The sequence below is a fragment of the Mesoplodon densirostris genome, chromosome 16 (assembly GCF_025265405.1).
Source record: "Mesoplodon densirostris isolate mMesDen1 chromosome 16, mMesDen1 primary haplotype, whole genome shotgun sequence".
In the NCBI taxonomy this organism is placed as follows: Eukaryota; Metazoa; Chordata; class Mammalia; order Artiodactyla; family Ziphiidae; genus Mesoplodon; species Mesoplodon densirostris.
Window position 1 is genome coordinate 55101928 of NC_082676.1, and position 288358 is coordinate 55390285.

Genomic DNA, 288358 nt, shown 5'->3' on the forward strand with positions numbered 1-288358 from the left:
GACTGAATGCAGGGAGCATGATTCCTCCAGCTCTGTTCTTCTTTCTCAAGATTGTTTTGGCTATTTGGGGACTTCTGTTTCCATAAAAATGCCCTTGGTATTTTGATAGGGAATCTGTCAATTGCCTTGGGTAGTATGGTCATTTTAACAATACTGATTCTTCCAATCCATGAACATAGTATGTCTTTTTTTAAAAATTACTTTTATTTTATTTTATTTTATTTTACTTATTTATTTGGTTGTGTTGGGTCTTAATTGCAGCTCACGGGCTCCTTAGTTGTGGCTCGTGGGCTCCTTAGTTGTGGCATGGGAACTCTTAGTTGTGACATGCATGTGGGATCTAGTTCCCAGACCAGGGATTAAACTCGGGCCCCCTGCATTGGGAGCACAGAGTCTTAACCACTGCACCACCGTGGACGTCCCCATGACATATCTTTTGGTCTGTTTGTCATCTTCAGTTTCTTTCATCAGTGTCTTATAATTCTCTGAGTTCAGGTCTTTTACCTCCTTAGGTAGGTTTATTCCTAGGTATTTTATTCTTTTTGATGCAATGGTAAGTGGGATTGTTTTTCTTAATTTCTCTTTCTGATAGCTCATCGTTAGTGTATAGAAATGCAACAGATTTCTGTATATTAATTTTGTATTCTGTAACTTCATCAAATTCATTGATGAGTTCTAGTAGTTTTCTGATGGTGTCTTTAGGATTTTCTATGTATAGTATCATGTCATCTACAAACTTTGATAGTTTTACTTCTTTCCAATTTGGATTCATTTTATTTCTTTTTCATCTGTGATTGCTGTGGCTAGGACTTCCAATACTATGTTGAATAAAAGTAGTGAGAGTGGGCATCCTTGTATTGTTCCTGATCTTAGAGGAAATGCTTTCAGCTTTTCATCACTGAGTATGATGTTAGCTGTGGGCTTGTCATATATCACCTCTATTATGTTGAGGTATGCTTTCTCTATGCCCACTTTCTGGAGAGATTTTATCATAAATGGATCTTGAATTTTGTCAGAAGCTTTTACTGCATCTATTGAGATGATCATATAATTTTTATTCTTCAATTTGTTATTGCGGTGTATCATATTGATTGATTTGTGGATATTGAAAAATCCTTGCACCCCTGGGGTAAATCCCACTTGATCGTAGTATTTGATCCTTTTAATGTATTGCTGGATTTGGTTTGCTAACATTTTGTTGAGGATTTTGCATGTATGTTCATCAGTGATATTGGCCTCTAATTTTCTTTCTTTCTTTTTTTTTATATCTTTGTCTGGTTTGGGTGTCAGGTTGATGCTGGCCTCATAGAATGAGTTTGGAAGTGTTCCTTCCTCTGCAGTATTTGGAGTAGTTTGAAAAGGATAGGTGTTAACTCTTCTTTAAATGTTTGGTAGCATTCACCTGTGAAGCCATTTGGTCCTGGAGTTTTATTTATTGGGAGTTTTAAAATTACTGATTCAATTTCATTACTGGTAATTGGTTTGTTCATATTTTCTATTTCCTCCTTGTTCAGTGTTGAGAGATTATACATTTCCAGGTATTTGTCCATTTCTTCTAGGCTGTCCATTTTATTGGCATATAGTTGTTCATAGTAGTCTCTTATAATCTTTTGTATTTCTATGATGTTGGTTGTAACTTCTCATTTTTCATTTCTGATTTTATTGATTTGGGCCCTCCCTTTTTCTTGATGAGTCTGGCTAAAGGTTTATCAATTTTGTTTATCTTTTTAAAGAATCAATTCTTAGTTTCATTGATCTTTTCTATTGTTTCTTTAGTCTCTATGTATTTCTGCTCTGATCTTTATGATTTCTTTCCTTCTACTAAGTTTGGGTTTTGTTCCTCTTTTTCTAGTTCCTTTAGGTGTAAGGTTAGGATGTGTATTTGATAGTTTTCTTGTTTCCTGAGGTAAGCTTGTATCCCTTTGAACTTCCCTCTTAGAACTGCTTTTGCTGCATACCATAGATTTCGGATTGTTATGTTTTCACTTTCATTTGTTTCCAGGTATTTTTAAATTTCCTCTTCGATTTCTTCAGTGATCCATTGGTTGTTTAGTAGCATATTGTTTAGCCTCCACGTGTTAGGGTTCTTTGCAGTCTTTTCTTTAGTTGATTTCTAGTCTCATAGCATTGTGGTCGGAAAAGATGCTTAATATGATTTAAATTTTCTTAAATTTACCAAGGCTTGTTTTGTGTCCTAGCGTGATCTATCCTGGAGAATGTTCCAAGTGCACTTGAAAAGAATGTGTTGGAATTATACAGTATGTATATTTTTGTGACTGACTTATTTCACTTAGCATAAGGTCCTCAATGTTCATCCATGTACAATGTGCTGGAATTTCCTTTTTAGTAGGGGCGAATAATATTCCATTGTATGTATATACCACGTTTTGTTTATCCATTCATCAGTGCACACTTGGGTTGCTGCCACCTTTTGGCTATTGTGAATAATTCTGCTATGCACAGGAGTATATAAATATCTCTTCAAGACACTGCCTTCAATCCTTTTGGGTATATACCTAGAGTGGAATTGATGGATCACATGGTAATTCTATGTTTAATATTTTTTGAGGAACTGCCATATTGTTTTCCATAGCAGCTGCACCATTTTACACTCCCACCAATGATTGCACAAGGATCCCAGTTTCTCCAAATCTTCACCAATACCTGTTATTTTGTTTTTTTGAAAGAGTATCCATCCTAATGGGTGTAAGATGATATCACATTTGATTTTGATTTGCATTTCCCTAATGATTAATGATGTTGAGTATCTTTTCATGTGCTTACTGACCATTAGTATACCTTCTTTGGAGAAATGTCTGTTTAAGTTGTTTGTCCATCTTTAAATTGGGTTGTTTTTGTCTTTTGTTGTTGTTGAGTTGCAGGAATTCTTGACATATTCTGTCAAAGTTTGCTTTATATATTTAGGGTCTGATGTTTGCATATGTTTGTAATTATATTCTTGGTGAATTGACCCTTTCATCATTATATAATGTCCTTCTTTATTTCTTGTAATAGTTTTTTAAATTTAAAGTCTATTTTGTCTGATATTAGCATAGCTACTCCTGTTCTCCTGTGGTTACTATTTGCACAGACTAACTTTTTCCATCCTTTTGCTTTAAATCTGTGCAGGTTCTTAGCTCTAAAGTGAGTCTCTCATAGACAGCATCTAGTTGGATTCTCTTTTTTAAATTCGTTCTGCCAATCTGTGTCTTTTAATTGGGGGAACTTAATCCTTTTACATTTAGTTACTGATAGGGAATTGCCATTTTACTTGCTTTCTGTATGTCTTATACCCTTTTTGTCCCTTCCTTCCATACTGCCTTCGTGTTTAGATGAATTTTTTTGGTAGTGACATGTTTCGATTCCCTTCTCATTTCCTTTTTCTTTTTTTAAAATAAATAACTAAATTAATTTTTTTAAAAAAGAAGTTTGGGACAAGAAGGAAAGTAGATTACCAACTTAATCTAATCTTTCAGATTGCTTCTATTTTTCTTTTTTTTTGAATTTTATTTTTTTTATACAGCAGGTTCTTATTAGTTATTTATTTTATACATATTAGTGTATATATGTCAATCCCAATCTCCCAGTTCATCACACCACCACCACCGCCCCCGCCACTTTCCCCCCTTGGTGTCCATATGTTTGTTCTCTGCATCTGTATCTCAATTTCTGCCCTGCAAACCGGTTCATCTGTACCATTTTTCTAGGTTCCACATATATGCGTTAATATATGATATTTGTTTTTCTCTTTCTGACTTACTTCACTCTGTATGACAGCCTCTAGATCCATCCACGTCTCTACAAATGACCCAATTTCATTCCTTTTTATGGGTGAGTAATATTCCATTGTATATATGTACCACATCTTCTTCATCCATTTATCTGTTGATGGGCATTTAGGTCCTGGCTATTGTAAATAGCACTGTATGAACATTGGGGTGCGTGTGTCTTTTTGAATTATGGCTTTCTCTGGGTATATGCCCAGTAGTGGGATTGCTGGGTCATATGGTAATTCTATTTTTAGTTTTTTAAGGAACCTCCATACTGTTCTCCATAGTGGCTCTATCAATTTACATCACCATCAACAGTGCAAGAGGGTTACCTTTTCTCCACACCCTCTCCAGCATTTGTTTGTAGATTTTCTGATGATGCCCCTTCTAACTGGTGTGAGGTGATACCTCATTGTAGTTTTGATTTGCATTTCTCTAATAATTAGTGATGTTGAGCAGCTTTTCATGTGCTTCTTGGCCATCTGTATGTCTTCTTTGGAGAAATGTCTATTTAGGTCTTCTGCCCATTTTCGGATTGGGTTCTTTGTTTTTTAATATTGAGCTGCATGAGCTGTTTATATATTTTGGAGATTAATCCTTTGTCCGTTGATTCGTTTGCAAATATTTTCTCCCATTCTGAGGGTTGTCTTTTCATTTTGTTTGTAGTTTCCTTTTCTGTACAAAAACTTTTAAGTTTCATTAGGTCCCATTTGTTTAATTTTGTTTTTATTTCCATTACTCTAGGAGGTGGATTAAAAAAGATTTTGCTGTGATTTATGTCAAAGAATGTTCTCCCTATGTTTTCCTCTAAGAGGTTTATAGTATCCGGTCTTACATTTAGGTTTCTAATCCATTTTGAGTTTATTTTTGTATATGGTGTCAGGGAGTGTTCTAATTTCATTCTTTTACATGTAGCTGTCCAGTTTGCCCAGCATCACTTATTGAAGAGCCTGTCTTTTCTCCATTGTATATCCTTGCCTCCTTTGTCATAGATTAGTTGACCATAGGTACGTGGGTTTATATCTGGGCTTTCTGTCCTGTTCCATTGATCTATATTTCTGTTTTTGTGCCAGTACCATATTGTCTTGATTACTGTAGCTTTGTAGTATAGTCTGAAGTCCGGGAGCCTGATTCCTTGAGCTCCATTTTTTTCCCTCAAGATTGCTTTGGCTATTCGTGGTCTTTTGTGTCTCCATACAAATTTTAAGATTTTTTTTGTTCTAGTTCTGTAAAAAATGCCATTGGTAATTTGATAGGAATTGCACTGAATCTGTAGATTGCTTTGGGTAGTATATTTATTTTCACAGTATTGGTTCTTCCAATTCAAGAACATGGTATATCTCTCCATCTGTTTGTATCATTTTAAAAAAAATTTTATTTTATTTTTTATTTTTGGCTGCATTGGGTCTTTGTTGCTGCACGCAGGCTTTCTCTAGTTGTGGCGAGCGGGGGCTGCTCTTCGTTGCGGTGCACGGGCTTCTCACTGTGGTGGCTTCTCGTTGCAGAGCATGGGCTCTAGGCATGCGGGCTTCAGTAGTTGTGGCACATGGGCTCAGTAGTTGTGGCTCGCAGGCTTTAAAGCACAGGCTCAGTAGTTGTGGCACACGGGCTTAGTTGCTCCGTGGCATGTGGGATCTTCCTGGACCAGGGCTCAAACCCGTGTCCCTTGCACTGCCAGGCAGATTCTTAACCACTGTGCTACCAGGGAAGCCCCTTGTATCATCTTTAATTTCTTTCATCAGTGTCTTATAGTTTTCTGCATACAGGTCTTTTTTCTCTCCAGATAGGTTTATTCCTAGGTATTTTATTCTTTTTGTTGCAATGGTAAATGGGAGTGTTTCCTTAATTTCTCTTTCAGATTTTTCATCATTAGTGTATAGGAATGCAAGAGATTTCTGTGCATTAATTTTGTATTCTGCAGCTTTACCAAATTCATTGATAAGCTCTAGTAGTTTTCTGGTGGCATCTTTAGGATTCTCTACGTATAGTATCATGTCATCTGCAAACAGTGTCAGCTTTACTTCTTCTTTTCTGATTTGTATTCCTTTTATTTCTTTTTCTTCTCTGGTTGCTGTGGCTAGGACTTCCAAAACTATGTTGAATAATAGTGTTGAGAGTGGACATCCTTGTCTTGTTCCTGATCTTAGAGGAAATGTTTTTAATTTTTCATTATTGAGAATGATGTTTGCTGTGGGTTTGTCATATATGGTCTCTATTATGTTGAGGTAGGTTCCCTCTATGTCCACTTTCTGGAGAGTTTTTTTTATTATAAATGGGTGTTGAATTTTGTCAAAAGCTTTTCCTGCCTCTATTGAGATAATCATATGGTTTTATTCTTCAATTTGTTAATATGGTGTATCACATTGATTGATTTGTGTATATTGAAGAATCCTTGCATCCCTGGGATAAATCCCACTTGATCATGGTGTATGATCCTTTTAATGTGCTGTTGGATTCTGTTTGCTAGTATTTTGTTGAAGACTTTTGCGTCTATATTCATGAGTGATATTGGTCTGTAATTTTCTTTTTTTGTAGTATCTTTGTCTGGTTTTGGTATCAGGATGATGGTGGCCTCATAGAATGAGTTTGGGAGTGTTCCTTCCTCTGAAATTCTTTGGAAGAGTTTGAGAAAGATGGGTGTTAGCTCTCCTCTAAATGTTTGATAGAATTCACCTGTGGAGCCATCTTGTCCTGGACTTTTGTTTGTTGGAATATTTAAAATCACAGTTTCAATTTCATTACTTGTGATTGGTCTGTTCATATTTTCTATTTCTTCCTGGTGCAGTCTTGGAAGGTTACACCTTTCTAAGATTTTGTCCATTTCTTCCAGGTTGTCCATTTTATTGCCATAGAGTTGCTTCTAGTAGTCTCTTATAGGATGCTTTGTATTTCTGTGGTGTCTGTTTTAGCTTCTCCTTTTTCATTTCATATTTGAGTCCTCTCCCTCTTTTTCTTGATGAGTCTGGCTAATGGTTTATCAATTTTGTTTATCTTCTCAAAGAATCAGCTTTTAGTTTTATTGATCTTTGCTATTGTTTTCTTTGTTTCTATTTCATTTATTTCTGCTCTGATCTTTAGGATTTCTTTCCTTCTACTAACTTCGGGTTTTGTTTGTTCTTCTGTCTCTAGTTCTTTTAGGTGTAAGGTTAGATTGTTTATTTGAGATGTTTGTTTCTTGAGGTAGGATTGTATTGCTATAAAGTTCCCTCTTAGAACTGCTTTTGCTGTATCCCATAGGTTTTGGATCGTCATGTTTTCATTGTCATTTGTTTCTAGGTATTTTTTGATTTCCTCTTTGATTTCTTCAGTGACCTCTTGGTTATTTAGTAACGTATTGTTTAGCCTCCATGTGTTTGTGCTTTTTATGTTTTTTTCCCTGTGATTTATTTCTAATCTCATAGTGTTGTGGTCAGAAACGATGCTTGATATGATTTCAATTTTCTTAAATTTACTGAGGCTTGATTTGTGACCCAAGCCATGATCTATCCTGGAGAATGTTCTGTGCACACTTGAGAAGAAAGTGTAATCTGCTGTTTTTGGATGGAATGTCCTATAAATATCAATTAAATCTATCTGGTCTTTTGTGTCATTTAAAGCTTGTGTTTCCTTATTAACTTTCTGTTTGGATGATCTGTCCATTCGTGTAAGTGAGGTGTTAAAGTCCCCCACTATTATTGTGTTACTGTCAATTTCCTCTTTTATAGCTGTTAGCAGTTGCCTTACGTATTGAGGTGCTCCTATGTTGGGTGCATATATATTTATAATTGTTATATCTTCTTCTTGGATTGATCCCTTGATCATTATGTAGTGTCCTTCCTTGTCTCTTGTAACATTCTTTTTTTTTGGGGGGGGTGGGGGTAGGAGTTTATTTATTTATTTATTTTGGCTGTGTTGGGTCTTCATTTCTGTGCGAAGGCTTTCTCTAGTTGTGGCAAGTGGGGGCCACTCTTCATCGCGGTGCACGGGCCTCTCACTATCGCAGCCTCTCTTGTTGCGGAGCACAGGCTCCAGACGCGCAGGCTCAGTAGTTGTGGCTCACGGGCCTCGTTGCTCCGTGGCATGTGGGACCTTCCCAGACCAGGGCTCGAACCCGTGTCCCCTGCATTAGCAGGCAGATTCTCAACCACTGTGCCACCAGGGAAGCCCAACATTCTTTTTTTTTTAAGTCTATTTTATCTGATATGAGATTACTACTCCAGCTTTCTTTTGATTTCCATTTGCATGGAATTCTTTTTCCATCCCCTCACTTTCAGTCTGTATGTGTCCCTAGGTCTGAAGTGGGTCTCTTGTAGGCAGTATGTATATGGATTTTGTTTTTGTATCCATTCAGCGAGACTGTGTCTTTTGGTTGGAGCATTTAATCCATTCACATTTAAGGTAATTATTGATATGTATTTTCCTATTACCAGTTTGTTAAGTGTTTTGGGTTTGTTTTTGTAGGTCCTTTTCTTCTCTTGTGTTTCTCACTTAGAGAAGTTCCTTTAGCATTTGTTGTAGAGCTGGTTTGGTGGTGCTGAATTCTCTTAGCTTTTGCTTGTCTGTAAAGCTTTTGATTTCGCCATTGAATCTGAATGAGATCCTTGTCAGGTAGAGTAATCTTGGTTGTAGGTTGTTCCCTTTCATCACTTTAAAATGTCATGCCACTCCCTTCTGGCTTGTAGAGTTTCTGCTGAGAAATCAGCTGTTAACCTTATGGGAGTTCCCTTGTATGTTATTTGTCATTTTTTCCTTGCTGCTTTCAATAATTTTTCTTCATCTTTATTTTTTGCCAATTTGATTGCTGTGTGTCTCGGTGTGTTTCTCCTTGGGTTTATCCTGTATGGGACTCGCTGTGCTTCCTGGACTTGGGTGGCTATTTCCTTTCCCATGTTAGGGAAGTTTTCGACTCTAATCTCTTCATATATTTTCTCAGGTCCTTTCTCCCTCTCTTCTCCTTCTGGGACCCCTATAATGCGAATGTTGTTGTGTTTAATGTTGTCCCAGAGGTCTCTTAGGCTGTCGTCTTTTCTCTTCATTCTTTTTTCTTTATTCTGTTCCACAGCAGTGAATTCCACCATTCTGTCTTCCAGGTCACTCATCCGTTCTTCTGCCTCAGTTATTCTGCTATTGATTCCTTCTAGTGTATTTTTCATTTCACTTATTGTATTGTTCATCTCTGTTTGTTTGTTCTTTAATTCTTCTAGGTCTTTGTTAAACATTTCTTGCATCTTCTCCATCTTTGCCTCCATTCTTTTTCCGAGGCCCTGGATCATCTTCACTATCATTATTCTGAATTCTTTTTCTGGAAGGTTGCCTATCTCCACTTCATTTAGTTGTTTTTCTGGGGTTTTATCTTGTTCCTTCATCTGGTACATAGCCCTCTGCCTTTTCATCTTGTCTGTCTTTCTGTGAATATGGTTTTTGTTCCACAGGCTGCAGGATTGTAGTTCTTCTTGTCTTGTAGTTCTTCTGCTTTCTGCCCTCTGGTGGATGAGGCTATCTAAGAGGTTTGTACAAGTTTCCTGGTGGGAGGGGCTGGTGGTGGGTAGAGCTGGCTGTTGCTCTGGTGGGCAGAGCTCAGTAAAACTTTAATCCTCTTGTCTGCTGATGGGTGGGGCTGGGTTCCCTCCCTGTTGGTTGTTTGGCCTGAGGTGACCCAACACTGGAACCTACCTGGGCTCTTTGGTGGGGCTAATGGCGGACTCTGGGAGGGCTGACGCCAAGGAGTGCTTCCTAGAACTTCTGCTGCCAGTGTCCTTGTCCTCACAGTGAGACACAGCCTCCCCCCGCCTCTGCAGGAGACCCTCCAACACTAGCTGGTAGGTCTGGTTCAGTCTCCTATGGGGTCACCGCTCCTTCCCCTGGGTCCCGATGCGCACACTACTTCGTGTGTGCCTTCCAAGAGTGGAGTCTCTGTTTCCCCCAGTCCTGTCGAAGTCCTGTAATCAAATCCCACTAGCCTTCAAAGTCTGATTGTCTAGGAGTTCCTCCTTCTGTTGCCGGACCCCCAGGTTGGGAAGCCTGACATGGGGCTCAGAACCTTCACTCCAGTGGGTGGACTTCTGTGGTATAATTGTTCTCCAATTTGTGAGTCATCCACCCAGCATTTATGGGATTTGATTTTATTGTGATTGCACCCCTCCTACCATCTCACTGTGGCTTCTCCTTTGTCTTTGGATGTGGGGTATCTTTTTTGGTGAGTTCCAGTGTCTTTGTGTCGATGATTGTTCAGCAGTTAGTTGTGATTCCGGTGCTCTCACAAGAGGGAGTGAGAGCATGTCCGTGTACTCCTCCATCTTGAACCAATCTCCTCCCTTCTCATTTTCCTTTGTGTATCTTCTCCATGTATTTTGTTTGCAGTGGTTACATTTAACATCCTAAAGTTATAACAGTCTATTTACACTGGTAACTATGTAACTTTGCTCACATACAAAACTGCTACTTCTGTACAGCTCCTCTACACCCACCTTCGTTATTGACATCACAAATTACATCATTACATGTTATGTACCCACTAATATAGATTTAGAAGTATTTTTATGCTTTTCTCTTTTAAATCCTATGAAAGAATAAAAAGTGGAGTTAAGATCCAAAGTGACAATAATACAGGTTTTTACTTGTCCATATATTTACCTTTACCAGAGAACCTTATTTTTCATAGGACTTTGAGTTACTCTCTAGCATCCTTTCATTTCAACTTGAAGGAGTCCCTTTAGCATTTCTTGCAGGGCAGGTCTAATGGTGATAACTCCTTTAGCTTTTGTCTTGGAATGTATTAATTTCTTCCTCACTTTTGAAGGACACTTTGTTGTATATAGAATTTTTGGTTGACAGTTTTTTTCATTCAGCACTTTTTCCTTTTTTCCCCCAGCTTTATTGAGGTATAATCAACTGTATATATGTAAGGTATATTTTGATATACCTACACACTGTGAAAGGATAACCATAGACAAGCTAATTATCACATCTATTACCCACATACTTACCAATTTTTTTTTTGGTGTGTGATGAAAATACTTAAGATCTACTATCTTAGCAAATTTCAGTACAATACAATACAGTATTGTTAGCTGTTTTCACCATACTGTACGTTAGGTCCCCGGAGGTTATTCATGTTATAACTGGAAGTTTGTTCCCTTTGACCAATAGCGTGCCATTCCTTACCCTGCCCCTGATAGGCACCACTCTACTCTCTGTTTCTGTGAGTTTGGCCTTTTTAGAGTCCACATATAAGTGAGATCATGTACAGTATTTGTCTTTTTCTGTTTGACTTATTTCACTTAGTATAATGCTCTTGGGTTTTATCCATGTTGTCACAGATGGCAGGATTTCCTTCTTTTATAAGAGTGAATAATATTCTTGCATGTGTGTGTATCATATTTTCTTTATCCATTCATCTGTAGATGGACATTTAGGTTGTTTCTGTATCTTGGCTATTGTAAATAATGCTGCAATGAACATGGAAGTGAAGATATCTCTTTGAGATACTGATTTCATTTCCTCTGGATATATACCCAGAAGTGGGATGGCCAGACCATATGGTAGTCCTATTTTTAATTTTTTGAGGAACCTCCATACTATTTTCCATAAAGGCTGTACTAATTTACATTTCCACCAACAGTACACAGTGTTTCCCTTTTCTCCACATCCTCATCAACACTTGTTATCTCTTTTTGATAAGAGCTATCCTAACAGGTATGAGTTAATATCCCATTGTTGTTTTCATTTGCATTTCCCTGATGATTAGTGATGTTGAGCAGCTTTTCATATACCCATAGGCCATTTGTACAGGTATACCTTAAAAGTATTGCAGGTTCAGTCGCAGACCACTGCAAAGTAAGTAAAGTGAGTCATGTGAGTGTTTTGGTTTCCCAGTGCATATAAAAGTTATGTTTACACTATACTGTAGTCTATTAAGTGTACAATAGCATTATGTACACTTAAAAACAATGTACATTCCTTAAAAATACTTATTGCTAAAAATGCTAACCATCATCTCAACCTTCAGTGAGTTGTAGTAGTAAAGTCAAAGATTGCTGATCACAGATCACTGTAACAACAATAATAATGAAAAAGTTTGAAATATTTTGAGAATTACCAAAATGTGACATACAGACATGAAATGAGCAAATGCTGTTGGAAAAATGGTACCCATAGATTTGCTTGACATAGGGTTGCCACAGATATTCAATTTGTAAAAAAATGCAGTATCTGTGAAGTGCAACAAAGCAAAGCACAGTAAAACAAAGTATGCCTGTATGTCTTCTTTGGAAAAAATGTCTATTCATATCCTTTGCCCATTTTTTTTTTTTTTTTTTTTTTTGCGGTACGCAGGCCTCTCACCATTGTGGCCTCTCCCGCTGCGGAGCACAGGCTCTGGACGCGCAGGCTCAGTGGCCATGGCTCACGGGCCCAGCTGCTCCGCAGCATGTGGGATCCTCCCAGACCGGGTCATGAACCCGTGTCCCCTGCATCGGCAGGCAGACTCTCAAACACTGCACCACCAGGGAAGCCCTGCCCATATTTGTTTTTGGTTTTGCTATTGAGTTGTATGATTTGCATATTAACCCCTTATCAGATATATGGTTTGTAAATATTTTCTATTCTGTAGGTTGCCTTTTCATTTTTTTGATTGTTTCCTTTGCTGTGCAGAAGGTTTTTAGTTTGATGGAGTTCCACTTGTTTATTTTTGCTTTTGTTTCCTGTGCTTTTGGTATATCTAAAAAATCATTGCCAAGGCCCATGTCAAGGAGCTTTTCCTCTGTTTTCTTCTTGGAGTTTTATGGTTTCAGGACTGACATTTAAGACTTTAATCATTTTGAGTTAATTTTTGTGTGTGGTGCCAGATGAGGTGAGGGTCCAGTTTCATTCTTGTGCATGTGGATATTGAGTTTTTCCAGTAACATTTATTGAAGACTGTCTTTCCCTCCACTGTATATTCTTGGCTCTTTTGTCATAGATTAGTTGACCATATATGTGTGGGTTTATTTCTGGGCTTTCTATTCTGTTCCATTGATCTGTGTCTGTGTTTTGTTGTTGTTGTTTTTTGGCTGTGTTGCACAGCTTGTGGGATCTCAGTTCCCTGACCAGGGATTGAACCAGGGCTGTGGCAGTGAAAGCCCATAATTCTAACCACTAGGCCACCAGAAACTCCCCTATGTATCTGTTTCTATGCCAATACCATACTGTTTGGATTACTATAGCTTTGGAGTATAGTTTGAAAACAGGAAATGTGATGTGCTTCCAGATTTGTTCTTTTCTCTCAAAATTGCTTTGGCTATTTGGAGATCTTTTGTGGTTCCATACAAATTTGAGGATTGTTTGTTCTATTTCCATGAAAGATGCCATTGGAATTTTGATCAGAATTGTACCTGTAGATTGCTTTGGGTAGTATGGACATTTTAACAATATTAATTCTTCAAGTCCATGAGCACGGAATATCTTTCCATTTATTTGTGTCTTCAGTTTCTTTCATCAGTGTCTTATAGTTTTCAGTATACAGGTCTCTCACCCCCTCGGTTAAATTTGTTTATTTTTAAAATTTTATTTTTGGCTGCGTTGGGTCTTTGTTGCTGCTCATGGGCTTTCTCTAGTTGTGGCGAGTGGGGGCTACTCTTTGTTGCCGTGCACAGGCTTCTCATTGTGGTGGCTTCTCTTGTTGCGGAGCATGGGCTTTAGGCACACGGGCTTCAGTAGTTGCAACACGCAGGCTCAGTAGTTGTGGCGCATGGACTTAGTTAAATTTATTAAATTTATTCCGAAGTATTAGGCTGGCCAAAAAGTTCGTTCGGGTTTTTCAGTAACACCTTACAGAACGAACTTTTTGGCCAACCCATTATTTTATTCTTTTTTATGAAATTCTAAACAGGATTATTTTCTTAATTTTCTTTCTCATAGTTCATTATTGGTGTAGAGAAATGCAACATATTTTTGTATATTACTTTTATATCCTGCAACTTTACTGAATTTATTAGTTCTAATACTTTTTGGTGGACTCTTTAGGGTATTCTCTATATAATAACATGTCATCTGCAAATAGTGACAGTTGTACTTCTTCCTTCCCAATATAGATGACTTTTATTTCTTTTTCTTACCTAATTTCTCTGCCTAGGACTTCCAATGCTATGTTGAATAAGTGGTAAGAGTGGGCATCCTTGTCTTGTTCCTCATCTTAAAGGAAAAGCTTTCAGCTTTTCCTTCTTCTTGAGTCAATTTTTGGTAGTTTGTGTAGGCATTTGTGTATTTTATCTAAGTTAACTAATTTATTGGCATGCAGTTGTTCAATGTATTCCTGTGTAATTCTTTTTCTTTTTAAGGTTTTTTTTTTTTTTTTTTTTTTTTTTTGCCGTGCCGTATGGCATGCAGGATCCTTGTTCCCTGACCAGGGTTTGAACCTGCACCCGCTAGAGTGGAAGGTCAGAGTCTTAACCACTGGACTGCCAGGGAAGCCCTTTTTTTTTTTTTTTTTTTTTTTTAAATAGGAACTATTTCCAACTCACAGAAAAGAATAGGTAGAATAAAGAAATCAACTGCCAGTAAACAAGTGTTAATATTTTGCTAGATGGCTATAGAATTACTAAAGAAATAAATAGAAAAAATAAATAAAACCTTCAATATTAATTGAAGCCTACTTTAATTCCTGCAATCTAATTCCTTTTCTTTCCACAAGTATCTTGAATCTTGGTATTGACATGAGTCCTTACCACCCATATTTTCATATTTTATATAAAAAAGTGAACAGCATTGTTGATTTAAAATGTTACTTGAATTATGTAGGCTTCATTCTGCACTTTTCTTTCCCTCAGCATTTTGAGATTGATTTACATTGGCACATTAGATTTAGTTCATTTGTGTAAATTGCTATGTTTAAATGTTCGCAAAATGAAAGGCATACAGGTCGTTTTCAGTGTTTGCTTTGTAAACTATGCTTTCGTGTTAATTCTTGCACGTGATTGCCTGTGGGCATGTGTTTCTCAAGGATGAGTATCAAAAAAGTTGAGTTGCAGAGTTTGTATCTTCAACTTTACTAGATATTGTAAAATTGCTCTATGAATGCTGGGTTTTTGGGTGTGCTCAAGTGGCTCCAGGTACCCAGCCCAGGTAGGTAGTTTTGTGAGTCGTTGTGTGTGGCCCCACCTGTGGGCTTGGGCTTCACTTAAGATGCCCTAGTCTTGTAACCCAGGTTCTGGTTGGAGTTAACCTAGTACAAGCTGTACTGTGGATGCTATTAACCATCCGTGTGAGTAGCTACTTTGTAAAATGTGTGAGATTGAGGAGACTTGAGAGACGCCCAGTTGGGGTGAACCTCATGATTGACATGAACTAAGTCTGCTATAATCAATTGGTTTTGTCACGTATCTGAACAAAGACGTTGGAGTGAATGTACCGAGTCTACAGAAATGATCCGGGCTCTGGGATGTCAGAAGCTTGGTCTCACATCCACACTCTGCTTTCTTTGTAATTTCGGGCAAGACATTTCCCTTCTCTGTCCTTAGTTGCCACATCTATTAAATGGGGATAGGAAGAGTTCCTTGCTCGTAGACTTATTAAACGAGGGTTTTATACATAAAGTGTTTGGCACAGGGCCTGGCATTTAGCAGCATCTATTACATTTGCTGCTGTTTCTATTAACCTGTCTCCACTTGCATTCCTGGGCCTTGGCGCTGTGTACCAGGGACGTGGGGAGAAGGGTGAGTACGCACTGTGGTTACCGCCCACAGGGCCATGTCAGCAGCTTCCTCCTGGAATGATCTGTCACACGGTCATTTCCATGAGGGGCAGTCAGACAGTTGATTAGTGGCCTCATGTTTTGTCTAAGTATACACTGTGGGTTTAGTTTTAATAACTGGTCATAAAAATTAGCAGAAGAGATAGCCAGGATGTCCAAATGGGGTTTCTTTCTGAAAGTTAATATCCATCAGAAAGGGAAGCTATTTGTGGAAGGAGGGGCAAAGGAATGGTCGTTAGGTGACTTGGGAAATCTTCAAGACGGTTATGTGGCACATAAAATTGTTGGTGACATGTAGTTTACATCTGTCCTGAAGCTGGTCTTTCCTAGGTGTCATTCATTTCCAGCCATCACCAAGTGTGTGGGTGTGTCTGTGCTTACAAGTGCTTTTGTAGTCCTGTCGACTCTAGAGCAAGTGTGCTGCAGAGGATTACAAAGGTGCTAAATGGTGACTGTGTCCACTATCTAAAAGGCTTTCGAAGGCCTGTATTACCCAAAGGAAACAGAATTATCTCCAGAAGAGTCTTAAGCCCCTTGAGGTCTGGGATTCTTAAATGCTCTGCTGTCGACGCTTCCAGACTTTGTTTCCCAGCACTTCTTGGCCAGATTCTGTCCTTCAGCCCAACTCCGGCACCTAGCCCTCGGCCTGGCACAGAGCAGGGCCTCAGCCAAAATCTCTCGCTTTACTCTGACCTCCCCCAAGTAGTTTTCTGTTTGGAATGTCCTTTGCACATCCTAACGCATCTCTTCCAGCACCTTCCCTAAAGCTCCCAGCTCTGTCCCTTGCTCATTCCTGGGACTGCCTGGGGCACTTTCTCTTTCTCTCCCCAAGGGAAGGATCTTGGCTGGTAACATGTGATGTTACAAATGTCTTAGTTCGTTGGAAGCATCATCTACTTACCGGTCTGTTGAGGCTGCTCCCTTGGTCCCTAAAGGTAGCGGATGATGAACATTTTGTTGTAGTTAAGTAACCAGTGATCTTTCTTTTCTCCCTCTCTGAGGGTGATACGACACCCACTTTCATAGTCAGATATTGATATGAAAGTTTTGGCTGTTAGTCAGGTTTACCCATTACTGTTTTATGTCATCAAAACTCTATTTTAACCATGGGCTTCTGGGTTGAAAATCAAATGCCATCTTACTAAAATAAACTGAATTCTAAAGACCATTTCTTTTGGTCTATAAAAGCACCTCATATAAATAGTTGCTTCTGAAATGTGGCTGAACTGAGGGATTACCTGGGTCTTTTGGGAATCTTGTTGGTGGCTCATTTATTACTGTCAAAGCGAGAGCCAGTTTTCCCCAGGCATGTGTGTACACACCCACCCCCGGGGGACCACAGCCTTCACCACATCTCTCATTCGGGGTTTCCTTATGATTGTGGGAGAATGCACATGGTTTTGGTGTCAAATCTTGTCATGGTCAAGTTCAGTTAGGTACCTGTTTCTATTTTGTATCCCACGATCCTGGACCTGGGGGAGGGGAGGTGTGCACCGGATGTGTGATTCACAAAACCTGCCTCAGCACACCCGCTTGTTGTGTCTGGTGACTGCTGTAAGGCTTGCTCTGAAGGCAGTGTCTCCTCCCCGCCCGCCCCCCTCAGCTCTCCTGACCCCATAGCATGTGGTCTTTCCTCTGCATAGCAAGAATCATAGTACATCAAAATGTTTTTATTTGAGACACAAAAATGCAAAATTGCTGATATCAAACATTTCCCGATCAGCTACAATACGGCCACTATGTACAAAAAGATCTGATGATAAATGTGCACACATATAAAAATACAGTATGCATTACCTATGTACAGTACATGTGCAAAATGTATGGCATTCAAACATGATATGGAATTGATTTCAGGGGTGCAAACAGCAAATACAAAGGCATCATGGTTTTTCTTTTAAAAAACAACATAAAGGCAATACATGAATGGACCCCCGATTGCCATAGTTTTTTGTTTATTAAACTAGTGCTTTGATAAGCAGGGCTCTGCAGATTGGTATCTTTCTCCTTTTTTTCATAGAGTGAGATGCTAAGACATAATGTGACAATGAAAATAAGAAGAGAAACACCTATCACATCTCATTTCTATTGCAAGCAAGAGAAGAAAACTAATTTGTACGTAGAAAGGAAAAAACTCTGTATTACTGCTAAATACGTATTATTCTTAACCCAACAAAACAAATCTATACTATTTTACATGAAAACAATAGAGAAATATCTACATCTTTGTGAAAATTATAACCTTAAATGGATAATACCTTTTTGGGACTGATTTTTGAGATCTCATTAGTCTCAAATTTTAAATAAAAAGTGCCTCCTTTTGGCAAATACTTGGCAATGCCTTTGGTTCCACTGAAGCAAGTTTGCATTACTATTAGTTATTCAAGGTTAAGTGCTTTTGGTAGCAACTAAACCCTTTCCTAAATGCTTCCTCCTCCTCCTAAATCAGCAAGTTTCCTTACAGCATAATGTGGAGAGGTAATCGTTATGAGTCTCGGTGATTCTATGAACTTGGTTAAAGCTTTGTCTTAGTAGTTGGCACAAAGCTCTGTTGAACACGACAGCCAGGTTGAGATCGCCAATGACATGTTTTATTTGATTCCAGACAGCACCTTGCAGGTCCGAGATTGCCATCCTCTTGTCACAGAATCGTGACATTTTCCAATGATTCACAGAGCAACGTGTTTGTGTGGAGGGGAAGAGCTCTTTTGTAAACATGTGCAGCTTTTTGAATTACAGGCCTCAAATCAGAGATTTCAGGTAGAAACCCTTTGCAATGATGCATTTCCTCAAATACTGCAAGAAAGGGTGAATGGGGACAAACATAGACCTGCTTATTGCCATGCAGTCACTTCACAAGTAAAAACGTAGCTCAGAAACATCGCTGAATAAGCAAGTTATCAAAGGTTTGAACCAGGAACAAGAATGACTACGTATTAATTGTTATTTTCCAGTTTTGACTGAAACCACTTAAAAGATGCGCTGAAATGCAGTTAGGATGCTCTCCAAATACACATTTCTGCACTTGTGAGCTGTGTTCCTTGATAATAACTCCGACCTTCCAGTTAGTGTTCTTTGAGAGTGTGGGCTAATTTTGTGGCCTCCAGGCAGGGGACACTTTGCCTGGTGTCTTGCTCCGGTGCCAGTGGTCGGGACTGATGTGGTGGTGACGGATGGCGACACGCAGAGGGCTATTTGCGAACCTGCTGTGGAGCCCCGGGTGGCTCTGCTGGTGGACACTGACAGCTAGTCTCTTGGAAGTTTTTGAAACAGCCCCTGGCTGCCACCCTCCACCTGGCTCATGGCAGGAGCCACCAGATGGGCCCCAGAAACAGCGTGAGGGTGTGGCGGAAACCCGGGCAAAGGCTGTTTGTGGACAGTAAAGGGACGGACCCGGCACTGTTGTGGCTGGTTTCAGCTTGGGAATTGCGAAAGGACTCTGGAGAAAGCTGTGTGGCCTGGAATGATCTGGGTTGATCTGGGGTAGAGGAAGCCTGAGTCAGCTTTGGTGACAAAATGGGTAACACTCCTGATCCATCATCACTCGGGGTCCACGGACTGCACAGTTTGTGACGGTGCCCTCTACAGGTGGCAGCCTGGGGGGGCGACACCACACTGCCTTTGCCACGATTCTGAAATGGCACTTCCAGGGATCACACAACCGTGCAGTTTGTAAAAAGATTTTAAGTAAGATCTCTTTTGTGCCATAAAAATATTCATATAAAACAAACACAAATAGTATCTGAGCAAGAAGTTCCATGAATTCAGACTACATCTATGTACAAATATGTGGCAGGTGCTATACAGTAGATTGCACATTTCAGGAAAAACACTAGAACGTGAACCACTCACACTGTCCTAAGAGGTTTCCTAGTACATGCTTTGCTGAAATGTACAAGATGACCACATATGCCTGAAGCTTCGGTGTACCTTCTATTCCTCCCATCCTTAATGACGAGATGTGATACCTATATACACTAGCAGGGGAAGCTTGATACTCCTGTGTTTCAGGAATATTTAGGAAATAAGACTGGATATGAGATAATGTTTCTAGGAGTTGGTTTCCTGCTTGGCAGTATACTGTTCTGCAGGATGGTGCACAACAGCACCACTTCTAAACCCCACACACATGAACACCTGAAAATCCAACCAGCGCTTCTGCCCTCTGTTTAAAGGGCTGTGAAGCTCACCTCAAACCCCAAATCACCCTCTTTGGTAAACACACGCCTTTCCCATTGCGCTTACCATCACGTTCACTGAGTTAGGGCAGAGGGGCTGTGATCACAGAATGTCACCTTTGGTCATGTCACACGCTGCGCACGGTCTGTGTCCTCACTCTCACCTGGAACATTAGCTGAGACCCTGGTGAGCAGCACTGGTGTCACAGAGGCCCAGCTGGCTACTCAAGCCAGGACGGAGGGCCGGGTGGAATGCTGCGAGTAGGTGGCTGGCAGAGTCAATACTAGACGCCCCTTGCCTGCCTTTAAAGGAAATGCTGGTACGTGAAGGTCTGAACACACATGTGAAGTGGGCACTTCAGCAATGTGTAGTCGAGAGACCAGGCTCATGAGATGGCGTTCTTTGCAATGCAGTGTGTATTTTTGGAGAGCAACCTTCCTGTGGCATGTTTCAAATCTATTTTAAAAAAGCACTAAGGGGAGCTGAGGGCTAGAGAACAATCTATGTACACAACTCGGGATGATGGAAACAGAGTCACTCAACAGGAACCAGCACCACTAGCTGTTCAGTTGCCTCCTGCTGACTCACTGGTATTTGGTGCTAATTTAATAAAAGCCATTTAAATCTGAATGAAGATGATGCTCAGAGTCTAAGTGTGGACCACAGAAGCCCCAGACAAAAACCCAGGGCCCAGACTTCCCCGAAGAAAAGTACCTTCCCGGGTCAATAGCCCTGCCCCTGGCCACAGGCCCTCTGAAAGGAACTGACTCGAGATGCACGTCATGCCCAGGACGTTAACTGTCCCACTGGGCTTGGTCAGATGGCGGCGCTGTGGTTAACGGTTACTGGTTCCCACATGTTGGATTACCAATTGCTAAACACTCGAAGTACCTACTGCAGACCACACTGTGCCTCTGCTTGAATCATCCAGAAGCACTTTCCAGTTGGGAGGGCTTTCAACTGAGGGCTCGAGGGTTGTGGGCAACTGAATACTGGGAAAATGGACTTTTCTTACATGTAGTAAAATTTACAAACTGAAATAAAAATATACAGTAAGACCAGTTCTTAGGCAAAACACAAACCCAGAAATGATTCACAGACTCTTTCCAAGTAGTGGGTCAGGTTCCCACAGTGACTTGCAAGAGGCAACTTTCACCATTTAACAACCGAGAGAACACCTGACCATACGTAGGGTTTATACAAGGTGAGGTGGAGAGCACAATGATGTTATATAATAAAAACCTCCACACTTTGGGGTAGATTTCAGGTGGGTTTTTTTCAGTTATTTATATTTTATCATATACTTACTTAAACGACTAGCTTGATTGAAATAATCTTGGAAATCCTGTGATAGTTGGCATTTTAGAAAATTATGAAACTACTCAACAAATCTTTTTTCTATATAAAAAACTACTAATAAAACCTCCAGTTTTTCCATCTTCAGCTTGATGATATAGTGAGAGCTCAGGTATGACATCCAGTTACAAGCCTGTAAAACAGTAACCAGGGATAAGCGACAGAGAAGAGGACGGCCAGGGCTGGGTCCACTGGCCAACCTGGCGCCTCTGTCTCACCTGTAACCGTTGTAGGAATGTCCTAGGTTGATGACAGACTTCTCCCTTGCCTTCTCTTTGCAACTCACCAGCTCAGAAATATATTTTATGCTAAAGCCTTTTCTTGGTTCTTTGAGATGGGTCTGGTTACCTGAAAGTTAGTCAGCAATTCTTTAAATACGGAAATACATGTGGCTCAAGTACTCCAGAAATATTTGAGTTATTACAAGAAGTAGGACCACTGGGTACCTAATGCCTTACTCCAGTGTAGGCTGTACACATCACAATGTCAGAGCACACATACAGATATCTAAGATACACATTAAAATCAACCTAATCAACCCAGAGGGCTGCAAATAGAATTTTCAGTGTTATCAATACACCTGACTTCTTACAGTGGATTGTTTATGACAGTCTTTTGTAGACACTGTCTGGTTATGGTGGAAGATCTTCCATTTCAATTTAAATTTGGAGATCTAAAGATTCCCAAAAATCACAAAATAAACTATAACACACAAAAAAATTACATTGGTTTCTGAATGGAACCAAAAAGTCTTCAGTGGGAAGCTGTCACTGAACTGGCTGGTGCTGACCACTGCCCTTGACCCCTGCTGCATCTTGGGCTGGGCTCAGGCTATTTCTAGGAAATACCCTGTGCAGTGGTCTCTCACCTCCCTTCTTTTTGAGCGGAGCCGTTTGCCTTTTATTGAGGGTCTCAAAGTGACCACAGAGGTTTAAATGTAGCTGATGACCAGAGGCCCTGGTATCACCGCCCTGCACACATCACTCTGCTTCATGTTTTTATCTAAAGGTACCTTTCATTCTTTAATGAAGTCTGGAGAAATACATAAGTCTTCTTGGAGTAGTGTTTTTTTCAGAAGGCTCTGTGCTATATTAAATCGTAGACATTCACTGCTGGATGCAATGAAATGTTTTCAAACTTGGTTTCCAGCCTCTGACCATCCCTCCATTCTTTCTGTGACAACATATTATAATTGCAATGATGCAACTATGGATCTGTCTCTAAAAACTGACCTTCTCCAATCATCTTCATCTTCTTGACCCTCATGGAATCTGGGATGAGAAATCTGTGCCGTTAGTCCCATGGCAGTGGTAGGTCCTGTGGGTCTAGGAAGTCGGCAGAGAACATGCTCGGAGCAGTGGCGCTGAGGGGAGTGAGTCCCGATGACGTGCCGGGCATGGTAATGTCTAACCACTCCATGTTGTCCAGGTTCGAGTCAGAAAGGTCAAGGGACAGGCAGGGAGTACTTGCAGCAAACTGGGCCTCGGAAGTTTCCATGGGTGAGTGTGAGTGGTCCAGCACGCCTGAGTGACTCAGCAGGTCGTTCTGGAGATCCTCTATCAGGGAGAAGGGCTCCCTGTCCTCGCTGCTGCTTTGCAGTGGAGCAATTTCACTGGCTGAAGGCAAAGTTCCATCCAAGAATGCTTCTAGTTGGTTCTCTAAGCTGGCAGATAAACTGCTCATAGGTTCTAAGGATATGGGTGGTGCCATTTGGACTTGGGGTGGTGGCCGGGACACCACTGTGCTGACTGGCATTGTGGTGATGCTGGCTGTCACTGGTCTCATTTTGGAAATAGGAGAAGGTTCTTCTTTTACAGGGAGGGAAATCTCTGCAAAATAATTGAAGTAATTAACAATGATTTGGTACTATTTAAACGTTTTTTATTCATTACCAGGGCAATTATTTTGTATTTTTGTGATGACTTATACACAGTCCATCTTAGAGTTAGGAAGAGGATGCTGTTGGTTGGGTACGGTCCTGGATAACCTTTAGGAGGACGGATATTTTAGTTAAATAGATAAACATTTAAGCTGATAACGTTCTGATATGCTTTCAATTCTTTTTAGTAAGAGTAAGCATTAAAAGCAGTCTCTACCACCAGGTGGGAATCAATGATTTTAGATTATTTGATCCTTTTCTTATTCTAAGTCATTCCAGGCTGAAGACAGGCTCCTGTCTTACCCTCTACCTTGAATCTGCTATTACAGCGGCACACCACCCTTACAGTGAATGTCAAAGTGGATACCCTGAGTTTGTACAGGCTTCATGAAGTACATCCTTAATATTATGAAAGCTCTAATTATATTCTTTTTTTATCATTATAGTTGAACTGTGTGCTGAATTTAGCCATTTACATTCTATATAAAGTCCTTAAAAGAGACAATGTTCTCTTATGTCATTTCTGAGTTAAAGCTAACACATCTTTTCCAAGATGAGGTGGATTACCTTATTTTTCTTTTCTTTGTCTCATTTTCTGAGTTCATATAAAATCTTGAGGATTTGGTAAATGTCTTAATAAGCATTAATTACATGTTATTCCTTGCCAGATCAAGTAGCAAATTAACGGACCATCTGCTATAGATGTGTTCACTTAGCTACATACATTTGAATAAAGTATCCTTTTTACTTTCTTATGAGTATTTGACTGGTTTCATTTATATGCAGATACACTAGGAAACATGTATTTAATAATCACTCTTACAATTCAGTGATTGGGATGCATGAATAAGTGAGAGAAAGAACTTACAATCTGACTGCTATATGTGAACTGCAGACTGTGCACTGCCTGTGTTTTTAGGACAGTTATGCTGCTCTTCATTATCTGTTGTCATCTCTAGAATTGTTCTGAAAGCTGAAAGTGCAATCTAAATAATTAGTTTACAATCAACTATTTAAATTTCTATTCTCATTATTACTGGTATTAGTATACAATAAGATAAAATAATATACTTATTGGATACTTTGCCATAAAAAATCATCCCTTTTAGAAAATAACTCAATTGTTATTTTGTTACTGTGACTTTGTCATATTTTAATTTCCAAGTTTAGGCTGTAAACATTATTCTTTTTAATCATTTCAAAAAGTATTTTCACCAGATTTGGCAAAAAGCATTTTATTATTTTTTTAACCTTGAATTCAGGCCATGGTATATCTATTTCTTTAATTTCCATAGTTTAGATATACATCATGAGTTTAAAAAGAAAATGCTATTTGCACATGTAGATCTATAGTCAAATATGAAGAATTTTCTATGTTTGTCAAACATTACAAAATCATTAACTTCAAAATCAAATAGAACCTGCTATGAATGGAGGAATTTTGATCACTTTAAAAACCTGAATAAAACTCTTTCACCAACGTAATTTGAGAATACTTTAAAAATATTCCAAAATAGCATCTGAAGTTTTGAAATACTGATTTTATACTTATTTTTAAAGATATGTAAGCTGAGGCAGAGAGATCCTTGATTTTTTTTTCTTGTGGTTAATGTCCCTTATCCCTTTTTAAGATGACAAATTGTAAAAATCTAAGATTTTCAATCATATGTAGAAAGTGCTTGCCTTTGAATTTTAATAAAGTTACTAGAGCCCAAGCTAGGTAACTAGGTTTTATGAAACTAATGCACAATGAATTTTTATCCCATCACAACATTTACGTGGAGCAAGTTTTGAAGTTTTTCAGTGTGGTCTTTAAGTCTGGTTCTTCTGTGTTATTTTGAGGTAGTCTATCTTTTTCAGCAGGCATACATCTATTGCTAAGTCTATTAAATTATTGTGTTATAGTGAAACAATGGCTTTTCCTTCATTTTAATCACCTAAATTTAACAGATTTAAAAGAGTAAACTGAAGTAGAATTAGAAGAATATGTTTCTCACTACTCAGATACGCTGTGAGCTCTAGAGGAAAACTTTCATGAACTTGTGATAAGACCCCTGTGGGGTCTGATGTGACTTTGACCCACCTCCGCTTTTAATGAGGATGTCAAAGAGGTCGTCCATCTGCTGACTGTGTGCATTGGAAATCTACAACAAAGGAGAATATACGTTAGCTTTCTTTCGTACAAACCTGGAAGCATTAGACAACTGGGAGCGCTACAAACCTTACAGAACATCTAGCCTAATCTATCATTTGATAATTTTGAAAATGCTGAGGTCACCTGAGACATTATGCCATTTTCCCAATGTGTCACAGCTGGTTAAGTTGACAGAGCGAGAATGGGGTGAAAAAATTGTAAAAATCTAAGATTTTTTTTTACCCAGCTCAGCTGACTTATTTTCTATCACTGGTTGCATTTTGAGAGGCCTCTGACACTTTCTTTTAAAAATGTCTTTATTCATTTGCATTTATGTAAAAATATAAGGTATGTATAAAGGTGCTCATACTATATTTTTTCAGCTTTATTGAGAGTTACCTGACATACAAAAAACTACACGTACATAAAGTATACAATTTGATAAGTTTTGACATATGTATACATCAACAAAACTATCAACACAATCAAGATAATGAACACATCCGTTTCCCCTAAAGTTTCCTCATGCTCTTTTGCAATGTTCCTTTCATCCCCAGGCAACCCAGTGATCTGCTTTCCTTGATTACAGATGAATTTATGTTTTCTAGAGTTTTATATAAATGGAGTCATACAGTATGTACTTTCTTTAGCAAGGGGAGGGTAGAGGAAGCTTCTTGCATTCAACATAATAAATTTGAGGTTTAACCATGTTGTAGAGTACAGCTGAGGAACAATTCATTCCTTTTTATTGCTGAGAAGTATTCCATTGTATGGAAATATCACAGTTTGTTTGGATTGTTGGCATTTTTTGGCTATTACAAATAAAGTTGCTGTGAACATTTGTGTACAAGTCTTTGTATAGACACATGCTTTCTTTTCTCTTGGGTAAATATTCAGGAGTGGGATGCCAGAATCATAGGGCAGGTGTATGTTCAACTTTCTAAGAGATGGCTGTTTTCCAAAGTGATCATATTGTTTTATATTTCCACAGCAATGGATATTTCCAGTTGTTCTCCATTCTCATCAACACTTGGTATGGTCAGTCATTTTAATTTTAGACATCTAACAGGTGAGTAGTGGTATTGCATTGTGGTTTTAATGTGCATTTCCCTAATGACTAATGATGTTGAGCATCTTTTCATGTGCTTGTCATCTGTGTATCTTTGACGAAATGTCTGTTCCAATCTTCTGCTTACTCCAGAAATTCTCATGCATACTGTTTGCATGGTATATCTTTTTCCAATCACTTACTTTCAACCTGTGTCTTTGTATTTAAAGTATGCCTCTTGTAGATGCATATTAGTTATCTATTGCTGTATTACAAATTAGTCCAAAAAAACTTAGTGGCTTAAAACACTAAACAGTGATTTTCTCTCACAGTTTCTGAGGGTCAGGAAGTTAGGAATGGTTTAGATGGATAGTTCTGGCGTGGGGTCTTATAGGATGTGGTAGTCAAGATGCTGGCTGGGCTACAGCCATCTCAAGGCTGGAGAATGTCCTTGTAAAGGTGACTCACTTCATGACTGACAAGGTGGTGGTGGTTGATGGGAGGCCTCAGTTCCTCTTCACATGGGCCTCTGCAGAGCGCTGCTGGACGGTCCACACGGCATGCTCCCCACAGCCAGCAGTCCAAAAGAGCGCAAGCGGGGTGGCTTTTATGACCTAGTTTCAGAAGCCACACACCATCTCTTCTGCCAATTCTATATGTTAGAAGCAAGTCACTAAGTTCAGCCCAGGGAGGGATGTCAAAGAATTTGCAGATGTATCTTTTTTTTGTTTTTGTGGTACGCGGGCCTCTCACTGTTGTGGCCTCTCCCGCTGTGGAGCACAGGCTCCAGATGCGCAGGGTCAGCGGCCATGGTTCACGGGCCCAGCCACTCCACGGCATTTGGGATCTTCCCGGACCGGGGCACGAACCCGTGTCCCCTGTGTCGGCAGGTGGACTCTCAACCACTGCGCCACCAGGGAAGCCCACTGCAGGTGTATCTTAAAACCACTAAAACCACCTCACAGCATACAGTTGGGTCTATTTTTTTATCCATTCTGAAAATTTCTGCTTTTTTTTTTTTTTTTTGCGTTACGTGGGCCTCTCACTGCTGTGGCCTCTCCCATTGCAGAGCACAGGCTCTGGATGCGCAGGCCCAGCAGCCATGGCTCACGGGCCCAGCCGCTCCGCGGCATGTGGGATCCTCCCGGACCGGGGCACGAACCCGTGTTCCCTGCATCGGCAGGCGGACTCTCAACCACTGCGCCACCAGGGAAGCCCACTGCAGGTGTATCTTAAAACCACTAAAACCACCTCACAGCATACAGTTGGTTCTATTTTTTTATGCATTCTGAAAATTTCTGCTTTTTTTTTTTTTTTTTTTGCGTTACGTGGGCCTCTCACTGCTGTGGCCTCACCCATTGCAGAGCACAGGCTCTGGATGCGCAGGCCCAGCGGCCATGGCTCACGGGCCCAGCCGCTCCGTGGCATGTGGGATCCTCCCGGACCGGGGCACGAACCCGTGTTCCCTGCATCGGCAGGTGGACTCTCAACCACTGCGCCACCAGGGAAGCCCAATTTCTGCATTTTAATTGTATTGTTTACTTCACTAGTATGTCTTGTATAATCACTGATATGGTTAAGTTTGGATTTACCATTTTATTATTTGTTTCTATTTGTCCTGTGTTTTGTTCATCCTTTCTTGGCCTTCAAAAAGATTGATTTTTTTTGAATTCTAACTTAATTTTTCTATTTTTAAAAAGTGATACTTCTTTAGTTATTACTGTAGGTATACAATATACACCCTAAATTTTTCATAGGCTACTTAATGTACCATTCCATATAAAATATAAAACCCTGGTAAACATAAAGATCCATTTATTTCCTCCATCCTTATTAGTTTTTTTTTTTTTGGGGGGGGGTGGTTACGCAGGCCTCTCACTGTTGTGGCCTCCCCCACTGCGGAGCACAGGGTCCAGATGCGCAGGCCCAGTGGCCATGGCTCACGGGCCCAGCTGCTCCGCAGCATGTGGGATCCTCCCGGACCGGGGCATGAACCCATGTCCCCTGCATCGGCAGGTGGACTCTGAACCACTGCGCCACCAGGGAAGCCCCTTTATTAGTTATTTTAAGTATTATAGCTATATATTTTATAAGCCCCTCAAGACAGTGTCATTTCTTATAATGCAGGTTTTCTAGTAATGAATTCTTAATTTTTCCTTATCTGAAATTCTCTCTACTTCACTTTCATTCTTAAAGGATATTTTTAATTGATATAGAATTGTGGGTTGACAGTGGCACCACCCCCCCACAAGAACTTTAAAGATGTTCCATTCTTTTCATGCTTCCATAGTTTCTGATGGAAAGTCAGCCATAAATCAAATACAGTTGACCCTTGAACAACATGAGGGTTAGGGGCACTGCCCACCACCCTCAAGAGTTGAAAATCCATGTATAACTTAATTTTTTAAAATATATTTTTGGTTGTGTTGGGTCTTCGTTGCTGCACGTGGGCTTTCTCTAGTTGCGGCAAGTAGGGGCTACGCTTCGTTGTGGTGCATGGGCTTCTCACTGTGGTGGCTTCTCTTGTTGCAGAGTATGGGTTCTAGGTGCGCAGGCTTCAGTAGTTGCAGCATGTGGGCTCTAGAGCACAGGCTCAGTAGTTGTAGTGCACAGGCTTAGTTGCTCCGTGGCATATGGGATCTTCCCGGCCCAGGGCTCGAACCCATGTCCCCTGCATTGGCAGGAGGATTCTTAACCACTGTGCCACCAGGGAAGCCCCATGTGTAACTTTATAGTTGGCCCTCCATATCCATGGTTCTAGCCAACCACGGATTGTATAGTACTGTACTGTGTATTTATTGAAACAAATCTGTGTATAATGGACCCGTGCAGTTTAAACCTGTGTTGTTCAAGGGTCAAAGGTGGTTGTTAAAGGGTCAACGGCAGTTGTTACCCTGTGTGTATTGTACTGCTTTGCTCTTGATGCTTTCAAGATTTGGTCTTTAAATTTGGCTTCCAGCAATTTGACTGGGATATGATGAGGCCTTCTGTTTATCCCATTTGGTGTTCATTGAGCATCTCAAAGCTGTAAACTTGTCTTTCATCATATCTGTAAAAAAACTGACCAGTATTTCTTAAAATATTTTACCTGCCTCATTCCTTTCTCTCCTCTCCTGGGACTCCTATCATACCCATGTTAGACTGTTTGATGTTAAATAACAGGTCTCTGAGGCTCTGTTCACCTTTTTTAACACATTATTGACCGGAGATGTATTAACACATCTTTTGTTAACCGAACATTATTGACTGGAGACGTATTAATACATTTTTAGAGAGTGATACAATTAATATCACTGTGCGAAGTTGTTAGAGCTTAAAATTGACCAAGGGTTCATTATACAACTTATGATTGTCCTTATCATTCACATTTCTTCCTCTGTTAGGTTTTTGTTCCAACCTTGTGTCTATCATAAACGTAAAATTTTCAAAAATGACGCATCGCGAACTTTTGAGTGAAGAGTTTTTCAGTGAATTTTACGCAGATACTTTCTCTGATTGTCTGAGCAACATATATACTAGCGTCTCAGAAGTTCTGATAGTTCTTCAGAATACAGTTCTGATTCAGATGATGTGACTATAAGACCAACAAAAAGACAAAAAACCGTAGTGATTGATACTGATACGGAAAGTGAAAATGAAACTCATGGTGCTAGAGAATGCTCCTTTGCTTCTACAGAAGAGCAGATTGAAGACAACATTTCATGAAAATTAGAAGACTTTACAGGTGTGTCAGGTGTAAATGCTGAATGTAATAACCCACAAAGTGTTTGTTAGTGAAATAACAGAATTAATTTTTGGCTGGCCAAAATAAAAATTGCCAGCCACAGACATTAATTTCTGCAAAAATCCCATGGTCAATAATGAGTTAAAATCTTTTTTTTCCTCTGTTATTCAGATTGGATAAATTCTATTGATCTTTCTTCAAGTTCACTTTTTTACCTCTGCCATCTCCATTCTGCTAAGATCATCTATAATTTTTTTCATTTCAGATACTGTAATTTTCAGTCTTAGAATTTCCATTCATTAAAAAAAAAGCATTTCTATATCTGCTTACATTCTTTATCTTTTCCTTCATTACAGGTATATTTTCTTTTACATTATTGAGGATAGTTATAATAGTTGTTTTAAAATCTTTGTGTGCAAATTCTAACATTCAAATCAGCTGGGGGTTGGTCTTAGCTGATTGCCTTTTTCCCTTGAGAAAGGGTCACATTTTCCTGATTCTTTGTACATTGCCGAGTTATGAACGGCTGTCATGGATATCAAATCGTGGAGACTGTATTCTGTCATTTTTCTCAGATGAATGGTTTCTTTTGTTTTAGGAGGCGGTTACCTTGGGTTGGACTTGAACCTCAGAATGTTTCTTGGGCAGAAGTTCCAACCTCAGGTCAGATCTTTTGTCTTTAGCTGATCTGCTATGACTCTACTCTCTACCTATGTGGCTTAGGGGTCAGCCAGAGATGTGGGCAGACAGAATCTGGGCATCTCCTCTCTCAGTTGAGAGCAACCCAGAAGGCAAAGAACCAGTCCTCTGGTTTCCCACGGCATAAAGGCTGTGGTTTTTCTACCAGTAACCTCACCACTTAGCTTGACCCCAGAGTAAAAGCAGCAGAAAGAGGGAACTCATGCCATCTGACTCCCTTCCTCTCAGTGCAGACTCCTCATCAGAATATGACTCTTTCTAGTCACTCTTCAATGACTTCATAGAATTGCTTTTTGTGTTATGACCAGGCTTTGTAACTGTTATCTGTGGGAAGACTGAACTGGTAGGGCCTTACTTATTAGCCAGTAGTGGAATTGGAAGTCCGAGTAAATGTATGTTAAAAACCTCAGCATCCCTGGACTTTGATGCTCAGTGGTATATAAAGGGGAACCACAGCTAGCTCCTCATCCAAACAGAACTTGACTCCCTCAGTCTGTATGCATGAACCAGAGACAGACAAAGGGCAGGGATTCCAATCAGCTCTCTTAGGTTAAGGTGAGAGGAGGATTCTTTGTTGTCATCACACTGGTGAAGGAAATGGTACAGAGTAACCTACACATGAGAGCCAGATTTGGAAGGATCTTCTTGAAGATATGTTCCTTCTGGATGGACCAAGGGGAGCACAGCCTAGGCCAGCACCATTTGTTTCAATTCTTTTTGCAAATATCTAAACCTAGTTCTGAAATGTGGCTTTTCCTCACATATAGGGGCCCTGGCTGAGTCTGGAACTAAAGGAACATCTTACAATTAGTCACCTTCCTTCGGCAGTAAGTGGATGTGAAGAAGCACGTGGAAACGGTCTGCTTCCTCGAGGAGGCCGTCTGCCCGGGCATCCTGCATGCCCAGTGTGAGTGTGCCACACCAGGCACCCTGGCCGCCATGGAGCAGTGTCTGCAGCTGCTTGCTGGGGTGACCACATAGGTCAAGGTGGCCACGGCATGGCTGCCACTTGCGCAGGAAGTGCCGAGTCCTTGGCTCCGCACACCCCCCTGCACGAGGCGGCCCCAGGGAGTGGCATGGGGACCGTGGGAGCGAGGGAAGCAGCACGACTCTGCCGGGGCACCTGCTGTGGCTGTGAGAGCAGAAGGTCTACCTCTGATCAGCACACCTCTCCCTCCACTGTCAGCACCCACGCAGTGGCGTCAGGTTCACTCCCTGCATCCTCTTGTGAGGCCGGGGTTTTTTTCTTGAAAGTGAGTTGAGTTTTAAGCTTTAAATAGGCAGCGAGCCCAGGAGGAGCGTTCAGGGTAAGGTCTGATGAGGCTGTCGTTTCTCGGCGCCCACCGGAGGCCAGGTGCTTTTACAAGCAGGAGCTCTACCTTTTTCCATCCCTGGAATAGATGCGGCTCCTCCTATCTTATCAAAGCAACAAGGCAGGCTCAGAGGAGAGGGACGCACGGTTATGAGGCGGGAATCAGTACATGGTGGGGCCGGGAGGGCCTCAGTCTATCCCTTCCGAAGTGCATCTGCTCAAAATATGAGCAGAGTTGCTTGCGTGAGCCTGCCTGCTGGAGCAGAGGGTGATGGGCAGTCTGGAAGGCCATCCGGGCAGGAGAGGGTCAGTTTGATGCTGGCCTGACAAATGGTGGCTTTAGAAAAGGGTCCTGTATAAAATACGTGCCCTGGTCACATATACACACATCTATCCCTAACACAACCTGCCTCTGGCCCCCAGGAGAAGTTAAAGACAAACACTGAAATTCTGAGTAAATAGGAACTACAGGTTATATGGCTGCTGAAAACCGCTGGGAGTCTCCAAAGTGAATGATATTTTGATTTTAAATAGCATTTAAAAGGCAAGCAAGGCTACTAGTCATGAAACTTGTGTCTCTCTTGAGGCCAGTCCATCTTAGACCGGGGCTTCAAGCTGAAGAGGACCCACCACATCAGAGCTGCGGCCTCCTTACCTCTGGAAGGGAAGACTGGGCACTGCGCGTCTGCTTGATGGCTTCCTCGTAGCGGGGAGGGTCTTTCGTCTTGGGGACCGGGCTCCCAAACAGAGAGTGCTGGACCGCAAACTGCTGGGGCGGAGGGGGCGAGCCGGGCTGCGGCAGACAGAGGAGGAGAGTCAGCCCGGCGGCAGGCTGGCCTCCCGGGGATCCTGGGTGGTGAGGCTGAGGCGCCAGCGGGCCGGGCCACCCCCATTGTGCTGACGGCTAAGCTGCCCCGGAACAAGTACTATCCCGGGACTTTGGGCTGTTTCCCCCCGTTAATGCCGACACTCGGCCGTCCAGGCCCGAAGCCCGGGGCTCTGGGATGAACCTGCGCCCTGTATGTGCCGGCACAGCTGCCCCGTGGGCTGGGTTACCTTGTTGGGAGGGTTGGGGCCATTCTGCAGGGACGGAAGTGGCGTGCTTCTGGGTTGAAGGATGCTGCTGTTTGTCTTGTTGATAAAGGGCTGCTGCACCGCTGGAGCGGGTGGTCTCTGATACGGAAGAACTGTATTGGATGCTGAGTTTGTGAAAACCTGTAATGAATAAATATTTGCCCATCAATTTGTTCTTCTGCTCTTCCTAATAAAGAAAACCACATTTTAGAACAGGGGTTCGGAACTTCCCCGGCGGTGCAGTGGTTAAGAATCCACCTGCCAATACAGGGGCCATGGGTTGGAGCCCTGGTCCGGGAAGATCCCACATGCCGCGGAGCCACTAAGCCCGTGCGCCACAACTACTGAAGCCTGTGCTCTAGCGCCCAACTACTGAGCTGAAGTGCAGCCAAATAAATAAATAAATAAATAGAACAGGGGTTGGCAAATGTTTTCTATGAAAGCCACAGAGCATATAGTTTAGGGCCGGGCGCTGTGCAGCACCTGCTGTAACTGCTTGCCCTGCCCTGCGGCCCGGAGGAGAGTGAGTGTGCGTGGCTCAGGACAGCTCCACCTACAGACACGGGCGGGGCTGGGTGTGGCCCACAGGCTGCGATTCCCCAGCGTCAGTGGTCTCTGTTGTGGACAGCAGCAGGGACAGTGCGCTGTGGGAAAGCTCAGTATGATTCTCCTCATCTGCTCTCAGGGCTCTTTAGCTCATAGCTGCCAAGCCCACCTCTCTCTTCCAGCCTTGCTCCCAGGTGCCAAAGCCACACTTGTAACGTTTACACACACCTGGGACATCTCAAAGTTAATATGTTCCAAATTAAACTTTCCCCTTTCTTCCCACTGCCCCCAGCCTCTGCACAAAAATAATGCTTGGTTTTGCCTTCATTTATTTTTGAAACTTAGGTAAAGGGAGCCCTCAGCGCTCACACGTCTCAGACACACCTCCTGGGTCGGGACCTGTGGTCTGCCGTTCTGATCTGGCTCCTCACTACCCATCACTGGAAAATTGCCACTGCGGTCTACCTGCGCCTACCTGCCTGTCGACACAGACACACACACACAGACGCACACACACCCCCCGCAATCGAGTCCCTCCTACACTCACTGGCTCTTCTTTTGGGGGTAAAATCCTCATCTTTGGCTGGCATGTCAACCTTCTTACTACCTGGCCCCTTTTCCATCCTAACTGAAGGGCTGTGCACGTGCTGTGGCCACACTCAATTTTCCACTTTTCTGAAAATTTCTCCAAATCCTTGCAAGGCCTCATTTAAAATCTGCCCCCTTCTGAGAAGCTGTTTTCTGCTTTGTCAGGCAGAGGTGAGAACTTCTTCCTGTGGAATTACAAAGTGTGTTGTTTAGCTCCCATCAAGAGCCAAAGGTTTTAGGGCCTGTGGCAAATGTATGGCCATAATGTTGGTTTTGTAACTGTATTTCACAGAACTGGTTTGCTCATAAAAATTTTAATATACTTTATACTACTAGTATTCTGAAAGAGAAAAACTTAACCTATATATTTTTATTATAAATGTGTATAAGTATTCCTTAAGCATGAAAATATATGTGTGTGTGTGTATCCCTCCCAACAGTACAACTTCTCTGGGTGATAAGTTCTATAACTATATTCTTATTTATCCATCTGTATATTGTTTTTCTCTCTCCTCCCTCAAAGAAAACTGTCTTACCATTTCAATATTCACTAAGTTTCTTTCTAAACTGTTATTTTTGGGCCCACCTCTAACTCCTTGCTCACGGCACTCCTCAGAGGAGATTCCAGAAAGCATGTGTGTTAACACGGCTGTCTCTGTCCCAAGAGGTCATTCCTGTCTGTTCCTCAAGTTGTCTTAGCCCAGAGAGTTCACACCAGCCTGGGGCATATCTACAGGTACACCTAATTATTGAGGTTCTTTTACACTGAAGATTAAGACTCTGGGATTAATTATTCTCAAGGTTTAAAATAGTAAGATCTACTTTTGAGGCCTTAAGATTTTTCTGGCAAGGAGATGGGCACATAGCTCCACCTACTGGATAACAGGGAGTCTGGGTGACTTTTGGGGCTCTTCAGCAGAACTCTTAGTAGAAGTCCTGTAGAGGACACTGAGCCCTAGATCAGCACCATCATTTTAAAGATGGGGAAAATGACACTCAGACGGTACATGAATCCTGCATAAGGCACAACACAGAGGAAGTGGTGAGCCAGAATGACAGCCAGACCTAGGCCGCTGGGCTCTTAATCCCTGAGAAGGCAAACTCTTAAAAATATGTAAAGATCTCACTCAAGATAAACATTTCAACAAGTGTCTTTTTCACCTTCAAATACCTTTTCCCAGGGCACTTTTCTTCCCCCCACAAAATTACTTTGAAAAGAAATTTTAAAACCCAGAAAATACTATATATGAGGATTGAAAAAATAGTTTTGAAACTTTTCTTGGAAAAGGGGCTTAACTGTTAAGATGAGCTATCTTTTAGTAATAAAGAACTCTTTCTGCAGCCAAATGGCATCTGACCCAAAGCTCACCCGGTGGGAGATGGATCACAGAAAAGAACAAACAGGAGCTTCCCACGGAGAAGGCTCCTATAAGATGCTTGTTGAGGGCCTCCCTGGTGGCGCAGTGGTTGGGAGTCCGCCTGCCGATGCAGGGGACACGGGTTCGTGCCCCGATCCCGGAGGATCCCACATGCCGCGGAGCGGCTGGGCCCGCGAGCCATGGCCGCGGAGCCTGTGTGTCCGGAGCCTGTGCTCCGCAGCGGGAGAGGCCACAGCAGTGAGAGGCCCGCGTACAGCAAAAAAAAAAAAAAAAAAAAAAAAAAAAAAAAAAAAAAAAGATGCTTGTTGAATGTTCAGCGGATGACAGTACAAAAATCAGCAACAGTCTGTCACTTATTAGCATTCACCAACCTTTCTGACTTGCTGAGGTTGACTGAGCACATGTGGCGTGAAAGTGTCTTGTTTCTGAGGTGCAGTCTGGGCCAGGCCTGAGGACAAGGTGGCAGTTGCTATCTGAGGCTGAGTCTGGATGCCTGTTTGTGGTGGAGTCTAGGAGGAAAAAAAAAAAAAAATCAAATGAATTGTCAAAATCAAGGTTAGAATGAAGAGTTTAGATGTGGAATAACTGGTCACTTGGGGATCACATCTAAAAAGAAAAATAAGATAAAATGTTTATAGATACACACTTCAATTCATTGGCACATAAATTTGAACCTTCGTTTGAAACCAGACAGTTAAGCACCAGACCAGTTATTTCCATGCTCTTACTGTTTCGTAAGTGGCTAAGATTTTCATTTGAAAATTTGGGGAAAATAGAAGACTGAAGTCAAAATAACCTACAGCAGCTCTACACATAATAAATAGGTCAGGTGTTATAATAATAATTTTAATAGCAGCAAGGAAATTTGTGAGGCCTGACTGTGCAAATTCCTGCTTTTAAGCTGCAATATGTGCTTCCTATGGGAGAGCCAGCCACGGGCTGGGCGCTCACAGGCCCAGAATAAAACTAATTCCTATTCCTCGAACATCAACTGTAATGGAAGAGCTGGACAGGAAAACAAATGTTTAGGAAAGCTGTATCACAGAGCAGACTTTCAGTTTCAGACACTCTAAAGATGAAATAGGGGAGTTAGGACTTCAGAACATGCCGAGGGCCCTTGGGTCAGGCCTCCTGACCCCGGGGGTACAAGACTGCTCCTCTCTGGGTGGTCGAGGTAGAGAAGCAGGACTCCAAATGGTTTCTGTGTACTGTGGCCCATGTTTTGTTTAAAAAAACCTTCCATAATCGAGTTGCACAGAAACGGCTGCAGACAATGTGGGCATAAAAGTAAACTTCATGCTCACCAGTGTTTCATCGTTTCTCAATACCAGCCTCACTCCTGAATCTGTGGTCGCATTCTCCTTAGTTTAGGCATCTTCACCTCAGCGGTGACTTTTAAGAACTACAATTAGGAGCCAGAGCACAGGAGTGGGTGTGAGAGCAAGAGCTCTGCAGTCTGAGGCCTCGGCTTGAGTGCCAGCTCTGACCTTGGACAACTTACTAAACCTCTGAAGGCCTCGGTTTCCTTTCTAGAAGGGGGCTTTCTCACTGGGGTCTTCTGGGAGAAGGGAGGATTAAATGAAGCATGCCATCTAAAGTATCTGATGCTGTGCCTAGAACACAAAAAGCACTCAGGACAGTAGCTGTCATCATTATGAGAATGCCATTGGTATTTTAAAATGTCTACACATAATAATACCATGCTAGGGGTGAAAGGCAGCAGAAAGGGAAAAGCACCCCTTGTTTGTTTTTACTATATAAAAACAGTGCTAGCTGTTCGCGTTTGTGAATAACCCCCCAACACGTGCACATGTTTCCTGCAACCGTGAAGCCTGACTCGGCTGCACTTATGAAGCAGCTCGGCTCTGAAATCTCCACAAGCAATTTCTGGTCCATGCAAACTGTAAGGCAAAGGAGTTAGAAGACACACTTCACACCTGGAGTTTGAGGCTGCCTACTGGGAGCTGCACTGAGGTGACACCGGAGCCCTGGATGGACACGGGGAGCAGCAGCTGCGTGGTGTGCGTGGTCAGTAAAGCCTGTGGCTGAGCCACCCCGGCGGGCGGCTGGCCCTGGGAACTCACGTAAAACTGCGGGACGAGGCTTGGCGGCTCGGCCGGGGCCACGGGGACCTCTTGCTTGATCACTATGGCCTTTTTGGCAACGAGGGTCTGGCCGGCCACTAGGCTGGGGCCGTCTGGGACCAGGGCCTCATCCTTGGCGGCGGGAGCGGTGCCGCCCCGAGCCTGGTCTGACTTGGGGACTGGAGGGGCCGGGGCGCTGGGCGGGGGCTCCAGTGGCCGCTGCTGCTGCCCTCGTTTCTCCACCTCCAGCTGCATCTTCAGAACTTCCACGAGCTTCTGCTCTTGTTCCAGTTTCCGCTTCAGCTCTTCGATCTGCTTCTCTTTCTCCTGGAGCTTGCGGTCCTTCTCGGCCGCGTCGAGCTCCAGGGTGGACAGCGTGCTGCTGGTGGGGCTGAGGCTGTCCTCGGTACTCGTGGCTCGCAGAGGCGACGAGCACAGGAACTGCGATGGGGACATCATGGTCATGATCTCGGTGAACGTGTCTGCCACACTCGCGTCCTCGGCGCTGAGACTGGACTGTTCAGAGGGTGCGGGTGAGATGGGCAGCGGGGAGTTAACACCGTCCGCGTGGGCTGTGCTGCTGGATCCAGCGGGTGGCAGCTCCCCCTTGAAAGTGGAGCCTGAGCTGGTCACAGAGCTCTGCAGTGTTGTCACTGGCAGGGCCACGGTAACTTCTGGGTTACTGGGGACGACAGCAGGTGTCGACAGGGCCACGATGCCACCGGTAGCAGCACCACTGCTGTTCATTTCCTGGTAGGGTTTCAGGCGTTCAATGAGGTCCAGTTTGGTGCCTGACACCGGAAGACCCCTTAACTTCAGTTCTGTCTTCAGCTCCGACACCTGAAGTACAAACAAATAAGATCTCTTTTTTCGTATTATGACCTTCTCACAAACCTTCAGTGCACTTTTGAGATGGAAAAGGTGCCTACACCTGTCAGACATCTCCGTATTACTACATATATGAAAGTGGGACAGTTCCTTTTTCTTTTTTTTAACACACAAAAACACACAGAGCTGTAGACCTAAAGGACTTGAAAGGCCAGTGATAAAGCAAGGGTTATTAGAGGGTAATTCCTTTACTAGATCAAAAGATTTATTACCAGAAATGATGATGCTAACAGTTACATTTATTGAGTAATTACCATGTGCCAGACGCTGCCAGAAGTGCTTTATTCTTTCAGTTAATCTTCACATGAGGTCCAGGTAGTATTATTCCCGTTTTACAGATGGGGACAGGGTACGTCACTAGTGCAAGCTACTGCAGATAACAGAAGGCTGAGTGGGGGTAGAACCCAGGAAGGATGGCCCTGGAGATCACGTTCTTAACTGCTACATTTTCCTGCTTCTCCCAAACTTGGCAACGAATAGGGAAGAAAAAAATCCGCTTCTGGAGTCAGGAGTGGTGTGGTGCTTGCACATGGCATTTGCTCAATAAATGGAGATTTATTCCTGGTCATTTTAAAGGAAACTTAATGGACGCAGAAAGAAAGTACCTCTATAAAGGTTATCCTATTGGTGGTAAAGGTGAATATCTATTAGGAACTACCTACACCTGCTAGGCAAATCTGGCAAATCATTTACATTTTTGTGGTACTTATGGGTGAAGAAACCCCACTTGCAATGATCACCTTTAAGTCATCCAAGCTAGAAGGCAGAGGCCCTGGCTTTCTCATAGGAGCAGATGTATTCTGTCTTGGCGTGTTAGACGTGGTGTTGTTCAAAGCTGGATTCCCACTGTTGTTATTCTTGTCATTGAGTGGCCTTCAAAAGAAAAAGAAAGTTAGAGCTTCTAATAACATAATTTCTGGGACTGACATTGCTCCTGCTAACAATCTGTTAACTTACGAAGAGAAAAATACCCGGTCATGGATTGGCAGACTCAATATGGTAAAGACGTCAGTCAAATTAGACCCCAGTCAGAATCCCTGCAGGTTTTGTGTGTTGTTTGCTTGCTTGGTAGAAATTTAGAAGGTTATTCAAAGCTTTATATGGAAATGCAAAGAACCAAGAACGGCCATGACATCTTTGAAGTAAAAAAGCAAAGCTGGAAGCATCATACCACCAGATATCAAAACTTATGGTGATGCTGATGCAAGGTCAGAACAACAGACAAATGGGAGAGATGAGAGAATCCAGAAACAGACCCCCACGTACAAGGACCCTCAAGTCATCACAAAGGCGGCACTGCAGTGTGGTGGAGAAAGGGTGGTTCTTCTCGTAAGTGCTAACAGCCTAAACTGTTCTCACAGAGCAGAACAGGGCTTCTGATCAACCCCTACCCTCACACCATCCCAAAACCTAAATGTGAATTGGAAAACAAACTTTGAGAAGAAAACTTAGGATAATATCTTCATAGCCTTTGATAAGCAAAGATTTCTTAGACAGGACACAAAAAGTACTCATTAAATAGGATATCTTTCAGAGGGTGAAAAGTCAAGCCCCAGGAGAAGATTTTGTAATACGTTCTTTCTGACAAAAGCCTCATCTAGAATACACACAGAAGTCTTGCAAATTAGTAAGAAAAAGAAAAGCCCAATGGGAAATTGGGAAAATCGTGAACAAGCATATCACAAGAAAGTATATCCAAATGGTCGATAAATATGTGAACAAGTGCTTAACCTCATTAGGTATGAATTACAGAATAGACAATAATAAAAATTAACTGCGGCTGTCTGCATCAGGAAAGACGCATCTCACAAACATAATGTTGAGCAGAACTGATCTATGGGACAGAAGTCAGGATAGTCACTGAGGGGGATGCAAGGTAGTGGTAATGGAACTGACAGTGCTCCATTTCTTGATTTAGGTGGTTACAGGAGTGTGCTTACTTTGGCATCAATTTTCACTTATGATTTATGGACTTCTCTACCATATACTACATTTTTAAAAGCTTATTTTAAAAATATTGGTGAGGGCTTTCCTGGTGGTGGAGTGGTTGAGAGTCCGCCTGCCGATGCAGGGTACACGGGTTCGTGCTCCGGTCTGGGAAGATCCCACATGCCACGGAGCAGATAGGCCTGTAAGCCATGGCCTCTGAGCCTGCGCGTCCAGAGCCTGTGCTCCGCAACGCGAGAGACCACGACGGTGAGAGGCCCGCGTACCGCAAAAAAACAAAAACAAAAACAAAAACAAAACCAAAAAATATTGGTGAATCTGTTGCACTAATTTCCCTAAACTCCTTTCCACGTCGAAGCCAGGTCCTCCCAACCCCTTCCGACTGTAATACTCCTGGCAACAATGGCATTTCCTTTTCTGGCTGGTTGATGTTCATTAAAGAAAGTGCACATGGTGGTGGATACTGTACAGCCGATTCCAGTGCAGCCTCAGGCTTTACTGTCAATGTAAGCTTTGGTACTGAAGCCAAAGAGACCTTGAATTCCACGTTCTGAAATAGGGATCTAGGTCATGGTGCCTATGGGGCGAGGTCCATGGCTGGATGAGCTTTCTCAAATGGGTTTTAGGAAGCCTGTGTTTGAAGCCAGTTCTGGCCTTGTCAACAGCTAATTCTTGACATACATTTGAGTCTTTTTAAACCTGCCTGCATTTTGCTGAAATTAAATACTTGAAGTATTCGAAATGAAGTTTCTTGAAGTTGGAGGAAATGACAAATATTTGAAAAGGTATCACTATTCTTTCTAAAAATTCAACTTTTAAATCTTATTTTAGAATTACGAAAACATTTTATTTTAATCATTGTTTCTCAGCCTTATATTCATTATTGCCCCCCCGAGAAGCCTTTTTAGACATTTTTTCCCTAATCACTCTCCCTATGAAATTTTAATACCGTAGATGTACTGCATTTTTGTCCACATACTATGTATGTAGGTCTATGCTTTATTAAATAAAAAGTGTAAAATTCCCTCCAAGGAACTTTTGCTCCTTTGCGAATGACAGGCTCTCCTTGAGAATGCACGATTTAAATTAATTATTCTATTCACGCTGTCTTTTTGGTTGAGATTCTACAATACTCTACTTGTTACTATGATTAACAGTACAGTGTTGAATTCAACTTTTAAAATAACTGAAATAAGTTGGTCTATTTTTTTTCCCAAATCAACCAGAGGGAGAAAAGGGGGATGGATGCCTGATGAATGTGATCACTGTGTAGCTGAGGATGCTGAGGTCCAGAGACCCTCCAGGACCCTTCCTTTCCGTCAGCGTGTGGCCACTCTGGGACTAAAGCCCCATGTCTTCAGGCTCTTGCTTCTTCCAAGATACCAAAGGGCTGTGTTATCAGTAAAATTCCACCACTGCGGGCACTAGAGAACTGCCACATTCAGTTTCTTGTATGGAATTTTGGTAAAAAGAAACAATGTGTTAGAAAATAACATCTCCATTTTTAGGACCTGGAAATTAAATAAAACTGGCTTTCCCTCTTTGGCTGGTGCAATAAGACACAAAAATGGGGGCTCCTTCTTCCTCCTAGTTCTTGGATCTTTTTGGATGATGCCTTCCTGGGGCAGGAGGCTTGGTTACTTCAGTGGCAGGAATGTCTGAGGAGGAGAGGGGGACTGAAGCCTTCACGGAAAGACAAAGAACTTCAGAGTTCAGGTACCTCACACCTCAGATGTTTTCTTCCCATCTACAAAGTTGGCCCCATACAGACAATTTCTTGCATTACAGAAAAGACTATTTCATGGACAGACACCACCTTTTATGTGATTTTCAGTTAAGTTTCCTCATCTGGGAATGGGGTCAGGAATAACATCAACTCCTCTGAGAGTCACTGTGAGGAGGAGGATGCTGAGCACACGGTCAGGCACCGAGAGTGGCACCTACATGTAAGCCACCGTTGCCGTTATCCTCACTGGTGCCCAGTGGTGGTGACGGTGGGGGCCGCCTCCCTGGGTTCTGGACGAAGCTGTAAAGCAGCGGTGGTTTGTCTTTGATACTCGTCCAGTTCTCTGGCCTTCCCTGGGTCCCTTCCAATGTCAACAGCTCTCTCAGGCCTGCTTGCTCTTAAAATAATAACATGCTACAAAAATTCTTTCTTCCTTCATCTCTGTGCCCTGATGTTTTCGATTTAAGTACTTCACAGGAAGGTCTGAATGACTAATAGGTCTAATCTTCCTCAAGATATTTGTATCTTACAAGAAAAAAGTGAATTGATAATTATTAGCATATGAGGAGATATTTCTTAAAGAGAAGCTTTTTAGTAAGTCTTAATCCTTTTCTACTCCGAGAAAATAGGGGCTCTCCATGGAGGAGTGCTCAGCCTACGTGTAGCAAACAGAAGTAAAGCTTCTATAGATCATATAATCATAAACTGAGTGCATGGATCACAGAGTATCATTTTTCCCTGTCATGAGATTCTGGATCTTTTTCTAGAGTTCCTTTTGTCGAGATGACTGTAAATATTCCTTTTTCCTGAAAAGTGAATGAAATGAAGGACAGAGTCCTTGCATTTTTATCTGTTTCCCAGAAAAGTGTACTGTGGATTTGTTATCTAGAGATTTCCTCTAGTACATAATTAAAATTAGCTGTGCACGTCCTGCTATGAATTCAGTCTCAGAAATCGTCAGAACTTACTCCCTTCTGTCCCTCCTGATTGGGCTCAAACTTTGGAAATATGTTCCTTCTTCACAGTTATCGCTCACCAAGACCTTTCACTGTCTTTTGAAACATCTGTCACCTGTTCCTGCCTTCCCATTATCAGCGCCCTTTCAACTTCTTGCATCTACTTTATCGCAGAGTTTCTAACTGGTTTTCCAATGGCCAGACTCCCCTCCAATACTGGTGTCAAACTGTTCTTTCATGCATTTTGATTTTACCATGTCACTGTGGCCCTCTGAAACATCCACTGTATCAAGATTAAAGTCGTCCCAACTTCATGTTCCTCTAGACATTGGCTCTACTCAAATCTGTCTTCCACTTTTCTTAAAAACTAACCACATTCTTTATTCAGGCTCTTTTTCCTCACCATGTAATAAATAGGCATTGTTTGCTCTATACTTGCACTCAGATCATTCCTCTTTGCTTGGAAGGCTCCTTCCCAAGTTTCAGGCCCTTTCCCATGTAAATATCCTGCCTTTTTCATAAAGCTTTCCCTGACCACTGCAGCCTCCAGCTTTTATGCTCCTCCGTCCTTTTTTTTTAACTGTTTATACCAGGTTTACACTTTTTTTTTTTTTTTTTTTGTGGTATGCAGGCCTCTCACTGTTGTGGCTTCTCCCGTTGGGAAGCACAGGCTCTGGACGCGCAGGCTCAGTGGTCATGGCTCACGAGCCCAGCCACTCCGCGGCATGTGGGATCTTCCCGGACTGGGGCACGAACCCGTGTCCCCTGCATCATCAGGCGGACTCTCAACCACCGTGCCACCAGGGAAGCCCACCAGGTTTACACTTTCTATGCTTTTCTCATAGCATCTAATACTATTCAGGTAAAGAACAGGCAGATCTTTCCTGGATGAATAATTGTGAAAAGTCATTTTTAACTTGAAAAGTTCAGAACCTGTTCTGGAGGACAAAAAATGGACTGGAAGGGAGGCTATTCTCACTGTGCTGACTTCAGACACTGTGTGAGCTTTGATGGTAATAAAATGAAAAGAATCACTGAGCACAAGTAAATCACAACATCCAACCTCTAGCAACTAATGGCCCCTCATAAACAACCACAGTCCACCCCGCTTTACGGAGCCAGCCTCGACCCCAGCCCGTACTTGAGTGGCGCAGGCAGGATGGTCTGGTAGTTGTAGTGCTGCTGCTGCTGCTGGCTGAGGATCTGCAGCTGCAGGAAGAGCTGCTGCTGCTGGAGCAGCCGGGCGTAGTTGGAGTCCATGGGCGGCTCGCTCTTCTCCCCCTTCTGATCTGGCGGGATGTACTGGTGGTACTTCAGCTTCTTCACCCGGGGCTTCGGGTCCTTGCACTTTTTGCTACGGTGCTTGTCATTTGGATTCTTGGGATGGCTTTGCTATTTTCGAGAAAAAGACAGTAAGAAAATTCTAAGAGAATGCAATCCATTGTACTGTGTGCCTAACTGATTTGAAAAGAAAACTCAACGCACCTTGGAAATCAGTGTCGCTGCTCTGGAGAGCAATATACTAAATACATTTCAAGAGCTGTGAGAACATCTGAGTACTCCCTGTGACCAAAAATTTTGCTCCTAAGGACTTACTTCTGATGCATTGGTCCCTTAGACTAAGGGCAAGATGCTCAGCTCAGCATTATCTATTCAAGTTCAACAAACATTTACTTTGGGTCTCCTGTGTAGATATTGCCTAGTACTTACATATACTATCTCCTAGTGAAAAGCAGGTCTCACACTAAATATACAATAGGGAAAAGATTAAGTATACTTCACCATAACTATGTCATATTTTATGGTCATTAAAAAAAAATCTATGGTGAATATGTAAAAGCAGAAAAATGCTTCTAATGAGAATAAAGCAGAATATAAAGCCATGAATTTCTATGGCAAATACGCAGAAAAAATACAGAGTAATGTGAATATGAATTTTTAAAAAATTTTCAAAAATATTACATTTTTATTTTGAAAATGGGGTGTGAGACCCTGTCTTATGATTAAGAATCAGATGACTTTTCTGATTCTTTTCACCTCCTCCATTCATAAGTTATCGGATCACTTTCTACTTTTTAGTATTCAAATTGTAAGATAACTCCATCTGGAAAAAAAAGTCCACCAACAAAACAAAACAGCACAAAACAACAAGGTATAGAAAATTATTTCTAAGATGCTTTAGGTAAAATACTCAACTTAGTAAGAAGACTTTGAGAAGTACTAAATTAAATATAGCCATCAGTGTGATCATGTTATATAAGTTCACATTCAAAGAATTAGGACATTGCAAAACCCCCCAGAAAACAGAAATAAAGAAGAAAAGAAAAATCACCATATTCTGTATATCAGAAATCCTCACTATTAATATTTACTTTTTACTGCTTGGCCATCTCTCTTCAGTTGAACTGGCTTCCTTGTTCAGTGACATTCAATTTTCTGCCCACAGATGTCCTCACAGCTACTCCCTCACCCCCTTTAGATCTCTGCCCAAATGTCATCTGCTTATTTCACCAGAGCACTCTATTTAAAACAGAAACGTCTCCCCTTGCCTCCATCCCCGATCTTGGCTTTATTCTTCACCACCCGGCACACTCTGTGTTTTATGTCTGTTCACCTCCAGCTCCTATCCAAGGCGGAGGTACTGTGATGTTTTCTTCATTGCTTTATCTACTCCTCGTACCCAGAAGAGCACCTGGCTGGCACCTTCTGGTGCACACAGAAGGTGCTCTATAAATATCTGCTGAATTAATGAATGATAAATGTGTATGCTAATTAGAAATCACTTGAATTATCAGGCACTTAAAATACATCACAATGTTAGAAAGTATTCCTGTCGCTAAAACAGCCTCCTCCTGCAATCTCACAATATTAATCAATTCACTGTCATCTGCTTATTTTATCAATAATAAATTTTATTTCTAATCTTTTCAGACTGATCATAAAATGAATGGGGTCTGGGTTAAGAATGGTTGACTATAATTGTTATGTAATAAAACAACGGACCCAGACACAGTCAGGAAGGGGACAGAAATATAATAACCAGCATTCCTCAGACTAAATTGGCTGTTACCTGTTAGCCTGCACATGTCTATTCTCTTAGGACTGAGAATGGGAAATAGCTTTCCTCATAGAAAAACCCCAAAGAATTGTGGTCTGTTTCCTAATGTGTACCTATCCTTTCCTCTACTGGCGGAGTTCCCATGATAGTCTACTCAACCCCTCAGTCTCACATTCTTAAACAATGCCTTTTGCTCTAGAACTAATGCCCTCCTTAAAGACAGACACTAGTGAGGAGCAGAAATTCAGAGACCAGGAGAGGCAGTGAACAAATTCTCAGTATCTGCAGGGAAAGACGGGCTGGCATTCGAACCCCCTTTGTGCTATTGGTGGGACACGCTGGGGGTTGTGGGAAGAGGAGGTAAGAGCTGATTTTATTGGCACAATTACACTTGCCACGCTTTGGGATTTCTGGTGAAATACACTGGTATGTGCCCTGAAGGCATGGACACCTGGGCACACGGATGAACGAAAGTGCCTTCTCTCCAGGGAGGTCAGGACAAGCACAGGTCCTGGGGACGAGGGGAGTGAGGAACACGCCCCAGGCTAGCTGCCTTCCAGGAGTGCTGCAATGGCTAACTGGGAAGGAAGGATGAAGGCCAGACTGAGATTTGGAGACGGGATCCTTCTGGCCTTGTCACTTCCTCACTTCTTTGGGCCTCAGTCTCCTCATCTGAAAGGTGCTGAGAGGCTTAGCTAGCCCTCTGAGGTTCTTTTTTAGTTCTAAAAGTTTGAGATCTGTGTTCTGCTAATTTTGGCAAAAGTCACATCTGAAATGATTAAACTATTCCTCAGTTTATAACACCCCCCCTTTATTTACCAGTTCTAAATACACGTTAAAAAACTTAAAAAATATATTATATATTGAAATTTTTAATCTTCCTTGGAACTTCTGACTGAATTATTTTGACCAAGTAAAATGCACGGAACAGTGCCACAAATCTGCAGCTTATCTGAAGAACAAATCAAGCTGTATCAGGCCAAATCTGCTAAATCAAAAAAATGTATTTGCTTCTCAAAAACCTTTAACCTGTCACATATCTGCATTACCACTGAGTCTGACCTTGTGTATAAAGCCCAAAATCACGTTACCATTACAGGCATCTGCTTGTGAGATTCATGAATCCCAAGTGCTACAGACTCTCCCTCTCTTTCCCTTGTTTGTTTCATCTTAGTGGCCTGGGTGGAAGCAGAATTGGGAACTGCTGATAAAATGATTCCTAAAGTCTTTCTGCACTGCTGCAGTCATTTATACAGACTGAATTTTGTGCTGTTCTTCTGTGACCATCGAACGAGAGGTCATTTGTTGAAGGTGGTGGTGGTTTCAGTTATGAAGGCCTGGGTGAGCAAGTCCTTCAGTGGTTTTGTTTTCAAGGCTTCAGGCTAAAAGGCAGCCCAGGCAACATGGACACAGCCTTTGTCCTCTGTGCTCAGGGCTACACACCACAGTTGAAGGTAAAGACGCTCAAAGCGGCATGCATGCAGGGTACCCACCTTCACCAGTGCTGGCCCAGGCTTTGCTGAGGACACGGTGGTGGTGGGGAGGACAGGCGCTGTGGACCGTGTGGGGGGCTGGTCTGCAGTAGGCGTTTTCAAGAATTCAGGAACTGCTGGGGACACTGAAGTAAACTGGTGGAAAAGGCAGAAAGGGACAAGTCTGTGAAATCAATGACAGTGAAAAGAGAAAAACCAAAATTATAAGGGAATGACCTCACTTTTTAAAAAGTCCACTAGAAAAGAAACAAAAGAAAAATATAGTATTATGTCTGAGACCCAGATGGTGGAATAACATGCTTTACATCCGTCGAGCCAATGATTTAGTCTTTGCCCTGATAGCAATGAAAAGCTAAAGCTAAATAAGGATAGATTGACAAAACTCTAGTGTTTTCTCAGAAATATGGCCAGAACTGTCCTTTTTTGGCAGAAAAAAAGTCCAAGACTCCTGTAAAAATGATCAAAACAGCACATGGTACTTGAAAGGTTTTCTTGCCCTATAGGTCACACTAATCTGGGCTAATTCAGATATGATATTTAGTCTATGAATCCGCTCGACCACACCCCAGATCCACTGTCAGGAAGCCTCTGGTAAGAAAGCTTCCACTTCCTGGAGGCCCACTCCATGCATGTGTCCTTCAATGTGCTTTACAGCTTCTGTTCCCATCTCCAAACCTGACCAGCACTCTTGTCAACCATCCCATCGCCCTCCGCCCCTCCCATTTCTTGCAGCAGGAGAAAACCTGAAGAATATATTGATAGGATTGACCTGTGCATTGACAGTCCCCTCACACTTAAAGCAAGAAGTGAATTCATTGCCTAGGCCAAAATAAGCAATTACTGAATCTCAATGTGGGGTCGTATATTAATGAAGGAAGCATCAACAACCCAACAGACTATTCCCACTAGCAATCTTCTTTAAGTAGATTTTAAGTATTCACTTACTGGAAAGAGATAGTACTATTGTAATAAATCAGTTAAACGTTGCACTGATTGCTACTTGGACCCAACAGCCTTATCTTAAAGGAAAATGGCTTTATCATTTCCACTTCCCAGAACAACTGTCCAATTCATTATAATAATCAAAATCTGTTCTCTTGTTGAAGCACTTGGGTTTAAAAAATAGCAAACTGTATTTTCCCTCCTTAAAATAAATGACCTGAAAACTCAGAGGGCTATTAGCAGCAAGAAATATGATGCTTGGCACATACTAGTTACTCAATAAATATTTGTTTAATGGGTGAATGGAAATTCCTGGTGGCGTTACTCATGCTGGGTCACGCCCTCCGGCCCCGCTGAGCCTGGGAGATGTGTGTGGGTGCAGTTGACTGTCCATGCCCATGTCGCCTCTCTCCCTGAGCTTTGTTTTCATTTTGCCACTGATTTCGATTTTTAAGTAACTGTTAGTAAGTGTTGATGGTATAGAAGACTTGACTTTTTAAAGATGGCCACACTCAATTTCATTTTCAAACAGAAATGAAGGAACTCCTCCAGGAGTCTTGACACCTATGTTCCAAGGTGACGTCTGTCCCCAAACAGCCCCGAGACAGCCAGTTCCTCAGTGAACCTCTGAGACGTGCAGTGAACGATGACGGCCAGCTGATCCCTGCTTTAAGGGATATGGTTTTATGTTATTTGTTTTCCTTTCACTTTGTACTTTTTTTGGACACGAGGATACTTATCTCTGGGTCAGTTTTTTTTTTTTTTGCGATACGCGGGCCTCTCACTGTTGTGGCCTCTCCTGTTGCGGAGCACAGGCTCCGGACGCACAGGCTCAGCAGCCATGGCTCACGGGCCCAGCCGCTCCGCGGCATGTGGGATCTTCCCGGACCGGGGCACGAACTCATGTCCCCTGCATCGGCAGGCGGACTCTCAACCACTGCGCCACCAGGGAAGCCCCTCTGGGTCAGTTTTCACACAGGGGAAGAACATTCTTTGGCTATTAAATAGTTGGCATGTAAAGGAGAAACAGATATTTGAATTCTGAAATATAGATATGTATATATTTCCTTGCAAATAAATTCTACTAACCTGGCAAGCTATTTTTACCAGCCCAGACCCTGCTGACTGATAATGATAGTAATGATTTATTGGAGAGCAGTCTTAATAATCTGAAAAATAACCCAGGTACGTGAATGTGGTATCAGCTGTAATATTTATGAAAACGTTTGGCCTGTATTTCTAGACTTTGCCTAACTGACTTCATCCTTGATTACTAATACTCCCACCTTATTAGCTTCTTTGGTATTTTAGTGTGACTCTGCTACCCAGAAAACCACAGACTTCAGCATAATACAAGAATAGCTCAACTGAGATACACCGATTGTTAACTTTACCTAATCTGAAGATAAATTCTGGTTAAAAAGGGAGAAATATCTAAACACTTCTTTACATTTTGCTGATCTTTTTTATGTGCCTTAGAAAGGACCGCCCCCTGCCCCCACTCCAATCTTAGATCATATCTAAATGTTAGAATTCTAGTGGCGAGAATTACCCCCAAAGTCTAAATATTAATATTTTTGAAATGATAGTATTCCAAAAAGGACCACAAGAATATCCAAGGCATAGAGGATACTACACTTATTTTGTTCCTCAGTAAGTTGAGCAATATGTTAAAATCTTAAAAGAGTCCTTTATATATGTTTAAATTGACACCAAGATCTAAATTCACCTTATGGACTATCAAAATTTAATCTCAAAATGATCTTTTCTCCAAAGAAACAAAAAAGCTTCAAACTGTGCTTTGTTTTACTGGATCTGATACACTGTTCTCACCATAACTTCGTCTCATGACAACGGTTCTTTGTCATCATAACACCATGAAAGGAAATGTCAGGAAAACGTTGTTTACCAGTGGATATTTATGCTTTAAGTAAAACTCAAAAGAAAGCACTTCAAATTCTAAAGACTGATCTTTCTCTTATTAGAAATTACTATGGAAAAGTTCTGCTACAAAAGAAAAAAGAGCAAATGTTTAAGCTGATTAGAGTTTTATAATATTTTAGGTATCTGCACTGGCTCCTTCTGAAAAGATGATACATTTGCCAAAGACCAATCATTCTTCACTGGTAAGTTCCTTTTTTATTAGAATTTCTTTATGCAGTCTAGAGGGATAGAAACTAGCTATTTAAAAACAAAACTTTTTTGTACTGTAGATTTCAAATCTACAATAAATGTGTTTTTAATTTAGGATGTAGCAGAGATCTTAATTAAGATGGCAGTATGCAAATTAGAAATTCAAGATGGAGTTATTCTTTAAATATTTCCATATTCCAATCCTCAAATAAAATGAATGAGTTGAATACAAATCAAAAACATATGCTTTGTATATTTAGTGGATGGCTATTTTATGTAAAATTCTAGCTTTATTAAAACATATCACCTAGCATTACCCCTTGTTTCTGTAATATACAGTTATAAGTTTAAGTGTTTCATTTATAGAACAAGTAGCTGAACATTAAAATCTACTGGCACGCACTTCCCTGTGGTCCAGTGGTTAAGACTCTGTGCTTCCCATCAACAGAGGAATGGATAAAAAAGATGTAGTATACATATACAATGGAATATTACTCAGCCATAAAAAAGGAATGAAATAATGCCATTTGCAGCAACATGGATGGACCTAGAGATTGTCATACTGGGTGAAGTAAGTCAGACAGAGAAAGACAAATACCATATGATATCACTTATATGGGGAATCTAAAAAGAAATGATACAAATGAGCATATTTACAAAAGAGAAGTGGACTCACAAACTTAGAGAATGAACTTAAGGTTACTGGCAGGGAAGGGTGAAGGGAAGGGATGGTTAGGGAGTTTGGGATTGACATGTACACACTGCTGTATTTAAAAAGGATAACCAACAAGGACCTACTGTAGAGCACAGGGAACTCTGCTCCATGTTATGTGGCAGCTGGGATGGGAAAGAAGTCTGGGGGAGAATGTATTCATGTATACGTATGGCTGAGTCACTTTGCTATGCACCTGAAACTATCACAACATTGTTTATCAGCTATACTCCAATATAAATTAAAAAGTTAAAAAAAAAAAAAAAGACTGCGCTTCCAATGCAGGGGGTACAGGTTCAATCCCTGGTCGGGGAAGTTCCACATGCTGTGCAGCACCACTGGCACAATAGCTAGTAGGCTTTTAGTTGGTACTTGAATACCTGATTAGTACTGAGCCTTCACGTATCCCTCATTTTAAAAAATCGATTATTTTTTAAAAATTGTGGTAAAATGTACATAGCATAAAATTTACCAATCAAACCATTTTAAAGTGTATAACTGTATGTCATTACGTACATCCACGTTGTTCTGCAACCATTACCACTATCCATTTCCAGAACTTCATCACCCCAAACTGAAACTCTGCTCACTAAACAACAATATTCCATTCTCCCCTCCCCGCAGCCCCGACAACCACCATCTACTTCCTGTATCTATTAATTTAACCACTCTAGGTATCTAATATAAGTGAAATCATACATTTTTCTTTCTGTGACTGGCTTATTTCACTTAGCATAATGTCCTTAAGGTTCATCCATGTTGTAGCTTGTGTCAGAATTCCCTTCTTTTTAAGGCTGAATAATACTCTGCTGAATGTGAACCACATTTTGTTTATCCATTCATTTGTCAATGGACACATGGGTTACTTCTCCCTTTTGGCTATTAAATAATAGCCAAATAGTAAATAATGCTGCTATGAGCATGGGTGTACAAATTGCTGTTCAAGTCCCTGCTTTCAGTTCTTCTGGCCATAAACCCAGAAGTGGAATTGTTGGATCATATGGTAACTCTATTTTTAACTTTTTGAGGAACTGCCATACCATTTTCTATAGCCGTTTGCATCATTTATTTCACAATTCCACCAACAGTGCACAGGGGTTCCAATTTTTCCAGATCCTTGCTGAGAACTTAATTTCTGTTCTTTTTGATATTCTAACGGTATGAGGTGATATCTCATTGTGGTTTTGATTTTCATTTCTCTAGTGATTAGTGATGATGAGCATCATTTCATATGCTTGTTGGTCATTATATATCCTCTTTGAAGAAATGTCTGTTAAAGTCCTTAGCCCATTTTAAAATCAGGTTATTTATAGTTTTTGTTGTTGATTTGTGGGAGTTCTTTATATATTCTGGATATTAGCCCCTTATCAGATACATGATTTGCCAATATTTTCTCCCATTCTGTGGGTTGCTTTTCACTCAGTTGATAGTGTGCTTTGATGCACAGTTTTTAATTAATTAATTATTTATTTATTTATGGCTGCGTTGGGTCTTCATTGCTGGGCGCAGGCTTTCTCTAGCTGCGGCAAGTGGGGGCTGCTCTTTGTTGTGGTGCACAGGCTTCTTATTGCAGTGGCTTCTCTTGTTGTGGAGCACAGGCTCTAGAGCACAGGCTCAATAGTTACGGCACACGGGCTTAGATGCTCCACAGCATGTGGGATCTTCCCAGACCAGGGCTTGAACCCGTGTCCCCTGCATTGCGAGAAGGATTCTTAACCACTGTGCCACCAGGGAAGTCCTGCACAGTTTTTAATTTTGATGAAGCCTGATTATCTATTTTTCTTTTGTTTCCTGGTGTCATATCTAAGAGAGCATTGCCAAATCCAATGTCATGAGGATTTCCCCTATGTTTTTTCCCTAAGAGTTTTATAGTTCTAACTCTTATGTTTAGGTCTTTGTCCATTTTGAGTTAATCTTCATATATGGTGTTAGGTAAGGATCCAACTTCATTCTTTTGCCTGTGGACATCCAATTTTCTTAACACCATTTGTTGAAAAGACTGTCCTGTTTCTATTGAGTAACCCTGACACTGTGTCTAAAATCATTTGACCATATATGTGAAGATTTATTTCTGGGTTCTTTATTCTATTCCATTGGTCTGTATGTCTGTCTTCATGCCAGAACCACACTGTTTTGATTGCTGTAGCTTTGTAGTAAGTTTGAAATAAGGAAGTACGAGACCTCCAACTTTATTCTTTTTCAAGACTGTTTGACTTATTTGGGGTCTCCTGAGATTCCATATGAATTTTAGAATAAATTTTTCCACTTCTGCAAAAAATTGTCCTTGGGATTTTGATAGGAATTTGTACTGAATCTGTATATTGCTTTTGGGTAGTACTGACATCACCACAATATTAAGTCTTCTAATCCGTGAGTGTGAGATGTCTTTCCATTTATGTATTTGGTTGATTTTTTGTAGTGATTCCTTTCTCATTTCCTTTGTGTACATTCTATAGATATTTTCTTTGTTGTTACCATAGGGATTACACATAACATCCTAAAGCTATGACATTTAACTTATATTGACACCAGCTTCAGTTATTTACAAGAACTACTTTACAGCCATGTCTCCCCACTTTATATTATGTCACTAATTACATCATTATATATTACGTAGCCGTTAACATAGATTTATAATTTTTGTGCATTTGTTACTTAAATCCTGTAGAAAATAAAAAGTGGAGTTATACATCAAAATTACAATAATACCATTCCTTATATTTGTCCATGTATTTACCTTTACCAGAGGACTTTATATTTCTGAATGGCTTTGAGTTATTGTCTAGCATCCTTTCATTTCAACTTAAGGGCTCTCTAGCATTTCTTACAGGGCAGGTCTAATGATAATGAACTCCTTTGATTTTTGTTTGTCTGGCTTTGTTGTTTTAATTTCCCCCTCATTTTTGAAGCACAGTTCTGCTGGATATAGAATTCTTGGTTGACAGTTTTTTCTTTCAGCACTTAGATATATCATCACAATATGTCTTCTGGCCTGCAGTGTTTCTGCTGAGAAATCCACTGATATTCTTACTGGGAGATTTCCTCTTATATGTGATAAGTGACTTTCCTTGCTGCTTTCAAGATTCTCTGTCTGACTTTTGACAATTTGATTTTTATGTGTCTCAGTGTGGATCTCTTTGAGTTTATTCTCTTTGGCATTCATTGAGCTTCTTGGATTTGTATATCCTTGTCTTGCCCCAAATTTGCAAAACTTTGGGTCATTATTTCTTCAATTAATTTCTCTGCCCCTCTCTCTCTCTTCTCCTCTCGGACTCCCATAATGCCCATATTGATCTGCTTGATGGCATCCCATAAGTCTCTTAGGCTCTGTTCACTTTTCTTCATTCTTTTTGTCCTCAGACTCAATAATGTCAAATGACCTGTCTTCAAGTTTGCTGATATTTTTTGCTGTCTGAGTCTGCTGTTGAAGCCCTCTAATGGATTTTTCAATTCAGTTAGTGTATTTTTCAGCTCCATAATAAAAAAATAATAATTTCTGTTGATATTCTCGTTTTGTTTATATATTGTTTCACTGATTTCCTTTAGTTCATTGCTTGTGTTTTCCTTTAGCTTTTTGAGCATATTTAAGACAGTTAAAGTCTTTGTTTAGGAAGTCTGATGTGTGTGTTTCTTCAGGGATAGTTTCTGGAGATTATTTTCTTGCTTCGAATGGGCCGTATTTCCCTGTTTTTTGTATGCCTTTTTGTTTTTTGGTGGTGGTGGGGCATTGTATCTTTGGTTTAAAATTGGGCATGTGAAGAAACATCCACCTCTCACAATCTTTGCAGACTGTTGTTGAAGACCTTCACTAATTTTATGGGCCTCTGGGTCTTGGGATTAACTCTGGGTGGAGGCTTAAGGTTTTGTCAAGTCTTTTCTGAGCATGTGTCCTGTCTGGGCCTAAGTGCATGTTTTTTTTGCTTGGTTCTGTTTATTAAATTTAAAAATTTCCCCTCATGCATGGCTGCTTTTAAATGTCTTAATTTCCCAGAGTCTCACCCTAGCTTCTTCTCAGGGCCTTAAAGAGTTCTGCTGCATTCTTTTGCCTGCAATCTACTGCCCTCAGGTGTCTGGGTCTGCAGTTTTTCACATGATGTGGCTCCGGCCACTACCTTCTACAGCTTCTGCTAGCCTGAGATCCAAACTATGCACTTTCCCTCGTCTGAGTTCTGAGTCAAACAAGTCAGAAACTAGTCCCTTGGCCAGCCCCCAACAGGCCAGAATATTGCAGACAAACTCTGCGCTACTCCTTCCATCCGGAGGGAGGGAACTGGGTGTCGGGCCACTTCCTCTGACTATGCCATGCTGGGAAGGGTGTGGGCAAGGGTGAGTGAAAACACCATGACATTTTCTACATTTTTGAATGCGGCTTTTTCTTGATTGGGTGTTTGGTTGGTGTAGATATCTGACTGGTTTTCAGAGCTCTTATAAAGTTATTTTAGTTAGTCTGTCGTTTATTTAATGCTTCTGTGAGAGAATGAGGGCCTGGACCTTCCTATTCTGCTGTATTGTTGATGTGCAGTATCTTTTATAGTGACACAGTGTTAAGTATGCAAATACATGCACAAAGATCTCAATGTGAGCCTATTTATTTAGTACTTCTAATTTTTAATAGTTCAATTATAACCAATACTACAACTATTAAAATAATTCCACACAGCAGAAGGGTGATTAGTCAGAGTATCACCAACTACTCTAATCATTAATGAATTTGTTACTTTTGGTGGTAACTTCATAACATACAAATTTCATTAATACTTTAGGATCAACTTCGGAAAACCTAGAGCCAATGTCCACCTTATTTAAATATACTCCTCTTTATAAAGTTGTCACATATTATTTATTATATTCTCCAGAATCATGTAGAATGTCTATTACAACCTTTGTGTGACCATGTTGGTGATTCACAAGTTAGTTAAAGTGACCATTAGGGGCCAGAATGTGGAAGCATAATAAATATTAAAATTACTGTTATTCATTTTTGGTAAGTGAATGATGTTATTGAGTAGACTATATAGTAGAGGAAAAAATGTTATGTATGTTATTTCTTGGGTAATACAAATACCAGTTGTCACTATGAGTCATAACAGGATGAAACAGGATGATGTTCTGGAAAATAGTCTTAAGAACAATCTCACACTGTTGGCCTAATAAGAACAAAGTCATTAGTTCAAATCCCCTGCAGGCCAGATAGATGCTTTTTCATGATATCTGCCCCCAGATAATATATATAAAGTAAGTCGTTCAGTGCCTGAACAACACTGAAGTAAGTGTAATGGCCAGCAGATGTTGGCCATTATTTATCATCATCTCAGTTATATTCAATAAAGATTTATTTATTAATAAATAAATAGGAAAGGCCTATTCTGCATAATGCACCATTTTAGGCACTTTTCTGTTGGTCACAGGAGAACTGAGTTAAGAATTGGGATGGAACATAGCTTCACAGTTAATGTTGAAAACCAGCTCAAAAATCTATTAATAGTGGCAGACTCCTCTTGATATATAAGTTATAAAAAGCATAACTGAAGGGGTAATCATAGGAATTACAGTCAATATCTTTGATGTCCTATTCAGGCCTTTAATGATAAGTGTTTGTAATAAAAGTCTAATTTTGATTATTTAGTATGTATGTACGCGGCTTACATATCAGACCTTTCTCATTCTCTTTGTTAGCTTAAACCTAAAATTTCTCTATTATTTGGCAAAAGGTCACCTACCTGAAAGTTACTTGAAACAATGGTAAAAAATAGTTTGCCAAATTCTCCTAAGCTTGTCTTCCTGAAAATACACAGAGTAAGTGTCCAAGAAGGTTCCTTTCAGTACTACTTTGAATTTGAACACAGATCCTGTCAGATCATACTTACAGTTAAACATTTGGGTGTTTATAATAAATGATTAATTAAATGACTTGAGAGAAAAAAAGTCCTCAGATTAAAAGGACCAGTGTCACAGCTTGTGGTACCCATGTGTGGCTTGCTGGTCTTAATTTTCTACGGCTTTCCATTGTTCCAAGAGTTGCTTCAGCATAAAAATAAATTGAGCTCCAATATGTGATGTGTGTTTCATTAATATTTTGGCAAATTCCTTTCCAGCTGTACTTTGATCAGAATTGAAAAGACAAGAGGAAAGTCCAAGGAAAAGCAGTTTTAGTCTCTTACAAATGACAAAGAAACAATAGATATATCAAAGAATTTACATTTTGAAGGAAGGTCATGGTTGTGTATTACACTGTTCACACTGTGAGGTCATTAGCTTTCTAGCACTGGGATTGTAAAACAAGTGCCTGAAAAATCTGTTTCTTGCCTAGATATTATGTGTTAAAATTTTTTTTTTGGTAGGGAATGTTTCTTTTATTTGAACACTTTCCTGTAGGACTTAAACTTCTGGTATCTATCCGTGTGTTCTGAAAAAGAATTAAGGAGACTATATGTCATAAGACATTTTGGAATACAGCAAGGCATATGGAAATCTTGAGCCTACTTTTCTCCCAACTAATTATCTGTAAGTATAACTTTTAAAGAACCTAGAAGAAATTCCCTGAATTGGTCTTGAACATTACAGTAGGCCAAGTATGAAAATAATAGAACAGGAAAATTAGAAAAATGTGTTTAAGCCATAGGATTAAATGCGCAGCATAAAATGATGATTAATCACCATATGAAAAAACTTGGTTCAGGTAAATAAGAAGCAAAGTGAAATATATGTCAGAGCCACTCAGAAGTGTGGTCTGTGGACCTTTGTTACCTGCCAGTGACAAGGACAGGAAGTCTTAGGAAATTTGATGTCATCCCACTACTTTTATTTTATTTTACAAGAGGATTAGTCCACAATGCATTGGAAATTAAACTATATAAAAAAACAAACATATTGGGACTTCCCTGGTGGCACAGTGGTTATGAATCCGTCTGCCAATGCAGGGGACATGAGTTCGATCCCTGGTCCAGGAAGATCCCACAGGCCGCAGAGCAACTCAGCCCATGCGCCACAACTACTGAGCCTGTGCTCTAGAGCCCGTGCCCCACAACTACTGAAGCCCTTGCGCCTAGAGCCCGTGCTCCGCAACAAGAGAAGCCACCGCAATGAGAACCCCGTGCACCGCAATGAAGAGTAGACGCCACTCGCCACAACTAGAGAAAGCCTGCATGCAGCAACAAAGACCCAACGCAGCCAAATATAAATAAATTTAAAAAAAAAGAAAATGATTTAAGAACATGATTAACATACAGGCAAGTTCACGATATGTTGAGAATACAGTTTAGTAGTGTTTACAGCAGAATTTCAAATTGTAAAAATAAAAAATAAAAGGAATATACGTATACTTAGGAAAGTTTGTAAGAGGAATTATGGGTGATTTAAACAAAACAAACAAAACAAAACAAAACAAACATATTATTCCTTCACTACAGGCAGTTTGAAGACCCCTGGTCTACAGTAACTAAATTCACCATCAAACTCGTATACTGAGTTTCCATTTTAAAGATTAAAAACTAAGAATATCAAAGAACACCCAAAACACAAGATGTTTATGTTGCTCTTTTAAAATGAGGGGCTGTCCCTTCCCTCTGTAAACTTGATGTCCAATGAAAAGGAATCTTTTCAGGTACTTTCCCTTAAACTAGAAAATGTGAAAGTAATTATATTTAGGGAGATAAATATATTTTACATATATATCAAATGAGGTGCCTGGACAAACACTAGATAACAGTGAATATAATTAAAGTATAAAATTTGCCAAAACAGGGCTTCCCTGGTGGTGCAGTGGTTGAGAGTCCGCCTGCCGATGCAGGGGACACAGCTTCAATGCCCCGGTCCAGGAAGATCCCACATGCTGCAGAGCGGCTGGGCCCGTGAGCCATGGCCGCTGAGCCTGCACATCTGGAGCCTGTGCTCCGCAACAGGAGAGGCCAGAACAGTGAGAGGCCCACGTACCACACACACAAAAAAAATTTGCCAAAACAAAACCTAATTATCACTTCTAGACACAAAAATCCCAAAGACTTTACAGGCATCATAAAGTTGGCCTCTGCAGTTGATTAAGAAAACAGAAACAAAACAAATACCTGCAACATACTTGCGATCTGACGTCAATATTGCACAGTTAACATGGAGATGCTTTTTTAATTGCACAAATAAAAGTATAATATTAAGAATCTTTGTCAGAGTCCTTACTTATAAATACTAAAACACAATCAAAAGGAATTTTATAAAGGACACAATTTAAGAAGGTTTCAAGATATACGGTGCAGGAAATGTGCAATGGGTAAAGGTGCAGTAAGCCAGCCCTGATTCTAGGTTCTTTTACTTGAACGTGTAAGTAGGGAGCGCACCGTTCTCTAAAGTGGGTCTTTTCCCAAAGGCACTACTGACAGATAAAAAGCAGACTATTAATGGTCTGTGTGTAACAGGCAGAACTGGCATTGCAGCAACACTAAAGAGTGTTATAAAAACTAATGTTTAAGTTCATGAATGACCTGAGGCTTAGTGTGTGCTGCACTGGCAATAAATAGGCTGTATTTATTCTTCAAGAAACACTGCTATTCCTTTTTTCCTTCAAGGAATTCTGGAATGTCAGCCCACTGGGTGGGACAGCCTCCAGTTAAAGTTTCTCACTTATAAACTTAGCTGGAGACCAAGTTTCAAGACCAAAGCTAAGAATGTAAAAGTACAAGCAATGCAGGGAAAAGGAGAATGATAGTCTCTTACATAGGTGGAACTGTCATGAAGCCATTACCAGGTAGATGGCTGAGGTGACAAAAATTCTCTATTACTAAAAAGCGAAGGCCATGCTAATAGCTGTCTGATGTCCTGACCTACTCAGACAGAAACAGAACAAACAACCCAAATGGATAAGTAGAACTGCTTTCTAATGGTATGTACTTACATATTTGACATTCTTTTTAGCCTTTTTTTTTTTTTTTTTTGGTGGTACGCAGGCCTCTCACTGTTGTGGCCTCTCCCGTTGTGGAGCACAGGCTCCGGACATGCAGGCTCAGCGGCCATGGCTCAAGGGCCTAGCTGCTCCGCAGCATGTGGGATCTTCCCGGACCGGGGCACGAACCCGTGTCCCCTGCATTGGCAGGCGGACTCTCAACCACTGCGCCACCAGGGAAGCCCTAGCCCTATTCTTAAAGCTCAAAACCAGGGTGCAGCAAATACGGTGAGAACAGTAGGGGCTGGTCTCCCTTCTCTCCATTCCTGCCTGCTTAGACCTCAGACCGTGGGCTGGTCGCTGACCCTCATCCTTCCTCCAGGCTAGGTTCCAGCGAAGCTGAGAGGCCAGTCACACTTGCCCTGTAAACTCTGACAGGAGAATATGAAGTGTAGCTACCCACACTACCTCTTGTGACTCCAAGAGGGAGAGGCTCTACTCGCAAATGAGAGAACACAAACACTGCTTCTGCAAGCCAGCATCAGAGCTCATGGTGCTGAATGCAATTCAACATTTATTGAGCACTCTTTCTGTACCAGGCCCTGTGCTAGGTGTTAAAAGATAACCCCCCTCCCCCGCCCCCCTATTTCAGATCATGGTGATAAGTGCAATGAAGAAGATAATGCTGAAAGACACAGTCCCCAACAAATAGATATTCATGAATGAGAAGAAATGCCATAAGAAAATGTGCAAACATTTTTAATCCCCAAACTTCCATATTTCTCTGAATCCAGGCCTCCCCCCATGAAAGGGTTAAGGCAGATAATTGCTAAATTCCTTTCCAATTCAAAAATTCTATGATGCTGGGCTTTAACAAGAACATTTTCTACTGAACTTGACCAATCCCGTTAAGTAGTTCAATAGTTTTGACTTTAATGTAACTAAATACTATTAAAATTTCAGTAAGGTAAAAACACCATAAAGAGAGAGAAAAAACAACAGATTACGTGCAGCACAGAGTTCTTATAAAACCAAAAGAAACACTAACACTCACTGAAAAATAAGAAATGTAAATTTCCAATGCAATTATCAAAAAATATTAGATCTTTTGCATGCACTAGATGCATTAGATTCTGACACATAATGGGTGCTTGATAAATATTTGTTGAACAAATGAATTCAATCTAACCAAAATCAAGGGGCCAATTAAAACATTCAAATCTCCAGTGTGCAAGGTTTAAAGTAATGATATTACCTACTTGTGATAAAGACATAGTGATGGTGGAATAAAGACTGTATTCCTTTCCTGGAAGGCAGTTGAGTGCCTACCTTTTGCTTAACAAAAGATTGAAATCCATTTCATTATCTAGTAATTATTCAAAGAAATATTAGACAAATGCCCAACAATGTATGTATTAAAAAACCAGCATGTAGCAAGAATGTGAGAATACAACAGGGGCACTTGTGTGTTTAGGAATGAATAACAGGAAACAACCCTAGGTAACAAATACCAGGTAACTGGTTAAAAGAGATACAGTGTATTGGTTCAATTAAATACTGAGGTATAAAAGCAAGGAACACATACAGTTACCATATGACACAGCAATTCCACTCCAAGGTATATACCCAAGAGAAGTGAAAACATATGTCCACATAAAAACTTGTCCACAAGTGTTCATAGCACCATTATTCATAATAGCAAATGTTCACTAGCTGATGAATAAACAAAATGTGGTATATCAACACAATGGAATATTACTCAGCCATAACAAGGGATGATGTACTGGTACATGCTACAACATGGATGAACCTTAAAAGCATTACACTAAGTGAAAGAAGCCAGTCACAAAAGGCCAGATATTGTATGATTCCATTTATATAAAATATCCAGAATAGGTAAATCCAGAGACAGAAAGTGGACTCCTGGTTGCTTAGGGCTGAGTGGAGGAGCTAACAGGGAGTGACTGCTGAGGGGTATGGGCTTCTTTTGGGAAAGATGAAAGTGTTCTGGAATCAGATAATGGTGAGAGTTGCACAAGTCTGTGAATATACTAGTAAGCAATGAATTATACACTTTAAAAGGGTGAATTTTCCCAGTGCCTTTTTGTTTTTTTACAGAAATAGAAAAATCCATCTTAACATTAATACAGAATCTCAAGGGACCCCAAGTAGTCAAAACAGTCTTGAAAAAGAAGAACAAAAGTTGGAGATCTCACACTTCCTGATTCCAAAATTTACTATGAAGCTACAGTAGTCAAAACAGTGTGGTACTGACATAAAAACAGAGATATAGGCCAATGCAATAGAAGAGAAAGCCCATAAATAAATTCCTTTGTACATGACCAGATGATCTTTGACAAGAGTGTCAAGACCATTCAGTGGGGGAAAGGACAGTCTTTTCAACAAATGGTGTTGGGAAAACTGGATATACACATGCAAAAGAATGAAGTTGGATCTTTAGCTTATACCATATTACAAAAATTAAAACCAATTAAAGACCTAAATATAAAACCCCAATCCATGAAAATCCTAGAAGAAAACAGGATCCAATCAATCCAAAACAATACAATTCATAACATTGGATTTGGCAATGATTTCTTAGTATGACACCAAAAGCACAGGCAACAATACCAAAAATACACAAGTGGGAGTAGATCAAACTTAAAAACTTCTGTTCATTAATGGTTACTATCAACAGAGTGAAAAGGTGACACATGGAATGGGAGAAAGTATTTGCAAATTATATATCTGATAAGGGGTTAGTTAATATCTAGAACATATAAAGAACTCCTACAACTCAACAGAAAAACAAATGACCTGATTTTAAAGAGGTCAAAAGATCTGAATAGACATTTCTCCAAAGATGATATACAAATGGCCAACAAGCATATGAGAAGATGCTCAGCATCACTAATGATTACAGAAATGCAAATCAAAACCACAGGTGAACATACTCAATATCTTGTAATACTACAATGGAAAAGAATCTGAAAAAAATATTTAAGTATATACACACACATATATATTTATATGTATAACTGAATCATTTTGCTGTGCACTTGAAACTAACACAACATTGTAAATTAACTATACTTCAATTAAAAAAAAACACAGTGAGATCACTTCGCACCACTAGAATAGCTACTATCAAAAGAATAGAAATTAACAAGTGTTGGTGAAGATGTGGAGAAATAGGAACACTTGTGCGCTGTTGGTGGGAGTGTGAAATGTTGCAGTCAGTATGGAGGTTCCTTAAAAATTAAAAATAGAACTACCATATGATCCAACAATCCCATTTCTGGATATATGCCCAAAAGCACTAAAAGCAGGGTCTCGAAGAGATATTTCCACATTCATGTACTCATCATTATTCACAATAGCCAAGAGATGGAAGCAACCCAATGTCCACTGATGAATGGATAAATAAAATGTGGAATATCCATAAAATGGAATATTATTCAGTTTTAAAACTGAAAGAAACCCTGTCACATGCTACAACGTGAATGAACCTTGAGGACATTGTTAAATGATATAAGCCAGTCACAAAGACAAATACTGTATGATTCCATTTATATGAGATATTCAAAGTAGTCAAATTCATCGAGACAGAAATAGAATGGTGGTTAGCAGGCCTGGGGGAATGGGGAGTTGTTGTCTAATGGGTTTAAGTTTCAGTTTTGTAAGACGAAAAAGTTCTGGAGATCTGTTGCACAACAATGTGAATATATGTACCACTACAGAACTGTACACTTAAAGTGGTTAAGATGGTTAGAAAAAGGGTGGATTTTATGATACGTGGGTTACATCTCAAAAAAAAGTTACATGAAAAAATTTTAAAGTGAGTTATAAAACTATAAAATAGAAATATGTATATAGAACAGAAATAATTTAAGAATCTATTGAAAATGTTAGTAGTTGGATTACATGTGACAAAGCTATATTTTTCTTCACTTTCAGACTTCTCCTCTGGTGAAAACGTATTATGTTGATATGTAAAAAACAAGGCACTTTCTCTGTTGAGGGGTAAAAACAAGAAAGGTGATACCTGGGCTGGAGTGTTTGTAGTCACAGGAGATGGCGATTCACTAACTTTTGGCTCACTTGGGGACGCGGCTGACCCCTGCGACTCCTGGCTGGCTGGCTGGTCTGGAGACAAAGCATCACTGCTGTCTTCGTCAAATGAGAAATCGCCCTGAGTTTGGGGATAGTCCTCCTTCCCAACACCTAAAGAAAGAAATGATTCTTAATTTATCTTCGCCTTGGAATACCAAGGTTAAAATGAAAAAGGAGAAATATTATTCATTATAAGGACTTAAGAAGCTGGTTAAAAACAAAATTGAACATAATGTACTTCCCCATGGAAGAACACACCACTATCTAAGATGAATACTTGGGGGAAAAAACCCAACCTGAATCAGATCAAGTCTTTGGATCCAAATACTAGTTATAGGAAGTACAGGAGACAAGAAAGCTTTTAATGACACCTAGGGATGCAAATGCATTCAGAAAAATCTAGTAATGTGGAAATGCTAGAGGATAAAAGCCTGTTCATCAACAAATAAAAAGTAAGGAAAGAAAGGAGGAGGAAGACCCACCCAGGAGATTGACTTAAGAGATACATCAGCTAAAGGCAATGTGTGGACCTTCTTTGGATCCAACTTGGATCCAACATTTGGAATCCAACTGTTAAAAAACATTATAAGGCAAAATGGGGCTCTGACTGGGTATCTGTTGATAAGTCCCACTTCACAGAGCAGCCCTGCTGTACTGACATCTTACCTTTTGGGACCCATTTCTTCGGAACTGAATGGAATCATAGTGAATTGTACTACTTAGAATTACTGACTACAGACTACCTAAGATTTAAATTCATACTAATGCAAAATATGAAGTCCCCATGAGTAATGGAAACTATAATAGTTTTTAAAGTAGGATATTAACTTTTCAAAATTGCTTGCTGAAAAAGTGGCATTATTCTGGAAAAAAAATTTTTTCTGCTGAAGTTTATGCCAGAAAAAAATGGTAAATATTAGTAACTAAGTATGATAAGACTGGGATAAAATGGGCAGACTCTAACATTCTTAATGAATACATCTATATGCATCTGCTATTCACCTTGCTGAACTAAGACTGAACAAACTATTTTTATCTTTCCTAGAAGTAAACTGAACTAAAATAATGAAAAAATCTGTAAAAATCTTAAAACAACAGAAACTAAACATAATACAATAAGTTTAACTTAGAAAACATGGTAACAAAATCAGAACTTAAAGGCTTAAACATTGTAAAGCAACTATACCCTAATTAAAAAAAAAAAAGAAAGACAGACTTAAACCTCAGATGTAACAAGAGGAATCTCTGTGTTAACTGGTAAGAGATGCTTGTCTTGTAATACATAATATAATAACACTAACAGTAATAATGGGAATCAGTGCAAATGTTAATCAATTTCTAATTTACCCAGAAAACGATAGTCATGATAGTGCTGGCTTTTTAAATTAAATTTTTCTTATTTAAAACTTCCAAGTTTCTTTTTCTCCCAGAAAACAGTAAAATTTTAGAATCTTGCCTATAATTGCTTCCTTAACACTGGAGTCTACAGGAAGGATGTTTTTCTCTACCAGCTCCATAGGACCAGGTCTTTGAGCAATCTTTTCATTCAGATCATCAGCTAGTCGAGCTCTTTTCAACTTCATCTGAGTAGCCTGCAGGGATGGCTCTGCAAATGTTTCTAAAACAGGAAACACAGTTTTAACCATTACTTGAATTACTATTTCTATTCCATAATGTTATTTCAGGCCAACTAGTTTAAACTGGTATAAACAGACTTATGTGTTCCTAACATATTTATGGAGAGACAATGACTGTTTAAGAACGTTCCTGTATACAATTTACATTTTTAGTCCTAGATAGCTTTATACCGTCTATACAATATGGATGTCCTCAGACTCAAATTAATATGAACTCAAGCCAAAAATGGGGTCCTGCTATTGCTCATTTATGGTAGGAGAGTCAAATTCATATTTATTAGGCATTGGGGATACAGAGGATGAACAAGAGAGATGTGGTTCATGGCTCAAGAAGTTTGCAGTTTTAGATTTGGCTTCATTGGAAAGTTAATTCGTAGAAGGGGAGAAACTGTTATCTCAGGATATAAGCTTCTCTGCAGGAGTCAGTGGGAAGAGCTACAAATCATATCCTTAGATCGATCCATGTGCATCTCACAGTCCTTCGTCATAATTAAGAATTTGGGTTTATTCTGAATACATAACCTTGGGACATTCAATTACATAGTAATTAATAGTCATACAGAAGCATCAACTCATCTACCCACATATGCATAAAGTTGTATAACAGGTGTGAAACTACTATAAATATCATAACTCATTCATTTGCATAATTCTGTCAATTACTTGTGTTTCTGGTAACTCATTATTTTATTACACTGTTCTAAATAATGTTTATGATTGATTAAAGATAATGATGAGGGGTTAACCCAATACTGAGTTGAAAGTCGCTTGCCCCTTAAATTATTCAGTATAAGGTCTTTTAATGAAATTCCCTGTAAGTAACCTCAGGATTATCTGATGTTCTTCATTCTGTAGGTTAGATGGCCTGGCTGAGGCCCAAAGAGCAGAGACCCCAAGGGCCAATAAACTACCCTCCAGCACAGCTGATCACTTGTCTTTCTACTGGTTAAGTTATGTGCTTACTAAGTATCAATCTTGATTGTCTACAAAACAGCTCATCACTATTGTGACTGCTATTGTCAATACATAATTTAACCAGATGTTATGGGGAAATCATAAACTTCAAAAATAAAATGATTATTTCTTGGAAACCTGAGTTAAATGCTTTGGAATGACTTGATAAAGGTAAGCCATTAAAAAAAAAATCACTGTCACCATTACTTAGGGCAACTAACAACAGTAAAAGATCTGGGGAAAAAAATGATAAAATCTAGGATTTTTAAACTCAGATTGCTTTTCAAGCGTCTTTGAGTATTGTTCCACCATGAATGGAAATTGTAGATGATGTACAATGGCTATGCTTTATACAAGAAAGATGTGAGCTCCATTCGTTAAAGCCTTCCCCGCACGTGAAGGTCCTACCCCTAAGTTGGAATACTGGCAAATAAATTCATGTTTCTATAAGTTAAAATAACATGTATGCCCATCTCATTTTTATAATTTTCCTGTATAAACAACTCTGGCCCCAATCTTATTAGACAGAACCCTTCTAGCCACACAGGAAGACGACAGGTGGGGGGGAAGCAGATCGTGCAAACCACTTTTAGGTTGATGTTTAAAAGCTTTTGTTAAGATCTAGGCAGGAGAGTCTTCTGCCTTTTCCTCTCTTCCACTGACATTATCCAAGTGATATCAGGAATGTTTGGGAAGAAAATATTCCAAAAGTAAATAATTAGAAGCTGGCATTTTGGTATGCTTCTGTTCCTGGTCTGAGTGCTTCATCATCTCCATGAGGCCGAGGCTGGGTTTCGGCTGCTGAACTTCAGGAAATAATTTAGACTTTTGCCTGCCAAACATCCAATTCAATCAAAATTGGGATAATGTTATAATAAGTTGGGGAACGTGGTTTTAAGGTATTTTTGAAATTATAGATGAGACATTCTTTCTTACTTCCAAAGTCTCTACTTTAGAAGAGATGTCCTAAAAACATCACTTATGGTTCATTCATATACATAGTTAGGTTTTTAAATGCTGAGTAGTCTCTTTTTGGAAAAAGCAGATATGATTCCTTTTGATAGTTAAATGTATTTGCCTTAGTTTTAATTATATTAATAAAACCCGTTACAGTTAGAAGGCAAGTTGAAACAGACAGCATCATTCCTACAAAAATGTTCCTTATAGGTCAAGATATTTTGAGGCACAGAAGGAGCCATTTACCAAGTTACTTACCAGCAAATTTGCTTCTCTGAAGATTCACTTATCCCTGACAGCTGGTAGCTGCTGCTACCCTACCACTGGAGTTCTGGAAAAGCTTTTTTAGTCCAGGAGACTTCTGAGATGTTCACAACCCAAAGTAGAGACAGGAACAGACCTCTCACCTCCCATCCCAGACATGAAGATAGTTACATAATCATAGATTATTTGGATTAGAAGAGACGCTACTTGGGGTTACAGAGGCCAACTTGATAGTTGGAACTTCTTTACAACATCCTTAATGTGGTTTCAGCCTGTGTTTATTCCCTATCACAGCAGCCTGTTTATTCCCTATACAGCACTTTTCACAATCTGTAATTTACTTGCTTTGCCTGTGTATTATCTGTCTCTGCCACTAGAATGTAAGCTCCATGAAGGTGGGCATCCATCTGGCTCACTTGGGTCTCTGGTGTCTAGCTTGCGGGCCAGTGAACTAACAGCTCTAATAATGGCAGCCGTATCACTTCTTGAAGATTTTATTTTGGACATATCTGACTGACCTTTATGCTGAGCTATAATCTAATACTCTGTCATATCAACCTAATTCTAATACTAACTCTATCATTGGGCCAGAGAACACAAATCTAATCTTCCTCCTACCTAATAACGGTCTCTAAATGTTTGAGAAGTCTCTGTTTCTGCTCCGGGTTTAACACTCTCAAGACTATCACAGGGTCAAGCTCCTAGTCTTGCTCCACAAATTAGTCAGTAAAGCAAAACAATGAAAGAAAATGTAACTCAGGAATTTATGGTGGAGATACCAGATTTCGAGAATGCTCTGTTTTTAGAAAAACATCACGGCCTGAGCCACATGTCTCACCAAAGATGGAGTGGAACTGTCCTTACTAGCTTCGTAAGAGATGAGGCTCAGTCATCGAGAAAATCTGGTGGGTCAGGTGGAGCTAGTTTGTGATAATGGTCAGATCAAGCTGGATTGTTGTGGGTTAAGTAGCAACAAAGAGAAAATGTCAGGTATGGGCCTTGCCCCAGGTAGACCTAACAGGGTCCAAGTCGTTGAAAATCTAGGGTTAGACTTGTGGCTATCATACCCCTTACGACCGAATGAGCAGGCGCACATGCCTCACTGATGAAGAAATCCTCTGGACCGAAAATGTTTTTCCAGAACTGTATGGTAGAGATACCTATAGCACCCCCAGCTGGCGGGGAAGAGTCAGTCCATCAATTGGCTATTTGGAGAATCAAACCTTCCCCATGTATCTAACATAACATTTTTAGCTTTGGGTCTTCATGTTGCTATCCAGTTTGGAGGATGTCAGCCTGTGGGGTAAAAAGTTATTAAAATGGGAATAAACAGAAATGGTGGAATTCTCACTTCTTTTCTTGAGAAAATGTAGCAAAAGAAGCAGAAATAGAATTTTTACCTTCTAAAATGTGCATCCTGACAAGTTCAGAACGATCTGGTCGGCTCCGAATCTTGTGCTTCAAAAAGTTTTCGGTCTTTAAAAAAGAGAGAGAGAGAAAAATTCTTATCAAAAATTGTTTATGATTTATTGTAGTTTTACATTTTTTTCTCAAGGTACTCTATTTTAATAAACTGTATACTCTTTTGATCATGATTTTGAGAGGAAGAGTAGAAATTAGTACTTTGAAAAACTATTATCCAATGCATGATTTAAATTGCAGCCTTCAAAGTGGTACAGAGATTTGAAGTGTATGCTGTTATAAAGTAAGCACTTTTATTTTAAAACCTGGAAAAGGCAAAGGCTCATAATTTTGAAGATGACTTTTGAACAGAGGATTTGAACATTTAAATATCTAAAATCAATAAAATCTACACTTCAGGTCAAGTAAAAATACATCTAAGATAACACATTTCCTAAAAATCCTAATGTATTTTCTGTGATGAATTCCTATCTTTAATCATACTTTCTTATTCAGAACTGTACTCAGTTCTAAACAATAAGGCTTTAAAATGGGTTTTTGTATTTTATAAGACTCTGAGAGATCATTATTGCATCCTGGGAAAAGTCTTAAGGAATTTTTGGAACATGCTTATTTTCATATTGCATGATAGAAGTTTCCTCTGAAACAAAAAGAATAATGGCACTTTTAAAGAAAAATGATAAACACCGATTTAGTGTGCAACTGTGATGGAGTCATTTCAAAGAATAAAACAGGGCTGAATATGGCAATATTCCTCACTCAGCCAAATTCTCCCACCCTTGGTCAAATGTACTGCGAACACAGACCCAGGAGGGAAACGAAGGAAGGATCCGGTGTCAGTACATCACTTGGGCTGTCTGTCTGCAGAGGTAACAAATGGCAGAATGACTCCATCATTATTCTAAAAACTGTTGTTATGCTCCAAAAGTAAGAAAAAAGTGTGACTTGTCCTTATGTACAACACTAGTTTACTAGTTTTAAAAGAACAAAATTTGAATGTCCTGTATTTTCTATAAACCTCCAAGATAAAACTACCCCAGGATATATTACTCTGTATGCCATGTATCCTGAAAATACACTATATTTTCTCTATTGATATACGTAGGAGTAAGACGTTACTTGTCCACAGGTACTTTAATACAAAAGAGAGAAGCAGAATATTTTAAACTGAAATTTCTTACTCTGGCTCGTTCCAAGCTTTTTATCTGCTCGTGGAATGCCGCTGGGCTCTTCAGGGCTGTGAGAGGAAAAGAAATCATTTCCGTGGTATAAATAGAGGAGTTAATACTTCAGTCAAATGTTACAGCGTATCATGGTGATGTTTCCTCTTAATCTGATTAGTGTGCCTCTACAGTTCCATTTATTTCCTAATTCCTTTAGGAGATCTGTAAAATTGAAACCTTAAATGTTTCAGAATTAAAATTATCTGTTTCACAAATAAAACAAGTGAACATTCACAACAGAGTTGTAAACATAATGACAATGCATATATCAGGTCAGACTAGTTCCAGCCCATAATTTGGGGCAAATTACCATTACCAAGGGAACTGTTTGATGGTTCCTTAATAGGTCTTTGCTCTTATGGCCCTACAAATTACTGGGAAAAGCCCACATGTCCTCAGGGCATTTAATGTTGGAGTGATCTAGCCTTGAATTTGAGGACACTCTGCAGTTCATGTCTAAGAGATCAGAGTTACCACCTACTGAGAACCCACAACACACTGAGCCCCGTGCTCTGTGGCCCATCACAGTTATATTGTTGCTCATCATCACAAGAGCCTTGTGACATAGGTATTAGCCCCAGTACAGATGAAAGGCTCAAAGAGGTTAAATGAATTCTTGAAGTTATACAGCTAGATGGTGGTCAAAGCGGGATTTACATCTAGAATTCTGAATTTGGCAGGTTCATGCTCTTTCTACCATACCACAATGCAACTCACTCTAAAGACACAGTGATTCCTTAATATGTTAACTGCTAGTACATTATTCCAAAGTCCCAGAGAGAGAGAGGCAGTGTTTATTAAAACATCACATACTACAGTATTTCTATCAATTATCTTTGCAAAATCTTCTGTGTGTATGTCCACTGCTGTCTGATTACACCCTGCACTTATCACTATGGGCAGTCAGAGAATGTGGATGGAATGCAGAACTAGGCTTAACCTGGGCTATCACCTCCCAATATTGGCCAATCAGCTCTTGGTAACATTCTTTTCAATTCTGGTACTTAAAGCATTGCAAAGACTCACAGAAGCCCAGCCCAAACAGGTTTGGCCAGGGACCAGCTCCTAAAAGCAGACTACAGCTGGCTTCACAGTGGTATTTAAAGCACCACACTTTGATCCTGTTTGATTGGTTCATATCAGGAATGTAGTGGTGGAGAAATCTGGCAGATTATCAAACCAGCTTCTGATAACTGGTTTTATCACAATGCTAGATTTAAAATATGTAGATACTCAACTAATAGTAGTTCAGAAAAAAAAGTTTTCACAGGGAAAAACATTTTTCACAGAGAAAAATCGTTCCTTATCACAAACCAAAAAAAGGCAATAGCAGTGACTGTGAAGACTGGGAAGCATAAGTGCATTTTGTAATTTCTTTCTAGTTTTTTAAGCCAAATAAGTTACTTCTTAGAGAAATCAATTTTTAGACAAAAATCCCAAAATAATGCTAACAGCCTATACAAAACCACCACTCTTCTCCTCTAAAATATAAAATCACCTCCAAATTTGGTGATTAAAGGTAAAGAAGACAACTTGGACAAATATTCTAAAATTAACAGACTCTCAAAAATGAAGGAATGAAGCCTAGAGCTACTTGGGAAAATACCTGTACTTGGGCAAGAAAGATTTTATTAATTATAAATAGAATGTTTATTAGTCCTGTAATTGAGATACATAATTATACATACTATACTGTAGCATCAAAGATAATTAATTTGAATTAAATTAAAGTAGAACCAGGTTTTGAATTAACTTATCATGTTACTTTTGCCAGTATCATTGGATTCATTATCTAGAGTGATTATTTCAGTTATTTTAAAACTAAAACTAATGCTAAAGTTTTAAGTAAGAACTGATGTTAGCCTAATTACAGAGCTTTAAAGGTATTCTTTGATAATATAAAATTCGTGTCTATCTTTTAAGTTGCATCTGGTTTCCAAAATGTATTTTAAATGATTCTGTTAGGTTAGCAATGCTGATGCCTGGTTTTTCCTTATAAATTGTATATGGATTAAATGGATACCACTGAAAGTACAGTGTGAAACAGCTTCTTCGTAGACATGCACAGTTTGTTACATCACATTAGAAATGACAGTGACACTTCAATCTTACGTGGCATGATGCCCTGGTCCACTAGTTGTTCTCTTGTCCTCCTTTGTTGCAGCCTCAGCTGGAGCACTGTGAAAAGGAAATAATCACCATTGGAGTTTACAGGCAAACTGTTGGGTCCAACTTACAAAGTTCCAGAGGAGATACAATTAAGCTTACTTAAAAAGCTTATACTTCATAATTGAATAAGGATACTACCTGGCACCATTCAACCTGTCCCCCGCCCAAAAAAAAATCAGTTTGTGATTTCTGCCTTTTGGGTGAACTCTGAAGTTCTCTCAGCTTATCTTTTGTTTAGTCAGTTAATAATCTTAAGTTGATGATTAAAGCTAAGTATTTGTTGTTTAAATACAATCACATCATACTCAGCAAATAAACAAAAATGGTTGGCTTATATATTCTTTTTTTTTTTTTTTTTTTTTTTTTTTTTGCGGTATGCGGGCCTCTCACTGTTGTGGCCTCTCCCGTTGCGGAGCACAGGCTTCGGAAGCGCAAGCTCAGCGGCCATGGCTCACACGCCCAGCCGCTCCGCAGCATGTGGGATCTTCCCGGACCGGGGCACGAACCCGTGTCCCCTGCATCGGCAGGCGGACTCTCAACCACTGCGCCACGAGGGAAGCCCTTATATATTCTTATTAATAAAAATAGAAATGTGAGATACCTTGACATTCCTTAGTTTTTTAAAAAACAAGTTAATAGCAAAAATGTATTTTAAGGAAAGATGAATGTATTTGGAGGAACTCACTCCATCTGGAACAAATTTTAAATCGCTTTAATGAAGGCCAACGTCATAATACAAATTAGACCTATGAGATATTACTAATGACCCAAAGGAAAATTTCTGAATTAAGACTTTGAAGTTTAACAATCTTTGCAAAACATAATACTGCATCTCACTCCAGAAGTTCTAAGAAAGCCACAAATCAATTGGTACCTAATTATTTTAATTAAAAGAGTAAATAAATCATTAAACTTGTAGAAAACAAGGTATACATCACAAAACGTGGAAATCCCGCTTGCCAAATTTAATAAAATATATTTTTTCCCCTAGATTTCTCAAGCAGATTCCTTTCATAGCATCTCTATGTTTTTGTCTGGAAAGTGAGCTGATTTCAAAAAAGAGTAATATATGAAGTAACTTTGAAAAATATTTTCCTTGGTTTGCCTTACGTTCAATTTTAAGTTTCCATTTTTAATTTTTCTTTCAAACCATGGATGAAAACCAAGGTTAGGATTATTAAGGGTCCGCCTAAGGGTTGTCAATATGAAAAAAAAAATTAACTGTGTATTTCTTAAATGGTAGGGAAGGAAGACAATTTTTTAGCAAGGGCGTGATGAGGCTGGCTTGGACCAGGCTCAAATGCCAAGGCACATACGGCTTCTACTTGCAATTAACCCCAAGACCTGAAGATGCAGGGCCTGTGGCCCTCATATCCTTTGCTTTTTGCTTGCCCTTGTGCTGACTGCAGAGCAGAGCCCAATCTTAGATATATTTTAAATATATTTTCATATTCACTGCTAGATATGAATGTTGTCCTTTACTTAATACTGAAAAAAAATTTTATATGCTTCTTTTGGGGGCCACAAAGCTTCACTGACATCCCATTTAGAACTGAAGCAACTGACATAAGATTCTATTACACACAGCAAAAGAAAAACTTAAGAGTCAAAAAATATATGCACATTTCTCACATTAAAATGTTTTGCGGTTCTCTGAATCAATTATGCTCTAACACAAAGATCTCTTCCCTGATAACTTACAGTTTATTGAGAATAGTATGTTCCCACTGTACTTTACTAGGAACAAAAATAACCAAGGAGATGACCTGTGGATCTGATAGCACCCAAACGCCTGCATACTCCGACATTCTTCTATGAATGCCGAAGTTAATTCTTGTCTGAAATCAAGGTGGTCATATTCGAGAGGCAGAATACCAAGAAAGGGAATACTGAGAGGAGAAAAGGGTCAGAACAATCTCTAGTTCAAAGGCTGACACTTCTGGAACACGGTGGTCCATGTCTGTTGCAGACTCTCTAGCAGTAATATTTTTCCTTTCTCCCACGGGAGTCTTCAAAGAAAGAAGTAAAATAAAAAGGGTAGCACCGCGATGAAGAGTGGCCCCCGCTTGCCACAACTAGAGAAAGCCCTTGCACAGAAACGAAGACCCAACACAGCCAAAAATAAATAAATAAATAAATTAAAAAAAAAAAAAGGGTAATGAAAATATCAACAGCCCTTTTTTTGGTTTAAGACAAACAAAGCACCATACTAGTGAGACAAATGTGTCAAACACAATACATATTTCTAGGCGAATGGCATCTTGGAATGAGAGATACATTCGCAACAGCATGGTGACAACAGCTTGTTAGTCTTGAAGCATCTCCTGACTGTACGCTGGCCAGCTGCCCTCATGCGCCTTCATGGCAGTCCTGTCAGCTGTATTATCTTTCACCAGAGATTGCATTTTCATGCTGTTGTGCGAAGGTATCTGTTGCCATGAGGGTGATACGCAAAATGAATGCATGTCACCAACCACCAATTGTTAAAATAAAACAAAACCATTGTGTTTTCCATCCATTTTTCTTCACGACAAAACAATCAATCCTATTTATTTCATACTGCTCGAAGGTGGGAGAATAATCTTCCCAATCAATGCTCTCACTGCCTATTAATTTTCCCAAGTAGCAATATCCTCACACTACAAATATTACTCAAAGCAGGTGTGGCAGGCAGCCTTCCCCAGGCATGTTCATTAAGAGCCTATGTATTAGGTGTCTGTTAGTGACTGCAGGGTGCATGCATGGGAAAGAACAGCAGCAGCTGTGAACAGAGGGTCTGTTTTTTTTTTTTTTTTTTTTTTTTTTTTTTGCGGTATGCGGGCCTCTCACTGCTGTGGCCCCTCCCGTTGCGGAGCGCAGGCTCCGGATGCGCAGGCCCAGCGGCCATGGCTCACGGGCCCAGCCGCTCCGCGGCATATGGGATCCTCCCAGACCGGGGCACAAACCCGTATCCCCTGCATCGGCAGGCGGACTCTCAACCACTGCGCCACCAGGGAGGCCCAGAGGGTCTGTTTTTAGGCAGACATTAGGAAGAACATGAATGGAAGAGGAGGCAAATAACTAGCCATGTTGTTAAGACTGCAGATTACCGAGCTTGATTTAGTCTTCATTTATACCAAAAGGTGGGCAGCACGGGACACAATATGTTGAATATAAGGCACTATGCCCTATCAAGAGACTTGGGTACATTGCTACTTTTGGTCAATGTTAAAACACAATTATAGTATTCGTTCATATCAAATACAACCAATCACTTGCAACCTGATGGAGGCTCTTCTGAGAACTAATGGTTATAAAAAGTACCTATCAAGATAGGTACAGGCTCATAATTTTGGACAATAGCAAACTTCCTTTTACTCTTTTCCACTCATCAAATGAGTGGAAAAAAAAAAGTTAACACAATAAATGACAAGCAATACCTGTCCCTTAAAGGCAGACCACCCAGGCCGGGAAGAACAAGGCTTGAACGATGCAGGCAGCTTAACTGTCCTACAACACTAGAAAGCTAGAGCTGCCCAGAGCTGGGCAGAGCTTATCCAGACCGTGAAGGGGGAAGAGACCCTGAATAGAGACTGCCTGACTCTTAACGATCATAGAGGCGTTCACCGTTGTGGGCATGTGAGCATCTCAAGATGCTTTATCAAGTTAACCTTGGAGACCCTCTTCCTCCCTTTGCAGCCTCCAAACTCACGTCTGTGTGGAGGGCAGGACGGCCCAGATCACTGAATGCTACTGGGCCTGTTGCACAGTTGCAGTTCTTAAGACCAATGGATAACCCGGTAGGCTGGCTGATCCCTGGAAACCTGACATACTCTGCACACGTTCACGAGACTGCACTCCTGTAGCCACAAACAGAAGACCAGACGCTGGTCCAGCACTGCTTTCCTGTGGCAGCAGTGGGTGGTGGTGGTGTATGGCTGCCTAAGAAGCCAACCTCGGGGCAATGGCCTTGTGTCTGAAAACAGACCTGAGAGCATTCGCCCCCGGTGCCTTGCTGGATTGATAAATTGTGCTACTGGGCTGACATCATAGCTTCCAACACATTAGGAAACTGACTAAAATACAGCAACTCCATGGCCATCTTAACAAATAATTACATGCCAGAAAAGAAAACATGTAAATCTACAGAATTCTGGAAGGAAAAAAAAAAAAAAGAGTTCAAAACACTCAGTGAGTGAGCAGCTACCTCCTTTCAGAAAACAAAGGACACAGTAATAATGGTGTTGAAATAGAATTCATGTTACGACTGCTCACATTTGAACATTTTCAAAGAATGTCTTTATCTTTGAAACATGTAGAAATGAAAATAATCCGATACAGGGACCTAAGAAGTTCTTACGTTTAAAATGGGTGGGGTTAAACCTGTTTCATTTTCTCAAAAAGGTGGGAGGGGTGGCACACAGGTGTTAACAGCGTATCTCATTATACAGCTAGCACTGTATTCTCTGTGCAAAAACCGTTACCACAGGCTGAGAAGTCTGTAACAGCTCTGTGTTTCCCGATGACAAAACTCACAAGAGGTACACAAAGGACCCCCACTGACAGAAGGAGATGAGGTTACAGAGCCATTTGCTTACCCTTTGTGCCACATCTTTTTTAACTAGCCTGAGTCCAAGGTTTTTATTTTTTATTAAAAAGAAAATAAATCTCTTTACCTATTAAAAGAGTGATATATGTTCATTACAGAAAATAAGGAAATTTTAAAAAGGAGGAGGAAGAAACCAAAAAAGAAAATCACCAATAATATCATCAACCAGAGAGACATACAACTACTGTTATCATACTGGTGTATTCCTCTGTCTCTTAGCTAAGCATAATTTTTTTTTTTTTAAAGAAGATGTTGGGGGTAGGAGTTTATTAATTAATTTATTTATTTTTGCTGTGTTGGGTCTTCGTTTCTGTGCGAGGGCTTTCTCTAGTTGTGGCAAGCGGGGGCCACTCTTCATCGTGGTGCGCGGGCCTCTCACTATCGCGGCCTCTCTTGTTGCGGAGCACAGGCTCCAGGCGCGCAGGCTCAGTAGTTGTGGCTCACGGGCCTAGTTGCTCCGTGGCATGTGGGCTCCTCCCAGACCAGGGCTCGAACCCGTGTCCCCTGCATTAGCAGGCAGGTTCTCAACCACTGCGCCACCAGGCAGGCCCAGCTAAGCTAATTTTTGATTCTCTGCTTCTACATACTATGATCGCACTGTACAATGATAAACATTCTTGTTATTTCAATGGCTACATAAAATACTCTATTGGGTGGACATGCATAGTTTACTAAATATACCCCTATTATTTATCACTTAGGTTGTTTCCAACTTTTACAACTACTATAACTAATGCTATGGTGGGTTTTTTGTGTATGAAGTTTATTCCTTATTTTTAGTTATTTCCTTAACTCCTAAAAGGAGGAATATCCCTATGTGGTCCATATAAGGCATGGCCATAAAGTAAGGAGACTAATTCGTATGCAAACCATCATCTTTGAAATTATAGTAGACGTGTGAAAACATGGATACAGACTACTTTATATCTGTTGCATTTAGAGAAAAAATTTTAATTAATTTTTGAATTTTTCCAAGATGATGTGTGTTATTATTTCTTAGGGCTAACGTTCATGGTTTCCGATTACATTTCAACAAAAAGAAAAATGCATATAATTTTGAAAATTCTACTTAAGTGTTATGCCTTGTTACAATAGACAAAAACAATATTCTGTCAACATAAATGTTTTCAACTTGCTCTTTTTTTTAATACAAGAAAAGTACAAACTTAATTTTAACCACCATTCTGAAAAATGAAAGGTAGCTCATCTAATGGCAAAGAGGAAATGTCATTCTTATTCATCATCAGAAATAGTTTAGAATTAAAAAGTATCAACTCTGGGCTTCCCTGGTGGTGCAGTGGTTGAGAGTCCACCTGCTGATGTAGGGGACACGGATTCGTGCCCCGGTCCGGGAAGACCCCGCGTGCTACGGAGCGGCTGGGCCCACGAGCCATGGCCACTGAGCCTGCGCGTCTGGAGGCTGTGCTCCGCAACGGGAGAGGCCACAACAGTGAGAGGCCCGCATACCACACACACACACACACAAAAAGTATCTCTTAGTTCCTTCCCCCTGAATCTTAAATGGATTAAAGTGCTTTTAGAGCAAAATTTTAGGATTAGTTTCCAATATTAAAAAAAAAAACAACCTCAAAATAGAATAATGTCTTTCATATAATATTTACACCCCCTTCAAAATTTTTAGCTGATTTTGAACCAAGTTATGTCTTTTCTCTTTTGTTTCTGTAAGTAGAATGTTTGAAATGTTTCCATAATATGACATAAAGTGCCTTTTTACTCTAAAGAAAAAAACCCACATTATGCAGCATTTTAATAACATATAGCAATTTGGTATGAGTTGAACAAGCCAAAACAAAGCACAGTTTTGGGCCAGGGGATTTGCAAGGGGACATCTGAGGAACATATATAACAAAAACAAGGCAGAAATGACACTTTCTGGGAAGCAGTATGGCAGGCAGCCATGGTCTTAAGAAATTCTTTATAAATAGCTAGTTTCAGTTATGGGGTATGAAGGAGGGTGGGATGAGTGGGGACGGGACTTGGGGGTGGGGATGAGCAGCTGCCTGCAAGTCAAAGAGAAGATCCAATGTATATTATTTAATTACAGGACACTGGATAGAATAAACTGCAGAATCATGAGGGGAGGAAAACACACCCCAAAACCCTGAGCCAGTCAAGTAAAGGCTAGGTAAACCAGTGGCAAAAGCAAAGATGGGAAACTGAAAAATACTCTAGAATTGACTATGTATTGACTCTGAAGATAATATTAGGCAAAAAACAGACCCTGGTTTCAGTTTTTAAAAATTTGTTTAAAGATGTTTGAGTAGTTAAGAGAATGAAGCAGTTGTACTTTGGCAAAAATTTATTATGTATTGTTTAAAGAGTGCTAATTTAGGGGCCTGGTCCTATAAAAACAAGACAATTTAGAAAAGCCAACCTCTTCATATTATCTTTTGAACTTAGATACAGGAGGGATTAACTGGCCCCTAAGTAATACCTTAGAACAGTTACATTTGGGGGCCCCATTCAACCCTGATTTCAGTGTTCTATCAAGCAGCAGTTCAGCAGTAAAGTTTACAACTGCATTTGTTCAATCAGGTAGGGGCAAATGACATCTTGAAAAAATCTGTATCAAAAGACTGATGGAGGGCTTCCCTGGTGGCGCAGTGGTTGAGAGTCCGCCTGCCGATGCAGGGGACACGGGTTCGTGCCCCGATCCCGGAAGATCCCACATGCCGCGGAGCGGCTGGGCCCGCGAGCCATGGCCGCGGAGCCTGTGTGTCCGGAGCCTGTGCTCCGCAACGGGAGAGGCCGCAGCAGTGAGAGGCCCGCGTACAGCAAAAAAAAAAAAAAAAAAAAGACTGATGGACTACTTTTCCTGTTCCTCAGAAGTAAATGTTTAAAAAGCTGGTGGTGGTTATTATTATTGTTACTACTACTACTTTAGATAATCCGTGAAGATAACCACGTTTTTCTCCAAACATAATACCATAAGGATTAAAAAAAAAAACTTTTTTAGAGCAGTTTTAGGTTTACAACCAAATCAAGAGGGAGGTACAGAAATTTCCCATACACCCCCTACCATCAAACATACTGAGCTTCCCCATCATCAACAAGATTAAACAAATTTAACTCCATAAAGATTCCCATATTTTTAGTTCTTTGCTGTGAATGGGTATTTTGTAGTCACAGGGTAAGCAGTCACATCCTGAAGGCTTTCCTTCTAAGCCTGGGATTCAGAAATATACAATATATGTACCACTAACACCTATATTTAAAAATCCATGTTTTGGGCTTCCTTGGTGGCATAGCAGTTAAGAGTCTGCCTGCCAAGGCAGGGGACACGGGTTCGAGCCCTGGTGCGGGAAGATCCCACATGCCATGGAGCAACTAAGCCCGTGGGCCACAACTACTGATCCCACGTGCCACAACTACTGAAGCCCGCACGTCTAGAGCCCGTGCTCCATAACAAGAGAAGCCACCACAGTGAGAAGCCCGCACACCGCAACGAAGAGTAGCCCCACCTGGTGCAACTAAAGAAAGCCCGCGCGCAGCAACAAAGACCCAACACAGACAAAAAAACCCGAAAAAGTTTAAAAGATATTTTCTTAGATCAGTCTCCCTAGGCAAAAGAAACAAAAGCAAAAATAAACACATGGTACCTAATCAAACTTAAAAGCTTTTGCACAGCAAAGGAAACGATCAACACAATGAAAACACAACCTACAGACTGGGAGAAAATATTTGCAAATGATGTGACCAACAATATCCATAATATACAAACAGCTCATAAAACTCAATACCAAAAAAAATCAAACAACCCAATCAGAAGATGGGCAGAAGACCTAAATAGACATTTCTCCAAAGAAGACATACAGATAGACAACAGGCACATGAAAAGATGTTCAACATCGCTTATTATTAGAGAAATGCAAATTAAAACCACAACGACCTCACACTGGTCAGAATGGCTATCATCAAAAAGTCTACAGGGAATTCCCTGGTGGTCCAGTAGTTGAGACTCTGTGCTTTCACTGCTGAGGGTTCAATCCCTGGTCAGGGAACTAAGATCCCACAAGCTGCACGTCGTGGCCAGTTACAACAATAACAAGTCTACAAATAATAAATGTTGGAGAGGGTATGGAGAGAAGAGAACCCTTGTATGATGTTGGTAGGAATGTAAATTGGTACAGTTGCTATGGAAAACATTATGGAGGTTCCTTAAAAAAACTAAAAACAGAGTTACCATGTGATTCAGCAATTCCACTCCTGCATATGTATCCGGAAAAAATGAAAACACTATTCCAAAAAGATACATGCACCCCAAAGCCAAGATATGGAAACAACCCAAGTGACAATCAAGACGACTGATTTAAGAAGATGTGGTATATACAGGATTAACAGATACACAGATACAAACTGCTATAATAAATAGATAAGCAACAGGATTTACTGTATAGCATAGGGAACTATATTCAGTAGCTTATAATAACCTATAATGGAAAATAATCTGAAAAAATATATGACTGAATCACTTTGCTATATATCTGAAACTAACACAATATTGCAAATCAACTATACTTCAATTAAAAAAAAAAATGAAAGTCAGTCCATCCCACCAGAGACCTCCAGTCCTCACCCATAAAGGTAACCACTATTAAATTTCTATGGCTCTAGAGAATGTTTCGTGAATATTCTGGCAATGTTAAGTATAAAATGTGCAAAGGAAATACATGCGGAGGGATCATACCATTCACATAGTTCGATAATTTGCTTAAAAAAAAACCACCCATGAAATCCAGCTCATTCTTCTTTCTGGCTATCTTAGTGGCTGTATCTAACATATGGATGTATCAATCATATACATTTAAGTTTCTAGATTTCCTGCTATTATTGTTATTATTAACAATGCTGCAGTGATTATCTTCATTTTGTGTCATCGTGTGTGTGTATGTGTATGTATAAACACTTAAAGATATATATACACACACACACACACACACACACACAAAATACACACACACACACACTGAAAATTTTGATAGGGACCCTTTGCAATCCAAATGGTTGTACCAATCTATATCCTCACTTACAAGGCAAGAGAGAGGACCTTTCTGTTCATCCCTTCCCCATAATATACATCATCATGCTTTAAGGTAATTTTAAATTCAGAAACAAAGATCACTTACTCTTACCTAAGGCTATCAGCAATATTATGCCAAAATAATAGTAAAATTTGAAATAACTATTAAGCAGTAAGGGACCAATAGATATCAAAAGAATTAGTGAAAGTGATGGGGCTGGGTTTTTGACTGAATGCAGAGATATTTACAGTGGTTGTCAGAAGCTCAGGTTAAGCTTTCTCTTGTAAACCACATATTTATTTATAAATTTGGTAGAATTTTTCTCATGTTCCAGGACAGAAACCTAATAAACTTAAGACTTCTCATTCTTTTTTCTTCAATTCCAACACAGCTGAGAGATGTAATAGACAGATCTGAGAAATACTTAGAACAAAATCAACACTGTGTGCTGAGGGACTGGATGTTGTGTTTGAAGGAGAAAAGATAAAGACGATGCCTGGGTTTCTGGCTTAAGCACGTGGGTGGACCACTGACTCAATAAACAATACATCATGGCCATTTAGGGAGTTCAGTCTTGGACATGTCTGAATTAGAAGCTGAGATGTCAAAGCGACAACTGGCTCTATGGGTCCAGATTTCAGAAGGTAGCTCTTGGCAGGAGGCTAAAATTTGGAAGTTGTCACTTATGTAGTATCTGAAGCTATGGGAGTTTGCCAAGGTAGAGAATATAGAAAGAGGAGGCAAGAAGAAGCACAGGACCAAGTTCCTAGGAAATCCAACAATTAAAAGCCCATTTTTATAGGTCAGATAGGGGATGAAGGTCCAAAAAAGGAAGTGAGAGGAAGCTGCCAAAGGAGGAGGAGGAGCCTGGAGAGTGTGTATAAAAGTGTTTCTAGAAAGGGGTCACGACCAACTGGGTCCAATGCTGCTGTTGTAATACATGAAGGAGCTGCTTTTTGGAGTGATGGATGGAAATCAGGCTGGAAGAGGTTAGGGAGGGGTAAGAGTAAGAATGACAGTAATGGAAACAATGCTTTCAAGATGTTGCCCAGGGGGCTTCCCTGGTGGCGCAGTGGTTCAGAGTCCGCCTGCCGATGCAGGGGACACGAGTTCGTGCCCCAGTCCGGGAAGATCCCACATGCCGTGGAGCGGCTGGGCCCGTGAGCCATGGCCGCTGAGCCTGTGCGTCCGGAGCCTGTGCTCCGCAACAGAAGAGACCACAACAGTGAAAGGCCCGCGTACCGCAAAAAAAAAAAAAAAAAAAAAAAAAAGATGTTGCCCAGGAAGGTAGGAGAGAGGTGAAAGCTTGAGGGGTGTGGAACTTCAGGTTGGAAATTACCTGAACAGGTTTACAAGCGATGAAGAGCGAGAGAGAAAAGGGGAGGGGAGAGAAGGGAGAGAATGGGAATGAATGAATATGAATGAGAATAAGGGAGAGAATAAGAGGTAGCAGATCCCTTGAAGGGGAGGGGATTCAGAGCAAACAAGAACAACCTTGTTAAGAGACACTTCCTCTATCATGACAGGAAGGCAATGAGGATTGGATACAGCTGCAGATAGGTTTATAGATGTGGTCTGGGACGTCCAGAGAGTTCCCAGATGATGGCTTTTATTTTCTCAGAGAAGGAGGAAGAAAGGTCATCTTTTCAAAGTGAGATGAATGAAGGAAACGTCAGTTTTGAGGCTAGTGAGGGAGTTTGAAATAATCATTGCAGACTGTGAAGAACAAGTTGAAAAGAGAAACATGGTTATTTTGTCTTGACATGCTCCAACTAATAATGGCAACAGCTTGGGGGAGAGAAGTCAGTTAGGAAACGGCGAGTCACTCACTGGCTGTGAACGATATCATTTCATCAGAGAAAAAGACCAGAAGATACAAAATTAGAACATTTGGCAGTTCTTTCTCAAGCTCATTATATAAAATTTTAGTTAGGAACAGTTGCAGCCCAGCAATTCCACTTCTAGGTGAACTGAAAAGAAGTTAAAACAGGTACTCAAACACACACATGTACACCCATGTTCACAGCAGCACTATTCACAACAGCCAAAAGGTGGAACAGTCCAAATGTCATCAACAGATGAATAAACAAATCCTGGTCCATCCATACAGTGGAATATTATTCAGCCATAAAAAGAAATCAAGTACTATATAAGCCACAACACGGACGAACTTGAAAAACATTACGCTAAGTGAAAGAAGCCAGATGGCAAAACGTCATATATATGATTCCATAGATGTGAAACATCCAGAATTGGTAAATACACAGAGACAGAGCTCAGATTGGTGGCTACCTGGAACTGGGGGGAAGTCACTGCTTAATGGCTACAGGGTTTTTTCTTGGGCTGATGAAAATGTCTTGGAACTAGGTACAGGTGTACTTGCACAACACTGTGAATACATTAAATGCCCCTGAATCGTTCACTTAAAATGGTTAATTTTATGTTGTGTGAATTTTACCTCAATAGAAAAAATGGAACAGTTGGCAGAGCAACTGACTTTAAGAAACTAATTACTCAATAATCAAATTTCTTATTTCCCACCCATCGCTAGCTAGCCCCCCTCACCATCATAATTCCATTAACCACCAACGGTGACTTCATCTTTTAAGGATTTGATAACTACAATAACAGCTATATATTATATCATATTCCTTGTCACACCAAATTCTAGGTTTTGTTGGTTTCTTGGGGGCCTCTAATTCCCCTTCTAGATCTCATCCTTATATTCTAGCACCTTCTACAATGCTCACCATATAGAAGTTTTAATAAACATGTTTTACTTAATTTTGCACGGTATACTTACAAGTACATAACTGAGTTACTATTTTCTAAGGAAAAAGAATTCTAGCCAAATTTAAGAATAAATCACCAAGAGGATTTTGTACGGGCAAGTGATTATCATGGGACAGAACCAACACTTGTCTTGCTTAGTTGTATGAATTGGAGGCTTCAGGTATTTCTGAATTGATGTTGGTGGTAGAACAGAAGACAAAATCTAATTATATTGTTTTGAAGGATAAAAGAAGACTGAAAAAGGGAACACTAAGGGCAGCGGAGTAAAGAAGAGCATGAAAAACTGGTAGACAGTAATTTCTTTTCATCTCCATTTACAGTTAATGTGAAATTTAGGTTGCATTAGAGAAGTGTATAAGCACTTAAGCACTCTCATAGATGATAAAAAGTAGCAACCGAAGATTACAGACTTTTGGTTGTATTTTCAGGGGTCTAATTTGCCAATTATAAAATAAGGTTCTTCTTCAAGTAGTTTAAAATAATGAAATGCAAAGAGGCCAAAGATAAAATGGCGGTTTGTCCTATAAGAGCCATGCTATCTGCACTGATTAAGCAAACTCCCGTCAACACTCCTGTCTGAAGCAAAAGCAGAGTTAACACAGTATGCACATAAATCTAAACCTCTGATACTACCGAGCGCAAAGAGCATTCTGATCAGGAATTTTTATATTATGATTATTTTCCACTTAGGAAAAGGAGAGACAACATTAAGTTAATTTAAAAAAAAACTATGCAAATCAGTGTTTGAAAGTTAGGCCTTAGACTACCTAGGAAATACTGCCTTTCATCCAATATCAGAAAGTCTACAGCATCCTTTGAAGTCCACTGGGGTGAGGGGTGTGGAGGAAGACGCAGGTGATAACCAACTGGAATTCTAAACCACTGTCCCTTGCTGGTAGGGAGGTCACCGTCAAGAATGCAGCATTTACCCTCTATTACGAATTAAAGAGCAAAAATGAAGTAAAAACTAAAAATGCTAGCAGTTCAGGCTAATGCACTGCAGGTTTCCTGCATTAATCTGCACCATGAGGTCAGGAAGACAATGTTTTCAACACTCAGCCCTTGGAAATTTACAGGTACTTTGATAACTCTGTGGTTGGCTGCTGCTTGTTTCCATGGAAACAGGCTGCTAAAAATGGGGCATGTTTCTTTAAACTGATCATACCTTCACACAAATTCCCCTCTCCTTTTTGTCAAAAGTTGGAATGAATTAAGTATGCTTCTCATGGTATGACAACGTGATGTCAAGCCAGGGGACCTGGTACAGAATGGCAGGGACAACGTTAGCCTGTGGCAGACATACAGAAAGATATTATACATACCTATGTGCATCTAAAAAAATCTCACTTGGTTAAAAAGCAGTGGAAATAAATTACACAGTGGAATAAATGGAAGTATAACACAAATAATAGGCACTGCAAAAGTAAAATCATCCACTTAATGCCTGATCACCAGCAATGTAAAGAGATTTAAAAAAAACTTGATTTCTTTTTTCAGACAATTAATTTTTAATCTGTAGGACCATGCTGGTTCTATACCTGAATGTCTAGATTTCTTAACCTTCCATGTTTCCAAAAGAAGATAATGTTTATTTTTCTTATTTGGGGGGTAATCAAAAAGTCTACGTTTCACTGCTGCATTAGAATTTCAGTGTGCAGCCATAGGCAGAGGTGCTGACAGCTTTTTTTTTTTAAATCTTTATTGGAGTATAATTGCTTTACAGTGTTGTGTTAGTTTCTGTTGTACAACAAAGTGAATCAGCTATATGCATACGTATATCCCCATATCCCCTCCCTCTTGTGTCTCCCTCCCACCCTCCCTATCCCACCCCTCTAGGTGGTCACAAAGCACCAAGCTGATCTCCCTGTGCTATGCAGCTGCTTCCCACTAGCTATCAGTTTTACATTTGGTAGTGTATATATGTCCATGCCACTCTTTCACTTCATCCCAGCTTACCCTTCCCCACTGTGTCCTCAAGTCTGTTCTCTTCATCTGTGTCTTTATTCCTGCCCTGCCACTAGGTTCATCAGTACCATTTTTTTTAGATTCCATATATATGCGTTGTGCTGACAGCTTAAAGCTCTTTCCTAATCCCTCTAAATTGGGAAAATGTACGTTGTTTAAAAGATTCTGAAATGCCTTAGTGTAAATTCCTAAGGCAGCTTCTCTGAATAAAAAGACAATTAACAATGAAACAGGAAAATAGTGGAATATTATTTACCTCCAGTTTTTCCCAGAATAGTAAGCACATGCTACTCTCTTGAGGTCATTTGATCCTGGCTCAATATCTTGGTTTTTCTTCCCATTTTGTGGATTCAGGAATGGGACACACACACACACACACACACACACACACACACACACACACACACACTTGACTCTTGAACAACGCGGCTTTGAAATGCACAGGTCCACTTACATGTGGACTTTTTTTCAATAAGTACAGTACCTGTATTTTCATTTTACACATTTTTAACTAAGCGGGGGAAAAGTTTGTGTTTGATTAGAGATCACGATATGTGGAGTCAAAAGAATTAGGGTCTGAGTCCTGATTCTACCCAAACTGTTTTGGTTTCCTGCCCTTGGTTGAGTCATTTGTCAATTCCTTTGTTTCTGAGGCAGGGAGAGCAGTACTCAGATTTCTGACTGCGCATGGCAGCGGGGTGGGAGGCCGGCGCCCTTAACTCCCACGTTGTTCAATGTTATATATGTATACCTACACACACATGTGCCAATTTGCCCACAAAAACATAAGGAGAACAGAGAACTTGTGACACAACTTGTGTGCAATCCTAATGTCAGAGCAACTGTGCATGATGATGCAGATCAAAGGATGAGCTGCAGTTGTTCGGGCCAATGGGGTGGGGATGGGTGGGCAGGGAGAGGCGTTCTGGGAGAGAACAGCTGCGGAGGGAGAGAGGAGTAGCACAGAGGCAGGGCCTCACTTGCTGAAGGCGGCCAGAGTGTAGGCGGAGATCAGCTGGGCAGCTCTATCTCTGCTTGAGTAGATTCCTGTTGAGATTCTATTTGAGGAAGGGGACCTGGATAAGGGTGGGGCTGTGGTGAAACAGTGCTGTTGAGAAATGAAATATTTCTGAGGTAGAATTGACAGATTCGATAACCAGATTTGGTGACAGGCTATGAGGAGAAGGTCAAGGAAGGTGTCAGGGATCACTCCCATTTTGGGTTCCTGCCGTGAGCTAATGGGGGGACAGAGGTGCCACTGACCGAGAGACAGGAAACCCTGGAGGAATGTGTTTCATGGGAAGAAGTAAGGGGCCTACTGGAGCCGTCAGGGATGTAGATGACCGTGCAGGTCTGAAGCACAAGAGAGACACCTGGAGCTCAGTCTGTGATCCTCAGTCATTTGGACCAAAGCACATAGAGGTTTCTTCTGCTATCTCTTTTGTGTGTGTGTGTATTTTAACTTCTATATTATCATTCAGTTTCCCACTTTGCAGGCTGTGAGCTCCTTGAATGCCATTGCTTATAGAGGTTTACAACCTCTAGAATGATGCTGTGGAGAAGCACTCAGATTTCTGCCAAATAAAATTATTTCCAATAAAAAGTTAAATTATACAATTTCATCTCAAAGGCAGCATATACCCATTTTTAAAAGACACTGAATTACATCTGGGAAAAAGAATCTTCTACTTTTTCCTTCATACCTGTATGTTATTTGAATTTATTTTAAGGACCGTATCTTACACTTCAAATTTATCTTTAAAAAAACCATTAATTTAGCAATACCTCACTTGTACAACACTTTTAATTATGTAGAACACTGGCAGAAAACAAAGAAAGAAGAAATTCCCAAAGAAATAAAAATAGATGCTGCAAAGTTCACGTGCTTTACTTATAGAAGAAGGCTCGGTAGCATTCTCTATTTTAACTGCTTATTTGTCTGCTTCTCCCAGTATGACTCAATAAATTTTAGTTGAATCAACAACAGAATCAGGATTCCACTATTACATTTTGTTTATTTGTTGCTTACTTGGAAGATTAGAAGCAGCAGGTCAGAAAAGGGAAAAGCAGCCGAACGTGGCAGATGACAAAAATCAAATAATAAACAATGATTCTAGAAATCTAGTAATGATCTAGGGATCATTCTGTGCATGGGCAAATGGTTTTATACACCTCAACAATGACTTAAGGCACCAATGCATTACGTTTTGGGTTAGCCATTAATTTATAATTGAATTTTAAATAATATCTGAAGGTAACAGTTCAAACTATATTGTTTAAGAAGGCAGAGAGGGGTATAATATTCTTCAAATACTTATTGCATAATAGTAATGTGTCTTTGAGATGCAGGACACTGGGAGTGAGGTATAAAAATCATCCAAACAATGACAGTATCTCCAAGAAATATTATGATCTAATAGTGAAGACAGTACAGACACATACCACAGTAGCAAAAGGTGACATGCCATAAAAAGATGCAGAGCAAGTTACTGGGAGTATATGATAGAGAAGAAATTATTTTTGGCTGATAGGATCAGGTGACTTTCTTTAGGAAATGGCACAGGGATTGGGTTTTAAGAGACTCTGGACCTGCAAAGCTGGGGTGAGCAGCTTTCCAAGAGAATGTCCAGCAGTGATGGAAATGTTTTATAATCTGCATGGTTCTATACAGAAGCCACTAACCAGGTGTGGCGTCTGAGTAACTGAAATGTGGAGAATGTGGCTGAGGAGGTAAATTTTTAAAAATTTTACTTCATTTTTAATGATTTTAAATGTAAATCTGAACAGCCATATGAGGCTAATGGACAGTGCAGGTAGAGTATGTATGAGATAATTTGTCACTTAGAAAAGTTTTGGTGCTTTAATAAAGGTATTTATTTAGTCTATTTTCCCTAGGTTGAACTGCTCAGAACGTCTCAGACAAATGTGCATTTTTCCCACACACACATCTCCTATAGCCATGTCCCAGCGCACCCCATTAATCCACGCCGCTGTCTGTGATGCAGTCTGCCACAAACTTCCACATGCTTTGTCGCAACTGTTACTAGCCAGTCTATGACAGAATTGGGAATGTGGTTCCCCAAAGCAGTAGCTCTTTTCCCCACCAGCCACAGCTGAGCCACACAATAAAAGGAGCCCAGATCCCTGAGTCATTTCTTAGAGGACAGCTGACTAGGATAGCTGCCCAACCCACCTGGGACTATGTTTTGAGCAAGAAATGCGCTTTGATCGGTTAAAACACTGAGTTTGGGGGCTGTCTGTCAGAGCAGGTAATTTAGTCAAAGTAATTAATACACAAGCCAGTTTTCTTTCTCTGGTGTTTCATTTTTACCATTAGAGAGCTCTGTATATTGAACATCAATTTTTCCTCTTTACATTGATTTGCTACCATTTTGTCTTTGATAAATATGGGCTATAACTAGCTGGTAGCACTGGCATTATGATTCATTGTCTCAATAACGCTTCATATTAAACCACTTATCTGAAGTAAACATCTCAATTTATTTGATTTTTCCCTCAAGTTTCATGATTATTAATTTGTTAAGTTGTCAAGTCAGTGATGTGTAATATCCTTTAGTTGTTAGAACCAGAAATTAAATTTAAATCTCATCTGTGATGAGCGCTATTAAAAAATGTTCTAAACCTTTTGTGCATAAGTCAAAAGGTGAGATTCCCTACTGCTGCTTTGACAAAAGAAACTAGTCTAAGGAAAATGTCCTATTTTGAAGTTGATCAGAATTCATGACATTTATTATTTCTCACCTGAAGCAGAAAATAATTAAATTCTCCAATTATATATGTGGGTTGGTATTTATCAAAAAGTTTATATAAGCATTAACAAAACTGTGAGGAGATACGCTTTATTATCCAAAGAATTCTCTGGTATGTGGTGACAACTATTCACAGGTGGTTGACACTTGGAACATTTTTCCCTTAAATTTTCAACAGGTATTACTAAATTTTCTTGTTAAGGTGTCACATAAATTTTGAAACCTATGATTATCTGCTTACAAAATCTGTTTTTCCCCCTAATAATAATTTCAGCTAATTAGCACTGTCAACAATAACAGGCATTCTAAAATGTCCCCAAATAAGCAAGAACTACAGCAACTACTTGAGAAGCAGAGACCTCCCACCCCTCGCAGCAGACACCATCACAAACGCCAGAGACCCGGCTGTGTCACTACGGTTAGAATGGAATGGACCAAAATCTATCCTTCCTTCATGACCTGAAAACTTTTGATTCAGACACTGCCACAAATGAGTGGAACACCAAATATTCTTCATGTGAAAGATAGTATTTTAAATTAGTATCCCTTCACATGAGGCATAAACCATAGACATGACTAAATAGTCAGAAATTTGTCTTTTGACAATAGGATCTAATTAGACTCTGGGGCATTTTAGTGTTTGAACATTGCTGCCGTATCAATAAGCTTTCACAGATTAATAAAACTGACATATGACCCAGGACCTAGCAGCAGCAGAAGCTCAGCAGTGGCCTGTCCCGAGTCTGATAAGGTCACTGCTGGTGCTCATCTGCAGGCAGTGCCTGTGACACACTGAATTCCAGGAGTTCAACCCTGCAAAGGAACGTAGTCATTTTCAGAGGACACCAAGGAAAAAAAGTAGCTTTCTGCAAAATTTCTATTTTTTTCTGTTCTAATTAAACTCAGATCTAATCCTCTTTCGGTGTCACTACCTTTGAGGTAACAGATCACCTTTGAAATCTTCCCCCCACCCAGCCCTATCGCTAGCAAAAAATAAGTAGAAATACAGTCTGTTGAGATAGAAAGCGAAGCCTAGTTCAGTGCAACTGTGGTGAGGTAGATGAATTTTATCATCCAGTCATTTCTGTGGAGTGTTTAAAAATATCAAAGTTCTCTCCCTGTACACCTCTTTATACTGATGAATTTACATGACAGTAAGATATATAAATACTTCTCTACTTTGTCAATATACACAAGATTTTAAAAATTAAATTTTAAATGGAAAAAGTAACAAAGGGTTAAAAAAATAAGAAGAGGGATGGCAAACTGGCATGAAACTTGGTATCTCATAAAGACACTATGAAGTAGGTATTGTTTATCTTCATTGTACAAAGGAGGAAATTAAGGCTCAGAGCAGTGAACTTGTCTAGGGTCACAGAGCTAGAAAATGGGATTTGATCCCAAGTATATCTCACTTCAGAGTCCATGCTCTTGCTCTGTGACATTATACTACAGCACATGTATAAATTCAAAGCATGGTCACAACTGTTAGGGAAAGAATCGATACATTATGTAATCATCTCAAGGCAGTTTCGCTGTTCCTGTTGATAATTCTCCTACCCTGTTTTTATATTTTTAATTCTTGCTCTCTACACGCCTTATCATACTGTTGTTGTAACATCTTTTTATTTCTCCAATTGCATTTTCCTCCACTTTTCCCAGTTTTTCAAGTAGCGTAAAAATTGTTAAAAATTTATGATGTTAATAGGAGCTTAACACTAGAACTTGACTTCAATGATACATAGATAATCCCCTTTTTAAGTTAATGATTAAAAAAAATTAAGTTCTCCTCAGTGAGTCTCTAGAACGTGCCCTAGAAGCTCTACCGGTGTTGATTTTACTGGAGTCTACAAGAAGATCTGCAGTGCACGAGCGGGGGCAACCCCGCCGTCTGGTTCCTGGCAGCAGCTATTGATACTTCATTGTGTGTCCTTTGTTTCCATCTACATGTTTTTTTCAACCAGTACCCAAAAGAAGTTCATCTCCAATAAGAAAACAACTATCGTTCCTTCTTATTGTTCAAATATGCAACAATCCGTCACCACATTCTCCTTTTCTAAATGTATGAAAAAGAAAAGAAGGAATATCATTTTGGAAGAAGCTCAAACTGCTGCTTGGGCAGATAACTATATTTACTGTCTGGGTCTCCAGAAGATGAGGAAGAGCCAGTGGAGAGGTGAGGGGGCAGCTGATGGTTATTGTGGGGGTGTTTTCCCCCAAAAGAACACTAGAAAATCAAATTTCAAATTAAACAAGCATCGAGAGGGGTGACTTTCATATCTCAAATTCAGAAAAAACTTATTCTCTGAAGATTCTGAATTTCTTACTCCGTGGTCCCTGGTCTCCAGCTGCTGTAGTAAAGCACACTGGGCACTGGTCTTGCCACACTTCAGTGTACCAGGACACAGGACAGCAGTGCCCAGAACTTTGGACATTTTCTTAAATCAGTCAGGGAGGTACCTGCATGGTGGCCACTAACAATCACTGACAGCATTCTTAAGCTTACTCTTTGCTTTGTTAAAAAAACCACAAACCTACGCAATGTGCCTAAAAAACAAAACAAAGTGATGGTGCAATGTGCATTATAACCAATTGAACCAATCATTTAAAGATACAATTAAGAAAGAGCTAGCTACCTTCCTGCTTTTAAACAATAAAAAGCATAAACATGTTAATTGGAAAAAGAAATCATTTCCCTGGAACTACGTGTTCGTCAATGTACAAGAAGCAGGGTTCTGCATAACACTGAAAAGGAAATGGCCTCTCCTAAAGTGAGGTGGGGGGAAGCAAAAAAAATTAGAGGACATGAGAAAATCGACAAAACGAACCTGGCAGGATTTCACCGAAATGAGGACTGGCCTCGTAAGTCCCCTTACTCTATCAATTACTGCTACCCCCCTGGAGTCCTGTCAGTTAATGAATCTTCAGAAAGAGCTACCAAGAACAGCATTAAGCTTTCATTTCAAAGAACTTAGAGCGCGTAAGGTACGGGAGTGGACGGAGAGCAGATACACGGCATGGGAAGCAGACACACGCTCAGCCTGGCTGACGAGAGTATGAATTTGGCAGCTCTGCCCCTGTCCACAGACAGACTGACCTTCCTTGAGACTTTTCTGGTTGCTCCCTTCAAGGCATTCCTTTTCTTTTAGTGGCTCGAAATCGCCAGCAGCTAAAATCTCCGGGAAGCCCTGTTGCTGCTTCTTGGAGCTATCGATCATGGTGAGAGGCTTCTGGAGACAGACAGCATCAAGCAAGAGAAAAAGCTCAATCTGCCAAACAGCAGAGGCCAGCGCTCGGAATCCTCTGGTCCCTGGGTCCTGGGTGGCTCCTCACAATACCCCGATCACTGGGCAATTATGCCTTTAAGCAGCTGAGGGAGCCGTTACCCTTTAGTTGCCAGCTGGACCTGCAAATCGACTCCTGCTGCTGGAAGCCCGAAACTCTCTCCCACGTTGGGAGGCAGAGGCACGGAAGCACGATGATGCTGAAATCCCACCCCTTTTCCCAGCCAGCCCAGCTTCCCCCGCACTGGGGACTTCAATCTGCAGTTTGATGGTCCGCGTCATCTGACAAACACTGACTCAAGCAGTTAAAAATAAATCCTCTAGTTGTTAAAAGACAAGACTTTGCTGATACCTAAGAAGACAAATTGCTGCCTGTGGTCTCTCTCCGGCTTTCTATAAACACAGCCACAGGCTGTGGAAATACTTTCTATCAGCCAGCCAAGCACATCCATTACTCATTAAGTTCTCCAGCTAAACAAACGGCGGTCTAAAGCACCCGAAGGAAGAGGGTCTTATCTCAGCAGAGGCACCACACTGAATAAACATGTTACTAGCATATCTGGATAAAAACAGAAGCATGTCACCACCACACTGCTTTCGTGGTGTGCTTTTTGCCGTTCCCGGCTCTCCCAGGCACAGCCGGTTCTCTCTGTCACAGGGAATGCCCGTAACTGCAGCTTTCAGCCTTCGCCAATGCAGACCCGGGCGGCAGTTTTCTTTTGTGCCACTAGTCGGCTGAGAGAGTTAACATCGCCATGATTGTGCTAAGGAAGAAAATCTCCTCCCCTGTATTAAAGGCAGATACTGAGAGCTTCTAGTTCATAACAGGTTCCACCAGCAAGCAGCCAAGTTTAATTTCACGTGAGCTATCAACGGGCACTGCTTCCCCAGGTCACTGGCTGCCCACTAGGCACAGGGACGCTGCCTGAAGGAAATCTGCAGGTAAGGCAACTCCAGGCAAAGTGGAAATGCCTGCTTTCATACACACCAAACATCTATCTATAGCTGTAGCCAAAAGAATCTGATTTTCATGGTTTGAAGTATGCTCCTTTGCAAAGAGGTCCCATAAAACCCATCAGAGGTTGTAAGAGCAGGAGACTGAATCCTCCCTCCATGAGAGATCTGCTTTTGCTTTGTTCACTTTTTAAATAATCAACATCTAACAGAGTGCCTGGAATATTAGGGAGTTCTCAACAAATACCTGTTGCATGACTAAGTGAATGAATGAAAGCAGAAGATAATACTCAGAGCTCTTCTGATAATACCCAGAGTTCTAAAGAAGTCCTAGGTCAGTGACCAAGAGTCACTAATTTTTAGATGAACAGCTACGTGTTCTTTAAAGGAAGCACATTTTCTCTTCAAAAGAAAATACACACATACACTTTGAATGTGCATGTGACATGATCCTTTTGCGGGATAAAGAAAGGTTTATATTTTTCCAGCCAGAAAAATCAATATTCTCTTCAACATATAACAGAGATGGGGACTGGATGAAGATTCTTTCCTTTGTCCCTGGTTCCAAGGCTGGTGTGCACTAAATCTGTGCCGTTCTAGAAAGATAGTTATCTATCCTCCTCCTCCAGCGTCTCTCAAGAATGGGATTACACAACACATGACATGCTTCTTGTCAACTGAAATTCCTTCTGAGGCAATTTAAGTCCATCGTTGGTAGTCTAAACCCCTGCAGGAACACACTGCGACGACCTTAACACACTTCTCAAAAAATGCCCTCAAATGCTCTGCTACTATTTCTGATCCTAAGGCCTCCATTCTTCTAAATTAACTGTTCCTACACCTTTAAAGGAGTAAGAAAAAACCCCATCATTTTCTGCGGACATTCTTTGGGTCGGTCTGCAGAAAGTTTTGCGAAGTTTATCTCATTTAACCCCTAATAGCCCTTTGTGATCACTATGATTATTTGTACATTCTAGACATTTTACAGACCAAGACCAAAGTCACAGAGCTTGTAAGCAGCAGATCTGGAATTCAACCAACATCTTAGTTCTCCAAAGCCCACGTCTTTTTTCTATGGCATTGCAATGCCTGCTGTCTTCTAAAACACGCTCCATTTCCACGCTTTAGTTTGATCTTGGGACAGGTTTAAGAGCAGAGACCATTACTTTCATTGCCTTCAGGTAATTCTACTCCTGGTGAGGGAGAAAGAAGGCAACATAATCATACTAGAGTGCTTTTATGAAAGCAGTTTAACTTTTCCTGAAATAATAACAGCAGCAGCCAACTTTGTTCAGTGCTCTAAACAAAGTTGTAGTGCACAACACCATCTAAGTGCTCTTCATATATTATCTCATTTATTCTGTTGACAGACCTGTGAGTTCAGTGTTGTTATCCTAATTTACAGATGAGAAAACTGAGGCACAGGAAAATCAAATATTTTGTCAGAGATCAAATATCTCATAAGTGGTGGCCAGGATTCCAAACAGGCAGCTTGTTTCCAGAGCCTACATTTTTAATTGCTTTGCAAAAAGAACAACAAAAACAATAAACCCCAACATTCTCCTTTCCAGGATGTTGTTTATAAAATTGTACCCAATTTTTTGGCCACAAGTTTAGAAACCTAAGTAGATACAGAGCTACACCACCCATTTAAAAATTCTTTATTGGGGCTTCCCTGGTGGCGCAGTGGCTGAGAGTCCGCCTGCCGATGCAGGGGATATGGGCTCGTGCCCTGGTCTGGGAGGGTCCCACATGCCGCGGAGCGGCTGGGCCCGTGAGCCATGGCCGCTGAGCCTGCGCGTCCGGAGCCTGTGCTCCGCAACGGGAGAGGCCACAACAGTGAGAGGCCCGCGTACCGCAAAAAAAAAAAAAAAAAAAAAAAAAAAAAAAAAAAAAAAAATCTTTATTGGTCATGTGTATGTGTGTGTGTGTTTACTATGTTAAAAAGTAATACAATTCTCTTTTAAGGATCCTCTGTAGTCTTATTATTTTTGTTTCTGATAAATATAAAAGATCTCAATAGGAAATATTTTCTGGCTGTAGATTTATGTTAAAAGTGTTGCCTTTGTAGTTTTGAAAGGGAATAATAATTTCTCTAGTGGTGAATATGCCTAAAAGAACATTTATTTTGCTATTTTAAAAATTCTGAAATAATTTCAAATTCAAAAAGCCTTTTTCCCCTGAACCATCTGCGAGAAGGCTCTGACACGATACCTCTTTACCCTAAGTGCTCTGGTTTATAGTTCCTACAAACAAGGCTATTCTCCCACATAACCACAATATGACCATCAATACCATGAAATTAACACTGATATATCACTGCCACCTAATCCACAGACTCCATTCAAGTTCTACCAGTTGTCCCGACAACATCCTTTATAGCAGAAGGACCCAAACCAGAATCACATATGGCACTGAGTTTTCAAGTCTCTTTAGTTTTCTTCCATCTTGAACAGTTAGTTCCTCAGTCTTTCTTGATATTTCTTTCCTTGACTTTTGAAGATTAGAGGCTGGTTACTCGGTAGAATTATTCTCAGTTTGAGTTTGTTTGATGTGTCTTCATGATTACATACCAGTCGTGGCAGGAATATTTTTGGCAGGAATACCACAGAAGCAATGTAATGTGTTCTTTGCATCCCATCAGGTGGTGCACAAATTCAATTTGTCTCATAGCTGATGATGTTTATTTTAATTTATTAAAATGGTATTGACCAGGTTTCTTCACTGCAAAGTTAATTTTTCTCCTTGTAATTAATTATTTCATGGGGCTGAGTTATTTATTACTAGAATGACTCCAAATGATGATTTTGAAAATTCTATCATTCCTTCTACATTTATTAGTGGCACATCCTACTGTAAGAAAAAATTCTCTTTATTCAGTTTATGTTATCTATTTATATCAGCATGGACTCAGCGACTCCTACTTCTTTCAATGGGTTATAACATGTTCCTATCATTATTTATTTTGATGCTCAAAAATAATTCAAATAATTCCAGATTTGGCCAGTGGGAATGCCTTTGAGCTGGCTTCAGCGTCTTATTGTTCTGAGCACTTTGAGCACTTTCTTACTTTTTGGCATAAGATGTTCCAGGCTCACCTTTTACTTTTCCTGTTCTGTTGAGAAACCAAGCTAGGTGTGCTCAATGCTATTTGGGTGTCACTGTTCCCAGGCCCTTTCTGTAGTCAGAGGTAGGAAATATGTGTGAGTTTATGTCTCTGTGTGTGTAAACACAAACATATTTACATCTCTCACTATTAACAGATGTAAATACAGACCTATATTTAAGTACGTACATCTGTATTTATGTATATTGAAAACCATGCATTCACCCCAATGCCTCCAATTCCAGTCCAACCCCACAGAGTCATTCTCAGTTTCTTTCTTTTCTATATTTGTAAACTCCTCCTCCTATAGTGAGAATCTTATCCCATGGTCTCTGCCACCCCACTCATGGATACCCCGTTCACCCCATTACTGTCACTGCTGTGGCCAAACCCAAGGCAGATGTCTGCTCACCCACTGGCTCTGAAGCGTGGTATTGGACTGCTGCCCCCACTCCCACGGGGCAGCTGCCTTGCTCAGCCCCACATAATGTCTCTTGGATTGAAGTAGGGCTGGAGGAAGGAAGGAGACCTGCCTTCTCTCCTGGTAGGAGAAGCCCACAGTTATCATGTGAACTGCTTTCCAGTAGGTCTGCCCTTGTTCCTTATGTGCTACATCATCTTCAGGGGCACTTGGCTCTATTGTCACGAGTGGCATTTAACTTCAAATGATAGGTGATTAAATTCACTTTGGCTATGATAAATATGCTTCCACAGTGTTTGTGTCTACACTCAAAAGAGCTGTTTTGGTATGAAAGAGAGTACCATAAATCAAGTCAATTTTCCCACTACCCCAAGCATAGATATTTAATAAGCGTGAGAAAAACTGTATGGCTTGGAGACGAGGAACAATCCAAGAAAGGCCTCAGGGAATCAGAACAGAAACAAACATGGCTCAAGGGACCTACACAAAAACCTGGCAGAGTCAATATACGTTTACAAAACTGCTGACAAGAAAGACTATCATTGTGATGATGCTGTCCTTCAACAAGGAAAAACCTGAGGATGTTACCAGCTGGGCGATGTTCCGCCGACGTAAAAATATTCAAAAGTAATGAATAAAATAAAAGTAATGAATAAAATAATTAGCAACAGAATGCAAAGAGACTGCTAAATACTAAGTACTGGTTGTACTTCTCCTGCAGCATTCTGGACCTCGGGATTGAGGAAGGTGCCCTTTTCTTTTTGCCTTCCACCTCTGGGTGCTTTGGAACAGGTCCTCAGGTACCATTCACTGAAGAAAATGCCAGCACTTTGGGGCTTCCTTCACACAGTCTGAGCACGGTATTACAACATTTATGGAGTCATAGTCAGTCAGATTGGATGCATTTAGGGAGAAAAATTTCAGTCCAGGTTACACCTGAATTTTTTTCCTAAGGGTGTCATATTTTCAGTAAAATACATATTTGATCTTTAATTTTCTCCTTTTTAACATTACAAATGCCACTATAAAATATATCTTTAGACAATTACTAAATGGTATGGTAAATTCCATTAATTTCATAATTATTAAGTCCAATTTGATAATACTGATAATTTAAAAACTTTTTGTAAACAAGGACAAGTACAGAGTGCTATCTGTGAAATCAGACAGCGTATCTTAAAAGTCCTTCATTTTTACCACTGTTTAAATACATGGATATTGAATAATACTGCAGATATAAAGAGATTATGGAAACAACTGTTTCATGAAGAGGGATACATTTTTCTAACACTTCTAAGATAAGATTTTGAAAGAATATCAATGATTTGAGCAACTAAGTATTGTAGCATAACTGAACACTACAACAGGGCCAAACAGCCTGATAGTTTCGTTTGTAATCTGTGCTTATCATAATCTTTCATCCTAGAATGCAGCCATGACCGGCACGGAGGCACTTCCCTCCTGTGTTTGCCTTATCCTCTCTGAAGATGTGAACGGCAACCCTGGCAAGGTTTTTCAGGACTGAATTTGGACCATTAACACTTTGCTGATTAACCTCTGCTTACACTGAGGGGAGAGAACTTCCTTTGGGGCGGGGCAACCAGTGGGGGAGGCAGAGGACATGTTTCCTAGCTCCTCCTCAGGCGGGTCCTCACGTGACAGTGGCACCACTCAATCGCAGCATTCTGACAGCATCTCAGTTACTGGTGCCCTTTGTCTTCGCCCACCACCCCAGATCTTTAGTACGGATAATCAAGAGACGAGAGGATATACTTTATCAGCTTTGAGAAAGTCATCCAAATCCTTTCTCTACTTCTAAGCCTGAGAGTTACTTATAAATGTATAAATACAGACAACTGGCTGGAAGATTTACAACCAAGAGCTTTCCTTAGATTATATTTCTTCAAAGCAGACTTCCTTGAATTCTGAGTTATGGACTATAAGGGAGAATGAAATGACTACAGCTTTGAGGGTTTAGCACAGATGGGAGGAGTGACAAGTTAAGAGGATCGAGTCCTAGCGAAGACTGGAAGGCACATCATCCAGTTATGACCAGTTTGATGCTGAGGTCAGTGCCTGTAACAAGGAAACTGACTACCATGGTGTTTCTCGACCTTTTTTACATCATAGCTCCTGACCCTTTTTAATATAATTTTTTAAGTCACTTTCCGTGAAATTTTAGTATCACAGATGTACTGTATGTATTTATGTACTCTATGTATATCTGTACATTATACATTAAAAAGATTTCTTTGCCTATACCCCAAGAGCCAATTTTCATTCCTGTTGAGAATGCTTAATTTACAAGAGGGAAAGCCAGTATTTCCTATTTTATTGAGGAAAAAAATAATAAGATAATAAGAATGAACTGTACGTAGGAAACCCTCAATGAGAATATAACAAATGTTCACCATCTGTGATAATGGTTTTTAGATCACAAGTAAATTTAGCAGGATCTTGAGGATCTTTCTGACCCTCAGCAGCTCTGAGGGAAACACGTATCGATATTTGTTTTGTTAAAAAAGAAAGTGCAGCTCAGCTACGAAATGATGTGTTTTCAAGTCGCTCTGCTGGTGAACACATATCCTTAATCCTGGTTTTCTCACTCCAACATTCTTTTCACCAAAAGCAAAAGCCTGCGGGTTTTTTTTTTTTTTTTTTCCTGTTTACTAAATTGACATGGGATTTTCAGAGGCATGCATTTAAGAAAAATTGGTAATTTAATTTCAGGGGGACACAAAATCACAGATGGATTTTATGAAGGTTAGAGCCAGGATGGCTTTGTGGAAGGAACACAACTTCAGGGTTAAACATAATTCGGTTGTGAGATCTATGAGGTCTCGGAAAAGTGGCAACGCCTTTGTGCTATGGCTGCCCCGTCTACAGCAGGGCATTAACGATAACAACAGCAGTAGCTGTTTTCTGTGATTATAAAAATCAGGGGAAAATGCCTAGGAAATTCCTAGGACAGGCACAACTGGCACTCCCCAACGGTGGAGTCTGTCGGGGCTCATTTCTGGAATGATCTCCTTTGTCTGTCTCCCCCATGGCTGCCTGTCTGCTAGGCTTGCGGTTTCTCCGGCAAGACATACACACACAGACCTAAGTGCAGACCACCACACTAACCACCACACCACACGCATTCTGTTTTCCAACCCCGCCCTCTGAGGCCGCAGCGGGGTGCAGATGAAGTTCATCATTTTTTGGTTTGGCACTTAACACCTTCTGGTGTCTTTCTACTACTTGAGATTTCATGTATGAGATTAAATTTGAAATTTGTATACTCGCAGAGAACCCTGCTGATACTTTTTCACTTAACTGGAATAATGAAATAGAAAAACTGCCCCAGGGGACTAATCACAGCCAAGTAGTCAGCCATGGGATCTGAGAACTGGGTAGAACAAACCCGAGGACATACTTTCAGGAATCCAAGGATGTCTTCTTGGATGAGTTCTTTGTGGAAAATTTTAAAATTTCGTGTTTTCATTTTGTTAACCTTGAAGAAAGAATCAAGTGTTGCCATATAAGAATGCAAAGTAAAGAGAGCTGGACCTTGTGGTGATGACATATTCAGGCCTAGAGAAGGCAAAGTGATAGCAGCCTGAAGCGGTCTTAACAGAGAAGCGGGTGGGAGAAGCAAGGCACCGTGGCAGGGGGCAGCACAGGCTTGAGCCTGAGCGAGAGCAGTGAGCACCACGGTCAGGTGTCCACAGTCACATTTATGCAGAAATGCAGGTGTCACAGGAAATTAACACCGATCTGAATTTCACTAGCTTTGTAGATTTCTGTAAATAACATACAAAAGTGTTCTTATTTTGTAGCTGTGTAAGTGCTAGGAGTTTATACTTCTTTTACAGTTGTACCCAATTCCACAACATTACACTAATAAACATTAAGTCATCTCCTAACTGTTCTTAAAGGGTCAGTATGTTCTTAAGTTTGTGAACCACTGCTTTACCGTATAACTCAAATGGGGAGAGGGGACCCATTTACTCTGCTGCTCACCTTCCACAACATTTTCCTGAGGTGAGAATTAAGCATTTGCCTTTGTTTACCTAATCCGACTGGGGATCCTATTTTGCCATCTTGGGAGTCATGACAAAAGGTGGAGATAACACCGAGCATGGCTTGAGAAATTAAGGAGGCAAGAGGACTATGCAATTTCAATATAAAATCATGTCATGCCCTCACCCCTGTTCCAAAATGTTTCCTTTATCTCTTATTGACTCTACTTTGAATTACCTGAGCCACTGTTCCAAAGCATCTCCATTTTCCTCAAGGCCACGCTACATAACCACCCTTATACCTTTCTCAGCAAGTAACTTGGGATCCTAAGATTTATGAATATTGAGGTCTTCAGACATAAACTCCACTCCACCTTCCAACTCCCATCCCACCTCCTGTCTTTGAGGAAAAAGCAATCTTTTTTCTTGCAGAGGGGAATCCAGACAGGACTGTCGTTCCCTCCCACCTACTTACAAAATTGTGATCAATGAATGAACCTTCTCCGCGAGGATCCTTTGTGCCCACTGAGATTGCACTGGCATCAACTGTCAACCCTAAACACCCATCACTGCACACAGAAACACACGTGCCCTACTTTGGATTCAGGAGCTTCTTGCTTTCTAAACAGCAATTCCTAAATGAGTTTTCCTTCTGCAGTTAAAATACCCTTGATGTTAAGATGATATGCTCTACTCAGGACGCAATCATCTCTAATTTTGTAAGTTAGGCTTTGCTGGAAAAACAAAGATGTTTGTTTGTTTGTTTTAAAGGGAAGCAATGGGCTTAGCCTAGACCTCAGGTAGGTCCAGCTCCAGACAATGCACTTAAAACCAAAGCTGTCTCACTCATCCTCACAGTCTCAGTGCCTGGGACACCGCCTGCGCAAGTAATGGTGCCTGGGTAAATAAAAGAATGTCACTCAACCGACCCACATTCATCCAGGCCTCTCCTTACCAATGTAATTCCACCCACACTTCTTATCTTGGCATTCAAAGCCACTGATGCTTTGTCTCCCACTTTCCTGAGGAGCGTTATTAACCCCCAACATGTTCCCTATGCTTCAGCTAAATCAAGCTTCTTTTACCTCCTGATACACTGAGTTTTCCTTACCTTTGCTCAAGTTTTTTCTTCTGTCTGAAATTCTCTATTTCTGCCCATGGAAACCATACCTAAGCAAGAACTAGCTCCAGTATCAATCTCTTTCAGAAGCTTTTCAGGGTGTCTCTCAACACCCCCAAAGAGTCAGATCTGAACACTCATGATACCTGTCATGGGAGGACTCAGCCTTCTGTGAATAATAATGAAGATGACGACGACGCTGGTACTAACGTTTATATGTCACTTACTGTGTACTGAAGTGCTTTATTTATACGTGATGCTAAACACTTCACATATACCCACTCAGTTTACTCTTCTCAATAACTCTATCTACTACTCTCTCCTTTTTATACTGGGGTACTGAGAGGTTAAGTAACTTTCCAGCTACACAGCTTTTAAGGAGTAGAAGATGGATTTGTAACCTAGGCAGTATGGATGCAGACTACTAGCTTTTCTCAGAGCCATCCCAGTGTTTAAATCAGGTTCACATGGTCATGTTTCTCTTTAATTAAGTAAATTCTTACATTCAGTAGTCCAGGCTAGTTGATAAGCACCTTCCTTACAGGAAACTAACAACTAAAACTACCTGTTATATTTTTTTGGTTGTATCTGACAGGCATTTAAAAATCAAGATTACTGAGGCATAAAGACAATGAGATACACCCATTTAAAGTATATAATTTGGTGAGTTTTGACGGAGGTACACACCTGTGAAACCATGGTCCCATGTGAGGTACAGAACATTTTCATCATTCCCAAAAGTTTCCTCTTGCCCCTTTGCAGTACATACTTCTGCTGCACCCAGCTTCAGGTAATCACTGATCTGCTCTCTATCATTACGGAATAGTTTGCCTTTTCCAAAATTACAAGTAAATGAAATCATACAGTATGTCATCTTTTGTGTTTGAGTTCTTTCACTAAGCATAATGATTCTGAGAGTCATCCATGTTGCTGCATACATCAGTAGTTAGTTCCTTTCTATTACTGAGCAGTAATTCATTGTATGGAGAGACCATATTTTGATTATCCATTCACCTGTTGATGGACATTTGGGTACTTTTCAGTTCTGAGCTACTATGAATAATTCTGTCATGAACATTTTTGTATAAATCTTTGTGTATATAATTATACTCCTTTCTTTTGAATAAAGCCTTGGTCATATAGTAGGTATATGCTTAGCTTTTGAAACTATGGTTTCTTCAATAGAACTTTATTGGCAGCTTTATTTGTAATAGCCAGAAACTGCAAATAACCATCCATACATAGGTAAATGAATACATAAATTTTGGTGTATCCATACAATACTAATCATCAAAAAAGAATAATAAACAACAATATGGATAAATCTCAAAATAATTAGGCTGAAGGAATGAAGCCAGACAAAAAAAAGAGCACATGATTCCATTTATAAAAAATTCTAGAAAATGCAAACTATAATCTATGGTGACAGAAAGCAAATCAGTGGTTGCTTGGAGACAGTGGTGGAAAGAAGAATGAAGGGGCATGAAGAAATTTTTAAGGGTGATGAAAATGTTCTTGATTATGGTGATATCAAAATTCCTCAAGTTGAATACTTTAAATATGTGCAATATACTGTATGTCAATTATACTTCAATAAATTTGTTTTTTTTAAGACAATGGCACTTGTGGAAACAGACAAATTCCTTGATGTGATATGATAATTTTGAAACAGTCTCTACTACTTACAAACTTTAATGCAGTATAAGATTATTTTCCTGGGTGTCTGAACCCTGAAAACAACTGAGCAGAATTGCTCTAAAGAATCTTAAGACAAAAACAAAAAAACAACAACCTATTAAAGTAAGTAAAATAAAATAAGTCCCATGTGTAATAACTGCGTTATTTCTCATGTGCATGCTAGTGGTGTGACCTGGAGCATTGTGACTGATAGGCCTGCATGATTTGGGTGGACTGATGTGTGTTACAGATGAGGACGGTGAAGGGGTAGTGATCCTGAACATAGAAAACATAAAATTCAAGTGAAAAACATTTTACATGACAAAGGACATCTTTTAATGCTAAAAGCCGGATTCAACAATGAGGCTTTAACAGCTGTGACTATGTACAAAACAACATAACTACTGTTATAAACCAGAAAGGACAGGAGATGCAATGTGACATAGATAAAAACACACAAATAACAGGAGACTTTGATCTCCCAAGCTCAGTACAAGACAGATGAAGTAGACAAAAAATAAGTAAGGATATACAAGGCCAAAACAGCATAATCAATAAGGAGATCTTATTGCTATATAGTGAACTTCACACCCTGATGACAGAGAAGACACTTTCTCAAAAAACACGGACTATTCAAAAAACAATCAGGGCTTCCCTGGTGGCGCAGTGGTTGAGAGTCCGCCTGCCGATGCAGGGGACGCGTGTTTGTGCCCCGGTCCGGGAAGATCCCACATGCCGCGGAGCGGCTGGGCCCGTGAGCCATGGCTGCTGGGCCTGCGTGTCCGGAGCCTGTGCTCCGCAACGGGAGGGGCCACAGCAGTGAGAGGTCCGCATATCGCAAAAAAAAAAAAAAAAAATCATATATTAGGTCACAAAGAAAACTCCAGTGAATTCCATAAAACAAAAAATATTATAAACAACACTCTGATGTCAATGTAATAACACTAAAAATTATTAATAAAATAAAAAACTAAAAAGTTTTGTCTACTTGGAAATTAATAATATCTTCTATTAACTCACAGAAAAGAGGAAAAATACAAACTGAAATGAAAGAATTTTTTTTAAAAAGATAGTTTTGGGGGTATAATCAGAATCTATGGCAAATATTTAAAGCAGTGAGCAGAGAAAAATTCAAATCCATAAACCATTATATCAGTACAAATGAAAGAATGAAAATAAACTATGTGCCTCAGAGAAAAAAGATTAAAAAAACAAAGAATAGAGTCCTAGAGACCCTTGGGATGATATCATAAGGTTATGAGCAGCTGGCGTTCCAGGAGAGCAGAGAGAGAATGAGGCAGAAAACATAACTGCAAATATAATGCCTGAAAACTCCCCAAATTTGATGAAATACATAAAGTTACAGATTCAAGAAACCTGGCAAACTTTCAAGTAGGATAAATTCAAGCACATACAGAAATCAACAGGCTTCAGATACACAAGCAAGCCATTACAGAGCATAACAGTAGAGAAAACTCCATTAATAATAGCAAAAAGACAAAAACTCAGGAGTAAACTTAACAAGAAATGCATAAAACTCCTGAAAAACACAAAAGTAGGCTTGAACACATAGATAATCCTTGTTCATGAATAGGATAAAATACCACATTATTAAAATGTTGGTTGTCTCTAAATTAATTTACACATTTAATGCAATTTCAATAAAAATAGCAACAGGCTTTTTAATTGAGCTAGACAAGGTGATTCTTAAGTTCATATGGAAAAAATAAAAACATCCAAGGCAAACCAGGAAAACACAGAAAAAAAAAAGTGTCATATAGGGGAGGAAGAAAGAGTCTGATTAGATAAAAATAAACTTGAAGTAGATCAGGGATGAAAATGTTAAAATAAAAAAAAAAAATCAAACCATGAGTACTGTAAGTAAATACTGACAGGATCCTTGGACATACGGGAAAGTTTTCTATGACCCCGTACCCAAATGCAATAAAAAGAAAAGACTGATAAATTCTGGCCACATTAAAAACAGAACAAAAACACTGAAGAGGAAGGGCTAATCTCCTTAATACATAAATAACTCTGTAAAAATGAAAGAGTTTAAAAACCTGACAGAGAAATGAACAGATAATTCACACTCTTCTCCAAAAAAAGATTCTCAAATGGCCCTTATGCATATGAAAAGATGTTCGACCTTACTCATAATTAGAGATGTAAATAAACATTTCCCCCACAGCCACACCTACAGAATGTGTTGTCATACTTTTTTGCCATCTGATGTTCTGATGTAACTTTAATTGCACTTCTCCCAGAACAAGATGAGAAAAAGAAAGGGACTGAGAAAATATTTGAAGAGATTATAGTTGAAAACTTCCCTAATATGGGAAAGGAGATAGTTAATCAAGTCCAGGAAGCACAGAGAGTGCCATACAGGATAAATCCAAGGAGAAACATGCCAAGACACATATTAATCAAACTATCAAAAATTAAATACAAAGAAAACATATTAAAAACAGCAAGGGAGGGCTTCCCCGGTGGCGCAGTGGTTGAGAGTCCGCCTGCCGATGCAGGGGACACGGGTTCGTGCCCCGGTCTGGGAAGATCCCACATGGTGCGGAGCGGCTAGGCCCGTGAGCCATGGCCGCTGAGCTTACATGTCCAGACCCTGTACTCTGCAATGGGAGAGGCCAAAACAGTGAGAGGCCCACGTATAACCAAAAAAACCCCCCAAAAAACAGCAAGGGAAAAACAACAAATAACACACAAGGGAATCCATAAGGTTAACAGCTGATCTTTCAGCAGAAAATCTGCAAGCCAGAAGGGAGTGGCAGGACATAATTAAAGTGATGAAGGAGAAAAAACTACAACCAAGATTACTCTACCCAGCAAGGATCTCATTCAGATTTGATGGAGAAATTAAAACCTTTACAGACAAGGAAAAGCTAAGAGAATTCAGCACCACCAAACCAGCTTTACAACAAATGCTAAAGGAACTTCTCTAGGCAAGAAACACAAGAGAAGGAAAAGACCTAGAATAACAAACCCAAAACAATTAAGAAAATGGGAATAGGAACATACATATCGATAATTACCTTAAATGTAAATGGATTAAACGCTCCCACCAAAAGACACAGACTGGCTGAATGGATACAAAAACAAGGCCCATATATATGCTGTCTACAAAAGACCCACTTCAGACCTAGGGACCCATACAGACTGAAAGTGAGGGGATAGAAAAAGATATTCCATGCAAATGGAAATCAAAAGAAATCTGGAGTAGCAATTCTCATATCAGACAAAATAGACTTTAAAAGACTACTACAAGAGACAAAGAAGGACACTACATAATGATCAAGGGATCGATCCAAGAAGAAGATGTAACAATTGTAAATATTTAGGCACCCAACACAGGAGCACCTCAATACATAAGGCAAATACTAACAGCCATAAAAGGGGAAATCGAGAGTAACACACTCATGGTAGGGGACTTTAACACCCACTTTCACCAATGGACAGATCATCCAAAATGAAAATAAATAAGGAAACAAGCTTTAAATGATACATTAAACAAGACAGACTTAATTGATATTTATAGGACATTCCATCCAAAAACAACAGAATACACATTTTTCTCAAGTGCTCATGGAATATTCTCCAGGACAGATCATATCTTGGGTCACAAATCAAGCCTTGGTAAATTTAAGAAAATTGAAGTTGTATCAAGTATCTTTTCCGACCACAACACTATGAGACTAGATATCAATTACAGGAAAAGATCTGTAAAAAATACAAACACATGGAGGCTAAACAATACACTACTTAATAACGAAGTGATCACTGAAGAAATCAAAGAGGAAATCAAAAAATACCTAGAAACAAATGACAATGGAGACACCAAAACCTATGGGATGCAGCAAAAACAGTTCTAAGAGGGAAGTTTATAGCAATACAATCCTACCTTAAGAAACAGGAAACATCTTGAATAAACAACCTAACCTTGCACCTAAAGCAATTAGAGAAAGAAGAACAAAAAAACCCCAAAGTTAGCAGAAGGAAAGAAATCATAAAGATCAGATCAGAAATAAATGAAAAAGAAATGAAGGAAATGATAGCAAAGATCAGTAAAACTAAAAGCTGGTTCTTTGAGAAGATAAACAAAATTGATAAACCATTAGCCAGACTCATCAAGAAAAAAAGGGAGAAGACTCAAATCAATAGAATTAGAAATGAAAAAGGAGAAGTAACAACTGACGCTACAGAAATACAAAAGATCATGAGAGATTACTACAAGCAACTCTATGCCAATAAAATGGACAACCTGTTAGAAACGGACAAATTCTTAGAAATGCACAACCTGCCAAGACTGAATCAGGAAGAAATAGAAAATATGAATAGACCAATCACAAGCACTGAAATTGAAACTGTGATTAAAAATCTTCCAACAAACAAAAGCCCAGGACCAGATGGCTTCACAGGTGAATTCTATCAAGCATTTAGAGAAGAGCTAACACCAATCCTTCTCAAACTCTTGCAAAATATAGCAGAGGGAGGAACACTCCCAAACTCATTCTATGAGGCCACCATCACCCTGATACCAAAACAAGACAAAGATGTCACAAAGAAAGAAAACTACAGGCCAATATCACTGATGAACATAGATGCAAAAATCCTCAACAAAATACTAGCAAACAGAATCCAACAGCACATTAAAAGGATCATACACCATGATCAAGTGGGGTTTATTCCAGGAATGCAAGGATTCTTCAATATATGCAAATCAATCAATGTGATACACCATATTAACAAATTGAAGGAGAAAAACCATATGATCAGCTCAATAGATGCAGAGAAAGCTTTCGACAAAATTCAACACCCATTTATGATAAAAACCCTGCAGAAAGTAGGCACAGAGGGAACTTTCCTCAACATAATAAAGGCCATATATGACAAACCCACAGCCAACATTGTCCTCAATGGTGAAAAACTGAAAGCATTTCCACTAAGATCAGGAACAAGACAAGGTTGCCCACTCTCACCACTCTTATTCAACAGAGTTTTGGAAGTTTTAGCCACAGCAATCAGAGAAGAAAAGGAAATAAAAGGAATCCAAATTGGAAAAGAAGAAGTAAAGCTGTCACTGTTTGCAGATGACATGATACTATACATAGAGACTCCTAAAGATGCTACCAGAAAACTACTAGAGCTAATCAACGAATTTGGTAAAGTAACAGGATACAAAATTAATGCACAGAAATCTCTGGCATTCCTATACATTAATGATGAAAAATCTGAAAGTGAAATCAAGAAAACACTCCCATTTACCATTGCAACAAAAGGAATAAAATATCTAGGAATAAACCTAAGGAGACAAAAGACCTGTATGCAGAAAATTATAAGACACTAATGAAAGCAATTAAAGGCGATACAAATAGATGGAGAGATATACCATGTTCTTGGATTGGAAGAATCAACATTGTGAAAATGCCTCTACTACCCAAAGCAATCTACAGATTCAATGCAATCCCTATCAAACTACCACTGGCATTTTTCACAGAACTAGAACAAAAAATTTCACAATTTGTATAGAAACACAAAAGCCCCCAAATAGCCAAAGCAATCTTTCTTTTTTTTTTTTTTTGCGGTACACGGGCCTCTCACTGTTGTGGCCTCTCCCATTGCAGAGCACAGGCTCTGGACGCACAGGCTCAGCGGCCATGGCTCACGGGCCCAGCTGCTCCACAGAATGTGGGATCTTCCCAGACCGGGGCACGAACCCACATCCCCTGCATCAGCAGGCGGACTCTCAACCACTGCGCCACCAGGGAAGCCCCAAAGCAATCTTGATAATGAAAAACGGAACTGGAGGAATCAGGCTCCCTGATTTCAGACTATACTACAAAGCTACAGTAATCAAGACAGTATGGTACTGGCACAAAAACAGAAATATAGATCAATGGAACAGGATAGAAAGCCCAGAGATAAACCCATGCACATATGGTCACCTTATCTTTGATAAAGGAGGCAGTAATGTACAGTGGAGAAAGGACAGCCTCTTCAATAAGTGGTGCTGGGAAAACTGGACAGGTACATGTAAAAGTATGAGATTAGAACACTCCCTAACACCATACACAAAAATAAGCTCAAAATGGATTAAAGACCTAAATGTAAGGCCAGAAACTATCAAACTCTTAGAGGAAAACATAGGCAGAACACTCTATGACATAAATCACAGCAAGATCCTTTTTGACCCACCTCCTAGAGAAATGGAAATAAAAACAAAAATAAACACATGGGACCTAATGAAACTTAAAAGCTTTTGCACAGCAAAGGAAACCATAAACAAGACCAAAAGACAACCCTCAGAATGGGAGAAAATATTTGCAAATGAAGCAACTGACAAAGGCTTAATCTCCAAAATTTACAAGCAGCTCATGCAGCTCAATAACAAAAAAAACAAACAACCCAATCCAAAAATGGGCAGAAGACCTAAATAGACATTTCTCCAAAGAAGATATACAGATTGCCAACAAACACATGAAAGAATGCTCAACATCATTAATCATTAGAGAAATGCAAATCAAAACTACAATGAGGGGCTTCCCTGGTGGTGCAGTGGTTGAGAGTCCGCCTGCCAATGCAGGGGGCACGGGTTCGTGCCCCGGGCCGGGAAGATCCCACATGCCGCAGAGCGGCTGGGCCCATCAGCCATGGCCGCTGAGCCTGCGCGTCCGGAGCCTGTTCTCCGCAACGGGAGAGGCCACAACAGTGAGAGGCCCGTGTACCGAAAAAAAAAAAAAAAAAAAAAACTACAATGAGATATCATCTCACACCAGTCAGAATGGCCATCATCAAAAAATCTAGAAACAATAAATGCTGGAGAGGGTGTGGAGAAAAGGGAACACTCTTGCACTGCTGGTGGGAATGTCAATTGGCACAGCCACTATGGAGAACAGTATGGAGGTTCCTTAAAAAACTAAAAATAGAACTACCATATGACCCAGGAATCCCACTACTGGGCACATATCCTGAGAAAACCATAATTCAAAAAGAGTCATGTACCAAAATGTGCATTGCAGCTCTATTTACAATAGCCAGGAGATGGAAGCAACCTAAGTGTCCATCATCGGATGAATGGATAAAGAAGATGTGGCACATATATACAATGGAATATCACTCAGCCATAAAAAGAAACGAAATTGAGTTATTTGTAGTGAGGTGGGTGGACCTAGAGTCTGTCACACAGAATGAAGTAAGTCAGAAAGAGAAAGACAAATACTGTATGCCAACACATATATATGGAATCTAAGAAAAAAAATGTCATGAAGAACCTAGGGGTAAGACGGGAATAAAGACACAGACCTACTAGAGAATGGACTTGAGGATATGGGGATGGGGAAGGGTAAGTTGTGACAAAGTCAGAGAGTGGCATGGACATATATACACTACCAAACGTAAAATAGATAGATTATGGGAAGCAGCTGCATAGCACACGGAGATCAGCTCGGTGCTTTGTGACCACCTAGAGGGGTGGGGTAGGGAGGGTGGAAGGGAGGGAGATGCAAGAGGGAAGAGATATGGGAACATATGTATATGTATAACTGATTCACTTTGTTATAAAGCAGAAACTAACACACCATTGTAAAGCAATTATACTCCAATAAAGATGTTAAAAAAAATTTAAAAAAATTAAAGAGAAGCTGAACAACAACAACAACAAAGACCTGTACGCAGAAAATTATAAAGAAATTGACCCTGAAATAAATCAAAGATGACACAAATGGATGGAAAGATATATCGTGCTCATGAATTAGAAAAAATAATGCTGTTAAAATGACCATACTACCCAAGGCAATCTACAGATTCCATGCAATCCGTATCAAAATACCAATGGCATTTTTCACAGAACTAGGGCAAATAGTTCTAAAATTTGTATGGAAACGCAGAAGACCCTGAATAGCCAAAGCAATCTTAGGAAAGAAGAAAACTGGAGGTATATCACGTTCCCTATTTCAAACTGTACTACAAAGCTACAGTTATCAAAACATTATGGTACTGGCACAAAAACAAACACACAGATCAATGGAACAGAATAGAGAACCCAGAAATGAACTCACATTTTTTTTTTTTTTCGGTACTCTGGCCTCTCACTGTTGTGACCTCTCCCGTTGCACAGCACAGGCTCCGGACGCGCAGGCTCAGCGGCCATGGCTCACGGGCCCAGCCGCTCCGCGGCATGTGGGATCTTCCCGGACCGGGGCACGAACCCGTGTCCCCTGCATCGGCAGGCAGACTCTCAACCACTGCGCCACCAGGGAAGCCCTGAACTCACATTTATATGGTCAGTTAAGCTACCACAAAGGAGGCAAGAATGTAGAATGGGGAAAAGACAGCCTCTTCAATAAATGATGTTGGGGAAACTGGACAGGTACATGCAAAAGAATCAAACTGGACCACTTTCTTACACCATATACAAAAATTAACTCAAAATGGACAAAAGACTTAAATGTTAAGACCCAAAACCATAAAACTAGAAGAAAACGTAGGGAGTCCGCTCTTTGACATGGGTCTTAGCAATATTTTTGGACATGTCTCCTCAGGCAAGGGCAACAAGAGCAAAAGTAAACAAGTAGGATTACATCAAACTAAAAAGCTTTTACACAACAAAGGGAACTTTCAACAAAATGAAAAGGCTGCCTATGGAATGGGAGAAGATACTTGCAAATGATATCTCTAATAAGGGGTTAATATCCAAAATATACAAATAATTCATACAATTCAACATCAAAATAAACAACCCAAGTAAAACACGGGCAGAGGATATGAGTAGATATTTTGCCAAAGAACATATATAGTGGCCAATAGACACATGGAAAGATACTCAACACCACTGATCATGAGGGAAATGCAAATCAAAACGACAATGAGATATCACCTCTCATCTGTCCAGAATGGCTATTATCAAAAAGACAACAAATAACAAGTGTTGGTGAGGATGTGGAGAAAAGGGAACTCTAGTACTGTGCACTGTTGGTGGGAATGTAAACTGGTGCAACCACTGCAGAAAAACAGTATGGCAGTTCCTCAAAAAATTAAAAATAGAACTACCATATGATCCAGCAATCCCACTCCTGTGTAGTTACCCAAAGAAAATGAATACACTAATTCAAAAAGATATATGTTCCCCTAAGTTCATTACAGCATAATCTACAATAACAAAGATATGGAAGCAACTTAAGTGCCCATCAATAGATGACTGTATAAACAAGATGTGGCGCGCGTGCGCACGCACACACACACACACACACACACACAGGAATATTATTCAGCCATAAGAAAGAATGAAATATTGCCATTTGTGACATTGATAGACCTACAGGATATTATGCTAAGTGAAATAAGTCAGAGAAAGACAAATACTATATGATTTCATTATATGTGGAATCTAAAAATCAAAACAAATGAACAAACCACAACAAAACAGAAACACAGTCACAGATACAGAGAACAAACAGGTGGTTGCCAGAGGCGTAAGTGGTGGGGGATGAGGTAAATAGGTAAGGGAGATTAAGAGGTACAAACTTCCCATTACAAAATAAATGAGTCACAGGTATGAAATGTAGAGTGTAGGGAATGGAGTCAATAATTACGTAATATCTTTGTATGGTGACAGATGGTTGTTAGACTTATTGTGGTGATCATGTTGAAATGTATAGAAATACTGACTCACCATATTGTGCACCAGGAAATAACACAGTGTTGTAGGTCAATTATACTTCAAAAACAAACTCACTCACAGAAAAAGAGATCAGATTTGTGGTTACCAGAGGTGGGAGTGGGGGGAGGGGGAATTGGATGAAAGCCGTGTAAGGGTACAAACATCGACTTATAAGACACATAAGTACTAGGGATGTAATGCACAACATGATACATATAATTAACACTGCTCTATGTTATATAGGACAGTTGTGGAATTCCCTGGTGGTGCAGTGGTTAAGAATCCGCCTGCCAATGCAGGGGACACAGCTTCGAGCCCTGGTCCGAGAAGATCCCACATGCCACAGAGCAACTAAGCCTGTGCACCACACCTACTGAGCCTGCACTCTAGAGCCCTCAAGCCACAACTACTGAGCCCACGTGCCACAAGTACTGAAGCCCACACGCCTATAGTCCATGCTCTGCAACAAGAGAAGCCACCGCAATGAGAAGCCCATGCACTGCAGCGAAGAGTAGCCCCCGCTCGCTTCAACTAGAGGAAGCCCAGCGCAGCAATGAAGACCCAATGCAACCATAAATATATAAATTAATTTAAAAAAGAAGTTGTTAAGAGAGTAAATCCTAAGAGTTCTCATCAAGAGGAAAGAATTTTTTTCCTATTTCTTTTATTTTGTATCTATATGAGATGACAGATGTTCACTAAACTTAATGTGGTCATCAATTCATGAGGTATATAAGTCAAATCATTATGCTGAACACCTTAAACTTACACTGTGTATTTATTTTTCACAGTGGTACGGGTTAGTAATTCTGAAACTACTTTATGTGGATTCAAGAATTAAACACATAATATATTGTGGATGGTGGGACGAGGGGTTCTTCACTGTCAGAGAAGAGCATTAAAAACATGGGAAGGGGGAAGGGTAGAATGAGCCCTGTGATGCTGGGTTGAAACCGGAGATATCAGTAAGGATGCCTAATTTTTAATATATACAGTGACACAGACAGACAGGAATAGATATAGATGTATGTGTGTAAATGTGAATACACACATGTATTTCCTATGCTGCCTACTGAGAGGATCTAGAAGCAATGAACAAACAGAACAAACAGTAGCAATGAATACAGCTCGCTCCCAGATCTTGGTTTATAAATACTGCACTAAAATGAACTAGACTTCCCAGGAGAAAGGGCTGATTCCAGGGCTAGGGCAAAGTACAAGCTGAGGCTGGAACATCTTTCTGTGCCAGAAAGCAAATAAGTTCTCAAAGAATGAAGGGAACCTGTCAAAAGGACATAGATACAGCAGAAACTAACACACCACTGTAAAGCAATTATACTCCAATAAAGATGTTAAAAAAAAAAAGAAGAAAAAAAGGACATAGAAGCCAGCTTGAAGGAATTCCCACTGGCCAAATCTAACACAATCTGAGCAATAAAATAAATAATAGTAAGAGAACTGCTCTTAGTACATACTATTATTTACTAATAATTAGAATAAAATAAGATTCCATGATTCCACAATGATATAAATTAACAGATAAAAGCAGCAGAAAAGAAAGCTTGCCTTTAAAGTAGAACGTTGTCTAATAAAATGTAAGGAATGATGAAATTAGAAAATCACCACTTAGCAATTACCAGCATAATAATTGTTTTAGGCAACAATTACCAATGGATACTAAAACTATTTAGTATAGGTGAGAGTTGGATGAGGAGAGAGTTTACATAATGTAAAAGTATTTCCTTATACTTATTAATTACAAAATTACAAAGGGAAAGCTGAGAAGACAGCATCACTTCTGTGGTCTTCCTGCCAAAGGGGAACGACCTGATCTAATCAGAGATGAACCCAAATTGAATGTCATTCCACATAATAACTGACCTATACTCTTCAAAAACATTATAAAAGACAAATAATGAAAAAGTATAAGATTACAGAAAAGATTCTATTTTAAAGGAGACTGAGAGACCAGACAATTAAATGCAACATGTGATCCTGGACTGGATTGTGAAATGGGGAAAACATATTTTATTTCTTTTGCTACAAAGGATACTATTGGCATGATTTGAATAAGGTCTGGGATTGGTTAATAATGCTGTATCAACGTTAATTTCTGATTTAAATAATTGTACTGTGGTTAAATAAGAGAATATCTCTATTTTTAGGAAACACGCACTTAAGTGTTTACAGGTAAAAAAGCAACATGTCTGGGATTCCCTGGTTGGCGCAGTGGTTGAGAGTCCACCTGCCAATGCAGGGGACACGGGTTCGTGCCCCAATCCGGGAGGATCCCACATGCTGTGAAGCGGCCGGGCCCGTGAGCTATGGCCGCTGAGCCTGCACGTCCGGAGCCTGTGCTCCGCAGCGGGAGAGGCCACAACGGTGAGAGGCCCGCGTGCCGCAAAAAAAAAAAAAGAAAAAAAAAGAAAAAAAGCAACATGTCTGCAACTTACTCTCAAATGTTCAGGGAAAAAACATTATGTATAGATATGGAAAGAGCATGATGAAGCAAATTTAATTAAGACATTAACATTTGAGGAAACTGGATGGAGGATATACAGGAATTCTTTGTATTATTTTTTGTAACTTTCCTTAAGTCAGAAGTTACTGCTAAATAAAGTTTTAAAAAAAACTCATCCCACTGTACATATTAGAGCTGTGCATTTCAGTGTATGCAAAACATAACTTCAACTTTAAAAAATTTTAATGACAAACATTTTTCAAATAGATAAGAATGCTGTGAATACTGTCAAACACTGCCAATAAAAGTATAAATTGGTATCATGTTTCTAGAAAGCTCCTGGAAATATGTTAAGGAACCCAGAAAGAGGTCTAAACTCTTTGACCCTGTAATTCAATATCTATGACTTTATTATAAAGAAATATTCTGGAATATATATAGAAATAAAATGACTTATGTGCAATGCTATTCATCTTAGCATTAACCACAGCAGCAAAGTCCAGGACATGATCTTAAATGTTAATCAATAAAGGGTGATTAAATTATAGCAAATATATAATGATATATTGTACAGCCACTGAAATAATGGCTTCAAAATAAAAAAGTAATTATTGGATGCTTACAGTGAGCCAAAGAAGTAAAAAATGATTTCATTTTCAGAGGAATATTTTAATAACATGGAAAAATGTGCACTATGAGGGTGAGGGGAGAAAAGGAGGCCATAATAATGGACGCTCATTATGGTCCCCATTTTGTTTTTCTAAAAACTATATGAATGAAAAAAAGATTAGGACAAAATACTCTGAGTGGTAGGACTTACAGTTTACTTACATGCTCTGCTTTTTATCCTTCAAATTTTAAAAGCTGTCTAAAATGATTATGTACTATATTTATGATGAAAAAACTAAACCTTAACAAGATATTTCTTATATTAAAATGTCTTGAATTGGTAATCCAAACTGTTTCCTCATAGTAACAGCCTGTATGTAATTCACTTCAACAAATCTTAAGGTATTGTAATTCTAGATAAGCAAATATAGACTTCTATAAAAAGAAGCAAGACAACTATTGAGAAAATACTTATTACAATTTTAAAGCATTTCTATAGATTTAAAATTGAAAAGAAATGAGAATTTTATTTCATCAGACCTCTCAGCGAATCATTATATTGACTCTTTGCAAAATAGGTATTTCCTTACCTCATATGATTCTGATATTGTTCTAGGAAATGACTCATATATTACACACTATCATCATTCTCTATGATTTTTGGCAAATAAGTTATGCCTGACATTTCTTTTAAAACATTAAGAATGAGGCCACTTGAAAAGAATTAACAAGATTAAATTTTTAAAAAAAGTTTCTACATCATCCAGGATTGCAGTTTGAGCGTCTGAGGGAGAGTCACACGACATACTACCAACCCCAGAGCCACAATTCAGTAAAGCAGTCTAGTAATGCTCACTAGAGAAAAACATTTTAATGAAGAGTCTATAAGAACAACAAGCACTCCAGAATTTTGAGCTACAAAATTAATTTACAACAAGAGGACTTTTACCATCTCACAAACTGAAATTCTGTTTACCATGTAAACATATTTTAATGAACCACTCAAATAGAGCAGATGACATTCTAGGCATAATATATAAATGAGACTAAATTTCACTGTAACTCCTTTATTCCTATAAAATAGAAACAATTAAATAATAGTAATTATTAGAGACATTTATTGAGAACTAACTGTATATAAGACATGATGCTAGGGGGCTTCCCTGGTGGCGCAGTGGTTAAGAATCCACCTGCCAATGCAGGGGACACGGGTTCGAGCCCTGGTCCGGGAAGATCCCACATGCCGCGGAGCAACTAAGCCCGTGCGCCACAACTACTGAGCCTGCACTCTAGAGCCCACAAGCCACAACTACTGAAGCCCACGCGCCTAGAACGCATGCTCCGTAACAAGAGAAGCCACCGCAATGAGAAACCCGTGCACCGCAACAAAGAGTAGCCCCCGCTCACTGCAACTAGAGAAAGCCGGGCACGCAGCAACCAAGACCCAATGCAGCCAAAAATAAATAAGTAAATAAATAAACAAAAATTTTTTAAATTAAAAAAAAGACTATGCTAAGAACTTTGTTTTATTTCATTTTATTTCCTCAACAACCCTAACAGATAAGGACGTTTATTTTACTTTCATCCCAATTTACAGATGACGAAACCAAAACAGTGGTAAGGTAAAACTGGCTGGGATTCTTAACCTCAGAGCTGTCTGCGCCCAAATTCCCTGGTCTTAGCCAGGATACATCTGAAGACTTTACATGAGCTAATAAGGCATACCTTAACAAATGGAATTAAAATGTATTTTAACAATTTCAAAAGTGGTAGTGTATTATCGTATACAAAGATTTTAACCTATGGCAAAAAAAAGCAAAAACAAAAACAATTTAAGTGTCCAAGAGTGAGGATCTGGTTAACTGAACTATTATCTGATGCACTTACTTGAGTGGATATGAAATGATTAAACTGATGCTTATAAAACAAAATATTAAAAATTACCAAAAACAGTATGTGAAATTGAAAACGAACAAACCCAGGAAATAAATTTATATAAATGACATTTTAAAACCAAAATAGCCTACACAGTAAAGATTAAGGAGATACTAAAAAATTTGTGTTATCTGAGTAGTGGGAATATGTATTAACTTTTTTGTGTCTCCTCTTCTTTCTCACAAATTTACCATAAGTATATACCACTGCCATTTTGAGAACGAATAATCAAACTATTTTCAAAAGAGCTAAGTAGCTCAGCAGCACACGTGCACGCGTGCACACACACACGCAAACCAAAGAAAATGCAAAACCAAGAATGAGAAGTGCAAACAATGACTGACAATGAAAACACTTAAAAACTAATACCAGCTTTTTAGTTATGTATGATCACAATGGTTTCTTTTCCAGTATTGTGTTTGTTGTGGTTTAAATTTTCCCACTATACTATTTTTGGAAATCTGAATTTTTTTTTTTAACCTTAGAGAACACTACTTATATGCTAACCTAAGAAGAGTTAGGAAGTTTCAAAGAGAAGGGTAAGAACTTCTAACAAGGAAAAGATAAACAGGAAAGAAAATAGGAAATAGCAGGGCAAAGCATTGTCAAGGAGAATCATTTTCTTGGTCACAGTGTTAGATACTATTTATACACAGAATACAAATATAACCAAAAAATTTAAGAGAAAAATGAGAAGTGGGATACTAGATGTATTATGAACATTTTATATATACGTATACGTAAATTTATTTAATAAGGAAAGACAAGAAACCTTGGGAAATACCATGACAAAGTACATCTCTACTGTTTTCATTAAAGTACATACAATTTTCAAATGAACCAAGAAAACAAAGAATGGGAAACCAGAATATTCTAGAAATAATCTTAAAATAACAGGGCAAATTCTTGAACATGGAGATCTGTAAAGCACTAAATTGTGTATAATTAAATACATACAGCTCAGAATGATATTAATGTTCCCGGCAATCAACAATTCTTTTCAAAATGAGGCTCATTACCACTTCAGAACACTCATAATACCATATAACTTCATGAGCATCAAACAACCTGAATATATTCTAGGGCCCAAGCAGGGACTTTTCATTTCCAGAGTGTGGTGCTAGTTCTGTGAGCCAGACGGGGGAAAAAAAGTAGATTTCCTAAAGCATGTGCCAGCTCACTGACAAGAATTTTCAGTCACAAATGGCAGTATATATACTTAAGCAATGAAACAAACAGTATACTGTTCAGCAATAACACAGAAGCCCTCTTTTTAACAGATAAGGAATATTTTCAAAAATATATGACGAAAATTAAACCAACTTTCTTGGGTTTCTTTGTATCTGGTTGATCTGTTTCCATAGCAAACAAACCCCAATAACACTTACCAATGACTGTGGAATGAACTAAACTGTTGGATTGTTCCTTGAGAGGAGAGATTGTAGTTTTCCCCCTTTGCAGCCCTGGCATTTAGCACAAAGTCCAACACTTAATAAATATCTGCTATGTCAATAAACAATACTCATAAAACCAGTTAGGTCAAAATGCATCCACCGACAGCTATCTAGTATTGTTTTTTTTAAAATATCCGTTATCTATACACACTTAAGTGACCATAACATACAGGCACCAATAAACTCACTCTTTTTAGAGGTTTCTAGCAGTTTCGGCAAAATAAATCCTAATCTGAACTGATGCAGAATGATATGTCTTTCAAAGGGGTTTTCAACTTATGCTTCACAGAAATGTAAATTAATATGTAACGTCCCACCTCAATAACAATTAGTTAAGGGTTATTAGAAGTCTACAAAATCATCAGCAAAGCAAAACAGAAAGCAGTGTTTAGGTCATAAAGTCAGAGTATCTAAAATGAAATTTGAGAAACCATTTCACTGGCAACATTGTTAAAAATAAATTTATGTATAAGACCTCTACACTAAAAACTAGAAAACTTTGTTGAGAGAAATGAAGGAAGGCCTATATAAATGGAGAGCTATCATATTGATAGACTGGAATTAACCTCAAATTAATCTACAGGCTCAACACAATCTCAATCATACTCCTGCTAGGTATTTTTTTCTTTTAAAACAAGCTGATTCTAAAATAGAAATGGAAATGCAAAGGAACTAGAATATCCAGAGCAATACTGTAAAAGAAGAACAAAGCTGGAAGACTAACCCTACCCGATTTCACGACTGACTGTAAAGCTATAGTAATCAGGACAGTGTTTCTGGCATAAGGATTAAGAAACAGATCAATGGCACAGAATGGAGAGCCCACAAACAGATCCACACTTAAATGATCACTGGATTTTAAACAAAGGTGCCAAAGCAGCCCAATGGGAAATGGGAGACTTCTTAACAAATGTTGTTGAAACAACCAGAAATCCATTGAAAAAAGATGAGCCTTGACCCCTACTTCATACCAGACACAAAAGTCAATTTGAAGTGCATCATGGACATAAATGTAAAATCAAACATGATAAAGCCTTTAAAAGAGCATAAAGGAGAATACTTCCATGGCTTGGGGGTAGGCAAAGGTTTTTCAGGATGCAGAAAGCAATCATCATAAAAAATGGATAAATTAGACTTCTTCAAAAATTAAAACTTTTGCTCATCAAAACACACTTTAAGAAAATGAAAAAGTAAGCCACGGACTGGGAGAACATATGTGCAAAACACATTATTTGACAAATATAAAGCATATATGAAGAACTCCAACAACCTCATAATAAAAAGACAAACAACCCAGTTTTAAAATGAACAGCTGTGCTTCAGGCACTACTATTGTGTTTTAAGTAATATTCAGAATCGGGCCTGCGGTGGACTGATTATCATCTCATAGCACATCTGGGCAGGGAGGGTAGGCAATAGATTGAGGTGAAGGAAAATGGGATGGAGAAACATGGATAATTTGTTCTCAAAATAAGGGCATTTTAAATAAATATTGAGCTCTACATTAATGATATATATGCTGATGTCTTTAGGGAGACAGGTACAGATGCCTGCAATTTACTTTGAAACATGTAAAAAAAAAAAAAGGTTAAGACTGACTGATGGCTGGAGGGAGACACATGAGTACACACGAGATAAAACAAGCATGGTGAACTAGTAATGGTAGAACCCGAGTGGTGTATACTTGAGTGCTCACTGTACAATTCTTGGAAAAATGCACAAAAGCTTTGGAAAAAATCTTTTACACATACAGCCAATAAGCACATTAAAAAGTGCTCAGTATCATTAGATATTATAAAAATGCAAATTAAAACTATGAGACACCACTGCATACCCACCAGAATGGTTAAAATAACTTTGCCAAACGTTGGTGAGGATGGGCCCAGCCAGAACTCGCATACATTTTGGGGGGTGCAAAATGTACAGCCACTTTTGAAAAAGGTCTGCAGCTTTTTAGAAAATGAAACAAACATCCAGCAATTTTCTTCCCACATATATAGCTACAGAAATAAATAACTGTACAAGAATATTCATAGCAGCTTTATTCATAATAGCCCCAAACTGGAAAACAGCTCAGGTGTCCTTTAAAAGGAAAATGGATAAACAAATTCTGTGGCACACAAGGGAATACTACTAAGCAATAAAAACGAATGAAGTATTGATACATACCATGAACCCCAAGTGCAAGAAACCTTACACAAAAGAGTATATATTGTATGATTCCATTTATATACAACTCTCCAAAAGACAAACCTCACCTGTGGTGAACAAAACCAGAACAGTGGTTGTCTCCAAGGGGCTGGAGTGAAGACTGACCGGGAAGGGGCATGAAGAAACTTTTTGGGGTGATGGCAATGTTCTGTATCCTGATTGACATGGGTTTGGGGTACATATGCATATGCAAAAACTCATCTAATGGTGTACTTTAGATTTGTGCATTTCATTACACCTACATATGATATGTATTTTGCCTTAGAAAATGTAAATCACTTTTGTACTTTTGATGCTCATTCTAAAGTGTTTAAAGTGTACTAATAATGACCACAACTTTTTTTGAAGTACACGAAAAATTTGATGGATTGGTAAATGAACAGAGGTCATACAGAAAAAATGTTAATTACAGAATCTAGGTATTTATTAGATGGGTATTTTGTGCATAATTCTTTCAACTTTTCACTATGGTTGAATTTTTTCAAAATAAAATGTTGGCTGAAAAATAAATTAAAACCCCAGGATTTTTTTAAATTTCTGTAATTAGAGAATAATACGTCATCTTATTGTTAATTTTAATTTTATTTTATTATTATTATTTTTTTATTTTATTATTTATTATTTTATTAAATTTTTTATTATATTTTTTAAATTATTATTTATTTTTTTTTATTTTATTATATTTTTTTACACGGGCCTCTCATGGTTGTGGCCTCTCCTGTTGCGGAGCACAGGCTTCGGATGCGCAGGCTCAGCGGCCATGGCTCACGGGCACAGCCCCTCCGCAGCATGTGGGATCTTCCCAGACCAGGGCACGAACCCGTGTCCTCTGCATCGGCAGGCGGACTCTCAACCACTGCGCCACCAGGGAAGCCCTCTTGTTAATTTTTAAATGATAAGATTGACACGCACACTTGGAAAGAGACACTCTGTTTTGCACAGAAAGCAAATATCACAATTTCTTCCTTCAAAGTTATTAGGCTCTACTTCTTACTTTCAAGGAAGGGGGAAGGAGAAATAGAAACAAAGTTGCGGAAAAACTGTGCCTCCTGTCATTTAAAGTAAAACACTCAGAGAAGGTTAAATTACAAAATAGTACCTAAAAAACAGGGAACACTAAATATTTTATATAGCAAAGTATACCAGAACTGAGAAGACACCCAAATTCAGGTTTAACACTCAAGGCAAAGATTGTTGACTGTTTCACTGCACAGAATGACTAACAGCAGTTGACTCTGAATCATCTAGTTGGATGAAAGCCATTCTATGGTGCAGGGCAAGAAGTAGGAGTGTTGGAAGATGGTGCAACACGAATAAGGTGCGGGTGAGAGGGGCAGAACATGTATAAGAGGCAGACAGAACAACCTGTACAAAAATATAGAGTCCCAAGAGTGAATAATGCACGGGAAAGAGCTAGAGGTTCAGCAGGGCTGGAATGCAGCGTGCAGAATGGCACAAGAAAAGATCGGATAGCTAGGCAAGGTTTAGGCCATAAAAGGACTTAAAAGTCCATAAGGTGTCTGGACTGTATCCTAAAGGCAATGTGGAGTCACTCCACAGTGGGCAAGGGTGTCACACCTAAATCTATGAAGCAAAAAGATGGTCTGGCAGCTGTGTGGTTGGGAGGAGGAACACAGCAAGCTTATTGCAATTTTCCAAGGCAGCAAAGATGGAGGAGGAGGAACAGAAGTCACTTTCCTACGGTTTCTCAGATAATCCTTCTATTAACCATGGGATCTATCCTCAACTGGCAGTGCTGACTAGATTTCAGAGCAATATATCAAGCAATTAAATTATCTAAACTTTCAACCTACTAATACTATATACATCCTTATCTTAAAGGAAACTCAGTATTAGGACAAAAAGATCAATAATTATCAAGAAAACTATATTTCAAATCAAGAGAGCAAGCAACAGTTTGATCTTTTTTAGCTTGGAAAGAAATGCTAAAATCTCAATCCTGAAACTTGAAAAGAAAGGAAGACACAATTCGAAATATTTTCTTTGTCTTCAGTTTTTTTCTTTTTCATACAGAGCCAATCCTAAATCTCAATTAAAAATGATTTGACTCTAAGAACACGAAAGATGCTCATAACTGAGCATCTGCACTGGAGTCATAAAGATCTGGATTCAGACAAATCCCAACCTGCCATTTCCAGCCATGTAACTTTGGGTAAGTTTCCAAATAATAAGGTAATGGTAAGGTAAGTTCCCTATTGTAAAACAGGAAAGATAACTCTTACCTATCTTGCACAATTGCAGGGAGGATTAAATGAGGTAATGCAAGTAAAAGCACCCAGAGCAGTGTCTACACTATAAGAAGCCGTCAACAAACATGGGTGCCCATTCCATTCTTCTTCATACCTATAGTTTCCAGTGAAAATAACTAAGAGAAAGAGAATAAAGGTTTGCTTTTCCACGTACAACATAAATATGTGTGAACTATTTGGAAAATGGTTTTCACATGGGCTTTCTCTCTCAACACCCTCATTAAATTAAAATGTACCTTGGGCTCAGATCTCAAATAAATTGATAGATAATGCTAAAATATTGGGAAATGTATAAACAGAAGTCAAGGCTGTAATGACTATTGATTTCCCTGCAAATTAAAATACTTCTCTTCCTTGGGAAGTTGAAACCCCTCTTTAAAAAGTCTCTTCAGGGCCTCCCTGGTGGCGCAGTGGTTAAGAGTCCGCCTGCCGATGCAGGGGATACGGGTTCGTGCCCCGGTCTGGGAGGATCCCATATGCCGCGGAGCGGCTGGGCCCGTGAGCCATGGCCGCTGGGCCTGCGCATCCGGAGCCTGTGCTCCGCAACGGGAGAGGCCACAACAGTGAGAGGCCCACATACCGCAAAAAGAAAAAAAAAAAAAAAAAAAAGTCTCTTCAAAATGGTCATGCCTGACTTGCTCCCAACTGAGTCCCAAGAAAATCTACCCAAATGATATAAAAATATAAAAAATGGTACACTATGAAATCTATTACCTATTTCAATAACAGTAAATAATAATGTACAAGGAATAATAATGAAAAAAAAGCAAAAGGATAAGTGTGAGTGGGGGAGAAGAACAGAAGGGAATGAGTCTTTTCTGAGTATCCTTTTTACTTAATTCTTTGGATCATGGTAATTTTTTACATATTTTAAAAAATGAATTTAAATCATTAAGGATTGGGAATAAGTTAAAAATGAATACAAGCAGAAACAAATGAACCTAATTATATATCACACTGATAATATCACAAAAGAAAGAAAAGAATCCAAGAAACTTTTAAACACAGTCATGACTGTCCACCCTCAATGGGATACAGTCTAAGGACAAAAACAAATGACAAAGAAATTTTGAATTCCATGGGTTTGTTGCCAGTAGTAGTATTGGAGTGTAATCCTGAAATCAGTTTGTATATTGTAGGACTGAGCTAATGAGTAAATAGATTGATGTTTTGGGAATCAAGGTTTTCATTTTGGAGAAAAGATATACAAATAAGAAATGGAGGAAAGAGAGGAAAAAGCCAATGGTGTTAGACTGAAATTAGATTTAGGATTTTTATTTTTTAACTTTTAATTTTACTGTAATATCCATACAAAAAAGTGCACATATCATAAGTGTACAATTTGCTGAGTGTTTACAAACTGAACACACCCATGCAACCAGCATTAGGAAACCAAACATTTCTCGTACCCTAAGAGCTCCTGATTTCTGCTTCCCTTCTATTTTCTTCTCCTGCAATAAGGATAACTACTACTCTGATTTATAACATCACAGACTAGTTTTGCCTGTTTTCGTACTTTAATGGAATATATAGCATGTCCTCTTTTGTGACTAGCTGCCTTTGCTCAATGTTATTTTGGTGAGATTCATGCATGTTCTTACATGTAGCTATAGTCTGCTCATTCTCGTGGCTATATTCCAGTGTGACATATCACTATTATAACATTCTACTGTACACGGGTATTTGGGGAGTTTCCAGTCTTTCCCTATAACAAGTAGTGCTGCTATGAGTATTCCAGTAGATTGAACCATGTGCAATTGTTGATAGTACCTACAAAAAAATGGCATTTCATATAATTCAAATGAATACATCATCTTCTGATGAACATATGTATATATTTCTGTTGAGTTAAACCTAGAAGTGAAATTGCTGATATTTAGAAGTACACAAAACCGTTTTCTAAAATGGTTTGATACCAGTTTACATGTCCAATTGCTCTATATCCTTGATGAACTGGTGTTTTCTTTCTTGTTGCAGCCATTCTAGTTGCTATGCACAGCTCTGATGACTAATGAATATATATCCATATCCATGCACACCATTTAGATTTCTCTTTTGTGAAGTTTGTGTCAAGGCTTTTGTCCATGTATTTATACTGGTTTGTAGGAGACCTTTATATACTCTGGACAAGAATCTTTTGTTAAACGTATGTTTTACGAATTATCTCTTCCCACTCTGTGGGCTGCCTTTTCTCTCTCAGTGATGTCTTTAGGTGCACAGGAGTAATTCATTTAAATATAGCACAATCAGGACTTACCTGGTGGTGCAGTGGTTAAGAATCAGCCTGCCAATGCTGGGGACACGGGTCCAATCTGTGGTCCAGGAAGATCCCACATGCTGCGGAGTAACTAAGCCTGTGCACCACAACTACTGAGCCCACGCACCGTAACTACTGAAACCTGGGCGCTCTAGGGCCTGCTTGCCGCAACTACTGAGCCCATGTGCCTAGAGCCCATGCTCTGCAATAAGAGAAGCCACCGCAATGAGAAGCTGGCGCACCGCAACGAAGAATAGCCCCTGCTCACCACAACTAGAGAGAAAGCCCACGCACAGTAATGAAGACCCAACGCAGCCAACAAATAAATTTTAAAAAGTTTAAAATAAAGAAATATAGCACAATCTATCACGCTTTTCTTTTATGAACAGTGCTATTTGTGTTCTATTTAAGAATTTTTTGTTCACCCCAAGGTTATAGAGATGTTCTCCCCCAAAAGCTTTCTTTACCTTTCAGAGTTGAATTTTTTCTGTTTATGGTATAAATTGCAGGTACATTTCTTTCCACTGGATATTTAACTAACCCAGAGCCATTTATTTAAAAAGACCATCTTTTCCTCACTGCCTGTACAGGTCACCTTTGTAATGAATCAGGTGACAGAATATTGTCTGATTTCTCTATTCTGTTCTATTGGTCAGGCTGTTTATCTGTCTAAACTGTTATACTATAGTGTTATAGTAGGTCTTGATATTTGGTAATATAAATCCTGTTTTTTTAAAAATTTATTCATTTATTTAATTTTTGGCTGCATTGGGTCTTTGCTGCTGCATACGGGCTTTCTCTAGTTGCAGTGAGCAGGGGCTACTCTTTGTTGCGGGGCGCAGGCTTCTCATTGTGGTGGCTTCTCTTGTTGCAGAGCACAGGCTCTAGGCACGCGGGCTTCAGTAGTTGTGGCACACGAGCTTCAGTAGTTGTGGCTCGCAAGCTCTAGAGCGCAGGCTCAGTAATTGTGGCGCACGGGCTTAGCTGCTCCACGGCATGTGGGATCTTCCCGGACCAGGGCTCGAACCCGTGTCCCCTGAATTGGCGGGCGGATTCTTAACCACTGTGCCACCAGGGAAGCCCATTCCTCTGGTTTTATTCATCTTTTTCAAGACTATATGGCTATTCCTGGCTGGATTCATAATTTTAAAAAAATTTCCTAGCTCTGTCTATTGAAAAGGGCTAGAAGCAATGACAGCCAAGTTAACAAGAAGTATGCCTAGCTCTCAGATCTTGATTTCCTCACTAAAAGGAACCAGGGATCTTAGAAAAAGGGCTCATTTCAGGCAATGAAAAGTATAAGGAGATCCTGAAATATCCTGTGCCAGAAAGTAGGTAAGTGCTCAAAAATTAAGGGGGATATGTCAAAGTGATACAAAAGCCACCTTTAACAGGCTCTTTTTTAGCCAAATTTGGGCAATTTGTGTATCAAAAATGATGATAGTAGTGGATAGTACCTTTCCAATTTTAAAAAATAAACAATCTATAAGTCCGTAGAGATACTTCCCTTAAAAAAGGTTCTTATTTCCAGAAAAATGCCAGCTAATAGAAAGAAGGAATGTTAGAGAAACATCCATTTCAAGTATCTTTATAATAACTTGGGCAAGAATGATCATCAAAACCATGGATGAAATCTCACACATTACTTTATAATTAATTATTAATTATAAAGAGGACAGGGTATATTTACATAGGAGAAATAGGAGTTGAGGGGGAACACTACCTTAACCAAGTGATCAAACTGAGTATCACCAATAATGGAGCAAACTGTCATGTACGTCCTGATGGGATCCACCAAGTACACAATGTCACCTGTGTAATATTCCCACCAAAATGTTTAACCTGGACTGAGCACAAGGACCCAAACAGACAAATCCAAATTGAGGGTCATTTTGCAAAATAACTGGCCTGGACTCCCCAAAAATGTCAAACGAAAGATTTGAAAAAAAAAGAAAGTGGTTGTGAATACAAAATGGTGCAGCCACTTTGGAAGATAGTTTCTTACAAAACTAAACATACTCTTACCATACAATCCAGTGATCACGCTCCTTGGTATTTACCCAGAGGAGCTGAAAACTTATGTCTATACAAAAACCTACACACAAATGTTTATAGCAGCTTTCTCCATAACTGCCAAAACTTGGAAGCAACTGAGATGTCCTTCACTAGGTGATTGGATAAAGAAACTGTGGTACATTCAGACAATGGAATATTATTATTCAGTGCTAAAAAGAAATGGCTATCAAGCCATGAAAAGACATGGAGAAAACTTAAATGCGTATTACCAAGTGAAAGAAGCCAGTCTGAAATATTGTATGATTCCAATCACATAGCATTCTGGAAAAGACAAAACTACGGAGACTATGTTCGGGGAGGAGGGACAGAGAAAGAAGAGATGAACAGGCAGAGTACAGAGGATTTTTAGGGCAGTGAAACTATATGATTTTATAATGATGGATACATGTCATCATATATTTGTCTAAACATACAGAATATACAACACCAACAGTGAACCCCAAGGTTAACTATGGACTTCGGGTGACTTTGATGTCAGTATACGTTAAACCTTGGTAAAAATGTACCACTCTGGGTACACTCAGGGGAGGCTATGCATGTGGGTGGGTTATGGGTATACAGGAAATCTCTGCACCTTCCTCTCAATTCTGTTACAAATGTGAAACTGCTTTGAAAAAAATAAAGTCTTTTTTTAAAAAAAGTAGGGGAACTATTTTAGATTAGAGGAGATTAAAGGGAGATGACAACTAAATGCAATAAATGATACTTGATTAGATTCTGTTTTTTAAAAAAAACAATGAAGAACATTATTGGGGAAAGTGGGGAAGTATGAACATGGGCTATATAGTAAATATACTTTTGTACCAATGTTAATTTTTATGAGGGTGATAACTGCATTTTGGCAAAGTGAGAATGTATTTATTCTTAGAAGATGCACGCTGCCATATTTAGATATGCCTACAACTTACTAGTAAATGGTTCTCAAAAAAAAAAGTTAATAAACTGCTCTAAGTTCAGGAGTTAAAAAGAACACACAAAAAGATTGCTACCCTATTTAGGAAACTAGAAGAGAAAAAATGTCCATTTTTATTTTTCCATAGAAAAGATACAAATGATTTATAGCAAGTAGATCTTTCTTTTAGTCTTTTAATGTCAAATACTTTAATATGAAATAAATTGCCATTAACAGGATGATCTATTATTAGGTTCTCAATTTTACTAGCAAATCTGAAAATATATTTAAAAGATTAAAAAGGACAAAATGACTAGGTGGATATCTTCCACTAGAGGAATTTTTTAATTTTCCTTATTCATTTAGCTGAGTACCTTCAAAGGTACTAGGCTAGAATGTAGAGAGACACAAAATTGACTAGAGTTCTCTGTTCTAAACTATCAAGGTGCGTGTTGCTAAAGTAATTCTTCCTCACATGGCAATGTCTGAGATGGGTATAAAGTGAAATATGATGTGAGAGGGAAATACTGAACATGCCTGAGTTTTTCTTTATTTGTATGAACGTCCACGTGAAGAAACTTTCTACAGCACCCACACACATGCTGGATGAGCTGAAACGGGAGGAGATCCTGACAGATTCAATGAGGTTGATGGTGACTGCAGAATGTCTTAATCTTCAACAAGTTTTTTAGGTAAAACTATTCTGTTCAAGTAAAATCTTAAACATTTAAAATTTTAGCTTTATATGTGGTTACATGCATACCTTTTGTAACTATTTTCTTTATATGAAAGTTAAAAGCAATAGTTTATCTTAAAAATACTTTTAACTGTCTTTCTTCCAAATAAAACTTATCTTTCCTATTGTAATAGTGGTCTTTATAACCCTAGGCCTTACAGCCAACTCCATCTTTACAATTTTACTCCTTTTCAGCTGCTTATCTTTGCATTATTTAATCCCTCTGACCCTCAGTTTACAGGTTCTATAAGATGGGAACAATTAAAACCTACCTCATAAAGTAAAATGTCTTTACCTATTCAGGGAAGAAAACCTCTCTTCACTGGCAGAATTTAGTACTTTAACTTGGCTATTTACCAACTTGGGTTCCAGGCCCACTGTGTGAGCAAGGGGGAAGAATGAAGAGATGTGCAGAAACATGTGGAAGAACACACACAGTGCCCTTGGTGTAGCTGGGTTAAAAAACTATGCACTGATTGGTTATATCACAAAAGGGAGTGAGAAAAAAAGTGTTTTGTTTTCCTGAGAAGACACAGGTTACTAAGAAGGTCAGATTGTAAGTGTTAGGTATTTAATTTACATGATTATATTTCTTAAAAAAGCAAAGGTAGGGAACAGCACTTTATATAAAGTGTACAGCTTAAAAATAAAAATTCTATTGGAAAAAAGTTCCATGTTAGTATATTTAAACCACTTAACACATTAATTCAAATAATTATGTTTTCAAACATTTGGGACAAGAAAATGGAGTTGCATACATGAAACATTTGATAAAAAACCAAATATAGTATATTCTAAAGTATACCATATGAGTATATATTGATGATTCTAATTTTCAAAAAAATAATCACTTTTTACTTTTCAGTTATTCAGTAGTATCTTATTTATTTGATTTCTATCTGTTATAATCAACAGGTCACCTGGACCAAATAAGAGTGAGAACCAACCCTGACAGCTCTTTAATGGGGCTGCACACCTGCTCCAGGCCTTGTCCTTCTGGGTCTCTGGGGCCAGCTTTGACACGTCAGCCTCATTCACTCCACCCACTACCAGCGACTCCCATCTGTTCTCTGTCTCCTAACCCACGCAAGCTTCCCAGTGACTGAGACAGCCACACAAGGGCACAGACAGGCAGCGAGGGTGGCCCTGTGAACCGAGGTGGGAGCCTTCAGCCACTGAGCCCAAGGGTAAAGTAGGAAGTATGGACTACGGGAAGCTGGACTACAGAGATTTTCATCAAATTGTGTTTCTATGATTCCCAGATCACCTCAGTGATAGTCTACTTTATTTCTATTACACCATTTACCACCATGATAAAACTCTTTATCAACAAAAAGTCTCATTTGAAGCTCTGTTCGTCAACAAAGGATGAGGATCTGTGACGTGTTGTGAAGATTCAACTTGACATTTGCTTGGCTCTAAGTAGAACCCCTCCAATATCTATATAATTGTGAGCCATCAAATCATGATGATATTCCCATTATATAACATTTTGCCAAGTTGGATAAAATTCAAATACTGAGGAAAAGAGAATTTTTCTTAATTTCAATATTATAAAGAGAAAATAATATGAAGAATGAATTCTGCCAACCAATGAAAACTTTTCTCCTTGAGGCTCCAAAAGTTTTTTAATAACTATTTTTAAATTGAGGTATAGTTGATTTACAACATTATATTAGTTTTCAGGTATATAACACAGTGATTCAAAATTCTTATAGATTATACTCCATTTATAGTTTTCATAAAATATTGGCTATATTCCCTGTGCTGTCCAGTACATCCTTGTAGCATATTTATTTTACACGTAGTAGTCTGTACCTTACTCTCCTACCCCTATCTTGCCCCTCCCCACTTCCTTCTCCCCACCGATAACCACTAGTTTGTTCTATCTGTGAGTCTGTTTCTTTTTGTTATATTCACTAGTTTATCTTTTAGATTCCACATATAAGTGATAACATACAGTCTTTGTCTTTCTCTGTCTGACTTATCTCACTCAGCATAATACCATCCAGGTCCATCCATGTTTGTACAAATGGCAAAATTTCATTCTTTTCTGTGGCTGAGTAGTATTTCATTGTGTGTGTGTGTGTTTGTGTGTGTGTGTGTGTGTGTGTATACATCTTCTTTACCCATTCATCTGTTGATGGACACTTAGGTTGCTTCCATGTCTTTGCTATTGTAAATAATGCTGCTATGAACCCTGGGGTGCATGTAAAAAGATGAGTTCTTGAACCAAATGAATAACTATGTCATTGGCTCCAAGTGATCTAAGGTCTAACATGTTATCTTTTATGACAATCTTGCTGACCATTCTGTGCCAAGAGCAGAAGCTGGAAAGCTACTTGCCACGAGAACCAACCATAACTATCAGCCTTAGTCTTTAACCAAAAATCTGGTTTCATTCATTCACTGATCAAATAGCCAGGAGCACCTTGGGGTGCCCAACAAGGTCTGAATATTTAGGTGGATCCCAAAGTTAAAATGACACTGCTGCTGTATTCTAGTCAGAAAGCTAAGGTACCTGTATACAGAGAGGAAACATGCTTCAGGGGAAAAGCACAGGCCTTGGGTTAAAATCCCAATCCCGACTCCCGTTTTCGGCTGTTATGGAGTAACAGGACTGATCTTAACCTGTCACTATAAGAAACTGGAAAAATGGACAAAATATACGAAAAACTTGCTTTCCTACATTGGGAAGCAGGTAACACAGGACTGTGACCCTTAAGAGTCGGGAAACAGGGAGGGGGAAGGGTAAGCTGGGACGAAGTGAGAGAGTGGCATGGACATATATACACTACCAAATGTAAAATAGATAGCTAGTGGGAAGCAGCCGCATAGCACAGAGAGATCAGCTCGGTGCTTTGTGACCACCTAGAGGGGTGGGATAGGGAGGGTGGGAGGGAGGGAGACGCAAGAGGGAAGACATATGGGAACATATGTATATGTATAACTGATTCACTTTGTTATAAAGCAGAAACTAACACACCATTGTAAAGCAATTATACGCCAATAAAGATGTTTTTTTTAAAAAAAAAGAGTAGGGAAACAAATGAGATGAGCCTTACAACCTCCCTAGCTTTCTGTCTGGAGGCAATTTCTAGACTGTAACTCAAACAGACTCGCTGAATTGAGACAGAGATGAGAGCTTAGGGAGGCTACGGCAGCTAGAAGTTGCAGTGTAGAAAAGGAGCTCCAGCAGTCTGCATAAGGGTGCCTCTGAGTCTTTGCTGAGTGCTAAGCTATAAGTCTACAAAGTAAAATTTCATAAGGCTGGGCAAGAAACGACCAGGAAACTGTACTGAACAATTCCCAAAGTGCACACAAGGTTTGGGAATGTTTGAGCTCCAATCAGCCATAGTGAAAAGTCCTCCCTGAGAACCTAGTAGGGCATTCAGTAAGATTCCAAAGGGGTTCAAGCCCTAGTAGTTAAGGTACCATCTGTGCAATGAATGCTACCCTAGATTTTTCCTAACAAAGCTTTAAAAAGGCCTTGTGGGTGATCCAGAAGTCCAGCACTCTTACCAAACCAAAGCCTAACACTTAGGAAGACAACAAAGACAAAATCCAGCCACTCAGCAATGTAACATTCATAATGTTATCTCCAACAAAAAAAAATACGAGAGTACTTGCCAAGAGGCAAGAAAATGTCTTTAATAGTAGAAACATTTTGTCAATAAAAACAGACCCAGGAATGACAGAAAAAAAGGAACTATTAACACCTATTATAACTATGTGCAAGTATTTAAAGGAAAACAAATATAATGAAAAGAGAAATGGACAATGCAAAAAGAGCTAAAAATATCTAAGATAAACATTTTATTGGATAGCATTAGCAACATATTACACTTGCATTAGAAAAGATCAGTAAACACCAGAAAAAAAAGAAGCATAGCTAATGAGATGTAAAAACAATAATGAAATACTAAAAAAAAGAAAAAAAAACAGAACAGGCAAGGAGAGAGAAATAAAGGAACAGAGAACAAAATGGACAAACATGACATACAACAAAATGACACATTTAAACTCAATTGTGGTAGGTAGCCTCTAAGACATTCCCCAGTGATCCCAGCCTTCTGATGTTTATGGCCTTGAATAAATAATCCTCTCCCCTTGAGTAATTTGCTTCTAATCAATAGAATAGGACAACGTTAAGGAAATGTTGCAAAACTTTTGTCTTGCTAGCATTCTTCTCTCTTACTGCCTTTGATAAAGTAAGCTGCCATGTTGGAGAGGCCCATGTGGCAAGCTGTGTGGCTGCCCTCACAGCCTCCAGCCAACAGCCAGCAAGTAACTGAGGCCCTCAGTCCAACAGCCCTCAAAGTACTGAATCTTGCCAAGAACAATTTAACTAAGGTTAGAAGTGGATCATTTCTCAGTTGAACCTTCAAATGAAACCTGAGCCTTGAAGGCTTGTGAGGCAGAGGTACCAAGTTAAGTTGCTCCTGAATTCCTGATCCATAGAAACTGCCAGATGATAAATGCATCCTGTGTTAAGCTGCTAAGGTATGAAGTAGTTTGTTACACAGCAATAGGTAACTAATATGCCAGACATATCAATAATTACCTTAAATGTAAATGATCTAAACATCGCAACTGAAAGACAGAGATTGTCAGACTAGAGTAAAACAAGAAAAATCCAGCTCTATGCTGTCCATGAGAAATGTACTTTTAATATAAAGGTACAGATGGGTTAAAGGTAAAAGCTGGGGAAGACTATATCATGCAATGCTAAACATAAGAAACTTAGAGGGGCTATATTAATATCAACAAAGTAGACTTTAGGAGTGGGTCATTACCAAGAATGGAAGGACATTTCATAATGTAAAGGGATCAATTCATCAAGAACACATAAGAGAGGCTCAAAATACATGAAGCAAAAACAATACTGAAAGGAGAAACAAACAAATCCACAACAGGAGATATCTCTCTGAGTAGTTGATAAAACAAGTAAAAAAAAAACCAGTAAGGGTAATACAAGACTTGAACAACCTTATAAACCAACTGGACCTAATTGAATTTACATAACATTCCACTATCAATGGTATATAAAATTTCATGGTCATTTAAGAAATGTAATACATTTTTATGAGAGAGTATACTTTAAATAGTTTCAGTGTAACAGGTGATAAAAACAAAAATCAAAGTATTGTCTAAAGCCCCTGGACTCTGAAATTCAGAGTTTACGACTAAGTTCTTGGATTTCTTTAAATTTCAATTTTTTCAATCCTAATTTGATCTGATAGGAGTAAATTTAAATTCCTTTATTTGGAAAATCCTCCAAATTAAAATACTTGGGTGTCCAAATAAAATCTTCAAATTTTTGAAGGTGTATGCATTTGTTTCTGTTGAGGGTGGAGAAAGCAGTCAAGCAAGCAGCTTCTCCACTTCTATGCAGAAATACACAAAACAAGCATACAATTACACAACTAGAGATTTCACTACTTTATTAGCAAGTTATTTAACCAAATTCCCTTTCTTTGAAAAAGAGACTATTTCGCAGAAATAGTGAGCGACAGAAAAATCTACGTTTGAAAAATGTATTAGAAAAGTACTACTTTCTCCTAAGAGCATATCTAGTTAAAATATCACTTTTTAATTCTTGGCTTGAGAAAAATGATAATATAAGCATATATATCTTTTTCATCATATATATTTTATATCTCAATCAAGAGCCACAAAATTCTTTAGTACATTCAATAACTATTCATGATCAATTACTAAGCAACTTTCTATTTCATTTTCATTTCCATTTTACTAAGAAGACCTCTTTTTTTTTTTTTTTGGCCACACCATGCGGCTTGCAGGATCTTAGTTCCCCAACCAGGGATCGAACCTGAGCCCCCTGCAGTGGAAGCGCAGAGTCCTAACCACTGGACCATCAGGGAATTCCCACTAAGGAGACCTCTTAAACATCCTGGGTTTGTGACAGGTTACTAAAATGTGATAAAATAAGTTTTCTTTTTACTACTAATTTTAAGAGGCTTGGTTGAGATCATATATTAATTTACTTCCTGTGTTTCATTTTAAAATTTGTTCAAAACATACTACAATCCTATGACAGAATCTGATATTAAATCATAAGAAATTTTTGACTGTGTACAATTCTTTTATTTAATAGTTAAAACTTTGTACATTCATCCAAAGGATTAACTCACTGAAAAGAAACATGCACAGAAGGAAACAAACCATACAAAATCCCCCAATAAACCTGATCCTTCAAATGTGGAATGCTGCTCATCCCTGGAATTTCATACATGCCACTCAGACTTCAGACTGGGATAACCATGAGGCTATACAGCATTTAAGGCCAACTATAAACCAAATAACCCTAATTACCCATTTCCTTAAGTTGTCCAGTCTTCAAATCTCTTGGGTTCTGCCCTTCTCATTTATTTTTAACATTATATTCTTTTTTTTAAAGAAATGTATAATAATATACAAAATATTTTGAGAATTCAGATTAATTGAAAATCAATTTGTAGATCTGCCCCCCATGACCTTAAAGCATCATATGAACAACTGTCATAACAGCAAGATATCACAGAATATTCTACAACACTAGATCTGTTTCTGTTTTCACACATTCCAAAGGTCACTGTGAAACAAGTCACCATATACATGTACATATTTTAATATGTATATCTGTTTTTTAAAAGGTCGTTTCTGATTTTAATGAATTTGTTAAATAATTGGGTTCATAAATGAAAGAATTTTAGTTTAGAGATGTGATTATGGCATAGATTTCCTGGAATCAAAATGAAAAAGAAAAAAATTTAAAAGACGACTCAGAGCAAGAAGTCTCTTTAAACATAACAAATAACTGTTTTATTACTTCAAAATACCAAAAGTCTTCTGTATAGTACTTATCATATACATCAGATGCCTTAAAAGAGTCTCAGCAACCATATCTACTATCTTAATCTCTTCAGAACAAGTACATAAGGAGAAGAATCTATAAATCAGTCCTTGATGACAGAGGGTTTGTTTAGGGGTTTACCAAATGGAATGACCCTGCTGGAATTCCTTCAAGCGGCCTGTGAAAATGTCAGAACAGAGTCTGTTTTGGAGGTCATAGTCCCTAGAGAGCTCTGAGTTTTGGCCTGTTTGTCTTTTCACATGCTTTAATATTTGAAAATCATTCCTTGTAGACACTGACTGATGCCCAGGGAATGCTAGGATTGTGGGAACTGGCAGTACCAACAAGAGAGACAAACTTCATGGGAAATCCGTGCCTACTACATTTGCCCTCTCAGCTCCCATAGGGTAAGTGCTCTTCAAATGTTATGTAGGTCCATGGCGAGACATTAAAAAACTGCATGTCATTTTGACGTTTTTAAAAAGAAATACTTGTGGAAATGGGGGCAAAAATTACTGGGACTACTGAAAGAAACATTAAGGTATAAAACACCATGATGGAACCCTGAAAAACTATTCGCTAAGTATTAATTTAAATATTGAATTCTCAAAATATATATAACAAATAATTATAAAGTGCTAATTATATGCCCACATTGTTCTAAATACTTGATTTATATGAACTCATTTAATCCTCACAACAACCCCCATGAAGCAGGTACTATATGATCCGCATTTTGCAGAGAAGGAAACTGAGGCAAAGAGAGGAAGACTAATTTGTCTAAGTTCACATAACTAGTAATGGTAGAGCCAGATGGGACGGCTCCAGAGTTGGTGCCCTTAACCACTGTGCATATTTAACCACTGCCTATTTCATGGTATTTTACATCAAGCATACAGTGCTGGGTGCCTATGGCATGTACTGAGTACTTACGCTGTGTCATGTACATGTAGTTACCATCAGTGCTTTATTTCATTTACGCCTCCCAATAACCTAGGAGGTACATCTAGCGTGACCCCTATTTACAGATGACAGACACAGGCTTGTGTGGCCTCACACCGCACGTCTAGTGCCACGGAGCAGGTTCTAGGCTTGTCTCTGCACTCACTTTCTTTACAGTTAGGTTCTTCTTCCTCCCAGTTATCTGGGAGAACCATCTCTAAATTAATTTTCTTTAGTTGAGAGAATTACTTTCAAAGATCTATGCATGCAACAATTTTATGAGAATATCTTACATTTTGAACTGCCAACACTGAACTAGAGGTATAAGATCTAAGAATTAGTTAGGGTAAGAGACACAATGATTATTCAATAAATGTTTTCTAATAATAAAAAGTAAACCCATTTCCACTCTTGAAATACTGATTTCTTTTAAAACTTTGGGAAAGCTGAGCATTCTGATATGGTAAACTTCTCTTTTATATAGTACATGATGGCTGTCTGATCAAGAACCCTAATCGATATACTTCTTAACTTCTATGCCGGGAACAGGGATTGTAAAAGAGCATCTCCTATTTTGTAGCTATGAATCCGAAATCTGCAGAGAGTGCTGACAAATTCTAACATTTGTCAGTTTTTAAACTTAACCTACAAGAACCAAAGGCAAGTTGTGAATCAGACTTTTTGCTTTTCTTGTTCTATCTTTACTAAACATAGAGGTCACACATCAACAATTTAAGTTGGTGAAACAGATACCTAACTATTAGCATTTTCTTAATGAAGACAACATAAACAACCAGAAAAGAACATGAATAATTTGGGATTAAAAAAAAAGTTACAACAGTGTCTTTTAACTGAGTCTGATCCTGTTATAAAAATGTTAACACATACCTGCCAACCCTTGAAAACCACGAACAGAAAGATATTGCGTATTCTAAATTAGATATATTTTTTTGAGGATAACACAAATTGAGTCAATTTCTTTTCACTTTTAAATATGGGGGGGGGAAGTCTGACTAATTGAGAGAGCTGGCATGTATGTTTAATAATACATCTGTGAGGAACGTATTAAAGAGAGACATTAATTCATATCTATGGAAAATTCCATCCGTTAACTGAGATGGAAGTTATCTTCCATTCTTTCTGTTTCTGCTGCCCAATGAATAGTACAAGGCAAAAGTGATAATGAGCTAGCTATAAGAACACATGATGTAATGAGAAAGGGCAGCCAGAGAAAGAAGACACATGGGCTGAAAGCTACCATACGGATATTACAATGGGCATAACCGTGACACAGAGAGCTCGAGACTTACCCATGCTCACAGACTGAGTCAGCAGAGGAGACTGGAGTCCTGACTCCCAAAAGACTATACTTCCTGTTAATAATAGTGAGGGCAGCAGGTGAGGGTAGCCAGCAGTATGGATTAATTTAAAGGAGTTAGAAAAACATTGGGTATGATATTTGCTAATTAGTTTGGGTGATTATTAACTATAAACCAAAGAGAACATTCCAGTTCATTTGTAACTCCAACATATTTGCCCTTTTGCTTTCTGTCACAGTAGTACTCTATCACTGATGTCTTAAAATAACAAAGAAAAAATCATGGGTCACTTTTTTTTCAGTACACTGTGTATTTATCAGGTTTTTTTAGAGTTACGGTAGAGAGCAAGTGTCCCATATCAACCCTTTCTCTTCCTTTGTAGCTAGAAGAGGTCACTGTGGTTGGGTCAGAGGCAGACATAAGTAAGAAGAGCCCTGACTTAATTTTACAAAGTCTCCTGGCCCAGCACAAGGTCTGATTATAAACTAACTATTCAATTCCAAATAGCCTTGAAGGGCCTAAGTAGCTAAGAGGTTATAGTTGAGTAATATTTACTAACTAAGCATTTATAACACATATGCTATTTTAAAAATTGCTTGCTGAGGAACAGGAAAGACTGTTTCTTAATAAATTAGTTTCAGTTTATTCACTGGTCCAGTGCTGAATACACATCACACGGTGGTCTCTAGTTTTATGAAAATTACATCAATCTATACCCAAAAAAAGTATTTCTATGACTCTAGTAACTCTAAAAAAGTCTTGTAAAAATTTTAGGTAAACATTTTTGTAAGTTTAAGATGATGAGGTCTCATGCTGGATTAAACTAATTACTATTATGTTCTAAATCTTACTTTAAATAAATGTTAATTGCTGATGCTCCAAGGGCATTTTTGCAAGAGGACACGATTTAAAGACTGGATAAATAACTCAAAATGAGGTTTCAAGGGTGCTATAACTGGGGCCTATGGTCCTGCTGATGCACTTCTGAAACTGTTATAAGCTTCACACACCCCCTCAGCAAAAGCTAAAGCACTCCTAAGTTAGTGTTCTGACACTGCCGGCTACAATCACGAGAGGCTGTGAGTTCATGCCCAGCCCCCGCCTTCCCTCTGTCCACATACACACTGCCTGGGTGTGTCCAGCAATGCACTGAGTAAATGAAATTCTCAGTAACAGCAAAACTATCGAAATAAGAAACCGATAGTAGAAAAAAGAAGGTGGACAGGGTTACAGGTGCTTATTTACACTGTGGAACAAAACATGCTATTTAATAGGAGACTTTATAGAGACCACTGTGAAAGAGAGTACCTCACCCTTAAGCTACTTATATGGCTTCCTTTTTATTTTGAAGGGTTCAAGAAGCTGTCACAAACAAAAAGTATGAGAGTTGGCACAATTAAGAAATTCATTTGCAGCTGCCAGGAAATTCATAGCTAACTTTAAACTTTTAATTGTGTTTAGTATAAGTCCTAAAGCCTAATTTAAAAAATGTATTCGAAACTAAGGAAAATTACAGTCAAGGAGTATATATTTCTCTTCTCAGTCTAAGTACTCCTCAGTAACTCCTGAGAGCAGGAAAAGAAACTGTCTAAATGTATCAGAATGTTTATTAATATCCTTGAGAATTATTTTAAATATTCAAGAACCTAAATACATTAATAATAAAGCCAATGACAAGACAATTTTACATAAAAGTATTCATTTCTATTACGTTCAGTTATAGAAAGGGAAAGCAGGAATCCCACAGTTCCACGTCTTGGCTATTTAGCATCTATTTATTTCCTTCCCATTTATGACACTATGAGAATTTCGTGTCTGGCTGTTTGCTCCAGAGAAAAATAGAACTATCCTCTCTTTCCCTCACCAACCTCTATTAGTCCATATTAGCTAGTGTACATTCTAAGGAACAGGGTTTTACTCAAGAAAAATGCTCAACACCTTTGTACTATTCCCAACACCTAGACTGACAGTAAGTCTAACAGGTTAATGAGGTGTGGGTAAATGTTTTCAAAGTAAAACCAAAAAAAAAAAGAACAGCTGCAAACACATACAATTTATTTTCTATGGTACAAGGCAAGCAGTTTCCTTTGGCTGGGCTCCATGACTAGGCAAAGTTCATCTGTTTGCCAATATATTAATACCTGTACTGAATCCAATGCAAAGAGCCACCTTGATTTCCTTGTGTGAAACAAACTTTGGAATACATTATTTTCTCTCTAGTAAGTGGTCACCTGGAACAGAACAAGAGAAGTCTAAAACTGTTCAGTGACCCAATTAACAGATGGAAAATCTTTAAACAAGTTTTCAAGATGGGACTATAAGCTCAAAAACCTAACAAGTGCAGTAACCAATGATATTGAAGTTTAAAATATGAATAACAAGTCTCTCCTCTTTATGGAGGCCTAAAACACACTGACTATTTCATAATACATATAGCTTCAAAAAGCCTGCTAATACAGGACGAGAAAGGTGGCAGATACTCATTTTCCACCTACATGATACTACTAACAGCTGGCCTGTGGTATGTCCGGGGCCATGTTAACATGACTGAGCCTCATCTTCAGAGATGTGCAAAAAAGTATTAAAATACCAAACTGTTTCATAAAGAGAGAATCTATGTCAACTTATTGGCTTACTCTGTGATAATGCTGGCAATGACCTAAAAGCTTAAGTTCGCCAACCAGCATACTTAATTATCAGTTTTGCAAATGACCTCATGAATGAAAAGTTTCTTCCTCATGGTCTCATCTAAGTATGGGCAGAAAGAGCTGTAGCTCTTTCAGGTATGTTGTTTCCATCTACTTTGCCTTTCCCTGCTTTTATAAATTTATATTCACCTTATAGCACCTGAGCTTTTCCTTTTTAAACAATAAAAGGACTAACTCTCCCTTTGACTGATTTCCCTTTTATTCCCAGTGTTAATACTGAAAATGTTAATGTTGAAGCATGAAAATGGATCTATTACGTGCATAAAATGTCAAAACAAAGCTCAATTTTCCTGTGTATGCATTGTTTTAGTAAAGGTACATTATTTAGTAAAAGTACACCCACTTTCCTTTATGAAGGACTATCTTGTTGGGAAGAGTCCATTGCCTAAATGGTTGCCTTACTATTGAGGTGCCACTAACTATAGAAATATTTTGGCCACATTCAGGGGTAAAAGGAAAGCCCTAGCTTATCTTTACTAAACATCTTTCATACTTACTCCAGTAGTGGGAATATTCTGTCACTCCACTACCACTGCCAATAGAAGTATTAACCAAAAAAAAGGGAAGATCCTAGAATTGTTACTGTACTTAAATATCAACTTCATTTTCCTTGTAAAGTTTAATTATAAACTATTTGGTGATATAATCCTTCTATACACCAATCCCAAATTGAAACATCTTCATTTCCTTCCCAAAAGAAAGTAATTCTGACAAGTGAAATTCAAAGGCTTAGCAACAACAATAAAACACAATCACCAAGAAACTATGTTCAATTATTTCATAATATCTAAACAGTATTTTGTGTTAATTAATTTTGAGGCTAACATCTACTTTTTGTACATGTTATGATTTAAACATGGCATTAAGAAGACCTGAAAAGATGAAGGATAAACATTTAAAAATCACTAAGGTAAGAAATTTATGGTTCTTCCATCTATAGATGGCTTGATGTGGTTCTTTCTACTCCGCTCACATCAAAACCTGTATCAAAAACCTAGATTTCTGATAGCTGTACAATTCCATTTACGCCTTGGAATGTATACGCAAATTAGGCTAACATATCATAAGCCTGAAATTAAAGTGTAATATGCCTGAATATAAGGTAAGGTTTTTAACTTCCTGAAGTCACTAATTAGAAAAGAGGAGACTGTCTCATATTTGAGTCCTTACACAGTATCTCGTATCATGAGATGCTCTTCTGTTTACTTAATATTGAACAAAAAAGTACTTGAGGAAAACGCATTAGCTTAAAAATCAACCTCACTCGAAGCTAGTTTTAGGATGTTTATAGAAACATCTTAAGAGAAACAAGGGGGAAAAAAAAAGAAGAAAAGAACCAACACATTAATTATTCCCAGATAGTAATCTTAAAATTTAAAGTGTTGGATATTGTTACAAAGAAGATTTTGAAACACTGCTTTTAAAAAAGTAGTCAAGAGGGCAGATAGCAGAAGCAAGAAGAACTACAATTCTGCAGCCTGTGGAAGGAAAACCACTTCACAGAAAGACAAAATGAAAAGGCAGAGGACTTTGCACCAGATGAAGAAACAAGATAAAACCCCAGAAAAACAACTAAATGAAGTGGAGATAGGCAACCTTCCAGAAAAAGAATTCAGAATAATGATAGCGAAGATGATCCAAGACCTCGGAAATAGAATGGAGGCAAAGATCGAGAAGATGCAAGAAATGTTTAACAAAGACCTAGAAGAATTAAAGAACAAACACCTAGAAGAATTAAAGAACAAACAAACAGAGATGAACAATACAATAAGTGAAATGAAAAATACACTAGAAGGAATCAATAGCAGAATAACTGAGGCAGAAGAACGGATGAGTGACCTGGAAGACAGAATGGTGGAATTCATGGCTGTGGAACAGAATAAAGAAAAAAGAATGAAAAGAAATGAAATCAGCCTAAGAGACCTCTGGGACAACATTAAATGCAACATTTGCATTATAGGGGTCCCAGAAGGAGAAGAGAGAGAGAAAGGACCCAAGAAAATATCTGAAGAGATTAGAGTCGAAAACTTCCCTAACATGGGAAAGGAAATAGCCACCCAAGTCCAGGAAGCGCAGAGAGTCCCAGGCAGGAGAAACCCAAGGAGAAACACACTGAGACACATAGTAATCAAATTGACAAAAATTAAAGACAAAGAAAAATTATTGAAAGCAACAAGGGAAAAACGACAAATAACATAAAAGGGAACTCCCATAAGGTTAACAGTATAGAATTTCCTTCAAAAACTAAAAACAGAATTACCATATGACCCAGCAATCCTACTACTGGGCATATACCCAGAGAAAACCATAATTCAAAAAGACACATGCACCCCAATGTTCATTGCAGCACTATTTACAATAACCAGGTCATGGAAGCAACCTAAATGCCCATCAACAGATGAATGGATAATGAAGTTGTGGTACATATATACAATGGAATATTGCTCAGCCATAAAAAGGAACAAAATTGGGTCATTTGTAGAGACGTGGAAGGATCTAGAGACCGTCATACAGAGTGAAGCAAGTCAGAAGGAGAAAAATAAATATCATATATTAACGCATATATATGGAACCTAGAAAAATGGTACAGATGAACCGGATTGCAGGTCAGAAGTAGAGACAGATGTAGAAAACAAACGTATGGACACCAAGGGGGGAAGTGGAGGGGGAATGGTGGTGGTGGGATGAATTGGGAGAGTGGGATTGACATATATACACTAATATGTATAAAATAGATAACTAATAAGAACCTGCTGTATAAAAATATTAATTAAATAAAATTCAAAAATTAAAAAAAAACTTAAACTAAAAAAGTAGTCAAATACTGTTCTCTCAGAAAGGACACAATAGTAGTTAATTCTGGAGAAGTAACTGGGTAGCTGAGGGACAAGACTGGGAGGGTGACCTACTTTTCACTGTGTACCTATTTGTACCCCCTACATTTCAAGCTAGATAAATGTATTACCTATTCAAAAAAAAAAAGTGATTAAATTCTATAACAGAAATTACAGCCTCGTAAAATGTTACGACCAATCACAAATCAAACATGAGTGATGATGACTACCACGCTGTAAGACACACAAAAAACCAAAAACAGCCCCACTGTTTTGTGAATGGTACTTGTGGTTTAGACATAAAATCTTCAGTGTCAGATCGTGCATGCATCCAAAAACTGCTGTAACTCTAACAAGAGAGACTGAAATGAAGATACGCCCTGGATTTTAGTGCTAGCTGGATGATGCAGAGGTTTTCTACTGATGATAAGAACACCACGCAGATACACAGGCAGAGTTTGGGCAAGATAGTTTTATGAAATATGAGTGTGGCTAAAGCAACCCTTTTATTTTATTGCACTGCTTCATAATATGTGGTTTTAATTACGTACATGTTAACTAAATTAATAAATTCTAATTTTTACCATTCATCTACCTCCCTCTAAAAGTTTATAAGAGGAGGACTACCTCATATTTGGGCTTACCTTATGTTCAGGCATACATATTCAAAAGAACATTCTTGCAAGAGAATGTGGCAAGCTATATCAAGTAAAATCACCACAAAGCATAAGCTTTCCCCTTACATGTCCCTCCTCTGCTACATATGACCATTTTCTTGAGCAACTGTATACTACTGCAATTTTATACCAGTTCAACTCTTATTGTGGTCTTTTTTTTTTTTTGAGGGAAATAATTTGAATATTATACTGGTCCAAGTATACTGTGTAAATCTGACCAATTTAGTCATGTTTCAGTTTATGTGGTTATACTCTCTCAGCCACTGCCTAAGATAAAGCTAGGCTCCTAACTGATGGAAGGTTCTAAAGCCATCACCAGCCAACCACAGCCTCCTGAAGGCTTTGACAGCTCCGAGCAAGATGTTGCTTTATACCAATCGCACTGGACAAGGGTTGTGCCCAACAAGCATCAGACACAAGTATCAGATATCTTGTTGGAAGGGAGAACAAGTACATCCCAAAGACATGCACTGAAGAACTGAGGATAGCATCGTAAGTCTTCAATCCATTTTCCTGAATAAGATAAGGCCATTATTTGAAAAGGATCAGGAAACACTTAGAACCCAGAAGATAAGTAAAAAGATACGTAAGGAAGTGCTCTATAGGGAAAGTTTTATTTCTTCTGGCTTTTAAAACTGAAATTAAAAAAACACATTTGGGATTGTAAGACTCATCAGAACTGTGGAAAGCATGGGAAATCCAGTTGAAATTCTTAATTCTTTCCCTGTAATATGTATGCTTGGTGTGTTTGTAAATTTTAATACTTTGTTAGTTTTTATGTTTTAAGTATTAAAAATAGACGTATATCATCTATCTCTACTCATTTTTGTTAAAAACTGACAGTACTGTGTTTTCTGGAGACTACGGGATGCTTCTGATTAATCAGGAGAATTTCCTGAATAGATAACAAATGAACAGAAGATATTCATTTTGTATACAAGTATAAGCCAGCCAAAGACTGAGAATATGGCCATATCCTATACTCATTAATACAAAAAATACTCAAACAAGAAATTCTTGCTTTCTTAGTGATCATTAAGATAGCTCAAATTTTGCCAATTCCGAAATTAAGGTGCAACACATTAGAGATGGGGAACATGGCAGGAGAATCTAGTCAAATCCACCATCTATTTTCCCCGGAGTCAACATAGGAAGCTGCTTTCCAGTACCATGCTAGCGTGAAATCTTCTGCTTGTGCTAAAATGGTTGAACCTAAAGCTTGTTTCCAAAGATTACTTTGCTACCAGAGATACTTATTGGGGAAATAATGAAAGAACTGGATAGAAAGTGAAACTCTGCCTGTTCCTCAAAACCAGCCAGCACCCCTTGAGGTTCTCTCCTTTGTGACAGGCCGCCCAATGGAACGGACCAAAAAATTACTACCAAAGAGGGATACGTTTAGCTCACAAAGAGGTAAGCCCCCACCACACACGCTGAACTCACCATTCTTCCTTTCCTTCAGAGGGGGCAGGTGCTGACTGGACTGCAAGGAGAGTTCCTGGAATTCGTGGGCAACGGCTTCACTTTGAGGACTTGGAGCAAGATGGGCTAAAGGTCCCAACTCATCCTCGGTGTCCAGTGCCCCTGTGTGATCCATTGTGTCCCAGCCACCGGCAGCAGAGGGTACGAGACGCCTCTTAAATGTGGCCTGTTGAAGAGACTGTCAAAATAAAGAATGTGTAAATAGATGGTACTTTTATTTTTCTCTGATCTGCACGAAAGTATTAAAATGGGAACCCTGAGTTCTAGTTCAGTTTCACTGCTATGTGGCAAATGCCATTCGTTTACCCTCTCTGCATTCAGGTTCCTTGTCTAACACACAGGAATATACCTCCCATCTAAAAAAGTGCTTACTAGATAAATAAAAGTTGAAAGGTATTTTGTATAATTTTTTATACTATGGATCAAAGAAAGTTATAGTTATCGGTGTCATTACTTAAAGATTTTAATGCATCCTAAAATGAGACAAAAGTCAACTAATGCTGATGAAAATAAAAAAGCAGTCTGGTTTGAAAAATCTATCTCAACTCCTACAAATCAAACAACTATACACGAAGTCAACATTCCCAGCAACCAGCAATGTTTCAGATAATGAATCCTCTGTCAGCCTCGGTCTCAGAGTGAGAACAGAGAACAAAACTTTCAGCCAACCCACAATGGACATACAGTTCACAACAAAGAGACAAAACTTTATTTTAAGCCACTGAGATTTGGGGTTGTTTACTATCACAGCATAACCTGGCCCATTCTGACTGATATAGAAATTAGTAACAGAAATACCAAAGACACAATAAAAACCCTAAATATGTGACATTGGCTTATGTGGGGATGAGCAGTGGGCAATAAGAAAACTGTTATGGAAAGTTGAAAGCTAAAAGGATGGTGGTCCGTATTATGTGACGGCAAAGCATCTGATAGGCTACCTGCTTAGCAGCATCCCACATCACAGTGTGTTTATCCATTCACCTATTGATGGACATTTGAGTTGTTTTCAGCTTTTGACTATTACAAATAAAGAAGCTATGAACATTATTGCATGAGTATTTATATGTATATATGCTTCCACTTCTCTTGGGTAAATACCTAGGAGTGAAGTGGTTGGATTGTTTGGCAGCTGCATGCATAAATTTTAAAGAAACTAACAAACTATCCTCTAAAATGGCTGTGCCCTTGTGCTCTCCTACCAGCAGTGAATGAGAATTCTACTTGTTCTACAACCTTGCCAACACTTGATTATGGTCAATTTTTAAAATGTTAGTTATTTTAATGGGTGTGTAGTGATATCTCATGGTTTTATGTACGTATGCATGTATGTATTTATTTATTTTGGGCTGCACTGGGTCCTCGTTGCTGTGCACAGGCTTTCTCTAGTTGCGGCGAGCGGGGGCTACTCCTCGTTGCAGTGAGCCGGTCTCTCATCACAGTGGCTTCTCTTTGTTGCAGAGCATGGGCTCTAGGTGCACGGGCTTCAGTAGTTATGGCATGCAGGCTCAGTAGTTGTGGCACACGGGCTTAGCTGCTCTGCAGCATGTGGGATCTTCCCGGACCAGGGCTCGAACCCGTGTCCCCTGCATTGGCAGGCAGATTCCTAACCACTGCGCCACCAGGGAAGTCCCGATATCTGGTTTTAATTTGCATTTCCCTAACGATGTTGAGCATGTTTTAATGTGCTTATTTGCCATTTGTATATCTTCTTCGGCTAATATCTGATCAAATATTTTGTTGATTTTTTTAATTAGGTGGTTTATTTTCTTATTATTGTTTTGAGAGTTCCTTACATATTCTGGACAAAAGTTCTTTATCAGATGTGTGATTTGTAAACACAGGCATTCCTTGTTTTATTGTGCTTCACTTTATTGCACTTCACAGATACTGCATTTTTTTAAAAATTGAAGGTTGTGGCAACCCTGCGTTGTTCAAGGTTATTGGCACCATTTTTCCAATAGCATATGCTCATTTCTTGGCTCTGCATAATTCTTGAAACATTTCAAACTTTTTCATCATTATTAAATTTGTTACGGTGATCTATGATCGGTGATCTTTGATGTTACTGTTGTAACTGTTTGGGGGTGCCATAAACCACGCCCATATAAGATAACCAACTTCACTGATAAATGTTGCGTGTTCTGACTGCTCTACCAACCGGCCATTGCCTGTCTCCTCCTTCTCCTTGGGCCTCTCTATTCCCAAGGACAGAACAATATTGAAATTAGGCCAATTAATAACCCTACGATGGCTCCTAACCCTACAAGTGAAAGGAAGAGTCACACATCTCTCACTTCAAATCAAAAGTTAGATATGATCAAGCTTAGTGAGGAAGGCCGAAAGCCGAGACAGGCTGAAAGTGAGGCCTCTCAGCCAAAGTTAGCTTAGTTGAGAAAGCAAAGGAAAAGCTCTTGAAGGAAATTAAAAATGCTACTCCAGTGAGCACATGAATGATAAGAAAGCAAAACAGCCTTATTGCTGATATGGAAAAAGTTTTAGTGGTCTGGATAGAAGATCAAACCAGTCACAACATTTCTTTAAGCCAGAGACTAAGTCAGAGCAAGGCCCTCTCATCAATTCTATGAAGGCTATGAGAGGTAAGGAGGCTGCAGAAGAAAAGTCTGATGTTAGCAGAGGTTGGTTCATGAGATTTACGGAAAGAAGCCATCTCCACAACATAAAAGTGCAAGGTGAAGCAGCAAGTGCTGATGTAGAAGCTGTAGCAAGTTATCCAGAAGATCTAGCTAAGATAATTAATGAAAGTGGCTACAATGAATAACAGATTTTCAGTGTAGACAAAACAGCCTTATATTGGGAGGATACTTTCATAGCTAGAGACTTTCATAGCCAGAGAGAATAAGTCAAATTCCTGGCTTCAAAGCTTCAAAGGACAGGCTGACTCTCTGGTTAGGGACTAATGCAGCTGGTGACTTTAAGTTGAAGCCAGTGCTCATTCACTACTCTGAAAATCCTAGAGCCCTTAAGAATGATGCTAAATCTACTCTGCCTGTGCCCTATAAATGGAACAAAAAGGCCTAGATGATAGTAATCTATTTACAACATGGTTTATTGAATATTTTAAGCCCACTGTTGAGACCTACTGCTCAGAAAAAGATTGCTTTCAGAATATTACTGTTCATTGACAGGGTACCTGGGTCACCTTAGAGCTCTCATGGAGATTTACAATAAGATTCATGTTGTTTTCATGCCTGCTAACACAACATCCATTCTGCAGCCCATGGATCAAGAAGTAATTTCAACTTTCCAGTCTTACTATTTAAGAAATAACATGTTGTAAGTCTATAGTTGCCATACATAGTGATTCTGTTAATGGATCTGGACAAATAGTAAATCGAAAACCTCCTGGAAAAGGATTCACCATTCTAGATGCCATTAAGAACATGTGCGATTCATGAGAAGTCGAAGTATCAACATTAAAAGGAATGTGGAAGAAGTTGATCCCAACACTCATAGATGACTTTGAGGGGTTCAAGACTTCAGCAGAAGAAGTAACTGCAGATGTGGTGCAAAGAGCAAGAGAACTAGAATTGGAAGTGGAGCCTGAAGATGTGACTGAATTGCTGCAATCTCATGATAAAGGAGTTGCTTCTTTTGAATGGTTTCTTGAGATGGAATTTAATCCTGGTGACGATGTTGTGAAAATTGTTGAAATGACAACAAAAAATTTACTTTATTTACATAAACTTAGTTGGTAAAGCAGTGGCAGGATTTGAGAGGACTGAATCCAATTTTGAAAGTTTTCCTGAGTAAAATGTTAACAGCAATGTGTGCTATAGAGAAATTGTTCATGAAAGGAAGAGTCATTTGATGCAGCAAACTTCACTGTTGTCTTATTTTAAGAAATTGCCACAGCCACCCACATCCTGATCAGTCAGCAGCCATGAACACTGAGGCAAGACCCTCCACCAGCAAAAAGATTACAACTCACTGAAGACTCAGATGATGGTTAGCATTTTTTAGCAGTATTTTGAATTAAGATACATAAATTGTTTTTTAGGCATAATGTTATTGCACACGTAATGGACTACAGTATGGTGTAAACATCACTTTTATATGCCCTGGGAAACCCCAAAATTTGTGTGACTTGCTTTATTGTGAAATTTGCTTTACTGCAGTGGTCTGGAACCAAACCTGCAATTATCTTTGAGGTATGCCTGGATTTTCTCCCGGTCTATGGCTTACCTTTTTGTGTTCTTAATAGTGTTTTTTTAAAGAGCAGATGTTTTTAATTTGAGGAAGTCCAATTTATCCATTTTTTCTTTTATGGATCATGCTTTTAGTGTTGTAGCTAAGAAATCTTTGATTAACCCAAGGTCACAGAGATGATCTCCTATGGGTTTCTTTAGATATTTTATAGTTTAATATTTTACATTTAAGTCTATGATCCACTTTGAGTTAATTTTTGTATCTGCTGCGAGATACGAATCAAAGTTTTCTGTTTTCTGCATAAAGATATCTGATTGTTCCAGCACCATTTGTTGAAAAGGTTATCTTTTCTCCACTAATTTCTCTTTGCACCTCTGTTGCAAGCCAGCTGACCATGTATATGTGTATCTATTTATTGACTCTTTATATAGTTCCCAGAAAGGAGAGAACCACAAAGGAGGAGACTCTAAATTCTGTGTATAAACTCTGCCCAAGTCTCTGGCTGACCCCTAAACTATGCACATGCAGGACAGGTTCCCAACTCCTTTTATTAAAGCAAAAATAACAGAACTGAGATCTAAGCTGCTGCTCACCATTGGAAAGACAGAGTTTGCAAAGGTGAGTTCAGCAAAGTTAACTGCCTGCTAAAATAAAATAATACTCTAAGAGGGAAACTTACAGAGTCCAAATCTCCACAACTGTCCATCCAGAATTCCATATCCAACAAAAATACCCTTTAATAATGAAGGCAAAATTGTCACCAGCAGACACACACTACAAGAAATGCTAAAAGAATTTCTTCAGGCTGAAGGAAAGTAATGCCACATATTACTTGGGTCTCAGTAATAAAAAGCATCAGAAATGGTAAACATGTAGATAAATACCAAAGACTAGTTCTTCCTCTTGATTTCGTTAACATTACCATTCCAAGTAAAAATTATAGCACCGTGTTATGGGGTTTATAATGTATGTAGATGTAATATATATGACAATTATAGCATAAAGGATGGGGGAGGGGTAACCATATTACAACATTCTTATAAATACTTCTATACATTATAAAGAAGTTGTACCATTTTAACTTGAAGTAGACTGAGAAATTAAGGTTGTACATTGTAATTCCTAGAACAACCATTTAAAAAAAGACATAGTTTTAGCTAAAAAGCCAATAGGGGTATTAAAAAGGAATTCTAAAAATACTTATTCAACTTAAAAAGAAGGAATAGAGAAACAAAAAAGAGATGGGACAAGCAAAAGCAAACAGTAAAATAGTAGACCTAAATCCAACCTTATCAATAATGATATTAAATGTAAATGGACTAAACATTATGATTAAAAGAAAGATTGACAGGATGGATTTTTCAAAGTCTAAAAATGTATGTCTATAAGTGACATGCTTTAAATATGAAGACATAAATAGGATGGAAGTAAATAGATAGAAAAAGACGGGTCACACAACAAGATGCCCAACAAGGCTGGAATGACTACATTAACATCAATCAAAGTAGACCTCAAAGGATGTGTTAGGTAGGTGAATTTGCATGTAAAGTGACTTATTTTGCTATGAAATATTAAAATATGACTCTTAGATTTTTCAAAATTATGAATTTTCATTTCAAATTATTTATTCATATAAAATAAAATCTGTTAATAGCAAATTAATTCTAAGATACAAGTACCATAATGCCCTTTTAATGGCAAGATGTACAAACTCTGAACATTAGCGCTAATGATTTGGAAGATCCTTTAGGCATACAATTTAAAAATATTTTCATGCACTATTATCTGCACTTCATATCGAAGAATTTTTTTCAACCTATTATTCCTTGACATTATGCTCACCTCAAACTCCCACACATCTCTCCAAATTAAGAACATTATAAACTAAGAAAATCTTTATGAAATGTAGCAAAAGTGTTCAAAATTTTTAACTTAATATTCATGAACATTTTTAATGGAGTACATACAGACTCTTTCTATTCTGAAATTCTACTACCAAATTTGCAAGCTGTCATCTAATATCTACTTAAACGCTTGATAATTTTGTTTTGAAATTGAAATTCAACATCAAACATAAAGAAACACTTTCTGTCCAACAGTCTCTAATTGAGATGTTAAAGAAATGGCATTAGAATGAATTCTTTCATTGGGTCATAATCTAGTTATGAAAGTAAAGCAATCATTCAGCTTTAATAATACAAACTGTGATAAAATATTAATTTGTCTAGAACTGACAGAATGAATGACTGTGGAGTTAATATATGACACGTCCCAATAATATAACTTCACTCCAAAATGAAACTAATCCAACATTTATCCAACGCTAGGTCAAAGCACAGCACAACAGTAGTATAAGACCAACCTGGGATATGGCTTCTGCTCTCAAAAAACAAATCACTTCATTGTCAGATACTACACCAGAGACAGAGAAAATAACACAGGAAAAAACAAGAGGCATCACACTTTCATTTGTCCATCTATTGATTCACTCGTATCTTTTTTTCTCAATGGAGTCAAGATAACACCAATAATGATCTTATATTTAAAAAGATGCTGGGCTAAGGTAGTTCCCAAATCAATGCTAACGTTTGTTTTGAACCAAGTGAAGTCCAAAGCCAAATCTCTTTCCACTGTACCTTACAGCTCGTAATGACTAATTCGTGTGAAATATTAATAAGTAAAGTAGTATATAGTCATTGCTATATAAAAGAAATGCTAAAAAATAAAGGAGTTCAAAGAATATCAATATCAAACTTAAGAAGTTTAATATATAATCAGCCAAATGCAGACAGGTAGAATATCCAAATACACTCAACAAAAAATGTTTTAGCAACAGCAAAACTGTTGTCCCTGCCCTTAAAGCTCCCCTGAGGGCTTCCCTGGTGGCGCAGTGGTTGAGTGTCCGCCTGCCGATGCAGGGGACACGGGTTCGTGCCCCGGTCCAGGAAGATACCACATGCCGCGGAGCGGCTGGGCCCGTGAGCCATGGCTGCTGAGCCTGTGCGTCCAGAGCCTGTGCTCCGCAACGGGAGAGGCCACAGCAGTGAGAGGCCCGCCCGCGTACCACAAAAAACAAACAAACAAACAAACAAACAAAAAAGCTCCCCTGAATTACAAATATTAGGGAAATGCCTGGCTAACAGCCCGCAAAAATTTATTTACATTCAAACAAGATAAAACTTGGATCAAGAAGTTCAAAGACAAAGCTGACCACACACAAAAAGTAATTTCTGCATTACAAGAGTATTTACTATTAAGTCCCATGATCAAACAAATTGAAAATTTTACATCAAACACACTTTTGAGAAACAGAACATTTTGTCATTGGGTTGGGTAAATTAGTGATATCAACCTTAATTGATTATTTTATGCTATCAATTCTCCCTTCAAAGCTCCTGGTGGCAATTTGTTAAACATAATGTTAGAGCTCAAAATTTATTTATGAATATAAGGACAAAACTCCTGTCAACTGTATATGCAAAGATATTTTCTAAATATTATACAGCTGTTTCTGTATTGTGTTCTAAATAAAATTTCTTAATGGTATCAAGAATTCAGGATCAAGTCTGTTTACATTTTTGTATAAGTAACATTCTCCTCCCAGTTTTATAACTGGGGAAAAAAAACAATCACAAAAAGGAACACTTCATCCAATTTGTCCATATTCACTCGTAACAATTAGGATGGAATCAGAAAATCAGAGTTCTAAAAGCACATGTTTCTACACAAATATTATTTTACTATGTACTGTTTTCATTAACTATTATTATTATGAAAAGTATTTTTGTTCCCCTATTTTTTCTAATTTAACTCCTGTTTTTGATTACTTGAATGTACTTATATGTTCAAAGACTATGGAAGTTCACAGAATAACAGAACATTTTAGCTGAAAGGTATCTTAGAATCTATGCCTAGTAGGTGCTTCTCAACCCTCCTCACAATATGATAATCATTTGAAGAACTTAAAAAAATTCCTAATGGGTAGGGGTAAAGGAGAATCTCTCCATAGATTTTGATACAGTTACTTGAAAAGAGTGATTCTAATGTGTAGCCAGTGCTGAGAATCATTGACCTAGTGGAACCCCCTTATTTTATAGAGAGGATAAATCATTTGCCCAATGAGTGAGAACAGAGGTCAGAACCAAATTATTATAGCATGTGTGAAAACAACAGAATATAAGTAGGTACAAAGTGCTGTGGAAACCAAAAGAATTAAATGTCTAATTGTATTTGGGTAAGTTAGGAAAGTCTCCCAGAACAAAAAGGACTTTGCAGACACAGAAGTTTTTCTCATTAGTAAAAGTACAGTGGCATGAACAGCTATCATCCAATAGCAGAAAGTCTGATGGGGCCAGTGTAGAAAGAGCATAACATGGAGAAGCAGAAGACAAGGCTGGTGCAGTGAGTTAAAGCACAATTGTGAAGAAATGTTAAGAAACAGTGATATGATCAGATTTGTATTTTAGAAAGATCATTCTGGCAGAGGTATGTTACTGATAAAAATCTCATGCTGAATAACCAATGTTGGCAAGGATGTGGAGAAAAGGGAACCCTCCTACACTGTTGCTGGGAATGTAAATTGGTGCAGCCACTATGGAAAACAGTATGGAGGTTCCTCAAAAAGCTAAAAGCAGAGCTACCATATGATCCAGCAATCCCACTCCTGGGTATATATCTGAAGAAAACAAAAACACTTATTTGAAAAGATACATGCACCCCAATGTTCACAGCGGCACTATTTACAATAGCCATGGTATGGAAGCAACCTAAGGGTCCATCAACAGACAAATGGATAAAGATGCAGTATATATACACCATGGAATACTACTCAGCCACAAAAAAGAATGAAATAATGTCATTTCCAATAACATGGATGGACCTGGAGGGTATGCTTAGTGAAATAAGTCAGAGAAAGACAAATGCTGTATGTTATCACTTATATGTGGAATCTAAAAAATAAAACAAACAAGTGAATGCAACAAAACTGAAATAGACTCACAGATACAGGTTACAAGCAGGGAGAAGGAAGAGGGGGAGGGACAAGATGGGGTAGGGGATTAAAAGGTACAAACTATTCTGTATAAAATAAATTAGAAGGATATATTATACAGCATAGGGAATATAGCCAATATTTTAAAATAACTATAAATGGAGTACAATCTATGAATATTTTGAATCACTATGTTGTACACCTGAAACTAATATTGTAAACCAACTATACCTCAATAAAAAAGTTAATAAATAAAATATGGTTACTGATTAGTCCAAGCTGTTATTGGGTTGGCTAAAAAGTTCCTTTGGTTTTTAAGTAAAAATAAAAGACACATTTTTCACTTTCACCAAGAACTTTATTGAACAACGTATTCACTGTTTTGTTCCACTACCTTCGGCCATTTTTCAGGCAACTTCGTAAATCCATCTTCCCAAAACTTTTTATCTTTTTGAGCAAAGAATTGTTCCAGGTGCCTTTTACAGTCTTCCAGGGAATTGCAATTTTTTCCATTAAGAGAATTTTGTAAAGACCAAAATAAATGGAAGTCCGAAGGTGCAGTGTCTGGTGAATATGGCGGATGAATCAGAACTTCCCAGCCAAGCTGCAGCAGTTTTTGCCCGGTCATCAAAGAAACATGCGGTCTCACATTATCCTGATGGAAGATTATGCGTTTTCTATTGACTAATTCCAGACGCTTTTTGTCGAGTGCTGCTTTCAGTTGGTCTGAGTGGGAGCAGTACTTGTTGGAATTAATCGTTTGGTTTTCTGGAAGGAGCTCATAATAGAGGGCTCCCTTCCAACCCCACTATACACAACATCACCTTCTTTGGATGAAGACCAGCCTTTGGTGTGGTTGGTGGTGGTTCATTTCGCTTGCCCCACGATCTCCTCTGTTCTAAATTGTTGTACAGTATACACTTTTAATCACCCGTCACAATTTGTTTTAAAAACAGAACGTTTTCATTACGTTTCAGCAGAGAATCACATGCCGAAATACGGTAAAGGATTTTTTGCTTAACTTATGTGGAACCCAAACATCAAAGCGATTCACGTAACCAAGCTGGTGCAAATGATTTTCAACGCTTGATTTGGGTATTTTGAGTATGTCGGCTATCTCCCGCGTGGTATAACATTGCTCGTTCTCAGTTAATTACTCAATTTGATTGCTATCAACTTCAACTGGTCTACTCGACCATGGAGCATTGTCCAGCGAGAAATCTCCAGCACAAAACTTCACAAACCACTTTTGACACGTTCGATCAGTCACAGTACCTTCTCCATACACTGCACAAATCTTTTTTTTTGCGTTTCAGCTGCGTTTTTACCCTTCCTGAAATAATAAAGCACAATATGCCGAAACCGTTGTTTTTCTTCCAGTTTCAATATTAAAATGGCTACACAAAAACCAATTTTGATAAGTTTTTTTTAAATGCGCGCTGATATGACAGCTGTCACATACAATCTAACAAAATTGTTTCAAATGAAGTTAAAGACAACTAAGCGCTACAGAGCCATCTTGATGGAAAAAGAAACCGAATGGACTTTTTGGCCAAAACCATTTTTAAAAATTTCATGCTGAAAAGCTGACAGACTAAGTTAAGATAGTGGTAATGCAGAAAGGGGAATAAATTCAGAAAATAATTCAGAGACAACATTTCAAGGCTTAATGACTGGCTCAGTTGAAAGGTAAAGGAGAATAAAGAATTGAAGGTGGCTGACTTGGGCAGCTGGAAAAGCTGGCAGGCAGGGATGAGTAGTGGGGAAGATGAGTGTTCACTGTGAGAGACTACAGGCCCCTCAGAGGGAGCTCTGAGAAAGGCTGTGGCTGACGGGACAGCTATTTGGTTTGAAGCAAATCACTTAACCTCTCAGGGATCTGGTTTCCTAATTCAAAAATATGGAAATGACAAATGAAAAGAAGAAAAGGGAAGAATATTTACTACATTTCTATGTACTCAGTTTGGCACTAAGTTTTTTACTCTATGCTTTCCTTACCTTTGCCCTAATGACCTCCCTGTGGGCAGGTATTACTCTCATTTTACAGATGAGAAAACCAAGACTTGGAAAGATTAAACAAAAGTGAGAGATTAGCGCAAAAGCCAGGATTCCAACTTCAGAGCCCGCAGTCCTTCTAAAATAATACATTTATGTGCCAAAGCTCAAATGAGTTGGAGCAAATGACTGGGAGGGACAGATGTTACTGGGGTAGGAGGAAGTGGTGCGGAGGGGAGAGGCAGCTGTGGAAGGCTCCGTGGGCACGACTCTTCACACACGCACTGGGGGCCCACGGCCCGCTCAGTCACACCTCCGTGTAAAGACCCTGTCCATTAGGCAGTTATGACGTATCAGTGCTGAACAGGAGCTAGCAGCATGCACCTGCTTCGGGGCAGAGGAAGAAAACACTCTCCTCTTACTGTTCCCCTTGAGCAAACACACAAGGTGTAGCTGGAATTAAACTCCAGATTGGAAGAAGATGAAATCTAAAATTGTAGATGTACTGCACATAAACAGGACACGTTTTTGACATGAGGTTATAATTCTTTCAAATAAACAACTTCTAAGCAGGGTTTTTATTTGTAGCGGTTGGATTTTTATGTGTAGCCATTAAATACATAGCCGAAATGTACTATAAATATACAGAACACTAACAATACACTACATAGAAGAAGTTATATAACTGCTCTTCTGTGCTTGAAGTGGCTGTTATAGCTCTAAACATGCCAATGTGATCATTTTTTTTTTTAACTTGCTTACTGCAGACATGTTTCAAACGAACATAACATGGAGCAAAATGCATACCTAACACTCCACAGTGAGACATTCTGAAGTATTGTAACTAACATTTACGTAAAGAATGTTTCTGAAATATTCATTGTAATCCATCTATAAATAAAAATTTGAATTAGCAAAAGTTTAAAACACATGTGGTTTTAAAATTACTATCTAAAAAAAAGAAACAAAGAAGTAGAAAATTTTATTTGTTTCCCAAGTAAAACACCCAAAACCCAAGTCTTTTTAGCTTGAACAGTTGCATTTTCCAAGTTTATTCAAAATGAGTGATTCTCAGAGAATAATAATTGATTGGAGGATTAATTTTAAGCTGAGATGATTTCCATATTTATCAAATACTGGGTTAAAAACAAACTCTAGTTTTGTTGAACCATAAATTAGCCTTTGATCTAAATGCTAAGAAGTAAATATTTATAAACAGATTAAACAAATGTTTACTTAACAGAAAAAAAATATACTGTACTCCTATTTCTGAGTTCTCTAAGGCAGGGAGAGGAGGTAGAAGGGAAAAGGAGGAAGGGAAGAAGGAAAGAGAAAAACAGAAAGAAAGGGGAAGAGAAAGGGCCACTAAAAGGAGGGCAGTCTCTTCTTGCTGTTTTCTAGCTCTTTACACTTCTTGGTAGTAGAAATCAGTAAATTTGAATTTAAATTTAAACAAAGTATTGTAAAATACATGAAGAAAGATGAAGTTTAATTTACTTGTCCAAGCTATCTTGACTAGTTAAGTAACAGAGCTGGGACCATGAGTCCTCCTCTGTATGAGTCCCCCTAATTTATAATCTAGTTCTTTGGTTCCTAATTAATCCGAAGAGAAACCCTCTTGCCTGAGGCAACCACGCCAGATAGTAAATTGGTAAACTGAAAAACTTAGTTAATAGAGGAGCCATTACAACTGATACACATAAATCTTAAGACATTTTCTTTTAAGTTAGAATGCAGAAATGTCCATGTTTGCCAGTATTCCAACACAGGGTCAAGGCCATCTCTTTGCAGATGTGTCAGCTCTCTGGCACAAACCACCACTATCCATGACTCCTAGTTTCCATTTCTTTAAAGTAGAAAAAAAATTTAAAGGATTTTGAGCACAGCGTGTGTTTATATTTTTACAATTCTGAACCCAATTTATTTAGTTTCTCGCCCACACCCAATCCAATAGTATTAAGTAACATGGCTTTGTGGTCCCAGACACTTAACATTTTTGCATTCATAGTTCATCAGTTTACATAATATTTAGTTAAACTGCGTAATTATGATTACTATTACTACTGGCATAAACATATTTAGGAATAAACACAGCTGACTTTTGGTTAGCACATAACTTAGTTAGTGAGAGCAGAAATGCATCACCACACTTCAGGGTCACCTCCTCATCACGCCCATTCAGTGTGTCCTGGGACAAAGGGGTTGGAGAAGGCTGGTCATCCCCTCAAGCCGAACAAGTTTAGGATGGATAACACAGGTTCCACCCCGAAACATTTTAAAATTGATGTTGATGCCAAGGGCACTTCAAATTGGAAACTTGATCTTTTTAAGTTTTCTGGAGTCTGTTAATACAAATTACTTCATAGATATTATCTCATTACTGTCTAACTTCATGCAAAATGCGTTAATATTGTACTCTGAGACAACAGAGTACATACCAAATAAATGTTAATATTCAGAGTTTTATAACAGTACTCTAGCAGATAGTACAATTATACATAAGTTTCTAATGCCGTTAGTTAAATACGAAATAATCTATTCTCAGTATATCACAGTCCTTTCAAAATACTTGTGAATTCTTCTCTCCATTAAACGCACTTTGGCATACATCATAAAACAGCAATTTCAATCAGCTGTGAAACAACAGTGTGGATAAGTGTTTTTGTTAATTGAGATATAATTCACATACCATAAAATTCACCATTTTAATGTGTACAATTCAGTAATTTTTAGTACAGTCACAAGGTATGCAACCATCACTATCTAATTCCAGAACATTTCATCATATCTAAAAGAAATCCCACCCCCATTAGTAGTCACTTCCCAGCCAGGAAGTGACTACCCACCCCCAGCCCTTGGTACCACTAACCTACCTTCTTGTCTCTATGTATTTGCCTATTCTAGACATTTCATTTAAATAGTTTTACTTCCTTTCTAATCTGGATGACTTTTATTTCTTTTCTTGCATTATTTCCCTGGCTAGACACTCTGTACAATGCTGAATAGAAGTGGCAAGAGTGGATATCCTTTCTTGTTTCTAATCCAAGTGGGAAAGCTTTCAGTCTTTTACCATTAGTATGATGCTAGCTGTAGGTGTTTCACAGATGCCTTTTATCAGGCTGGGAAAGTTCTCTTTTATTCCTAATGTTTTGGGTGATTTTATCACAAAAGGGTGTTGGGTTTTGTCAAATGCTTTTTCTGTATTCATTAATTGTGGGTTTCCCCCCTCTTTATTCTGCTATATAGTATATATTACATTAATTGATTTTTAGATGTTAAATCAATTTTGCATTCTTGTGATAAATCCTACTTGGCCATGGTATATAATCCTTTTTATAAGCTGCCGGATTTGGGTTGCTAGTGTTTTGTTGAAGATTTTTACATTATATTTACAAGGGATATAGTCTAATTTTCTTTTCATGTGCTGTCTTTAACTGGTTTTGGTATCAATGTAATACTGGCCTCAAAGAATGAGCTGAATGTTTCCTTGTCTTCTATTTTTTGGAGGAGTTTACAAAGAATTGGAGTTAATTCTCTTTAAATTGGTGGAGCCATCTGGTTCTGGGCTTTTCTTTTGGGGAAGTTGTATGATTACTCATTCAATTTCTTTGCTATAGGTCTATTTCAGATTTTCTGATTCTTCTTGAGTCAGTTTTGGTAGTTTGCATCTTTCTAGAAATTGGTCCATTTCATCTGGGTTGTCTAATTTGTTGACATGCAACTGTCAACTGTTCATAGTATTCCCATATAATTCTTTTTATTTCTGTAACATTAGTAGTAATATCCCCACTTTCATTCCTGATTTTGGTAATTTGAATCTTTTCTCTTTTTTTCTTAGTCTAACTAAAGCTTTGTCCCCTTTTTTTAAATCTATTAAAAAACCTACTTTTGGTTTCATTGATTTTCTCTGTTTTCTTTATTATTTAGTTCTGCTCTAATCTTTATTATTTCCTTCCTTCTGCTTGCCTTGGGTTTAGTTCTTCTTTTCTAGTTTTGTTAAGGTGGCAAGTTAGGTTACTGATTTCAGCTTTTTGGAAAAGATATTCTTAAAGCTCCAAACTTTTCACAAGGTGATATAATATACATCTTAATGCACAGTATCCACATTATCCTTACAATGTGTGGTGTTCACAAATTTCAAAAAGCACTTATTATTATGTTCAAACTAGTTAAGCTTAAACGTTCCCAGAAGGATTTCTACAACACCAGAGTATAAGAGGATGAAAATCGCTTCAGATATCAGAACCACCATACCCTGTGCACACCTCGCTGCCTTCTGAACATACCCAATGATGAAAATGTCTCATTCCTCCACAGGCAGTCCTTTTCATCTCAGAGAATTCTACCACAACGCCCTTCCCCACACTGAAAGGAAACCATCACTGCAGTAGGCTGTAGTTTCAAGAAGAAGACATGACACTATCTTCAACTCTACATATTCTTCTTACAATGTGACTTCAGCATTCTTCTCATCAAAAGGTGGGGACTAAGCTGTCTCTGTTTGAATTTGTGCTAGTCTGTGCTACAGGGTAAGGGATGTTATATGACTTACAAGATTAGGTCATAATAGGTCTGCCTGGGTCTCTTGGAATGTTCATCTTTGGAGCTGCTGAGATGCCACATAAGCCATCTGACTGCCCTGAGGCTGCTATACGGTGAGGAAACCAAAACTAGCCCATGACTAAGGTGAAGTGAAGAGACAGACAGAGATGCCCACCCAATCACCAGCTACTTCAGCCACCTTCCCTTGCTGTTGCAGTTTCAGCCACTGTCTGACTGCAATCAAAACAGAGACCAAGCCAGAACTGCCCAGCTGAACCCTCCTCAAATCCCTGATCCACAGAGGTCATAGAAGATAATAAGTAATTGTTGTGCGTTCAGCCACTAAGTTTTGGGGTGATGTGCTACACAACAATAGTAACTGGAATATTGACTCTAGGCAACATGTACTCCTTAATCCCAGAGTCTACACCTGGGATCATGAAGACTAAGTCCAATTAATTTTTCAATACTGGAAATACTAAAAAAATCATAGTTGATTCTCAGTCTTCTGTGAGAGTATTAAATCATTTGACAATTTTATATTTTAAATCATGGTTTCACTTTTCACAATTCTGGTCATACTAGCCTGAATTAGTTAAAAGACAGTTTATCTACATTTTCTTTTTTCTTTTTTTTTTTTTTTTGCGGTACGCGGGCCTCTCACTGTTGTGGCCTCTCCCGTCGCGGAGCACAGGCTCTGGATGCGCAGGCTCAGTGGCCATGGCTCATGGGCCCAGCCGCTCTGCGGCATGTGGGATCTTCCCGGACCAGGGCACGAACCCATGTCCCCTGCATCGGCAGGCAGACTCTCAACCACTGCGCCACCAGGGAAGCCCTATCTACATTTTCTTAATCATGAGACCCAGGACTATATCCAGTCCTCCAATGACAGTATACATGAACTGTTGAGAAATGTAGGAAGACTATGTCACTCACTGGCGAGGCTTTTATTAATCTGGTGTGAGTTCATATGTATAAACTTTGAATAAAATCCTTTTCCACAGGAAATGGTATAGTACAGGATATCAGTTAAGAGTTAAGGTTTTGGAGTTAGACAAATATGGAGACAAAGTTCAGCACTATCACTAAGAAGCTATATGACCTTCAGTAAAGTGTATAACCTCAATAAAGCTTAATTCTTCATTTATAAATTGGGGTCACAGTACCCAACTCATGGGATTATGACAAAGGTTAAACGTAAGCACACAAGTAGCTACTGTTATAATGGTTTCTCCAATCACAATGCTCCTCATCCTCTTCCTGTTGAACTGATTTTTTGTTTGTTTTGATCCAAGGTCAGGGCCTCATATTTATCTCTATTAAAGTAGCTCTTATTATATACAGCCCATTGCTTCACTCACTTATGATCTTTTACACAAATAACCGTTTATAGAAGATGTAGTGGAAGAAAAAACCCCATTAACAATAGCAACAAAAAGATAAAATATCTAGAAATAAATGTAACTGGGAATGTATAAAATCTTTATAAGGAAAATGTTAAAACATGACTGAAGAACTCCAGAGAAGACTTGAAGAACTAGAGTGTATTATATTACTGGATAGGAAGATTCAGCATCATAAAGATGTCTGTGCTGCCTAATTCAACTTATAAAATTTAAATGATTGAAATAAAAATACAAAAAAGGTTATTTTTCCTTTGGAAGTGGGGTGGGGAACCTAGACAAGTTAATTTTAAAGCCCTTATGGAAAAGAAAAAAACAAAACAAAACAAGCAGAAGTTGTCTGAAAAACCAATGAAAAAGAGGAGAGAGTGCTACTAGACCTAGCACATATTAAAATATACTACAATACCTCAATGATTAAAACAGTATGATATTAGTATACGAAGTGAGAGACAGGAAAACATGTGATACAGAGGAGAATGTCTAAAAATTAGATACATATATGCATAGAAATTTAGTATATAATAAAGTTGGAATTGCAAATTAGAGTTAAAAACATGGACTTTTTGAAGAAAGGTACTAGGATAACTGAGTAGCCATTCGGGGGAAAAAAAGTTAGAACCAAACCTAACATAGTTCAGCAGGATAAATGGCTCATGAATCAGAGATTTAAAGGTTAAAATATGAGACAAAAAAGGTTACAGAAGAAAATATGGGAAGTCCTCCATAGCCTTAGAGTGGGGAAAACCTTTCCATCACTCCAACTCCTGAAGCCATAAAAAAAGATGGATAGGGGCTTCCCTGGTGGCGCAGTGGTTGAGAGTCCACCTGCCGGTGCAGGGGAGACGGGTTCGTGCCCCGGTCCGGGAAGATCCCACATGCCGCGCAGCGGCTGGGCCCGTGAGCCATGGCCGCTGGGCCTGCGCGTCCGGAGCCTGTGCTCCGCAACGCGAGAGGCCACAACAGTGAGAGGCCCGCGTAACGCAAAAAAAAGATGGATAAATTATATAATTATATATGCATATGTACTTATATGTATATTCATATAAACTTTACATGCCAAGAAAACCATAAACAAGATGAAAAGTGACTTACCAGGAAGTCTGTATTTACAACTTACAATACACAGAAATAAGCCCCTACAAACAGAAAAGGAAAAGATCGATAATAGAGATTTTTAAATGAGCAAAGGATATGAATAAAGCTCAGAGAAAAGGAATGTTCTTTTAAAATATGACAAGATGCCCAACCCTCCTCACGAAGAAAGAAATGTTAAAACTACCACGAGAAACCGATTTCATTTAGATTGGCAAAATTCTGAAAGTTTAATAACACAGATTGGCAAGACTGGGCCTTACCTCATAAATTAGAGGAATATAAAATGGTACAACCTTTACGGATAAAAATTTGTCAACATCTATTAAAATTACAAATGCACTAACTCCTTGACCTAGCAATTTATCATCTGGGAATTTACATGTTCAAAATGAAACTGTAGGTGGGACTTCTAGAATGGCAGAGAAAAGAGCTCAGCAAATCCTGTCTCTAACGGCAATGATAAAACAAGACAAAATTGCCAAAAACAACGTTTTCAAAACTCCAGAAATTGATGAAAGGCATATACCAAATGGAGAAACATTTATTCAATAAAAAAACTACTGAACCTTCATTTAAAAAAAAATATTCTGTGGCATTTTGCAAATCACATCTATCTGGTAAGGAACTGACTGCATCCAGAATATAAAGGATTTAACATTCAAAATAAAAGACAAAAAATTTCCAATTTAAAATTGGGCAAAATATTTGAATAAGCATTTCACAAAAGATATACAAATGCCTGATAAACACATGAAAAGATGCTCAGTATCATCAGTCACTAGGGAAAATGCAATTAAAACCACAATGAGATACCACTTGACACTAGAATGGCTACAGTAAAAAAGACAGACAATAAAAAATGTTGTCAAGGATGTGGATGGAGAAACAGGAACCTTCACACAGTGCTGGTGAGAATGTAAAATGATACAGCTACTTTGGAAAACCATTTCATTTGGTATTTCCTTAAAGTGTTAAATATAATTTTACCATGATCCAGCAATTCCACTCCTCGTTATCTACCCAAGAGAAACGAAAACATAAAATCCACACAAAGGGGGACTTCCGGGTAAGATGGCGGAAGAGTAAGACGCGGAGATCACCTTCCTCCCCACAGATACACCAGAAATACAGCTACACGTGGAACAACTCCTACAGAACACCTACTGAACGCTGGCAGAAGACCCCAGACCTCCCAAAAGGTGCGCGAGGAGAGGGGATTAAGAGCGCCGCGTAAAGGAGCTCCAGAGACGGGCGCGAGTCGCGGCTGAAAGCGCGGAGCCCAGAGACGGGCGTGGGACGCTGGGGCTGCTGCTGCCGCCGCCAAGGGGCCTGTGTGCGAGCACAGGTCACTGCCCACACTGCCCTTCCGGGAGCCTGTGCAGCCTGCCGCTGCCGGGGTCCCGGGATCCAGGGGTGGCTTCCCTGGGAGAACGCACGGCGCGCCTCGGGCTGGTGCAACGTCACGCCGACCTCTGCCGCTGCAGGCTCGCCCCGCACTCCGTGCCCCTCCCTCCCGCCCGGCCTGAGTGAGCCAGAGTCCCCGAAGAGGCTGCTCCTTTAACCCTGTCCTGTCTGAGCGAAGAACAGACGCCCTCCGGCGACCTACACGCAGAGGCGGGGCCAAATCCAAAGCTGAGACCCAGGAGCTGTGAGAACAAAGAGGAGAAAGGGAAACCTCTCCCAGCAGCCTCAGAAGCAGCGGATTAAAGCTCCACAATCAACTTCATGTACCCTGCATCTGTGGAATACATGAATAGACAACAAATCATCCCAAATTGAGGAGCCAGGAGTCAGTGCTGTGCCTCTGAGGTGGGAGAGCCAACTTCAGGACACTGGTCCACAAGAGACCTCCCAGCTCCACATAATATCAAACAGCGAAAATCTTCCAGAGATCTCCATCTCAACACCAGCACCCAGCTTCACTCAACGACCAGCAAGCTACAGTGCTGGACACCCTATGCCAAACAACTAGCAAGACAGGAACACAACGCCACCCATTAGCAGAGAGGCTGCCTCAAATCATAAAAAGTCCGCAAACACCACAAAACACACCACCAGACGTGGACCTGCCCACCAGAAAGACAAGATCCAGCCTCATCCACCAGAACACAGGCAGTAGTCCCCTCCACCAAGAAGCCTACACAACCCACTAAACCAACCTTAGCCACTGGGGACAGACACCAAAAACAACGGGAACTACGAACCTGCAGCCTGCAAAAAGGAGACCCCAAACACAGTAACATAAGCAAAATGAGAAGACAGAAAAACACACAGCAGGAGAAGGAGCAAGATAAAAACCCACCAGACCTAACAAATGAAGAGGTAATAGGCAGTCTATCTGAAAAAGAATTCAGAATAATGATGGTAAAGATGATCCAAAATCTTGGAAATAGAATAGACAAAATGCAAGAAACAGTTAACAAGGACCTAGAAGAACTAAAGACGAATCAAGCATCGATTAAAAACACAATAAATGAAATAAAAAATACTCTAGATGGGATCAATAGCAGAATAACTGAGGCAGAAGAACGGATAAGTGAGGTGGAAGATAAAATAGTGGAAATAACTGCTGCACAGCAAAATAAAGAAAAAAGAATGAAAAGAACAGAGGACAGTCTCAGAGACCTCTGGGACAACATTAAACGCACCAACATTCGAATTATAGGGGTTCCAGAAGAAGAAGAGAAAAAGAAAGGGACTGAGAAAATATTTGAAGAGATTATAGTTGAAAACTTCCCTAATATGGGAAAGGAAATAGTTAATCAAGTCCAGGAGGCACAGAGAGTCCCATACAGAATAAATCCAAGGAGAAATACACCAAGACACATATTAATCAAACTGTCAAAAATTAAACACAAAGAAATCATATTAAAAGCAGCAAGGCAAAAACAACAAATAACACACAAGGGAATCCCCATCAGGATAACAGCTGATCTCTCAGCAGAAACTCTACAAGCCAGAAGGGAGTGGCAGGACATACTTAAAGTGATGAAGGAGAAAAACCTGCAACCAAGATTACTCTACCCAGCAAGGATCTCATTCAGATTTGATGGAGAAATTAAAACCTTTACAGACAAGCAAAAGCTGAGAGAGTTCAGCACCACCAAACCAGCTTTACAACAAATGCTAAAGGAACTTCTCTAGGCAAGAAACACAACAGAAGGAAAAGAACTACAATAACGAACCCAAAACAATTAAGAAAATGGGAATAGGAACATACATATCAATAATTACCTTAAATGTAAATGGACTAAATGCTCCCACCAAAAGACACAGACTGGCTGAATGGATACAAAAACAAGACCCATATATATGCTGTCTACAAGAGACCCACTTCAGACCTAGAGACACATACAGATTGAAAGTAAGGGGATGGAAAAAGATATTCCATGCAAATGGAAACCAAAAGAAAGCTGGAGTAGCAATTCTCATATCAGACAAAATAGACTTTAAAATAAAGACTATTAGAAGAGACAAAGAAGGACACTACATAATGATCAAGAGATCGATCCAAGAAGAAGATATAACAATTGTAAATATTTATGCACCCAACATAGGAGCACCTCAATACATAAGGCAAATACTAACAGCCATAAAAGGAGAAATCGACAGTAACACAATCATAGTAGGGGACTTTAACACCCCACTTTCACCAATGGACAGGTCATCCAAAATGAAAATAAATAAGGAAACACAAGCTTTAAATGATACATTAAACAAGATGGACTTAATTGATATTTATAGGACATTCCATCCAAAAACAACAGAATACACATTTTTCTCAAGTGCTCATGGAACATTCTCCAGGATAGATCATATCTTGGGTCACAAATCAAGCCTTGGTAAATTTAAGAAAATTGAAATTGTATCAAGTATCTTTTCCGACCACAATGCTATGAGACTAGATATCAATTACAGGAAAAGAGCTGTAAAACATACAAACACATGGAGGCTAAACAATACACTACTTAATAACGAAGTGATCACTGAAGAAATCAAAGAGGAAATTAAAAAATACCTAGAAACAAATGACAATGGAGACACGACGACCCAAAACCTATGGGATGCAGCAAAAGCAGTTCTAAGAGGGAAGTTTATCGCAATACAATCCCACCTTAAGAAACAGGAAATATCTCGAATAAACAACCTAACCTTGCACCTAAAGCAATTAGAGAAAGAAGAACAAAAACATCCCAAAGTTAGCAGAAGGAAAGAAATCATAAAAATCAGATCAGAAATAAATGAAAAAGAAATGAAGGAAACGATAGCAAAGATCAATAAAACTAAAAGCTGGTTCTTTGAGAAGATAAACAAAATTGATAAACCATTAGCCAGACTCATCAAGAAAAAAAGAGAGAAGACTCAAATCAATAGAATTAGAAATGAAAAAGGAGAAGTAACAACTGACACTGCAGAAATACAAAAGATCATGAGAGATTACTATAAGCAACTCTATGCCAATAAAATGGACAACCTGGAAGAAATGGACAAATTCTTAGAAATGCACAACCTGCCAAGACTGAATCAGGAAGAAATAGAAAATATGAACAGACCAATCACAAGCACTGAAATTGAAACTGTGATTAAAAATCTTCCAACAAACAAAAGCCCAGGACCAGATGGCTTCACAGGCGAATTCTATCAAGCATTTAGAGAAGAGCTAACACCTATCCTTCTCAAACTCTTCCAAAATATAGCAGAGGGAGGAACACTCCCAAACTCATTCTACGAGGCCACCATCACCTTGATACCAAAACCAGACAAGGATGTCACAAAGAAAGAAAACTACAGGCCAATATCACTGATGAACATAGATGCAAAAATCCTCAACAAAATACTAGCAAACAGAATCCAACAGCACATTAAAAGGATCATACACCATGATCAAGTGGGGTTTATTCCAGGAATGCAAGGATTCTTCAATATACGCAAATCAATCAATGTGATACACCATATTAACAAACTGAAGGAGAAAAACCATATGATCATCTCAATAGATGCAGAGAAAGCTTTTGACAAAATTCAACACCCATTTATGATAAAAACCCTGCAGAAAGTAGGCATAGAGGGAACTTTCCTCAACATAATAAAGGCCATATATGACAAACCCACAGCCAGCATCGTCCTCAATGGTGAAAAACTGAAACCATTTCCACTAAGATCAGGAACAAGACAAGGTTGCCCACTCTCACCACTCTTATTCAACATAGTTTTGGAAGTTTTAGCCACAGCAATCAGAGAAGAAAAGGAAATAAAAGGAATCCAAATGGGAAAGGAAGAAGTAAAGCTGTCACTGTTTGCAGATGACATGATACTATACATAGAGAATCCTAAAGATGCTACCAGAAAACTACTAGAGCTAATCAATGAATTTGGTAAAGTTGCAGGATACAAAATTAATGCACAGAAATCTCTGGCATTCCTATATACTAATGATGAAAAATCTGAAAGTGAAATCAAGGAAACACTCCCATTTACCATTGCAACAAAAAGAATAAAATATCTAGGAATAAACCTACCTAAGGAGACAAAAGACCTGTATGCAGAAAATTATAAGACACTGATGAAAGAAATTAAAGATGATACAAATAGATGGAGAGATGTACCATGTTCTTGGATTGGAAGAATCAACATTGTGAAAATGACTCTACTACCCAAAGCAATCTACAGATTCAATGCAATCCCTATCAAACTACCAATGGCATTTTTCACAGAACTAGAACAAAAAATTTCACAATTTGTATGGAAACACAAAAGACCCCGAACAGCCAAAGCAATCTTGAGAACGAAAAATGGAGCTGGAGGAATCAGGCTCCCTGACTTCAGACTATACTACAAAGCTACAGTAATCAAGACAGTATGGTACTGGCACAAAAACAGAAATATAGATCAATGGAACAGGATAGAAAGCCCAGAGATAAACCCACGGACATATGGTCACCTTATCTTTGATAAAGGAGGCAGGAATGTACAGTGGAGAAAGGACAGTCTCTTCAATAAGTGGTGCTGGGAAAACTGGATAGGGACATGTAAAAGTATGAGATTAGATCACTCCCTAACACCATACACAAAAATAAGCTCAAAATGGATTAAAGACCTAAATGTAAGGCCAGACACTATCAAACTCCTAGAGGAAAACATAGGCAGAACACTCTATGACATAAATCACAGCAAGATCTTTTTTGACCCACCTCCTAGAGAAATGGAAATAAAGATGAAAATAAACACATGGGACCTAATGAAACTTCAAAGCTTTTGCACAGCAAAGGAAACCATAAACAAGACGAAAAGACAACCCTCAGAATGGGAGAAAATATTTGCAAATGAAGCAACTGACAAAGGATTAATCTCCAAAATTTATAAGCAGCTCATGCAGCTCAATAGCAAAAAAACAAACAACCCAATCCAAAAATGGGCAGAAGACCTAAATAGACATTTCTCCACAGAAGATATACAGACAGCCAACAAACACATGAAAGGATGCTCAACATCTTTACTCATTAGAGAAATGCAAATCAAAACTACAATGAGATATCATCTCACACCAGTCAGAATGGCCATCATCAAAAAATCTAGAAACAATAAATGCTGGAGAGGGTGTGGAAAAAAGGGAACACTCTTGCACTGCTGGTGGGAATGTGAATTGGTACAGCCACTATGGAGAACGGTATGGAGGTTCCTTAAAAAACTACAAATAGAACTACCATATGACCCAGCAATCCCACTACTGGGCATATACCCTGAGAAAACCATAATTCAAAAAGAGACATGTACCAAAATGTTCATAGCAGCCCTATTTACAATAGCCCGGAGATGGAAACAACCTAAGTGTCCATCATCGGATGAATGGATAAAGAAGATGTGGCACATATATACAATGGAATATTACTCAGCCATAAAAAGAAATGAAATTGAGCTATTTGTAATGAGTTGGATGGACCTAGAGTCTGTCATACAGAGTGAAGTAAGTCAGAAAGAGAAAGACAAATACTGTATGCTGACACATATATATGGAATTTAAGAAAAAAATGTCATCAAGAACATAGGGGTAAGACAGGAATAAAGACACAGACCTACTAGAGCATGGACTTGAGGATATGGGGAGGGGGAAGGGTAAGCTGTGACAAAGTGAAAGAGCGGCATAGACATATATACACTACCAAACGTAAGGTAGATAGCTAGTGGGAAGCAGCCGCATAGCACAGGGAGATCAGCTCGGTGCTTTGTGACCGCCTGGAGGGGTGGGATAGGGAGGGTGGGAGGGAGACGCAAAAGGGAGTGGATATGGAAACATATGTATATGTATAACTGATTAAATTTGTAAAAAAAAAAAAAAAAAAATCCACACAAAGATTTGTAAACAAACGTTTATAGCAGCATTATGCATAATAGCTCAAAACTATAAACAACTTAAATGTCGATTAATTAGTGAATGGATTAACAAAATGTGGTATATCCCAATGGAATATTATTCGGCCACCAAAAAAAGGAAAGAAATACTGATATAACACAAATAAACCAAAAAACATTATGCTAAGTGGAAGAAGCCAGATGTCAAAGAACACATGTTGTATGATTCCATTTGTATGAAATTCCCAGAAAAAAATGAATCTGTAGAGGCAGAAAATAGATGAGTGGTTTTCCAGGGTTGGAGATGGGAATAGGGATTAACTGTAAATGGTCAAAGATTTCTTTTTGGTGTGATGAAATGTAAAATCAGATTGTAGTGATGGTTGCCCAACTCTGTAAATTTACCAAAAACCATTAAAGTCTACACTTTTAAATGAGTGAATCTTATGGTATGTAAATGATACCTCAATAAGGCTGCTTTCAAAAAGTATTGTAATCTGTGTGTGAATGCTTATAGGAGCTTTATTTATAATTGCCCAAAACCGGAAACAACCCAAACATCCTTCAATTTGAATGGAATAAAACACTGTGGTGCGTGTGTATCACAGAACACCACTGAGCAATAACAGGGATGGGCCACTGACAACTGCAACAGTTCAGGCAGAATCTCAGATGTGTTATGCTAAGTCAAAGAAGCCACCCTCAGAGGGCTTCAGTACAGGGACGCTGCAAGAAAGCCAAAGCTACCGGTACAGAGAATGGATCCCTGGCTGCCAGGAGTGGGGCTGATACCAAAGAGGAAGCCAGGGGAGTTTCAGGGGGATGGAACTGTTCTGTATTTTGACTGTGGGTGTGGTTACACGACCCTATGTATTTGTCAAAAACCAGAACTGTATGTCAGAAACATTGACATATGTGTATATTAAAAATAAATTTAGTGATGTTGTATAAGATTATTCATTGCAGCATGATTTTTAATAGCAACCAATCAGAAACAACTCCGGTCAAGATCAACAGGAAACGGGTTAAATAAGTTATTGTACATCCATACAATATAATACGACACAGTTGTAAGAAAGAATGAGAAGCTCTCCGGGTAATACTGATATGGAAAGATATCTGATTTATTGGTAAGTGAAACAGTGAATTAGAAAAAGAGAAAAAGAAGAATATAAACACATTCATTTTTGCTAAAAAGAAACTCTGAAGGAAGACACAAGAAAGCAGAAGAGCCGTTTTCAACTATGTGAGTGAGTGTGAATGGGGTGTGCAATGCGGTGGCTGCTGCCAGAGGTGAGAGTGATTTTTAGGATTGTTTTATTATTATCTTTGAACATGTGAATGTAAAAAGGAAACAAATCAAAACAGAAAGAATTTTTTGAATATTGTTCCATCCTCCAATATATACATACTCTCAACGCTGTGTCATCCGAAATTTGTTTGCCTTTTGTATATTCTTCTTAGTCAGTGATTAAAATATTGAATTGAAGAGAACTAGGGAAGTCCTTGCAATAAACTAATAAAAATCTTAAATTAATGTTAATCCATTACCACACACTATCCCGACTTCATGAGTTGCATGAAGCTCAACTGTGGGCGAGTTATTTAACTTCCCTAAACTTCTTTGTAAAATGGGTGTGAATGATATCTCCCTTGTGGGGTGCAAATTAAATGAGGCAATATATGTCAAGTGCTTGGAATCGTGCTTGGCACTGAGCAGGCATTCAATAATTGCTCATTGCCTTTGTTTTTAGTTATGGTTGCTTCCTGGCTGATGCATTCATCTAACCGTCACAGCATTCAGCCCATATTTCATGAGAGACCTTGTCACACAAGACCTGTGGTGGTGAAAGCTTTCTTCTGTTTGCTGGGCTGCCTGGGTTCAAATTCCAGCTCTGAAATTTTCTAGCTGGTGGGCAAACCACTTAAACTTCCAAAGCCACAGGATCTTTAGTTTAAAATGGGGGTGGCAACGGTACTTATTTCACAGGATTAAAGGGAGAATTGAATGGAGTTGAGGTGCAGAGCTTTGAGCACATAGTAAGTAGTCAATAAATATTAGCAATTGGTACTATTATTTTGTCTACCACATTCCTGTTTCCCTACTATGTGAAATAACGTAAGAAATATTGCAATTATTATCTGAATTTCGTAAAAACTTCATGCTAAATCTCATTTCTAGCTTCTCTTGACTTTCTAATTATACTTCAAACTTCCAAATAAAGTTTATTCCTACCAACTCTTCTGACACACATACACACACAAACATTCTGATGAATAAATGATAATAGGGTTTTTAGATTTCCCTAACACAGGCATAATACAGGTTAGCTCTAAAAGTAACAGAGGTTGAAATCAATATTCATATTTTGTATTGTTTTCTCTAATATTTGAGATTTACCAGGCTTTGGATTTCTAGATACTTGGCAATATAACATGGCTATATATATACACCAATTTTTTTCTGAAAGAAAAAACAAAACAAAACTAGGTACCCACACTAATCTTGGTGATTACAAGAATTTCACAGAGTTGTTTTTTTTTAAGTACCATCAGTAAAATAAAAGCTGTCTACATACTTTTATTCCTTATAACACTGTTATCTCTTTAGCTGTTTCCTAAAGTAGCCAGAAAAGTTCAGGATTTAGAATTTAGTCCTTGAAAGTAATTGTTTAGGGCTACAATTTCTGTACTGGAAATGACTAAACCAATGCAGGGGAAGGAGCTTGGGTTTCTGTGTTCCGCAAGCCCTTTGTTTTTCAAGCAGCATTATTTTAATTATTTCCTATAAATATATCACTGTCCTTAAGAAAAATATTTTTCAGATAAAGATTAAAAATCTTTAATCATCACTTGGAACATCGCTTGGAAATGACCTCAGCACATTACAAAACTTCTAAAACAGATTTAGTGCATGAAAACCCATTTGCCAAATAAGAAAAGCAACTATTACACGGAATTTCATCAATCAAATTATTTTAAGAAGAAAAAGACTTAAGGGTTTTTATCAGATGAGCGGCAACAGAGTATTTTCAGAAAATTCCGGGAGATATGGTAAAAAAAAAAAACAACAACAATAAAAAACCTGCCATCTGGAGAGAACTGAGGTGTTAGCCAGAGAGGGATTCTGCCTACCCTCACCCACCCCTACTGCTGCCCTCACTCCTCTGAGGTTCCCTCTCCAAGCTGCCCCTGTTGGCTGACATGACCATTCTTTCTTTGCCAGGCCAGGATTTCCATTAAACCTTGGGTAGGAATTAAGATTTCCTTTCGAATCCAAGAGAGACCTGGAACCCCAAGTATTTATCCCCAATGTAATTCTGACCATGAAGCAAAGATGGCCTTTCTGGAAGGGCTGGGCAGAGGGTGTGCCAGATACGGCTGTTACATACACCTGCCCCCAGGTAGAGGCAGCTGCCCTCGCCGACTTATCTGAGGTAGACAGCAGTGAGCAGACACCCCTGTTAGCACGACATACAGTCTCTTTCTCCTTAGCACGCTGCATGGTTAAAGACTGTCAACCTTAAATGGTCCTGGAGGCTGAAGGTAAGTGATTCTAGAGAGGTCTTTACCTGAACTGCTAAGGGGATTCCAGTAAGTACCAAAATACAAAACAAAAGGCAGATTTCTCAGTTTTGAACAACTCAAGCCCATGCACACCAGCAAAGTACTCAAAGAACACACGGGGCGGGGGGGGGGGGGACAGGGAAAAGTGTAGTTATTTTAAAAATATTTATAGAGAAAAACTGAAAATAATCTATTGCCCATCAGTAGGTTAAATAAATATTGGTACATTCATTTCACTGAAATTATGCTATAACTGAAAATAAAAACCATATAGAGCTATACAAACTGAAAAGGGAAAATGTCTATGAGATATATATATATATATATATATATATATATATAATTAAGTAGAAAAACGTGGCTACTGAACAGAATGGATTATGTGTACAGATAACACATACACAGAGCAGTCAAGAGAAAGAATGGGGCAGGTAAGGAGAGTGGCATGTAGGCTGCAGCCAAGGGCAGGCAGGGAGAGTGTGTGTAAGGCAGGCTGAATGCCAAAGAAACAGAGAAGGTGAGAGGAGAAGAGATGGGGCAGGAGACAAAGAAAGAGAAGAAATGGGCAGGAGGCAAAGAGAGACAAAGTGATGCACAGGGACAGACATGGAAGTATACACTCAAAATGGCTATTACTCTGAGTGTCCCATACAGTGGCCACTAGCCACATGTGTCTATTTAAATTTAAAATCGTTAAAATTCAATAAAACTAAAAATTCAGTTCTGCAGTCACACCAGTCACATTTCAGGTGCTCAGCAGCCACATGTGATTCATGGCTACTGTACTGGCAGCACAGGACAGAACGTTCCCATCACTGTACAAAGTTCTACTGGGTAGTGCTGTTCTATACGCTTTGGTATTGTGTAAATTTTTTTTACAGTAAGTGTGTTGTACTTTTCTAGTCTGTGAAGAAAATAAAGATATTTCCACTTTGGGAAAAAAAACAGGTTTGGGGTTTTTTTCCCTCATTCTGTACCTCTTTTAATAGTTATTTTTCAAACACCACAGAAGCACCAGAGGTTTCATAAGGGCTTAATGACCTTTATTCTGCCAATTTTCTCCAAGTTGTTTGATTCTTACTAATTCAGTTCTACTTAACAAGAGTTTAGATGCCACCAAAAGAAGGAAGACAACGACATATATTTGGAACGTCGTGACACTGCTCTCGTTCTCTAAAATCTAAAAAGGTTATGTTACTCATTCTTAGTAGAAGCAAGCACAGTTGACAGAAACCCTCTGCAGTTTAGACAAACATTTTAAATTGAAGGTTTTCTTCAAAAGAATAATAGCACTTAAAAATAGTATTCATTTTTTTTTCTGATTCAATTCAGTACAAAGTAGAGAAGAAAAAAAAAAACAGCCTAAAGCTTAAAAAAAAAAAAAAGTGCCACTTTAACTGAAAAAGAGAATGGCAATGCTAAGAACCAGTTTTCAACTGAAGGCTGTAACATCAAAGTGGTGAATGTTCATAATAACCAGTTCCTCAGGGCTTTCTCATGTAATAGAAGTCTGAAGCATCTGGTGAGGTTTTAAGCAGGTAACATTTTAAAGAAAAGTTAATAGAAAGGTCTCCAGGAAAAAACATAAGGCACATGTACAAGTTTGTGGGGAATGCACAGGTAATACCATTTGGAGACCCTGAGTCCCCTCTGAAAAACCACTGACTGCTGCTGGAAGACTGCAGCCCCAGTCCCTGCTGGCATCCCCGTCAGCATCCAGTAACCCACAGGGTCCCACGGCAGATCTAATCTGTGCCCTGAAAGTTCTCCTCAAAACCCTCCACAGATCACACCCACCTACTTTCCTAATGCAACCACCCACTAGCCTGTCACCAGACCTTAAATTCCAATCATAACCATCTATTCAAGGTACTTACCACAGGGTCATGCATAATATATAAAGATATAAAGCCACAGTAATTAAGACAGTGTAGAAGTGACACATGGATAGACTATAGACCAGTGGAGCAGAGCCCATGCATAGTGAGCGATCTGGATACAAACAATCTGGATACAAAAGACAAAGCGGCAGAACAAACCAGTGGGGGTGAAGACAGACTCTGCAACCAGAGATGCTGGCCCGTGCAACTAGTTTATATTCACGTGGAAAATTGTTCCCAATCTCATAGCCACACACAAATAAATTCCATGTGGATGAGACTTATGCTGAAGAGCAGAACTCTTCTTTTGGAAGAAAATATGGTAGGATCTCTTTATGACCCCAAAGTACTCAGAGTACAGAGGAATTTATTAAACATGGTATAAAAAGTACCAACCATAAATGAACAGACTAATAAGTATGACTTGATTAAAGTGTAAAACTTGTACACAACAAAGCACACCATAAAGAAAGTGGGAAGATAAGCCACTGGGAGAACATATTTGAAACGCAAAATATCAACTAAGGGCTTCCCTGGTGGCGCAGTGGTTGGGGGTCCGCCTGCCAATGCAGGGGACATGGGTTCGTGCCCTGGTCCAGGAGGATCCCACATGCCGCGGAGCGGCTGGGCCCGTGAGCCATGGCCACTGAGCCTGCGCATCGGGAGCCTGTGCTCCGCAACGGGAGAGGCCACAACAGTGAGAGGCCCGCGTACCGCAAAAAAAAAAAAAAATCAACTAAGATAAATAGCCAGAATATATGAAGTACTAAAGATATACAAGGGGGGGGGGGAAGCAAACCAATAAAAAAAATACAAGTCACAAAAGAGAAAAAAAGAAACACACAAAGTCACAAAAGAGGCAACTGAAACAGCCAAATAAACATAAGAAATGATGCTCAAACACACCAGAAATCAAGGAAATGCACTATTTCAAATTAGCAAAAATGTCAAAGTCTGGCAATACCAAGGCTTGGCAAGGATACAGAGCAACAGGAACTCTCAGACAGTGCTGTTAGGGGCTGAAATTTGTACAACTACACTGTGAAATGATCTGGCAACATCTAGTGAAGTCAAGGATGCACATGCCCTATGCACCAGCAATTCTACCTCTAGGTACAAACGCTAGAGAAGGTCTTAAATATGCTCAAGAAGATATGTTCACAGTAACATTGTTTAATAGCGAAGCATGAAAATAACCAAAACTTCCACTGACAGAGAAGGAATAAACTATAGTATAATCCTGGAATACCATAGAGCAAAAAGGAAGAATTACTGCTACACACTTCTACACAGATATATCTCATACATAATATTAAATGAAAACTCAAGTTGCGGAAGTATATACACAAGATCCACAAACTGCATACACTGTTTATTAATACGTATGCATGTAATGTAAGTAGAAAGCCAAGCATGGGAATGACACACACCCATTTCAGGATGATGGTTCTCTGCATGAGGAAGATGGGGAAATGTCAGCTGGGAGGGTACACAGGAAGCATCAAATATGATACACGTGCAATATTTTATTTTATATCATCTTAAGTTTTTTTTTTTTTTTTTTTTTTTTTTTTTTTTTTGCTGTACGCGGGCCTCTCACTGCTGTGGCCTCTCCCGTTGCGGAGCACAGGCTCCGGACACACAGGCTCCGCGGCCATGGCTCGCGGGCCCAGCCGCTCCGCGGCACGTGGGATCCTCCGGGATCGGGGCACGAACCCGTGTCCCCTGCATCGGCAGGCGGACTCTCAACCACTGCGCCACCAGGGAAGCCCTCATCTTAAGTTTTTAATGTAAAGCCAAGGTAGCAAAATGTTGAAATTTGACTAAGCTATTTAAAGATTATATTATTCTCTACACTGTTCTGTATTCATGAAATATTTCAAAAGCATGAAGTAAGTTATATTTTAAAGAAAGAGAAAAAGAAGCAGAGGCTGAAATTTATCAAAATGGTTGTCTTCTGATACTGAGCCCCTGGCTATGGATAACTTTTCTTCTTTCCTTCTTAGTTTTCCATATTTTCTAATTTTCTTCCCATAAAGTCAACCCAGATACTTCTAGTCCAATTTATTCTCTCCCATCTTACTCCCCAAACCAACACTGTACTTTCTTGCCCCTTTGGTACAGACTTGGTATTGTAGTATGCACTGTCTCCTACACTGGAATATGGGTTCTTGGAGGGCCCATCACATGCATTCTCATTTTTACAAAAATTATGTACTGAATACCTACAATGCACCAGATACCATGCCAGGAGCTACGGAAGGATAAATGAACAAAACATATGCTGTTGCTTCCTCCATAGAGTTTATAGTCTCAAAGAATAGAAACATTAAACATAGAAAAAAACTACTGATATGTAATTAAAACTGTGAGGAATACTATGAAGGAAAAGAATAGGTGCCATGAGACCACATAATAGAAAGGCCTAATATAATTTACATTGGATAGGAGAAATAGCAATATGCCAGGAAGGGAGGGGTGGAAGGGCCTCCAGACAGAGACAAAACCCACTCGTGTCTTTCCTACTAGCCTGAAGCAATGATGGCAGGGGTTGCTTCTGACCCATAGCTGTGCCCACTACTTTCATGGTGCTTTAACAAACGCTTCTTGGTTGGTTCTAAGAAGCCTCTGAGCAATCAGGAGATTCTGTGCCTATAGCTCTAACGCAAGAAAGAAGTCCTTGGGGATGGCCCAAAAGGCAAAAGAAGTAGTCGTTCAAGAGGCAGAACAGAGTCTGAGCCCACTGAGTGGTAGCTCAGTTCCTCAAAAAGCACTTGCCATATATTCTCTCATCCTCCTGTCCTGAAAGAGCTAACCTTTCTCTTCAATCTTCCAGCCATCCATCCCCTTCCTTGCCCAGTAACTTCATCCCCTAGTTACTCAATTCAATACATTTAAGTGGACCTACGTGTGCCAAGCTAGGTTTATGAAGATCCACACAAGCATAGCCTCTGCCTCAAAGAGCTTTCCTTCTAGACCAGTGGATCAACTGGGGGTGACTGTGTCCCCCGGGGGACATTTAACAATGCCTGGAGACATTTCTGGTGGTCACGTGGGGCAGAAGGGAGGGGGGTGCTACTGGAATCCACGGGGTAGAGTCCAGGGATGCTGTTAAACAGCCTATATGAGGCTCGATGACAGCCCCTCCACAACAAAGAATTATCTGGCCCAAAGGTCAGTAATGCCAAGGTAGAGAGACTTGGTACAGGTTACTTAGAACCACGTCTGTAAGTTGACTGCTAAAGCAGGGCAAATGTCAGAGGACGATGGCCAGAGGCCTAGGAGAATATTAAACACCAGGTGTAAAAAAAAAAAAAAAAAAGTCAATAGTGCCGAGGTTAGACAGGCGTATTTTTTAAAAAATGTCAGTAGTGTTGAGGTTGAGAAACCTGCTCCAGAGAATTAGCAGCATTATTACATCACAATGCAACAGGAGTACAAGGTGTTCCATAGGAAGGTGAGGAGGTATCTAGTATAGAACCAGGGGTAAGAAAGATTTCCTTGAAAGTGACATCTAATTCAAAACCTGAAAAACAGATGAGTTAAGTATGGGATGAAAGGACAGAAGCAGGATAAAGCAGCTTCCAGACAGAAGGTACAGCCAGTATGCAAGGGACCATGGAATAGAAGAAAAATGTTCGTTTGATGGGAACATGGGGAGTGGCTATGGAAGGGCTGAGGAGATAAACGGGCCCAGATCATAATGAGCTTGCGTAATGGGTTAAGAAATGCAGACATTATCTTTAGGGCAATAAGAAGCCACCGAAAGGATTTACACAGAGGAGGGATATGGACAAAGCTTGTTTTAGGACAACCAGCCCAGAGAATGAACTGCTAGGGAACTGAGTAGGAGGGGCTCCTGTGGTTCAGGTGACAGAGGCGTGGCTTGACCACATGGTGGTTCTGAGGGCGGAGGGAGGCACTCAGGGATGCTCAGACACAGGCTGTGATGTGTACCTATCACAGTTCTCGAACTAGCCATTCCAGAGCCCTCAAATTCCAAAGCTAAGTTTTCTGCAATTCATCTGTGGCCCAACCTAACCAGAATTATGGGGCAGCAAAACCAGAACCTGAACTGACTTGAAGCTATTTATAGTACATTTATCCTATTTAATGTGAATGTTTCAAGGCAGAGGATTAATGTTTGACTGCAGGATGCTGCCCCAGACCTCACTGGGTAGCATATTCACTTTTTAAAATTCAAAGAAGTCTGTATTCCAAAATGCAGCTGGACCCAAGGGTTTAAGATAAGGGATTGTGGACCTCTATACAAGGTGCTGAATAAACTTTTGTCAAACTACATGAAATTAGGCAAAGTAGGTTACTAAATTATTATTTGTTCCAAGTATTTTTCTAAAAGCAGTATGAAACTTCCAGATACCACATATATACATACACATACGTTTTACGGAACTTTGCCTTAGAAAAACCTAGAAATTTGGCATGTGATCCTAGCAGACTCACAGTAGTGGGATTTGGGGAAAGAACTTTAAAAAATTATTTCACAAAAACTTATTTACTTCACAATTCCTCCTCCTGGGATTGCTGCACAGAAGGAAGAGTAGGTATAATCAGTAGCAAGAACCAGATCTCCCTTTTAGTAGAATAATTCCAAGTAAAGCCAGTTGGAAGTTAAAAGAGACTTGAGGTCGCCTTCCTAATCGCCGTTAGCACAGCCGCAAACACATCAGTAACTTGCCTGACGCTTGCTTGATAAAGGAGACCTGGCTGTTTTGTACTTGGCCTGAGTACTGCAAATACGAATAGCTGTGTCAAGTGGTCACAGGCCACAGCTGCAGGGGCAAGGAGGAACTCACTCTCATTCATTCATTCCTTCATTCAACACACGGCTGTGAAGAGGTTTCTGTGTGCCCAGCACTGTTTGTTCTAGATGCTGGGGATACAGCGTTCATGAGACCCCTCAGAGGTTATGGATTCTACAGGGGCACACGGACGTGAAGCATACAGTCACAATCAGGTGTAAAAAGTTATGATGGGAAAGCATGATGACAATATACAGCAGAGAGACCAAATGTAGCAGGAAGAAAAGAATCTAGAAAGACCTCTCTGAGCAAGTGATATTGAAGCTAAGACCTAAAGGATAATTAAAAATTATCTAAAGGGATCTAAAGAGAGTAAGAAACTGAACTGAAGCAAACCAGAAAATTGGAGAAAACCAGAGAAGAGAAGAAAATAATGCCTGAACTCAGAGACTGCAGCCTCAAGTGTAGGCTTGAAAGAAGCTATTACCCTGAAGAAATCCTACTGGAAATTGGACTACATTTTCTGATGTTCTGGAAGGTACTTTGCACTTAAAGACAGAATAAATGTGGGAAGTGGGGTTTAAAATACTTAAACATTTATTTTACGCTTACTTAGACTAAAGGAAAACAACCCTTCTATGTAATAAAATACACCTAAAATGCACTTCCAACAGATAAATTGAATAGTTGTATATTGAAACATTTAGAACACTTACAATGAGTTTGAATCATAAATTAGGTCATCAGCAATATGCTGCCAACTTTGTAAAGCACTATGGTCTGGCAGGGTATTTTAAAATAATAAATTTACCAGAAACATAATTGAGATATTCAGATGTCATTTGAGAAGACTTTGGCAACATTAAAGGTTCCAACCACAAATACATCAGTATAAGTCATATGTTATATTTTGAACCTATGACGGTTTGAAAAGCAACTGCTTGTATTCTATCCCAAAGACCCGAAGGAGCTAGCCATCCATAGTAGCTATTTTTATTGACAGACTCATTACTCCATGCCCGAGTACCAGAGTTTTAAAAACTAGTGTTAGCACATTTTCGTTCTATCTGTGTAATACTTTTTATCCTAAAAAAAATTCAAGAGATCTACTAAACCAAAGGCACCCACATTTGACTAGATAGACCTGGGAGAATTTGGGGAAAAAAAATCAAGCTTGATGTAAGAGGAGGCAATAATACCTCACAACTGTTACTCAGTATCTTTGTGGGTATTCTTTTTTTTTTTTTAAACAATCTCCTCCCCAATTTTTGTTAGGGTCATCTACTGACCATCCAGACACTCCTGAATTCCTTGGTGACTGGGCCTGATTTGTATTTTTTCTTTCTATGTAATCTCTGCCATCATGCTAGAGGAGTTGGAATTCCCTCTAATTATCCACTGTCCCAGTAATTCAATTTCCTCAACAACAGGAACCTTCCCATTCTCTCCAACCTCCCACAAGAACAATCACATCCTAGACGCGTCTTAGAATCTGAATTCTGGAACAACCTCCTGTGATTACACTGTTTCCTCGTGCCTCCCGTACCTGTCCCACCACCCCTCCTTTCATCCATCCATCCATCCATTCATTCATTCTACATTCAACTACTATTCACTACTATTCAACTACTATTCATAAATAGCTGCCTTTTGCCAAGTTTTGTTCTAGGTACAGGGGGAAAAGCAGTATTAAAAATTAAAATATAATAACCCATATAGAAATCTTTGCCATCATGGAATATACAAATAAGTAAATAAGTAAAATATGTACTGTCAAGTAGTAATAAATGCTGTAGAGGAAAACAGAAAGGCAGGGAAGGGGTGTGAGTGCTTGGCAAGAGGACACCGTTTCAAACACGGTGGTCAGAGATGCCCCAAGAGGGAGACAGCTGAATGACCTAGCCCTGAAGGAGGTGAGGGTCAAGCTATAAAGGGTGCCCTGAGTAAGATGGGGATGAGAACACCGGCTTCTACTGTAAAACCACAGCTCTGGCTGCTGGGCTGAGAGCAGACCTGGGAGGAGTGAGAGGAGAAGCAGGAGACCTGGCTCTCACCTGGCTTTGTCGCGGCTCTTTCACGTGGTGCTGGTTGTCCCTCCCACAGCCCTGGCGCTACTGGGCTGGAGGCAAGGTGGCATCACCCTGGTCATCACTGTGGTTTCCAAACCATTCTCTCCCTCCTCCCTAAGTCTCTCGGCTTTGAATGTCATATCATGAGACTCTGTCACGACTACCGTGGCTGCTGTCCAACAATTCATCTTTCCTCAGCCACCTGTCCCCACCATCATTCGCCAAACCAGGACTTAGCCTCTGGCATCACAATTTCTGGCACCTACCCTCTGACCACCACCTCTCAGATTCCCAGCTCACTTTCTTTCCAATTCTGGATCCAACAATCCGTTCATCTCCTGGGGTCTCCACGCCACTGACCCCACCACCATTTTACTGCCCCTCATACCTTGATGGTCTCTCCCCTCCTCTACGTCACGGTCGGGCACTCAGCTGCACTGCTTCTTTGTGCCTGCCTGGCAGACCCTCAGTGCTGCTTAAACCCATGCCACCCCCACTCCACACTTGCCCCTGGCCAGGGAAAAACCGATGGGCGGGAGGGAAGCCGAAAGCCAGTGGAGCAGCGCCCTTGGGCAGGGGAGAGGATGGCATCCTGTACAGAAGGAATGCCTTCGACGTGAGTGGAGAACTGCACGCAGTTCTGAGGGGGGAAGGCTGGGTGTGGGGCACACATCTGACGGCTGCAGGTTTGGCAGGAAAAGGTTGAGGATGTTCTCTTCTGGCTGCTTCTCAGTGAATGGGAGTGAGGCCATTAAGTGATTGTGAGGCAAGGAAAGAGGTGTCAGAGGATTGAGAAAAGGAGAAACTAGCAGAGTGAGAGAAGGAACACATGTGGCACATCCCTGAGGCTGTAGCTCCTCCCTCTGCTAAGTTAACCAGCCCCTCTGCCCTCACTTGCCTCTGCATCCAGCCTAGAACTGGGTGGAGGGCAGCAGAGGGATAGAACCACTTCAACAATTATAATATCAAAGTCAGGGTTTCCCCATGTAGACCCCTAAAACCAAGCACTGCTGAACAAATTCAGAAAACTGAAATGAGTCCACCACAAACTCATGATAATTCATTTCAACTGGATTCGTAATGTTTTTCAGTAAATACTGTATTCACCTCTGGTAACGCCCATCCCAAAGCCCAAGGCAGGTGGTGGTTTTCTATTTTTTTCAAGTCCCTAGCATCACTCCCCCGACCCCTGCCCGCATCACTCCCCCCACCCCTGCCCGCATCACTCCCCCCACCCCTGCCCCCATCACTCAGCAGATGCACTTGGCTTCTATTTTACTGAAGGCAAAGGCCACTTGATGTATGTGAGCTTCTTTAAAATTTCCTTTCTCTATGACTGAAAATCTGTGCATGTTTAACCTCTACCTGTCCTTCCCCCTGGCTCCTGAATGTCCTTTCCTTCGGGCTATGGCTAACCCACCTCTCTCTCTACCACTCCCACCTCCAAGCTACTGAGCCTTATTCAGTTACCCTACCTTTCCTGCATCTTGAATTTGTTAAATGTATAGGTTATGAAAAGAAAAAAGTATTCCAGATGAAAGAAACAAAATAAACAAGTTATACAGGCAGGAAAGGGTACGGAATGCTTATGAAAACAGTGCTAAAACCAGCCTTATTACATAGTGGGGTGTGTTGGAAAGTGGTAGAAAACAAAGTTAGATGGATAGGGTGGGACAAGATTACAGAGTATCTTACCACAGAGTGTCAGGCTGATGATTTCTAAACAAGAAAATGCTCATGATGAAAGCAGGATTTAAGGGAGATAAGACCCACAGCACAGGATGGGATGGTTTGGGATGGGAAAGGAGGGATTTACACTTGGACCAGAAATAGGACGGTGGGGGGGGGGGGTCGGAGGAAAGGAGGGCGAGAGGCAAGCGGGTGAGGCAAACATCCTGACGAGCACGGTGAGAGCCTAGTCAAATGCGGAGGTAGTGAGAAGGAAGAAAGGAAAAGAAAAAAGACATTTCTCAGAGAGAAATGAACAGAACCTGGTGACTGACTGCATACTGTGGAACAATGTCAACCCAAATTCCAGGAGAGGGGCTGTGTAACTGTCACGAGATGGAAGACACGGTGCTACACTGGTAAAGTTCTTAGAATGGCAGCACTTGGAGGCTGGTTTGGAGGCTGAGAGGGGCCGGGACTTCTGCGATCATGGGATTCAGCTCCCTCACTTTACACATGAGGAAGCAGAGGCCCAAGGAAGTGAACTGATTTGTCTGAAGTCACAAAACTAGTCAGCCGCTGACAGAGTTGGGACTGGACCCCCGTCTCCTGTCTGCCTTCGGAGCTCCTTCCACGACAGCCCTCTCCATTTGCCCACCGAGACCCTTGGTGCCACACTTCACTGACAAATACTACACGATGGAACCAGCCACCTGGCTCTGGCCTCTGCAAATATCCAACCAGAGCTTCAAAGCTGCTGGACTGACTCCATCCAGGACCTTCCTGAAGATAAGCCTGCCTTGTCCTTTCGTGGGGAGCCCAGCTCAGGCACTGTTTTTAAGTTTCTAGTAAGTCTCAGGGCAACAGAGTAACTAAGACACAAGCCCTACCCTAAGGCTCATTAAAATTATTTTGAGAGTAAAGGGCAAACCATACTGACCCTTACTGTTTCCTTCTTCCCCTCCTATTCTGATTCAGTAACAGAATTTCAGACGCTGTTTGCCTCATCTGTGATGGAAATCTTGTATGATTCCTTGGCAAAGACCAGAATTTGTGTTTGTTATTCCTCATACTGTCAGTGCATAGAACTCTGCTGATAACAAAATGTAGCCATAATATTTCTAGCAAGGCTTCTACATATTTTCCCAGACAATTAGTAAAATAGGAGTTTCTAGGTAATTTGCTAGTGAACTTTGAGCCTTGACAGAAGTTAACATGAATAGACCTTCCAGTGTTTTATGTAAACCAAGCACAATTACTAAAAAAATATAGACAAGTTGGCTATCTCATTTCTTCTGTCAGTGTCAAGAAGAACTGTAACAAGCTACCACGGACTTCAGCACGCAGATACTTGTCCATACTAAAGCAGAAATATAGAGTGGACTGCCTGAACTAACTGAAGTCAACAGATAAAGCTGAATAATTTTACAGCAGAATTATTTAGTATTGTTTATTTTTCTCCTCTTGCTATTGCACAGAGTGCAACGAAAAAATTTTTAAAAAGAAATTTAAAAAACTGTAAAATACACCAAATCCTTCTTTGGGAAAACAGTGACAATTCTGTGTTTTCAAGGACAGATTTTCAAAGTACTAGTCCCTGCAGTGATGACAGTATTGGGATTAAAATGTACACAGTTCAGGTATCAAACATGACCCCTTGGTTTGTTTATGCTTTCTTCTGACTTTATTTCCTCATACTATTCGTTTTGGAATTTATTTTCTTACCACATGCTTTGAGCATCTCAAAAGCTTAAACTGAGTACATCTGTTTGCTTCGCAGCTTCAAGACATGCCCTTTGTGACTAAGTGGCAGGTGCTGTTCAGTTTATTTTCATGGACGTAAACTAAGCCCTTGAACTTGGAGTGAGGAAAAGCACTCGGCTTAAAGTTTAGAAAGGAAGGAACTACAGAACAGCTTCCTTTAGAACAGCCTGCTTTTTCAGCTTCCTGTATGAAAATAGTATTGTATTTTTATAGAAATTGCAAAGAAACAATGAAGAAATTATATTTAAGCCTTTAGACAGTTAAGCTGCAAATCCTTTAAACAATTTCTTCCAATAATTTTGATATTTAAATCAAGCCAGGAACAGAAAAAGAAACTAATAAAATAGAAATGTGGTACATATTTCTATAATCCATTAAAATGTATTATACATATTTCAGATTACTATAAGGACTTCACATTTTCTTATAGTAAATAACAGGCATTAAGACTCTTGGCTTTTAAAGTCCCAAATATCAAGCTACTGTAGTACTTGGTAGAGATGATGGGACAAAGCTTTTCTTTGTTGGTGTAGTTGCTGCTATTGTTGTTATGAAACTTTTGACTGAAACACACAAGCACACATACACACACCAAGTTTATTATTAAACACAGCTTTTCAGACTCTAATAACTGAACGAGAGATAATTGAATATTCTCTTTAAAAATAAAAATAAATGTGTTCAAAATCTTGAATCTCAGGGGAGACAGAAGTAACCCCCCCCCCACTCAGGGTACAGGCCTTAAATGTTGTCTCCTAAACTTCTATGAAGTGGCCAAGTCACCCACGGTGCCTTGTTTCCATGGCCATTTCTCTCACATGGATCTCAACAGTCAACGTACACAGCCAGAAAGCCGTTTACGCAGTCCATCAGCTCTAAGTTCCCTCTGTGCGTAATTCAGTATGTTACTACTATGCATTTAGGAATCTTTATCAAGGGCTGTTAGATGAACTCAAGCTTATATGAAATGCAACCTCCCATTCTCACAGTATTCTTTTCTGAATATTAACCTTTCATCATATTCAAATATTCAAGATTCAAGTGTGTTAAGAGAATTCGAAACACTTGGACTATGTACGAAAGAGCAATACAGACATGCGACACTATAGATACTATGGTTCCCTGGATAGCCTTTAACCTGCCCCAGTCCTACCCCTTCATAACACCCAACATCAGGGTCAGCAGCGATTTCAAATCCAGGGCTCAGAGAAGCATATGGCCCTTGTCAAGGAGACTGAAGCCAGTGGACAGCAGCAGGACTCACTGAAAGCTCCCACTCGGGAAGCACTGCAGTTCACTGCTGTGCCCTGGACCCCCTGAAGTAAAGGGGTGCCTGGAGGAGAGGCGGTGGTGGCAGATGTTTGGAATGAGAGCTCAGGGCATCCTGTCTCTGCCTGGAACCAGACACTTGGAGAGGACAACAAAGGAAAGTGTGCCCTGTAGAGTTCCCAAAGTCCCCCGCTATGCCCTGTCCTTGGTGTACTTGGCCACTAACCTTCCTGCACCTTCCTCTCCAGTAACTGCACCCCATGTGCACTACACTTACCTGTTTACCTTTGTCTTTTCACCTGCCCGTAAGATTCTAAGGTCACTGAGGTGAGGAGCTCTCATCTTTTCATCTCTGTGTTTATCCCTTGTTTCTAGCAGAGCAGATGGTGCAAGGCAGTTTGTTCTTGAACTTTTTGTTGGGGAGTTGTTAGAGACCAAAACTAAGTCTGACTTCTGGCATGTTCACCCCCCTCCTCAACTGCACCCATCTCCTATTCTATACTTAGCACTCATTCCTATATCTGATCAAAAACTACTATCAGCAAAGGATACAATAAATCCCTTCATTCTAAAAGAAAGATGACAGATAGATGGTTGACCTCTTAAGTGGCCCTGCAAAATGATGGAATTTCAATTACCCAGATGTGAATGGGAGAGAGAATCTAAGCGGCAGTTCTGGAATCACACCATGGGGGCAACTGCTTCCCTCTTACATCCAGCAGGTCCACCACACAGAAACGTTTTTCCGTTTTTTCTTTTTTTCTGAGTCATCGGTAACTTTGGTTCTGCCTAACTACTATCTCTACCCTCTGTGCTCTCTCTGGTAACTATGCCTATACCCCCTTGAAGAGTAACTGGGCCACATAAGCAACTATACAAGCAGACCTCGGAGATACTGCAGGTTCAGTTCCAGACTACCATGATAAAGCGAATATCGCCATAAAGCGAGCCTCACGAATCTTTTGGTTCCCCAGTATATATAAAATTTATGTTTATACTATACTATAGTCTATTAAGTACATACTAACATTATGTCTAAAAAAATGTACATACCTTAATTAAAAAATATTTTATTGCTAAAAAATGCTAACCATCATTTCAGCCTTCAGTGAGTCATAATAACATCAAAGATGACTGATCACAGATCACCATAAAAATATAATAATAATGAAAAACTGTGAAATATTATGAGAATTACCAAAATGCGACACAGACACTAAGTAAGCAAATGCTGTTGGAAAAACTGCACCAATAGACCTGCTCGATGCAGGGTGGCCACAAACTTTCGGTTTGTAAAAAGAAATGCAGTATCTGCAAAGTGCAATGAAGTGAAGTGCAGTAAAACAAGAGATGCCTGTACGTTAATTAATATACTGAACATGTGCACAGACAGCCGTATAGTACAGTTCAGTGTGCACTCGCTTTTTGTCAGATTTTCCCATTTTCATTCCCAGCTTAGTTGGACACTGCCTGAGGATAGGAGCTATGCACACTTCCCCCACATGGAGTCCCAGCTCAGTGTGGAGCACTCGGTCACTACTCAACAGGACACTACGGACAAGCAAGCAGAGATACAGAACCCTCAGTAACAAAAAGCATTCAAAATTGCCAGAAGGCTAGAATGAACATTGATAATGCTGATGCTGTTAAACAGCAATTCATATTTACCTAGAGCTTACTAAATGTCCAACTTTGAACTATGCCCTTCACAAACAGTCTCCCCTTTTATCCTCACAAGGTCTAGAGAGGTTAAATACCTTGGAGTTGCACAGTCAAGTGGGGCAGCTGGCAGGCTGACTCTAGAGTCTACATTCAACTGGCTTATGAATTCAAAAATTTAAGATTCCCCCAATATATCCTACAAGTATGGCTAAGAAGACGTATAGTGATTAAAAACAAACAAAACAAACAACTCTTCTTCACCTCTCAGCCCCTATCCAGGCAGTTCCTTTGTGGGAACACAATCCTCATCCCACATCCCTGTCTACCAGGAAATTCCACACATCCTTAAAGTTACCTCAGGCACTCCCTTCAGCAACATTCCCGGTGCACCGTGCACACACCAACATTCTGTTAATGGTCCTGCTGTGGTCCATGTGGCTGTTTACTATTTCCCTACAAGAATCTGAGCTTCTCAAGGCTGAGAACCTTGTCTTTCCAGCTGTGTACCCGGGTCTCCCACACAGTACCTTCCACACAGCAAGTGTGTGGTCAATATTTGTTCTTGAAATCGTTGTAGGAGTAGCATTAAGATTCTTAGTTTGCAACATCTATCTTTCACAGCAGATCTGTATAGAGATCTACATCATAAATTTCAACTCAATAATTTAAATGTGATTCCATAGCAACTAGGCAAAGTACTTCTTACAATACTGGGAAAGGCAAGTTCTAACTTGAGGTTCAACTCACTGAAATACTTCACAGTCATCTGCTTTTGTTCTTAGTATGAAGAGAGACAATGACAGCATTTAACTTTCTGTAACTTCCTCTCTCTTTAAGAACACTCTAGCTTTACCATTAACAATAAATCAAAACACTTTTTCAAACATAACTAGACTATAATTTCCATAAACAAAGGGACAGAATCTTATTACTTCATAAATCTAAAATATCTATTCAAGAACAGTACACCTAATCAGGCCATAGCTGTATTTCAGACTCCCACAGACCAAAAGATACAAATTGTGACATTTTATTTTTAAAGTAACAAATGCCACTCCTTTCTGACAACTGACTTTTTATAAAATATGTCATGAACAATTCTATATATAAGAAAGAGATTATGGAGAGACCTCTGTGGGCTAATTTAAAACATGGCCTAAAAGAGGCAATGGGGTGTGGTGGCAGTGGAATAAGACAACCTCTGAAGGCTTCTACCAGCTCAGTCATTTTAACTCAAAGGAAAGGAAAAATGGGTTCAATTTTTCATTCTTAATTAGGCTGCTTACTTTCTGAAAGTTTGCTGATTTCCATAATACTAAATTTCAACATCTGGGCATTCATTCACATCTTATTTTTTCTTTTTTAAAAAAAATACAAGGTCTCCTTCCTCCTAGCCACTACCTTCACTCCTAATTATCTGACCAACAAAAAGCACTGGTACTACCTTGACAGCCCTAAGTCCTTAAAAGGATAACAATGTAGAAATGTAAATACACCTCAGCTCAAAGGTGGGCTAACTGTACTCGGCTATAATTTCTGCAGCATGGAAGCCACAAAACATAGTGATCACCTACCCTAACTAGGAAAGCTGTCCAGTGAATGGGACAGCTACCCAGGGAAAATGGACTGTGGTGCCTAAATCCATGAGTTAATTAAATCTTAAAGGAAAAGCTCTCATTTGAAATTTACTAAGTCTCTCAAAGCTTACATTTAAAAACCTGTCTTTTTCAAACTTCACCACTGGAAATAATTGTGTGTTAACAAAAACAATTTTCATTTTTTTGGTTTTGATTCTTTTTGACAAATGGGATGCTTTTTGGTTTGTAAGGTGAAAGCCCAACAATTTAGCTAATGAACTTCAAGTAACACTGATACATTTAAGAGCTAAGATTCAGCTAAATGAATAGACTAACAGAACTTCACTATGTTGTCCTGCTGAGTGAAAACTATAGACATCCATCTACTCCATGAGCTTCATTCATCACGTTCACTCGTCAGGTTGCTGTTGCAACCTGATGAACATGAATTTCAGGAATAAGTTAGGAGACTGTGTCATGTAGCTCTGTGAAGTCTCTATCAGAATCTCTAAGAAATGGTGAAAAGGGAAGAATGAGAAAATATGCTCAGCCCAGATAATTCAAACAAATTAGGCCTTTACAGGTTCCTCCTGATCGGAATAAACAGACAATGTTCAGTACCCAACAAGAGATGAATGGATAAAGAAGATGGGGGTGGTACGTACACACACACACACACACACACACACACACACACTCACACACACACACACACACACAATGGATTACTACTCAGCCATAAAAAAGAATGAAATTTTGCCATGTGCAGCAATATGGATGGACTTGGAGGGCATTATGCTAAGTGAAATAAGTCAGAGAGAGAGACAAGTATCATATGATATCACTTATATGTGGAATCTAAAAAATACAACAAACTGGTAAATAAAAAAAAGAAGAAGCAGACTCACCGATATAGAGAACAAACTAGTGGTTACCAGTGGGGAGAGCGAAGCGGGGAGGGGCAGCATAGTGGCAGGGGGTTAAAAAAAGGGTTATTATGAGATTATATGAAATCATGTGTGTGAAACTTTTGAAAATTGTAAAGCACTACAGAATTTAAAGAATCTTTCATTCAATAAAATAAAAAATAGACTAAAAAAAACAACCAAACAAAAACAGACAACCTTTAGTCTTTCTGGCTAAACTTTGGTTCAGGACCTCACTGTTCTATACCATGTCAAAATTCGTTTGTAATCTGTTCTGTTTTTCTCCCCCATTCTGGTTCAAGAACACCCTTTTTTTTTTTGCGGTACACGGGCCTCTCACTGTTGTGGCCTCTCCCATTGCAGAGCACAGGCTCCGGACGCGCAGGCTCAGCGGCCATGGCTCACGGGCCCAGCCACTCCACGGCATGTGAGATCTTCCCGGACCGGGCCACAAACACGTGTCCCCTGCATCGGCAGGCGGACTCTCAACCACTGCGCCACCAGGGAAGCCCCCGAGAACACCCTTTGAAAAGAAATTGTCATCCATTAACTAGGTAGATTATAAATTAAATAATACATATGTCACGTCATCATGTGATTTCATTGTTTTTTCTTCCAATAATAATCATGGTTTCTATGCCTCAGCATCCAGAAACTAGACAGAAGTTCTGAAGGGAAATTAAGTATCACCTGATTGACAGCAGCAGTACTTTAATCCTCTTTACTATTCCATAGTATGGAAAACGGGAGCAGGGACCAGTGCCTCTTTAAAATTGCTACTCTTTCAATCTCAATTTCAATTTCAGCACCTAAGTCACTGCAGCTTTGCTGGATTGGCTTTGTGAAGGTATTACAGACTGCAGCTGCAGCCAGCTGGCCTATGTATGTGCCTAATGCAAAAGTATAGTTTTTTGCTATTACTGTAAGATTCCGTTCTCCTAACTGAAGCAGTGGAAATGGGAATTCATGGATGTATCCCAGGGTTCCACTAAAGTCCCTGGATCTAAGAAGCACAGAGCAATAGGATGTCAGTAATATTAAGGGTGTTGATGACACTAAGAAAACCCCTGAGCTCATTGTTGTAGCTCAAATGTTTCCTTAGTAAAAACAAAGAACAAAAACAAAAAAATGAGATGAGGCTTGAATATGGAAGAAGAAATACCTTTGTTAGATAAATAGCGTATTCTTATGGTTCTCTGAAGGTAATGCACCAAACTCAAGGCTTCCTTCCAAACACAATTTCCCTGAGCACCTTTAATCAGGCTTTTTGCTGGGTGCTGGGATATGGACATGATCAATTCCCTGACTTTAAAGTTTGTTAGGAAGACAGACAAGAAAACAGAACAATCACAACATGGTATGGTAAAGAACATTAGATGAGACAAGATGTGATGGGAGCATGGGAGGGAGGCGTTTTAACACAACTGGGCAAGAGGATCAGCAAAGGGATCCCAGAGGAAATAGGAATGGAGCTAAATCCTAAAAAGTAAGATAGGGGAAGGACAGGAAGGTGAGGAAGGAGGGACATTCCACGCAAAGGGAGATTATTTGCAAATGATCTCTCTACACCAAGACTTCTTACCACTCAATGGGAAGTCCTCAATTAGAGGAAGATGCACATTCCAAAGTACCTATCATGAGAGAGAGGAAAGCGAGCACCCTCGCCCCGCCCCCCCCCCACAATGTTATATAAACTTCAAGACTTGTAGAGAGAGAGAGAGAGAGAGAGAGAGAGCGCACGCGCCAACACTTGTTTTAGAACATACTGTTTGCTGGTCACATCGTTACCAAGTTTGAGGTCAAACAAAACTAAGAGCTAATCTTTGATGGTCAAACAAAACTAAGAGCTAATCTTTGATGGTTTTAAAGCGATTATCAATGCATGAACATTACGTTTGTTCAATTAGAAAAAAATTATAATTCTAAAAGAAGATTAAAAAAAGAACGAAATAATGCCATTTGCAGCAACACGGATGCAACTAAAATTATCATACTAAGTGAAGAAAGTCAGAAAGAGAAAGACAAATACCATATGACATCACTTATATGTGGAATCTAAAATATGGCCCAGGACTTCCCTGGTGGCGCTGTGGTTAAGAATCCGCCTGCCAATGCAGAGGACACGGGTTCGAGCCCTGGTCCGGGAAGATTCCACATGCCATGGAACAACTAAGCCTGTGTGTCACAACTACTAAGCCTGTGCTCTAGAGCCTGTGAGACACAACTACTGAGCCCACGTGCCACAACTACTGAAGCCTACGCTCCTAGAGCCCGTGCTCTGCAATGAGAAGCCACCACAACGAGCAGCCCGCGCACCGCAACAGAGAGTAGCCCCCGCTCTCTGCAACCAGAGAAAGAAAGCCCGCATGCAGCAACGAAGACCCAACTCAGCCAAAAATAAATAAAATAAATTTATTAAAAAAATAAAAGAAAATATGGCCCAAATGAACCTATCTACGTAACAGAAACAGACTCACTGATACAGAGAACGGACTTGTAGTTGCCAAGGGGGAGGGTGAATGGGGGAGGAAAGGACTGGGAGTCTAAGGTTAGTAGATGCAAACTATTACATATAGAATAGATAAACAACAAGGTCCTACTGGGAACTATACTCTATATCGTGGGATAAACCATGATGGAAAAGAAGATAAAAAAGAATGGACCTATGTGTATGACGGAGTCACTTTGATGTACAGCAGAAATTAACACATTTTAAATCAACTATACTTTGATTAAAAAATTAATAAAAAATAAATAAAAGTAGATAGAGTGCATGAGGTGGAATCACTTTAGGAAACAAAAACTCTAAGTAGCTTCTTATCTTCATATTACTCTTAATTATTTCCTCTAGTCCTTGAGAAGAGGAAAATGGGTCCCCTACCCAAAGTAGTATTAAATATCTGAGTGATAACTCACACATTTTCTCATTTAAACCACACCAGAAGAAAAGTACCATTAAGCTAAATTCTTGGTTACACAGAGAGCAAAGGAAGGAGGGTGCGTTGGAACTCAGGTTTTCTGACCTAGGAGTCTGGGTTCTGGTCTGGACACCATCACAACTCGCTGCTTAATCCCATCACTGTTTTCTCCTCTACAGACTTAAAGGATGGAAAATTTGATAATTTTGAGAAGCAAACAGTTAAAGGAGTAGCTTGCTCTCTCAACCATAACTTTTTTTTTAAAAAGGCTCAGGTTCACATTGCTGCTTTTTTTTTTAAGAAAAAATAAAATAATACACATAATTCTTGGCCCTCATGGCCATTTGAAAACAACTCCTCTACTTTTTTCCCTTTTGTTTCTTCCCTACAATTGACCACCAGCCCTACTAGTGCCTCCCAGCAAACATCTGTTATATATTTTTCAAAATCTCTAAATATAGTACCTTGATTCAGATTGGAGGGGAACTCAACCTTGTAATATGGACACTGAGATGTTACTACATCATGTTGGTTTCACTCCATTTATAAAATAATTACAGAATTAAGGCTTTTTAATGATAAAAGTACTTTTTAAAAAAGTTATAATGTGTTAAACAAGGAATAGTTTGTTAGAGAAGTATTCATTACTAAGTGAGACTAAGTTTGCAGTGAGATACTGATGTAAATCTTTATGACAATCCCCCCAGATTTTCCTCCTATTCAACATACTCTTGTCAGCAAAACCTGCCACCACTGTTACAGCTAGAGTTACCACGACCACCGCAAAAAGTCTTAATAGAAATAAAAAGCAGATCTGTCAATTAAACCCAAGGGAACATTAGGTGTATGCAGAGTTAACTCCTGGAATATTCTAACTCATTTTTCAGAATACAGCAACCAAGAGGGAGATCTGCAACCAACGTAAAATAAACTAATACGCTGGATTTGGTCTCATAGATTTATTCTAGACCTCAACAAAATAAGATCCCTTAGACATCCAATTCTCCAAAGAGGTCCTGTTACGCACTCTTTACAGTCTCACCCCCTTCTTATGTGGTCCCACTGCACTTTTACTTGCCTCTATCACAGCATTTATGACACTAAGAAAATGGATATAAGGCTATGAATTTTAACTGTTGTCTCAACTTCTCTGAGCCTCTATATCCTCATTTACCTTGGGGAGGAAACAATTTAAATCAAGATCTTTAAAGAACCGTATTGTATAAACTTAGAAAAATTTAGCAAAAAGAAAAATAATTAAAATTACACACACACACAGAGTAAGGAGAAGAAAGGAAATAATGAGGATCAGAGCAGAAAATCAAATTTTTAAAAAGAGAAATAAAGGAAACACAAGCTGGTTCTTTGAGAAGGTAAATAAATTTGATAAACCTCCAAATGGACTGATCAGGAAAAAAGAAAGACACAAATTACATACCAATATAAGGAATGATAGAAGTGATATCACTATACATCCTACAGATATGAAAAAGATAATAAGGGACTGTAATGAAAAACTTTATGGCAATAAATTCAACAACTTAGACGAAATGGACAAAATCTTTGAAAAATACAAAATACTGGGACTTCCCTGGTGGCACAGTGGTTAAGAATCCACCTGCCAATGCAAGGGACACGGATTCGAGCCCTGGTCCGGTAAGAACCCACATGCTGCGGAGCAACTGAGCTCGTGCGCCACAACTAATGAGCCTGTGCTCTAGAACCTGTGAACCGCAACTACTGAGCCCACGAGCCACAACTACTGAAGCCCACGCGCCCTAGAGCCCGTACTCTGCAACAAGAGAAGCCACCGCAATGAGACGCCAGTGCACCACAACAAAGAGTAGCCCCCGCTCGCCGCAAGACAGAAAGCCCACGTGCGGCAATGAAGACCCAACGCAGCCAAAAATTAATAAATTAATAAAAAAACAAAAAGAAAAATACAAAATACTGAAACCCAGTCAAAAAGAAATAGATAACCTGAATAGCCCTAGACCTATTTTTTTCCCCTACATCTATCTTAAAAATTGAATTTGTAGTTTAAAAATCCTCCCGCAAAGAAAACTCTGGAACCAGATGGCCTTATTAGTGAATTCTAAAAAACATTTAAAGAAAAAAATATTACCAATTCTTTCAGAAAACTGAACAGGAAGAAATAATTCCCGATTTATTCTATGAAGCCAGCATTAACCAGATACTGAAGTTAGGCAGACATTACAAGAAGCTATTATCTCCCTCACAAACACAGATGCAAAAATTTCAAACAAAATTTTAGCAAATCAAACCCAACAATATATAAAAAGGATAATATATCATGACCAAGTGGGGTTTATCCCAGGAATGCAAGGCTGGTTTACCATTTGAAATATATTCAATGTAATTTACCATATTAACAAACAAACAAAAACTATACAATTATCCCAATAAATGCAAAAACATATCTAGCAAAATGCATTCCTGAAAAAGCTCTTAGTAAACTAAATATAGGGGAGAATTTCCTCAATCTGATAAAGGGAATCCACAAAAAGATCTACAGCTAACATCACACTTAATGGTGAATGACTGAACGATTTCCCTCTAAGATGAGGAATGACATAATTATTTACATAGAAAATGCAACAGACTCTACAAAAAAGCTACTGGAATAAGTGAGTTTAGCAAAGTTGGAGGATATAAGGTCTATATACAAAACTGAATTGTATATCTATAAATTGTATTGTACTTCTGAATTGTAATGAACAATTTTATATTGAAATTTTTAAAAACACCACTGATAATAAGGCCAAAAAATATGAAACAGGCTAAATCTGGCAAAAGATGTGCAGGATCTGTACTTTAAAACATTGCTGAGAGAAAAGGGTTGGAAGACTCAACACTGTTATAAGAAGTCAATTCTCTCCAAATTGACATACAGATTCAAAATAATCCCAAACAAAATCTCAGCAGGCTGTTTTGTATAAATTGATAAGCTGATTCTAAACTTCACATGGATATGGGAAGGACATGGAATTGCCAAAACAACTTTGAAAAAAAAAGAACAAAGTTGGAGGACTAACACTACCAAATTTTAAGACTTAGTATAATATAAGGCTACAGTAGTGATTAAGACAGTGTGATAGTAGCATAAAGACAGACAAACAATGAATGGAACAAAACAGACTCCAAAATAGACCCACAAGTGATTTTTTTTTTTTTTTTTTTTGAGGTACGCGGGCCTCTCACTGTTGTGGCCTCTCCGGTTGCGGAGCACAGGCTCCAGACGCGCAGGCTCAGCGGCCATGGCTCACGGGCCTAGCTGCCCCGCGGCATGTGAGATCTTCCCAGACCAGGGCACGAACCTGTATCCCCTGCATCGGCAAGTGGACTCTCAACCACTGCGCCACCAGGGAAGCCTCACAAGTGATTTTTGACTAAGGTACAAAGGCAATTCAGTGAAGAGAGAATGGTCATTTCAACAAATGGTGCTGGAACAACTAGATATCCATATGCAAAAAATATGAACTCTGATCACACCTTGTATCATGTGCAAAAATCAAGTCAGAATGGATCATATGCCTACATGCAAAGCCTCAAACTGTGAAACTTCTACAAGAAAACAGGAGATAATCTCTATGATCTAGGATTAAGAAAAGATTTCTTAAATATGATACCAAAAGCATAACCCTTAAAAGGACAAATTGATAAATTGAACATCAAACTTAAGAATTTCTGCTCTTTGAAAGACACTATTAAGAGAATTAAAAGTCAAGTCGGTTTGGGAGAAAATATTTTCAGATCATTTATCTGATAAAGAATCTATATCCAGAATATATAAAGAACTCTCAAAACTCAGTAAGAAAACAAAGATACAATAAATACATGGATAACAGATCTGATATTTCACAGAGAAATGGCAAATAAGCACATGAAAATATGCTCAACACATTAGTCATTAGGAAAATGCAAATTAAATGCACAATGAGATGATACCAAGACACACTTATTAGAATGGCTAGTATTAAAAAGACTGACCAGAGCTTCCCTGGTGGCGCAGTGGTTGAGAGTCCACCTGCCGATGCAGGGGATGCAGGTTTGTGCCCCAGTCCAGGAAGATCCCACGTGCCGCGGAGCGGCTGGGCCTGTGAGCCATGGCCGCTGAGCCTGCGCGTCCAGAGCCTGTGCTCCGCAACGGGAGAGGCCACAACAGTGAGAGGCCTGCGTACCGCAAAAAAAAAAAAAAAAGACTGACCATACCAACTGCTGAGAGAAATGTGGAGCAACTGGAACTCTCATGCACTGCTGGTGAGAAATGTAAAAGGACACAACAACTTGAAAAATAATTTGCCAGTTTTTAAAAAGTTAAACATACACCTACCATATGATCCAGCCATCCCACTCCTAGGTATCTGCCTAAGAGAAAAGAAAGCATACGTCCGTACAAAGACTTGTATATAAACTTTCAGATCAGTTTTATTTAAAATAGTCAGTACTGGAAACACCCAAATGGCCATCAACAGTGAATAGATACATACCCAAACTGTAGAATACCCATATTTCTCAGGAATAAAAAGGGAAAAACTACTGATACACTCAACAACATGGATGAATCTCAAAATAGTTATGCTGAGTGAAAGCAGACAGACAGGGCTTCCCTGGTGGCGCAGTGGTTGAGAGTCCGCCTGCTGATGCAGGGCACACGGGTTCGTGCCCCGGTCCGGGAAGATCCCACATGCCATGGAGCGGCTGGGCCCGTGAGCCATGGCCGCTGAGCCTGTGCATCCTGAGCCTGTGCTCCGCAACGGGAGAGGCCACAACAGTGAGAGGGCTGCGTGCCACCAAAAAAAAAAAAAAAAAAAAAAAAAAAGAATATCAATGGAAATAGGATGATTCTTCTAATATGGTCAAAGCTAAAATAATAAATGCCAGTGATAAGATGATTAGAGAATTGTACACTGACAGCTTAAAATTACAGAACAAAGGTATATCTTGAAACCTAAGTGAATTCAGGACAAATACTAAAAAAAGTACTTCCATACACAGCCAGAGTGGAGCTTGTCATCTTCAAGAGGTCCTGCCAGCTTGGAAGTATAAAAAGATGTGAAAAACAGGTAGACAGACCCATAATTAATTAATTAACTATATATAACAACTAGGCAACTTTAAGTAAATTTCCTATTAGTATCAGAGATGACATTCTACCACAGCACATTCTCTATTGTTTAGAGAATTCCATGCCTATTGGACCAAGGATGGTAATTACGTCTGCTGGAAGATATAAGCTTATTTATTCATCATAAATCTCAGTAAGTCCATGTCTCTTACTACTAATATATAGGAAAATTTTACAGTTTATCAAGGGTATCCATTTGAAAACCTATACCGTCTTTTTTCCCCTCCAGTAGTACTTCTCTTCTAGGATTTTTTAATAAAAGAATCCAATGAACTCATGCAATGGACAAACTAATCAATAATTATCCCTTGTTAGAGAAAACTGTTGATGCACTGTGATTCAGATTCCCTTAGACATTGTTATTCCTTTCCTAAAACTTTCAGGCTGCCTTTGAACTATCATGTTTTCTGTTCTCAAAGGAACAATTTTACCAAACGATAAGCTTTTAGTGAATTTTGACTGACACAATGATTCCCTGTCACATGTTCTAAACACATCATACTCAAATTCATATCCACATTAAACATGGTTAATCTCCTAAATATTCGGTAACCACGACATTCCAGACCACAGGTTCTGAGAGCATAGTTTGTGAATATTCTCATTCCCATAGAGAAGCAATAACCATTAAAACAAAAGATGAAAAACCAGAGTATTCAGTCATTTTAACTTCTGGTTTTTGTTTTTCAGATTTGTAAAAATGAAAATGATTTTGTTTTAGGTAAAGTGGTAGGAAATATGTCCAAAAAGTAGAGACGTTCAACAGCTGTTAACATAAACTTCCCATTAAGGAACTTTTCCATCTCTCCTCCAATATTTACTTTAATTAAAACGGTGAAATGACACCTGTTGCAGTCGGAGTTCCACTCAAGCTGAGAACCAAATCTGTGTTTCTTCACAACACCTCCACTGTCCATTAATGCCCTGTTACATTCCCTTTGGGAGGAAAGTATTGTTCCGTCACCTAACGTCTACCGACAACTTATAACGTGCCAGGCACTGTGCTAACCACTTCAGAGGCAGCATTTCCACGAGCCCAAACAACAATTCTGTGATGGAGCATTTCACAGCTTGGTAGAGTGTTAATGACCTGAAGAACCTGCCCAAGGTCACAGAGCTATTTCCCTTGACAAACAGCACAGATGAAATCTTAAAACTCCTCAGCAGTGAGTCTCCCAAGCCAGGCCCCAAGCAGGAGCACACCTGTCTGAAAATGTGGACTGTTGGAGCTGTGAGCACTTCGTGTTTGTTTTTTCTCAGTGTGGTGACTATTCTCTAATTCACTTTAATCGGACTGTAAGTTTTAACACGGAAGAGAAACAACGTCGGGACAGGACTAGGTGTATATGACAATTTCTCTCCCACGCTTTGTTATCATAATCATGCCGTAAGGCAAGGTCTCTTTTCTAAGACGACAAGACTGCCGTAGAGCTATGGGGTAGAGTAGCTAGCAGTGTGATTATTACTTCTGACCACGTGTTAAAGTGGTGCTGAACATTTAAAACAACTCTGATTTAAAAGCGTATCCGTGTTTTTCATGGAAGTAAATAATACAGCATAAAGTTATAAATAGGATACACGAAGGAGTACTTTATCCTTCATTCCTCCCCAGGCTTGACCTTTGATTCACGACAGCCTGAACAGCGGGTGCAAATAGTGCTCCTGGAGCCCCTTTGGAGTGCCAGTCCAGCCTTCTGCTGCCCTCTGAAGATGAGCTGTTCTATGTACGAGAGTTTCATGGACAACACACTTGTAAAAGAAGTTTACAAACCACACTCTTCCACCCTTATAGCATTTCTGCACACTATTTTGCTATCTCTGAGATGAAGAATAAAACTGACTTAAATTCAAGCGTTACAAACACAGGAGCAAGAACTGGTTGAAGACCTTCTGCATTCTCTGTCTAGTAAGAAAGACTATCCAGTGAGAGCATAATCAAGATCTGTCACTACTTAAACTATGGAAACCACAGCTGAAGTACATTAGAAATGTCTGTTTACATACAGAATACGTATTTATTACTTAGAATGACTTACCAGAATCTTTACAACTGCTAGGCAACACGTTAGCCTAAATTCCACACTTAATCAGAGGTGCGTTTCAATTGTACATACTTTCCATAACTCAAATTTTTCCCTAATTAGACTAAATCTGAGTAGCAATAAAATATCTGGATTCCCCCCCATTATTTAATGCTCCTTTTTGAACTGTATTTATCAGTCATCAAAAAATCCAAAAATTAATGGATGGAAATAGTGCATATGTGAAAGCGATCTTGTTCTTTTAGGTGGTGCAGTAGAAGAGTGACCCTGACAAACCCTGAGCCCAGCTGCATAAAGGATTCAGGCCTCTTTCTTCAGGGCCGCTGTTCACCAACATCTGTAAGGGCTGCTGACTCCTTCTCTGACAGCTAGGCTGTGAACTTTTCTAGTTTGAATCATGCTACCTCTGAAGAATTAATTAGTAAACAATGAAGCTAAGTATCTCTTAATAAAAATCATTTCAGAATACAGAATAAGCTAAACTCTATCTGAGGCACATTAACTATTTTTTTCCCAGGAGCTGATAAGGGGTACCTCCAAAAATCAACATTCTTTAATTTCAGCTCTGTAACTGATTTCAACAGGGATACAGTTTGCTGGGGTCTGGGGTCTCAGCACAGAGATTTTTCCGTGTATTATTTCACTAATTTATGCAGGAGTCAAATCCATAATTTTGATCATTAAGATCTGAAATGTATTCTCTTTCCCAGTCTTTGAGCAGCTTTGGTAAAATTCAGAATGCACAAAGTCTTAGTCTATTAGATATGTGTTGAAACTCCATTTGAAAGAATAAGCATTAATCTATAAACCAAAAGAAAATTATCTGTGTTATATTTTAAATATATACCTTACAGTAATTTAAAAAGCAGGGATGCTATAATCTATTCAATTTGAGTTTTTAGAAATGCTCCTTTAGATTAACTTGCTAAAAGACACTTGCCTGCATTGGGGGTCAGGCAAATTTAGTGAAAGTTCTTCGGTGAAAATTTAAATAAATAAATAAATAAATATGGTTCACCCCTACTGCAGGGGGGAAGAAAGGAATCTAGGCAATAAACAAAGACACTTAAAATATACGCAATTTACTAGAATATCTTGTCATATGGCAAGGTAGTAGGACGAGAGTGTTTAGCCCACAAAAGTAATACAATTGTATTTATGCCTTAAAATGAAAAAAAAAAAAGCACAAAAACCAAAAAACCATCATTCCCAAGTGTCAACATAATATTACTACTTTAGATAAACAAGGCCCTATTTTTCTAATATTTAAATAATAAAAATTATGCCATATCCAAGCTACCAGTGATTTGGTTTTCTTGAATATAGGGGGAAGACAAAGCTGGAAGCACACTCACCTCAAAATTAAAGGGTAAAAAACCAAAGTCAAATTCCATTTCTACACTAGTGTTCCAATGGCTATTAAGAGATAGGAATCAGGAGTCAGATTTCAAGATGCCAAGATCTGAAATCTGCAATTCATTTTATTTTTATAGAAAAGATGAAACTAAATTAACATCTGCTATTCAGAACACAAAATTTAAGTTTTGGTGTGAACTGAGTTCTTACTTTTAAGGTGAACTTCCAGTCTTTTCCATTCACAAATAGAACTTTATTTATTAAGTTCCCTGCTTTGTATCTCCAGAGTTGATCAAAACACATTTTCTTAGTACAATCTGTATTGTTCCAAGTGTTTTATAAACATCTTTTGTGAGAGTTTACAGGAGTGATAAGAAATCATATCCAAGGTTTCATCCTATGAGTCAGTTATTCTTAAAAGGAAATAGAATCTCTGTCTTTATCACCTTTATTTCCCTATCTACCACAAATCTAATTCTAATCACAAAATTTTAAAAAATAAATAGCAGAACTGTCAGTAGATAATTACTGACATTAAATACTCGGCAGGACAAAGGAAAAAAAAAAAGGAAAAGGCATAAGTTCATTACCTGGACATGAAAATTACAGGTCTATACAATATCTGAGCTTTTATAACAGTCCCTTAGCCACTATGTAAGCTTGTCCACTATGTAGCCCTATACTGATAATTCCCAAATCCATATTTCCTGTCCTCACCTGAGATCCAGACTGTCCATACAGCTGCCTGTTGAACCTGTTCTCCTGAATTCATTCACAAAGATATTTACTGAATACCTATTATGTGCCAAGTATAGTATGCTGGGCTCTGAAGGTTCAGAGAGAAGAAAACAAGACAGTCCCTGTCTTCAAGGGGCTTCTAACTGTGAAGAAAGCCAAACTAGTCTAATAATCATAAAAATATGTAACGTACAAATTGTGATTAGTCCTATGTTCCAGTCTAAGTCGGTCTAAAACTGAACTCAGTTTACCCACTGCACTCCGGTCTGCCTGCTCCCTGAACTCATTCTCGGATGGAAATGTGCCATCACAGGTTACCAAAGTCACAAATGTGGGAGGCATTCTTGGCCCTCCCTTCCTCCTCAGATTTTCTTAATCTCAGAATTTCCAGAATAGATGTACATGGTTGGCTCTGCACAGAACAACCTTCTTCCACTTCTTCTGGGAACCCCCAATGAGATGGTGGTAGACAGCTTCCAAAGATCCCAGTGCCTGGTGAAGGCACAAAACCCAAGGCCAAGAGAGCCCCTGAGATTTTAAAAACTAAAGTTGGGAAAGAGGAGCTCTTTCCTCCTCTTGGTTGGAGAGTATGACAACGGCCCCTGCCATATGCAGACGCCCGAGGGAGCAGAGATGGGAGAAAGAATCTCTGTGTTGAGGAGACCAGTTCCAATCCACAAGGTCTCTGGCTTTTCCTGGTTTCTGCAGCATATCATACCTTTTACAACCTTCTCCAGGAACCTTCCAATTAATCCCTCTTTGAACTTAAGATAGTTTGAGGAGGGTTTCTGTTACTTATAGCCAGGATTCCTGACTAATAGCTCCTAAACACTTCCAGCCTGTATCTTATCCAACTTTGCCATGAATACCTTAGTTCAGGTCCTCATCACCTCCTGGACTAGTTCAACAGCCTAACGGGTCTCCTGTCCCCAGTCCTGCCCTTGCATCTAGCATCCATAATACAGTAGCCAGAGGGACCACATCACTCTCCCCCTGCTGGAGAGTGGCTCCAGCATCAATACGGGCAAAATCTAACTTCCTTAACAGGACACACTCAGCTCTCTACAATCAACCTTCCTCTCCAGGCAAGCAACATTTCATGCTCTGACTATATGGAAATACTTGGGCTACAGCTTAGACAGACACACAGACACACGCACACACACACACACCCCAATGCTGAACTGATTGATAAGCAGGATATTTTCCTTTCTGAAAACGTGGAAAACCTGAAGAAATTAAAGAAAAGTGGTTTCCTTTAGGCTCACTTCTAGGCATCAAAGTCATCACACCTATGCCTACATTTGCCTACATTTTATTACACTAAGAATGCTAAATACAGCTACTAGAAGATATCTGGTCCCAGACATATTGTATACACAGTAGCAAGAAACTGAAGGAGAGAATCAATGACCCTAACTAAAAGTTCTGATTGTTACCCACCTTTGTGAATTGAGCACAACACTTTGAATATACTAAAATCCACTGAGTGGTATACTTTAAATGGGTGAACCTCATGATATGTGAATTATATCTCAACAGAGCTGCTGTAAGTGTCCACTCTTCAGCGAGGCATTCTTACTTAGATACAGGAGACTACTCCTTCCTGCCTTCTGTGGACCTCCATTGTCCTCCGTGGATGCTTCTAGCTTGGCATGTGAGCTCTTGTTCACATGAGGATAGGGCCATGTCTCACTCACCTCTGGATCCCCAAGCCCAATCAAGTGCTCAGTACATACAAAACACTTAAAAATGTTCACAGAATGACACATGAATTCTGAGCTAGGCAGAACACCGAAAGACATTTTTCTAATTTAGAAAAAGGCACATTCGGTATTAGATTAGGAAACTTGGTCTTCTCACTTTGAATTAGATGAGAATATTTGAAAAACATGAAAGATATTTAAAACCTCTAACCCACTGTATAGTTAACAGCTGACCATTTAATTTTGCACCAATTTTTAAAATGAGAGATGTGTAGAAATAAGGTGTGATTTTTTTAACTTACAGAAAATCTCAAGCAGAGACAAGACTACATAAGCAACCAAAGAGAAAGAGATAAGCTGGTCTTCATGAAAATTAAAAACTTCTTCAAAGAACATTTTAAAAAAGTGAAAAGACAATTCACAGAATGGGAGGAAATTTTTACAATTCATATATCTGATAAGGACATATGCCGGGGTGGGGGGGTTCATCTAGAATATACAAGGAAATCCTATAACTCAACAATAAAAAGACAACCCAATTTTAAAAATGGGAAAAGAATTTGAATAGGTATTTCTCTAAAAAAAGATATACAAGTGGACAAGAAGCACATGAAAAGATGTTCAACATCATTAGCCATTAGGGAAATGCAAATCAAAATGGGATACCACTTTACACCCACTGGAATGGCTACTATGAGAAACAAAACAAAACAAAAAATAACAAGTGTTGGCAAGGATGTGAAGAAACTGGATTCCTCTAACATTGCTGATCAGAACGTAAAATAGTACAGCCGCTTTGGAAAACAGTTTGGCAGTCCCTCAAAAAGTTAAATATAGAATTACCATGAGACCCAGCAATCCTACTCCTAGGTATAAATCCATGAGAAACGACAGCAGATGTCCACCCAAAAAACTTGTACATCAATGTTCACAGCAGCATTATTCATAATAGCCGAAACATGGAAACCACCTAAGTGGCCATCAAGGGATGAATAAACAAAATGTATATCTCCATGCCACAGAGTTATTTAGCAACAAAAAAGAATGAGTTCTGATACATGCTACAACACAGATGAACCCCAAAAACATGCTAAGTGAAAGAAGCCAGACACAAAAGGTCACACATATTTTATGATTCCATTTATATGACATACTCTAAATAAGCAAATCCATAGACACAGAAAGTAGAATGGTGGCTGCCACGGGCTAACGAGAGGGAAGAATGGAAAGTGACTGCTACTGGGCCTGGGGCTTCTTTTTGGGGTGATGAAAGTGTTCTGGAATTAGACAGTGGGGACCCGTGTGCAACTCTCTGAATATACTAAAATCCACCGAATTCTATGCTTTAAATGAGTGAACTTTATGCTATGTGAATTACATCTCAATAGAACTGTTACCAAAAAAAATCACTGCACAAAATCATATAGTGACACCTCTGTGTAGAGGTCTGATTGAATCACTTTGCCTGCTACAGGATAATCTGTCATAAAAGAAAACAAAAAAACACACAATCTGTTCAAACGAGGAAATGATTTATTTTCCTACCACCAAATCCCAACCATAATATCAAATCCAAAGTAAAAAGAGGAAAGAAGGAAAGAGCACACTGCACTTCTCTGGCAGGTATGACATGGAATTAACCGAAGACTGCGCAAAGAAAAATGTCTATCAGAACCACTCACTTCCCTTTGATTACACAGATTTCAACAAGTCCAAGGCCTTTTTAACTCATGAGAAAATGTGCCAGCTTCTTTATTAGCACAGAGCGAGGAAAAACAAGCATTCTCTCCTATAACAAAATTAACATCCCACAGAAGGTCTGTTTGTACTTGGCCGTCATGAACCTTTCATCTCAGAGCACTGCTAAATTAAACAAGCCTATGTTGTATTGAACACAATAAGCCAGATACACTGGCAGGCTCCTCAACTTTATCAGTTAATGTTGAAGAACATTAGAAATAAAAAGGAGGGTAAGAATGATGGTGATGGTGGTAGTAAAGCAGCTGTGTCTTCATTCCACCCAACATTTCACTAACCTACAATAATGGAAACATTCTAACAACTGTGAGACCCTTTTCTCTGTTGGTGTACACAAGAAGAGCCAGAGACATCTGGATTCAAGTCATTGCTTTGTTTTTCTTTTTTGTTTTAAGCCTACTAGCTGAGTGCCGAAGGACAAATCTCATAACCAAGGCCTTCTATTCTCTAAAACTGGAGTGACTGTATCTAGCCTCAGAGAGTCATTAGAGAACAAAACGAGAGAATACACACAAGAGGTAGAGTCCAATGCTCTATATGTACATCCCCACCATAAATATCCTCACTGCTCTCAACTCTTCAATGCAAATACTGATTCTGGAGCTTGTATCACAGTGTAAGTAATTGACATCAACCTTTCTTTTCTACCCCAAGGACATCTAAGCAACCGAAATATCCTATGAAAATTCCATATTGAATAAATTATTCCCCCTCCCATATAACTGAAAGTAAGAAAGCCATCAATAAAGTCTGTTTTAAATGTATTAAATCAGGGCACGACACAAAGCATTCATTCACCTAAGAGGTATTTAAAAGCAATGAACTGAGAGAGACACACCAAGAGAAACACTTACTATGAGAGACAAATGCCTATTTTCCAGTGCAATAATTGGTAACCTTTCCATAAAGATTGATGCAATCTGATTATAATTCCCAAGTGTCAGTAATCAGTTCTTAAGGTAAAAGAAAAAGGAAGTGGGATGGTTTCAAATGCTCCAGAAAAGATGTAGGAGGATATCCCTTCCCACTGACAGCAATTAACGTTTGAGTGATGGCTGCTAGAACATTCAGACTGAAAAACTTTGTTACATTAGAATAGACTGAAATCTACTTAAAACAAAACTTACTGGGTTTAGCAGACGCAAACATAACCCTCACCATGAACTAGGAGTCCTCTCTGAACACACTGGAACAAAGGTAAAGCTTGTATGGACTTCCCATATTTGTCATCAGTGCTAGGATATGCCATACTCCCATGCTGGAAGTCTACTTAAAGAGAGCATCTAGACTCTGCAGCGGCGGTAGACGGTCAGACTCCCTCCGCCCAGCTCCAGACAATGTTCCATCACACCACAACACCAGGAAAAGTTTCTAGGGTTAGCAAGGAGGGAAATGTCTCAAGGGCAATGGGACATTCGGAGGCTGGAGATAGCTATTCCTGGAGAGTTTCACTAAGCACCACGTTCATTATGGAACTTGTGGCCCAAAGCTATTGTTCTCTCCCCTCTTTCCAAAACTCTCCCGTTAAGACTCAGAGTTTAATAAAACCTCTCTGGAGGCTTCCCTGGTGGTGCAGTGGTTAAGAATCCACCTGCCAATGCAGGGGACGCGGGTTCAAGCCCTGGTCCGGGAAGATCCCACGTGTCGCAGAGCAACTAAGCCCATGCGCCACAACTCCTGAGCCCATGTGCCATAACTACTGAAGCCCGTGCGCCTAAAGCCCGTGCGCCTAGAGTCTGTGCTCCACAACAAGAGAAGCCACCTCAATGAGAAGCCCGTGCACCGCCATGAAGAGCAGCCCCAACTCGCCTCAACTAAAGAAAGCCTGCGCGCAGCAATGAAGACCCAACACAGCCAAAAATAAAATATAAATAAAATAAATAAAAAATAAAACATTGATCTCACAAGTGAAAAATAATACAGCCCTCTAAAAAAAACAAAACAAACAACAAAAAAAACCCAAAACAAACAACAAAAAAAAAACCTCTGTGAGAGACCAACTCATTACAGATACTACAGGAGTAAGGCCAGAGTGCTGGCTTTGCTAGGGAGCTGTTATCTACATCACATATAAGCACTTAACAAGTTTTTTGCCCTCCTACTGCAGTTCAGTACTCTCACCCTGACCATGAAACAGTTTCACCTAAATATTCTACCACCACACACCCTGTATATGAAGACAGAACTTCTCCTCTTTCTAACTTTCCAATCAAATAACCACTTACACTGCCAGTCTAAACTTTAACCTTTATGCCTAAAATAGGAGGAAACTTGCAAATGCACAGAATCCAACCCATTAAATACATAAGAATGTCTTGAAATCTGTTTAAATACAGTATAACATTTTTTACAAATGCAGCTAAAAGGAGAAATAAACGATCAAGTCTTAAGTTTAATTAAGACTCCAGTTTTACTACTACTAGTAATGCCTCACTTTCCAGGGGTAGTTTTAGAATTTGGGATTTTAAAGCACGCAATTAAAGAAGTTAACTCACCAGTGAAATGAAAGCTACAATATAAGCAAATCCCTATACTACTGCAGAAAAGAGATACAAGAACCCAGAACTTTGGGTATTTTAGAAAACGAATACAGGATCATACCATTTGCCACAATATGATATCAGAGGGTAAAGTCCAGGAAATCTAATTAATTTAGACCCTACTAATGAAGACTCAATAATTTCCTTTCAAGTCTGCCTAGATTTAACTTTAGACTATTTATTAAGGAAGGAGTTGCTAAGAAAATTAAAGTACAAATAAAAATTGCTAGGGGATTATTTAATAAGTTAAATTTTTTTTACATGCAATAACTGCTGCTAAAATACTGATTAAAACTAGCACACGGGCTTCCCTGGTGGCGCAGTGGTTGAGAGTCCGCCTGCCGATGCAGGGGACACGGGTTCATGCCCCGGTCTGGGAGGATCCCACATGCCGTGGAGCAGCTGGGCCTGTGAGCCATGGCCGCTGAGCCTGTGCATCCGGAGCCTGTGCTCCGCAACCGGAGAGGCCACAACAGTGAGAGGCCCGTGTACCGCAAAAAAACAAAAACAAAAACAAAAACAAAAAAACCCAAAAAACTAGCACATGCATTCTTTAGAATACCATACCCTAGTGGAAACAAAATGTATGAAACAAGAGTCCTCAACATTGCTTTATTCTATTAGATAATTGTTCCATTCTCTCTGTTTATTTTGGCTGTGAAAAACGGGTTATGAGTCAGAAAAGCTTAATAGGCAGGATACTTAACAAAGATTTACACATTCTTCTTAATGGCTAGCAATCTATTTATCTACTTTTATTTTTAATAAATGCTGAACCCCAACTAAAATATAACTCAATTTCTCTCCATTATAACTTAAAATATATTTGGGGGCATTTACTTTATCCTTGTCTTCAAATAACATAACTGTAAGATATTCCCATGCCTGTAATATGAAACAAATAGGGTTCTTTAATAAGATCTAGTACCTGACCTACTTCACTTACTTTGCCCTTAACAGCAACAACAAAAAACAGACAAAAAAGCAGATTTAAAACACAGTAGTATATGTGATTCTGCAAAGAAACGGGACAGAATCCAAATCAACAGTCCAAACAAAACATCACAAAATGTTATGGTAGCAAGTGTCACTACAATTATGCATGTCTAGATTTAGATGCATTTAAAAATCACAAATGCTAGTTTTATTCTCCAAGAAATTAAATTTCTTAATTAAAATTTAAGGCACTTCTCATTTACATCTTAATTCTAACTTAACAGTGATGATATTCACCAATCATTAATTCCTTCAAAAACGATCTGAGTGTCTGCCATGTACGTGCCAGATATCACATTAGTTGCTGGATGTAAGATGGTGAATAAAACACACTTGGTCCCAGCCTCAACAATGTTAACTTGGAGTGAAAAGTAAAGCACCCACATGAAAGGCATTCTATCAGATACATTTTATGTCAAGGAAAAAGAGATGAATTTTAACTGGCTTTTTATTAAGTCAAAGAACAAACAGTAGGTCAATAACAAAGTTGGTATCTGTTTCATGTGAGACCTTCCTTAGGTAACCCTTATTTGACTGAAACAAAATCTAAAACAAACATAAAATTAGATCTCACATTCATATCAGAAACTGGCAAAATCCTTTGGACAGGTGAGACTCAACATCAGTATTCATAGGTTTACACGTGAACACATATTCACATAACTCAGCAATGTTCTGTTATCACCCAAATTTGTAAATCACATTCTGTATGCTATTCTACAATTGGTATCCATGTTTGAAAGATGTTAGTTTTTAAAGCTTCTTTAAGGTCCACTGTAAGTGAATAAAAAACAAAGGTATTACTCTCTATAAAGGAAAACTTTCAGTATCCAAGACAATTAGTTAGTTGCCAATAATTTTAAAATACTTATAATGAGTTAATCAGGGCAATAGACCTAAAAACAAAGAACTCAACATATTTTAACATTTTCATCACATTTAAAGTCCAAGAGAGTGTCTCACTTACACATGAGAATCACAGGTATGCGCTCAATGAGGAAATTCTTTATGTAAGACTATCAAGTGAAAGAGGTCTTCAAAACATAAAAGGTTTACTCCAGTCAAAAACCCTGCTATCTCAAAAAAGATACTGGTGGTGCAGTGGTTAAGAATCCGCCTGCCAATGCAGGGGACACGGGTTCGATCCCTGGTCCGGGAAGACCTCCCATGCCGCGGAACAACTAAGCCCGTGTGCCACAACTACTAAGCCCGCGTGCCACAACTACTGAAGCCCACATGCCCGGAGCCCATGCTCCACAACGAGAAAAGCCACCACAATGAGAAGCCTGGGCATCGTGATGAAGAGCAGCCCCTGATCTCTGCAACTAGAGAAAGCCCGTGCGCAGCAACAAAGACCCAATGCAGCCAAAAATAAATAAAGGAATAAAATTAAAAAGAAAAAAAAGATACCATTTTTTTCTCCTATTGGACTGGCAAGGATTAAAAAGATGAACAAAACTCAGTGTGGGTAGTTATCCTTCTAAGAAGATAAATGAACACGTATACAATGATTTAAGTACAGGGTTAATCAACACACTATTATCCACTAGAAACAATCTAAATGGTCATCAAAGGAATGATTCAATAAAGTATGGTGCCTCTAAAACAATGGAATATTACATGGTCAATAAAGTGATCATATATGATTATGCATGCCTCTTACAATTCATGTGTAGATATATAAAAATATTGTTGCATTTAAAAATGACCACCATATATAGTGTAAACCAATTTATTTAAAGATTTGTATATAAATACTTCTATATTCATAGGTAAATTTCTAAAAGGATTTTCACCAAAATATTAATATTAATGGCAGCCATTTCTGGGTGGCAGGAATTAGGTTTCATTGAGGGAGGATTTTTCTCACTATTATAATAAGAAAATAAACAACACATTTTCATTTAAGAAAATAAAGTGTTGCAATCTCACCAAGTGGCTTCAAATCCCTTCAACTCCCTACTTTAAAATCAAAGTTCTCACTGAATGTTGCAAGTATATATAATCACCAAACAGCTTATGGATTTCCACCTGTGGGACCTCCTTCTCAGCACCATGCTTTAAAACCATGAGATGATGGAAATTTAAAGATTCAAGTCAAAGAAGTAAGGAAGCCAAATGACCTTATTCAAACAGCCTACATTCCTGGCATCTACTTTAAGAACCTCAGGTTCTATGAACTTAAACACTCCTAAAACAATCTCCCTCTTACATCTTAAGAAAGCAGGCTATGGAAAGGAATTTTTAAAAAATAAGAGACATTTCCTTTAAAAAAATTAAATCATAAAAAACTTACCTCAGTAAAAATATTTAGTTATTTTCCTGTCTTACATTCTCTTTCTTAGCACCTTTACTGTGAACCTAGGGGGGAAAAAAGTTAAAATTACTTTTAATTGAACATCTACTCATGCTAGGCAGGGTGGTCAGAGAAAGCCTCCTGGAGAACATGAAGTCTGAGAGGAATCGGAGAGAATAAAATACAAGTTACTAAAATGGCACGACTGGGAAGGAAAATGAGCAGGTGCAAGTGGAATAAATAACTTTTCTTAAATGGGTGGAGGGCCTACACATGACTGTATTCAACCTTGCAGCAGGTGAAAAGCTGGGTTGCTAGACTTAGAACACCTGCAACTGAGTCTCACCTCTACCACTTCCTAGCTTGTCTGATCTTGAGCAAGTCCATAAACCCACGTGCCTCGGTTTCCCCACATGCATAATAACAGGATCCAACTCACAGGACTGCTGAGGGTTATGTGAGATAATCCACATTGGGGACCTTAAAACAGTTCCTGTAACATAATAAATGTTCAATGAACATCAATTTTCGCTTTTATTATTACATGTTCTTATATAAAATAAATCCATTTGCCTCTCACCACCTCCACCACCACCATTATTATTACTGTTACTATTATTATTGAGAAACGGCATAAGCCTTATCTTCAAGGGGTTTACAATGTACTGGGTGACAGATGAATTACCCAGACACATAATACGAGGCAAAAGAAAGATCAAAGTCAATTATTCATTTACTTATTTTAAAATATCCGAGTGTCTGTTCTTTGCCAGGTATTCTGCATTCTTTGGTGGACATGAGGGACATAGTTTCCCTCCTCACAGTTTCCAGTCCATCAAGGCCAAGCTATAGGACCAACAAGCTACACATGGAGACAGATCGTGTTTTTTACTGGGTGCAGGGCAGCACATATCTGAACTGGTAGAATTAGGTAGCAGAACATTCTGGAAGGGATGACATTATAGGAAACACGGGGCCTTTGGGGAAAGCTAAGCAGCCTCTGGTCAGGGTGCATCGGAGAGGGCAAGCAGCACCAAGGCTAGAAAGGCAGGCAGGAGGGCCCTCAAACACGGGGCTGAGTTTGTTCTCTTCTCAGTATACTGATTATCCTGCTCGGAGTGAATCACAACTTGCTCTTAACTTTAAGTCTAACATCATTTTATTATTTTTCTTCTTTTCTTTTTTTCTCTTTTAAAGGTGAGAGGGGAAAGAGGAAGAAGAAAAAGAGCACAGCAACCTTAATCTATGTTGCCGCTGGCAGTGGCACTAAGTGATGAGTCCCAAGCTCTTTTTAATACTCCCAACATTCTTACCAAGCCAGAAATGTTCCTTTTACTCATTAGGAAACTGAGGCTCAGAGTAGTCAAATAGATCCCCAGATGTCCACAGAGCTCATAAATGCAGCCACAGAATTTAACTGTAAGCCTGACTCCCAAGGCTTTCTTTTCTCTTAGGCAAAAATGTATAAAGGATTCTGCAGAATTTAACGTCTGTTAAAAACTACTTAGAACTTCAGGGTATATAAACCTCTGTACTTACACAGAAATAAACAGCCTTCATACAAACAATCAAAACCACTTAGAGGGACTTCCCTGGTGGCGCAGTGGTTAAGAATCTGCCTGCCAGCGCAGGGGACACGGGTTCGAGCCCTGGTCCAGGAAGACCCCACATGCCACGGAGCAACTAATCCCGTGTGCCACAACTACTGAGCCTGCGCTCTAGAGCCCACGAGCCACAACTACTGAGCCCACGTGGCACAACTACTGAAGCCCGCATGCCTAGAGCCTGTGCTCCACAAGAGAAGCCACTGCAATGAGAAGCCAGTGCACTGCAACAAAGAGTAGCCCCCACTCAATGCAACTAGAGAAAGCCCACGCACAGCAACGAAGACCCAATGCAGCCAAAAATTAATTAATTAATTAATTTAAAAAAACTAAAAACAAACCTTAAAAAAAAAACCACTTAGAAAAGATAAAGGAAAAGAAGATCCCACAAAAACAATATATATATAAACACATGTATATGTGTATAGATATACACACACACACACCATAAATTTAATAAGAAATGGGCAAAACCTATATGAGAAAAACTTGAAAATGCTCCAGAAGGATTCGGGAGTAAAACCAAACAAATGAAAAAATACACAATGTTCTTGGATAGGAAAATTCAATATCTGAAAGATATCAATTCTCCCTATGTTAGTTTATAAATTTAACACGATCTCAATTTGCTTAAGTTTTTTTTTTCTGGAACTGACAAATGATTCTAAAGTTCACATGGAAAAATAAACAAGCAAGAATTGCCAGGAAAACGAAGTGCAACAGGCAAAACTAGTTTTACAAGGCATTAAGACATTTTATAAAACCAATAATGTGTACTTGTGCAGGAATAGAAAGACTTAATGGAATAGAACAGAAAGTCCAGAGATGCACCCCAATACATCTGGAAATTCAGAATATAATGAAGGTGTACTGTATTCTGAAACAAACAGGTAAAGATAACTGGTAGCCATAAGGAAAAAGTTGAATCTATATATCACTCCTGAACACCAGAATAAATTCTAAATGGATCAAAGGTTTAAGTGTAAAAATGAAACCATAAAAGAAAAAAACACTGAAAGAAAAAAAATGGGCCAAATCCAAATTCTTGGAGGCCTTTCCGTGACTCAAAATCCAGACACCATAAAATATTAACTACTTAAAATTTAAAGAAAAAACTTTAAAGACTTCTCTATACCAAAATACATGACAGTAATTTTTTTAAAAACGACAAGCTTGAGGAAATTGCAACTCACATCACAAAGGGCTAATCACTCTAATTTATAAATTCCTAGAAATTGATAAGAAAAAAGCGATCCAAAAGAAAAACACGGAAAGGGCATGAACAGATGGTTCATAGAAAAAGAAACAGAAACAGCCTTTAAGCATGTGAAAAGATGCTCAGCCTCATTCATAATCAAAGTAATGCACATTAACACCACGAGTAACTTTTCACCTTTCAGACTGATACAAATCCAAAGGCTGGTAAACACTCTATTGGGAGAGGCTATGGAGACAGGTACTCTAATGCATTACCTGCAGGAGTTCAAAATTGTACAACCCTGAAAGAGGGCAGCATTTATCACAATTATAAATGCACTGCTCACTGACCCAGCAATCCCACTTCTGGAAAGATATCCCACAGATACACCTCACATATACGAAATGATAGGTGCACAAGGTTATTCACCACAGGCTGTGACTGGAAGAGACTGGAAAACACTCAAGTATCCATCATTTATTGGGATACTTCATCATTTATTGGGGCTACTTAAACTCTGGCACAGGCCACACAATGGTATATTCTGCATCTGTTAAATAAATGTTTTCTATATACTAATGTAGAAAGATACTAAAGGTATACTAACTGAAAAAAAAAACAAGGTCAGAACAACTTACATTTTATATAAAAAGGAGGGAATATATAGAGTATACTGGTATCTGCTTGTATCTACACAAAGAAACAATAGACATCTATAGGAAACAAATAGAAAAAATTACCTGTGGCCGAAGGGAGCATATTAGACCAAGACAGAGTTGGAAATTAGACTCCTCAAAATACTCCATTTTAGTTTTTGAACCACATGAACATTTTATATATACAAAAAGAATTTTAAAGTGTTAAATGTATAACTCACAGGACGAAGAGAAAGAGAACTACTTATCACCTAGAGTCAAAATCCAACATGCATTAAAAGAGAATTTTTTCCTAAATTAGGAGTTTGGGATTAACAGATACACACTACTATATATAAAAAAGATAAACAACAAAGACCTACTGTATAGCACAGGGAACCATATTCAATACCTTGTATAACCTATAGTGGAAAAGAATCTGAAAAAGAATATATATATATGTGTATATATGTATATATGTATGTATGTATAACTGAATCACTTTGCTGTACACCTGAAACTAACACAACATTGTAAATCAACTATACTTCAATTAAAACAGTAATAGTAAATAAAAATGAAAGAATTTTTCTCTGAAATTAGATATTAACAAGCAAGATTAGTGTGGCCATCACTAAAAATCATACAAGACAATCTGATTTTTTTTCCTTTAATCAAGCTAAAGCACATGATTATAATAATCTATAAAAGCGCTATTTGGGGGGCAAGGAATCAGAAGAGAGAATAGGAAAGCGCAATGAGGATGCTTTAGCCTAATGCTTCTCAAAGTATGGTCCCTGGACCAGCAGCATCAGCATTACCTGAGAACCTGTTAAAAATGCAAATTCTCAAGCCCCAGCCCAGACCTACTGAACCAGAAACTCTGGGAGTGGTAGGGAGTAATTCTGGTAATACACACTCAAGTTTGAGAGCCAGTGATTTGGTCCAATGCTTCTTACACATCCTCATGCATCACTTGGAGGAGGATATTGTTAAAAAGCAGATTCTGGTTCAGGAAGTCTGGGGTGAGTCCCTGAGTCAGCATTTCAAACAAGCTCCAGGAAGCTGCTGATGTGCTGCTGGTTTGGGGAGTGCACTTGCGAAGAAAAGCTCAAATCCACCTGGGGAAGAAGGTATATAGTCTTCACGTGGCTGAGTTTCCTATGAAATTTGCCCTCAGTAGCAGAGTCCGTACACAGGTTTCCAGGATGGGAGACATCATGTAGCCTCCCATATAAATTCTGTCTTTAACTCGGAATAAATACATTTTCAAGCATATGTCTTATTAAAATAACAGTGAATTGCTGAAATTCAATTTAAGGATGTCTCATTTGAGACAACTTTCATTTATAAGTGGACCCATGAACCTTCCAGAATGGGAAAAAAAAAACCAAGAAGGCATATTCATACATCTGCCTGGTTATACTGTCTGATTAATTTTATTTCAAACACATTAACCATACCATCTGCTTTCCATGAAAAATCACCAGTTTGTCTCCTTCTAAACATTTTGAAAATGGTTCTTATATTTACAAACACTGATTCTCCATTTGTTTTACATGGGGGGAAAATCTTTAAAGGCATCTTCCAAGTAAAGAATTCTAGTTGAGATGGAAGGACCTGGAACTGTTATGTATCTTCATTTTGCAAGTCATCCTTTGTATAAAGTTTTTGGTGTTAAACATTAATCAATGTGCTGAAATTTCTACATATCCCTATCTTACTGCATCTATCGATAAGATGCCATCATTTCCAGACACACTATTATTTTATGTACCACTAAGAAAGAACAAAAGTTGCCAATTAAACCATGACTTGTCAATTTTAAGATACCAGTCCATCTCAGATATGCATCTTAAAAAATATATCAATGAAATAGCTTAATTATAAGTCTCAGAGATATGCACATAATAAATTATGCATTTTCATCCACAGAGGCATGGATTTTTGTCCATATGACAATCTGTCCCACGCCTAAACACTGGAACGGTTTCAACTTCCACGCAATATTATTTGGTTCATTTTTGTACATATGAGTATTTTTTTAAAAGGTAGTGATTAAAAAAGAGTGACCTCTTTTTACCCTGGAACATGATACTGCTTGCACAAAGTAATACAAATTAATCACTCAATTTGGATAATTTTCCAATCCAAAAGTATTCAATGTAGCTATCTCTAGGCTATTTATTTATTTTCCCCCAACAATAAGTGTTTAATGAGTGAGTAAATAATGTCCCCCTGAAAAGACCCCCAACCCAATTAAAGGCCAAGTGCAGTAACACTTCAGGGTTGAAACCCTGCTTCCTTCCTGCTAGGAGGTGCCATGTCATTTATTGAAACAAAACAAAACAGGGCAAACACATTTCTTAATAAGTGCAGTTTGTTAAAGTCCTGTTAAAACATATGGGTCAAGGGGAAGTAAAAATAATCAGAGGATCACTGTAGGAAAAACCTTTAGGTCTGGCACCTGGGAGACCTCTGGAGAGGAGGCAGTGGGAGAAACTTCACGTTCTGAAAGGAAGGAGCCCCCCAACTCCCTTCTTCCCTCTCACCCGATTAATCCCACCAGAAACTACCAAGACTCCGGGATAAAAGGTTTCAAGTTCAATAGTCACACTCTCTCCAAATACAAAAAGCAGGTACAAAATATATCCTTCTTTTCTGACAAAAGCCTTTACTTACATGCTTGTTTCCATAGCACCTTTCAAAAGTAACAAGCAATGAACAATAAACAAACATCTTATAGCAAAGAAGCAATTTATCTATCCAAAGAAAAGGAGAAATAAACTTCCTTTGTAGATTTAACAAAAGTTGAAGAAATTCATCGTATTACACTGTAGCTATATAATAGTCGGAGTTGAACTTTCTCAACTCAATTTGCATTTTCCCCATAGCAGCAAGACTAACAGAGTTTCAAATGAAAACAATTTCTAATGAATCATATTAGGAGGACTGAGGACAATATGATTATAGGTCATTTTAGTTTTGTTGAATTGTTTGAATGTCAGTTAAATTCTGCCCCCCTCCCTGTTATAACGGACTAGACAACGATGACTGTTCTTTAGAGTGGACCTCAAAGGAGCTAGTACGGTCCTCTAAGAGACATGTTTAGTTATCAAGTGACTAGGGCACACCACTGGCATTTAGTGTCTGGAAGCCAGGATGCTTGAACTCACAATGCATGGGACACTTCTACATAATGAAGATTTATCCTGGTCCTGAGAATCGTTTCAATGACCAGCCAGATTTATCACCATAACTGGTGTTACTTTAGAACACAATACTAAACAGTTTTCACAAGAAACTATGGAAAAACCCCAGTAATTCAGGGGAAGGTAGCTAACGTGAGGGAAGTTGAGATTGAATAATAACTAGTGTCTGAAAATTAGTGACCATTTCCTCACACCATGCATTAACTCAACATATAATTGCAGTGTCACAATACTGAGCATACCTACACTACTAAGTAACATACTGGCACCGAATCAAAAACAAAGCAAAACAAACAAACAAAAAAACCCTTTCAATCTAGCTAATATTTTATTCATTATTATCAGTGATAAGCGGTAGGAATCCACCATGGTGCCTCGAAGCAGCAGTACCTCCAAGCTTGTGGCACAAAAGCTGCCCTACAATGTCGTTTGAAAATGTGGCGATCATGGAGGGATTATATTAATATTATTTACATGTTGATTGAGATAGTCTGTACTTTATCTTGGCATGTTATTCCTAATTCAACCCGGACTTGTTTCTCTCTTCATTATCATAAAAAGTTTATCCCAACACTTAGGCGTCCCCTACCCCTGTGTCTATCTATCTCTCTTATCTTTCCTTTTCTTGTATTAAATAGCTCCTGATATTTTTACCTCTCTTCAAGCCAAGCTTATTCACTAGAAGCAGGTACAGCACAGCAGTATGTGCTAGATGTGATATGGCAATGCATGTCATATATAGTTCTCCTTTTACTTCTCCCTTACATTTAAATCGGAGCATCACACTGATTTTCAATTATGTATGTAGGTAGGTTACATTACTGACGAAGTGCATTTCAGAGCTGTAATGGGGGCTTTACAAACTTCTGCTGCAAATGGGAGGAGCCTTGGTCTGACAAAGTTGAGCACCACTGCTCCAAAGAGTGGAATCACGTGCTTAACCAAAAACAAACTTGAAAAGTTTCCTTTGCTTAAAGCAAGCCCTTGGCTCCAATATTCCACTTCCATTCGACCTGACGCCCCACACCCGGCACACACCGCTGCTTTTAAGCCCACTTCTGCCCTCACACAGGGCCAAACAAAAGTTATTGACCATTTCGGGAGCAGGGACCCTTTTGGGAAATCGACAAAAGCCAAGGACTCTCACCCAATAAACTCACATGCCATGCTGCATTCAAGTAGGGGGAGGGGGGTTCCCAGACACACCCTCTGCAGCCCAATCGGGACCGGAGTAGAACTCGAGCCCTAAAACCCAGCGAGTGGGGGTGGGGAGAAGGATGGGAGGCAAGTACGGGGCGGGGCGCTGGACTCGCTGTGCCTGGGCTTAAACCCCGATTCCACCGTGTCCCAGCACCATGACCCTGGGCAGGGCGCTTCACCTCTCCGTGCAGCCCAGCAGTGGAACCGCGTAAGCGCGGGCAGACGGTTAAGGCTCAATAAATGGTGTTGCCGCGGGCAGCAGCGCCGCGTCCACCGCGCCAACCCGCCTCCGGGGAAAACTGAGGCGTACCTCGCGGTCGCACCCGCGTGCGGGGACTGGCTGCGAAGGGACTGGCCCTGCGGCCCCGCGGCCCTGGCCCGGCAGCCCCGCCCCGCCCGCGCGGGTCCCGGGACGGCGCGGACCCGGCGGCTCCGCTGCAGCCGCAGGGCCGGCTGGGGAGGCCGCCCAGGACACGGTCCGCCCGCCCAGCGGGCTCCCCCGTCCGGCCCTCGGTCTCCGCCGCTCTCACCCGCTCCTCAGCCCCAACGGCACCCGCCGCCGCCGCTGCCGCCTCCCGCAGCTCACCTCCCGGGCCGCCGCCGCCGCTACAGCCGCCGCTACAGCCGCCGCGCGATCTCGCGAGACTTCGCTCCCCTCCACGCTTCCCCGCCCTCTCCGCGGCGCGCGCGGACCCCGGCCTGTAGCAGGCTAGGCGCGCTCCCGAAGAGCCGCCCCCTCGCCTCGGGGTTAGGTCTAGCCGGGCTCGCGACCCTGCGTCCCGGTCTCTGCATCCGTTCCGCCCACCTCCGCTCCGTGAAGGTGAAGGGTTAAAAGCCAGGTGCGGGTCGGCAGCCTCCCTCTCACCTGGCTGACCGGGTGCGCGTGCGCATGCGCGCGCCCGGGGCCCCGGACCTTGGAGCGTTTGCAAAGGCTGTGACCACTGTGACAACAATAATCCCAGCAGCCAGTCTTGGAATGCTTCCTCGGTGCCGAGTACTTTTACAGCTCCTCCTGGGTCCTCACAAGAGCCCCCAAGAAGTGGGTATTACCGTCCTATCCGTTTCAGAGAGGATAAAATGGAGGCTTGGCCAGGTTAACAACTGCTACCTCTAGGTCACAAAGCTAGGAGTGGGCATTCGGGGTTGTCTGACGCTCAAGACAAAGCCCAGTTTTCCCGCCTCCATGACAATCCCCAGACCCTGTCCCTGCTCCTTCCGCTGAGGGCACCAAATCTCAGCCCTTCTTCACTTCCCTCCCAAGGTTCACCAAGGTGAGAGGAGGCGCTCCTAGGAGGGCAGTTGCTACAGTCCCTCTGGTTTTATGGAGCTGCCGTCAGGAAAATGCTTCTCCCCCAATACACGAACTTCCTAAACCTCCCTGTGCCAGACCCTGTACAGGGCCCTGAAAACGATTTATATTCGATGGTCTCCTCTTTATACTGGTGGCGTTTTGATGGTAGAGAGCATAGTAGAATGGGACACAGGACACAGAACCAGAATGTACATGGATGTCAGGGGGTGCAGAGAAAGGTGTGACTTCTTCCTAGGGGTAAAATCTTAACCTTATACATATAATTGTTTCTAAAAAAGAGGGGCTAACATTTATTGAGGGCATTTCAAGGTCACTACCAATATTCTTCCAAGTCAAGTCATAGGAAAATGGAGACTCAGAGAGATGAAGAAATTAGCCTAAGCCTCCACGGTAAGACAGGGTTTGAACCTGGGTCTGAATCCAGAACCCAGTACTGCCTTGCACTAAAGTCCCATGAGCTAGCATGTCTGGGCCAACAAGCTGCTGTAAAATCAAAAGCCTTGGAGGTTCTAGCTATTCCTTAACCTTGCATCAGGGTCTGCAGGGGCTTGCCCAGGCCACCTGACAGTCACATCCATCTCTGGCCTGCCCACCCTGCAAGGCTGCTCACTCCCTCCAGAAATAATGCCACTTCCTGCAGGCCAGAGGTAATAGGTGCCCTCCAGGTGTGAACAGCACCCAACCCACCTGATGGAAGAAGTGAGAGAGGAAGGGAAATCACATCTGATGGGCAGCTACAGGGTACCAAGCACTGCTCCAGGTGCTGTCCATTCATTAGCTAATTTAGTCCTCCCAATAATCCCATCGGGAGGGAGGTATCGTTGTCCCCATTTTGCGGGTGAGGAAACTAAGGGCATAAGAGGGGAGAGAAGTTGCCCAGCCCAAAGATACACACAGGTGGTAAGTGCGAAGGCTGGAGTTCCACCAGGTCAGGCTGTCCTCAGACCTGCAAACTTTGGCCTCAAGGACCAACAAGTTTCTCTCTGCCCCAAAGGCCTTCATAAAGCTGTAAAGCTAGAAATCCCCTGAGGTCAGGACTCCAATCTAAGATACCATACATATCTGGGTGGACTGTGCCTTGATATTCTCATCTAAAACAGGGGTCCCCAACCCCCGGGCTGCATTCTCGGCCTGTTAGGAACCGGGCCACACAGCAGGAGGCGAGCGAGTGAAGCTTCATCTGCCGCTCCCCATCACTCCCCATCGCTCGCATTACCGACGAACCATCTCCCCCCTCCCCCTGCACCCCGTCAGTGGTAAAACTGTCTTCCATGAAACCGGTCTCTGGTGCCAAAAAGGTTGAGGGCTGCTGATCTAAAATAAAGATATAAATAGGTTGCTGGGAAGAGGACCCAGTTAATGTATGTGAAGCATGTAGAAAAGTGCCTTGCACAGATTAAGCACTCAGGAAATTATAGCTATTATTACATGTCTGAGTTATTTTATTCTCTCCCCATCTCCTGATATAAATTCCAAATCAATTTGGAGAGTGTGACCTTATATGCTCAGATATGGAAATAAAATTAGTTTCTAGCTCACTGGAAACAATCCACTGCTCTTTAGTGGACAAAATGACCCCCGCCCTTCCTCCTGATGGTGGAAAGAGACCAGGCTCTCCTGAAGCTCTGATACACCCTCTCTTCCCAGTTTCCTGGGAGACTGGCAGCCTGTTTTACAAAAGGTTCCCCTTACATAGTAAAAGCCACCCAAATATTTTTAAGTTGTTGGCAAAAACAAAAAGAAACTTGTTAAGAGAATTTTCGTGAGGTTGGGGGTTAATATAATCACTGTGACATCATGAGGAAAGTTTTTATAGGAACTGAAGCTGCCACTACCCTCAGGCCATGGTACCCCAGGTTAGGTTTCTACCCTGACACAAGGCATGTCACATGTTCCCATCAATGGCAATGGCTCACTGTGGAAGTGATTCTCACAGGGCAGGGGTGGATGTAATAAGATCCATAGAGGGCATTATAGATGGAGAAAAAAAATCAGGGTGATTCTAATACGTATACCTCTAAGGGTTTAACCTATGGTTTCCAAAAAGCACTATTAAAATGTCTTTGATCCAAGAGGAACTTTATAAATGACCATAATGGGATTTGTTTAACCCTCATTCATTCAATAAAAACTTAAGCACTTAAGTGCCAATTACTGTGTTAGTAGCTGTGAGGAAGACACAGTCTATGCTCCCATCATATTGATGGCCTAGAGGGAAGAGAGGTGTTAATTAAATAACTGAACCAATAAATGTTGAAATGTCTTGTGATATACAGAATGAAAAAGAAGAGCAAATGACCAGGAAAAACAAAAGAGGCTGGATGGAAGGGTAAGAAAGAATTTGCCTTGAACTTGAGTTCTGGAGGATGCATTAGTGTGAACTAGGTAAGGAGGAGAGGGGAGAGCATTGCGGAGACAGGGATGGGTCCGTAAAGAATAGGTGAGAGTAGGTAACTGGGAGAGCCAGGTGGACTGGGGCCTTAAGAGGCATCTCAGGCAGGTACACACCCTGATCACATGGGGACAGTAGAGAGGAGAGAGCCCGCCTGGAGACAGATGTGTGTCCCGGGCAACGCCATTGGTCTCCACATACCATCCTTCCCCATTGGCCTATCCAAGCTCATTATGGACTCCTACTGCCTCTGCCCCACCAGTGCTCTGTCAAGGGTGGGCAGGCTGTCGTGACACAGCTGTTGTATGTCCAGCTGATCTGTATTTGAGGAGATCTCACATTTTACATCCCACCACCCTAGAGCAGAAATCAGGCTGCACACCTCCTGCCTCCCTTGCAACTAGGACAAGGGATATGACATAAGCTCTGCCAGCAAGGTGTACCACGTGAGGCTGAATCTGGTCGTGAGCCTCGGTTCTGTTGATGTGACCGGTGGCCAAAGCAACCAGCTTTGGGGATGGCGGTTGCAGGGCCGAGCTCCCAGTGGAGAAGCCGCACGGGTGCTGACGGCAGTGATGGTTGTAGTGACGGCAAACTCAGGCAGGGTGATGGTTAGCTGATCAGGCCGGGCCTGCAGTGTGGTTTGGGGCATTCTTCCTAGAAGCTTAGCCTCAATTTCTTTCCTCCAGCCCTCCCAATGATTCTGTGGGTTACCTAACATCCTTTATTACATTCCCCTTTCTGCTTAAATCGGCCAGTGTTTCCACCAAGAACGCTGACCTCTCATAGGCTGAAGCTGGTTGGAGCCAGTGAGACTTGGAGAGAGACTCGCTGGGGCAGTGGCAAAGGGCACTTTCTCTACTGGAAGAGAGGGCCCCGGGAAGCCAGATTGCTCTCCCTGCCTGGCATGGAATCTCAGTTGCCATCAGTGGCTTCTTCCATAACTGCTGGATAAGGTAAAGTCTGCAAGGCAGAGCGGAGGAACCAAAAGATCCTGGGTCCCTGACTACATTACCAAGCTGCTGGACTGATCCCAGACCTACAAGTCCCTGGACATCCCTTCTCTGAGCTAATGCATGTGGTTAAATCAACCTGAGTTGGCTTCTCCGTTCCTTGCAGCCCAAACATTCCCACTGGGGCAGGGAGGAAGGAAGCAGCTTATGGGGAACAGGCACTCACCTCTCCTGGGTGTGTCAGGGGCCACCCCAAATCCTGGGAACCTTTGACACCAACCTCCTTCATCCTCACCCAATATCAATCCCACTCAGGTAAGCCCTACCTGGCCCCAAACACTTCATTCCAGAAAACATCTCCTTCCATTGCCCTTCCCAGCCTTTGACTGTCTCTTTGATGGCCACAAAGCGGTTCTGTCACTTGCCCAGCTCACACATCGGGTAAGTGGCAGAGCTGAAGGTCTGGAGGCAATCCAGATCCCAGGCTTTTAACTACTATGTTTAATGCCATGCACCATCCAGCCTCGTTCCATTAAAAAAAAAAAAAAAAAAAAAAAGTATGGCCTTGAGCCAGGAGAAAAACAGAAAAAGAGCTCAAGTCCAGCTCCATATTTGCTATCTGGCCTTGAGCAAGCTTCTTAAGTCTCACTTTGAAATGAAAATGAAGTTAATGATGCCAGCTTCATAGAATCTGGCAGTCATCTGTGTGGCCCACCTCTGGCTCCCCACCTTCTGTGCACACACTGGAACCCACTTCCTGGGCCACCTGTGTGGGGTCACATGACGAGTCCCAGCCAGGGTGTATGAATGGAGGGAGTATGTGTCACTTCTGGGCTGCTGCTCTGTCGAGCAGCAGAGCCCCCAGCCAATCCATCAGGGATATATAATGTGAGCAAAAACCAAACCTTTATTGTTTGTGGTTGCTGGTTGTCATAGCATTTACTAGCCTATACTGATCGATACATACAGTACGGTCATTTACTCACTTACTCAAGAAACTTTTCTGCTATGGTTCTAACCACAGATGGATAAAAGAGAAAGCTCAAGCAGCAGTCCTGAAGGTTCTGGTGCAGTTATGCTGAGATGGGGCCCAGACCACTGCAGTTTTCTGGGGCTCCCCCATGATTCTGATGCACTGGCAAACCTGAGACCCTTGCATTACTATTGACCCACCATGTCATGGTAGAGCCGGACAGGATGCTTACCCCAGAACGCCACGTGGACTAGGCATGACAATTACAGAGAGAAAAAAATACAATGCAAATATAGTCTAGTGATCTGAAATCTGTAAAATTAAGTGACAATATATAGGAGCTTTATGAACTGTAAAGTTGTATGTGTAATAGAAAGTAGATGTGCATCCTGGCAAATCCATTCATCAATGGTGTGATCCAAGATTGGGTACTTGGGCTCTCCATTTCCTCGTCCTAACGTAGATGGTATTATTTGCCTCTCTGTTTTCCAAAGATGAAAATTGAAACTCAGAGAAGTTCTAAAACATCACCCATGGTCACACAGCTTGTACAAGGCTGAACTGGAATCCACACCCAGGTTCTTCTGTATTTAGAGCTGACCTTCTGAAACACTGGGTGTAGCTGGTTCACACAAGGCCCCTGCTTGTCTCTCCAGCTATAGCTTTTGTCTACCTCTTCACCTAGCCTAGCTTCTAGCCACATCAAACCGCTTGCCTTTCTCGCCCACACTACCATTTCACACCTCTGTGCTTTGGCTCCTGCTGGCCCCGCTGCCTGGCATGCCTTCCCTCTCTTCCCACTACCCTGCCTCCAAACAGCTGCCAGATCTTTAGATAAATGGTTTGATGAACCCATCCTCCGTGGTTGACCATGCCCCACAGTAGGTCTTACACGTGGCCTTGCAAATGCCTCCTCCATTAGATTGCAGCCTGTGGAGGGAGGGCCCCTCGCTTCCTTTCTCTAGGCCGCGTGACTAGCATCGCGGGCACTTCTGCTGATGCATCCGCCACAACCACCCGAATACCTAGCTCAGCAAAACCAAGACCCTACAGCTTACTGGACAGACCCTCCCAAGGAGACAACACAGCAGGATTCGGATCCAGCCACTTTGTAGCTTGGGGACTGCAAGCCCCGTATGTAGTATCTTGCAAGCCTCAGTTTCTTAGATGAAAAATGGGGCTAATGACAGTACCTGCCTCACACAGTTGTTGTGAGAATTCCATGAGATATGATGTGTACAATACATTTATGTATACCACCCGGCTCATAAGGAAGAACTGAATTAATTTCCAGCTGATTTCACCGTTGCTATCACTGTTATCATCATCTCCTTCTTATTATTACTATGACTATGGCTCAGCGTGCTGCCATAGTTATCATTGTTAAAATTATTACTCACCACATCCTCCTCCCTTCCCGCCAGCCCTAAGTGACTTTGCTAAGCCTTCCTTCCAAGAATAGACAGTATCCTTGAGATTCTCGAAAGCAGTTCTTCATTGTCTCATTGATGGTTCAGTGCTCACTATGATTTAGCATCCCTGCTACCCCCTAGGAAGATGCCCAGTTGGCTCTTCAGGAAGTTTGTGGCTGCCAAGACCTTTCCATCCAGGCTTCCTGGATACAGCTAAGAAAATATGGGCTCTCCCGAGGTGCTCTCTCTCACTGACTTGACATCATCCCCCTCCGGGTTCATTCTGGGTTCATTTTTGGCCAGCCCAGGCCACTGCGAGGGTGCCCCGTCCCCTGGCTATGGGAATGACAGGATACCAATCAAATAGGTCTGTGGGCTTCTGGAATTGTTGATAACACCAAAAGGAATAATACCTCCAATGGGCTTTTTTTTTTTTTTTTTTTTTTTTTTTTTTTTTTGTAGGGAGCTAAAAGAGTCAGGCTTTTGAGTTTCAAATAAAACGTGCTTCATATGCCATCAGAGTGAGCCACTCTTGCTCTTCCTTGCTTATCTTTCACATATTCGGAGTGTGGAGGGCAAAACATGGGTTTTCAGCAAAGAATTTCTTGAGGTTTCATGCTGAACAACTCCAAGCTGTTATGAAAGGGCGGAAAAACAGAACATTCCCCCACACCCGAAGTATTACAAGAACAGGGAATGGAAGAGGAAAACCAAACCTCAGACAACAAAATTTTTTAAAATATGAAGTTGGCTTTTTTGATTGAGAAGGTTCTGAAGACCCAGCCATGAATGGTTTCTGCTGGGATCTGCATTTAAGTGAAAATTCACAAAGTCTGTGAAAATGGAAATGGGAAGTCAGAGGGAAAGAGGACAGCATGCATGTTGGGAGGAACAGAGGGCAGAAACCAACAAGGAGGTAAGAAGGCAGCAGCAAGAGGCAAGGTGCTTCCAGGAGCAAGGACAGTGGTCAGGGTAAGAGGACCACTGGGTGAGAGTTTTCTCCAGAGAGAAAAAAAAATAGGCAAAATTTTTTTTCCATAACAATGTTGATACACAACTGCTCGAATAAAATTTGCATTCCCATCTGACTCATTTGGCTGGAACAATGAGCTCACATTCCAGAGCCTGGGCTGACCCTCCTGCACCCCACTGCTGATAAAGTGTATAATTAGTGCTTTTTGCACTAAGAAGGACCATGAAATCTACTGGGTTCTCTTTTGTCTAGCTTCTGACAGCAGCCTCTAGCACTCAACGGCCTATTCTCATGTTAGTCATTTCCAGGGGAGAAAAGAAGAGGGTAGGCATGAGAAGGGAACATTTTTCACAATTTATCAAGCTCTTCAATTAAAAAACAAATGAAGTTACAAATCAGGAAAGTTACAAATAAGGAGGGAGGCATGAATGACCCTATGGTGATGAACTGAAATCAGTAGTATCAGTATGAACTAAAGTTTAAAAAAATAGATAGATAGATACAGACAGATACAGATATAAATATAGAAGCGTGTATGCATGGATTAGCATACACAATATATTTCCAAGCTCTGAACACTGCGAGGACCTAGAAGCAAGGATTCCCCAGTAGCAATGAGCACACTTGCCACCAAGATCTTGGTTTCTAAACACCATTCTTCAATGAAAGGAACCAGGGCTCCTTGGAGAAGTGGTTGATTCCAAAGCTGGGGCAAGGAAAATACAAGATGAGCCTTGAACACCACGTAGCGTCAGAAAATAGGGAATTGCTCAAAAAAGGTTAGGGGCTTATTGCAAGGGTATATGAACCAGCCTGAAATAGCTCCCAGTGGTCAAAGTTGGAACAATTGGAGCAAGAAAATTGATAGGATTGGATTATAAGCCATAGAATAAAATAAATACCCATGAGTCCATATTGATGGAAGGAAGGAAAGAAGAAAGGAAGGGAGTCTTACCTTAAAGAAGAATTACAATTAATAAATGTAGAGGGAATAAGGGAAGTAGAAGAATCATGTCCAGAACACCACAGTAATAATTGCCTCAGGTAAAATCCACAGATAGATACTAAAATTTAAGCGGTCAAAATTGTGAGGAGAAACAGGATAGTCTCAAAGTATCTCTCCCCAAATATTTACTAATTACAAAGGGAAAAAGTGGTACATTTACAGTGAAGAAACCCAACAGACACCACATTAACCAAGCAATTAAGTTTAACATCACTAGTAGTAAGTCACGTTTTTAGTTATCCCTGACACGATTCGATGAGAAGCACACTTCATCTTGGTGGTACACTTCCTCAGAACCCCAAACCCCTGTCTCATCAGGAGAAAACATTAAAAAAAAAAAAAAAAAATGGAAGTATTCTACAAAATACCTGACCAGTATTTTTTTTTTTAATATCAAATTCACACGCGACTAGGAAAGACTGAGGAACTGTCACAGATAGGAGGTCACCAAGGAGACACAAGGACTAAATGCAACGTGAGACCCTGGACAGAAAACTGACGTCAGAAGGAAAAACTGGTGAAATCTGAACAAAGTCTATAGGTTAATTAATAATATTATGCCCATATTTATTTCTTAGTTTCAACAATTGTACTGCAGTTGTAAAAGACGCTAACATTAGGAGAAGCAGGGTGAAGAGTATATGCAAATATTCTGCTGTTTTTGCAACTTTTCTGTAGGTCTGAAAGAAAAAGTTTTTAAAAATGAGGTGCTGAATTTACCTAGTTATTGCTGATAGGGAGCAACCTGGAAATAGTCCATTCTAAAACTGGTATAAGAAGTAAGGCCCTTGTAAAATAGCTAGTGGGAAGCAGCCGCATAGCACAGGGAGGTCAGTTCGGTGCTTTGTGACCACCTAGAGGGGTGGGACAGGGAGGGTGGGAGGGAGACGCAAGAGGGAGGAGATATGGGGATATATGTGTATGTATAGCTGATTCATTTCGTTATACAGCAGAAACTAACACACCATTGTATAGCAATTATACTCCAATAAAGATGTTAAAAAAAAAAAAAAAAAAGTAAGGCCCGTAAGAGCTATCCATTTCTTGGAGGAGGGATTTGAGGGGGTGTTTCATTCAACCTCAGATGCATATTAAGTCCTCTGCTGGGCTCTGGGGATATGATGGTGAACATGAGACATGGTTCCTGTCCTCAGAGAGCTTACCATCTAGGGGATGAGACCAGAAATAAAGTACAAAAGAAAATGAAAATAAGTACTATTTGCGTGACAAATAGCATGAAGGAAATCAACAAGAGGTTTGGGAAAATATTTCTAAGGTGATGACACCAAGGCTGAGACCTGAAGAATGAGAAGGAGATAAACACGTCAAAAATGGAGAAGAAAGGGCTTCCCTGGTGGCGCAGTGGTTGGGAGTCTGCCTGCCGATGCAGGGGATGCGGGTTCGTGCCCCGGTCCGGGAAGATCCCACGTGCCGCGGAGCGGCTGGGCCCGTGAGCCATGGCCGCTGAGCCTGCGCGTCCGGAGCCTGTGGTCCGCAACGGGAGAGGCCGCAGCAGTGAGAGGCCCGCGTACCGCAAAAAAAAAAAAAAAATTGGAGAAGAAGAACCCCAAGCAGAGGGGACAACATGTACAAAACCCTGAGCCAGGAGAGGGCTTGGTGTGTTTGAGAAGATGAGGCACCGACCACCAGGCACACTAGGCCATAAGTTGACGAAGAAAAGAATCTTAACCCCACAGTGTCCACCACCACCACAACTACCGCTGCATTTCACGTGGTCCTCCCAGCGACCCTACCGGGCAGCAATGAATGAAACCATCACCACCACCACCAGGCCAAACCCTCCCTAAATGTAATAACAGACAGCGTAATCATGTGCTGTGCTCTAAATATTTGTGTCTCCCCCACCCCAAATTCGTATGTTGAAACCTAACACTCACTGGGATGGTGTTAGGAGGTGGGACCTTTGGGAGGTGATTAGGTCATGAGGGTGGAGCGCCATGGATGGGATTAGTGCCCTTATAACAGAGACCCAACAGTGCTCCCTCACCCCTTCCACCATGTGAGGACACAGTGAGAAGTCAGTGTCTGTGGACCTGGAAGCGGGCCGTCACCAGACACCAAATCTGCCAGCACCTTGATCTTGGACTTCCAGCCTCCAGAGCTGTGAGCAATAAATGTTTTGGAGCCACCCAGTTTATGGTATTTTTGTTATAGCAGCCAGAACAGACTAAGACACCATGCCAGTATTTTAAGGTTGTGTGAGGGCATGTGGCATAATTTGTATCAGTGAGGAAATCAATCTTTCTGCTGCTCTTTTCCTTCATGAAACCTGCTATGAGTGGAAGAGGCCAGACTGGAAGGCCTGTTCCTTAGCAGAGCACGTTCGTGAGAGAAAAGACATGCGAGGGGATGTCCAGAGCAGAGCTTGAAATTAGGAAGTTGAGAAGAAAGTAGTTGTTCCTTTAAAAAATAAAAGTAAAGAATATTGGGGGTGGGGTGGGGGTAAAAGAAGGGAGGAAGAGAAGGATATTCTGGGGACTTGTATGGAAGATACCAAGTACACATTTATCAATCGTTTGCATTGAAAACTCCTTCCAGACCCCCAGTCCCTTGTAAAGTCTACCACACACTGAGGTCTGGTGTGTCTGTATGTGTCTGTCTTTGTGTATATCTGTGTGTCTGTATGTGTCCGTCTTTGTGTATATCTGTATGTGTGTCTGGATGTGCATCTGTGTGTGTCTGTGTGTGTGTCTGTGAGTGCTTTTGTCTCAGTCTGTGCGTATCGCTGTGCCTGTCTATGCTTGGGCGTGTCTGTTTTCATGTGCCTTTGTTTCTGAGTTTGCGTATGTCCCTGTGTGTCTGTGTGTGTTTGTGTCTGGGTGTGTTTGTGTGTGTCTTTGTGTGTATGCCAGAAATCACAGCAAGGGACCGAACGCCTGCAGAGTGGAGATGATTGCCATGAGACACAGAGGGAGAACGAAAAGTGGGCTGAGACAGGAGGCAGTCGAGGCCCACTCCATTGACAGCGAGAGTGTCAGGCCCCAGGAATCCGATGACATCTTTGCAAGGACACTGGAATTTCCTTGGGACTTGGAATGCGGGTGGGTGTGGCAAGTCAAGTCAGTACTGCTGAGAGACCACAGATCGCAGGACCACCTGTCTCCAGATTGGCACCTGGCTTGTGGTGTGTTATGTCCATTTTACAGCTGAGAAAACTGAGTCTCACAGCTCCTACTTTCATGGGACTGAAGAGAAATACCAGTGGCTGAGCCTCCAGAGGCCTCAGGGTGGCTAACCCTGGGCTGAAAATCCTGACTCACAGAGCAAGAAAATCACCCCTCTTTCAACTGGCTGTCTGTCCTTCTGCTGAGAAAGTCTCTTGCTGGTGCTCCTTTATCTTTAACACCTGGCTGATGCCTGCTAATCTTTTTTTAAAGAAAAAATTTTCCTTTATTTATCAATCGACACTTACCAAGAGCATCACAACCTCGGGCACACTGACTGGAACACACTCTCAAAGCTCTATGTAACTAACCTCTCCAGACAAGTGATGTCATGACATTAGAACACCTCCCCCCCCCCGCCCGCCGCCAAACAATTCTAGCACCATTCTTGAGTCAACTTGCTTATCTTATCAACATAAATATGATGGCGGAAACATGGTATTTTTCCATTTGGTAGACATCTTAATTTTTTTAAACTATTTTAGGAGTAAATTACAAAGTGTTCAACTCATTAGAAACTAACATTGAAGCCCTCCTGAGCTTTTAAAAAATTCGAGAACTTTGTCATATTAGAGATACATTCAAGAGAGATGTTTCATTTGTTTTCTTGCTTTTAATTTTTATTCTGCAAAAAGCCAAACCTACAGAAAAGTTGCAAGAACAGTACAATAGACTGTCTTATACTTTTCACCTAGATCCACCATTTGTGGCATTTTTGCTTTCTCTGTGCGGGTATTTATGTATACGTATGTGTACATACACACAAAATAGACACACATATATACATACATATATATGTGTGTGTACATATATATATACACAAACATGCACATATACACAATTTTTAAAAATAGCATTTGGGAATAAGTTGCCAATACTGTGATCTTTTATTCCTAAATATTACATGTATCTCCTAAGAACAAGAACACTCCCTTGCATAGCCACCATAGAGCTACTAAATTCAGGAAATTTAATATTGATACTATGCCAGTATCTCATATGTAGTCCATAGTCAAAGTTTGTGAATTGTCCCAATAAAGTCATTTTAGTAATTTTCGATTTTCGGATCCGGGATCCAGTCCAGAATTATATGCATTTATCTGTTACTTCTCTAAACTCCCATTTAATCTGAAACAGTTCCTCAGTCTTTCAAGACTTTGACCAAACTCCCCCCACCCCCGCTTTTTTTGGCCACGCCTTGACATGAGCGATCATAGTTCCCTGACCAGGGATCGAGCCTGTGCCCCGAGCAGTGGAAGCTCGGAATCCTAACCACTGGACGGCCAAGGAAGTCCCCAGACTCCCTTTATTTATTTATTTATTTATTTATTTATTTGGTTGTGCTGGGTCTTGGTTGCGGCACGCAGGCTTCTTAGTTGTGGCATGCAAACTCTTAGTTGCGGCATGCATGTGGGATCTAATTCCCTGGCCAGGGGAGTCCCCAAACTCCTTTTCTAAGAAAAGAAAACTCAGAGCCTTGACTAGTAACAATGTCCAGCTAGAATGTAATCAATATTTGCAAGACACTGGTTTCTTTCTTGTGCAATGATAAATGGTTTCTCTAGATGTTTTTTAAAATTAAAAAGTGAACTAATGTAAAGGAAAAGATTAAGGAAATAATAGAATAGGTATATAGATCTAGTCCAAGTTTCCTCAGCCTCAGCGCTGTTGGCATTTGGGGCCAGATGATTCTGCAGTGCGGGGACTGACTCGCGCAGTGTAGGATGGTTAGCGGCATGCCTGGTCTCTACCCACAAGATGCCAGAAGCAAATCCCGCACTCCTTCTGGTTGTGACAACCAAAAATATCTCCAGACATTGCCAAATGCCCCCTGGAAGGCAAACTCCTTGGTTAAGAGCCACTGATCTAGCCAAAACCCACCAACGTGGAGTGTGAGTGGCAGGAGTTTGGGAACCCTGGAGTAAAGTGCTTGCCTCCATCCTGTTCAGCTCAAGTGATGTTTACCAAGTGCTACCACGTTCCCGGCCCTGACCTAGGTACTGGGAGCACAGAGATGACACAGTCCAGCTCTCCAGCAGCTGCTGTGAAATAAAAAGTGGGGATGGAAGAGATCTAAAAGGCAGAAAAAGTAAACCTGAGAAGAAGGAGCAGGGAAAAACAATACCATCCCCTAGAATTAAGTCTCCTTAAGCCTCGTGACTCTCAAACAGTTCTTCTGCTCCAATAATTCATTTTAAGACGTGAATCAGGTCATTTCACACACACCCCCCAATTAAAAGCTTCCAGTGACTTCTCTTCACACAGGGAGTAAGATCCAAGCTCCTTAAAGGACCTAAGAGACTCCGCATGATCTAACTCTTGTCTTCCTATACACCCTCCATTTGTCTTGCTCCCCGTGACTTGCATGCTCCAGCCACTCTGGACTTCTCTCTCTCCCAAGACCTCACCACGCTCATTTCTGAATAAGGTTCTTTGCTTTGCTATGTCCCCAGATCTTTGCAGGGCTGGCCCCTAGTCATCAGCTTTCTGTTCAAAGGTCCCCTCCCCAAACCAGGAGCCCTCCTTCCCACGATCCTGTTTGGTTTCTTCCATAGCACATTCTGTGTCAGACACTGTTGGTTGGCCGACCTGACTTCCACTGTCAGCATCCTTCTCCTTAGTGACCATCCAGGTGGAGGTGGCCATCTGACCCAGATCTGGCCAATGAGAGATGCAGGCACTGCCCCTCCCCCATCATCTACCTTTCTGCTGAATCACAGGGGCTATGACTGGAACTGTTCAGCCATGCCACGACCATGAGGGAAAGACCTGGCAAATATTGGATTCTTGAGCCATAGAACCAGGACCAGCATCCTTTTACCATCTTTTCCATGGAGAAAAATAAATCCCTAGGGTTTATACCACTGTATTAGGTTATCTGGTACTTGCAGCCCAAAGCATCCCAGCTGAAACGGTGTTTGAAATGAGTGTGTTGACTTTGCTGCTTTCTTTTTGTCCATGTCCTTCTCCTAGAGTCTAAGCACCATGAGAGAGAAATTTATGTCTGTTCCTATTCACTACCACATCTTCAGCTCCTAGGCCTGGTGCCTGACTCATGATACATTTCAGTTAACTATTAAGCTATCTGTTCCCTCACATATAAAATAGGACAGTCACAATACCTTGAAAGATTGTAAGGATGAACTGAGTCCACACGTGTACAATGCTCAGAGCAGTGCCTGGCACATAATCATCGCTCAAAGATTGCTATTATTTGTTGACTTAACTAATTAGTGTACAGAAGAAAGGATTCCTTCTCTGTGTGCTTTTGCAGCAGTGTCCTTTGGCTTCTTCCTCTTCAAATCAAAGCTGTATTTACTTGGTGCTGACAAGTTGGGCTATTGATTAAGAAACATGACCTTGGCAGTTGGAAGAAATTCACACCATTTACAGTGAGTGGCTGGATTAGCACCTTTAGGGGGTAGCGAGGGAGACAGACACTGGCACACAAAAGGGTAGGGTGCATAAAGCCTGTCATATTCCAAAGTTCAGGCCAGGAAATGCTGGAAGTGAAATCTAATATGAGATTTTGCTGTTGTGCACTGTGGGAAGTACAGAGCTGGGCTTTGCCACTGGTGCTCAACCAAAGCCACTCAGAGGTCAGTAGGAGATTGTGGGGACAGAGATTCAACACGCATTGGGAAGGGTAAACCAAAGGGGTTCATTCATTCATTCACTCAACAAAATACTTATTAAGCACCTAGTCTCTGCCATGCAAAGAGGGATCTGGCAAGGAAATGATGAGTACTAAGTTGTCTGCAATGATGACAACTGGGTGAATCCAGAGGACCCCACAGCCTTTCTTCCCTTAACTGCCTTGTAACCATGTAGTTGCCAGTCCAAATTTCAGGTCCCATGGATGTAGTTCATGACCAATATCACTGCTACTAACTAGCATTTTTCAGTAGTAGGCACTATGCTGAGATGACTTTACCAACCAGGGCAAAGATCATTTGCTAGAAACCTACCCAACACCCACTTTCTTCTTCCCTATTAACAAAAATCTCATTTTTATTCAGGGTAACACCAAAGAGCACCTATCCTCAAATAAAATTGGCACCCAATTTTTACTATTAGCACCCAAACACACATCCTAATGAACACGGGGCATTCTTTTATTTACTTCTCATAAGTCAGTGAGGTAGGGGTTAATATTATCCCCATTTTACAGTTGAGCAAACTGAGGTTCAGAGAGTTTAAGTGTTTTGCCAAAGGTTATCCAGCTTCTAGCTGGTGGGGGTAGAATGTCAACCCAAGAAGTTTGATTCTAGAATTTATCCGCTCTGTATTTTTAAAAAATCTATTCCCATGTGTACAGATAGCATGCATATACATCTCCCGTTTAACCTTCCCAAGACCCTTGGCAGGTAGTGTAACAGGTAAGATTTTCAAGTACCTGCTGACATACATTTCCTAATCAGTCAGCTGGCTTCCTATACAGAAAACAGCTGACAGTTCTCGTGGGTGAGATTAATAGGAGTTGCCATGGGAGGGGTAAAGTGGCTCTGAGATATAGAGTTACAAAGTGACTAGAGATGACCAGGGGCAAATGGGTGTGGCAGCCAGACCCCAGAGGGAAATTCAGCAACAGAAAGGGTTGAGGTAGGGCCAGCTGGGCGCCTTGAGTAGACTGAGCTGACCACCAATTGTCCCAACCATGACCTGCTGGGACAGTGACCAGCGAAATGGGAATAAAAGATGCCACCTCCCAGGATTATGAGCGTAAAATGAGGGTCAGAGCCAGGAAGGAGCATGACAAAGGTTACACACATGTCTAGTGGGTGTTCAAGACTCAGCCGCCCTTCTATCCTGCTATCTTGCCATGGATGCTGTCATTAGTGATGCCTGGAGCCACTGGGACCCGGATGGCAGCTCAGCGACAGGAAAGGAACAGACTTCACTTTTTTTCCTTTTTTTTAATATGCAAATTTTTATGTATTTATTTTTATTTTATTTTGTTTTTTAAATTAATTTTTATTGGAGTATGGTTGCTTTACAATGTTGTGTTAGCCTCCACTGAACAACAAAATGAATCAGCCATACACATACAGGTATCCCCTCCCTTTTGGACTTCCCTCCCATTTAGGTTACCACAGTGCACTAGGTGAGTTCCCTGTGCTATACAGCATGTTCCCATCAGTTGTCCATTTTATACATAGTATCAATAATGTATATATATCAATCCCAGTCTCCCAATTCCTCCCACCCCACCCCTTTTCCCCTTGGTATCCATACATTTGTTCTCTACGTCTGTGTCTCTATTTCTGCCTTGCAAACTGGTTCATCTGTACTATTTTTCTAGATTCCACATATATGCTATACTATATTTGTTTTTCTTTTTCTGACTTACTTCACTCTGTATGACACTCTCCAGGTCCATCCACGTCTTTACAAATGACCCAATTTCATTCCTTTTTATGGTCGAGTAATATTCCATTGTATATATGTACCACATCTTCTTTAAACATTCCTCAGACAGACTTCACTTTAATGAACCTGGACCTGACTTCCTCATCTTGTCACCAATCAGTGTTGATTGAGACTTAGTAGATTGATTAACTGAGTGAATGAATGAGTGAATGAACAATTAAGGTCTTTGCTGGAGAATATGGGAGTCATGGAAACATTTAAGATGGTGTCTTTAGATACATTCATATGCATTGAAAACATATTATAGGAGAGAAGAAATAGTTAAATGTAAATTTCTTTTTCCAGCACAGAACTGAGGGGGTTCAAGAAAGGAGGTCAGCCAGGGCTGGAGAAGGTAGGAAAGGCCTCCCACTGGACATTGCCACTGATGTCATATGAGGCTCTGGCATGCTTTTGGCAGGATCACCTAAATAGCAGAGGGAGTCACTTTTCAGTCTCAGTTCAGATGTTGCCTCCTCCAGGAAGACTTCCCTGATACCCCCACCCTGGTTTAGGTGCTTCCTCTGTGCTCCTGCCTCTCATTGCACTATATATACTGGTCTGTTCACTGTGGTTCTCTCACTCGAAGGTGAGTTCTTAGAGACAAGGTTCTGGCTCATTTCATCTTCCTGTGTCCCTAAAACAGAGTCTGGCCCCAAGGAGGGCACTGGGGAAATAACAGGAACCATTTATTGAGTGCTTTCCAAGTACAAAGCACTAACGTGCTTTAGTTGCCAATGTCCTTGACTCTCAATAACCTCGGGAGCCCGGATGGCCTTATCATGCCATTGTATGGTTAAGAAAGCTGAGGCTCAGAGAAGCTAAGAAGCTTTCTCTCTCTTCTTTATTTCTGCATCCTTCTCTGCCAGAGTGCCTGGCCTAGATTCTTGAGGTCTGGGCACAGAATGGAAGCTCAGGGTGATGGGGCGGTCTGTCCGGGTGGGTGGCTGGTTGGGTGAGTAGGAAGGATGGAACAATGAAGAGGGAACACATGTTAGCAACTGGCATCTGCACCACCTGCCAGACACCAGGCATCCTCCCAGACCATCCGAGGAGAGCTGCCTAGTGGCCTCGGCGAGGAGTGTAAGCCATGTGCCCTACAGGCGCCATCTGCTCACTGATTTGGGACAAATGGGTGCAAGGGAACATGTGCTGTTAGATGCATGATGCTTCTGGCAGAAATAATTAGGGAAAAAAACAACAACCTCAACAACCTCCCAACACATGGAAGTGTGCAGAGGTGAGCTGACGTGGAAGGTAGGCAGTGACAGAAAAATGTCAGAACCAAGAGCAAAGAGGGAAGAAAAGTCCACCACCCTGTTACACAGCCAATTTTTTTAAAAATTGGAGTATAATTGCTTTACAATGTTGTGTTAATTTCTGCTGTACAATGAAGTGAATCAGCTATATGTATACATATATCCCCTCCCTCTTGGACCTCCCTCCCAACCCCTCCATCCCACCTATCTAGGTCATCACAGAGCACCGAGCTGAGCTCCCTGTGCTATACAGCAGGTTCCCACCAGCTATGTATTTTACACATGTTAGTGTATTTATGTCAAACCTAATCTCCCAATTCATCCCACCCTTGCCTTCACCCCCTGTGCCCACATGTCCGTTCTCTACATCTGCGTCTGTTCATCTGTACCATTTTTCTAGATTCCACACATATGCGTTAATATACGATATTTGTTTTTCTCTTTCTGGCTTACTTCACTCTGTATGACAGACTTTAGGTCCATCCATGTCTCTACAAATGACCCAATTTCGTTCCTTTTTATGGCTGAGTAATATTCCTTTGTATATATGTACCACATCTTTATCTATTCATCTGTCGTTGGACATTTAGGTTGTTTCCGTGTCCTGGCTATTGTAAATAGTGTTGCAATGAACACTGGGGTACATTACACAGCCAATTTTTAAAATAAAATAAAGTAAAATAAAAATAAAGGTAAAGTAAAATAAAATAAAATAAAGGTAAAGTAAAATTTAAAAAAATAAAGTAAGGTAAAGTAAAATAAAATAAAGGTAAATTAAAATAAGGTGAGGTAAAGTAAAATAAAATAAAGCTAAAGTAAAATGAAATTAAAATAAAATAAAAGTAAAGTAAAATAAAATAAGGTAAAATAAAATAAAATATAACAGAGCCACAATTTTGCTTTTCGAGGGAGCCCCAGACAGACTCCAGAAGTCCCCCAGGGGATCTGTGCCTTTGTGGGCCTTTCCTGGCTGCACTCTGGGCTACCCGTAAATCTGGCCTTCTTCATGGCCAGCAGGCTTCAAGCACTTGGAGACTCACCGGAGCAAACAACTTCACAAAAACAATCTGTCCCATAAACAAAGTTGGTGGAAAGCGTCCAGCCCCACACAATGGAGCTAATCTTCTGGGCACACATTTCCCGTCCAGGGTATTAGCTTAGACACCACTTCCTCCTAGGTGGAGGTAACGCCACTTGGCCTGCGGATCCAAGAACAATACTGCTCTGTAGACTCCCCACTCGTCAGAGGTATATCAGGCAGGAATTCAGAAACAAGGAGCTGCTCTCCCCATCTCCTTTCTTTTCTTAAGGAAGCACTGAAAGTTTAAAGGCAGGGTCAGGTACTGGAAAGAACATGGGGGTATGGACCTCATAACCCTGGGTTCTGGTTTGGCTTCACCACTGACTAGCTCTGTGCTTTAGGGCAAGTGACTTTATCTCCCAGAACCATAATGTCTCCATTGCTCAAGTGGGATTATGTAAAATATCCAACCTCTCTCAACTCAGGAAGGTGTAAAATGAAAATGTTGACTGGTCATTATAAAAAAAATACAGAAAGGGGCTTCCCTGGTGGCACAGTGGTTGAGAGTCCGCCTGCCGATGCAGGGGAAACGGTTTCATGCCCCGGTCCGGGAGGATCCCACATGCCGCGGAGCGGCTGGGCCCATGAGCCATGGCCAACTGAGCCTGCGCGTCCGGAGCCTGTGCTCCGCCACGGGAGAGGCCACAGCAGTGAGAGGCCCACATACCGCAAAAAACAAAAAACAAAAAAACCCAGAAAATAACACGTGTTGGTGAAGATGTAGAGAAATTGGAACCCTTGTGCACTGTTGATGGGAATGTAACATAGTGTAGCCCACTATGGAGAACAGAACGGAGGTTCCTCAAAAAATTAAAAATAAAATTACCATGAGATCCAGCAGTCCCACTTATGGGTATATATCCGAAAGAATTAAAAGAAGAGATATGTGTACACCCATGTTCATGGCAGCATTATTCACAATAGCCATGAGGTAGAAGCAATCCAAATATCCACCTACAGATGAATGGATAAAGAAAATATAGTTTATCCATACAATGTAATATTATTCAGCCTCATAAAAGAAGGAAAACCTGTCACATGCTACAACAGGGATGAAACTTGAGGACCTCTGCTAAGTAAATAAGCCAGTCATAAAAAGATAAATACCGTATGTTTCTACCTAATGAGTAATCTAAAGTAGTCAAACTCATAGAAAAACAGAGTAGAATGGCAGTTACCAGGGGCTGGAGGGAGAGAGTAAAGGGAGTTATTGTTCAATGGAGTATAGAGTTTCAATTTTGCAAGGTGAAAAAGTTCTAGACAGCTGTTGCACAACTATGCAAATAGACTTAACATGACAAAACTGTACACATAAATTGGTAAATTTTATATTATGTGTTTCTCACAATTAAAAAAAAAACAAACATTGAGATACCATTTTTCTACCCATCAGATTGGCCAAAACTAAAATGGCTGGCAACATCAAGAGTTAGTAATATTGTGGAGAAACGGAAACACTATTTTGTAGGGGAGTGTAAATCAGTAAAATCAGTATAACTGTTTTAAAGGGCAATTGGCCCCATTCAGCAAAATATAAAAACACATATTCTATACCTCAGCAATTTCTCTTCTCATTATCTATCCTAGGACATGTACGAGGATGTTTCAGCCATCATTGTTATAAAAGCAAAAAATTGGAAACAATCTAAATGGCCGTTAATAGGGGAATGAATAAATGATCATTTAAGGGAATGAACCAAATCTATTTAGAGCAACACAGACTGATCTCAAAAACATATTATTGAGTGGGAAAAAAGGCAGATTATATATTTATATATAGCATATCACTCATGGAAATTAAATGAGCACAACATATTAATATATATTTTCTCTGTGTACAAATATAGGTAAGGTAACCAGAAAAAGAGTTAACCAGAAAATAAACTTCTTATTCATTTCTATTGTGTCAGTCTCTGAGCTAGCCCTCCATGATCCTTGCCTCCTGGTGTTCATGCCCTTGTGTGGTTCCTTCCCACAACGAATAGGGCTGGCTTGTGCTTTGTTCATTTCACAATCTCCCAATAGGAAATGATGGTGTGTATGATTTCTGAGGCTAGGACACCAAAGACACTGTGGCTTCTCCTTGCTCTCTTGTTTTCTCCATTGCTCATTCTGGAGGAAGCCAGCTGCCACGTTGTGCGGATGCTCCAGCAGCCACACGACAAGCAACTGAGGGCTCCCTCCAACAACCAGCACCAAGTTGGTTCACTTTCAAGATGTATATCTACCAGTCCCAGTCAAGCCTTTAGGTGATGACACCTCATGAGAAACCTTGAACAAGAACTACCCAGCTAGGTTGTTTCTGAATTCCTGACCCATAAATGTGAATTGTTTTAACCCACTAAGTTTGAGGGTAGCTTGTTACACAGCAATAGGTGACTAATACAGATATGGTTGCCTGCCTACGGCTCTGTGCCTGAGGCCTGCTTTCCATGTGTTCTGGCAAGCGTCAGAAGGGCAGTAAAGGCACATTAGTACTGAACCAAATACTTTCTTCCTCAAGTAATCAGAAGAATTGATTGTTCTTTAAGGCTTATTTCTGCATTTGATGTAAAGTCAATTCTAACGGTAGCAGGAGACCATACTTTGGGAAACACTGATCTGGTCTGTTATTGGCTGAATTGGGCCCCCTCCCCAAATTCATATGTTAAAATCCTAATCCTCAATACCTCAGCACGTGACTGGATGTGGAGATAGGGTCTTTAAAGAGATGATTAAGTTAAAATGAGGTCATTAGGGTGGGCCCTAATCCAATATGACTGGTGTCCTGACAAGAAGGTTAGGACACAGACACACACAGAGGGACAACCATGTGAAGACACAAGGAGAAGGTGTCCATCTACAAGCCTGATGAGAGAGCTCTCATCAGAACCTGACCATGCTGGCATCTTGATCTTGGACTTCCAGCCTTCAGAATGGTGAGAAAATAAATTTCTGTTGCTTAAGCCATCCATTGATGGTACTTTGTTTTGGTGGCCCTAGCAAACTAAAACACAGTCTAACACATTTGCTTTGCAAATAATGACCCGAGGTGTAAAGGGTGGAAGTGACTTGGCCAAGGTCACAGAGATAATACACAGCAGAACAGCAACGAGAGCCCGTATCTCCCTAACTGGAGTCCAGGGGTTCTTCCAAACAGGGAGAATTCTCAGAAAATGCTTCTTGGCATCATTTGAGCTCCTGTACATGATAGAACCTCTGCCGATAGCCTCCATCACCTTTGCCTCACATGCTGCAAATTTCTCTCTGAGAACCAGCCCCGGTTTGACTTTCTCTCCCCAGGTTCACCTCCCATCAGAAGATCAGCCATCGGAGAAATGTGCTGTTTTCCAGGAAGCAATGACAGAAAGCCTTTCAGACCATCCAACATGAAGGTGTGGCCAGAAGACCATGAACTTTCAGAACCCAGAAAAGTATATAAAGAGTAAAAAAAAGGTCTTATCTCTATGTAAAGAGAAACTGTCTTCAATAGAAGACACCCCTCCCCCATATGAAAATCTCCTTCCCCCACGCACATTTCCAATTACCTCTGGACAACTCCATCTGGGTGTCTCCCCAACAACTAAAACTTGACGGGCTCAACATGGAATCAGCTTTGCTGGAACATCTCCGCCTACCACAGCCCTGACTTCATTTAATGTCATTGCCATAATAATCACTGTGATCTACCACCTACTGAGTGCCAGCAATATGTCAGGTAATTTACACGAATCATCCATCCCTCAAATCAATCACGCGAAGTGGGGATTATCATTGCCCTTCTGCAGATGAGGACACCCAGGCTTCCAACGATGACGTGGTCACAGATCTCCTAGATGGCAGAGCTGGGACACAAAGCCATGCCTGCCTGACTCCAAGGCAAACTGGTGAGCCACCAGCCACATCTGGTCTGCAGATGGGTTTTGTTTGGCCTTGACAGTGGGTTTTTGTTGCTTTTTTATTTTTAATCCTAATTAGTTGCTAACATTGAAAAAGTCAGGACATTTCACATAAAAAGCCAGATTTCTGGAGTCTCCAAAAAGAGAAAGAGAGAGAGAGGGAGAGAAAGATGATCTGGCAGTGTAAGCTTGACAAGATCATTAACTTCTCTGGACTCAGTAGGGATAATAAAAAGGAGGCAGTTGCTACTCAGCACTAGAGAGTGTTTGGAGGTGGGGTGACGCTGGCCCAGAGTGTCAGGATGCTAGTAATGGTGAATGTTTACTGTACACTCATGGTGGGCCAGGAGCATGCACAGTGGAGCTGGAGTGCTGTCCCAGGCCAGATTCTGAAACAGTAAGCCTGTGAAGCCCCAGACCATAACAGATATAGGTAATCCAGGGACCAGAGATTGGTCTGCGTCCCCTGCTAGATTGTGAGGCTAGCATTCAAGACATCCTTTCTCTGCCTCCGCAGGGGTGGTCCAATACATGTTTCTTACATCACATTGAATAAGAATTGGTGACCAAGACAAAGTTAGTTTATAGCCTGGCTGCTGTTCTGTTCACTCATAGGAGAGGCAAGGAATCAGGGTAAAGATAAAGTAATACACGCATAGGCCCTTCGATCCAAGAAGTCTACTCTGATGCATTTATCTAAAAGATATATTCACCTGCATGCAGAAATCACACATGTCTGAGGAAATTCATAGCAGTATAATAGTGGCCAAGATTGGATGCTGATCAAATCCATTTAGGCCCATCTATCAACCAGACACTTACATGGGAGGTTGTGACACAGTGAGTAGAGTGCAGACCATGAGTGCAGATTCTAGTTCTGTGGGGCCTCGGGCAAGTGACCACAGGGCCTCAGTTTTCTCATCAGGAAAGTGGGGACATGATAGTACCTACATCATGGAGTCACTGAGCATTAATATATGATGAACGTTTAGATAAGCGCCTGGCACACGTTTTAGTAACACGATCTAAGCATATCAGTAGAAGTGAGAGAAGTTATCACAGGATTACTACTGCCCCATAGCCATCAAAAGGCAAGACGCAGCTGTGCATTTTGCACCAAGTCTATCTAAACTGCCTATTCAACAATTAACTAAATTTTCAAGAAAGAAAGGCAGGAAGGATGCCGTGGAGCAGATCGGTTGGAATAAAAGCAGATTTGGGGGTCAGAAGATGCACACCTGGGGATCCGCCACCCGTCGGCTATGCCCCGCCGCGGTCACACAACTCCTCTATTCCTCAACCTGCTGGTTTCTAGGAAGGGGATTATCACACGGTGGGGAGGAGCACACTTGAATGCATGCTCTGCCAGGTCAAGTTCAAGGCAGGGACTGCCACAGTTGTTTAGGGTGTAACTGAGCATCCTGTGGCAGCTTTGACTACTCTTGGGTTTGGGGGATCACATCCCGGAGTATGGCCACCCCAGAAGTGAAATCTCCAAAGGGTCAAGCCCAGCTACTTCCTGACCATATTTTTATCTCCACTGATGGAGGGAAACACCCTTCCTGGAAGCCAAGACAGGGTAGACCCAGCAGACAGCGTGGAGGAGACTGGGGCCAGGAGAGGGAGGCCGGTGGGTGTGGGGTCCTCCCTTCCCCTCACTGAAACAGGCTGATTATGAGTTGAAATTGTGTCCCTCCAAAAGAGGTTGAGGTCTAACCCCCCAGTATCTGTAAATGTGACCTTGTTTGGAAATAGTCTTTGCAGATCATCAAGGTTAAGATGTGGTCGTACTCGATGACAGTGGGCCCTAACCCACTGAGACTGGTGTCCTTGTGAAAAGGGGGGATTTGGACACAGAGAAAGAAACTTACAGAAGGAAGACCATGTGAAGATACAGGAAGTGCACCATCTATAAGCCAAGGGACGCCTGAGGCTACCAGAAACGAAGAGAGGCATGGAACAGATTTCCTTCCCAGCCTTGGAAGAAACCAACCCTACCAACATCTTGACCTTGGACTTGTATCCTCCAGATGGTTGGACAACAAATTTCTGTTGTTTAAGTCACCCAGCTGGTGGTACTTTGCCACAGCAGCCCTCAGCAACTAGTATAAGGCCTGAATGACAAAGAGCAGTAGCAAGGCCCTGGCCTGGGCCCTCCTCTGCCTTGGTGGGTCCTGGCGAGGAGAGGGGAAGGGTAGGACCACCTGTTAGTGCCAAAACAGACCTTGGCTCACAGCCACACAACAGGGAAGAGGAACACGGGGCATCTTCCCCTTCAGCCTCTTGTCTGTCCCCTGAGTAGTAGTGGATTTCCCTTTTAAACGACTTCATGCCCCATCGTGGTTTTTAATGCCTATTTTAAGAACACAAGGGTTTGGGGGACCCCGGGTCCAGAGCTTCCCAACTGTCAGTCATTCCCCAACAATAACTTTACTGATTTCTGCAAGCCCACTTACCACTGGCCCTATTACTGAACATTTCTTATCCGCTTCAAAAACAATCTTAAATACTTCCTTTACACTCATCTGGAATATCATATTCATTTGATCGTGGATCTGACGTGCTAGTCATTTTTCTAGTACATATTGAAATATGTAACTACTGAAATGATGCGTTGGTCCACCTACCAAAGATTGGGAAGCAAAGACCTCATCTAATCCTGGCCTTTCTCCCTTTTATTTTTTTCCCTAGGTGACCCAAAGAGAGGCCCAGGGCTCCAGGGCTTTGCCCCATCCTGCAGGCGCCCTGGATGCTCTGCCCCAGATGTCTCATCAGAGACTTGCCCCTGGGTCTGTCCTCACAAGATAGTCCCCTCTTCTTGGATGTTTCTTAACATTCAGGTCTCTCAGTTGGGGGCTATTGGCATTTGGAGCAGGACAATTCTTCGTGCCTTTCCTGAGGGACATTTCCCATCTCTGGGCCCCTCCCATTACAGGCCCACTGTGGGCTCTGTCATCATGACAACCAGATCCCCCCTCTCCATTCACATATCCAAGGCCCTCATTTGAGAACCACTCCTAGGAGTCTCCTGGTCAAAACAATCCAGTTCCTGGTCTCACCCCCATGATGCCCAGCCTCTAAGTCTCACCATTTTGCTGAGAAGCCAATGTATGTGCACAGCAATGACATAACCTTAGATAATCAGCTCTAATCCCCAGTGGCAGAGGAGCTACTCAGTGAGTCGGCGCCTCCATTTCCCCTTCTGTAGATTGACACTGAACTAGCACCTGCCTGTCGGGAGGATGAAGTGAGTTAATACACGCAGAGCCTCTAAATGGTGTCTGGCACACAGGAAGCAAAGGAGGTCAGCTTAATACCCACACAGTTTCATTGTCTACCATGTTCCAGCTGTGTACCTTGCACAGTTTACTTCATCCTCGAAGCAGTCCTGTGAGGTTCATATTATGATCCCATTTCACAGGTGAGAAAATGAAGGCATAGAGTGATGTCCTCCACAGCTTTACCTTCACAACAAACAAGCAGTGGAATCAGGGGCTGAACCCTGTTATATCTGACTCTGTGGTAACGTGGTGAGAGGGGGAGGGGAGAGCACTAACTGGGAACTGGGAAACCAGGTTTGGGAAGCTGTTTTGCTCCTATCTGTGCAGGGACGTTCCCGACCTTCTATGGATCTCAGTTTCCCCATCAGAAAATAAGAGCTTTGGACTGAACGCTTTCTGAGGCTCCTGCTCTCTCCTAAGACCTGTATTTTCAGGGAGACCAGGCAGCGGGGCCAGAGGGGAAGTCAGCGGCCCTGTGAAGGCAGCAGAAGCTTGTCTTCCAGAACACTGAGTTCTCCTCCTCACTGTGCCCGCTGAGAGCCTGCTGGCTGATCACAGGCAGGCTTTCACGCCTCGTCCTCCCCTCTCCAGGCCCAGGCATCTACCCTATGAAGCTTAGGGCATCTGAGGACGAGGAGAGTGTTATCTGGCCCAGAACGCTGGGGCCCAGTTTCCGGGGAATGAGTCGGGTGAGGCTGCAGGTAACCCACATAGCCACTGTCTGTGTGGTCCCCAGAGGAGGCTGCCCAGGGGACAGCACACAGGGCAGAGGCCTCGGCTCTGCTGTGATGGCCGGCCATGGATTCCTCACGACAGCCACGGGGGTGGAAGAGGAGGCAGTGCCTACAGCTCCAAACACCTGCAAATTCTGTAATGCCATTCCCTACACGTGCGTGCATGCAGTAACCATGAAGACAATGGCGATGATTGAGAATTAGCATCCCTGCCATTTACTGAGAACCCCCAAGTGCAGGGCATGGTGCTAAGTGTTTTGCATGCAGTATATTTTTCTTTCCAAATACTTAATGCTCACATAGCCCTCTGAGTTGGGGGCCTTTGTCTACACTTTAAAGTGTGGAAACTGAGATTCTAAGGCCTTAAATAAGGTGCTGAGGGTTGACACAGAGCAAAGCTGGGATAGGAATCCAGGCAGCCTGACCCACCACCAGTACACAGCATCCTGGCACCCTCACCAAAGCCCTGACCACACCCCTGCCCTGTAAAGCCTCTTGAGATTGCCCGGGATGCTTGTTTTAACTTACATGCAGCCAGATACAGAGAGAAGTCAGTGCAGTGGATCGGTGGGAAGAACAAACCCACCCAGAATGCTGGGCCCACCTTCTCCATTGGCTCCTGCTGCACGTTACAAACAGGAAAGTGAAAGGCACCTCTTCCCTGAACAAGAACCTGCCCAGCTCTCAGTCCTTGACCTGAATAATCTCAATGTCCACACAAGAGTCTGGCAAGTTAAGGGGATATTAGTCCCAATTTACAGAATGAAACACTGAGGCTCAATGAGATGGTGACATGTCTCAAGATCACCCAACTAGGAAGCTGCAATGGGGATTGAAACCTAGGCCTAAGAGTCTCCGAGCAGGGCAGTACAGTTCAAAGAGCTGCAGGCAGGCAGTTCAAAGAGCCCAAAGCCCAAGCCTGTGCCAGGAGAAGAGGCTCCTTCTCCCCGGGGCCATCTACCCAACCAAATGGCCAGAAAGGAACCCTGGGAAGACTGTCCCCTGCCAGGCCTGCGCCAGCGCTGGTGCCCTCTGCCCACCTGTTTGTTGCTCTTCCAGGTATCTCCAGCTCTGCTGCTCAGCCTCACAGACATCCATCTCTGGCTCCAGGAAACCCGAGCCTCCCTGCATCTGCTCAGCCAGGATCCCAGGACACAGGGCCTGGGGGAGGGGAACCAAGGAGCACGAAGCTCTGGGCTCCTTTTTTCTACCTGCAGAGTCAGACGAGGACAGACATTGCACTAAGCTTCTTCATTTACTCCCCAGTCACTTGTTAAGTTCTTGTGATTTGCTATGCACTGTGGCAGTGGGGAAATAACAGTACATAAGACAGGACTGCTCCATAAAGATACTTCATCCTTTTTTATGGCTGTATACTGCTCTATCACTGGCCCCAAACTTTCATGAGTAAGCCCCTTTAAAGTTTTTGTTTTTAATTTAGAAATAATTTTTAGACTCCTAAGAAGTTGCAAAAAGAACAGAGTTCTCACATATGTTCACCCAGCTTTCTCCAGTGATAACACCTTACATAACCATGGTATACTTTCAAAACATGGAAACTGGCCATGGTACAATAGGAAACTAAACTATAGAAACTCATTAAACTACAATAGTAAATTAAACTGCAGAACTTATTCAGACTTCAGCAGTTTTCCCATGCATTCATTTTATTTTTTTTAGCATAAATATCAACACATACACAGATTGTGTAACCACCATCTCCATCAGGAAAAAGAACTGTTCCATCACCATAAAGAAACCCTCTTATGCTACCCCTTTATGGTTAGGCTCTCTCCAACCCTAACCTCTGGTAACTACTGATCTGTTCTCCATCTCTATAATGTTGTCATTTCAGGATACTATCTATCTATCTATCTATCTATCTACTATTTATCTATCTATCTATCCACACACACACACTGGCTGAGTAGTAGTTCTTTGATCCATTTGCCTGTTGAGGGACATTGGGTTGTTTCTGTTCGGGGCAATTACAAATAAAGCTGTTATGAACAGTCATGTATAGGTTTTTGTGTGGCTCTTATGTTTTAAATGTGCAGGCGCGCAACTGCTGAGTCCTATGGTAAGTGCATGTTTAACTATGAGAAATTGACAAACTTTTTTCCAGAGTCACCAAACCATTTTACATTCCTACCAGCAATGTAGCAGAGATCCAGGGCTCTACTTCCTCACCAGCACTTGGTATGTCAATATATTTTTGTTTGAGCCTTCCTGATAGGTGTGTAGTTATATTTCATTGTAGCTTTATTTTGCATTTCCTTAATGGCCACATCTTTTCATGTGATTATTTGCCATCTGTATTTCCTCTTTAGTGAAATGTCTTTTCACATCTTTTGCCCATTTTCTAATTGGGTATTTTTTTTCCGCTTTTGAGTCTTTAAAGTTTTTTAAAATCTATTCTGGATCCAAGTCCTTTATATATTCTGGATCCAAGTCTTTCATATACTTTGGATCCAAAATTTTGCAAATATTTTTTCACAGTCTGTGGCTGTCTTTTCATTCTCATAACTGGTTCTTTCATAAAACTAAAGTTTCAAATTTTGATAAAGTCCAACTTAATAATTTTTTCTCTTTTATGATTGTTCTTTTGGTGTTATGTATAGAACTCTTCACCTAACTCTAGATCATGAAGATTTTCTCCTATATTTTCTTGCCAGTTTTACATTTTCCTGCTTTACATTTAGATCTAGGATCCATTTTGAGTTAATTTTTGTACAAGGTGCGAGACTTGGTTCAAGGATCATATTTTTGCCTATGGATGGCCAGTTGTTTTCGTATCATTGTCAAAAATCAGTTGGGCATACTTGTGTGAGTCTACTTCTTTTTTTTTTTTTTTGCGGTACGCGGGCCTCTCACTGTTGTGGCCTCTCCCGTTGCGGACCACAGGCTCTGGACGCGCAGGCTCAGCGGCCATGGCTCACGGGCCTAGCTGCTCCGCGGCATGTGGGATCTTCCCTCACTGGGGCACGAACCCGTGTCCCCTGCATCGGCAGGCGGACTCTCAACCACTGCGCCACCAGGGAAGCCCCTGGGTCTACTTCTGAGTTCTCTATTCTGATCATTCATCTCTCTACCCTGCTATTACTGCACAATTTCAATTACTTTATATAAGCCTTAGCATCAGAGTAAGCATATAACCTCCCACTTTCTCCTTCTTTTTCAATTTGTTTTAGCTATTCTAATTCCTTGGCTTTTCCATGTAAATTTTAGAATCATATTGTCTATATCTACAAAAAACACTGCTGGGATCCTGATAGGAAATGTGTTCAACCTATAAATCAATTCAGGGAGAATTGACATCTATACTATGTTGAGTCTTTCAATCCATGAACATGCTGTATCTCTTCATTTATTTAGGTCTTTTTACATTTTTTTCATCAATATTTTAAAACTTTCAGCATATAGTTTCTGTACATGTTTTGTTGGGTTTATACCAAAGCATTTTATTATTACTTTTTTGGAGCAATTTTAAATGGCACTGTATTTTAAATCTTGGACCCAGTGGTTCATTGTTATCATTGTTAGTAATGGAAAAATGATTTCTGTGTGTTGCACTTGCATCCTGTAACCTTGTTATGCTCACTTAGTTGTTCTAGAAGTTTTTTTTAAAGGTAGCTTATTGTTATTCCAGGAATCCCCAGCTCTGAAGACCTTCATCTCCATGCTCAAGAAACCTGAGCCTCCCTGCACCTGCCCAGCTAGGACCCTAGGACACAGGCCTGGGGGAGGGGAAGCAAGGACTACAAAGACTGGGCTCCCTTTTCCTACCTTCAGAGTCAGACTAGGACAGACATGCACTAACCTTATTCATTTATTCCCCAGTTCCTGGCCAGTTCTTACTATGTGGAAGGTACCTTAATAAACACCAGAGAAACACAAGTAAACAAGACAAAATTTGCCCATAAAACCTACTTCAAAGTCAGACACAGAAAGAGAAATATCATATGATATCACTTATATGCGGAATCTAAAAAGAAATGATACAAATGAACTTATTTACAAAACAGAAACAGACTCATAGACCTAGAGAATGAACTTATGGTTACCAGGGGGGAAGGGTAGAGGGAAGGGATATAGCTAAGAAGTCTGGGATTGACATGCACACGCTGCTCTATTTAAAATGGATAACCAACAAGGACCTACTGTATAGCACGGGGAACTCTGCTCAATGTTGTGTGGCAGCCTGGATGGGAGGGGATTTTGGGGGAGAATGGATACATGTATATATATGGCTGAGTCCCTTTACTGTGCACCTGAAACTATCACAATAGTGTTAATCAGCTATACTCCAATATAAAATGAAAAGTAAAAAAAAAGAGACCTAATTCATCCTTTTTTATGGCCATACACTACTCCATAACTATCTCAAAACTTTTGTGATCAAGAATCCTGAAAGTTTTAAACTTTAAACAACCCTCAGCTGTTGCATACTGCTTTTTTACACATTAAGACATGAGCCACTATATGAATATATTACATACATTACAAAAAAGAAAAGCTGCTTAGCGTAGTGATTAATCCCACTTATTTGGGAGTCAGGTTGCCTAGATTCAAATTTCAGGTCCACTGGGTAACCTTGGGGGAATTACTTAATGTCCATGTGTCTCACTTTCCTCATTTATAACATAGGGATAGTAATAGCACCAACCTCATAAAGTTGTTGTGAAAATTAAATGAGTAAATAGGGTCTGACTCATAGCAAGTTTGTTCTTATTGACACATGTAAAGTATAAAAAATATGAAATTTAATAATAGAGATAGAAGTTCTACATTTACTTCTTGCACCACCTCTCAGAAGATGCTATGTTTTATTTAACCATTCCTCTTTTGATGAAGGTTTAGCTTGTCCCTGTTTTGCTATTATGAAGGATGCAGCCATGAGCATCCTTCTCTGTGGCTTCTTTGGCGTGTGTGCCAATGTGGCTCTAAGGTGTCTTCCAAGAAGTGAAACTGCTGAGGCATGAGAAGTGCCCATTTTTAATTTGAATACCCACTGCCAGGCTGCCCTCCTCAGTGGCCATATCAATTTACAATGTCTGGGCATTTCCATTTTTCACACCTACAGCAATACTTGATACTGTCAGTCTTCAGTCTACTTCTCTCTGGGGAGGAGAGGAAGGGCCAGGAGGAAACACAGTCTCCAAAGGAGACATTAGCTTTATCCTCAATGTTTCCACTTGTTTACAAAATGTATTCTTGATGACCTAATGTAATTAAAAATTAATCATAAGCAACTCCCCTCAACATAATAGCACTGGAGCTTAAATCCAGTGCAAGTAACATACACTGAGCAAACACACAGACAAAAATTGTGGTTGCAAATGGTAAAAAAGGGCTGTGAAGGACACCAGCAGGATGTGGTGATGTGGGTGCTGATAATAAGGTGGATGATGGAGATAATGGCAGCTGCCACTATGTGTCAGGCCCAGTTCCAAGCACTTGGCATGTGTAAACTCATTTATTCCTTGTAACTACCACATGGGGCAGACGTTACTCTCTCTCCATTTTACAGATGGTGAAACTGAAGCATGCAGCTTAAAAACCTGCCCAGGGTCACACAGTAACCAGAGGGACAAGGATTTAAGTGCAAAAGCAATATGGCTCCAGAGCCCAGATTGTTAACCAACTCTGCCAAAGCTGCCCCTTCCTGCTGGAGAATTACTGGAGGTGGCAGAGGGGCCACCAGACAACGTAAGAACAATTATAGCACCATGTGACATAAGAACAATTAAAAAGAACAATGACTCATGTATGTATGCTGAATTGATGAAGTGCTTTTGTGCATGTAGTTTTATTTAAACTGAAACTGTAAAATGGGATGATGCTAGGGTTGTTAAGCCTTGGCTCTCATCCCTCCTCTACAGACGTAGAAGTTGGAATTTAGGGGATTAACAAGTTTGCTCAGAGTTACAGTCAACGTCAGAGCAAGAGTGCAAATTCCATTACTCTGCCTCCTTGCCCATTGTGGTGGGCAGAATGGCCCCTCAAAGATGTCCACACCATAATCCCTGGAACCTGTGAAGAGTTACATTACATGGCAAAAGGGACTTTGCAGCTGTGATTAAGGTTATAGATCTTAAAATAGAGAGAGTATCCTGGATTTTCCTGATGGGCTCAATCTAATTATATGATTTTAAAAAGTCCCTAGAAGCAGAGATCTTTGTCTGGCTGGAGGCAGAGAGATGTGGCAGAAGAAGTCAGAGAGAGTCAAAGCATGAGAGAGAGCCATCCCACTGTTGCTGGCGCGGGGACATCTGGAGAGCATGAGAAGAAATACGGGCAGCCTCTAGTTGCAAAGACCAGCCCCCAGCTGGAAGCAGGTACCTCAGTCTTACAACCATAGGGAACTTAATTCAGCCAGCAACCTGAATGAATTGGAATTGATTCATCCCCAGAGCCTCCAGACAGGAATGCAGTCCTGCCGATACTTTGGTGAGACTCTAAGTAAAAGACTCATCGAACCACTCTGTACTTGGACTTCTGATCTACAGAACTGTCGTATAATACATAGATATTGTTTTAAGTAACTAAAGGTATGGTAATGTGTTAGAGCAGCAATAGAAAACGAATATACCCAGTGTTGGTGTCACCACACCTCAGGCAATTTGCAGGGCCTGAGCACTAACTCGGTCTAAAAATATCTCTTCTACGGACCTGCCACACTGACTGATATTCCTGCTGTCAGAGGCACGTCTTGAAATTAAGGCATTTGTTTTCCTTCAAAAGTATTGTTGAGAATCACAGACACTATCTGAGACAAAGTAATACATTCGTAATCTATCACTAATTAACATGCAACCAGAGGCTTTTCCTGCTCTGGAACATGAAACAGGCATGTTCTGATGCAGAGACCACAAATTCCAAACAGAAAAAGATACTGCTCTAAAGTGAAAGATCTAGGTAGGAGACATAAGTGAGTCCCAAACAGCACGCAGAGACTAAGGGTACATTAGAAACAGGAAGGAGAGTCGCCCCCAATATAATTTATCTGGAGTCACCATGGTCTTGCAGTTTTCCTGCCTTATACCTTGGCACCTGCTCTTCCCTAGGCTGAGAATGCCTTTCTCTCAGCTCTCCTTGGGGCCAGCTTCCTTTCATCATCCAGGGCCAGATCATCAAAAAGGCCTTCCAGGGCTTCCCTGGTGGCGCAGTGGTTGAGAGTCCGCCTGCCGATGCAGGGGACACGGGTTCGTGCCCCGGTGCGGGAAGATCCCACATGCCGCAGAGTGGCTGGGCCCGTGAGCCATGGCCGCTGAGCCTGTGTGTCCGGAGCCTGTGCTCCGCAGCGGGAGAGGTCGCAACAGTGAGAGGCCTGCGTACCGCAAAAAAAAAAAAAAAAAAGGCCTTCCGTACCATCCAGTTAAAGCAGCATCCCCTTCCCCTAGTCACTCTGATTTTCTCCATGGCACCTCTGAAATGATCTTCTTTGAATTTTAAGGTGCTTATACTTCTCACCCCAACCAGCTATAAGCTCCAAGAATGCTAAGACTTGGTCTCTTTTAAGGTATCCCCAGTGCCCAAACAATGGCTGAAACATTATGGGCATTCAGCAAGTTTTTGCTGAATGAATGGAACACTAAAATTCAAGGTAATGTCTGCCATACACAATAAAAGACATAAAGGATGAGATTCTATAAGGGTATAGAGGAGGATGGAAGAGAACTAACTGGAAAGGACAGGGATGCTTTCATGGTGTTTGACTTAGATAGGATTTGGTCCACAGGAAGGTGAACTAACACAAGCAAAGTCTCAGCAATGGGTGTCAATCTAGTTTGACCAGAGTGAAGAGTGAAGCTTGTTAAGGTTAAGCTTCAGGGTTTATCACTTGCATGGGAACTTCCAAGGCCCTAGCAAGGAGTTCACATGATTGTACCTTTCTGTAAAATTTGCAGGAATATGATAGTGTCACCTTAATCAATTAAGACCAATGTTTCTTTCCACTTGACTTCCCTCTGCCTCACCCGTCTCACTTCCTCTTGTGTTGGGGGGCACTGGAGTTTCCGTGGGTATTTTTTGGACCTAGCTAAGGGAAGTTGAGTGGGGGATACATTTAGTTTGGGTTGAGTGGGCTATATTTGTGCAGTTCACAGTCACTTCCTCGTATAGTTGAGTAATTGCTAAAACAAGAGGGCTGGATAGTGAGGGAAAAGGTCAGAGGACAGAACCTTGAGCATCATCCTCATTTAACCGGAGGAAAGGAACTAGCATTATTTGCCAGGCATTGTGCAAAGGGCTGGATGTTTACTCTCTGGTTTAATTTTAAACAACCCTATAAGGCAAGAATACTGTACCCTTTTCATAGACACAAAACTGAAGCTCAGAAGCACTTAGGATTGAACCCAGGTTTATTCTGCTCTAAAACTCATGTCATTCCCACCCAAGAGGAATGAGATAAGAAAGAAGTGCTTTGGGGGCAGTGACAAGGAAGCTGGTGGGGGAGAGAATGTGAGCAAGAAGCAAGCAGTGGCCAATGGGTAGACATCTCGCAGAGCCAGAGATGGAAAACTCAAATGCCTGCAGGGCCGAGCAGTTCAGTAAGTGAGTGAGGGTGTTTATAGCATAAAACTCATAATCGTCGTCTTTACTTACACAGATTAATTTACATTTTCTTTTAAAAAATATACAGCTTCCTTGGTCTAGCTTTCATTTTCCCGGGTACAAGAATGATTTTTTTGACTGAAAGGAATACGACTAAGTATGTGAAATGATCCTGGGCTATGGATTCTTGGTTTCAGTGCAGAGGATGGATGGGGATTGTGGAAAACTGGAGAACTACTCTAGCTACTCAGCCCCAGCCCACGATGTCAGATGGAAATGTGGACCGAGGATGGTCAGGTCCGATTTTCCATGAGAAGCCAAAAAGTCAGATTTTTGTATGAACTCTTAATTTCTAAATTTTGTCAATGAATTCATTTTTTTAGAATAATGTTTAGCCCACAAGACATATCTATGAGTCAGACATGGAACCATGTTTGATCTAGAAATAATGAGGTCAGTGAGAATAATACATAATGAACTTAAAATGATGATGATGAACAGGAGAATATTTAATATATGCCATGTACTATTTTAAATGTCTGACCTGAATGAACTCATTTAATCTTTCTCACAACCCTGTAAAGTTAGATATTATTATCCCCTTTTTAATCACTGGGGAAACAGAGGCTCAGAGAGGCTCATGTTCATGTAGCCAGGAAGGATGGAGCCGGGATTTATAACAAGCAGTCTGACTCTGGAACCTGGGTTCTTCATCCCCAAAGCTGGTTAAGAAAAGACCTCTGGATTCCACACTCGAGAACAGGTTATTATCCTGGGGATTAAGGGTGAGGTTAAGAAGGCACATGGACTCTTGAAATTATTTACAAATTTGTATGTGGATACAAGAGTGTGTTTTCACTGGAAAGGAAGTCCACAGCTTTCATTAAGTTCCCAAAGAGATTCAAAAGGTGAGGAGTGGCTGATTTAGGACCGTGTATAACTTTGAGCCAGAGACTAAGGTACAGAAGCTGGATGGTCATGGGTCAAAGAGAGAGTCAGCTGTAGATGGTGGGTACGGGCCCTTTCTAGAATATTGGCAGTGGAGGGAGAAACAGTGGGGAGAGTAACTTGAAGAGAAAGCAGGGGTAAGGGAAGATTCTTAAGATAAAGGAGACCTGGGCATTTTGTCCACTGAGGAAGGGGGCCAGAGTGGAGGGAGAGACTGAGGGATTTATGGTTCTCACAAAGCAAGGAAAATAGCCATCCTTGGCTCTCAAGCTTGAGCATCCCAAGAAGGCTGGTTGAGCTGAACCAAAACAGGGTTTCACAAAGGGGGAGGAATTTCCCTCCTATTCTCTGCCCACCCCCTCCCCAGGAGTAAAGCTGGACAGCTTTTCCCACCTGCCCACCCTGTCCTGCTTTCCCATGGGGCTCCTGCCAGCAGCCCACTCACACTGAAAGAACTGGGGTCAGTGTGCTCAGAGGATCTGCTAGCATATGTCGCTTACACAACCATCCAGCTTCTGCTTCTTTCCAAGACTGGGAAATGGTAGCTGCCTCTTTGCATTCTCCAAGAAAAACAGCCTCCCTGTCCCCCTCACACATGTTCTGTTCTTCTGACATAATTATCAGATTCATTTGATCTCAGTGGTATCCTAGCACCACTTCTAACAGGAAAGGACTGTGTGATCATCTCTTGTTGGGACAGAAACCTTCTGAAGTACATCCTGACTTCAGTCTAGGATGAATACATCCACTCAATTCATTCCTCTATCCAAGCTATTTACAGAGTACCTGCACTGGGCTAGGGCCTGAGGGTAGTCAAAACACGTGGGTTTCTCTGTCCTCATGGAATCAAGAGCCTGGTAGGGAAGACAATTTTTTTTTTTTTTTTTTTTTTTTTTTTGGCGGTACGCGGACCCCTCACTGCTGTGGCCTCCCCCGCTGCAGAGCACAGGCTCCGGACGCGCAGGCCCAGCGGCCATGGCTCACGGGCCCAGCAGCTCCGCGGCACGTGGGATCCTCCCAGACCGGGGCACGAACCCATGTCCCCTGCATCGGCAGGCGGACTCTCAACCACTGAGCCACCAGGGAAGCCCGGGAAGACAATTTTTACAACACATAAACTATGAAGAGTAGTGGGTGAATTTAAAGGGACAAGATACTATGAATGTATGCTGTGGACTGAATGTTTGTGTCCCCCTCAAAATTCATATGTTGGAACCTCACCCCAATGTGGTGGTATTTGGAGGTGGAGCTTTGGGGAGGTGATCAGGTCATGAGGGTGAAGCCCCCATGAATGGGATTAGTGCCCTTATAAAAGCGGGTGGGGCGCTCCCTCACCCACTTACACTATGTGAGGACACAGTGAGAAGGCAGCTGTCCATGAATCATGAAGTGGGCCCTCACCAGACACCAAATCTGATGGCACCTTGACCTTGGACTTCCTAGCCTCCAGAATGGTGAGAAGGAAATTTCTGTTGTTTAAGCTGCACAGTCTATGGCATTTTTGTTATAGTTGCTTGAACGGACTAAGGTGTTGCATAACTCAGGATAGAAATCAGTGTTTGCTTTTCTAGGATACTGCTTATGAGGTGAGACATGAAGAATTCAAAGCTATTAGATGAAAAGGTAGAAGGGTGGTGGTTAGGATTTGAAGAGCAGTTCAGGCAGAGTGAACTGCATGGCCTTGTGAATGGAGAAAAAATGCCCTCAACTTGGGGGAGAAGTACACAAATGAGAACTAAGTGTCATCATAGCTGTAGACACAGGTCCCATGAGAACACAGAGGTAGCACCTAACTCTGAGTAGGTGTCACGGGTTAGTGGTAGTAGTGACATCTTAGCAGAATTAGGAAGTTTAATGTACAGTTTCTTGTGCTTTTGGCTGCACCTCTTACATACAATGCCTAGGGAAATTTTCCAACTTAAGGGTCTCTTCCCCTAAAGGTGGAAGCCAGAAACTCACTTTCCTAGACTCCTTCAAATAAGATGTGGGTACCCTCCAAGATCGATTATCTGGTCCTGCTGGAGATTCTGTGAGTTCCCTTTCTTTTCAAAGTAGCTAAAATGAATTCTGTTGTTTGCAACCAAGAGCTCTGACAAATACAGGAAGGATGATTAAGTAAGTAGGGGGAAAAGGTAGGAAAGGAAGCAGGAAAGGAGCCTATGCACAGGGGTGAAAAATAGTCTTACATGGCAAAGAGAACATAACAGCTGAGGATGCCAATTTTGCCAAAGTCTGAGATGGAAGTATCTTCAGCTTGGGAGCAAACAAACCTTAGGGTTGCTTTGGTATTCCAGACACTATCGGGAGCTTATTGGGCACCTGCTACTGCAAACAGAACATTAGGGCTGTGGGGACATATAAGGAGGATCGTGAATAGAGTACTTACCTTGTTCATGAAGTTAGCATGTTACCCACATCTCCTCAGACCCTTAAATCATCTGCCACTGGTATGTACAAAAGAACATACTCTTGAGAACCAGAAGCCCTGGGCTGGAGACCACACACAACCTGCTAATTGTGTGGCCTAGGGCACAAAAGTCACTTTAGTTCTCTGATCCTCAGTTTCCTCATCTATAAAGTGGATAATACATGTTTATATGACACAGCACAGCAAAAACCCTTTGTAAACTGGGAAGTGCTGAATAAATGTGATAGATGGTTCTCACCATATGTGTGGTGCTAAACTGCTGCAAAAAACAAATGGAAATTAAGATGAATAATTTCAGTGGGTCACACCTGGGCATATATCTGGACAAAACTATAATTCAAAAAGATACATGTACCCCTATGTTCATAACAGCACTATTTATAATAGCCAAGACATGGAAGCAACCTAAATGTCCATTGACAGATGAATGGATAAAGAAGATATGATGTATATATAAAATGGAATATTTCTTAACCATAAAAAAAAATGAAATAATGCCATTTGCAGCAACATGGATGCAACTAGAGATTATCATACTAAGTGAAGTGAATCAGAAAGAGAAAGACAAATATCATATGATATCACTTATATGTGGAATCTAAAATATGACACAAATGAACTTATCTGTGAAACAGAAACAGACTCACAGACTTAAGAGAACAGACTTGTGGTTGCCAAGGGGGAGAGGGAAGGCGGAGGGAGGGAGTGGGAGTTTGGGATTAGCAGATGCAAACTATTACATAGAGAATGGATTGACAACAAGGTCCTACTGTATAGCACAGGGAACTATACTCAATATCCTGTAATAAACCATAATAGAAAAGAATATGAAAAAGAATATATATATATATATATATATATCAATTTGCTGTACACCAGAAACTAATGCAACATTGTAAATCAACTATACTTCCATAAAATAAATTAAAAAAAATAATTTCAGTGGGTCAGTGGGTTTAGATGGGACCTGAGAACACAGGTTGGAAACAGTCAACATTAAGAGAGGAACAGCTCTTGACAAGGACGTTATGAATAGTGTAGTCAGTCAGGACTCTGTTATGGTTGCAAGCAACACAAAACTCATGCCAAAGTGGCTTCAGAATAAAATGATACAACTTATATCTCATATCATTAAAAAGCTCAATGATTCAGAAACAGTTGGATTTAAGGACTCAAGTAATAAAATCACAACTCCGTCTCTCTATCTCTTTTTCCATTTCTAGCTGGCCATCCTCAGACAAATTCCCTCTTCCTGATGACATGAGGTCTGCAGCAGCTTCAGCCCCATATAAAGCTAGGTTTTGATCTATGTGAAAGGAACATGGTAGCATCTCAGAAATTCTTGTAAAAGCCTTGCATCTCATTGGCCCAAACTAAATGACATAGTTTGAGGGGGGAATGTGATGATCTAATTGGCCAATTCTGAGTCACATGACCATATCTGGAACCAATCAATACCATATCATTCACTTGGACTGGAAATGGGGCCGGGTGGTTTACACATATAAAAGGAGTAGTTAAAACAACCACACCCACCCACCATGGATAGTTACTGACAGAGGGTATTTACTATGCTTTGAAAAATGTAAGTGGGACCCATCTTTAAAAAAAACCAAAATCATGCTTTAAAATGCTGCAAACACTGCAAGTTTCACATCTTTTTTTTTTTTTTAATAAATTTATTTATTTTTGGCTGCGTTGGGTCTTTGTTGCTGTGCGTGGGCTTTCTCTAGTTGCGGCGAGCAGGGGCCACTCTTTGTTGCGGTGCATGGGCTTTTCATTGCGGTGGCTTCTCTTGTTGCAGAGCATGGGCTCTAGGCACATGGACTTCAGTAGTTGTGGCACGAGGGCTCAGTAATGGCTCACAGGCTCTAGAGCGCAGGCTCAGTAGTTGTGGTGCATGGGCTTAGTTGCTCTGTGGCATGTGGGATCTTCCCGGCCCAGGGAATGAACCTGTGTCCCCTGCATTGGCAGGTGGATTCTCTTTTTTTTTTTTTTTGCGGTACGCGGGCCTCTCACTGTTGTGGCCTCTCCCGTTGCAGAGCGCAGGCTCTGGACGCGCAGGCTCAGCGGCCATGGCTCACGGGCCTAGCCGCTCTGCGGCATGTGGGATCTTCCTGGACCGGGGCACGAACCCGTGTCCCCTGCAGCGGCAGGTGGACTCTCAACCACTGCATCACCAAGGAAGCCCGGCAGGTGGATTCTTAACAACTGCGCCACCAGGGAAGTCCCAGTTTCACATCTTATTTCTGGATGGGAAGAGCCTTAATCCAGGGGCTTCCAGTAGTTATTCCTCATGAGGGTGACTTGAATCCTGCTCTCTGAATAGATCTTTTATACCTTATAACTCTTCTAACTTTCCACAGAGCTCTTACATCTGTTCCTTTATTCGATATACATTTAACAACACTCCTATGAGCCAGAGAAGTTAAGTAACTTGCTTAAGTCACACAGCCACCCCAGATTTCTTGCCTCCTGGCTTATAACCAGAGCAGTGGGTCTACCCACTCTGGTCCTGGTTGCTAACAAGAGATATGGGGAAAATAGGATAGGGGAGAGGCAGGATGACAGGCTAATTTAAACATGAAAGTTTCTGAAGGCAGAAGGTGAACCAGACAGACTTGGTCCCTGTATGCATAAGCTTAAAGTCTGGTGTGGGCACAAAGAAGCACACCCTACTGTTCCCTGTACTTACGACACAGGTAAGCACAGAGCCCTCTGGGAGAAGCCGGCCGACTTTGATGGCGACAGCAGTCTTCAAGGGAAGATGTGAACGAACAAGTGTGCATCTTTAAGGATCACATAACCCCCATTTTTTTTTTTGGCGGTACGTGGGCCTCTCACCGTTGTGGCCTCTCCCGTTGCGGAGCACAGGCTCCAGACGCGCAGGCTCAGTGGCCATGGCTCACGGGCCCAGCCGCTCCACGGCAGGTGGGATCCTCCCAGACCGGGGCACGAACCCACGTCCCCTGCATCGGCAGGCGGACTGTCAACCACTGCGCCACCAGGGAAGCCCCTATCACCCCCATTTTAATTATTAACTTGCTGCATTATTAACTGACCAGCTGTGTGTGGCAGAAAACCAAGGGTCAGAACTCCACAGCAACGATTCATTCCTGGTGGAACCTCTAGGACCTTCTGAGACCTTCTTAGGGCACATTCAGAACCTGATGAATGATGGCAACCTTCCTTCCAGAATAGGGCACGATTTGTCTGCAGTTCACGATTCAGCTAAGATTATAGCTCTAGGTACTTCCTCCCAGTGTCCTGCAGGGCTATAGTGTTGTCTCCCATCAAGGCCTAATGTTGTCCCAAGTCCCCTACCTTTCCTGGTCTCTTTCTCAATAATAAAGACAGCCTTGGGGGAAAAAGAAGGGGAGGAGATCGGGAGGTGGGATTTAACAGCAGGGAGCTAAATTATTGTGGAAGAGAGGAAAATACAGTGCTCTTCACTGAACTGCCTTTCCAAGGCACTGGCCAAACAGAACTCGAAGTGGTTATTCCCAGGGATGAACGCGCACACAGGCTGCGTTCAGACATGCGCGTGCTTATTCATTCCCAAACGTCAGTCACGCAGGTACCACCTTCAAAACTTTGGCTTCATTCCACCCGCACTTTTACAATTTTTCTCTAAAACAATACACTTGAACTTAAATTTCTTTTAAAAGGAAACTTTCTATCCCTACCATAATTGGAGAGCCATGACTGTTATTTGAAAAAAAAAATGAAACATTCAGAAAACCAAACAGTGTTATCAAATCCTAGCTGGTCTTGGTAACTGTACTTAGCTCTGAGCCCAGAGATGTTCTTTCTTTTAAAAAAAAAAGAGGGGGGAGAGTAAAGTGGGGGGTGGGGTGGGTGGTAAGGCAGGTGGGGAGGGGATAACAAGTGTAAAAGAGATGTTAGAGATGCATTAACACAAAACTTGGATACTTGATGTTATCAGAGGGACTGCAATGATTGCGAACGCAATGGCTTTCTCACCAAATGGTTCACTCTTACTTCGTTCGCCACCCGGATTGGGAACACCACGATTTATTGAACAAATATTTATCGAGCTCTCTGCTAAGTGTTCTTGGCCCCAGAGGAATGGGTATGTGTGAGGAAGAGACATAGGGCTGGGGAAATCCTCTTGGGGGAGACAAACGAGAACATGGAAAATAAAATAATTTCAAATTGGATGGAGTATCCCTAAACAAACAACAAAATAAAAAACGACAAGTGTTGCAATAGCAAGTTGGAGAGGCATGGGATATACCAGGGTGGACTTCACATACTGAAGCCAAGGTCGGAAGGCACTTTGGTCCTTGACTGAGTGAAAGCTGTGTTTCCGGTAGAAAACTCATGTTCAGGATCGGATTCTCAAGGAGTGGGAAAGTGGTTAGAGGCTGTAACTTGATATCCCAGGCATAATCTCAAGGACACTAGAGAGGCCTGCTCTTTGCCCCTGATTCAATCAGAAAGCAAAGCAGATGTTGTCTTAATAGTTTTCCAGTCCAATGGCCAAGAGAAAACAAAATATGTTATATATGTGGTTGTATTTAAAGGCAAGATTACAACACATGTCCAGCCAACGTTGGTTGTTACCAGAGCAAAGGGATTCCATCTGTAACCTCAGCTGAGTTAACCTAATTAACTGCAAAGGAAGAGGCCTGTTTTCAAGTTCAGCCAAAACGGTCACAAGGACACAGTATTTACAATGGTTTTCCCTCTTTTCTCTTTGTAAGGCCCCCCCAACCTGCCATTCTATTTTTGAATGCCAAAGTGCTGGTGACATGACATGAGGGTTTCTGTTTGCTGTTTTGGCTTGATCACCACACAGGCAAAGCTTCAGTGCCCTTAGGACATTAGATTTGTGAAAAAACAAATTGGTACAACTGCTTTTGATCACAGTTGATCTGTATCCCGTCCCCAAGATTTGGAGACTGCACAATCCACCAATAGGTACCCTCCATTCATGCAATTACTGCTCCATGCCCTGCTTCCTCATCCTTGCTGAGAGCCCAGCCTCCCACCTACCAGCCCGTGCCTCTGGGCTTCACTTAGAGGGCTCTGGATATGGGTGTGGGGCCCTCAAAAACAGTTCCTGAAATCTCAGAATTCACACTGGCCTCTTAAGTGCTGGCGATTCCCGGGGGAGTTAGTGGGAGGTGGAAAGGATGAAAGGCTGATTTTAGCTCTGCTTTTGGGGCCTCTTGAATCATCTTTGAAGGCTGGAGAGACTGGGGGAGGATAATGGATGAAGCTCATTCCATTGAAAAGAGCTCACTCAGATATAAGGACAAAGCCAGATGATGACAGTACTAGGTTTATGAATCTCAGGCAGATTGGGCCCCGTCCCCATCCCCTACAGGATTAATGCTCTAGGGTTGCTACATTTTAGACTCCAAGGCAGAAGGGTTAGGGTATGGGGCTTTGGACTCAGGCAGCCCCGGGTGTAAATTCCAGCTCTATCACCTACTTACTACATGTTGAAATGTGTAAATATTTTAACATCTCTGAGCTTCCGTTTCCTCATCTATGAAATGGACATGACACCACCGGCCTCTCGGAATTGCTCTGAGGATGGGAGACGATGCATATGAAAGTGTCAAGGTCGGCGCTTGGCTTGTCGATTGCATCTGCATTCAGTAACCATAGCTTCTCCGTGCTGCTCCGCACCTTCCCCAGATCTGCCCTCTTCTCTCACTTCTCTGGTTTCCTCTTGTGGCTACCCCCACTCTAAGCAATCTCTGTGATGTCATCCAATCCTGATCTTTCACATTCTTCCTTAGGTCACACGCTGTTCGGGGACCGCTATGGGTGATGGCCATCAATATAAGCTGCGGCCCCAGAAAGCGCTCCATCCCTGCGAATGGCGATTCCCAAGTGTGTTCTGTGTAATCATAACTAATGCCTGTAAGCATTTCTTGAGAGAATTTTTTTAAAAATGGAATTCTGCAGTCATATCAATTTGGGAAACACTTAGAGATTCACAGTGCACATAAGCACTGAAGGAATCATGCAGCAGATAAATTCATTTAGCTTTGTTTACTGTAATTTTCCTACTTCATCTGACCCAGTGGCATCCAATTATCCCTGGTCTTTTTTCTAAGTGCTTTCATTTTCATCCTCTCAGGTCATCCTCCCAATAATCCCCTCATCACAGATGCAGAAATGGGGTTCAGAGAGGTTAAATGACTTGCCCATGATGGTCCAGCTGGGTAGCGCCAGAACCAGCTGCTTTCTCTCTGAGTCCAAGGCTCTTTTCTTCACATCTGGAAGAAACAGCTTAATATATCCCTTTCTGGCTAAACAACCACAGAATCTATAAATCACTGGATGGGCTCTTAGGATTACATTGCCCAACAATTTCATTTTCTTGGCAATGAGAAAACCAGAGAAGGGAAGTGATTTTTCCCAAGAATGAGGAGTGGCAGAGCCAGAATGGGCACCGAGCCTACTAACCTCCAAGCCTGGCTGCCTTTACCTAACACCTAGGGCTCACATGTCTGGCTCAAGCTCCTCAGCCATCTTCTTTAATTCCATCTTCCCTCCCTCCAGAACTAGAGCAATGTGTCCAACAGACCTTTTTGAAATGATGATGGAAATGTTCCATATCTGTGCTGTCCATTCTGCTAACCACGAACTCCATTTGGCTATTGATCACTTGAAATGGATCTAGTACAAATGAGAAACTGAATTTTTAATGTTATTTAATTTTAATTAACTTACATTTAAATAGTCACATGTGGCTAGTGGGTAACATATTGGATAGGGCAACTCTAGAGACCAGAAATCATAGTGAGTCTATAGACCTAATCCATGCAATTATCATATGAGTAGAAGATCCTTGTGATAAAAATCGAGTCTAAACTACTCGGCCCTTGTTAGGGGCAACATTTAGTTTCATTTAATGGCAGGGCACAACCTGGGACAACTTTGCTCAAACCTATTCCTCCCTTCCCTGGCAACATCCTACCCATCCTTCTAATCTAGGTTCAAAAGCATCCTCCTTCAGGAAGCGTTTGATGATTTATTTTTCTATCATCAAGCAGAGTGAAGGCGTTCTTCTATGGAATGCCCACATTTCCTATACTTGTCCCCAGATGGATGAGAAAGAGGAGAATTTTTGTATTGCTGAAAGCCCTTTGGTGAGCAAGTAGATGAGAGAGGAGAGAGTTGCCTGGGGGGAGAGAGTGTGACAGGGGTGCTTGGGGAGTGGTGTGAGAGAGATAAGGAAGACTTAATTAAAGGAGATAAGTGATGGGCTTCCCTGGTGGCGCAGTGGTTAAGAATCCGCCTGCCAATGCAGGGGACACAGGTTCGAGCCCTGGTCCGGGAAGATCCCACATGCCGTGGAGCAACTAAGCCCGTGCGTCACAACTACTGAGCCTGTGCTCTAGAGCCTGCAAGCCACAACTCCTGAGCCTGCACACCACAGCTACTGAAGCCTGCGCACCTAGAGCCCGTGCTCCGCAACAAGAGAAGCCACTGCGATGAGAAGCCCGCGCATCGCAACAAAGAGTAGCTCCCACTCGCCACAAGTAGAGAAAGCCCGTGCACAGCAACGAAGACCCAATGCAGCCAAAAATAAATAAATAAATATTTTTAAAAAGGAGATAAGTGATATGTGACTTAACCTTTCCCCCTATCTCCCCTATAAAATCTTTAGTAAAAGTAGACGTTTCAAACTATAGTGACACATGGATAAATCTCACAAACAATGTTGGGAGGAAAAAGCAAATCTCATGCTTCACAATAAAAACACTCAACGAACTAGAAATTGAAGGGAACTTCCTTAGCTAGATAAAGGGCATCTGTGGAAAAACTCAGAGCTAACATCATACTTAATGGTGAAAGGCTGAATCCTTCCCCCTAAGATCAAGAACAAGACAAGGATTCTTGTTCTTGCCACTTCTGTTCAACATTGTACTGGAAATTCTAGCCAGGACGATTATTCAGGAAAAAAAAAAGAAGTCATAGAGATTGGAAAGGGAGAAGTAAAACTATTTTATTTGCAGATGACATAATCTTGTGCTAGAAGATCCTAAGGAATCCATCCAAAAAAAAAAAAAACTATTAAAATTACTAAATGAGTTCAGCAGGGTTGCAGGATAAAAGATCAATATACTAAAAGTAGTTATATTTCTTCTATATATTGACAATGAGCAAATTGAGAATGAAATTAAGAAAATAGTTTTATTTACAATAGCATAAAAAAGAATAAATACTTAGGAATAAATTTAACCAAAGAAGCATAAGACTTTTGAACTGAAAAACTACAAAATACTGTTGAAAGAAATTAAAGACCTAAATAAATGGAAAGACATCCCATGTTCTAGATTGCAAGATTTAATACTGTCAAGATGGCAATACTCCTCAAATTGACCTATAGATTCAATGCAATCCCTATCAACATACCAGCTAACTTCCTTGCAGAAACTGACAAGCTGATCCTTAAATGCATATGGAAATTCAAGGGACCAAGAATGGTAAAAACAATCTCGAAAAAAAAGAACAAAGTTGGAAGACTCACACTTCCTGATTTAAAAACTTATTACAAAGCTACAGAAACAAAGACAGTGTAGAACTGGTATAAGAATAGACATACAGACCAACAGAATAGAATTTTGAGTCCAGAAATAAACCCTCACGTTCATAGTCAATTGATTTTTACAAGGGAGCCAAGACAATTCAAATGGTGGTGAGACAGCTGGATAGTCACATGCAATAGAATGAAGTTGGACCCTTAACTCACATCATAAACAACGACTAATTCAAAATGGATCAAAGACCTAAATATAAGAGCTAAAACTATAAAACTCTTAGAAAAAACATAGGATAAATCTTCATGACCTTGGAGTAGGCAATGGATTCTCAGATATAACAACCAAAGCACGTGCAACCAAAGAAAAAGTTGATAAATTGGACTGTGTCAAAATGAAAAATTTTGTGTATCAAAGACAACATCAAGAAAGTGCAGACAAGCCACAGAATGGGAGAAAAGTTTTGCAAATCATATATCTAATAAGGGACTTGTATCTAGAGTATATAAAGAAGTATTACAACCTAATAATTAAAGGACAGCCCAATTACAAAATGAGCAAAAGATCTGAATAGACATTTCTCCAAAGAAGGTAAACAAATGGCCAATAAACACATGAGAAGATGCACAACATCATTAGATACCAGGGAAATGCAAATCAAAAGTACAATGAGATACCACTTCACACCCACTAGGATGACTATAATAAAAAAGACAGACAATAACCAGTTTTGGTGAGGATATAGTGAAATTGGAACCCTCATACATTGCTGGTGGGAATGCAAGGTGGTTCAGCCACTTTCTGAAAACAGTTTGGCAGTTTCTCCAAAAGTTAGTCACAGAGTTACCACATGACTCAGCAATTCCACTCCTAGATATATAGAAGAGAAATGAAAACATGTCCACACAAAAATTTATACATGAATGTTCACAGCAACATTATACATAATAGTCACCCAAATGGTGGAAACCACCCAAATGTCCATCCTCTGATAGATGAATAAATAAAATATGGTATATCCATATAATGGAATATTGTTTGTCAACAATGAAGCAGTGATGCATGCTACAATGTGGATGAACTCTGACATCATTAGGCTAAGGGAAAGAAGTCAGACACAAAAGGCCAGGGATTCCATTTATGGAATTCCATATGTGGAATGTCCAGAAAGGGCAAATCTATAGAGACAGAAAGGAGCTTAGTGGTTGCCAAGGTCTGAGGGGGGCGGGGAAGGGGGGTAATGTTTAAGGGGGTGGCAGTGTTTTGTTGTGAGGTAATGAAAATGTTCTAAAATTGACTGTGGTGATGGACACACAGCTTGTGAATACACTAAACATTTGTACACGGATACATTGAATTGTACATCATAAATGAGAGAGTTGTATGGCATCGATAAATATGTTTACAAAAAGCAAGTTGCAGATGGTTACATATAACATGGTATCATTTATTTCTAAAAATAGAAACGTGCAAACAACACTCTTTTTTAGGAACAACAACACTCTTTTTTAGGAACAAGTACAAATGCAGTGAAAACATAAAGACATGCATGTGAATGAGAAATACACAAATTCAGGATGGTAGTTACAAGCCAGGGAGGGGATGGTTAGTGGATGAGGGAGAATGCAGGGTGCTTCTACTATATTTGTAACATTGATTTCTTAAGCTTAGAGACTGGGCGTTCCTGATATTATTTCATATACATTTTTTGTTTACTTAAATGCTTTGTAAACACTTTTCATAGACATTCGCCAACATTTTGGAAGTTGGCCATGTGTGTCTGATGCAGGTAGGTGGGAGGTTGGCCTCAGGAGCCCCGGACTGGGTGAGTACAGGGCCAGACCGAAGAGAGCTGGGCCTCTGTGGGTTCCCCACACCCAGGAGACATACTTTGAATGGAATCAAACAGGGTACCATCTCTGGAGCATCCTGGCTGGCATTTCTGCAGCAAAGAGCTGGAGCTTTGCGGCCAGTCAGCCCCTGGCTTGAATGTCCACTCTGCCGTCATTAGGCTCCTGATCTTGTGCAAATTACTTGACCTCTCTGAGCTTTACTTCCCCATCTGCCAAATGGGAAAAATACCACCTACTCCTCAAAACTGGTGCAGATTGAACGCATAAGCCTGCACAAGATGCCCAGATGCCCCGCCTGCTCTGGATGAGGCTCTTGTCTGGACCCCACTCCCCTCCCGTCTGTTCCATCCTTCACTCCTTTGCAGGGTGTGTGATCGGCCATCGGTCAAAACTTGCTGAGTGGAATTAACTTTGAGAGCCAGGCTTCCTTTCTCTCTTCCTCACTACTTTGAAAAGGCCTGTGAAGAGAGCTCCCCTCACTGCTCTTAAAAATGAAGAAATGTATAAATAAGCTGGCTGTGTCATTCTCCATGGGTCATTTTTGTATTCCCAGCTGTTGTTCATCAATTCCCGGAGGCTCACAGGGCAGGGCCAGCGCCCTGAGGCCAAGGGAAAGGATGATGTTGTGCATGTGTGTGTGTGTGTGTGTGTGTGTGTGTGTGTGTGTGTGTGTATCTGTCTGGAACCTTCCCCCATACAGCCAGGTGGGCTCTCTCAGCCCTTCTTGGAGGCTAGAAGGTTGGATGCCTTGGTCCAGGCCCTTGGCAGGTAAAATCCAAGTGCATCTCAGCCCTCCCTGCCAGGACAGCCCAGAACCTGCGGGGAGAGCTGGGCCTCAGAAAGGGGGCCTGAGGGGCTCCCCTGGTGGTGCAGTGGTTGAGAGCCCGCCTGCCAATGCAGGGGACGCGGGTTCGTGCCCCGGTCTGGGAGGATCCCACATGCCGCAGAGCGGCTGGGCCCGTGAGCCATGGCCGCTGAGCCTGCGCGTCTGGAGTCTGTGCTCCTCAACGGAAGAGGCCACAGCAGTGAGAGGCCTGCGTACCACAAAAAAAAAAAAAAAAAAAAAAAAAAAACAGAAGAAAGGGAGCCTGAGGCCAGGCAGGCAGAAGGGACCTGGGCCTGTGCTGGGAGCTGACCAGGTTAGCCGGTTGTGCTGGAGCAACCGTAGGAGCTGCTGGGGAATTGGTCCCATGGAGGTAATTCCAGCCACTGAACAGAGCCTGGGAAGTGCATTCTCGGAGCTCTGGGCTCAAAGCTTTTGCCTCCAAATGTCCGTTCCAGGGCAGAGACCTGGCAGGGGGCCATTCCTTTGGTTGCTCTGAGACTCGGCTGGTTGGTTTGGAGAGGGCTGTGGTCTCTGTGCTTGGGTCGGGCCTCAGGGCTACCCAAGGTCTGTGGCTGATGGGAAAGGGGAGCAGGGTGGCAGGGCCCCGTGGGGCCCAGTGGGTGGTGCACTGCCCAGTGTGGCCCCCAACGGCGCCCACGCATGTCAGAGCACAGGCCCTGTTTGCTCCACTTCTGGCTGAGCTGCAATTACCCCACTGTGACTCCTTGGGGTCACAACTTAGCCTGGAAAATGCTGCATCACTGTAGCTCTCCCATGGTCCTTTGGGACCACATCTGTCCAGTGACTGACCCTTATTAACCTGTGGTCTTCCTGGCCAACAGCGGGCCAGGATGGAATGGGATGGATGGTTTTAGGAACCAAGGGAAAAGTGATGGTTCATTCTCCCCACTCCCAGTCATTGCTCTGGTGTCTAGCTGGGCCATTCTCCCCCGAGATGAGGGCCTTCCAGAAGTCAGGGTCCAGGGCTGCCACCAAGCCCTTTTCTTCTCCAAGGGGCTCCTGGGAGTTGCAGCTTATGACCCACAGCCACTGGCCCTCCTCCTGTCCCTCCTCTACTCTGCTGCCAAAGCCATCTCTCTACTGATACAACTCAAATGGGGCTGTGTCACAGGCCTGCCTGCAAAACCCTGCTTTGCTCCCTCTATGGACTGGTGGCCCCCAGATGTGTTTTTGCTTGGTCGGCATTGAGTTTTTTAAAAATTAAGCTTTGCGGGGCTTCCCTGGTGGCGCAGTGGTTGAGAGTCTGCCTGCTAATGCAGGAGACACGGGTTCGAGCCCTGGTCTGGGAGGATCCCGCATGCCGCGGAGCGGCTGGGCCCGTGGGCCACGGCTACTGAGCCTGCGCGTCTGGAGCCTGTGCTCCGCAGCGAGAGAGGCCATGATAGTGAGAGGCCCACGCACCGCGATGAAGAGTGGCCCCCACTTGCCACAACTAGAGAAAGCCCTCGCACAGAAATGAAGACCCAACACAGCAAAAATAAATAAATTGATTAATAAACTCCTACCCCCAACATCTTCTTTAAAAAAAAAAAAAATTAAGCTTTGCATGAAAAGCTGGCTTTTCCAGCTTTTTTTTTTTTTGAGACACTGAGCCCTATTCCTGTATAACCACAGTTGGCTGGACTGAGCACGATGCCTCTCTAGGCAGGTGTTCCTTGGGGAACAGTCTCCACCACTCCCTGTTGTCTTACAGCCAGTATTTTTTACATGACCTGCCTGGTACCTGCATGCTCTTGAGTTTCCTCCTCTAGTCTCCAGGCAAAGGCTTGGAGGGGCACTAGATGACATGACCTCTGTCTGCTTTCCTGCTCAGCCCTCCATTTCCTCCCTCCCCTCAGCCCTACCCCCCAGCATACTGGTCACACCTATCTCTCTGCTCACCAAACCAGCCAGGTACCAACACAACTCTACATTCCACACAGTTTCCACTATCTGTACTTCTATATATCTTCACTTAGCAGATATATATTATGTATGGTGGATCCGAGCCAGGTACTGGGGATAGAAAGATAATAAGGCCCAGTGTATTAGTCTGGGTTCTCCACTAAAAATTGTCAGTGGAGAGAACTAATAGGATAGATAGATAGATAGATACTTATTATAAGGAACTGGCTCATGCAATTATGGAGGCTGAGAAGTCCAAGATCGGCAGTCAGCAAGCTGGAGACACAGGAGAGCCAATGGCATAAGTTCAAGTCCAAGTTCAAAGGCAGAAGACCAACGTCCCAGCTCCAAGACAGTGACGCAGAGCGAAAGAATTCTTTCTTACTAAACCCTTTTCTATTCAGGTCTTCAATGGATTGGATGAGTCGTCGCCCCCCCGCCACACACACACACTCTGAGGAGGGCAATCTGCTTTATTCAGTCTCCTGATTCCAATGTTAATCTCAACCAGAAACACCGGCACAGACACACCCAGGACGGTGTTTGACTGAATGTCTGGGCGCCCCATGGCCCAGTCAAGTTGACACATAAAATTAGCCATCACATCCAACCCCTGCTCTCCTGGAGCCTACAACTCAGCAGGGTATTCAGAGAGGCTGGAAAAGAATTCCAAAATAAGCAATAAGTGCAGGAGGAATTCTCACTTTTATTTCAAGCTTCCCCTTGAATAGTATCTCCTCCAAATCTTTTCTGATCTTCCCGTATAATCAGTGACTCTCTCTTGGATGCTCCTAGACACATATCTCTCAGGAGAGATGATTGTCTCTCTCTCTCTTTTTACAATACATAAAATGTTCTAAGTCTACAAAAAGGTACAGAGATAATGTAACGAAGTGCCATGGACTGACCACCCATCCTTAATAGACAAAGCATTGCAGATACAGCACTTCCTAGAGTGGCCAAGTTGTCCCCATCTGCCCAGATTTTTCTGGTTTTAGCACTGAAAGTTCTGCATCCTGGGACCCCTCAGTCCTGGGCAAACCAGAATGGATCGCCCTAGAGCAGCCCTCCTCTACCCTCACCTCCGTGTATACCCTTTCCTTGAAATCATAACCCCCCAAGCTTCCCATCAGAGGAAATCATTGATTTATTAAAATTGAGGGTTATTTCACTTTGTTATAAAGAAGAAACTAACACACCATTGTAAAGCAATTATACTCCAATAAAGATGTTAAAAAAAAATTGAGGGTTACCATTTGTGTGTTTTTCTTTATACTTTAATCAATCCCTAAATGACATTGGAGTGCTATTTTGCACATGCGTGCACACACACACACACACACACACACCAGACTGAGTCCAGAAAATTGGATGGCCCTTTCCTGATGGGTGGTGGCGTTAGGAGTATGGGAAGCAGTGGGTGAAACTTCCTGCAACTTTGAAGGCAAAAACTAGGAGAGCAATAAACTGCATAGCACAAAAAGCAGAAAGGGGAGAGGGAAGGTGGGGAGGGATGATGTGGGAGAGAGGGGACGAGGGCAGAAGCCGGGGGAGGGAGACAGGCTGTCAGAAAAGGATCAGAGAGTGAGGACCCAGGTGGAGAAGGTCTTCAAGAAAAGAGAAACGTGAAAGGGACGTTTGGAGCAGTGGCTGCCAACCTCCTCTTTGGATGCTCCTGTGACATCCTCAGGAAAACCTACGGCCCTTACCAACGTGTAGGGGTAAACAGGTGCTTTCAGGGAGCCCTGAGAAGAGGTACCAGAGCACCACTGCTGATGGGAGGATGAGGCTGCACATGGGGCAGCTGACAGACTACTAGTGCTTCCCATGGTTTCCAGCTGCTCGTGCCTGCGCCCCACTCAGCTCTGTGAGGGATCCTGACGCAAGATAAGTGTTTGATATTATTTGTGGAAGGGGGAAGGGAGGGAGGGAAGGAGGGAGGGAAAGAAGGAAGGGAGGAAGGAAGGAAAGAAGAGAAAGAAAGAAAGAAAAAGAAAGAAAGAAAGAAAGAAAGAAAGGAAAAGAAAGAAAGAGAGGGAGAGAGGGAGGGAGGGAGGCAGGGAGGAAGGAAGATGGGAAGGGTTCAGCAGTGGTCTTTCCAGCCAGGCCATAAGAGCACGATCTGCAGAACAGGGAGGGAGGTTGCGTGCCATGGCACTGCTGTGGCCCTCGGAGCTGGGAGACACTCTGGGACTGTTCTCTGATTTCTAAGCCCGGCAGGGAGGCAGGGAAGAGCTGGGGTGGGGGTGGAGGGTGGAGAGAGACAAAGGCACAGAGCAGAGGGAAGTGGAAAGGGGTGGAGGCGGGCTGCTTAGCAACCGCAGAAGATTTAGGGAAGTGGCAGGACCATTTCTCCCGGTCCTCTAAGGCAGGATTTTTTTTTTAAAGAACTGTTCACACGCCCACACTGGCTGGTCTGTTGTGGCTGTTCTGAATTGGGCTTCTCTGGAAGTCAGGGCCATCGGAGGAAGAGTGGCGGCCACGTGTGCGGTGGGAAGAGCCACAAGAACTAGGGGAACATTCTCCAGCCTCTCAAGGGAAGGGAAGGAAGGCTCGCAGGAAGATGTGGGGACACAGCCTCACTCTCCTCGCAGCTTTTGTCCGGCTCCTCCAGCTGCCCCTCCTCCTAGGCTGCCAACATCAGGACACGAAGGTGTCTGGGGACTTCTCTTTCCGTTTTCTTTTCCCCAGGACCCTGTGAGCAGCCAAGACCCTGCTCCTTCCTCCCCACTGAGAATTCTCTGTTGCTTTTCTTTCTTAATTTGATTTTCTCTGGCTCAGAATTGAGATCAAAAGAAGAAATTCTTTCCAGCCTTTTAGGAATAATTCCCAGAATCTCCCACTGGAAATGCATACATAATAACCATAATTATTTTTAAAAAATTGTTCGTACTCTCTTATCCATTTCTTTTCCATCTCTGCTGCAGGCTGGGGGAGGAGGGGGGAGAGGGGAAGTTTCGAGAGTGCCTTTGGGGTTACAGATCAACCAGTATCAAATAGTGGGCAAGCTGTGAGGCATGGCCCACTCCCTGGCAGTGAGAATTTTCGATGTACCGGCACTTCAAAAGTGTTCAACACCACGAAATCACCTGGAGGGAAGTTATTCCCTTTCTAAGTTGTTTCAATTGTCTTAATTTCATCAAGTCTGGAGCTGGTGCTGGGTGGGTCCTTAACGCCTCCCTGACACTGGCTAACCTTCCTTTTAACAGCAGACCTCAAGCTTGGAGCACAGGAGAGCAACTGGCTGCAATTTAATAACAGTGTTGCTGTGCATTGTGTTTATTTTGGGGCACCATCAAAGGACATTTGCATTATGGCTGGTTTCTTTTCAGAGGAAAGACAAATAAGTAGTAAATCACAATGGAGGTGGAACAAGGATTAATGATGGAGGCTTTTGGAAAGGCCCCCAGTTTGTCAGCCTCCCATCCAGGATGCTGGCTTTGCACCTGGCAGGCTGCAGGTCAGGCTCCGGGAAGGATCCTGTTTGAGTTCAGCTGGTCCAGTTGGTCAGAAGCTGGCACTGAGGGAGTCTCGGATGAGAGCTTTTAATTTTGGTTGGCGCCAGTCTTTGCAGCCCAGCTATAGTCAGTTCTGTTCCCTGGGATTACAGAAGTCCACACATCAATGTCCACTTTGGGATATCAGGCTGTAAAGTGCGGGCAGTTGCCAGACATCAGACACCAGATTCCCCTCTGGACACCACTGCTCTCTCCTCTCGGACCTGGGGTTTGAGTGGAGCAGACCCACTCCTGACTCTGGGGCTGGCACACCATCCGGACCTGTCTCCCTCTAGGCAACTCATTCCTCTGACCACAGTGATGGATGGGCTCAGGGATGGGCAGTGAGATGCATGGAGGTTTTTGCTGGGAATGCTGGGGCTGGTTCTTTCCTGCTGGCCTTGATCCTAAGAAGATGAGCTGGGAGCTCCTACAGCCATTTCTGCCACAACGAGGAGGGAGCCAGCAGGGAGGGAAGAGAGCTGAGAAACTGGGAGAGAGAGAAAATTGATCTTGATGGTATTGCTTCCATCCCTGGATCCAGCTGTGCCTGAAGTTAGCCTCTACCCTTGGCAGCCTTTAGAGCTCCCTTCTGAGCCAACAAATTTCCCTTTCATGTAATCCAGTTAGGATTGGTGTTTCGGTCACTTGCAACCACAAGAGTCTTAACTGATGAAATGGCTCGTGCAAATCCTTGGCCACTGAAAGAAAAAGAACTCAAAGGGCATGTTCAGTAGATGTGGGTGAGTGGCATTGTCACTATACACAAACACTGGCACAGGAAAAGCTGTCACTGTACTAGGAAGCTCCAAATTTCAGATCATTGTGTAGATGATGCGGGTTGAGTACATTGCATGCAATGGCTTATTTAATCCTTGTAACAGTTGTAGCGTGTATGAATACTTTTATCACCATTTTATAGATGAGAAGATTGGGGCTCAGGGAGCCTCCTTGCACTTTAGTGGCAGATCAAGGCTTGTTCCTCAAATTGGGAGATTGGGACTGACACATACACACTACTAAATATAAAATAGATAACTAATAAGAACCTGCTGTATAGCACAGGGAACTCTATTCAATACTCTGTAGTGACCTATGTGGGAATAGAATCTTAAAAAGAGTGGATATATGTACATGCATAACAGACTCACTTTGCTGTACAGCAGAAACACAACATTGTAAATCAACTATACTGCAAAAAAAAAAAAAAATACTCTGTAGTCCCAGCCACCCCTCCACAGTAAACAGTAGTTTGCTCACTGGACTGTACAAAACTCTGAGACTCTGTGATTGGCAGGGTACCAAGGGGGCGGTGCCGTCAGGAAGCACGTGATGATGCTCATGTCACAGGTGATGTGAACGCTCCCCCTCCTGTGGAACCCAGCCAACATGGCTGTAGGGGGAGGGCTGGGGCTGCAGAAAGGGAATCAAACTCTTTTTATCCCTGGCCACTGACGGACAGGCAGAAAAGGCCCTGGCTTTAGATCAGAACACATTTGTACTCATTGGCTGGGTGACTTTGGACACTTAATCTTTCCGAGCCCCACTGGTTTTCTCATCTGGAAAATGGAGACCTCCAGCCCCAGCCTTGCTCATCCCACCCAGCTACTGGAGCATCAGATGAGGGCAAAGATGTGAAAGATTATTTGCAAAATAAAAAGTGGGGCTGTAGGAAGAAAGGAATCACTTGCTTTCCCAGAGGTGGATGGGCAGGTGTGGACAAAGGTAAACCAACCACCTACATCTCCTCCTCCCCATACAGGGCCTGAGGGAGGCAAGCCATGCGGTGACCTGAAAGGAACCTTTCTGTCCCCAAGGCAGGGGGAGATAAGAACTGTGAAGCAAGAGAAGCAAGCGCTGCTCCCGGGCGCTTGGGGGTTTATTTTTACCCTGTTATCTCTATCCTGAAATGTCAAGCGTGGAGCCACCTCACCCCCCAGCCCCCCCACCCTCCCCAGCCATGAAACGAGGCAACACAGCCTGGAAACAGGCCCGTCTCCCCCTCTGTTCCTCTGCCTCTCCAAGAGAGTCACAGTGCTATGGCGACGGGAGGCATGGAAACCCTGAAATAGAGAAGTGGGAGGAGAGACCTTTTATTTGGGTTCTGGAACAGGCTCACTTCCTCCTAGAGGCCCGGGGTGCAGAGGAGGCCCTTGGCACTGTCAGGTACCTATTCTAAGATTTCCATCATATGGGCTTTTTACGTTGCAAGACGCAGAAATCCTTATTTAAATTGGATTATATAATAAAGAACATTTAATTGGCTGAGGCCACTAAAAAGCCCAGTAATAGGGCAGGCTTCAGGCGAGGCTTGATCCAGGGGCTTGATGCCATCACAAGGACTCATTTCTCTCCTCTTGGCTCTGCCTTTTGTGGTGTTGGCTTCATGCTAAGGCAGCATGTTGTGTTCCCCCACAATCTCTAGCAGTTTCAGAATCTTCCTCCATGGTCACAAATGGTTGCAGTGGTCCTAGACCTCACATCCATAGACTGGTGCTCCCAAGGAAGAGAGAGGAAAGTTCTTTTTGCCAGAAGGTCCCAAGAAATGTCTTCTTGTGTTTTGTTGGCTCTGACTGGGTTCTGTGCCCATCCCTGAGCCAATCATTTGGGTGTAGGGGCAGGATGTGAAGAATGCACTGATTAGACTGAGACAAACTAGATTGCCAAGAACAGGGAAGCAATGATTTCCCAAAGGAGATTTCAGGCACTGCCCCCAAAATGTGATGGAATGGATGCTGAACAACAAGCAGGAGACTGTTTTGTGGTTTATTTACTTTGTACTTTCATCCTCTCCTACCCAGGAAAGCCTCCAAGATTAGGGGTGACTGTTCTTATTCAGAAACAGGCCAACATTAATTTCTTCTCTTTCCATCTATAGGTTTACATGGGGTTCTGAGTTCTAAGACTTCCAGGTCTGTCACTTTCAAAATTTCACTGAGGCAACAGAATCTCCCCCAGGCTGATAGGTAGGTACAGGCTGAAATGCCATCAGTTTACGTGCCAAATGCTTCCTCTAAATTCAAAATAAAATTCACACTCTACACCCCAGCTTACGCATCACTCACCTCCCTGATACGAGTTTAGCCACATAAACTACTTATTATTCCTTAAACAAACCAATCACCCTTGTGCCACAGAGCTTTCCTATTTGTTCTTTCTCTCCATCTAGAATGCTCATCCCTTAAATCTTTTCACAGTTGGCTCCATCTCTTCATTCAGGTTCTGCTCAAATGTCACGATTCCTGAGAGGTCTTCTCTGCTCAGCCTAGCATGTACAACCATCTGAAATTCTCCTGTTCCTTGATGGTTTGAGTGGCTCTCTCCCTTCACTAGACTGTAAGCTCCACAAAGCCAGGGCTATGCTGGTCCTATTGATATGTGTACCTTCCTGGTTCTGTGCAGACACATTGTAGGCACTCAATAAATATTTTGGGATCAATGAATGAAAAATCTTTTCTGAATGGCCTTGGAAATTCTTACAGGGCAGGGCAAGTTCTTATATTTTTTCCTTGGCTTTAACTTGGTGCCTACAAAAACTATGGGCATAAAAGAGATGATACACAATACTATTTTTCAAATAAAGATTTGAAAGGATTTGCTGAAAGGATTTGCTCAAAGTTGCACCCAAATTAGTCCAGAAAGATACCTGGGAGCACTGACTGCTTCTTTGAGGAATTCCCTTTCCAAAGCAGTGCATGTGAACATTTGAAGGCATGAAAGTACAAAGCGGGACATGGGGCCATCTTCCAATTCAGATCTCTGAGTATGGTAGCATTACTACCATGCACAAGTAAAAGCATGAAAACAACATGTGGGGACTTCCCTGGTGGCGCAGTGGTAAAGAATCCACCTGCCAATGCAGGGGCACGGGTTCGAGCCCTGATGCGGGAAGATCCCACATGCCACAGAGCAACTAAGCCTGTGTGCCACAACTACTGAAGCCCGCGTGCCTAGAGCCTGTGCTCCACAACAAGAGAAGCCACCACAATGAGAAGCCCACGCACTGCAATGAAGAGTAGCCCCCGCTCACTGCAACTAGAGAAAACCCATGCACAGCAACGAAGGCCCAATGCAGCCAAAAACAAATGAAATTAAAACAAAACAAAACCACACGTGATGATGATACTCTTTACTCCTTGACCCAATGAGACACAGTAAGACGAACGTCCCATAAGAAAAAGCAGATTTCATCCTGTCCACTGCAGACCCATAGATCAATGTCAAAACCTCAGCAAGCTGATGACTCGGAAGGAACCTCCATGCTCTCACTGGACACAAACTCTCCCCAAGAGAGTCACTGCCTGTGACAGTCCTCAGGACAGCCAGGTGACAGTGTGGATGGCCCAGCGCAGCTAATGGAAACTTGAAAACACACCCCATACACATAGACCTCATTGTCTCATTACTTGGTAGACAACACACCATCTGGGGCAACACAAGGATTCTTAGTCATTGCTAATTCTCTGCTCCCCCAACCAGGTCGATCCCTCTCTTAGGCTCTGAACTTTGCTCACGGCACCCTGAACTTTGCTCTACAGAACTGGCCAACATTTGTAATAATAATAAATAATCTATATTTAGGTGATTATTTGATCAGTATCCATCTTCCCTACTGGACTCCAAACTTCTTAAGTGCAGGGATAGATCTCTTTAGTTCATTACTATACCTAGGCATTCTACCTGTTCTTAACATGTAGCCCATGTATTTTCCCTATGTACTTTCTGAATGGAAGAATGGATAAATGAATGGAGCTCAGGGCCTGCTGGGAAGACACCTCACAGCCAGCCTGACTTAGCTGGAAGAGAGTAAAGAGGCTGAAGTTTTTTCAATGTAAATCAGACCTTGTCATCACATGACTACCTTGTCTTCTTCATCAAGGCATCTCCTGTGCCTAGAACAGTACCTGACACAGACTAGTGGATCAACACATATTGGGAGAATTAATACATGAATGGACACTTCCCCGAGAAGCTTGGTTACCTTCTTAAGATAAAGTCCTGGAAAGGGAGAGTGGGGGAAGCTACGATATGCAAATATCCTGAATTACACCCCAAAGCACCATTTAGGTCATTCCCTTCAGACTCAGTGGGTCTGGTTCTAGGAGTCACTAAACCAGCAGGTCAGCATGGGGACAGATGGACTGTAAACCAAACTAGTTTTCTTGAGATAATGCTCCTTTGGACTCTTGTGCACCACATTCTGGGGTTACATACTTAAAGTTTAAGTGAGTTATGGCTCCTGGTCCTCATCACACACACTGGAAAAAAAAAAAACCCCAAAAAACAAAGCCAGGAATGGTACTGTACCTTATGAGATAGCCTGCCCCAGCCTCTGCTACCAGGTCAGGAGGGTACGGAAAGGGATCTTTCTTCTCCATTGCCACATCTTCCTTACTGAGTCCAAACGGGTCTCTTTGTGTCTGAAGTTTAAGCAACCAGGGGCACAGATATTTGGTTGGTGTCCCTCCTTTAAGGGTGAGAGAGGTCTAAGATCTGCTCTTCGATCACCAATCCAAAATCAAACATCAAAAACCTCCCCCAAACCATTATGAAAAACCACCACAAAACCAAATTTCTAAACATGCCTGGGTCTCCAGCCCATCCCAGCCCAGCAAACAAAAGTGGCTCACCTCTGAACTACAGAATCCCTTCCAGAACCACAAGGAAAGGGAAAGGGATTTACGGTTTGTCTCAGAGTTGTAGGCTCTGGCTTGCCCCCAGGATGAGTTCATTATTTATTCTTAGAGACGGGACTCGAATTAAACAAACAGTGCCTATAAATAGAGCGGGATACACTCAGCTCGGTGTCACTGGAAGGTCCTTTTCACAGGGACAGATGCGCTAAATGGATGTTCTCAGGTTACCCTGCTGGTACTACGTGGGGAAGGGTTGCCCTCTTTGTAAGCGTGGTTTAGGAGGGGGAAAAAAGCAGGTGAGTCAGACATTGGGATTCGGCCCATTTCTGTCTTCTTCATCTCTTTTTCTAAACACTCATTCACATTATAGCCAAGAGGGAGCCACAGAGGAAGGATGTCACTCTATAAACACCCTGGCCGGGCACTTTGGCAGGTCCCCTCTGGGAATGGATCCTGGTTCAGGCTGTATTTGACAGAGCGTTCTGCTCTTTTAGATTAGATTGCAAACTCCCTAAGGGAAGCGACCAAGTGCTCAGATTTCTTCTTGGTTTTCCCCATTCTGCCAAGTACAGGGATGACTAGAGTTTCAGACCTTAGGCCATGAATTAAAGGACCCTTTTTAAGCATGGCCAGCTTTACGGTGCGGTGTATGCGCTCCAGGACTGGTGAGGCTTTGCTCTGAATTGCATTGAACTGTATGCTTGAAAGGTAATCACCTCTCCATGATAGACCAGTGGGGGTGGAAACACCTAGAATAACTGTGAATAAGCATCAAGCAATGTCAAATCACTATAGTAACAACAAGAGCAACCATGGATTCTGCATTTGGCAAGGTCATTTGAGACACTCTTCTAATCACTTTGTAGGGGCTTCCCTGGTGGCGCAGTGGTTAAGAATCCGCCTGCCAATGCAGGGGACACGGGTTCAAGCCCTGGTCTGGGAAGATCCCACATGCCTCAGAACAACTAAGCCTGTGCACCACAACTATTGAGCCTGCGCTCTAGAGCCTGTGAGTCACAACTGCTGAGCCCGTGCTGTGCAACAAGAGAAGCCACCGCAGTGAGAAGCCCGTGCATCACGAGGAATAGCCCCCGCTTGCTGCAACTAGAGAAAGCCCGCGCGCAGCAACGGAGACCCAACGCAACCAAAAATGAAAAACAAAAAACAAGAATAAGCGCTTTGTAAAAGCTCATGTAAGCTTTCCAAACACCCTACGAGGTAGGGACCATTATTA

At 40.6% G+C, this 288358-nt stretch overlaps 1 protein-coding gene and 1 non-coding gene across 10 annotated transcripts; both read right to left on the reverse strand.

Moving 5' to 3' along the window:
- Positions 1 to 17160: 17160 nt before the first annotated feature.
- MRTFB (myocardin related transcription factor B) lies at positions 17161 to 225726 on the reverse strand. Of its 9 annotated transcripts, none has more exons than XM_060120106.1 (18): positions 225686 to 225726; positions 217251 to 217315; positions 203024 to 203058; positions 149020 to 149236; positions 72889 to 72954; positions 70735 to 70790; positions 69532 to 69607; positions 65776 to 65937; positions 64252 to 64430; positions 47548 to 47682; positions 44138 to 44388; positions 39108 to 39240; positions 37333 to 38319; positions 35767 to 35904; positions 32865 to 33023; positions 32464 to 32601; positions 24975 to 25035; positions 17161 to 22841 (listed from the first exon to the last, which is right to left on the reverse strand). In XM_060120106.1, the coding sequence occupies exons 3-18, from the start codon at positions 203024 to 203026 to the stop codon at positions 22306 to 22308; spliced, it is 3297 nt and encodes a 1098-aa protein (XP_059976089.1). In that variant the 5' UTR covers positions 203027 to 203058; positions 217251 to 217315; positions 225686 to 225726; the 3' UTR covers positions 17161 to 22305. The 9 variants fall into 9 exon arrangements, with proteins under 9 accessions (XP_059976089.1, XP_059976095.1, XP_059976087.1 ...); XM_060120112.1 differs by having other exon boundaries at positions 37480 to 38319; positions 225630 to 225716; XM_060120104.1 differs by having other exon boundaries at positions 225630 to 225716.
- On the reverse strand, positions 138053 to 138125 carry TRNAG-UCC (transfer RNA glycine (anticodon UCC)). The gene has a single exon. It is a non-coding gene; the product is annotated as a tRNA-Gly (tRNA).
- Positions 225727 to 288358: the final 62632 nt, after the last annotated feature.

Excerpts from the sequence above, each read along its gene's own strand:
- MRTFB (XM_060120106.1), bottom strand. Across the intron at positions 72,955-149,019 it reads TCTGAAGGAAAGGAAGAATG|TGCTCCAGCTGAGGCTGCAA; the intron begins GTGAGTTCAGCG and ends TCCTTTTCACAG. Across the intron at positions 25,036-32,463 it reads CCCAGTCTTCCCTTCCAGAG|ATTTCCAATGCACACAGTCA; the intron begins GTAAGGAGGCCG and ends CCTTTGTTGTAG.